General features: G+C 36.4%; 5 protein-coding genes and 1 pseudogene across 10 annotated transcripts; 4 read left to right on the top strand and 2 right to left on the bottom strand.

Annotated features, from left to right (window-relative positions):
- Window positions 1-91677: 91677 nt before the first annotated feature.
- Window positions 91678-199740, bottom strand: CDC73 (cell division cycle 73). 2 transcript variants are annotated; one of them, XM_039362322.1, is made up of 17 exons: window positions 199409-199740; window positions 188455-188560; window positions 185194-185263; window positions 183707-183769; window positions 183564-183616; window positions 182876-182964; window positions 181717-181933; window positions 170192-170290; window positions 168479-168557; window positions 157280-157344; window positions 115041-115098; window positions 109011-109046; window positions 108738-108825; window positions 100167-100328; window positions 98882-98982; window positions 94889-95030; window positions 91678-93256 (listed from the first exon to the last, which is right to left on the bottom strand). In XM_039362322.1, the coding sequence occupies exons 1-17, from the start codon at window positions 199537-199539 to the stop codon at window positions 93220-93222; spliced, it is 1596 nt and encodes a 531-aa protein (XP_039218256.1). In that variant the 5' UTR covers window positions 199540-199740; the 3' UTR covers window positions 91678-93219. The 2 variants fall into 2 exon arrangements, with proteins under 2 accessions (XP_039218256.1, XP_039218257.1); XM_039362323.1 differs by lacking the exons at window positions 185194-185263; window positions 188455-188560; window positions 199409-199740 and adding an exon at window positions 184250-184363.
- B3GALT2 (beta-1,3-galactosyltransferase 2) lies at window positions 132842-139678 on the top strand. The gene is made up of 2 exons (XM_039362324.1): window positions 132842-133664; window positions 137966-139678. Exon 2 carries the CDS (start codon window positions 138092-138094, stop codon window positions 139355-139357), a length of 1266 nt encoding a protein of 421 aa, XP_039218258.1. The 5' UTR covers window positions 132842-133664; window positions 137966-138091; the 3' UTR covers window positions 139358-139678.
- Window positions 199741-199974: 234 nt separating the features above from the next.
- Window positions 199975-205860, top strand: GLRX2 (glutaredoxin 2). 2 transcript variants are annotated; one of them, XM_039362327.1, is made up of 4 exons: window positions 199975-200171; window positions 201933-201996; window positions 202921-203097; window positions 204306-205860. In XM_039362327.1, the coding sequence occupies exons 1-4, from the start codon at window positions 200134-200136 to the stop codon at window positions 204450-204452; spliced, it is 426 nt and encodes a 141-aa protein (XP_039218261.1). In that variant the 5' UTR covers window positions 199975-200133; the 3' UTR covers window positions 204453-205860. The 2 variants fall into 2 exon arrangements, with proteins under 2 accessions (XP_039218261.1, XP_039218262.1); XM_039362328.1 differs by lacking the exon at window positions 199975-200171 and adding an exon at window positions 200231-200344.
- RO60 (Ro60, Y RNA binding protein) lies at window positions 200344-238430 on the bottom strand. Of its 3 annotated transcripts, XM_039362319.1 has the most exons (10): window positions 238111-238430; window positions 234265-234868; window positions 233033-233253; window positions 232396-232542; window positions 228885-229022; window positions 228293-228409; window positions 227304-227417; window positions 224847-224993; window positions 223989-224145; window positions 200344-200475 (listed from the first exon to the last, which is right to left on the bottom strand). In XM_039362319.1, the coding sequence occupies exons 2-9, from the start codon at window positions 234842-234844 to the stop codon at window positions 223993-223995; spliced, it is 1617 nt and encodes a 538-aa protein (XP_039218253.1). In that variant the 5' UTR covers window positions 234845-234868; window positions 238111-238430; the 3' UTR covers window positions 200344-200475; window positions 223989-223992. The 3 variants fall into 3 exon arrangements, with proteins under 3 accessions (XP_039218253.1, XP_039218252.1, XP_039218254.1); XM_039362318.1 differs by lacking the exon at window positions 200344-200475 and having other exon boundaries at window positions 222088-224145; window positions 238111-238429; XM_039362320.1 differs by lacking the exons at window positions 200344-200475; window positions 233033-233253; window positions 238111-238430 and having other exon boundaries at window positions 222088-224145; window positions 234265-234401.
- LOC120316580 lies at window positions 211376-222802 on the top strand (annotated as a pseudogene).
- A 35-nt stretch (window positions 238431-238465) lies between the features above and the next one.
- On the top strand, window positions 238466-253281 carry UCHL5 (ubiquitin C-terminal hydrolase L5). 2 transcript variants are annotated; one of them, XM_039362325.1, is made up of 13 exons: window positions 238466-238611; window positions 239514-239829; window positions 240954-241017; window positions 242285-242390; window positions 243839-243964; window positions 244446-244507; window positions 244596-244726; window positions 245184-245247; window positions 245942-246044; window positions 246872-246985; window positions 249969-249998; window positions 250741-250839; window positions 252605-253281. In XM_039362325.1, exons 2-13 carry the CDS (start codon window positions 239748-239750, stop codon window positions 252647-252649), a joined length of 1026 nt encoding a protein of 341 aa, XP_039218259.1. In that variant the 5' UTR covers window positions 238466-238611; window positions 239514-239747; the 3' UTR covers window positions 252650-253281. The 2 variants fall into 2 exon arrangements, with proteins under 2 accessions (XP_039218259.1, XP_039218260.1); XM_039362326.1 differs by lacking the exon at window positions 249969-249998.
- The last annotated feature ends 35077 nt before the right edge of the window (window positions 253282-288358 follow it).

Here is a 288358-nt window from a genome sequence, read left to right as displayed (position 1 = left end):
CCCATGGCAATCATATTCAGACTCACAACATAAAAGAAATATAATAGCAATAAATAAAATGTTACCAATTAAACTAACCAACACACAAAAAAAGACAGTTCAAAACTCCAAGTGATGTCTACCTCAAACTCTTCCCCTGCAACAGCTCTCATTCAAGAAGCTTCTGGAAGGTGTCCAGAGATTGGACCAAACATCTGAGAACATTCAAGACAGCTGATAATGTCTCTAGGTCAGCGGTTCTCAACCTGTGGGTCGGGACCCCATTTGGGGTCGAACAACCATTTCACGGGAGTCGCCAAACAATGCAGTCCGCCATTTTTTTCCCGTTTTCCTTAGCTGTGCTACTCCCTTTTATTCTATTGGCTTTTGAAAGCCAATAGAATAGACTCTCTTGAATAGAGTCTAATTCTATTGGCTTTCAAAAGCCAATAGGAATTGTCCAGGCTGTCTCTGCCCTGCTGAGCCCGCCAAAAGTCCCATTCTGCAAACGGTGCTGCACCAGTTGAGTAGTCCTCGACTTACGACCAGTTGGGGGGTTGCGGCATTAAAAAGGTTGAGAACCACTGCTCTAGGTCTTGCCCACCTACCCATGACCTCCCAAATATGGACAGCATATGAAATTATTACTCTTAATATGGACATCACTATAGATAATAGTAAAATAGAGAACAATGGAATTTCCTCAAGTTTTCTTTAGAATGTTTGACCCTTAATTCTCAATCATATTGTGTTTTCTTTATTTATTCCACATAAAATGCCATTCAGCTCCAGTAACTCTTTAGAGAATGTTTGTTGTGGGTATGTGTATGTATGTAGATGAATGGTGGCCCTGTTAGGTATAAATTTTATTATTGTATTTAGGGCGTATGAATGTGAATATTTTTATTTTTATGTATATTAATTGAGTGTGAATGTGTATTGAGTGTTTGGGGTAGGAGAATGGTGGAGTCGGGGGCGGAGCCTGGTGCCCCCTCTGCTGAGTGCAATAGCAAAAGCTGGGGGGCAGGACTTACCCTTGGGCTTGGTCTATATGGAAAGCTAGTTCGGTCAGGAAGGGAGAAGGTTGGTGAGGGTCGGGGTACTCCGGGGAGGGGAGAAGGTTGGAGCATCCCGGTTATGACTGGGATGGGCAGATACGGCGGGAGCCGAGGGGCAGGCCATCTTTGGGGAATGAGGACTCGCTATATTAGAGCAATTCCTTGTTCCGGACCCTCAAAAGGCCCATCCTGTAGTACTGGTGACAGGGGAGTACAGGGCCCTAGTTGTAGGCTGCTGTTGCTTAATGCCAGGTCCATTGTCAACAAAGCCCCCCTTGTCCATGATTTAATATTGGACAGCGGGGCGGACCTGGCATGTATAACCAAAACCTGGCTGGGCCCTGAGGGGGTGTTTCCCTCTTGAAGATGTGCCCAGATGGGTTTGTGGTGCTTCATCAGCCTCGACATCAGGGCAGGGGTGGGGGAGTGGCAGTCATCGCTCGGAGATCCTTGAGTCCTCGTGGGATTCCTGCCCCGGAGATTGTTGGGTGTGAGTCCCTCCTATTGAAGTTGGGTTCACGGGTTCAGTTGGGCTTGCTGCTGATGTACCTACCTCCCAGCTGCGTTGCAACAGCCCTGCCTGCGTTGCTGGAGTCAGTAGCCGGGTTGGCGGTGGAGTTCCCCAGACTTATGGTACTGGGGGACTTTAACCTGCCATCACTCGGCAATCACTCAGAGGCGGTGCAAGAGTTCATGGCTTCCATGGCAACCATGGACCTGACCCAGGTAATCCAGGATCCGACTCATAGGGGTGGTCACACACTCGACCTTGTGTTTCTCTCGGGGCAATAGAGACATGATCTGGAATTAAGGGGAATAGAGATCTCGCCCTTGTCATGGACAGATCATTTCCTATTGAGGCTGAACTTCAGAGCATCACTCCCCCATCGCAGGGAGAGGGAGCCGACTAGGTGGTTCCGCCCCAGGCGCCTAATGGACCCAGATCGGTTCCAGGAGGAGCTTGGGGAAATACCTGATTCCCTTGTCCACAACTCGTCCAGGTCCCTGGTTGCGGCCTGGAATGAGGCGGCATCTGGGGCCCTGGATCGAATTGTGCCTTTGCGACCTCTCTGTGGTGGTGGTCCCCGGAGGGCGCCTTGGTTTACTGAAGAGCTCCAGGAGATGAAGCGCCACAAAAGATGTCTAGAGCGACATTGGAGGGCCAGTAACTCTGAATCTGACCGATCACTATTAAGAGCCTATCTTAGGACTTATTTAGTGGCGATAAGGGTGGCAAAGCATGTTCACTTTTCCGCACTTATTGCGTCCGCAGAATCTTGCCCAGCTGCCTTGTTTAGGGTGACCTGCTCCCTTCTTAAAGTGGAGGAGGTGGAGGAACCCTTGCAGGGGAGAGCTGAGGAGTTTGTTCAGTTTCTTTCGGACAAAATCACTCAGATTCAGAGAGACCTGGACTCCGACTAAGCAGTGCCAGCCGAGTTGCCAGGGGCTGATCTTAGTCATGTTATCTGGAGCGAGTTCGAGCCTGTGACCCCTGATGAAGTGGACAAGGCCGTGAGGGCAATGAATGCCGCCACCTGTTTATTGGACCCGTGCCCCTCCTGGCTGGTTTCTGCCAGTAGGGAGGTGACACGAGGCTGGCTCCAGGCGATAATCAACGCCTCCTTGATGGAGGGGCCTAATGCTGGGAAAGATTGAGGGCAATAGAAGAATGGGACGACAGAGAATGAGATGGCTGGATGGAGTCACTGAAGCAGTAGGTGTGAACTTAAATGGACTCCAGAAAATGGTAGAGGACAGGAAGACCTGGAGGAACGTTGTCCATGGGGTGGCGATGGGTCAGACACGACTTCGCAATTAACAACAACAACAGCAACAATTCTAGTAATATACACTTCAGGTATAAGAGACCAGATGGGTAACCTTATTTCTTTAAAGAAATATATTTACTACTTTAAATAGTAGTCAGTTTGATCTAGTGATTAAGATGAGACTAGAACTCAGAGTCTCCTGATTTCTAATCTAGTACCTTATGTATGAAAGCCAGTTGGGTGACTTTGGACAGTCACTTCCTCTCATCCTAACCAGCTCACAGGATTGTTATTGGGGGGGGGGGAATAGGAGGAAGGAGTATTAAATGTTATGTTTGAGTTGTTAATGAAAAAATAATAAAGATGGGATGTAAATAAAATAAGTATAAATACATATAAATACAAACTTCCTAGAGCAGGGGTGTCAAACTTGCAACATCACATGATGTATCGCAACTTTTTTGTCATTGCCGTCAATGGGGTGGGTGTGGTTTTGCTATAATGCATCCGGTCCACGGGGCAATAGTTTGACACCCCTGCCCTAGAGGAACAAGTTGTGGTGCTAAAGAACCAGATCTCAGCTTTGAAGGAACATTTTTTTAAAAATTAGAAAAAGAGGAAGCATTTTCACAAAGAAAAAGTATGTATCCATTGCTGGGTAAAATCTTTATTAGGATCAAATAAAGTTTTATCAGCTCTCAAGTGATGAAGTCTTCATCAGTTAAAGTCTGACAAAACTTTAGGTAGGAGGTAAGGAGGCAGAAAGAACCTTGGCTAGGGATGTCTACAACTTGCAATATGGCCGAAAAAATATGCAACACATATGGAAAACACAGAGAGTTTCAATTGCACCAAAATGAATGCCATCTTGCTATTTTTTTTCTTTAACCATACCCTATTGATGTATCTTAGCCAGATAGTTCAGCCAAAAGATTTGAAATTTAAAGTTGCTCTCAAGGCAGATGTTCTGGAATGAAAACCTAATTGTGGACAAATGCTATTGGTTTCAAGTTAAACATAGCATTGATAAACAAGGGAAGCACTAGGTTTTCCCACACTAAAAACACAAATACTAAACTAAACTCAAAGCAAAACTTTCCTAAAATGTAGACACAGGAAAAGTTATCTTACTTCTCATCTATTTTTAAACATTGATGCACAATAGTTAAAGTATTGCACTAGGAATTCAGCAGTGAAACTCACTAGGTTACTCAGCCAAACCTAATTCACTGTGTTGTTATAATGACCACTCATATTGGACTTTTAGAGCAAGGTAGAACATATATGTAATAAATAAAATATAAAATGTAACAAGTAAAAATGTAAAATATAATAAGCAAAAATATAGTGTACTGATACTCAGAATGAGTCTGTAAATACAATAGAAAGTTTAGCTGTGGCCTTGAAATACAAATGTATCGAGAATTTGTTAAGTAATAATGGGAGAAACATTGTAGATTAGTTTGTAAGTCCCGTATGACCCAAAAGGATAAAACTGACCAAGAAGAATATTTTTCCTAGATCATTTGAACAGATTCCAAAGCCTTAACTTTAGTGAATGACAAAGAAAATTTTACAAGTTCTGCAAAGGGAAAAATCCTTATTTCTGCCCTGAATAGAAGGAAGAGATGGATGTGATCAGAGATTTTCCACTGAAAAAAAGACTAAAGCAGCAATCTGTCAGTCCAACAAACTGTCAGAGGTGTTGCTGCCCTGGTTCACATTTGGGATATGATATAAAGGCTCTCAAGATATTGCAAGCGACTATGAAACACTGAGTAAAAGAAGGAAAATCTAATTAAATCAAATTGCATCCAAGAATTTGAAGGAACTTGCAGATATTATTCTCAGGGTGAGAAACCACTGAGGCAGGCATGTTTTCAGGGAATTAGAGAACAGAAAATATTGTTCCTTTAAAAAGAGACCAAAAAAAAAAACAGTTTGATATCATTGTTGATACCTGGAAAAATGTGGAACAGATTATTAAACAGTTGATTTCTGAACCCTTAGGAAAAGAATCCATTGCTTGGCAAGAGGCAGCAAGTTTTGTCAAGAATAAGCAATGCCAAATCAACCCAGTTTCCTTTCTTGATAAATAATTTATTTAGTTGACATAAGATATAAAGACTTCACAAAAATATTTGACAAAGCCTTCCAAAACTCCTAGCAGAGAAGAGAGCAAAATGTGATCCATTCTGCCATTTGATGGATATAGATCTGGTTGCAGAGTCATATCCAGTGAGTGTACACCTGGATCTATTCCAGGTTTTGAACTGTTCAACATATCTGCAACTGGATTTTGATTAGGAATTAAAAAATTCAAATATTAAATTTGCATATGTCATAAAACTAGGAGAGAGTGAACATCTTAGAAGACTAAGATTCAGAATGAACTCATCAAACAATGGCAAGAAAGTGAATTTTAATAGGGATAAATGCAAAGTTGTTCATTTAGGTAAGAAAAAAAAATCGGAGGCATCAGTATAGTATGGGGACCATACTGAGAAGTAGCATATGCAGAAAGGATCCAATAGTTTTGGTAGATAACAGAATAACAGAATTGGAAGGGACCTTGGAGGTCTTCTAGTCCAGGGCTTTTCAACCTTTTCACCGATTTACCACTTTAGGATATGGCAATATTCGAGTACCACTTAGCAAGATGCCAAAAACTTGATAACCAAAAAAAAAACCCTGTTTGAAGTTACAATTGTAGTGAAATGACTTATGACCATTTTTCACACTTATGACCATTGCAGCATCCCCAGGGTCATGTAATTTATATTTGGATGCTTGGCAACTGATTCATATTTATGATGGTCACAGTGTCCCAGGGTCATGTGAACCCCTTTTGCAACTTTTTTACAAGCAAAGTCAATGGCAAGGCTGCTGGTGGTCAAGTGCTAAGGCGGAACTTCCTTCCCTCCCTCCTTCCTTCCCTGCTCCCTATTTCTCATTCCCATCTCCTTCTGAAAGAAGAATTTGAAACACCCCCCCCCCATATTTTCCTTCTTCCATATATTGATTAAACAAGGAAAGGCCTCCAGAGACAGAAAAGACAAGCCGCTGAGTGAACTAGTTTAAAAAGGCGCATTCCCCTTTAAGAATTAGCCACTGGCTAGAAAGGAAAGATAAGGAGCCAACAGTCGGCACTTAAGGAAGAAAAAAAATGTAGTAAGTACTGACTGCTGGCTAAGGCAGCTTCCCCAAATGGCTCCATTCATAAGTAAAGGAATGCTACAGGCAAAATCCATTCAGGAGAAAAATATTTCAAAATCCCTTGCAGCAAAATTTATAGCTAATAATAGCAGAGCAATAGAATCGAACATGAGACATCAGCCAAATAGAAATTGCCAAACACAAAGCCCACAGTGCACAAATCCCAGAACTTCAAAGTCACAAAAGCACATAAGAATCCTTCCATTCTTCCGGTTTGTGTTCAGCTGAAATGGCACTTCGCTTCTGCCATTAAACACCTCCTCTCTCCTCTTGAGCATCTGGAGCAGCAGCAGCAGCTGCAGGTTTGTTTCCTCTGGTCTATTTTTTCTTTTCTCTTAAAGGTATAGCCTCCAATCTAGAAAGCAAACCCTGGGCTTTTCCTTCCAACACTCCCTCCCTCCTGCTCCTACCTCCCTCTTTCTCATTGTCATCTCCCTCCCTCCGTGCCTCACCTCCAGCCAATGCTGCCTTTCTTTATTCCTCATGGAGGGCGTTTCTTGCCTGTTTGTTGCTGCCAGCACAGATGGCTGCCACAGAAGTTGTAGATTGGCTCATGGTCGGCCTGCTTGGTTTCCTCTCCTCTCCCCTCACCCTCCTTTCCCTTCAGTGCAGCTAGAGCTGACTCTGCCTCCTCCCAAGACTGCCTCTTCTTTTCTCTCTCCTTCTCCCACCCAAACTGCCTCCTTTTATAGCCTCTCCTGTCTCCGCCCCACTCCTCCTCCTTTCTCTTCCGGGTGAGCCGGAAGTGCCTATCCTGGAGCCTTTGCCTCGCCCCAGCCACTCTTCAGCTACGGAGGACTCTCTCAAGGAAGTCCTGTGCTGCTTTGGCTCATTCCCTCCCCACTATACTTGGCTGGGCAGGGCCATGTACCACCTGCCACATGCTAATGTACCACAGGTGGTATGCGTACCACCAGTTGAAAAGCCCTGTTCTAGTCCAACCCTCTGCACAAACAGGAGACTCTATACCATTCTGGACAAATGGCTGTCCAAACTTTTCTTAAAAACCTGATGTAAGCTAACAATGATATATTTGCCATTCCTCCCAGGGGGAAAAAATAAACTAATATAACCACACACTCAATTACCATACTGGTTCAAGATTGTCTTTAATCTGCATTGGCAACCAGCACATAAAACACTGTATCCTGCACTGCAACACATTTTAGGGAAGTGTCTGACAAACTGGACCATAACCAGAGGAGAATAAGGAAGATGATAAGACAACTGAAAAGGAAATTTATGAGAAACAATTGGAGAGGCAGGATATGTTTAGCCTGAGGGAAATTGTAGAGAAACATGATAATTGTTTCCAAGGAGTGAAAGATAGAAGATGGTATAAGATTTGTTCAGTGATGTTCCAGATGATAAAACAAGAAACAATGGATGTAAATTACAAAGGAGTTAACTTTCTCCTGGCCATCAGGAAGAATTTCCTGGTAAGAGATATTTAATCATGGAATAAATTGCAAAAGGAGGTTTGTGAAGTTTCCTTCACAGAACATTATTTAAGTAGAGGCTAGAAGAACATCTGTCTGAGCAGCTGCAGCAATTGATTCCTATACATGGAAAGGGTAAAAAATAAAGAATCTCCAAAATCTATTCCAAATTTCATATTCTATTATTTTCCTGTTCATATAAAGATATTCCTGTATATCATATTTTTAAAGAAAACCTCTGTTTCATGTTGATTTAACTATCATTCCATGTCAAGTGAAGATAATTCTGCAAACTATGTGAACTACTAATATTCAGTACATTTGTATGATTTGGAATGATTTGCCTTTTTTATTTTGCATTGATAGTCTTTTTTGCTTCTACAAAATTGACATATGATTGCCTTAAATAATTCTTACCAGGACTATAATTGTAAATTAACATTTTCTTCATCTCAGGAAGAAAAGCAAGAAGCTCAAATACTATGAGGGATTGAATAAATATTACATCTATACTGTGTTAGTTTATTTTGCCTCATGTTCATGATAAAGAATAAAAGAAAGAAAAAGTAGCCCAAATTCCTTTGTAAGTCCTAATAATTGGGATTCAATGGAGAAATTATCTTACACATATAGAGTGAAATTGTTGACAATTATGTACTTGGTGAATTATATAATGGAAGAGAAACAGAAAGGAAAGAAAGAGGAGCTGAAATTGAATTATCTTAATGATTCACCTGAAAAGATTCTTTTTTCAGTTATATAAGATTACGATTTCATTGAGAAATAATGGAATATTATTTTTGGTAAGTCATTTCAGAGAAGGGATCAGAGTGCAAATTACTGTTATTTGGTATAAATGGATCTCTATTAGAATGCTGTTAATGTGAAACTATGTCAAAATTCATCAAGGAACTTCACAGTTATGCCAGCTTTAACTATATTAATATAATAAATTATCCATAATCACTAACAGATTATATGTGCTTAACCATCTTCAGATTCCTTTCCAGCTGAAGCTTGTGTGATTGTTTTGCATTTTTTCTTTGATAAATCACTTGACACATTTCTTAAAGAACAGGAAGAAGGCAAAAAGATATATGGCATACTTATGGTAACTAGCCAAGCTGAATTAATGAAGTTAATCAGGTTTTTTTTAAGAAAGACAAAGCAGACATTTCTTTGACTGCATAATTATTCAAGTTTGTGTTGTGTCTCTGTTCCAAAATTGTATACAAAAATGCACATGGAAATACTATCATTTACCAAGTAGTAACAGTATGGTAACTTACAAAATATATCAGTTTTTAGCTTTTAAATATATTATCTTTGAAAAGAGTTTCCTCTGCATGGCTTATTATATACTTAATCCACAGTATATGCTATATACTAAAACCACCATATGTAGAGAGAGGGAGGGAGAGGGGGGAGAGAAAGAGAGAGATTACAATTACAAATTACAAATTACCAATTAAAATCATTAACACATTAATATACTTAAAAGCTGGAAGAATTAGGATGTCTTTGGCATTAGAAATGGAACCATAACAGAGTAGGTGTCAAGAGTGCCATCGTTAAGATGAAAGATAAAATTATAAAAATGAAAAAAGAACACAAAAATCACAGAGAAATTATCCAAGATTGTCTGCAAAAATAAAAGACATGGATAAAAGAGATTTTGTTTCAGTGATGATAGTGATGATAGTGAAGATATTACATTCTGTCAAGTATGACACTGAACAAGTCAAAGATTGTATGATTAAATAGCTGCAGAATTTAATTGCAGTAATAGATATGCAACAATGGGAATTTTAGGGGAAGAAGAATATGAAATTTATACTGAATATTATACTTAGAGAAAATAAAGATGTTTTATTATGGAAATATTAGCCAGTCCTAATTGCTAAAATAAATGGTTTATTTTGGAAATTATTCCTTCATTATAATTGAATGTATAGTTGTGTACCACATCTAAAGTGTGGATTTCTCTCTGCATAAAGAGATACATTTTTATCTAATAGGACTTTTAGTAGTCTGAAGAGAATTTATAACAGTTCACAATTTCATGTAATGATTTATATTGTGCTGACCATGGTTCATAATATTTACGCTTTCCTCAGCATTTAATAGCAACTTTCAAGCTTTTAAAACGATATATTCAGTTATTTATGATCAGTTAATGATATACGGAAACAATGTAGTCCATATGATATTTGTAAATCTCTTGTTTATTCGTCTGCATTCTATTTTTTGCTTTCTTTTTACTCCCCCTGTTGAAATATTAAACAGTGAAAGTAAAAAAAAAGAAAGATTAAAAAATCTAATTTTATTTCCCCTAAAATAGCTAATAAAATATATTTAAAATAGAAGATACCAGATCCTTCCTAAAGAGGTAGTTCCATTGGAAGGATACTACAACAGAAAAAAACCTTAACTTGCATTAAGTCTTCTAAAATAACTATTAAAAAAGTAGATAACAGGAACAATAGCAGAAAAGCTATTCCAGCAATATATTAAGGAAGAGTTATGAACAAGTGATTCTGTATTTTCATATTTTTTTAATATATAAATATTTATTTGTAGAGTTGTATGACATTTCATTAGAACAAATTTAGTATGGACTTTGAGCTTGTTTGGTGGGTCCATCAGAGGGAAATAACTAATGAGGGGTGTATGGGGTGGTCAGGAAGGGGTAGTACCTCTGGTGTAGGGCATGTCGTGCCTCTTTAGGGCATCTCGTACACCTTTGGGCCCCATCTGACACTCAGCTCTCACCTGTGGCTCCTAGTAGCTGTAACATGTGCAGTGGCAACACCCCGGGCAAAAGCTTTGACAGGTTGGCTAAACCAGGTTGAGAGTAGCCGTTCTGTCTTTGACACTCAGTGAGTAAGGGATGTGTCTATCCCGAGCATGTGAAGAGAGACTCTGGCGGATTGAGCAGATGAGATCTCTTAAGATAGAACCAATGGTCATGAAGGCAGTTTCTGCAATCGACGTGGTACGCTGAGAGCACGGGAAGACATGAAAGATGCCCTGGTCAACCACTGCGCCCAGCCCATTTCCAACTGTCTCGACTTTTGTCCTGCCATTGGAATAAGATGGAATCTGGGAAGAGAGAGTGGGGCTGACTATGCGCACCTCTCCCTCACTTAAATCCAATCACGTGCAAGTCTTGACATCTTGACTTTCTCTAATTCTGACAAATCTTAAAGTCCTATGGCGATAGGAGAGTGAAGAAGCAGCAGGTGTGGAATCACTGGGAGCTGTGGACGTGGACCTGCACACAGGTGGCTCAGGTCTAATGGTTGCTTCTTGCTGATGAAGCAACAGCTGGATTTGGTGTCTATCTGAGCGACTGAGCAGCCCTCTTTAGGATCACACTGCTCACCTCGGTAGTATGAGGAAGGAGCTAGAAAATGTACCCTAAACATTGTTGCTTCCTTCAAACCCTGTCCAGCCTACCGTGGTTGGAGGGGATCCCATTTCATGTGGTCGAAATACAAAATTTAAGACGAAACACAAGGTGTTACCACTTATTATTGGTACATGCAACGTACGTACGCTTCAAGACAATCCATTAGCAGATCGCCCAGAAAGAAGAACAACTCTGGTAGGCAGAGAGCTTGCAAGATTTAACATTGACATTGCAGCCCTGTGTGAAACTCGTCTAGCCAATGAAGGTCAGCTCACAGAAACAGGAGGCGGTTACACATTTTTTTGGTGTGGATGTAGCAGTGACCAACGTCGTGAGTCTGGAGTTGGCTTAGCGGTTAAGAACCATCTTGTTCACCAACTTGCCAGTCTTCCTAATGGTGTGAATTATTGACTCATGACACTGCATCTCCATTACTAAGTGGAAATCAAGCCACACTGATCAGTGCCTACGCACCCACAATGACAAATCCAGATGAAGTAAAGGACAAGTTTTATGAAGATCTTGATGCCCTACTTGATGCGCACTGATAGGCTGGTTTTATTTGGCGATTTCAACACGAGAGTGGGGTCTGATCATTCCACCTGGGATGGCGTTATTGGTAAAAATGGAATTGGCACATGTAATAGCAATGGTCTGTTACTATTGAAGACATGTGCTGCTCATGACCTGGTCATTACTAATACCATCTTTCGCCTGCCTACTCATAAAAAGACATCCTGGATGCACCCACGCTCCAGGCACTGGCATCTCATTGATTATGTCATTGTGCGGAGGAAAGACATGCAAGATGTAAGAGTAACTAAGGCTATGCCGAGTGCTGACTGCTGGACTGACCATAGACTCATCATTTCCCAGTTAAATATTCACATCAAGCCAAAGAATCGTCTACAGGGAAACAGAGTTGGGAGGAAAAAGATCAACATCAGTACACTGGAAAACCCCGACGTAGTAGCTTCATTAGTAAAAGATCTTGACAATCAACTCCTGGAGCTGCAAATACAGGAAAATGCTGAGAAGGACAGGGAATGTTTCCGGGATATCTTGCACTCTTCTGCACTTAAGGTTCTTGGACATTCATATAGGAAGCAGCAGGACTGGTTTGATGAAAACTATGAAGAGATTAAGGCCTTGCTTGCTGAAAAACATCATCTCTACCGAGCTCATCAGAATGACCCATCGTCAACTGCAAAAAAAAATGCTTTTATAAACACTTGCAGAATTGTACAGAGCAAGCTCCGCAAGATGCAGGACTCCTGGTTGAGTGCCAAAGCAGATGAAATCCAGAAGTTTGATGATAGAGGTGATATCAAACGATTCTATGAAGCCCTTAGATCCCTGTATGGATCTCAGCCCTTAGGAAGCTCTCCTTTACTGGATTCGAGTGGTGCAACTCTTATCACTGAGAAGACACTGATTTTACAGTGTTGGGGTGAGCATTTACACTTTGTGCTGAACTGCCCATCCACCATCAATAATGAGGCAATTAACAGGATATCCCAGGTAGATATCAACTATAGCCTGGATGCCCTACCATCAGAGGCTGAAACCTCACAGGCCATCAGTCAATGTTCCAGTGATAAGGTTCCAGGATCTGACGCAATCCCAGCAGAAGTCTATAAGGCTGGTGATGCTGTGCTTGTTGAAAAACTTACCCAGTTGTTCCAATCTTTCTGGAAACAAGGTTCCATTCCCCAGGAACTGAAAGACGCATCCATCGTGCACTTCTACAAGAGGAAAGGAAATCGACAAGTCTGCGATAATTATAGAGGAATATCACTTCTCTCCGTCGCAGGCAAGATCTTTGCACGAGTGTTGGTAAATTGCTGATTGACCATCTGGAACAGGGTATACTACCTGAGACACAGTGTGGTTTCCGCAAAGAGTGTGGCACGGTGGACATGATCTTTGCAGCTCTACAGCTCCAGGAGAAATGTCAGGAGCAGAATCGTGAACTATACACCACCTTTGTGGATCTCACCAAGGCTTTTGACACAGGTAGTCGTGAAGGATGATGGCGCATTATGTCAAAGTTTGGGTGCCCTGACAGATTTATTCTGATGGTACGGCAGTTCCATGATGGCATGGCGGCTCGTGTTCTGAGTAACAGTGGAGCCTCAGAGGCCTTCCCTATCACTAATGGCATTAAGCAAGGCTATGTGCTGGCACCAACCCTGTTTAGCATGATGTTTTCAGCCATGCTATCAGACGCCTTTCAGAACAGCTCAGTGGGAGTTAATCTGAGGTACAGAACCGATGGGAAATTGTTCAACCTGCAAAGACTTCAGGCTGTCACCAAGGTAAAGGAGACTGTGCTACGAGATCTCTTCTTTGCTGATGACTGCGCTCTTAATGCAGGATCGGAGCAGGAAATGCAAGCCAGCATGGACAAATTCACAGCCGCTTGTGATAACTTTGGCCTCTTCATCAACATGAAGAAAACTGAAGTGATGTACCAGCCAGTTCCAAAAGCCCAATATCAAGAGCCTACCATCACAGTAAAGGGACAAAAGCTGCAAGCAGTGGACCAATTTACGTATCTTGGTAGTACCCTCTCCCGTGCAGTGACAATTGACAATGAGGTCAACTGTAGAATTGCCAAGGCAAGTTCTGCATTTGGCAGATTGCGGACTAACGTGTGGGACCTCTGTGGAATAAGTTTTGCTACTAAGCTTAAAGTTTACCAGGCAGCAGTGCTAACTACCCTGATGTATGCTAGTGAGACCTGGAAAGTGTACAGGAGGCACGTTAGGCAACTGAACTACTTCCACATGACTTGCCTTTGTAGAATTCTGAGGATCTGGTGGCAGGATAAGATACCAGACACAGATGTTGTCTCCAGAGCAGGCCTATCATCAGTTTACACTCTGTTGATGAAAGCCCAGATACTCTGGGCAGGCCATGTTGTAAGGATACCAGATCATCGCATCCCTAAACAGCCCTTCTATGGTGAGCTGTCTCAAGGAAAACGATCACACAGGGGACAAAAGAAGCGATACAAAGACACGCTGAAAGCCTCTCTCAAGTCCTTGGATATTAACACCATCTCTTGGGAACTTCTGGCACATGATTGACCAACATGGTGCACCTTGATATACCAGGGTTGCCAGACATATGAACACAGAAGGACAATCTTGGCACAAGAGAAGCGAGCACTCCACAAAGCCAGAGCTGTAAATGCTGAAATAACAGTGACTACATTTCTTTGTTCAGTATGTGGTAGAACATTCCGTGCTAACATCGGTCTTATCAGCCACTTACGGACACATCGTTGATGGCCCATAATCTACAAGATGTCAAGGTCCTCATCAAAATTGATGGACGAACAACACAACACATAACTAATGAATACCCTTGCCCAAGGAATGATTCAAGTCCTTCTACCTGAAACATTCATCCTTTTCCTCTAAGCATAAAACTTGAAGTTGTAAAAAAAAAAAAAATTAAGTTGAATGACAGGAGTATTTGCTCTATGAAGTGTAAAGTGATATTAAACAGGAACTAAGAAAAGATTTGAAGTTCTTCCTAATGAATCTCTGTCAAAGACATTAAAAAATATGGCAAGATGGATAATGCATGAGAGGATAAAGGGGGAAAGGGAAAAGCAAAACATAAAGGAGATCAATGATTCTTTTATTGCCTGAATTAGAAACGGAAATACCCTCTGTGCTGTTATCAACCATAGAGAGCAAATTCGGGTGGTTGGAAGATGTTAAGTCCACCTCGGAACTATCTCATAAAGAGTAATTGAAGTTATGCAGGAAGAACAACTTAGCAAGAAAGAATGTGGGATGTTATATCAGAATCAAAATCTAGTACTCCAAACAACATAAAGTGACTGTAAAGAAACCCATTAAAGTGGTGGAGCGATGATGAGGAAGTGCTGAAGCACTGGTAAAAACTCATATCCTATCTACGAACAGTGAATTGACCAAAATGAAACTGATATATTTTTTTAAAAAAGGAATCTGGTTAATAAAGTTTTTTCAAAATGAAGAAATTCTCTCCCTTTGTAAATAGAAAGTGAGATGACCTTGACAGAAACCTGTGAAAACTATATGCATCCTTATAAGTTTTGGGAAGCAAGATAATATTCAGAAGTAAATTGAGTAGGCTGCTATGAGATTCACTGGACTATAAGAAGAAGGAAAGATAAAGCATAGAAGACTTGCAAGTTTCTCTTACTATAGCCAGTCTCAATAAAGTATAATTCTAGTCTTCCTATGGAGTTGATACTCTGGCCTTCTTCTTGAAACTCCTCCATGTACACAGAACAAAACAATGGTAGATTCCAAGAACAGCTTTAGAATCAGTGTGAAGATGACTAGAGAGACTTGTCATGTTATAAAAAAAAAGTTATTCAAAGTTAAGACAAGGATATTACTCCAAAATGCAAAGGTCAATTATACAAGGGGCTGAAAGAGACAATTCTCTTAATCCCCCAAAAGAAAACCATACTAACTTTCATGATCATTCAACTATTGAAGTCAATCTGGTAAAAAAAAACACAGGTATTTACTGATAGGATTCTTTTATAAGAACTGAAAGACCTTGTAATCAAGAGGAAGAACATCCATTTTCTCAAGCAGCTGAATAGAGAAATAATAGCTGCTATCAGTCAAAGCAGCAGGAGAACATTGAAAAGTTCCAGCATGTATTGGATGTGTGGATAAAAGAATAGGAATAGTAATAAGTACAAGCCCAATTTTATAGTTCAATCCACTATTACAACATGATGACCATAATTGTTGAGACACTGGACCTTTTTTCTCTGATCAAAAATTTAAAGGCATCTGGGTGATTAGAGATGAATTATTCAAGAAGTATGGTATGTACAGAAGATTCTGAACTCAATATTACAAAAGTCAAACTGACATCAGATTTTATTTATCTCCAGACCTGGAGATAACATCAACAGTTCAATCATATGAACTGACCAAATTTCTGTGGTCAAACCCAAATAGTTATTTAATATCTGAGAAAATATAAGTTTATTTATCATATAACTAGCAACAATTCTTTATTATATAATTAGCAATTAGCAATTCTAATTTAGAAATGTCTCAGTTTCCTCATGTTATACATTCTCAAGTCAGCATGCAAAATCAATTCTATACAAAGAAAACAGGAAGATGGCAGCAAGGAACCCAGGCTGAGTTTCTTACACAATCTCAGAGAGTGAAGAATTCATATGGTGTTTAAATTTTTGTATAAATTTTGCCAGTTTCAGAATTTTTCCTTCCATCGTCAAAGAAAGTATCTGTTCTACTCTATGCTGATTATATGATTCTTTTCTTGAAAACAAGAAATGGGTTGAAAAGTTTGCAAAGAAGGAGGAGAAGGTGAAAGAAAAAAAAGGATACATTCTATTGAGGAATAACTAGAAAATAATTATTCCAAAATGAAAGTTATGATCATTCAGAAACAATCTGAAATGATTAAATAGTCTACTGGAGAAGCTATCATAAAACAATGCAAGCAGTTTAAATATCCATGAATATTATTTAATGAAACACTGCCTTGGAAGGCTCACACAGAGTATATTGAAACAGTAACAAGTAAGACAATTGGGATAGGACAAAAGAAAGCAGATTAATGGCTTCAACATTAAAACTGTCTTGTGGGGAAATTATCTTGCAAATTCTGGTTAAAAAATTAGGACTAGAATGCCCTATATGTAAAGTTTTTAGAAAATCAGTTTCCTACTTTATACAAGTTAAATTGGGCATGGCATGAATGTAAGCTTCTGTTGATAAGACCAGTCTTAGCTTTTACAAGCATACAGAGCACCCCAAAAGTATTTAAGTTTAAAACTTAAAACTGCTTTATGACTTTGGAGATATCCTATATTTCTCTAAGAGTGCAGGTCTGTGGTTAGACCATGCTTGGATTTGTTAATCAATAAAAGAACTGGAAATTTTCCTTTCATATACTGTTGGATAAATAATCACTTTTACTAACAACCATTCCTTTAGAATCTAAGAACCTATGAGAGTTGGTTTATAATTTGGAATATCCACAGGTAAAATAAACTTATAGTGACAACAAAGTTCTGGCCTTCATGTGGTTTAAACTGGACCATAGAAAATCTAAATGTTTTGTTAATATAACCTTTTATAAAGGTCAGGAAGCATTTACAGCTTTAAGAGACCAATCTACACCTTCAGTAACAATTGAAGGTAGATAATTGGCAAATTCCCATTTTATAAAGATTGTCCTTCTAGTCATTTGCAGATTGAAGTTGTACTGCTTACCTTTTATGGTGCCCATTATATTTATCAGTCCATATATATAGAAATGAGTATATAGAAATGAGATGGCTATATCTCAATTCAGTTGACACAAAGAAAAAATGTTTTCTTTCTTTTACCTGATGTTAATGAGGATATGCCATAGAGCAGGGGTGTCAAACTGCCAGCTCATGGACCAGTTTCATCATACCAAAGCCGTGCCCATCCCATTGCCGGCAATGCAAAAAGAGTTGTGATACATCGCGACACGTGATGTGACATGGCGAGTTTGACACTCGTGCCATAGAGTGTAATCCTATTTGCACTAGCAGCACAAAATTTAAATTGTGCAGAAATTAAACAGTAGCATATTTGAGGCCAATGTGGAATTCAGCCTCCTGTTTTAATTGTAAATAGAGGAGATAAGAAATGATAGGTATTTTAGACATACAAAAATCAAGGGCTAGTGGAACCAGAGAGATTTCATATTTGAATGAATGCCCAGCAAATGACCTATTTTAGGGCTTTTGGCAAATGATAAGCTTAATGAATAAGCTTAATAAATAAGATGAATATTCAGTCTAATGAAGTAGGTATACTTAACAGCTGCATGGAAGTGTCACAGCATGCTAGGATGAACCAAATCACTTAAATATGAGCCAGGAGTGTGCTGCAGCTGCCAAAAAAGCCAACACAGTGCTAGGCTGCATTAACAGAGGGATAGAATCAAGATCACGGGAAGTATTAATACCACTTTACAATGCCTTGTTAAGGCCACACTTGGAATACTGCATCCAGTTTGGGTCACCATGATGTAAAAAAGATGTTGAGACTCTAGAAAGAGTACAGAGAAGAGCAACAAAGATGATAGGGGACTGGAGGCTAAAACATATAAGGAATGGTTGCTGGAATTTGGTATGTCTAGTTTAATGAAGAGAAGGACTAGGGGTGACATGATAGCAGTGTTCCAATATCTCAGGGGTTACCACAAAGAAGAGGGAGTCAAGCTATTTTCCAAAGCATCTGAAGGCAGGACAAGAAGCAACAGATGGAAACTAATTAAAGAAAGAAGCAACCTAGAACTAAGGAGAAATGTTCTGACAGTTAGAACAATTAATCAGTGGAATGACTTGCCTCCAAAAGTTTCGAACACTGGAAGTTTTTAAGAAGAGACTGGACAGCCATTTGTCTGAAATGGTATAGAGCACGGGTGTCAAACTCGCGATGTCATCTGACGTGTTGTGACGTATCGTGACTTTTTTCCCTTTGCCGGCAATGCAGTGGATGCAGTTTTGGCGTGACGCATCCGGCCCGCGGGCTGGCAGTTTAACACCTCTGGTATAGCGTTTCCTGCCTGAGCAGAGGGTTGGACTAGATAACCTCCAACTGTAGTAGTAGTAGTAGTAGTAGTATTGTTGTTGTTGTTGTTTCGTTGTTGTTATTTGCCAAAGACCAAGATAAAAATCAAAGAATCGCTGATGGACAAAAAGTAAGGAGACTCAGCACATTAATTTCCATGATCAATAATTGCCAGGAACAGCTAGATTCTTCCCTAGATTGTGTACTACATTACAGCAGTATTCTGTGGCAACAGTCCAACATTTTAGGTCATAAAATAAGGGATAAAAAGTACTTCATAAGGAGTATAAGAAATATGTAAGGGTATGCGTAGGGTGTGTACGCATTTCTTCTTTTTGCCTGCAACTTTTCTCATTACATTTTTTCACACTGGGAAATTGTTTTCGAAAGAAGGTGTTACAAGGTATTTTCTGATGATATCTGTTAGCTAATTTAGGTAACTTCTGTGCATAGGTCAATTGAGAAAATCATACAGGTCAGCAATCTGTACTTCTAATTAGCTGTGCTGGAATTGAGAGCTGTATTGAAAAGGCAACTGTTCTAAGCTTTGATTCAATAAATACATACAATTATTGTGTTGTATACTATTGCTTTCTACTATTGTGATTGTGCCCAGAGATTCTGAGAGAGGAGGAATTGTCTATATTTCCCTCTCCCAAGAAAGAGGAAAGATAACTAACTGAAAATAATGATAGTATCTGGCCCTAGGCAAGATGGAGGAAGCTTGACAACAACTATAAGGGGAAAGTTTAATTTTTGCCTCCAGTGCTCCATAAAGCAAATATACACTCAATAAAGACGCAAACTCCATTTGCATTATAATTGTTTCCAAATAATTATCAGAGGTCCACTCAAGGTCATGAAAGACAATTTTTAAAACAATTGAAACCTGCACATATAAAAGTTACAAAAACTATTTTCAAATCACAAACTTGAAGTCCAAACTGAATGCTGTTCACGTGCATATCTTATAAACAGAGTTAATAGAGTCAAGAAGCAGTAGGACTTCACATTAGAGCCCTCTTGCTGCTTTTCCTCCAGATTTTTTTCATAAATGGAAACCCCCATAAAACCAAAACAGCATGTCCAATGGTCAGGGTTTATGGATATGTATGGTTGGTGTTGATTTTTAAATGAAAGGTCCAAGAAAAGATGCCGGAAGCAAATTAAAAAGTAACCAAGAGACCAAAAGGCATAGCCACAGACATTGTTTATTACAGGGGTGTCAAACTGCCGGCCCATAGGCCGGACGTGTCATCTGGAAGCTGCGCCCACCCCATTGCCGGCAATGGCAAAACAGTCCCGATACGTCTCGTGACGTCACGTAATGTCTCAAGTTTGACATGTCTGGTTTATAAGCTCAAATTATCTGTCTACAGTAAATACTAAGGCAAAAGTAAGCTAAGCAAGAACTTTGCAGGCAACAGTGGATTGCATGCAGAGAATGTTCTAGCAATGTTTATTTTATTATTTTTGGCACTCTGTTTGCTGAAAGAGATATTTTGTCCCACTATTTATTGTTTAGGAGCTTCTGAGTCCATGAAATATTGGTTATCCTCAAAGAAAATAGTAAAAATCTTCCTTGCTCTGTTCATATATATTAGCCAGTATATTTCTCAGAGGAATTGTCATACTGCTTACTGTTCCCTTTCCTCAAATATAATCTCAGTTTCCTCATATGCAATGAGTTAGGGAAAAAATGCCTAATTATTTTGTTATTGTCCAGGATGCCAGAGAATGCTTTCCACATTTCTGAATGGACTTTTTGAATGGACTCTTAAACACAAAACAAATATTGAAGTTTTCTTTTAGAATGACTTCTGGGTGCCCATTGGAAGCCTAGCCACTTCTATTCATCTCTTGATTGTTGTCCCACCAGATACTGGGATACAAGTATTCATGTGTATTATTATTCTGAAAATATCCACCATTTCAAAAATTTGGGAAGGATAGCTAGGGAAGCGTCTGACAGTGGAGTTTTCACAAAGCTTCTTAGGAAACTCTAGTCTCCCCATAATTCATTTAAATACAATTAACTCAGATGAAAATGTTGGCTAGTATATGGAAGGATGTTTGGCATTTATGCAACTGCAGTCAAGATTAATTTCCAACCCTCTGCTGAAGATGAAGTTCTTCCAGCCAACAGAAGGCAAAACACTACATGGTTAAACAATAAGAGTAGATCTATGTCTTCACTTATACCTATTAATCTAATTGGGTTTGAAGCTTTGGCACCCAGCTACTATATTTATCTCTGATATATGCAAGGAAAGACATGAGGGCACCTTAATTTTTCACTTAAATCCATTTTGTCAGTAAGACACGCTACTATTCAATTCTAACTCTATTGTATCCAGAGTCTTAAGCAATTAAGTCTACTAGGATTCATACAAGGTGCTGCAATACATCAGCAATTTTGTTTTTGTTCATCTCTGCTCCTCATTAGGCTGTGTCTAATAATGATAATTGTGGCTATAAGTACTCCTTTCATTTTGCATTCCTCTGTGCAAATTTCTTTCATAATGAGAGACAAACAAATTCATTCCAATTATCTCCATCAGATTAACCACAGGAAGATGCCCTCCGATATAGGTAGCCAGAATAAACTGAGCTGCAAAACAGGGAGAGAAAGGACGTTAATGAGTCCTGGCAACCAAAGAGGTGAATGGCTGGCAGTTCCTAGAGACCAACAGCAGGAGACCATTTCACTGCAATGGTAAAAACCTATTTTTTTACTCAGGATCTTATTATAAACAACTTGGGACAGTGCAACTAGGGCTAATCCTCAGTGCTAAAATTCTGGATTCTGCAATTAATGAAGCCTGAAAATGATCACTCATGGAGAAATTGCAGGATTGAAGAGCTTCATAGTTGATATTCTTTTCTCTCTAAGTCCAATGCCACCAAATTATCAAGTTGAAAGGAAGGAGGAGGAGGAGGAGGGGGAGAGGAGGAGGAGGAGGAGGAGGAGGAGGAGAAGAAGAAGAAGAAGAAGAAGAAGAAGAAGAAGAAGAAGAAGAAGAAGAAGAAGAAGAAGAAGAAGAACAACAACAACAACAACAACAACAACAACAACAACAACAACAACAACAACAACAAATCAGAGCAGGAGTAGTTGGCTTCTTCTGCTGTCTGGGTCCATTATCACTTCTGGGCAGAGAATTTTTACTACAGAAGTTAAATAGATTTCTGTAATTGTGGTGATATCTTATCAGGAAGGAGACGCTGAAATGGATTGAAAACTCTTCCTTCCACCAGCTCTACAATAGGAGGAAAGAATGTTCTCAGGCCAAGGGCTGTCATAGATCTGTAACAAGAATCTCAAGAAGTGTATTGCCCCCCCCTCCTCCTTGCCTCCATCACTGAAACCCATTTTGATAAAAACCAAAAGGCCATTCAGTTGTCCAGATTTTATTTTCATTCTAAGTATATCTTGCCTTTCTCTTGGTAAGAATGAGAAACTGAGCCTAATGGCAGTTACTTGGGTAACTTCTGAATTCTAAACCAGTGCCAGGAAACAAACAGAATTCTTACATAATTCTGCCAAGGGAAGCCTGAATGGATGCCCACACTAATGATACAAATCAGCTTCAGGAAAGGAGAATTTGTAAGCAGTTAAAATCTGACACACATTTTCCCCAACACTCTTGCTTCTACAACAGCTGAAATACTATAAGACAGGTAAGTAATCTGCACCACAGGTGCAATCCAAGGCTAATTTTGCATTGCTCTGGATCACATTTCAAAACTCTAAAACAAAAGATTGGTTCAGGCGTCCAGGAAGAATTAACTTTTTTTCCTGGCAGCCTGCAGTCTCAAGACAGAGAGAAAGGTGTGCTGAAAGAGAAAGGTACATGATGCTTTTCTCAACTTATTTTTTGGTTCTATACTCATCCACCCCAATATATTTCAGCCCCTTTACCCTGTAGCAACCAATACTGTTGAGGCCTATGTCCACTGAGAGAAAAAGATTTGTCTACCTTTCGGCTATAATGTGCCAATTGTTCCCACATGTCTGGTTTCTTTACTTGATCTTGTATTTTAATCCAGCCATTCATATCTTCCTTTTTGCACCTACACAATGCAACATTCTCAGCAGGAAATAAGGGGCATAAACCTGATTCCACTTAGAGTGATACAGCAGCTTTTCCTTGAGGCCTAGCAGATCATGCAACCATAGTCTTACAATATTTGACGGACATCACAAGAAAATAACATCTGAAATATTTCTCCAGTTAAAACATCCCGCAAGAACAAATAACCTCACAGTTTCTCACAAAGAATGATCTCCTCAAATTTTTACTATTGTTTTTTTTACAAACAAAAAACTTAAGATTTTGACAGAGAAATGTTAATGGCCCATGACTTCGGACTAATGTCACCAATGGGGACTAAGACTTAGGTGAGAACTAACAAGATTTCCTGGGAATGTTTGAAAAGAGAAAAACCATCAGACCTTGGATGTTGCTTTTTTTCCTGTAACACAGAAATCACCACATGAAAAAGAGAATACAGGCATTTCAAGTAAGGCTTCAGTCCAAGTCAATTTGTACTATTCTAGGGCACACCATCTTTCTTTTCTTTCTTTCCCCATTTGTCCAAAATGGTATAGGGTTTCCTGCCTGAGCAGGGAGCTGGACTAGATGACCTCCAACGTCCCTTCCAACTTTATTATTATTATTATTATTATTATTATTATTATTATTATTATTATTATTATTATTATTATTATTATTATTTTCTGCTCATTTAGTTGAACTAAGATTGAACTGTTCCTTTTGCTTCAGTACCCGGGAGCAGAATTTTTTTGCCTGAAGCACCAAATAGTCTTGGACAATACTATGCAATATTTAGTACAGTGTATTTGTACTTTTCAACACAGCCATGAAAAGCACCACCGCTTTTCACATTAAGAAGAGTTTTCAGCAACAGCCATTGGTGAGCAGCTGCTATAGCGGAAATGCCTAAAATTGACACTGAGTGAAGAAAGCAGGCAACCATAAATATAAGTCAACAAGAATTCTTGTTATGGCAGTCTTGAGGTGGTCTCTCTCCTGATTGCCTGACTCATTTCACATGAGCTCAAAATGGCTGAAACAGACAAGAGGAAAAGTATTGAGTGAAGGACAGAATAGCCATAAAACCATGATTCTTGTTAAGATACAGTCAAGAAAGGTTATCAGCCTCATATGAATGGAAACTGGTTTTCATTTAAATGATGGAATTCCCTTATAAGCACGATTATGATGACTACCTGTTGAATCAGAATTCATCAGATAGCATTTTTGGGAGCATTCTGAAGTAAATCAAGTGTCTCCAAGACTTTCTATGTAGTCTCTTCAAGGTGATCCAATTTGCAGGCTAACATAATATTAAGACATTTTTTAAAAATCAAATTGTTCTGTAATGCCTTATACTACCAGCTGACCCATATCAGTTCTGGGTGAATTAGAAGCCAATGGGCTTATAAGAGCAACTGAATAATATGGTGCCTTACCTTTTTCTTTCTATAACTATTTTTTATAATCCATTTTATTAATCATAATAATAAAGTTGGAAGGGACCTTGCAGATCATCTAGTCCAACCCCCTGCTCAGGCAGGAAACCCTATACCATTTCAGACAAATGGCTGTCCAGTCTCTTCTTAAAATCTTCCAGTGTTGGAACATTCACAGCTTCTGGAGGCAGGTTGTTCCACTGATTAAGTGTTCCAACTGTCAGAAAATTTCTCCTTAGTTCTAGGTTGCTTCTTTCTTTGGTTAGTTTCCATCCATGCTTCTTGTCTTGCCTTCAGGTGCTTTGGAGAATAGCTTGACTCCCTCTTCTTTGTGGCAGTCCCTGAGATATTGGAACATAACTATCATGTCACCCCTCGTCCTTCTCTTCATTAAACCAGACATTCCCAATTCCAGCAACTGTTCCTTATATGTTTTAGCCTCCAGTCTCCTGATCATCTTTGTTGCTCTTCTCTGTACTCTTTCTAGAGTCTCAACACCTTTTTTACATCGTGGTGACCAAAACTGGATGCAGTATTCAAGTGTGGCCTTACCAAGGCATTGTAAAGTCATATTAACACTTCATGTGATCTTGATTTTATTCCTCTGTTAATACAGCCTATCACTGTGTTGGCTTTTTTGGCAGCTGCAGTACACTGCTGGCTCATATTTAGGTGATTGTACACTAGGACTCCGAGATCCCTCTCACAACTACTACTATTGAGCAAGCTGCCACCTATATTATACCTGTGCATTTGGTTTTTCTTGCCTAAATGTAGAATCTTACTTTTTTCACAATTGAATTTCATTTTGCTAGATAGCGCCCAATGTTCAAGTCTGTCAAGATCGTTCTGTATCTTATGCCTATCTTCTGGAGTGTTGGCTATTCCTGCCAGCTTAATGTCATCTGCAAATTTGATGAGTTCCCCATCTATCCCCTCATCCAAATCGTTGATGAAGATGTTGAAGAGCACTGGGCTCAGAACAGAGCTTTGGGGCATCCCACATTCATTTTCCATTTTTAGTAAAATATGTTATAGATGTAAGAGCAGTCTATAACACCAGTTTAATCGTTTTATGGCAATTTACAATTTTGGAATGAATCATGATATGAAACTTAAGGAGAAGCTTTTCAAGAATTCCCTTACTTTGGAATATAATGATCACAGTTCAAAGTTCAGACAGAACTAATAAATGAGTTGCATATTTTTCGTGCAAGTGGAGAAAAATACTTGGATACAGCTGGCATTTTTATTGGAGAAACAACTGAAAGAACAAAAAAGAATTTGTCCTTCTCTTTCCCGTGCCTATAATGGGAGTAGGATGATATAAGAAAGTATCTCAGCTTCTGTCACATGCTAAACTGAAGTGCCTCTATTGGATGTGAACGGAGGCAAAGTGGGAAAACTCTTTGTATGTGGACCACTGTATCCCGTATTCCAGAAAGATCCTCGGCAAAGTATTTATAAAAGCACTGAACAAAGTAATGTGCACATAAATGGGAATCCAGTCAATATCAATGTCAGAACTTTTTAGATATTATTTGTTGTCAATTTCTTATGAATTATAATTATGTTGGAAAATTTGTATTTTATAAAATTTCTACAATTGATTGTAATGGTACAATTCAATCATGGGTTACTCACTTCAATTATTTGGTGTATGTTGAAAAGTAAAGTAAAAACTAGCTACCCACAGTGGATCATTTCAACATAATTAGGTCGGGGATGGCTAATTTATAAACAAGCATGGGGTCCAAACATAACCATTACCTAATATACATTTAATATTATATTAAATAAACATTTAAGTAAATATTAACTTTCTACTAACCATCTACTAATATAAACTGATTTGTACATCAGTTTTGAAATAGGTACTTTCTCTATGTAAAAATATTTGAACAAAATAGATGCTAATCAATTAATTAATACATGCTAGCCAACTTCATTTACCAACACCTGTCCAAGTAGAATCTTGTTGTTAGTTTGCTCGTCTGAAAATTATATTTTTTAAAACATCTTTAAATACCTAATTTGGCTAGCTTAGGCTATTGAGTATCACCTGTATTTAACACATGTAATTTGGGAGAAGGCTGGAGGCAGTGTTTTACCACGTGGCTAGTCTCCCTGGCGAGATATTAGCAGCAAGTTTAGGATCTTTCCAGAAAGCAATTCAAAATAACTTGGTCTTTAGGGCTTTCAAAAGTAGACTTGGTCACAATTAGGTGTGTACTGATTGTTATTTGGAATGGTAATTGCTCATTGACTTTTATATGCTAGTGTTAGTCTCTTGTTTTGCTTAAGGTTTTACCTATATCATTGTTTTAATGTTATATTAAAGTTGTAAACTTCCATGAGCTGTGAGAATGGACAATATTCAGAAATAAAAGGGGAGAAAAAAGATAACAGAACCAGCCATGTTTCAATTTAGCATATTCGGTGACTCCACCTGCTTTATTAATTTATGGGTCAGTGTGCCAGTGAACCTTGATGGTTGGCTTAATCCAGTAAAAATTATGGCTAATTTAACAATGAATATTTATACAATACAAACACAGTTCAAGGTCAGCATGTTAACCCAGCGATTGTGTTTGGAGTAAAAAGAGCACTGTAGCCTACATGTGTTTCCCATGATTATTTTAAAAAGGTAAAGACATTCATTTGAAACTTTCCAAGTCTCTTCCTTTTAAAAGAAAAAGATAAAATAGGCACAGAAGTTCATTTCATGTTTTGCTTCAGCCTATGACTGACTTTCCTGAGAATAACTGAGTGTGGTTCTTTTTAACAGTATATGTAAAGAAGAGTTTATAAAAGCTTTGTTGTTTACCTGGATTTTTTTCAAGAACTTTCTCCATTTGAGAGGACCTCAATTGCCAATATTTTCAGCAACAGCAATGCTACTGGGGAATTCTGGGTATTGAAGTCTATATATTTTGAAAGTGCCCAGGATGGGGAACACTATCTTTAAGGGCATTTCTGCCCTTCAGTGAGGTGAAAATACTTTGCAGAAGTTTAAACATTAAATAAGCAATGCAATAATTCTAATTTTGGTCTCTTACTAGCTCTTCATATATTCAACAATAAAAACATTCCTGAGAAATTATACTAAAATATTTGCACTCTAAGAACTTTATCCAAATTTGATTCTCATAGAAGCTCTTGTTAGAATTAAGCTGTCCTTCCATGGATATGTCTGTCCTCCCGACTACTAGCAGCAAATTCCCTTCAGGGAGATACTAAGTCCATCATCAATATGCATTTAAAGTTTAAATGCTTTATATCTAATTCTTTCACATCACATGAGTCTGCAAATCAAACATTAATTCAGGCATTAGAATTCAAAGAATGGTACAGCTCGCCCACACATTTTACAGAAAGTAAGGCAAATTCTTTTCATTATGAACTTGGGAGAAGACCTTTCCTGAAAACAAGTTTTCTTGAGTTTCACATTCAGTTACAGTCAATCATCTAGTGCAGTAGGAGAAAGATCAGGAAGGGGAATTCTGAGAGTAATAGTCTCAGTACATGTAAAAGGCACTAGGTTCAGAAAAGGGAGTTTTACAGCAGGAGTGGCAAGGTGTAGCTCTCCAGATATTGCCATGTTTGACCAGCCCAGACCATAATAGAAAAAGATACAGTGTACAAGGACTTGCAGTTCAGTGATACCTGAACTATGACACCTCAGATACCAATCCAGAGTATTTGAGGAACTGCCATTCATTCCAATGGAAAGATCCTACTTTTGATTCTGTTGACCGAAGAATTTTGGAAGCTGGATTTCAGTACTAAAGAGTTTTTTTCTGCTAAGCCCTCCCTCTCTTCTGCAATATTCTCCCATCAGAGGTGATATCTGCCCACACACTCCTGGCCTTCCGAAAAAGTCTAAAAACTTGGCTTTTCTGCTTGGCCTATGATCCCAATAGGGGCCCTGCTATATTGGAGGTGACTGACAGGGTAGAGATGATTCTCACCCACTCATTTTGGTTCTTAAACTTTTAATCTTTTTATTCTGATTTTCTTTTTAGCACTTTTTAACTTTTTATTATATTGCAAACTGCCCAGAACTGCTGTATTACTGAGGTGGGTGACAAAGAAATTTAATAAATAAAAATACCTGAAGGGCCAGGGTAATGGCAGAAAGGAAGGGGGGGGGGAAATAGACTTTATCATAGCATCATGTGTAAATCCAGCATGGTAAAGGGATACATTGGCAGAATGGATTCAAGGGGAAACTATAGTGCTACTTTCATCAGGAAGAAGGTCTCTTTGTTTTCCATACTAAACTCCAGATCAGGTCACTGGCAAGAGTCCTGATTTTTAAGGTGACCAACCGTCCTCCTTTTGGGAGGACAGTCCTCCTTTTATGAGTTCTGTCCTCCCTCAAAAAGTGTCCTCCTAAATGTCCTCCTTTTCCATATACCGTCCTCCTTTTGGGAGGCCAGTCCTCCTTTTGTGAGTTCTGTCCTCCCTCGAAAATGTCCTCCTAATTGTCCTCTTTTTCTATATTTGAAGACTTATCTGCAGGGCTTTTTTTCCCTCATAGAACGCTCAGAAGGCATTCCAGGACCGTTTTTTGATGGTTTTTTTCAACTTTTGCCTGAGCTGTGCTATTCCCCCTATTGGCTTTCGAAAGCCAATAGGAATTGCTGCTGAGCGCACCAAAACACCCGGGCGGCAAACTTTGCACCCCTCACTGCTACCCAACTACACCATCTCTTACTTAGTTCTGCAGATAGCTGGAGGAGACTGGAGTGGTAAGTTTCTCTTGATCTTCCCTGTTCGGTTCTACACGGGGATGCACAGGGTAGGCGGTGGTGCTGGGGGGCGGCTGGGGGGTGGCTGCAGGGCCGGAGCCGGTGTGGCTGGTGCTTTGCGAGCCACGGGGCTGGCTCTACGGGGATGCACAGGGTGGGCAGTGGTGCTGGGGGGTGGCTGGGCGGACAGCTGCAGGGCCGGAGCTGGGACAGCTGGTGCTTTGCCTTTGCGAGCTGTGGGGCTGGCTCTACGGGGATGCGCAGGTTGGGCGGTGGTGCTGGGGGGCAGCTGGGGGGGACGGCTGCAGGGCCGGAGCCGGCGCGGCTGGGGCTTTGCCTTTGTGAGCTGTGGGGCTGGCTCTACGGGGATGGGCAGGGTGGGCGGTAGTGCTGGGGGGTGGCTGCAGGGCCGAAGCTGGCTCAGCTGGTGCTTTGCAAGCCGCGGGGCCGGCTCTCCACGGCAGGGTAGCAGTGCTGGTGGGGGAGCTGTGGGCGGGGGCACGGCGGGCAGTTGACCTTCCATGGGCTGCACCAGCTGGTGGTCTACACAGTGCTGATCTGCGCTGCCACCACCTCACCCTGAGCACCTAGGTGGCCATCCTGGAGCACCTGGCTCAGAACACCTGCCTCTGCCGCCCACCCCTGCTCAGTCCAACTGTGTAGATTTTTGGACAAGTGAGAAATCGAGATTGAATGTTGATACTCTAGCTGCAGTACTTGCCATAAAATTCAATATGAAGGCTATTTCTTGTTCAGATATTTCCAATATATTGTTAGAAGATGATACATTGACAAAAAATATTCATTCAATGGAAAAGTACTCATTTAAATAATTAATAGGCATGTAAGCATAATTACAATATAAAATGTTATTGTTACAAATATTTTTTATTATGCATTTATCATATTATAGTGTATTCTGTATTATTTTTGCAATAAATACAATGTTTATTTTATTTACAATATTTTTTTCTTCAATTTATTCGTGTCCTCCTTTTTGTTGTAAAAAAGTTGGTCACCTTATGATTTTGCAACTATGAGCAAAGACCAATCCCCTCCCCCATGGAATTATACATAGGCATATTTCCATGACATCAAAAGATTATAGCAACAATTGCAAAGGCCTCCGTGCTTGTTCATCACTGTCAACCCCAGCTTTTAACAATTTGCTCCTCCCTTCCATGCTGGAGGTAGCTTTGATCCTGCTGAAGGCATGATGCTCATAGGATGAAACAGGCAATTTAAACAACTGGTGCTATGTCTTTGAATAATGCTGCACAAAAAAGTCAGTCTTTTATTTTGTTACTTCTTTTCTTCTTAAGGGGGTCTATAGAAGAACTAGGGAGTACATGCTTGGGATGTAAAAGGTCCCAGAATCGATTACTAGGCCAAAAACCTGAAAAGTCTTTACCATATGAAAGTTAATACCAGACCAAAAATCAAATTAGTAATTATTTCTCTTTCTCTGCTCAGGTCTGTTAAAAATAATTGCCCAGTTGTTTTATATAAAAAGGAAATCTGGACATCTGGTATAGGATACCAACATTTTGAGGATCTAATTTTAACAAGGAGGGGGGAAGTATGGTCATCAGAAACAAGTTAGTAAGAACTTCGAGAAAGAGTGATGCCATGCTAGTCTATGCCACAAGGAAATTTTTAATTTTTTAAACTCCAATTATTACGGCTGAGTCCATATTATCTATGCTAAATAAATTAAATTTAAAAAAAAAACTTTTTTGGCTAATCGTAGTTAGTTGGAATTAGACTAATCAAATTGGACATACTAGTCATTGCTTGAATTCTATGATTTTTCATGAAGTGGAGGCTTTATTGAATTCTATAGCATTTATTATACACTAAATGCATACAAACTTACTGATAAAGTCATGGCTGACTTCTATTTAATTTTATTAGGAGCTAATCATAGGCGATTTAGGCTAGATCCAATCTTTTTTTTATTTAAACGATCAAGTTATTTCATTTAAAATAAAACCAAACTAAGTATAAAATTGAATCACAAGTGCTTATTATATCACAAAAGTTTTAAGAACTTGTCTTTTTCAGTTTTATAATTTTATCATGAGCCTAGGTTAGATATTAAAAAATAGAACATTCTTTTTTTTATTATTTTTTTTTTAAATTTTACAATAAAAGCCCCTTCCCCAATCCCTCCCAACCCACCCCAAAACCCTCCCCCATTCTTCCCAGAGCTGAGTACAGGCTTAACTAGAACTTAAAAGAAAAAAAGTTTTAAACCCAAATAAACCTTAAGCAAATATAATTACACTCAATAAACAAGTTGTAAAATACTTTAACTCCATTATATATAAAAAACAAAAAGAGGAAAAAAAGGAGAAGATAAAAAAAATAAAAAAATAAAAGATTAAAGAATAATAATAATTACACTTCTAGATAATATCTTAAACTTTAAATATAAATTATTCAAAAGCTAAATAATATTTTCTTATATCATACTTATATTGTATAAAATTTATCCATCTTTTCCACACCAAAAGATACTTCTCTTGCGATTGATCTTTCAAGAAAGCCGAAATTTTTGCCATTTCCTCTAAGTAAGAAACTTTAAAAAACCATTCTTGCAAAGTAGGCAAAAATTCCTTCTTCCAATATTGCCCTATTAACAACCTAGCCGCAGTAATTAAATTTAACATTAAAATAATCTCTTTGTCATCACAATCCAAAACAATACCCAATAAGAACAATTGTGGAGTAAATTTTAATAATAATAATAATAATAATAATAATAATAATAATAATAATAATAATAATAGTAGTAGTAAAGTTGGAAGGGACCTTGGAGGTCATCTAGTCCAACCCCCTGCTTGGGCAGGAAACCCTAAACCATTTCGGACAAATGGCTGTCCAGTCTCTTCTTAAAAACTTCCAGTGTTGGAGCATTTACTGCTTCTGGAGGCAAGCTGTTCCACTGATTACTTGTTCTCACTGTCAGGAAGTTTCTCCTTAGTTCTAGGTTGCTTCTCTCCTTGATGAGTTTCCACCCTTTGCTTCTTGTCCTGCCTTCAGGTGCTTTGGAAAATAGCTTAATTCCCTCTTCTTTATGGCAGCCCCTGAGATATTGGAATACTGCTATCATGTCCCCCCTTGTCCTTCTCTTCATTAAACTAGACATACCCAATTCTAGCAACCGTTCCTTATATGTTTTAGCCTCCAGTCCCCTAATCATCTTTGTTGCTCTTCTCTGTACTCTTTCTAGAGTCTCAACATCTTTTTTACATCGTGGGGACCAAAACTGGATGCAGTATTCCAAGTGTGGCCTTACCAAGGCATTGAAGAGTGGTATTAATACTTCACGTGATCTTGATTCTATCCCTCTGTTAATGCAGCCTAGCACTGTGTTGGCCTTTTTGGCAGCTGCAGCACACTGCTGGCTCATATTTAAGTGATTGTCTACTAGGACTCCGAGGTCCCTCTCACAGTTACTACTATTGAGCATGGTGCCACCTATGCTGTACTTGTGCATTTGGTTTTTCTTGCCTAAATGTAGAACCTTGCTTGCTTTTATCCTTCTTTTAAAAATTCTTTGAATATTCCACCATATCTTAATCCAAAAAGCTTTTATACTTTTACATGACCACCAGATATGATAATAAGTAGCATCCAAGCAACCACATCTCCAACATTTAGGCTGCAGGTTTGGATACATACGAGACATTTTTTGTGGATCAAGGTGCCATCTATAAAACATTTTATAAAAATTTTCCCGTAAGTTTTGGGCTTGCGTGAATTTAACATTCCTCACCCAAATAATCTCCCATGTATCTAATAAAATCGGTTCATCAAAATTTTGTGCCCACTTAACCATACAATCTTTAACTGGCTCTACTTCTGAATCCAATTCCACCAAGACACCATAAATTCTTTTAATATGGGTTCAACTTTGATCTCTAATTTGTTTTAACAAGTTCTCATCCTCTCTAAACAAGCCTACCTTATAATCTATCTTCCACCTTTCCAAAAGTTGTCTATACTGAAACCATGAATAAATAATATTTTCTTGTGCTAATTCATCCATAGATTTTAATTGCCAATTTTTACCATCCCACTTAAGTAATTGTGTATAAGAAATAGTATCCATCTTAACTCCTCTCCTTATTCCTTCTATTGCATACCATGGAATAGCCCATAATGGAATTCTTGAATCACTTCTATAATATTTCTTCCAAACCCGAAGTAAAGAAATTCTTAAGATATAAGATCTAAAAACCCTATCAACCTTTTTATTATAAATTAAATAGGCATGCCATCCAAAAAGTAAATCCCATCCCTCCAAAAGGAATATATCTACATTTGTTAGATTAACCCAATCACTGATTGATGTTAAGACCACAGCATCATAATACAATTTCAAATTCGGTACCTTAAGTCCACCTCTCTCTCGTATATCTTGTAAAATTTTAAGTTTTACTCTTGGTTTTTTCCCTGCCCAGATAAATTTATTGATACCTTTCTGCCACTCATCTAAATTTGCTTCTTTCTTTAAAATAGGTATCATTTGAAATAAAAAAAGAAATTTTGGCAGAACATTCATTTTAATCGCTGCTATTCTCCCCAAAAGGGACAATTGCAGCTTTTTCCAATTATCCAAATCCTTTTGTATTCTAACCCACAGCGTTTCATAATTATTTTTATACAATTTTGCATTGGAAGCAGATAGAATAACACCCAAATATTTTACCTTATTAACGACCTCAAAGCCTGTCAATCTAACCAGGATCTCCTTATCCAAGTTGGTCATGTTCTTAGGCAATATTTTAGTCTTATTATTATTAATTTTAAAACCTGAAACTTGTCCATACTGATTTATCAATGGTAACAACTCCATTACGGAATAAATTGCTTGAGATAAAGTAACAACCAGATCATCTGCAAAGGCCCTTAGTTTATATTCTTTTTTATTAATTTCTATTCCTTTTATTTTCGATGATTCCCGAATTTTAATCAATAAAATTTCCAAAGTTAAAACAAACAACAATGGAGACAATGGACAACCCTGTCTGGTCCCCTTTTCAATTGAGAATACCTCTGATAAACCTCCATTAACTATAAGTTGTGCCATTTGTTTTTGATAAATGGCTCGAAGAGCCTGTAAAATTTTATCCCCAAAGTTCATTTCCTCAACCAATCTTAACATAAATTGCCAATTTAATTGATCAAAAGCTTTTTCAGCATCTAAAAATATCAAACCTGCAGAGATTTGGTTGTTCTTATCCAAATATTCTATTAAGTTGATAATTTGTCTAACATTATTTTTCATATACCTTCCAGTTATAAAGCCTGTTTGATCCATATGTACTAGCTGATTCAACACAATCATAAATCTATTAGCTAAAATTTTCGAAAAAATCTTATAATCTACATTCAAAAGAGATATAGGTCTATAATTCTTTGGTAGAGTAAGATCTTGGTCTTCTTTTGGGATCAAAGATATAAAAGCTCTACCCCAAGACAAGGGGGTCTCTAAACCCTGTAATATATTATTAAAAAGTTTCCTTAAAGGTTCTATCAACTCATCTATCAAAGTCTTATAATATATTGATGTCAATCCATCAGTACCAGGTGCTTTACCTAACTTTAATTCTTTAATTGCTGTCATCATCTCCTCTATAGTAATCAATCCATTAATTTCTTGTTTCTGATCTTCTGTTAATTTAGGAAAATGAGCATCTTGTAAATTTTTATCTATATCTGAAACCTGTACTTTCCTGCCCATATATAATTTCTTATAATAATAATCTAAAAAAGATTTCTTAATCAATTCCTTCTGGAATACCAATTTACCATTATAATTTATTTTATCTATAATTCTCGACTTCTGTTTCTTTCGCAGTTGATAAGCCAGCCATCTCCCTGGCTTATTAGCGTTACAAAATGTATTATGTTTCACATACAATAAATTAGTTGCAGTCTGGTCTGCCATTAACATATTAAATTGCGATTTAAGCAATTTTATGGATTCCTTAATCTTCTCATCTGTAGGATTCGAAATTAAAACTTTTTCTTTTAATTTAATCTCATCTTCCAACTCCTTACGTTTCTGCACCTGTTTCTGTCTATAAGTCTTATTCATTTGTATCAAAACCCCACACATGTAAGCTTTACTTGCGTCCCATACCATTGACATTGAAGTTCCCTTATGCATATTTGAAACAAAATATTCCTTTAAGTGCTCTTTAAGTTTCTGAACATTCTTTTCTTGTCTAAACAAATTTTCATTCAGCCTCCAAGATCTCCTCTCCTCTTTTTCAGTATCCAATTCCATCCACACTGGACTATGATCTGTCAATGTCCTTGGAAATATCTTTACATTCTTTACGCTAAAATATAAATCCGTTGTGATCAGAAAAAAGTCAATTCTTGAAAAAGATTGACGTCTGTCCGAAAAAAAGGTGAAATCTCTCTCTTCCAAATTATGTTCTCGCCAATAGTCTCGCAACTCCCAGTCCTCTTTCAAATCAAAAAAGGCCTTAGGTAATTTGGCCTGTTTAAAAGAAGTAGAAAGTCCTTTTTTATCTCTATATGTATCTAAAACTCCATTCCAGTCTCCCATTAATATAACAGATCTACAGTCCAATAAAATCAGTTTTTGATGTAGCAACCTACAAAATTGTTCCTGTTGTTGATTTGGTGCGTACAAACCTACTATAAGTATTTTCTTACCATACAATCCCACTTCAATCATAACATATCTCCCTTGAGGATCAGAATCTACTAAACAAGCTGATAAATTTTGCTTAACATAGATAACTACACCCCCTTTTCCCCAAGAGCGAAAGATACAAAGTGAGATCCCAATCGAGCATTAACTAAATATTTTTGATCCTTAGAGATAATATGCGTTTCCTGCAAACAAATAATGTCATTATTATGTTGCTTCAAATAGTGAAATATTTTCTTTCTCTTCTGAGGGGAATTAAGGCCATTAGCATTCCATGTCAGGAGCTTTACCATCTCCCTCATCCAAAAGCCTGGAGAAGACTGCTTGAAGATCTGCCATTGAAGATTGTACCAAAGATCTCTTAGGTCTTGCTCCTCCCACAGGCTCAGAAACAAATTCTTGTGGAACTTCTTTAACATCTTTCTTCTGTTGTTCCTTTTCCTTACGTCTATGCACTGCCCGAGTCATTCTTTGCTCTTTCGTCTCAGCTTGTTGAAACCACTCAGCCTGTGATTTTCCAGCTTTCATCAATACAGCTTCTTCAGACTGCTGTTCAACCTCCTTCCCATCCAAGACTTTAAACATTGTAGATGGTGATGAGCGTGCTCCCAGGACCGAAAAATAAAACTCCTTTGCTTTAGAAACAGTATTAAGTCTATAGCGTGTCCCCACATGGCTCACCATGATTCCAATTGGAATATCCCATCTGAATGGCATCAGCCTTTTTTTAAGTTCATCTGCTAAAAAAGCAAACTCTTTTCTTCTTCTTAAAATTTTAGATTGGATCTCCTTTAAAATTATAACATCTTGTGCAGCAATCTGAAACCTCTTATTGTAAAAAGCTTGTATGATTTCATTACGCAGAGATCTTTTCCCAAAGTAAATTACCACATCTCTTGGCAGATTTCTTTGCTTTGCAACCCAGGAGTTAACTCTAAATATTTTTTCGACTTCTCTAGATATTTCCTCTTTTTCTCTGCCCAAAATCACTGCAAAGTCATTTACTACCATCTATCTCAGATCCTGTTGCATGTCCTCTCTCAAGCCTCTGATTCTTAAAGCAAATTCCATCTCTCTATATTGAGACATAACAATTTCATCTTGAGAAATTTCCACCTTTTTTTCCATTCTTTCAAATTTTTCCTCCAACACCTCCACTTTGTCTGCAACTTCTTCAACTCGAGAGTCCAATTTTTCAATCACAGAAGCAAGTCCTTTTAAAGCCAAAACTATATCTTGCCTCAAAATACTGTTATTCTCCGCTAAAAGCTCTTTCACTTCCCCTCTAATTTGAGATATAGCATTTCCCATTATATCTTACATATCTTTTACCGTTATTGGTTGCAGAGGAGGAGAAGATGGTGGTGTAGTTTTAGGTTGTTGTGCTGGTAATATTGCAGGAGAAGAGGCCACCTTGGGTATTGTAGAAGTCACTTGACGCTTTGAAGCCATCTTCAAAGATTTATTTCTTCTTTCCTCCTTCTTGAAAAAAATACAGAAAAATACAAAAAAAAATCCCTTAAAAAAGTAACGAAAAAAAGTTAAACAGAGAGGGAAAATACTCCTCCTAAAACTCAGATCCACCTTCAAAAAATCATTCAAATCCGTTCCATTCCGTTCCAATCACTTAAAAAGAAAAAAACCTGCCGATCGCCATTTTACTTTCCCTCTCAGCAAAAAAGAAAAAAAAGGGAATAAAAATCAATCTTTAAACTTAAAGAGGCTCTACCATTATTCAGATGATACTCCCCTCCCTCCCTTTGCCCGGGAAGGAGGTTTTGAACCACAGAACAGCTGATGCCTGCTGTTCTCAGTGGTTCTAACACTTTCTCTGGAGGATGGATACAAAGTATCCGCCATCGCCAGCGCAAATCCACCGGAAGTCCCAAAAAATAGAACATTCTTGATAGATTTATATTTCCATTCTCATGTAAAAGAAAAATAATACTAATATTATATTGTTGAATGTTTTAGTCTTGGATTGATGGATATACAAATACGACAGTGTTCTTTTTTTAAACGTTCTTTTTCATGTTATTATTTCTAAAGATGTTCAATTGCAGCACTTAGAAGAAAAACAAAAAAGAAGAAAACTAAGATGATGGAAAATTGAGAAAAGAGACATATGCAACACATTTTCTCCTTGGGGGGGGGGAGGGGAAAGACCAGAATCCAGAATTAAGTTAAGACAAAACCCCAAAGCACATTACATATTAACACAATGTATGTGCCAGGGCAGCAGTGTTGTCTAAACTATGCACAGTGTGCTTAGTTAGATCTACCCTAAAGTCCTATTGACATCAATTATTTATCTATTTATTTATTAATAAATTTTAAGTTGGATTTAAGTCATGCCTAATTTGTTCAAACCTAACTATAACTATTTGTTTAGGTCCAGCTTCTGTGCTGAGCTATATACCTGGCACCAATCTATGTTCTGTATTTGTTTGTGTACGCCTTTCAATCAGTTTTGAGTTCTGGAGACTTACCCACACATGTCCTTGCAGTTTTCTTGGTAAAATTTTGCAAGTGGTTTGCCCTTGCCTCCCTCCTAGGGCTAAGAGAGAGTGACTGGCCCAGGTAACTAGTTGGCTTTGTGAGTAAGATGGGGCTAGAACTTACTATCCAGTTTCTTGCCCAATTGATGCCTTAATGTCCACACCACACTGGTTCTCTGGATAGAAACTGGATAGAAACTTTTTCTCTCTGGACAAAAAACTGCTCAGCTGTAAAACACTAAAGCAACCATTTTGAATCAGCTCAATACTGCTTTATACACTTCCATGGGTGTCTATGTTTTATCTCAACATGGTTTGTGCTAAGATCAATCATTATGATGTAAATGCATTGGCAGGGTAAGGCACAAAGTTTTTTAAAAAGGACATCCAAAGGATTTTATATGATGGCAAATAATTGAGGACAAAAAGGATCAGATTAGCCATTGCAATGAGATTTAAGTACTCGCTTTCCCACCTAATCAAGGAGCAAAGAAAAGATGTGTATTATTAATTGTAAGAATAGAGAATAATATGGTTTTCTCAGATCATAATTACACATTTTTTTATCTCTTGGCATGTTTTTGCCTTTCTGAAGGTCAGGCACTCTACATGGATTAAAGGATTGTACAGTTGTATGATTAAAAAAAAGAATTGGATAAATTAGAAATGACAAAAGAGCAGCATGTTGTTACTAGATCTAGAGAGTCCACATTTCATTTTCTGAGAGGTTGGTACTTTTGGAAGAAGATAAAAGAGGGAGGGAGGGATGGAAAGAAAGAAAGAGAGAGAGAGAGAGAGAGAGAGAGAGAGAGAGAGAGAGAGAGAGAGAGAGAGAGAGTGAGAGAGAGAGAGAGAATCCTTACAAATCAAGCATGCCTAAAATTCACCTATGGTTTTAACACTCTGCAAGGCACAAATAAGTAACACTGGGGAATCTATTAACTACTTAATACTTAACTACGTAAAAACAAGAATGGGATTAGATGCAGAACTGTGCAGTTGTGCATTTCCTCCTTTTTTTTTTTTTTTCATCGTCCTGAGAAGGTTGTCCTTTCCCAGAAGGACCTTGAGACTTTCACTATAACAAGGAACAAAACAGATGCAAACCACAGGAAAGCTTAATTTTTCTTCTTTGATGTACAAAATGTGCCAATGCAAAACACTAGTTAGCAAACAACCTAGATAAATTTTATTGTGGTTTATAAAAGTGACAACATGATGCAGAGAAGAAAAAAGGATGGGTTATTCCCATCAGAGACAATAACCTGGGAGCATCATGATAACATTTTTCTTTCTTAGGCAAAGAAACCCCCCCCCCAAAAAAAATTCAAGGGTTACTGTCATGCCTCCCTCCAAGCCTGACTCTGAGGAGGACATGGAGTTCCCTGTTAAGGCCCAGGAGGGGATGTCTGTGGCTTTGGAGGACGGTGAGGAGGAGCAGGCTGAAGCAGGCCAGGGCCCTTCAAGTTTGGAACAGAGAAGGCAGCACTCAGGTGAGGAGCAAGGCCCCTCCCCTCCAGATCCCAGAGCAAGGAGAGCAGTGAGGAGGAGAGAACAACAGAGGCAGGCTCACTTGCTCGGGAGGAGAGCGTCATGCTCCACTCCACAAGGCACACCTGGGGAGTAAGTATTTAAGGAGACGCTATGGGGTGGGGCATTTGTGGGGAACAAACATGAACTCTTGTGATATGAGCTCTTGTACCTGGACTCTTTGTATTTTGGATTTGCAGGTTACAGGCAAGCTGGGCATTGAAAAAATCATACTTTGTTATCTGTTTTACTTTAAAGAACTGTTTAACTTCATTGACTGTTTTATTGAACTTGTGCCAGCATATGTGGGGGCTGTTGGGTGAACGTTGGCAGTGCTTACAAAGACAATTGTTCTGACCAACTAATTGCTTTGCCTCCGTTTGGGGCCCTGGGTCATCACAGTTACCTTTCTCACCTCTGCTTGTTTCATTTCTACTGCTTGTGATGAATCTCTTAAGATAAAATCTGGAATTAGAAAAATAAAACAAGGTGGAGAAAAAAGAAAAACAAGACCTTCAGAAGAACGTACAAAGAAATTTGCTAGCATTTTGAACATACAGTTTGAAGCAGGACGTTTGGGAAATGGATGACTTTAAAAATCAATTTAACTTAAATAGGCAAGCATTAGCTAGGGGCTAATTTTTCAATTCAGTTTAGCGTGAAAACCAACCCAAAGTAAATCCCAGGTGAGATAAGAGAAACCTCAAGGATCAGTCTTTATAGGTCAGCTAAAGATAATACTGGAAATCTAACAAACTGCTGTTTACATGAAGACAAGAACAAAGATATCATTATGTCAGAAGTAGCCTCTCAATATTGTTAACATTAACTCTGATGAATTAACAGATGTTTCCAATGGAAAGTAATACGTACTTGAAGAGATTGGATGCAATATAGTACCGATATTCCCTGATTATAGCAAAGGTGTGTTTTTCAAGGTTTTGTGGTCAAAAGTCAAAAGCCTTTGTATAATCAATGAAGCCTAACCAGACATATTTTTGAGTTCCCTTGCCTGTTCCATTATTTATTAGATCAGTGGTTCTCAACCTGTGGGTCGGGACCCCATTTGGGGTCGAACGACCATTTCACGGGGTCGCCAAACAACGCAGTCCGCCATTTTTCCCCCTTTTCCTTAGCTGTGCTACTCCCTTTTATTCTATTGGCTTTTGAAAGCCAATAGAATAGACTCTCTTGAATAGAGTCTAATTATATTGGCTTTCAAAAGCCAATAGGAATTGTCCAGGCTGTCTCTGCCCTGCTGAGCCCACCAAAAGTCCCATTCTGCAAACGGTGCTGCACCAGTTGAGTAGTCCTCGACTTAAGACCAGTTGGGGGTTGCAGCATTAAAAAGGTTGAGAACCACTGTATTAGATGTTTGCCATCTGATTGTGGGTACTCCCTGCCTATTCTGAATCTAGCTCTTAGATTCAGGGAGTTTTTGCTCCATGTATTGTTTAAGCTTAGTTTGCAGAATCCTGCAGTGCTATAATTTTACTTGCATGTAAAACAAATGCAAATGTAATGTAGTTTGAGAACTATTTACAACTTCTATTTTGGTTTTGGAATATAAATTTATATATTCTAGTCTCTTTGTTGCTTTGCTTTTCATACCTGTTTGCAACCCATTTCTTCATCTACAGTTCGAAATTATGATGGCATTGAATGAAGACACTTTTGATCCCTGATCAAAGTTCCAACCATTGTAGAACCCCTGTTGTTGTGTTCTCCGTTTGCTTGTGAATAATGAAGAGACATGGTTGCAATAATCAATGCTTTATACTCCTACTCCAACTCCAAGTAAGCACAAAAGGCATGCAGGCCATGCGCATGCGCACAAGGGTGGCGCCGCTCTGTCTGGTCCTGGGCAGCTTTTAGAATGCCCAGGACCATTTGCAACAATTCTGGGCCTGCTGAGTTTCCTTATCAGGCCCAGGACAACACCTGTGGTCAAGTAATCAAAATTTAAGTGCCTGGCAGCACACCTATCCTTAGCACTGCAACTCCCCCCAACACACACTCAGGCAGTCTTGGCTAGTTACATCATTGGTGTGCAGGTCTCTTCCCTGCTCTGCCACTCCTGAGAGACCTGGCCTTCCTTTCTACCTAGATGTCTGACTGGCTTTGGATACTAGGCCCAATAGTGTGCAGAAATCTGCCCAGGCTAGAAGGTCTTGGACTGCCAGGCCCATTGGTACATGGGCCTCCTCCCTGCCCTTCCACTCATGAGAGACTGGGCCTTCTTTCTGCCCTACATGCCTTGTGTGGGCCTGCTATACTAGTACCCAGAAACTTGCCACAAGCTAGAATACCACAGCCAACTAGTCAACCTGCATACTAGCCTTCTTCCTATCCCTCCACTCCAGAGAGGCTGGGAACTTCTCCCAGTCCCACCACACTTGGAAGGCCTTGGCTGGATAGGCCCACTGCATGTAGGCCTTCTCTTTGCTCTACTATGCCTGGGTCTTATCGTTTTCTTTTTCTATAGCTGCTCCACAAAATGTGGAGCACAGCTAGAAAGCTAGCAAAAGTTTCAAGTTTAGATGGGTCTTTCTAGTCTTGAGGAAGATAGCTGTCACTAACTTTCTAGCTGTGACTTGCATTGGTTGGGTGCACCTGTCAGCAATTACAGAAAAAGGGAAAGGTAAGTTGACCTTGGTGCGGTGAGGGAGAAGGCCCAGGCCTCTCAGGTGTGGCGGGGCATAGAAAATGTGATCTCTTGACCCACAGTTTTTTGCATAATGGTGAGCATTGGTCCTCCCAAGACTTTCCCCACCCTCTGAGGCCCCTTAAAGACCTGCCTGGTTGCTTAATGACTGCAATGGGGTTAGCTGGAATTGCAGTCATTAACCCAAGCTGTCACATAGCTTTCTTAATGATCACAACAATTTATGTCCAAACTTCCAGGCTCAGTGCAGCCATAGGTCAGGGACTACCTGTGACACTTTCTGTATCACCGTTTTAAAATTCCATATTCCCAAATTTAAGTCCTTATGGGATTATGTTGAAACTATTAGTCTTTCTTAAAGAGGCAGATCATACATTATGCATCCACTGACTCCTAAGATGATAAGAATAAACAAAATTATATTGTGCTAACAGATTAAAATCATTTAGTACTATTGTAATTTACATCCCGTTTACCCACTCATGTAACTGAGAATGGGACAGGGAACAGGAAAGGGTAATACTAAAACCTGCATTGGAATCCCTTGCTGGTTCAAAATTGGTCTTCTATTTGATTAAAAAGGAGAGAGTATTCTTCTTCATTAAACGTGTGTTTTCATAATGACAGACTTAATGAATCAGTTTTCCTAGCCTTCAAGTCAGAACAAGTTCAAATGCATTAGCACTTAACTGCAGAAGTCCCCAGACCACCAGATGTCATTTTTAATTAGGCTTGCAACTATGCCACTTGTCTCTGAAGTTGAAAAGGGAGAAGTTGAAGTCCATTTCATGTACTTTTATCAGGTTTTATATCTTTGATCCTATAAATTTTTGGTAGTGCAGATGTCACAAGAACTATATATCCATTTCTTACCATTGCCAGATTCAGAGGCAGATGTAGTAAGTCTTGATCTTGGGAAAAAAATAGTAGTGGAAATAATTTATGAATATTTTCTGAGAAAACATACAGGTTTATGTGAACTTTTTCAAGAGGCAAAATTTCTAACAAGGTCAATAAAACCCATGGGCTCAGCCAAGGATTATTTTATAGAAAAGGATTGAATCACATATTCAAATTTTATGGAATAACATGGTAAAGTTATCATTCAAAATAACAGTGAGGTCAAGCGCAGGGCTTACAGGGGAAAGAATAGGAATGCTATATTATACATAATACTTCTCCTATTTTGTTTCTGTAATTTAGAGAGCATAGGAAACTTTAAAGTATCAAGAAAAGAAAGGGAAGTGGCACAGGGGATTTTATTCTGGAAAAATTTTATTTAATTATTTATTTTTATTCTGGGCAGTTCACAGGGTTAAAATATAATTTGTCAAACTTTGCTCGGTTTGATTTTTTTAAAAAAAAATATATGAAAATGGACTGTTGCAAAAGACTTCAAATGAGTAGCAAAAGCAAAAGTCTGAGAATGGATGACCTTGAAGGGAAAAGGAGACTAGTAACATAAAGCAGGCTGCTATATTTTCTAGAAGTATAAAGCTGGTCACTGAATGAGTGTATTAAAGAACAAATTTATGTTAGCTAGTCTTAGCATTCTAAGGGAAGATGGAAATGCAGAAATTTGAAGGTATCAAAATGGCCTCCATTGTAATATGATACCCCCCCTCACCTTATGTAATGTAGCATTCTTGGTATGAGGGTAGTTTCCATTACTTTTAAATTTTATTATATCTTCTTTAAAGGTATATAATCTGTAACTGTGTAGAGTTTGAGGTTTTTCAACATTTCTCTGGCCAGGAGCCCAATAATCACTGTAGGTTTGTGTAGGCCTATTATAAACTATACTATGCCACAATACCTCCAGATGCTTTGATTCCTTATTTAGTGAGCATTTTTCCAACAACAATTTCTTATAAAAAATGCAGGCACCAACAATCTTTTGGAACAAATGGCACACTAGAAATTTTGAGAGCCAGTCGTGGGCACATGCACAAAGTTGTAGCTATAGGAGGCTTGGGCAATCACAAACTTCCCTTTACCAGAATCTAAGCAAATAATTGAGCTGTAGGCATGTGCCATTTTTTTTTTTAAGAATATCTTTGAGACTATGTAGAATATAGATACTGGGACACCATTGTGTATTAGTGAAATACAAATTATGGAGAGATTGGCACTCTCCTTCAACTGTCTAATTTAAATAGATTAAGATTTATTAGAATTTACTGAGAGATCTTTCTAGAGAGGATATCAATTATATAGTTTTGTCTCAAGTGCCAAGCCCAGCTTCTAAGATTGAGGGCCTTAATTTATTTTCTCCTTGAATTTCTATAGCTTCTTTCTTTTTGTAGAATCAGATTATAGTAACATAATGCATATCATATATATTCAGAGCACTCTTTACATATATTGAAATATATTAAAGTATGGCAACAATAAGAATGAAACACTGTATACAAATCAGATCCCAAAAGTGAAATCCATATGCAAGCAACAGTTTTACATCTCATTGCATATTTATATGATAAGATTTACCCACACCATAAAAACTGATTGGCTGCAACTTTGGATGCAGATAGGCATCCCCATTGAAAGAATAATTTGCTGTTTATAAACCTTCCTAAACGTAGCCAGATTTAAACTGAGATTTCTATATTACAGTTCCCAGTACTTGTTCCCAGCATGCTTTGTGATCGTGTTTACAAGAGGTTACTTCAACAAGGCCACCGTAAAATACTTAATCAGATCTCAAAATCAGGCAGTTTGTTACAAGTTAGAAGAGCACCAACTTTATGTCCTTGCCTATTTTTCCAGCCCCCACTGAGTTTTGATTTATAGTTGAGTGCTTTGTGTTATAACATAAATAAGCCAATCACAGATATGTTGGAGCATCATGATTAATACACACCATTTAAATGGATTGTAGGAACTTAAGATCATTATTTTCACTCTGAAAGGAAAATGGTAGTTTTCTTTGCCTCCAAATGAATAATTAATAGAATAAATTATTATTTATTTGAATGATTTATAGAAGCTATTAACCCTCCTGAGTTGGAAAAACCTTTGAAATCACCAATATAATCAAAAAATAGATGAATAGGAAGACTGAATGCAACAGTTCAAATCAAATAGCCTTGTTATTTAGCTATCAAATTGATTAGATGACCTTGGGCTAGTCACTATATATTTCAAGATTGTGGCATGGATAAAATGATTGAGGTTTTCCAGAATCACATATTTTGCCTTGAGATCCTTGAAGGAAAATCAGGGCATAAATTTACAATGTGTCTACAGAACCATGTTCTTCTATTATTATCCCTTTGAGAAACAATCTAGTAAGTTTTACAGCCAAGTGAAGCTTTCAGCTGGATTGATCCCAGGTCCAACATTATAAATACTAAACCAATTTTCCTCTACATTTATCTCCACTGTGAGATTTCCAGGTCCATTTTCATGCAGACATTTGTGGGGAGAAAGAGGGTAAGGCCTTCTCATGTTCAACTGTCCATGTCCACATTCATTAATTCTAAATTAATTCTGTCATTATCAAGCACTTGATTTTTTTTCATTTTTCTGTGCATTTTCCCAATCCTTCAACTTTTTGCTCTTTTTCTTCCATTAAAAAAAAATCCAAATAAATAGGATGCAATATTTTAATAGTAACCTAAATCATGAGGCATGTATGAGAACCCAATATTTTCTTCCACAAACATGGTTTCTTGAAAACCCTAAGGGAAGACGTCATGAGACACCTTGAGCCAGTTTGGTCTAATGCAGGGGTGTCTAACTGCCAGCCCGTGGACCGGATGCATTACCAGGTAACCGTGCCCACACCAATGCTGGCAATGGGAAAAAAGCTCTGATACATTGTGCGACATCATGTGACGTTGCGAGTTTGACATGTCTGATCTAGTGGTTAAGACAGCAGGCTAGAAAGCCAGTGAGTTCAAGTCCCATCTTAGCCATTAAAACAGGCTGGATGACCTTGATCCAGTTATTCTCTCTCAATTCACCTCACAGGAATGTTATTGTAATGAAAGTAGGTGGAGGAAGATGTGTTGAATATGTTCATCACCTAGAGTTACTTGTAAAAATAATAAAGACAGGATATAAATTAAAATATAAATTAAATTCTTCTCTTGGGTCTTTCTGTTTTCACAAGAAGAAGCATGGACATCCAAACTTTATAGAATGATGGAGAGCTGAATACAGGCTTAATTAAAAAAAAATTTAAAAAAATCTTGAAACACTTATAAACCATAAACAAATCTAAATACGTTAATTAAACAAATTATAAAATAATTAACAACAATATATAAAAAAATACAAGAAGAAAGAAAAGAAAAAACAGAAAAAGAAAAAATAAAAAAAATAAAAATAATAAAAATAAAAGAAAATATCTAAGAAATATCTTAAACTTTAATTATAAATTATTCAAAAACTAAGTAATATTTTTTTATATCCAACTTATATTGTATGAAATCTATCTATCTTTTCCATACCAGGAGATACTTCTCCTGTGATTGATCTTTCAAGAAAGCCGAAATCTTTGCCATTTCCGCCAAATAAGAAACTTTAAAAAACCATTCTTGCAATGTAGGCAAAGATTCCTTCTTCCAACATTGCCCTACTAACAACCTGGCCGCTGTAATTAAATTTTTGATCCATATGTATTACATGATGCAGGACCCTCATGAGTCTATTAGCTAAAATTTTCGAAAAAATCTTATAATCTACATTTAAAAGAGATATAGGTCTATAATTCTTTGGTAAAGTGAGATCTTGATCTTCTTTTGGAATCAAGGATATAAAAGCTCTACCCCATGACGGGGGGGATCTCTGAACCCTGTAATATATTATTAAAAAGCTCCCTTAAAGGTTGAATCATCTCTTGTACCAAAGTTTTATAATAAATAGATGTCAATCCATCCGTACCCGGTGATAGGCATAAGATACAGAAGGATCTTGACAGACTTGAACATTGGGCGCTATCTAACAAAATGCAATTCAATGGTGAAAAAAGTACGGTTCTACATATTTTAGGCAAGAAAAAACAAATGCACAGGTATAGTATAAGTGGTACCTTGCTCAATAGTAGTAACTGTGAGAGGGATCTCGGAGTCCTAGTGGACAATCATTTAAATATGAGCCAGCAGTGGGCTGCAGCTGCCAAAAAAGCCAACACAGTGCTAGGCTGCATTAACAGAGGGATAGAAGCAAGATCATGTGAAGTGTTAATACCACTTTACAATGCCTTGGTAAGTATCTTGCCAAACAAACAAACTGAGATTGATTCCTAAGGTTTTCTACATGACAGAAGGCTCCAAATAACTACTTTGCTATCTGTTTTCACCCTATGCTCCATTTCATCTACTGGTTAAAAGAAAGACAAATATTTGTGCAAAAACAGGGTATATCAAAAGAGTGCATGGATTTCTCAAACTACTTCCTTTTTACATAGCAATTCATCCATAGTTTTACCTGATTCCTCCAGTTTGTTATCTATCACATGCTGTAGTAATTTAATCCTCTTCAGGCCACATTAGTTTTAAAAACATTGGCATAGTGCCAGGATGACGCTTAACAGTCTGACAGCGTAGAGAATCCCAATATTTCTAATCTTGGATAGCTGGATTATTTATCTTCTCCTATTCCTATGTGTTCTTTCTATTCTTCTCATTCTGGTGAAAGTGAGTTTCCATAAGAATAATGTTCACCTCTTGTTTCTGTAAGTTAACAGCTGCCTACTTCCATACAGAGAGAGAGAGAGAGAGAGAACTCCAATCATTTTTTTTTTCATTATGCATATTATGTATGGATTTCCCTCATACAAAGATAGAAAGGAATGTCTTTGCAGTTAGGTCAAAGCTGCAAAAATTTCATCTGGCCAAGGGCTATTAAATGTTAAGCTATAATGACTCCCAAATTGACTCCACAATAATAGGAACATTGCAAAGAATTGTAAAAGTATATTAAATGATTGAATGCAAATATGTTATTTTATTTGAAATGTTTTCTCCCACCCAGAGCTGCTACAATAAAATTTATCAAGAATATATTAAATTCTTCTCTATATTTTAAATGTAAACTGTTTTTTAAAATGTAACAATTATCCCACCGTCATTGCAAGATTCAATTTCTGTTTTTAAAACAATAAAGTCCCATTCCCCCCTTTTAATGTATAAAATGTATTAGATAAATTATTTTAATCTGGTTAATTAATTTTCCACTTCCTCAAGCAACACATATGCATATAAGGACATAAACATCTGGAACAAATAGGCTCCCCTTAAATTTGGTGCACTCCAGATGCATTATTAGTATAACCTAAGAAAGATAGAATTTAAACCAGAACTGTTTTTCTTAGGAATATTAGGATCTAACTATGAGAAGGAGAATGAATATTTAATATTGCATATACTGACAGCAGCAAAAATAGTATTTGCCCAATACTGGAAAAATGAAAACTTACCAACTGAAGAGGTTTTAATTAAGAAAATCTTAGAATGTGAAGAAATGGATAGATTGACTTTAGAGATTAAAGAGAAAGAAGATTCAGTTTACTTGAGAACATGGGATAATTTTTACCAATGGTTAGGAAAACAAACTAGTAAGAAATGAATGTGTTATGTTATTTTGAATATATATTAGTAAGAAGAATGATATGCATTAACTGATACTGTTTATGATTATCGTTTATTACACTTATTACAGTTACATTACTATATACGTGAAGTATTAATACCACTTTACAATGCCTTGGTAAGGCCACACTTGGAATACTGCATCCAGTTTTGGTCACTATGATGTAAAAAAGATGTTGAGACTCTAGAAAGAGTACAGAGAAGAGCAACAAAGATGATTAGGGGACTGGAAGCTAAAACATATGAGGAACGGTTGCTGGAATTGGGTATGTCTAGTTTAATGAAGAGAAGGACGAGGGGGGGAGCAGTATTCCAATATCTCAGGGGCTGCCACAAAGAAGAGGGAGTCAAGCTATTTTCCAAGGTGCCTGAAGGCAGGAAAAGAAGCAACGGGTGGAAACTAACCAAAGAGAGAAGCAACCTAGAACTTAGGAGAAACTTCCTGAAAGTTAGAACAATTAACCAGTGGAACAACCTGCCTCCAGAAGTGATGAATGCTCCAACACTGGAAATTTTTAAGAAGAGACTGGACAGCCATTTGTCTGAAATGATATAGGGCAGTGGTTCTCAACCTTTTTAATGCCGCGACCCCCAACCGGTCGTAAGTCGAGGACTATCCAACCGGTCGTAAGTCGAGGACTACCCAACCAGTCATAAGTCAAGGACTTTCCCTGCCCAGGAGCGCCACGCATGCGTGGTGATGCTCCCTGCGCCAGCCAAGGTGTAGTTGGCAAGCGGCAAAGACGGAGCAGGCCGACCACCAGCTGGGCCACAGCTGGCCCAGCCCAAGGAAGGTAAGGCAACCGCTGGGCCCCACGCATGCCAGCAACCCTCCCTGCACCCGCCGACCTCCCACTTCCCACCCCTGGCCCTCTTTTACTTACATTTTTAGTAGTTGCTCAGCAGGGAGGGGTGAAAACTTCCAGACAGCTCGCCTTCGCTGCAGACAACTTACAGCACCATTTGCAGAATGGGACTTTTGGTGGCCTCAGCAGGGCAGAGACAGCCTGGACAATTCCTATTGGCTTTTGAAAGCCAATAGAATTAGACTCTATTCAAGAGAATCTATTTTATTGACTTTCAAAAGCCAATAGAATAAAAGGGAGTAGCACAGCTAAGGAAAAGGGGGAAAAATGGTGGACTGCATTGTTTGGCAACCCCCGTGAAATGGTTGTTCGATCCCAAATGGGGTCACAACCCACAGGTTGAGAACCGCTGGTATAGGGTTTCCTGCCTGAGCAGGGGTTGGACTAGATGACCTCCAAGGTCCCTTCCAACTTTTTATTATTATGGATCATCACACAGTCAGCCAGATGTTCAGACTGGATTTGGCATTATGTCTACCTATCGAGTCCTTACCCAGGACCTGGGATAGGCAGATGTGGATGTTTGATGGTATTACAGATATCGTCGCAGGATGGAAGCAGTTCCTAGTAAGGCCGCCTTTTGCAATTGACTAATAGCGAATTTGTCAATGCCAATGGTGTTCAAGTGGTGCTCCAGTTGTTTTGGGATTGCACCCAAGGAGCCTATACTATTGGTACTACCCTTGCTTGCTTTTGCCACAGTCTTTCTATTTCTATTTGTAGGTCTTTGTATTTTGTTATCTTCTCCAGTTCTTTCTCTTCTATTCTGCTATCTCCAGGCACTGCCACGTCCACTATCCAGACTTTTTTGTCTTTCTTATCGACAATTGTTAAGTCTGGGGTGTTATGTTGCAGGTGCTTGTCTGTTTGAATTCTGAAGTCCCAGAGCAGTTTAATTTTATCATTTTCTATGACTTTCTCTATTTTATGATCCCACCAGTTTTTGCTTACAGGCAAATGATATTTTTTGCAGATCTTCCAATGCACCATTGTTGCTACTTTGTCATGCCGCTGCTTGTAGTCAGTCTGTGCAATCTTCTTGCAACAGCTTACCAGGTGGTCCACTGTTTCTTCAGCTTCTTTGCATAGGTGGCACTTACTGTCTGTTGCTGTCTTCTCAATTTTGACTTTATATGCATTTGTCCTTAAGGCTTGGTCTTGTGCAGCCAGAATTAGTCCCTCGGTCTCTTTCTTCAATTTTCCTGCTCTTAGCCATTGCCAGGTCTTGTTATTATCTGCTTTCCCAGCTATTTTTTTAATATATTGGCCATGTAGTGCTTTGTCTTCCCATGCCTCTATTCTGTTCTTCATTTGGTCTTTCTTGTAGGCCAGTTTGGTCTCTCCAGTAGTCAGTAAGCCTTCCTGATATACTAATTTCAGTGCATCTTCATCATTGTTCTTCAGATATTCTTCCAAAGCCATTTTTTCTTCTTCAACCATCTGATGTACTTGTAGCATTCCACGCCCACCTATTTGCCTTGGTAGATAAAGTCTGTCAATGTCACTGTGTGGATGAAGGGCATGATTCATTGTCATTATTTTTCTGGTCTTCCTATCCATTGCTTTTAGTTCTGCTTGAGTCCAGTCCACTATTCCAGCTGTGTACCTAATGACTGGAATTGCCCAGGTGTTGATTGCCTTTATGGTATTTCCTCCATTGAGTTTGGACTTTAAGTTCTTCTTCACTCTCTTGATGTATTCACCTCTAATCTTTTTCTTGACTTCAGTGTGCTTGATGTTGTCAACTTGAAGGATACCCAAGTATTTGTAGTAATCTTCCTCATCCAGACTCTTAATGTTATTTTCGTGGGGCATCTTGATTCCTTCAGTTTTCACTATTTTTCCTTGTTTGATAGTAAGTGTGGCACATTTGTCCAAGCCAAACTCCATTACAATATCTTGGCTATATATACGGACAGTGTTGAGCAGCGATTCTATTTCAGATGATGTTTTTCCATACAGCTTCAGATCATCCATGTAAAGGAGGTGGGATAGTCTGGCAGATGTTTTTGATGTTTGATAGCCATGTCCTGAGTTATTCAGTATTGTTGACAGAGGAAACAGTGCAATAACAAATAGTAATGGTGACAATGAATCTCCTTGAAATATTCCTCTCTTGATGTTAACCTCTCCCAGTCTCTCACCATTGATCTGCAACTGTTTCTTCCATTGTGCCATTGATCTTTGCACAAATTTTCTGATGTTTCTACTGACTCCTGTTATTTCTAGGCACTTCATTATTATTTCTAGGCACACGATTATTATTTCTAGGCACTTGATATTATTATTATTATTTCAACCACTGTTAACTGAACATATGTACCCAGACAATAGTCTGTTTGCTAAAAATTGAAAATGTTATTGGGGGATAACCCCAATGTTGACCCCAACCTCCTCCCAACACCAATCCTGATCCCAACCCCACCCTAAACCTTAATCCCTATCCCGATCCTATTCTATCCCCAACCCTATAAAACTCAATTTTTTTAAAAAAAAAAAAAAGTATAACTCTCAACTAAAATAACCATATTAGCTGAAAATTCTGGAATTTCTACCTGTATGGAAGAACTGAGAAAAAGAATTCCAGGAAAGGAGAGGATAAATTCCAAACTTTTGACACCAGATCAAGGAAATGACGGGCAGGACCACCAAGGCATGAGCCCCATGGCCTTACCCAATCCTAGGAAATCCATGTACTCAGGATCTCTTGCACAAAATTATTGTGTCCTAGCTTATACCACTGAAATGACTGCTTTAATTTTATTGAACCCAAGAGAAGTGACACAGGGGTCTTTTCATCCATTCTCATTTTCATTCCCTAACATTCTTTGAATACTTTTATGGTTTTTAAGTAATTGAAGTTTAAACTGAAAGGAAATTCTATATTCTCAATATTTTTTTGTAAGTTTAAATCAATCTTGCCTGACCTGTTGCATATTTCATTCATCAGAATTCCCAGCAGCTTGGCAGAAGGCTGAGATTTTATGACCTGTAGGACTGAAATTGAAAACATCTGGCAGGCTTGGGAAGGTTGATCTAAAATCCTGCAATGGTTCACTATACAAAATGTCTCTTGAATGCAATATGATTTATTCTTAAATAGAAACAGAAAGAGTTGCACTGTCTGACCTTAGGAAACAGAAATCATGCTTATTAATGTTTAATTGTAACCATGCTTAGCATCTTATACCCAAGTAGCTGCATTCCCCTAGGCAAAAAATGCAATGCCACTATGTTATATGAATAATGCTTAAAAGATGGAGATCCTTTTAGCAAAATTATCTTTACTGGAGATCCCCTAATGCGGGTGTACAAAAAGTATGTACAAAAAGGGTGTATTTTTAGCCAACAACTGCTGGCCTTTTTATGTGTGATTAGAAAACTAGATTATGAAACCCGTGTAATTTTTCAATGCCTTTAACAAAGATCTGAAGATGGCTTGGTTTGTAAATAAATTGTCAATTTACATGTTTGCTATCTCAAATCACTTAGAGATGCCAGATATTTTCAAGGTGCTTTTCCCTGTGTCCCATTCACAAGAACATCATGAGAAACTGTTTGCATTTTTAAAAACCAGTGTAATTTTATTGTTCTCTTTATTGTCCTCTTGTATATTGCATTGCCAATTCCAGTTGGCAATGGAATATATAACCTGTTATACAACAAAGACATTTGGAATGAGAGAGAGAAAATAAATTCCTCCCAGTATCTTGAAAAGCAAATCAATATATTTGTTTCTGTCTCAAATTTCAAATTTTCTGATGTAAATTAGAGAGTGTGTAAGTGTGCAGGATATCAACAGGAGCAAATCTAATAAAGGAAAAGAGAAGAGTTTCCAAGCTGAATTAAGTAGAGACATAACACACTATAATTGCCTTTTCCATGTGATGGTTGATTATGGGGAAGCTTATAAAATAGTAATTGCACACCCCTACACTTTCTTCCTTTGGATCTTCCTATGAATATTGGCATAGTGGACCTTTCATAAGGCTACAGCTTTATCAAATACATTCCAAATCCTCTTAACATAAATATTTATCAAGCATTAGTTTGTTTATATGGACAATCTACATTCCAATAAACAAAACATGAACATGAAAGCTAGTGGCTGAAAAAAGCTGAGCATCATGCAAGAATACGGATCAGCAATGAGCTGGCAGTAGATTCTGGTAGAAGTTAATTCGGCACTGCAACCTAAGCTGCTTGTCTCCCATGCTATCAGAAATCAAAAGGGTATCCCCTACACAATGTTACAGTTGAATGAAGCATGAGCTTCTAAGGTTGAGGGTATTTTGTTGGCTTAATGGGCCATTGATGAATAAACTGAAATATTGTTTATTATTGCTGCTAGTTTATGGCAACTAGCAGAGAACATAACAGCCTGGCAGCCAAGTTGCTGCCCAGGGCAGAAATCGGCTGGTGGAAGGAAGGGGCCATGCCCTGCAGCTAATCAGAGCTGGGACTGCTGCTAGATTTGAACAAAGAACTGAAGACCATCTGTTCTGAAGGGCTTAAGCCAGTTCAGATTGGAAAATAGCATTGCAGAAATGGTTTGCTGAGGCTATCATCTGTGCGTCTCTCTCTCTCTCTCTCTCTCTCTCTCTCTCTCTCTCTCTCTCTCTGTGTGTGTGTGTGTGTGTGTGTGTGTGTGTTTAACTTCTCAGTCAAATCCATAGTTTTGAAATGTCTTAGTAGTTTCTCATCCAAACACTAATCATGTCTGATTCTGTCTACCCTCTGAGATCAGTCAAAGTTGCTCTATGCTTTCACTAGACAGAAACTTTTTTTCTGTTCAATCACTAATACTACTGAGTGTGTTCCAAGTGCAACTGTATTCTCTAGCTTTGCTAATAGAAAGACTATTAGCAGAGGTGTCCACTGGGGCTAGCGAGGGGTGGATGGGTGGAGCAGACATGGAAGTCAAATAATGAAAACAGTATCACTTCACTATGATGCAGGGTCCAGCTTTCTACTGCTATTGCACACATGTTTGTGTGAAAGGGGTGAGGCTTGCACTGAAGTGTTGGGTCCTGTGGATGCCTTTGACTGTTAAGATTCCCCCCCTCCCCCATCCGTTTTCTATGAAGTCAGGAGAGAGCTGCACTACTGCAGTGGTAAGAAACAGATTGAAGACTTTTGGCTTTTATGTCCTCAAGGCTGAGAAATTACCCTTTGCTTTATTCCTAAACCTTCTATAAAATCTGTTTATCAACACATGGATGGAACATCTGGCCTAATTTGTTTTTCTTCTTTGCCATTTCCTGTTTTATCTAAATTGGGCCTGTTGAAGAATTGTAGAGAACTCAAGATACCACATACTCTTTCATGTCATTATATTTGATCCTCCCAAATCTATCATCCAACTGTGGGTTTTGGATTTTATTTTCTGATTCATGAGACACCTGTTCCCAATGTGGAAAGCATGAAAGCAAGAAGTCAATGAAACTGGGACTAATTATCAACTGCAGATGGAATCAGAATGAAACAATTGTCTCCAACACTGTTACAGGAGCAAAGAAAGTTGTCATGGTTCTGAAGAATGAAATCCTAGTGGACAGGCAGCCAGACTGCCAGCCAATCATCTCAGCACTTTATGAGATAAACAACCTCTGCTTTAAAAAAAAAAAAATCTGCATTAGGCATTCATGTTGTTTTCATTACTTGCCAACCTCTGTGCAAATTATCAACTGTTTGCTTGTCAATATACATACATACATACATACATACATGAAAATAACTCCATACAAATCAAACCACATCAATAAATATCTTCATTTTTTCATCTTGCAATAGGTCTTAGGCCCTTAACAGAACATGAATCCTGCAGCTTCTCTTGTCTGCTCATGGTCTTACCTCCTTGTTGCTAAAACTATAACAAACCTAAAGAGCAGTAAATGCAGCACCTTCTGCCCAGCATGGGTCTTTGTAGATTACTGAGACCCAACCTCAGATATAAAAGTCCTGTAGCAGAACTTCTGGTTCATTCTATCATTGTTGGAAACATTGGCTGGCCAGAAAAAGAAGATATAAGGTAGGTACAAGGAACTGGCATGAGGGCTCCAAATAACATGGAGAATGAGAGAAATCCAACCCAAATTGTTTATTATGCAGCAATAAAAGAGTATGTATGTTTTTACACAGGGACTGTGCCCATTCCTTGGCACATTAGCCTTTTCATACATTATTTGAACAAAGAAGAAGGAAAACAATTGATCAAAACTTGGTGCCTAGATAGGATGTCTTGTCTATCTCATAATATATGAGTGGTGCAATTATAGTAAATTACATTGATGACCAGGAATTAGGGGACAGTATTAATTGTGAATACATACAGATGGCCCCTCTCTCTTTGGTCACTTGCAGAGTCCTGGATGCAGTGTCAGGAAAGTACAGCAAGGACAACACCTAATGTCCTAACCCACCCAAGAACATACGATATCTTTAAGGAACACTCAAATGGGAACATGTCTAGCTACTTTGCTTTCTCCCTTCTTATCTAGAGTGTGCCAGACTTACTGGGTGCAATCTTTATCTTATGTGTGTCAGCTTTGCTGGATGGGTTGCTTATGTAATTATACAGAATAAATACAAGGATTTCTTGTCATTTGTTGCTCCCCTCATTTAGAGGAGTCCGTATCTATTCAGCTGAATAAAAATGTAAAACTTAAAGGCACTTTCTGGTTTCCTGTATTTCTTTAACCAGCAAAGCCTCAGAACCTGCATATCAACATTAGCATTGGAGGTATATTTTCAGAGACTTTTCATCATAAAGTAACAATAATTCATCAGTCTAAGCACCCAACCAGTTTTCTCTGGTTCTAGCTATCAATCCTGGGGGTTTTCTACCTGCTTCTTAGCTTCATAACCTCATTTCCACCCAGCAACAGGCACTACAGATTGTCACATTCTTTGCAAGCAATTACCTGAAGCAATAGAGAAGGAAGGTGCATTTGCACAACACAACAAACCACAAGCAAGCCAAGCAGATTTTAATCTAGTGAGATATACCAAATTAGCCTATGTGGTAAGTGTACCACATAGTGTGTTGAGTGTGTTGAACCAATCTGAAAAACATTTCAATGAATCATGTTGAGTGTGCAGTGTGAACCCAGCTAATTTGGAGACCATTCGTTCAGGTGCCGGTAAATGAAGCACATGGATATTCAAAAGTATCTAGCAGGCTGTAGCAGTTCACTGAACCAGCTGACAGAATCCCACTACCATCAGCTTAGTCATTCACTTGCTGACATGTCAATGGAGAGGAAGAGAGGTAAGTTACTCAGATGGTTGTAAACCTCATAAGCATGTATTCAAAATTCTCTGGATGATTGAAGTAGCAACTACATTCACAAGGTGAGAGTCACTGGCAGGTTCACTTGTGTCTTACATTTATCCTAAAACAAACAAACAAAAATGCCATCACTATCACATTAACTGCCATCTCTATCACACTAACTACATAGCTCTGTAAATATAGCTATGTCTTGTCCAAAATCTCTCATATTGGCAGACTTAAAGTAAGGAATTCTATCTTAATTGTTTCCCCTCCCCCCAGGTAAAAAAGAGGGAGGAAAAAGTGGTCACCCTTCAGTTCAGCTTTGTGGTGTGGAAAATTTTAAATATAATTTCTGAGCATAGCAAGCTATAGCATTCTCACTAAGCAAGCAAGTAGTCATGTAGCAGAGTTTCAGTTCTGTATAAGGTTTCAAAAGAATGTTGGCCAGATAGAACTAGCAGAAAGTTGTGGTTTTCCATTTTACCAGCGTAGCATAGAATGATTATTTTTGAGTTTGTACTTCTCTGTACCCAATCATGTCTTTAACAGATCTGTAGTTCCCCATTGCTTGAAAATAAATAAACCATTTCCTCTATTTCTGGGCCAGAGCCTTGCAATGTTTCTGAACGTATCCTGTGGACATGATCAGGTTTTACAAACCTTTTTTTTTTTTTTTTTTTTGATAAAGTTGAGAGATCAAAGAAAATCTCTTGATACTGAGCAGAGAGAAAAGGATCCTCATTACATTTCATGCAACTGGGAAAAGGGAAACAGGAGTAATATTTCTTATTTTATTATTTTATTTTTATTTATTTATTGGTACCCTACCTTTATTATTTTTACAAATAAATCCAAGGCACCAAACAAATCCAACATACCTTCATCCTCCTATTTTTTCCCATAACAACAACACGGTGAGGTGAGTTGGGCTGAGAGAGAGTGACTCCCCAAAGTCAGTCAGCCGTCTTTCATAGCTAAGACATGACTTGAACTCCCAGTCTCCCACTTTCTACTCTGGTGCCTTAACCATTAGACAACACTGGCTCTCATTTCTCTCCCTCAGTGGAAGACTGCCAGGTGAAAGACGGTCCAAGCCTAGATGGAACTTATTTTCCCGGCAAAATTTATACTTTCCAATGGAATTTTTGATCCTCACCCCAGTGACAGAACTTAACATGAAAATATCTGTGGCAGATGACTCTGTGCAAAAGTTGGAAATGGGTCAATATTGTTGGGGAGGAGGCAGAATTCTGACTAGGCAGCTCGAAGTGAGTGCCCTTAAGGTGGCGGAACAGTGCTTATGTCAGTGGTAATTGACAATTGATCATTTTAAAGTTGCCTGAAAAGAGTGTCATCTCAGAGGACCCTCTCTGGGAGACTGATGTAATATGACAGTACAAGGAACCTTTGTCCTTTCAGCAAATTCCTTAGCAAAGTTTCCATTCAAAACGAGTTTGCAAAAGCTGTTCCCCATTTCTCAAGGTCAGAGATTAGAGCCAGTTGCAAATAGGTTCACCAGCTTTTCCTTGCCTCCCAAACACAAGGCATGTAGATTTACTGAATAAACTAAACTCTAAACACAATCAGTTAAAAAAAAAAACAAGCAGAACCCAAATTTGGATCGCTTGCTGTAACCTAGTGCAGACATTTTAAGCAAAACTCATAGGAACCTTCAGAAATGACTTTGCTTGTAAATTAGCAATAGCAACAGCACTTAGACTTATATACCACTTCATAATGCTTTTCATCCCTCTGTAACCAGTTTACAGAGTCTGCATATTGCCCCCAACAATCTGGGTCCTCATTTTACTTGGAAGGATGGAAGGCTGAGTCAACCTTGAGCCGGTGAGAATCGAACTCCTGCAATCGGCAGAATTAGCCTGCAATACTGCATTCTAACCACTGCGCCAGCACGGCTCTTCAAGATACTGAATTTGTCTAATTGTTTTATTTCACATCCATAATCTATGTGCAGAGAAAACCAAAAACTAACTTGTTTTGCTTTACTAGAATACTCTTACATCATTGCTAGGGATTATAAGGAAATATACTAGAAATATTGCTGGGGCAAATTCTCATGTTTACTGCTAGTAGATTTACAGTAGCATGAATGCCAGACAGAATAAAGCCTGTCATCATTTGTCATTCCTTAAAATTTAAGGATATAGCCAATAAGATTGTACCCATAACTGGCAATTTATAAAGCATACAAACTATAAAGATATGGATAGAGGAACCACTTATCTGCACTTGCTTTAGATAAAGCAGTAGTTAAAGAATATTGAGAAATCATTATTGTTTATATAATCATTTTTCTATTAGTCTGCAGCCTTTCAATGAAATCCCCAGGAAAATATCAGGAGGCACATCTTTTTTCTTTTTCTTTTTAGCTTTGAAAGTACAAGTAAGGCTGCACAGTGATGGATATGTGGGCAGGAGGGAAACAATGGCAGCAATATCGTTAGAGCTTTGCTAACAGAGTTCAAGTCAAGTTCAACTTTGTAGAAGTTTTCTATATAGATTGCTTGGAAACACAATGAAAATGACTTTTTTCCAAAATGTTTTCTTGATGCTCTCTCAGCCAAACCTTGCTTATCTTGCTAGGTTGGCTAGGGATTGCCACCTAATTGGATAAATTTTCTGCAATATACCTACAGGGTACAGGAAGGAAGGAAGGAAGGAAGGAAGGAAGGAAGGAAGGAAGGAAGGAAGGAAGGAAGGAAGGAAGGAAGGAAGGAAGGAAGGAAGGAAGGAGCAATGATATTCACACATATCTGATTAAAAATCATATGGAACCCAAATAAAGTATAATAGATGATCATGCAAACAGTGGAGACCCATGATTAAAGCAACTGAGAAATATCAAGTTATGGAACTTTGTATTAATTTTCTGGCTTAGTGCTCTCTCTCTCTCTCTCTCTCTCTCTCTCTCTCTCTCTTTCCAGGGAACAACATTAGCTTATTTTTTAGAATTGCTCATACAGTTACATTACATTCATAGAATCAGAGAGCTGGAACAGAAGTTGGAAGCCATTTAATCCCACTCTCTGCTTAATACAGGTTCTGCTGCTACATTTCAGATAGATAACTATCCAGCTTCTGTTTGAAAAGCTCCAGTGAAATAAAACTTTTATTTATTTATTTATTTTATTAAAAAGTTTTTTATTTATAATACATTAAAACAAAAATGGACAAGCGTGACATTCCAGAGTAAGTATTCCTAACAGTTTGTTTCTCGTGGTACAAAAACTTAATACATCATTCTTAACCTCTATATAAGCCTCATCCTTCTATGTAATACAATTAAATATACAATTATATATACAGTTATATATATATATATATATATATATATATATATATATATATATATATATATATATATATTTCAATCCTATCATTAACTTGAGATCTGAGCAGTTCTCCTTAATTCATACCAACGGTAAAATTTGTCCCAGATTTCGAACTATTCGAGTTCTGTCTTGTCCTTCATAATCATTGTAAGCCTGTCCATCTCAGCACATGAAATAATTTTATACAGGATCCCTTCTTCTGTTGGAATTCCTTTATTCCTCCAATTTTGAGCCAAAACCAGTCTGGAAGCCATTAGAATGTGTAACATTAAATAAAGTACGCCTTTGTCGTACTTTTGCGTGGTTATACCTAATAGGAAAAGTTCTGCTTTTGGCTCTACCATTCACTCTAATATTTCTTCCAACCATTCTTTGATCCTATTCCAAAAATCACGAGCTCGCGTGCACTCCCACCACATATGATAGTATGTTCCAATTGTCAGATTACATTTCCAACATTTAGAGGAGACATTGGAACACATTTTAGCTAATCTTATGGGTGGGAGATGCCATCTATAGAACATTTTGTAGAGGTTTTCTTTGTAAGAGGTGGCCAAAGTAACTTCTTGTTTCTTGCCCATAGTCCTTGCCAGATGTGCAGATCAAATTAAGACCAAAATCCTTGCTCCATTTTAACATAGTCACTTTTACTTGTTCCTCATACATTGCCTGATCTAACAAATAGTGGTATAATTTTTTAATCATTTTATCCTCCGATCCCAATGTTATTTTATCCAATTCTATTGGTTCTAATTTAATGCCTAACTCTTTTTTATCTTTCCAATATCTCGCCTGCAGTTGCAGGTATGCCCACCATTCTAATTCTATCCCTTGATCCTGGAGGGTTTTCCTGGATTTCAATTCCCCTCTTTCATCTAAAATGTTTTTATATGTTATGATCTTATCTAATTGGGTAAATTTTGGGTGTACATATATTTCTAATGGTGAGATCCAACTAGGTACTTGGGTATAATTTGGTTGCCAAATTTTGGCCCTTACATCGATAAGAGCTTGTCTAATATAGTGTCTTCGAAAATATTTATGTATTTTATATTTATGATCCCATAATATAGCATGCCATCCTATTTGTAGGTCAAGAGCTAAATAAACATCAATCAAAAACAACTCCTGTTAATTGCTACTCAAAACTACATTTTTGATCAATATTAAGGCAATAGTTTTGCTAGGTCAAATCAAGATCAGTAAATAACAAGGAAGCTTTAGAATCTTTATATTAAAATATCATGGGATAAACCAAGAGGGATTAGCGTTCTGCCTGCTATTCTGCCTGATGGAGATAAATAGAAAGTAAGCAATAGTTTATGACCTTGAGTTGGCCTAATAAAGTTTCTGTCTTAATATGGATTTTGCATCTTTCTTCTTAAAAAAGGAAATAGCAACTTTATCGGTCTAATTCTTGTTGCGCCATATCCATTGCCTTCTTTTAACACCCTCAAATACGATAATAGTTCTCAAAAGTGTATCCACTTTCAAAGCATGTTTTGCAAATATTGATAATTCCTGGCTGCCGAAAGTCACCATTCCTGGCATTCGAGATGGCTCATGTGTGTCTTTATGTATGCATGGGCATCTGTAGATTTGTTTTTAAGACACAGCAACAAGATGCATGGAATGTAGAAACAGATCAGAATTTGCCCTGCCAGAGTGGATTATCTGGAAAGTTGTATATAAAAGCTCACTTTCATCACAGTTGTCATGGATTCAATTGCAATCCCACTTATTTCAGTATATTTTGGCAATATGGTTTTATCAGATGTGGATCTGGTGAGAAACAGATCAACCCAGGTGGGTGGGAAATCTCAGATGAAGTGTGTCTTTTTGCTTTGTGTATGTTTCTTGTCTTTCCAGGTCATTTGGCAGACTCTGGCCCACCCACTTCTTCTGACCTTAATGTGCAGGCAAGTTTGTTATGCCTCCCAGTTCAATGTGTCAGACAGTGAGACTTTACTGTTATGCTTTCACCACAGGCACACTTACCAGCAGAGAGGAGATCCATAGGAACAGATTTCATTTCTTCTGCAACTAGCCAAAAAAGAGAGCACATTGGCAATGTTGGAAAGGAACATTACTTGGAGACAAATACAGTATATCCAACTGATAATTTCTCTGAGTATAGAGTCTGCTCATTACTCGGGGCTTAAGTCCCTATTTGAGCAAGGACATTAATCTTCAAAATTCTGCCATCTTAGTATCTTCTCCTGTCAAGGAGTACCAGACCTCATGCCTCCATCACTCTTTTTTCAGTAATATACTATGAGAAGGAATACGTCTCCATCTTACAGGGTTTCCATCCTATTTATCAATAGCTGTTCCATCTAACATATATTGTGTTTTCCATGACTAGTGTCTGCAATCTGTAGACTTCTAAAAAGAGGCACCGGATATATGAAAGCAAATGTAACAAGAGTCCTTGTGGAGGATCAAAATAAAGCTTCATACAGTTCATCTTCTTTAGCAACATGTCTCAATAACTTTTCTCCATACTGGTAGATGCCATAGCTTTTCCCCCATTATTTGCATCCTAGCACCTGATAAACAGAGGAATGTTGCCTATAACATTTTGTATTTACACATCAGTTATACAGCAATATTTTCTTCTGTTTTTCCCCAACTTGTCACATCAAATTTGATAAGAAAGAAATTACTTCTTAAAAAAAAATAATGGAGAAAAACTATTAGCCTTTCACAAGCTATAGAAGACCTGGCTGTTTGCCCAAGTCTTTAGGTCAGGTGAAGAGATGAGCACTGTTGTTATTGATGGGCTTTTTCTGTGAATGGGGTTATTATTTATTCTCGGGCACCCAGAATTCTGTCATGGGTTTTTCAGTTATTTGTGTGAGATGAATGGCAATGTCAACTAAAAAATAGCAATACATTTTAGGCTTATATACTACGCCATAGCACTTTAAAACACACTATGGGTGGTTTACAATGTAAGCTTATTTGCATATTATCTCCAACAATCTGGGTTCCCATTTTACCGACCTTGGAAAGATCGAAGGCTAAGTCAATCTTGAGCTGGTCAGGATCAAACTCCAGGCTGTGGGTAAATTTTGCCTGCAATACTACACTTAACCACTGCTCCACCAGGCAACTAAAAAATAATAATAAATAAAATATATGTTGAGTGCCTGGCATATGGGTTTCTTGCAATTACCTTGGTTATGAGGATGGCTAAGAATTGTTTTAAAGTAGCCTATATTCACTATAGGTCATCTTCCCCTATAGGAAAGAACAGCATGTGGCAAAGACTTCCTTGGGTTTACTGCTGTTGTTCTGAAAAATAAAAATCAGAAATAACTATGGTGGCTATAGAGTAATGGAGATCAGTATAAAACTTTCTACCACTTCATAACTTTAAAAATACACAACCAAGCAAAATTCTAAAGCACTCTGAAATTGTGACAGAAAAGAACAAGTTTTTTTTGTTGGGGGGGGGGAATCTCTCCAGAAATTCCAGACAGATCCAAGCACAGGTTTGGGATGCAGAAGCAGACATCTCTCCTAACTGGTAAAAAGATACAGATTTCCCCCAGTTGAACTTAACTCCTGGTGAAAACTTGAATGTGGCAATGCATTTTTTTTAACAATACAGAAGTGGTTTATTATTACCTTCTTCTGGGAGATTTTTTTTTTGTTACTTTTCAACTCCTAAAGTAGATGAATCCAACAAAAACTTTGAAATTCTACCTCTCACTCCACAAGAATAGCTTTTGCCAGACAGAGAAAGAACTCAATCTGTCCGTCTTGGTGGTTATATCTAAATGGCCAAACTATCTTTTTTTTTTCCTGCAACAAAAGGTTTCCATACTGTATAGTTTCACAATCAGTGGTCAAAAGGAGCCACTAGTGCTCATTTATGCAGCAGCCAAAAAGAGCCATTAATGCTCATGGAGACAGCTAGTTACTTGATAGGATCTCAACCAGGGATGTCAAACTGCCGACCCACGGGCTGGATGCATAACACCAAAACCATGCCAACCCTATTGCTGTCAATGGGAAAAAAGTCACAATACGCCGTGACATGTCATGTGACATTGCAAGTTTGACATGTGTGATCTAAATCAGGGCTTTTCAACTGGTGGTACGCATAACACTTGTGGTACATTAATGAGTGGTAGGTGATACACAGCCCTGCCTAGCCAAGTGTAGTGGGGGAGGGAAAGAGCCAGCACAGGCAAGGACTTACAGTGAGAGAATCCTCTGGAGCTGCAAAAGCCCCAGGTTCACTTCTGGCTCACCCTCCCCCATGAGAAAGGAGGAGACAGGAGAGCCTATAAAAGGAGGAAGTTTGGGCAGGAGAGGGAGAGAGAAAAAAAGCAGCAGCCTTGGGAGGAGGCAGAGTCAGCTGAACCAGAGTGGGATGGGATGGGAGGGGAGGGGATGGGGAGGGTGGGGGAGAGGAGATCAAGCAGGCTGGCCATGAGCCAATCTACAACTGCTATGGCAGTCACCTGTGCTGGCAGCAGCAAACAGGCAAGAAATGCAGTGGGGAGGGGTCACCCTCCAAGAGGAATGAAAAAAGGCATCAATGGCTGGAGGTGAAGCACGGAGGAGGGAAGGAGAGGAGAGTGGAAGGATTCTTATGTGCTTTTGTGACTTTGAAGTTCTGAGATTTGCGCAATGAGGGCTTAGTGTTCTTAAGGAGTGTTTGGCAATTTCTGTTTAGCTGATGTCTAGTGTAAGCTTCTATTGCTCTGCTGTTATTAGCTGTAAGTTTTGCTGCAAGGGATTTTGAAGTATTTTTCTCCTGAATGGATTTTGCCTGTTGCATTCCTTTACTTATGAATGGAGCCATTTGGGGAGGTTGCCTTAGCCGGCAGCCAGTACTTACATTTTTTTTTTCTTCCTTAAGTGCCGGCTGCGCTCCTTACTTTCCTTTCTAGCCAGTAGCTAATTCTTAAAGGGGAATGTGCCTTTTTAAGCTAGTTCACTCAGCAGCTTGTCTTTTCTGTCTCTGGAGGCCTTTCCTTGTTTGATCAATATATGGAAGAGGGAGAATATGGGGGAGGGTGTCAAATTCTTCCTTCAGAAGGAGATGGGAATGAGAAAAAGGGAGGCAGGGAAGGGAGGGAGGAAGTCCCGCCTTAGCAGTTGGCCACCAGCAGCTCTGTCATTGACTTTGCTTGTCAAAAGGTTGCAGAAGAGGATCACATGACCCTGGAACACTGTGACCATTATAAATATGAATCAGTTGCCAAGCATCCAAATATAAATCACATGACCCTAGGCATGCTGCAATGGTCATAAGTGCGAAAAATGGTCATAAGTCATTTCAGTGCAATTGCAACTTTGAACAGATTTTTTTTTTTTGGTCATCAAGTTTTTGACACCTTGCTAGGTGGTACTCAAATATTGCAATATCCTAAAAGTGGTACAATCGGTAAAAAGGTTGAAAAGCCCTGATCTAAACAACTCAGGTGACAAAAGGATAGACTCCAATACTAAGATGCTCATGGTAGATCTTTTTAAGGAAAGCAGAAGTTCTGTTTTTTTTTAAAAGTAAGTACAGCTGTTTCATGCCCAAAGTCTGCTGAGATATGAGATATCAGAAAGTGTCTGTTTCAATTGCAGGTATTAAGGCCAAATATTCTAATTGTTATTGATGTTGAGAAAAAACGAAGAGTTATGTTCCTTCTCTTGACAATTCTAAAAACACAGACATAGATATATAATCTCTCTCTCTCTCTCTCTCTCTCTCTCACACACACACACACACACTTTATTAGCTCTTCAGGTTTCAGAATGAAAATATTTGGAAAGTTCCCTTCTCTCACACTTGTTTGCATATCCTGTCCTTTGATGATTGGACCTCTTTATCATCTCTTGATACCTCAAGCTGACATTCACAATGAGATGCTTATCAGTATTTTTGATTACAGCATGCATATAGCTGCTGTAAATAGGAAATAAATTTTGTGTAACTCAGGTGCATGGGAAGCAACGATGATGTAAGCCTGCACTAGCAAAAGCTATTTTCATTTAAAAAAAAAACAAAACCAAATAGCACCAGATAGTCTAAGCACTGTTTGTGTGAAACATGCTTTTCCACAATTTTAACGTAAGGCCTACTCCTTCAAGAAACTAACTAACTTCTGCCAAACTTGCTAGGATTTGCACATCCAGCATTTTATGAGTGGAAACTTTTAGCTTATAAAAATAAATGGGCCCTGTTGGGGATGGCCAATGTTCTCACTTGGTTTCTCAATTTTCCCAACTGTAATTTCAACCCCATCTTCTTCATCAATGATTTGTCAAACCAACAAAATCTGCAGATAGGTTTATGAAACTGTTATGTATATACACATTTTCTGTGAAGCTCGAACGGGAAGCTTTACTTAAAGGTTTGCATGAATTACCCTTTTGAAACTGCTTCACATAGCTAACTGACTCAGTAAATGGCATTGCTCCACTTTACCGCATCTGGAAGTTGCAGTAGCCAGAAGAGACAGTGTGCAATTCCTGCATTTGGAAATTGGCCTTAAATTATGCAAACTGCCTCTGTGAGGAAACTCTGTGGTTGCCTGGTGTGAAGTTTCTTGTCAAGGCAAAATGTAGCTTCCATATAGACCCTTGCATTCTGTATGTAAATTACTTGGATGCATTTAATTTTGAAAATGATTTCCCCTCCTCAGCATGTTTTGTGCCCACTGTCACTGACTTTTAGCATTTTCTGTGTGTTTTTGTTTCAGCTACATATTTCTGTGCATTAAAAAAATACTTACATATTGCAAAACTCTGAAAAATACAGCTTTTAGGCATGCAACTTCATTTGAGTTTGCATATTGATTCAGAAGTATGAACTGAGCAGAGAGAAAGAAAGAGAGAAGATTGGGTCCAGCATGAAAATTCCTTCCACCTTAGGGAGTTGGTGCTAAATGAATATCTCACACGTAAGAGCAGCAAAATAAAGTCTGGAACATAAACATCATCTGCATTTTCTTACACATCTTCCACCATGTCTGTTAAAACAAATATATTTCAAGTTGGACATACTATTGTCCCAATTCAGGTCTGAGCCTGGTGCCTAAGCCAATGAAGACACAAGGTGTAGGTTTTGTTTCCTTTCATTAAAGTGCTTCAACAAAAGGGGTCCCAGACAGCAAAATGCCAGGACCAAGAAGAAAGGATTCAACAAGCTTTTATACAGTTTTTAAGGCGGGATATAGAAGCATTGTCTAATAGGCATTCTGAAAATTATCTAAAGGGTCTTCTATTGGCTGCACGCCATTCCTATTTGTAAGTCTTAACTAATAAACAGTTCAAAAGTTATCTAACAAGTATTCTATTGGCTCTATTTCAATCCTATTCCTGAAAGTTAACTAATAAGCATCCTAGAAGACTTTTAGCAAGTCTTTTATTGACTCTGTCTTAGCCCTATTCCTTATCTTAGCAATATGTCATGCTAGATGTGCCTGACAGTCAGATCTTGTTTTATACATTGAAAGGGGGCCCACCTTCGCACACTTCCTTTTCCTTTATCTTTGTTACACAGGCCTTGCAAATACACATCTCCACCCTTCCTTCTGAATTCATGCCATAGCCTTGCATTTTTACAGCAAATGGCCCATCAACAAGAATTCTCCAAGCTGCTCAAAGCATGCAAATATCTGCATTATGACACAAAATGTATTTTCTACAAAAGACCCCCTCCATAAACAAACACATAAAAAATATGTGACAGAGAAGGTGATTGTCAGCAAAATGCCCTCACTTTTCATGTGACAGAGAAAGAAAGGCCAAGAATTTGTATCTATTCTTCTTCAGTTCTAATCAAGTGGGTGGAAGGAAAATCTGTTTAGAGTTCCTGAATTATTCTTAAGCACAATTAACTCCCACAGATTCTAAACAGAATTACAAGGGATAATGAAATAGTATAAACACATCTCCTACTTTTTAAGGGTGGAAACCAAGCGGGAAGCAATCTATTTTTTACTGAGAATATGAGAATTAGGGCTTTTTTTCTACCATTGAGTTGAAATGCTGTCCACCTGTCCATGAATTGGTGGAAAACTATACCTGCATGAAATTTGCTTGCACCACTGCCAATACAGATCTTGCCTCTGTTCCTTTTGTTTCAAGTTACTGCCAATCACCAGTCTTCCCCCAAATTTTATGGGTGGCATTTTGTACACCTTGAAGCTACTTTTTGACAGTGTTGGGGAAAAAAGAAAAAAAATGTATTACTTTAACACTAGCATTGATAGTCCTCATTTAGCTGCTGCCTTGTTTATTGACCATTTTCTGGGTTGACCGTGATGCAAAGGTAACATTGTGACCAATTCTCATATTTAGAACCATAAGCACAATTGTGATTTCACTTATTGACCACTTTGCTTGACCATCTAGTTGCCCATCCCAATTGTGGTCAACAAATGAGGCTTACTTGTGTTCTATTTTTTAGTGATCTATTAAGTAAGGATAGATATTTCGTGTTTAGATATTATTTTTTATCTTCATGATCATCACTTTGCTGATTGTCACTGATGTTTATCTCCTAATCAGATTTCAACAATAACCTTCAATTTAAAATTTGACAGAAGATATTCACCTATGTAAAACTAATGAAATATTGAAAATTGTCTTGTTTAATCCTATTATGCTTATAAATAGACAAGCATTGTATATATAACAAGACATGCAGAAACACTACATTATTGCTGCCATGCATAATAGAATTTTGAAAGCCTGCCAGAGTTTCTCTCTGTCCCTCTTGACATAAAATGAATCAAGGAAGGATTATTTTGAGTTTCTTTCTTATGTTGCCTCCTTTCCCAGAAGTGAATTCTCATTTACCTTTTCTTACTGGTTCTTCTACTCTTGTATTTTGTCAATATTTTCTCTACACTCTTCTACAAGAGAGTATAAAAGCCCCGATCGAACAAGATGCAGTTCAGTGCTGAGAAATGTAAGATCCTTTACTGCTTTTATTTTATTCTATTTTTATTTTAACTTTTTAACCCTTTTTAACACTGCATTTTAACCTACTTTTAACTCATTTTTAACCTACTTTTAACCCATTTTAATCTATTTTTAAATCTGTTTTAACTCTTGTTTGACTTTTTATAATAGTCAAAGACTTTTTATAAAGGATATATACTGGAGTGGCAACCATTGTTTTAATAACTCTACAAGCCAGGATTACCAAGAATAGGGAAAAGGAGAAAGAGACAGCATGTTTACTCAGCAGTACAGAGTTCTTCCAAGCCACCGAAGCAGCAGAAAATTTCACTGCAAATAGACAGTCTGCTCCAGTAAGTAACTCATCTGTATGTGATTCATTGGAATGGGATTTACAAACTGAACTTGAAAGCAAACAGCATATAGAACTTTCTATATCTCTCACAGAAAATAGCTCCCCTCCCTGGAATTCAGCACCTGCTTTTCCTGCACAGGATGGGATAGTAACTAACTTAGTAAGGGAGAATGAAATAGATCTCCTTTCCAGACAATGTTTGCTCACAGCTCAAACTGTAAATTCAATCTACAAACTTTTATAAATTGTCACAAATAAGTTTGACTGCTTGAAAGAGTCTTTTGCAAAGTTTATCAGCAGTTAAACAAACATTGCAGAAGGACCCAGGAAGACACCTAATGATAGACATGGGATGGCTAATGCAGAAATGGAAACTAGAATAGGCCCCTCTCTCTCTTCTATAAATGAGAGAGGAAAGAATATCTACAAAGAAAACAACACTCAATCAGATAGTTCTAGAGGTGACCATTATAACCTCAGTTTACAGACCAACCAGATTACCTTGCAAATCTATGACAACAGAAGGAACAGAGGATGTTGGAGTGATAGAAAAGCTGTTAGACAGTCTTTGAGCCAGCTGCTCCGCTGTGAGTATACTCAGATTGATTTATTACATGCAGAGTGGTTGCCAGCAAGAAGGCAATGTATGCAAATTTTGTTATCCTTCAAGCAGTCCATAATTCCTTCAATGCTTTTTAGAATGAAGCACTTCCTGAGCAGTTTTTCAATATTTCCAATACACGTCTTCTGCTCAGGGAACCTGCACCCACTCCTGGTCCAGTCTCTCCATGAGGGAACTATTGTTTCAATTCCAAGTGGCAACAGACCTCATACTGATAAGTTTGAAGCATGGGCAGCTAAATCAACCTTGAGAAAGCAGAGAACTGATCCACAAACTGAGTTACTCACAATCACTGAATCGGCTGAGGGCATGCCAGAAGAAATGCTGATAGACTTTAGCGGTGTATTGCCAGAATCTGAGCAAGCTAATAACACACAGAGACTGGATGGTTTAAAAGAAGCATTGACAACAACTACTCAATCTAATGCATCAAATAACAATTATTATAACTATCTTCCAGCAAGTGCCCCTATGGAGAACATGAACTGACTATATGAAGGCCAGTGCAAGGAAAACACTTTAAACACTTTAAACATCATGTCATGGAATGTAACTGGGTGGTATCGATTTAGAGGCCTTAATCACTCTGATCCTCTGAAAGGAAAGAATATTATATTGGTGCAAGAGACTTAGATGGTTGATGATCTCCTGCTTAATGGCTATTATTCATGTAAGCTGGAAATAAGGCCAGGCAGAGGCCCAGGGAGACTGAAAGGAGGGCTGGGTATATTTATTTCTACCAACTTGAGAACAGAGTCCACACTTATTACCTCTTTAAACTATTCAGCTATGGACCTTTTCCTCAAGTTAGACTCGGTCCTGCTTTTGATAATTAATGTTTATCTCCCTCCTTCACTAAGAAAAGCTGAAAACACTGCTATATGGCTGGAGTTGGAACACTACATTAATAAACAACTCATGGAACACCCAAATGTCAGGGTCCTACTAGGGGGAGACTTTAATGCCAGATTAGGATCAGATGATTATACATTATTCATGTGACATCATCAATACCCACCATCAGAGTTCCTATACAAACCAACACCCCCCTCATACGACTCTCTAAAGACATTAGAGCTAACTATGCTGGCCTCTGTCTTGCCAATTTGGCAAATAAATTTAACCTTCATATGTAATGGCTCATGGCTTGGTGACTATACTGGCGAGTTTACATTTATGACAGGGTCCAAAACTAGCACCATTGATTACATCTTAACTTCTATGAACTTAGTACATTATATAGAAAATTTTGAAGTCCTGCCTTACGTAAAAAGTGATCATCTACCTCTGTGTATATACATGAGGCCCTTTATTAGGCAGATACCCTCCAAGGACCATTTTATCCCTGCAATCTTTACAGCAAGTCTAACAAGATGTAGGGTCAAATGGACCCAGCAACTTGATCAGAAGGTAAGGAGAGCCCTAACAGAGCATAATTTTAAAAAAATCTACACAGCCTTTATATCAGCCAACTCAACTCAAGACTTATTAGAACTATATAAAAGTTTAGTTTATGAGCTACAACCATTATTAGCACATGACCGAAATTTCTCAGTTAATATGTCCTGCACCATCTTCAAACTATGGTTTGATAAGGATTGCATAGAAGCCAAGAAAGCTCTTAACTTGGCATACAAGGAGTACACAAGCGAGACTGGATATGGTAATAAAACAATTATTAAACAGTTACTTACACTCAAAAAACAATTCAAGCAATTGATTGCATCCAAGAAGAGAAAAGACACAAGGTCTTCTGGGGAACAGCTCATTGTGGCAGCAAAGCAAAAGAACTCCTCCTTATTTTGGCATCTAATAGCTTGCCACTCTGAAAGAATCTATACCCTATCATCCATGCCACTGGCTCACAAAAAGCCCATGGACAATATGCAGCTGCCTCTGGCCAACGATCAGTGAATGCAATTCTTATTTTTTTCTGCACAAAGGGAGGACACTATGTTCCAGCTGCAATTAAGCTCTTTCTGGCCAAGTCACTAGCACAGCTTCTCTACAGGACCTTGCTCAGACCCTCAGCTTCGTGTTTTACACCACTGGAAAAAGTTCAATCCAGATTTATCAGAACAATTCTCCAGATGCTGCATTGTGTCCCAAATGCACTTCTGCGCCTGGAGATAGGATTGATAAAAGTTGAAGCAAGAATCTTTATAGCATCCTTAAATATCTAGCTAAGGCTTAATTGCTTTCCACAAGGCCTTGCTCCATTAATTCTTCAAGATAAATTCTCCTCTTCATGGATCAAGGCAGTTGAGTCCAACCTTGCCAAACTAGGCTTCTTGTCAGTCTCAATTCTTAAACTGGACTATGACCAAGCAAAACAAACCTTGCGTCAAAGGGTAGAGGACATCGAGAGGCAAACTGTTTCTGGCTCCAGACTCTATTAGATATATGGTTACACCTGCCAGGTATTTTAGTCAGTTGGAGTCAGTAAACCACCAGAAAGCATTCTCGCTTGCATGGTGCCGTGCATTTCCATTGGCCGTCCTATACGGCAAGTATAAAAAGACACTATTGGCTGAAAGACTCTGCTCCTGTGGCTCAGGAGAGGTGAGGACCATTGGACACATACTCCTTCGATGTTTCTTCTATAGAGCTATTCGGAAAACCATATCCTTCCCATAACTGTTAAGTATCCTGGTCGTTTGGAAAGTATTTATCTCCAATGGCTGCTTAAGGACGAGCAGCCAGTGATCACAGTGCAGGTGGCTAGATTCTGCGCAGCAGTATTGGGGATTCTCCAGAAACATAAATAAACATTTTAGATCTTTTTAATAATCTTTTATAATTAGTTTTATTACATGTTTTTATCCAGCATTAGACTATACTCAATGTATTTTTATTGTCAGGTCAGTATGACTCAGTTTTTCTGAAGGTAGCTAGGTTTTGTTATACTGTCTGTAAAAATTGTAATCTATTGCTATGTCTTCTTGTGTTGGTTCTGTTTAGTTTTGTTTTATTTGAATGCTTAATTTATGTGTTTGCCTTTGGCTGTAATAATAAATTGATTGATTGATTGATCCTTTGCTTAGGCAGGAAAAACCAAATACACAGGTACAGGATAGGCAGTACCTGGTCAACAGTAGTGCCTGTGAGAGTGATCTAGATGTTCTGGTGGTCCACTGCTTAAGTATAAATCAGCAGTGTGCTGCAGCTACCAAAAAAGTCACAGAGGAATGGCATCAAGATCATGGGAAGTGATAGTATTGCTCTATACTGAAATAGTGAGGCCACATTTGGAATACTGTGTCCAGTTCTGGTTGCCATGATACAAAAAAGATGCTGAGCCCCTAGAAAGAACGCAGAGAAGAACATCAATGATGATAAGGGGTCCAGAGGCTAAATTGTATGATGAATGGTTAAGGGAACTAGATATGTTTAGCCAATAAAGAGAAGGTGTAGGGGAGACATGTTAACCATTTTCCAATATTTGAAGGGCTGTCGCAGGGAAGAAGGGGTTGATTCATAGCACCTGATGGCAGGACAAGAAGCAATGGGTGGAAACTCATCAGAGGGAGATCCAACCTGGAAATAAGAAGGAATTTTCTGCCAGTGAGAAAGATTAATCAATGGAATGGCTTGCCTCCCAGAGTTACAGGTGCTCCATTACCTGATTTTCAAGAAAAGATTAAACAATCATTTGTCCGGAATAGTATAAAGACTCCTGCCTTGGGCAGGAGGTTGAACTAGAAGATCTCTAAGGTCCCTTCCAGTCCTATGATTCTATGATTTGTGTTTTCTTTTCCTTCATTGTCTCCTTTTATTTTTCCCCCCTTTTCTTGTTTCTGTTTGCACAAAAATATAATAAAAATCACAAAAGTATCTGATAGTCAACCTACCCCAGCAGTAATGTGATATACTCAGTGGTGGGATTCAGCCGGTTCGCACCACTTCAGCAGAACCAGTAGCTAAATTTTTGTTGCCCGGGACCAGAATGGACTTCCAGAAGTGGCATCCACACAGAGAACCGCTTGTTCACATATTTGAATCCCACCACTGGATATACTCCTCTTGAAATTTGCCTTTCTCCAGCATACCCTTCTTTTTCTGTCTTTCATATTTACTGTCTTTCTGTTCATTAAAACTAAATGATCTCAAGATTTATTCCATGGTTAAAAAACATTTTGGGTCTTCATTGGGCTATTTTTCTCCACTAGGGAATTTGATTCCTATTATTTATTAGAGAACGAGTGTGTGGTTAATAACCAGCATCTTATAGCTGTGGAAGCATTAAATAGTGCCAGACAGATAATTTTTGCATTTTTTGTTTTTTGCTAATGGTTCTCACCCAGTTTTCCACAAGACAATTTGCTATAGATTTTTTTTTCAAGGGGGAAAAGAGCTTCAGAGAAATTCTCATGGGTATTATTAACTATCTTGTAATTGAATTACAAAATGGCCAAAGAACATGTGTTAATGTCCGTCTTTCATTATGCAACTATCTCTCTAGGAGCTGTCTACCTCCTTAGTTCCCGATGTTAATTAAATCTCAAAGGATGCTATCAAAAATAAAGTCCTTTCAGTAGCCTTGTTCACTTGCAGTGCTATTGTTATAGTTGAAGGAGAATCCTACCTTTGAAAATTGCTGAAGCATTTATGGCCAGCTTTTTCATTAAATAACATTTTACTCATTTCTTTTATTGTTTTTTTAAAAATATATATCTGTATCTTGATTTCCACAGGGATAATTGCCAGCAAAGTGTGTACAGGATTGAAAGCTCAGCCAGCCAGCCAGCCAGATAAATAAATGCCAGATTCTGGAGTCAGAGGGGTTAGTACTGACATTTAATGATCCCACCATCTGTGATCGGGATTCATGAAGATGTAAAAACTACCCCAGTTCAGATCTTTTGAATTTTAAGTTTCATTCCTATCCAAAGCTACTAACTACAGCTTTACTAAAATGATTGTTAAAGTCTCATCAACTTCACAAATGCATGTTTTAAAGATATGAAGGTCCAGATTTCAAACTCTCTGGCATGTGTACTCAAATACCTGAGTCTCAGCAAAGACATTTAGACCCCTCACCATGCCACAGGGAATATACAGCAGGGATTGTTTGCAAGCTTGCTCTTACACAATGCTAATTGCATTATGGTGAGGGCAATGGGAGAAAAAAAAACACCTGAGTTGCTATTATATCATATGTGTGCTGTCAGTAAGGAAACCATTTGGAGAATTAAGTCCCAAAGGTATACAGCCACCTCAGCATGAGTGAAATTAATCTCATACATCCATTATCCACCAGTCATCTCTGGCTTCCTATTTATTAACAGTAAATTACATCAACCAGCCTGATATAATACTCCCTTGGTTTCCATAATTAACTATAAAGTGAATCCTCCCTGCCAATAGTATTCCTCTCTATGGCAGAGTGCATATTATTAGGCTGTCTCCCCCAAAAACTCAGTTGAAAAACATAAATGCACATACTTACACATTGATCCCAGATTATTCCTTAACTCTACTACCACATTTTAAACCAGTGTTTCATCTTCTGACCTCACACATTGATTTCACATAAAGTCATGCTGGCTGTGTGGACACTGCAAAGAGGAGCTTGGCATCCAGAGGAAATAAAAACAAAATCACAGCCCTGTCTCTTATTTTACAGATGTTCCATGTGCAATTCACATGGATTCCATCTTTACTTTTTTGAACCATCCTCCTTTTGGTACCCTGGAAGTGTATATTTTAAATAGGGTCTAGCTTCTCAGTTTTCATTTAAGAAATGTGCTAGTCTGTAGGCCTTCTAAAATTGAAAGTGCAAGGCAAAACTGAGTTATGAACAATTCTAATCCTGACATATAGTTAATTTAACAATAGTTTACTCAATCCAATTTTCTATAATCATATAACACACTCATCTATAAACTATCCATGTAGGCAGTTGCTCGTCTGTAACTCCTTCCTTCCTTCCTTCCTTCCTTCCTTCCTTCCTTCCTTCCTTCCTTCCTTCCTTCCTTCCTTCCTTCCTTCCTTCCTTCCTTCCTTGGAGCAATCACAGTAACATAACATTTGAAAATCTTTGGAAGTAACAGTTTATTCAGACTCAGAAAATTGTGTGAGTATAAAATATAGAAAGGATTGTTCTCATCTAATCCCAACTGAAAACATATTTTCATCACCTGGCAACAGATGTGATGACAAGAAAATTACAGAAACTGTTGCCAGAGTCTATTTAGGACAGGGAACATGTAGTTACATACTTGAACTTTTCCAGTTGGAAGGCAGTAAATTGCACAGGACAATATTTCCATACTATAGTTGCTAAGAAACTGCTATTTTAATTTCAGGATGGAAATGAGGATGCCTTTTTATTATATTTTACTGCTGATTTCCTTTTGTGTTTTCCCCTCATGACTTCCTGACTTACAGGACTTACCTCAGATAAAGTTTGTTGGGATTATTCAACAACACACCATTAACCTATTGGTCAAATGTCTTGCAATCTTCCTTGTATTGTTACTACACTTGACCTCTGTGGAGAACTGGTCTTATTTTTGTATGTGTAGCCAGTTCATATCACCTGAGAGAATGGTTTGATGAAATCCAGATTAGATGGAACATTAACCAGGCTTAGTTTTTTTAAAACATTCTCTGTAAGGAGTTTATTTGTAATCAAGTTTGGCTCATGTATATTTTGTATTTTTCTAATTTATGGCATATAAGAATCAGCTTGGCAAAGCAGCTTTGGATCCCTGTTAGAAACCAAAATAAGCATTTATTTTCAAAAGAGATGAATACATGGGTTTAATGCCCAAAGTCTTCTCTGGATTTCAGTCAAGTAAAAGGAGGTAAGGAACAAATGAATTGTGCTTTAATGCTTAAGTTTATATCTAAATTAATGCTTATCTGAGGATGCTAGAACATAGTTGGACTACCACTTGATGTAACATGAAATTGCCTGATTTGCCAAACATGGTTTAAGCACATACTTGGCATTCTTCAAAGAATCCCTCCTACATTAAATTTGAGGTGATCTTGATGATAGCTTGGAAGATAGAGAAAAAGTCTAATGCCTGTTTAGTTCCATAAATGAGCAAAATATCATCTTCACCATTTATGCCAGAATACATTTTGCCCCAAGTACCATGTACCACCCTAGGTTTTTTTAATCTATTCTCCCATGCACACCATTCAGCTCAATGGTTGTAATTATCCATATTAGATTCAGTTGAATCCTAAAAAAATTTGGCACTTAGCAATCTGATCCCAAGAGATCCCAGCAGGAACCAAACAATCTAATCTGAGGAATCTTCAGTTAGAAAAGATAACCACTGAACATCAAAAACTCATGAGAGTATCTGATAACACAACTCTATCCTTTATTCTTCGCCTTTCTTCACCTTTCTCTAATCATATCCACTACCAATCTTGACCATGCCATTAATTTTATTATTGTTAAATGTATTTTTAATCTTCATTATTTCCAGCAACCAGTGTCTGTTTTGAACCCAAAGGCTCCTCATCTGTATTTGTACTATAAGATGGGCTAAACCCTTTAACCTGCCCTAGCTGTGAACACAATATATTTCTTTAGACTTATGAGTTAGGCAGCTTGTTAAATGGGATTCAGATATATTTCTCATGAGAATAAAACATTTTAAAGAGCTTTTTGTGATTGAAGCCTCACCCTATTCTAACCTTACTGGAAGCTTATTTGTATTATATTCATAATTTCACAACATGTTCCCAAATTGGATACCTTCCAATACATTTTTAATGCTTAAAGAAAAGAGCTGTCATAGTGGTGTGTGTGTGTGTGTGTGTGTGTGCGTGTGTATGCACATGTGTCTTCCATATTTACAAAAGGGTTACAGTAGAGGTATCACAAATCAAAAATTAACAATTTATCAGAATGCAAAGTGATAGATGTTCCTTTCTATCTTCTCTAACCTGACAAGTACTCAGTTTCTTGATTACCTTTGTACTTACCCTGTGTAGGTTAGCCCACTTACAAATAAAATAAAAAAGATATTACACATGGTTCTTCTCTCAAGTTCTTTAGTAGAGTGAAAACTGAGTTCCTATCAGATGGGTGTTTTGGTTATATATTGGTTTTAGGGTCATTCATTATTTATTTTTGTCTCTTCTTGCCCCCTCCACTTTTAATTGTAAGCCACCAAAAGTCTTTATGATTCAGGCACCTTATATATAAATAGACAATTAAACATCTCAACAAACCAGCAAACCATATTTCTCTGTAACCCCTTAATTAAATCTTTTTACTCAGTCAGTCAACCATACTGAATCCCTGAAATTAGCTTTATTCCTGATTTCCTCCCAAATAACAAGTTATCCTCAGAGTTTCTTTTGCTATTAAAAGCCAAGAGCTATTTGTGAAAATGAAGAAATGCCTGGAAGTAGTGTGCATCCCTGAATTTTAATTCTGAGTGGAACTATGGATATTCAAAGCTCTTTCCCTCCCCACAAAACACATAACTTAAAGAATATATCACTAATTCATTCATTCATTCATTCATTCATTCATTCAACTTTTATCCATCTTTCTGTCCAAAGGATACTTAAGACTGTTAATCATAAGTCACATTAAGATCTTTGGAAAGTTGCATTCATTTTTTTTTTACTGATATGTGACTGATATGTTGTTCCAGTCCAGCAGGATCTGATAGATATATAGTGCTTTAAATTTTGGTCCATTGATTGTGATACTCCCTGGGGAAGGGTTGTTTTGTTTTTACTTTGTTTTGTACAATTGTTCCCTTCCCCCCCAATATTGTTTTTATATTGATGTTTAGTTTAGATAGGAATTATATACCACTCAGAATGCCAAGCCTGCAGAACCAAAAATCACAGTTGATACACTTAACTAACAAATGTTAGAGATGCTTGGGAAGCATCATCTCAAGTGATGGGCCTTTGGACAAAGCCCACTGACAATTGACTTCAGGATCAGCAAGATCAGCCAGGTAGCCGCATACTACATTGCTGCATACATTTGTATTGCCACAAAGCTGAAAGTCTATAGAATGGTGGTTATCCCTTCTTTCCTATATGGATGTGGGTCCTGAACTCAGTACCAAAAGTACCTCAAATAACTGGAAATTCTCTGCTTCATTCTTGGTCTTCATTGGCAAGACTGTGTATCTAATCTGTAAGTTTTGGATTGCACAGAGTCTACCAGCATTGTGTCCTTGATTACCAGAGCCCAGATGATATAGGCAAGTCACATCATAAAATAGATGATCACCATATTTCTTGCCAGTTAATCTTTTGTTTACTGTAGTCTGGGAAGAGACCGCAAGAATGCTAGAAAGATGTAGTGAAAAAAAAACTTATGCCACTGTGACTTCCATCCAAGGGAAGTAGAAGCTGTGGCTGCTGAAGTGAGCCTAGGGCTAGGAAATATCTACCAGCTGTGAAGACAGACTGTGACAAAAACTGTTAGAGAACCACAAGTGGCATCACATAATAAAAACCATAGTTATTACAACAGTGGACTTCAAATGCCACCATTGTGCTAGAGTTTGGGCTTCCTGATTGGGACTGTAGAGCCATTTCCATGTCACAGATGAATTGCACAATAGCCTGTCTTCTTCAAATCCAATATACTACCATGTATACTTCAATTCCTAGGGAAAATATAAGAGGAGTGAATATTTACCCAACACAAATAGGATTATCACCAGATGCACTGCTAACACTTGCATTAATTGGCTCAGTTGAAGAATTAACAGAAATACCTAGCTTAGCAGAAGGCAATGACTAGAAAGAGGCTGACATTCCAAATAATACAGCAATATCAATTAAAGATTTTATGACTTCCACTATTGCACAAGAAAAGCAATTACGATGAGCAGTCTCTAAAAGCACAGCATTAATTTACTTTCCCCTTGAAAATGCTATTTCATGGGACAACTCTTGCATTTAAAATTACAAAAAAAAAAAAAAAAATTAGCTGACCCTGTAGTGGGGGTGAGGATACTACTTTAAAACTATCTTTTTGATATAGTTTTTGTACCAGATCTGTATGGTTTTGCTAAACGACAATTAGTAAGAGATCGTGAGCTAATAAATGTGACTGCTAGATCCTGACAAACTTTAGTTTGCTTGTAATTAAAATTATGCCATTAAATAAAACAACACCCTATTGCAGGGATAAGCTTAAATACTGAACACTGTGTGATTTCAGTGCTTAACAAGACAGCTGAATAAACCTAAATATCAAAATATTTAAATAAACTTTGATACTGAGCAAGAATGAATTCTTTTCCCCATCAACCCGCCCAAAAGAAAACCAGCACCTTCCCTGAAAGTTGTGTCTGTATGTGTGTGTGTGTGTGTGCGTGTGCGTGTGATATGCATGCCTATCCTACTTCATTGGTTGTATTCACATATACTTAATTATAGAAATAACTCCATTTCTAGGTTTCTGAATTACTAAACGGTTAGGGAATTAATCCCATTACTTAGTTCACACCACATTGAATTCTGTACCAACCCAATAGAATAAACCTCTCTCTCTCTCTCTCTCTCTCTCTCTCTCTCTCTCTCTCTCTCTCTCTCTCTCTCTCTCTCTCTCTCTCTCATGCTTTTTTGCACAGGTATTGCCTGTGCAATTAAATGGAACAATCTTTTGCTAATGGAGCATGGGTTGAAGCTTCCCATAACTATGAATTTTGACTGAGCCAGGCTCTGGGGTTCTAATTTTTCAGAGATTGTTTCTGCCAAAGACCTTTTAAATCTAAGAATGCAGAAACAGGATTGACAGATCTATTAAATATCAGAAATGACTTTTTATCCTCCCTGAACCACAATGTGCCAACCCCACCAGGTAAACCAGACCAGCTGCACAGCATAGCTAAAACTTTTTTGATTGAGATTGGCTACTGTAGCAGAATCTTGCCATTCTGACTGTGGTATTCCTTCTTTTCCTCAGAGTTTGTTGAATCAGGATGGTTCTGTCTGAGCTGCTTCTGAAAGTTCTCTGAATGTTTTAGATTTAACAGATGTTGGCCCATTACCATAATAAATGTTTTATTCCTCATTGCTTTGGCAATAAAGCTTGTATCTCTCTATCAAGGTCCTCTACACCAGGAGTTCCCTAACTCTTCAGTTCATCGCCCTTTTCCTGAAGTTTCAGATTGTTCATCGACCCCTAAACATTTAATACAAATGTAATAAGTACTATTTTAAATAATAATAATTAATAAAATAAATAATGCAAATAGAGAAGCACCTGCCACAGAACGCCCCAGACTTAACAATTCTTGATAAGAAAGATAAAGTCTTTATAGTGAACACTGCAGCCCCTAGAGACAGCAAAGTAGAAGAAAAAGAACTGGTGAAAATAATAAAATGCAAAGACCTGCAAATAGAGTGACTGTGGCAAAAGAAAGCAAAGGTAATACCAATAGTAATAGGTGCCTTGGGTGCAATCCCAAAACATCTGGAGCACCACTTGAACACCATCAACATTGAGAAAATCACCATCAGTCAATTGCAAAAGACAGTTTTACTCGGAACAGTTTACATCTTGCGACAATGCCTTTAACACCATCAAACAACAACATCTGCTTATCACAGGTGCTTGGGAAGAGCTCAGTATGTGGATAATTCAGACACAGCAACTAAATAGGCAAGTCACTTTTTAAACAGACAATTAAAATAGTTATTTTTCTTATCAGTTGTAACCAATATTTTGTGGGTTTACATGCTTTGTTTCTGCCAGGAATATCATTGACAGACTTAGAAAAGCAGCTTCTCTCCAATTCACATCAAAGAATGTTTTAGATTCCTCAAGTTTCAAGCGGACTTTTTAAGGTCCCATCATTGGTGGTGGTGTGGGATTTCTGCTAGGAAAGCAAATAACAAAAAAACCCACTGTTTTTCTCTTCATCAATTGAGTGTCAGATGTACACAAAATCTGGGCAAATAGACTTTCCCCATAAAATTGTGCTTCACCATCCACAATCTAAATGCATTCTAGCAGAAGCAAGCACTATCTCAGAATTTCAAAATCAGCATTTGTTACTCCCCTCTTTCCCCTTCCTCCTCCCCACCAACAAGGGAATTGTGAGTAGACTGAACATTTGTGCCATTGGGGTGGATGTTGTTATTCTGGTCATCATTTACAGTCTCCAGTTCTTTCACATTAAGACAACAATAAGTCTGTTAATTCATCAAAAGAAATCTGGTCATGTTACATATACAGAGAGTGCTCTCCTTAAGAACAGGTTAGGTTCTAAGATGCTGTTTATAAGCTTTCGTCATAAGACCAACAACAATAATAAAAAACATGCATAGTACAGATCTTACTTTAAATAGAAGATAAAATAATAAAATAATAGAGTTGGGAGGAACCTCGGAAGTCTTCTAGTCCAAACCCCTGCTTGAGCAGGAGACCCTATACCATTGATGGCAAACTTTTTAGAGACTGAGTGCCCAAACTGCAACCCAAAACCCACTTATGTAACATTGGGTGCCGGGTGGGTGTGGCTCATTGAGTAAGTGTGGCCAATTGGGTGAGTGTGGCCAATTGGGTGGGTGTGGCCCATTGGGTAGGCGTGGCTGTGGTGGTAATGGCAGACTGGGTGGATGGGACTAAAAAGTTCAATCAATCAATTCCAACTTTGTGAGATCTTTTTTTTTCCTGTGAGAAGTTGAAATTGATTGATTGATTGAACTTTTTTTTTTTGCACATGGCGGTGGAGGCCTAAAGCAAAAAGGATTTATAAAACCCAGCTGAAGACCTAGGACTGGGGAGATGGCGCACATGCCCACAGAGAGGGCTCTGCGTGCCATAGATTTGCCACCACAGCCCTATACTATTTCAGACAAATGATTGTTCAGTCTCTTTTTGAAAGCCTCCAGTGATGGAGAATACACAACTTCTGAAGGCAAGCTATTCTATTGGTTGATTCCTCTCACTGTTAGGAAATTTCTCCTTAGTTCTAAGTCGCTTCTTTCCTTGGTTAGTTCCATCCATTGTTTCTTGCTTTGCCTTTTGGTGCTTTAGAAAATAGTTTGATCCCCTTGTCTTTGTAGGAGCCCTTCAAATATTGGAACAGTGCTATCATGTCATCCTTAGTCTTTCGTTTCATTAGACTAGACCAGGGGTAGGCAATCTTTGCTCTTTTATGACTAGTGGACTTCAACTCCCAGAATTCCTGAGTCCACGAGTCATAAAAGAGCCAAGGTTGCCTACCCCTGGGCTAAACAAACTCAATTCCTGTATTCATTCTCATACTGTATGTTTTAGCCTCCAGTCCCCTAATCATTTTTGTATCTCTTCTCTGCACTCTTTCCAGAGTCTCAACATCCTTTTTACTGTATATCATGGTGACCAAAATTGGATGCAAGTTTCTCTCAAGTATTGGAGTGTATAGTTCTATGCAAGCCATCAAATGGTGTAGAAACTTTAGGAATTTCCTTTTGTTGTACACCACAAATTAACTTGGTCCTTACAGTGAGATATCTCAGGAAGGCAAACCCAAATCTTTTTATATTGTTGTGACCAGAACTGGATGCAGTATTCCAAGTGTGGTTTTATTTAGGCTTTGTAAAGCAGTACTAGAACTTTATGTGATCTTGATTCTATCCCTCTAGGATTGCATTAGCTTTTTTGGCTGCTACTGCACACTTTTGGCTCATATTTAAATGATTGTCCATTGGGACTTCAAGATCCCTCTCACAGTTATTAACATTAAGCCAAGTTTCATCTAGTCTATACTACCTATACAGTTGTTTTTTCTTGCTTAAGTGTAAAACCTTACTTTTATCTATGTTGAATTTTATTTCATTAGGTAGGTCCCAAAGTTCAAGTCTGTGAAGATCTTTTTGGATCTTGAGCTTGTCTTCTGAGGTGTTGGCTATTCCTATCAGCTTAGTGTTGTCTGCAAATTTGATGAGTTCCCCTTCAATTCCCTTATCTAGATTGTTTTTGAAGATATTGAAAAATACTGGGCCTGAAACAGAACCTTGGGTTACCCCACTACTTACTTCCCTCCATGTGGATATAGTTCTGCAAGTAGGATGTGAGTGGAGGTTGGGAAAAACTAACCCTTTCACATCTTTTCCCAACATCTAGGAACTTTTAAGTTGAAGTTGTAGAGAGGTTTGTTTGTATGGGTGAAAGTTTGCAACTCAAAATTTTGTAAATATCTACTTCTAGGTTCCATTCTAAACTATTAATTATCCAATTGTCTAACATGATATGTCTGTACTTGGCATGCACATAACATCCTATAAAGTTTTGTTGTAGGTCAACACTTATTTTATTCATTATAAAAACTGCATCTAGAAATATATAGCTGTGGGAAAGGATTTAGCAATGCTAGAATTGATAAAAAAGCAATTGCTTTATCTTTACATAAGGAAAAAAAAAAACATCAGGGAACTCAAAGACTGAAAATAGCCTCTTGTGAGATAATGATAATACAGATAGTCCTCAACTTATGACTAGTCCTTTAATGATCATTTAAAGTTATGATCGCCTTGAAAAGTCTGCTTTATGGCGCATAAAGTACTTCCAGCCATTGGAAAATGTGCTGTGCCTCCACAGTCACATGGCTGCATTTTGGGACCTTGACAACAGGCTTGCATTTACAATTGGCTGCCAAGCACTCCACAATCATATTTCAAAAAGATTTCCCCTCTGTGCATGGAGGAAATCATTGGTGGACTGTAGCAACATTTGAGAGAAAAAAGGCTGCCAGGAGCTGATATTCTCTCAACAGGTAGTTCTTTTGTCTGCTTTATGACCTGGGATCAGTTAATGATTTAATGATCACAGCTAGGAGTGCCCAGCTTTTGTTCGTTGAGCAAAGCAGTTAAGTGGGCCTCTCACTTAATGACCACTTTGTTCAAGGATTGAGATTCCAGTACCAATTGTGGTCCTAAGTAGAGGACTACCTGTCCATAAAGTTTAAATCCCCAAACAAGTTATAGGAAACCACAATTACCTCAAGCTACTACAACCATTCTTGGCTTCTTTGATGATTCTCAAACAACTTTATGTTTTTCACATCATGCTCTTATTTCTTTTCGGCTACTCCATCTCAGCTTCTTGATGTCTTTGAGTTACTGCAAATTTTAAAGGAGACTTCAGGGTTTCAATCTTAGTCAGTCTCAAGATATTAACATTCTAGCAGAGTAAATGTATGCAGGTCCTTGAGTGCTCAGCCATTTTGACAGCTACAATCTTGGTCATATTAAGCTCATTTAAGCCCCATTGATTTCAATGGCAGAGGTTAGAAGAGGTTCATCTTCTTAACTTATTAAAAGAAACTAACATATATCTTCAAAATAGCAGTAAACTATGATGTGATTTATATTTTTAATACGCATACAGCATCCAGCTGATGTTATTTTATATCAAGTTGCACTAAAAATAAATGGAAGAAATGAGGACTAACCGAAATGCAAGTTATTGAAAATAAACAGAGCAATGATTTTTCTGGCACTGCATTGCGATGTCTGATAGTCTAAAATACAAGCAACTACAGTATAAGAGCTGCATTGTGCACCTTATGTTTCCATTTTTTTTTTAAAAAAAAAACCCTCTGCTTTTGATTGACTTTTTTGAGCTTTCATTTTATATACTACTTTTATTATATCATTTAATTTAATGCATTGCTTTAATACAACTGTCAGTGGCTTCACAGCAGCCACTCTAGAAATTGTGCAGATGCCGTTTTAAGCTTCAGAATGAAAGGCAAAATGTATATATATTGAATATCTTAACTTTAACAAAAGGAAAGAGTTCTCTTTTTTGCACATATTGGAATAGTTATGGTTATTGGAATAGCCAGTCAAGGCTTTTAGCTGATAGAAAAACAGCAATAAAAATGAAGTCTTGCAATCACATATTGTCTTTGGAATGTGATTAATTTTTCTTCCATTTATGGATTAAAATATTATTTGATCTAATTTATAATCATTATTTTGATGAATCTAAACTACTGTATCATGGAACCATTGCTTGGCAAACAGTTGCTTTTTACCCATATTGATTGATCCCTGTATATACATTCTATTTTTTTACAAATTGTTAAAGGAGAAAAACCAACATTACAAAATATGTCCAGAAAGTTCACTTTTGTTTCCGTTTCTTGCTACTTTAGGAGTAACATTGTCTTTTGTAGCAAATAGCCACAGGACGGGGAAAAAAAATCTAACCCACCACTGATGACTGCAATTTTTAACGAAATCTGCAGTGTTCATTATAAGGGTATTTGAATAGCCAGAATTTGACATCTACCAAATCTGATTTACATGGTATACAGCACCATTGACAATTGCCACCAGCATGCTAGGTGAACTTTAACCTGCTAGGCCCACAATTCCTCCAAGTGGGGGTATTTAATTTTTCATGAACACATTGCCTTAATACAGTGCATGGCATTAGTTATAGCTTCTGAATTAAAATGAGCACAGCCCCACAACATTAAATTTTAAAATCAGCATCTAAGCCATTTATTTTAGCCAGCCTGTTTTGTGTAGAAAGAGAGAGTTAGCGAGTGGAGGCATATTTCACTGGGCAGGAGCTTGAGAAGCTATACCGTAAAATTTGGTTTTCCATTGCCACAAAGAACAATCCATGTGTTTCATGCATTGATTGAACTGAAAACAAATATCAAAGACAAAATTGCTATTTGCATGAATTAACAATGACATCATTCTTGATCCCACATTTATAACTCTTAATTCCTTATGGATTTGTAGCAATTTCAACACACACACACACATCCCTACAAGAATATAAAAAAAATCAAAATAAAAACAGGTACCTAGACTCAAAGATTTCTTTACAAATGGAGATAAATGCTGTTTGGGGACTAGAGTGCTTGAATGTTTTATAGGTCAACTGATTACATGTCATCATGTATCACCTTCATGACCACATATATTAGTATCTCCATGATGATCGATTTCTAATCTGGTCCTTCAGGTCTTTCAACAGAAGCTCAACTAGAGCTTAAGATACGTTACAGAAATCTTCCCAAACTGTGCAAAGAACTATCACTTGACTCATATACAGGGAATCCTTGAGTTACAATGGTAATTTGGGATCGGGATTGCGGTCACTAAGCAATGATGTCACAAAGCATGTCAATGTGATCTCATCGCCTAATGATGACAATTCCAGCAGTCCCAATTGCTATGGCTATTTGTTATTTGTGAAATGTATTTGCCACCTATCTCACCCTGGGGTTACCCTAGGCAGCTTACTATAATTAAAAAAATGAAGAAAAATGAAGAGTATAAACAAAAAATAATACACAAAAGAATAGAATGAGAATAATACATCAATATGATAAGCAAAAAGATGGATGGATGGGTGGATGGGTGAGATCGAGTCTACCATCAATCTAGCAGCCAGATCCAGAATGGAATTCCTCCCTCTGGTCCCCAAGACAATCGGCAGAGCCAGGTCTTTAGGTTCTTACAGAATCCCAATATGCTACATTTTACCATTTTACATAATCTCAAGATGCACACTTGCATTTTTGTGCAGCATTGGGTTGGGTGCACATTTTTTTTTAAACAAAATTTTATTAAATTTATATAGGTAAGGAAAAAAATAGGAAAAATACAGGTATGGTAAAGGGAAGGGTAAAAAGGAAAGGGGGAGGGGAAGGAAAAAGGGGATTAGGGTAAAATAAGGATAGGTACAATCACATATTTCAACAAACAAGCAACAAGAGCTGAGGTGGCGCAGCAGTTAGAGTGCAGTACTACAGGCCACTTTAGCTGACTGTGTTCAGCAGGTCAGCGGTTCAAATCTCACCGGCTCAAGGTTGACTCAGCCTTCCATCCTTCCGAGGTAGGTAAAATGAGGACCCAGATTGTTGGGGGCAATGTAATATATATATATATACATTGCTTACTGGTGTACACCGCTTAGAGAGTGCTTGCACTTAAAGCAGTATATAAGTCTCATAAAATAAATAAATAAATTCAACCATTTTTAAGAAAGCTTAAACTGCAACATATTATAAATAATTAGTAAACAAATATGTTAATCTATTAAGTAAACACTAATAAAATCACACACAAAAAAGAAATAAAATAAAATAAAAAAATAAATCCTAACAATCAAAAGTAACAAATAAAAATCAGAAAATCAGGAAAAGTAATCGTATCATCAAAATGTTAGTTAGAACTCGATTAAAAATTAGTCATCTATTCTAAAATATTAAATCCTTCAAGTTCTAATGTGTCTCTAACTATTGATAACAATTTTTCCCAAGTTCTAAAATAAATTGAATCATCTTTTTCTTTCATTTCTAATGTTAGTCTATCCATTTCTGCACATGAGAATTTGATTAGAAAACTCTATAAATTTCTTCTAAACTGGAAGATGAAAGAAGAACAAGTGAAAGAAACAATGATAGTATGGGCAAAGAATTTTGGATATTCTATAGATTTGGAAGACTGGCAAAAACTTTGGGATAAAAACATTAAGCTTACAAAAGCGGTAGCATATAAAGAAAATTTATATAAGATGTTCTATAGATGGCATATGACACCAGTTCACTTAGCAAAAATGTTTTAAAATGTTTCGGATACTTGCTGGAAATGTAAAAAAAAAAACAGCCAGGCACTTATTACCAGGCCTGGTGGACATGCCCTATTGCTAAGAAATATTGGTCTAAGATTCATAGATGGTTGGAAAAGATGATGAAACTACAAATAGAATTTAAACCAGAATTGTTTTTGTTAGGAGTATTAAGACCTAATTATGGTAAAGAAAATGACTATTTGATATTGCATGTTTTAACTGCTGCAAGTATAGTATTTGCCCAATTTTGGAAAAATGAGAATCTACCATCTGACCAGATTATTATTACCAAAATTCTAGAGTGTGCAGAAATGGGTTGGGTGCACATTTTGTTACATACTCTTTTGGTGATGGTCTTTCCTTCCTCCCTTCCTTCTAGGTAGTGGAAGCCACCACTGACCTTGCCTGATCTTGCTGATGCAAATTTAATGTGACCTAGGTGTTCTACTAAACTGATCTAAATTTATGTATTTTTGTAGAGAAATTATTCATTTATATTGCTATATAAAATGAGGTCTTTCAGGTAATCGCTGAAATATCTGCAAAGCTGAATTCCATAGCACACCATGGAGCCCCCCCCCTTTTTTTTCTTTCACTCTAGTGGAATATTGGAAATAAATTTTGTAGAGAAAATTGTTTTCTAACTGTCAATCAGCTAGATAACTTTCCAAAAAGCAGAATAGAATGGAAACAAAACTGGTATGATGGGAGAAGTTAGCAAAACAAAACCCATTTTTTTTTTTTTTTTTTAAAAAATGAAACTTGGGACTATGGAACAAAACACAGGCCGAGACTTGGAAAATTGCTGACAGTTTCAGTCTAAGCTTACCCACTTCTCCAAATTCTGGTCATCTGATTCCCAGTGGGGAATTTCAGCTTGCCTTATGCTTCCGAGTGCTCATAAACACACCAATATATCAGATGATCACAAGGGGAAAGCAGAAACAAACACCAACTTATTAAACAGGAAAAAAGATGCTTCCTACGGTCATTGCTGGGCAGGAGTTAAAAAAAGAATTCCAGAAATGTTTTTGTGTTTTCCCCACCTTGTTTAATTTTTACAGAATGTTGAACCATACAGAGATCTTCGTGAGAATCAGTTAAATCCTACCACTTATAATAAGTGTAACAAAATCAGATGTGTAAAATTCTAGTGCAATATTAAACATGGAATTAAGATTGGAAAGAAAATTTGCCTGATCTCAACTACGGATAGTTGTATTATCAATCTGTAAGCTGAGATTTTAAATAAAAATAGGCTTTGTTGGATGGGATCTTTATGCCATTGATAGTCATATTATAATTTGGAATATTTTTAAATTGGAGGGGATGAATGGGATCTTTATGGGTTCATATGAAGAAAAGGCTTCAGTGTGGATTTTGTGTACACAACCACAATTTGTCCTTTCATATTTTTTGCCTTTTGAACCAGCATCAGAAAAGCATCCATGATTATTGCTTTTCCTGACTGGGAATTCCTGTGCATTGCACAAAATGAAAAGAAACTGTTCTATGGAAATACTAAGGGTCTGGGGCCCTGATGGAGGCGCTTCACACTGGAGGTGATTGGCAGAGTAAGAGAAAAGATCCCACCTCTGTACCACTTGTGCACTTGCTTCTTAGTTCTATTTAATTCCTGTTAATTTTAATGTTTCCAATGGGTTTATCTTTGTATCTTTATTGTATTGTAAGCTGCCCAAAGTCATTTTGGATAGTGAGAAGGGTAGCATATAAATTTAATAATGAATAGATAAAATGAATTCCCCAACCTGAACTCCTATATATGTTTTTAAGTGCAAATGATGAGAATGGCAGTCAAACCCATCTAGAAGATAGCTGATAATTGATTGCTCTTGTATACTATCAGCTTATGGAATATGGGCCAAGTGTGTTATTGCCTCAGATCAATGGAAATTGTGTTCCAAGATGGCCACCTCCATCGAAAAACATTCATGTGTACATAGAACATTTTGCACATCTCTTCTTCAATTCATCAAGTTTACTTTTTGATAATTGCAAAATTTAAATAAATTTTTGTCTTTCTTATGATCAAAATAATGCATTTTAAACTTGCTTTAGTGTGGCCTAAGAATGGAGCTACTTCAGTCCCTTAGCCCTCTTTTAATACCTTCTCATCTTAGAAGCAGCTTTCATATATGTACCTGTTGAAATATTATTATAGATGCATTTGCTGTGGTGTTGTAGTGGTTAGAATGCAGTCAGGAGTTTGATCCTGACCGGCTCAAGGCTGACTCAGCATTCCATCCTTCTGAGGTCAGTAAATTGACCTCAGTTTTTGACCAGGGGCAGCCAGATGTCTCTAAGAAATTCATACAGTATAAAGGTTTCTAGTTTTCAGAGTCAGACCAAGCTTGAATTATAATGGCTCTCTTTAAGTACAATAATTAATTGAACTATGCTATCATCTCATCTTCTAATACTGATTCCTATGTGCTTATTACAGGGCTTTGCACTTGGATAGTTTTGAACAGTCTTACGAGTTACGGCTATCACTTCTTTCTCAAAAACGATGAGATTAAATGACTCGTGTGTGTACAGCTTACCCTATTCATTCTGATCGTAAGTTACAGAGATAGAAGTGATTCTTAGATGGATCTGCCTTTCCAATGAAGTAGCCTACTTCTTCACATGATAAGCTCCAACAGCACTCTGAAAAATAACATCTTTAAACTATGGTCTTTTGAATTTCTATCCACAGGAGTGACAGTTTTTCAAATAACAGCTCTATAAAATGTTAAAACCATCACATTATAGTTTTTTCCACATTTGTATAAAATTTACCATGTACAAACAACTGCTTTTATTGTACTGCAACATTTAAAGGCAAGAGCAATTTTAGTTGTTCATAGTGCTAAATGAAAGTGCTGGAAGATTCAATATTAAATTTGATTTCTGAAGCCCTTTTTATTTTGAAGACATGTTGCATTCCTGTTTTAGTCCACCCAACTGGTGATTTTCTTTCAAAAATACTATTACTGTGGATTTTCATAACAGAAAAATCTTCCTGAAAAGCTGAAAATTTTTATTCTTGCCGTAACTACAATAAAATTGAAATCACAGTCTCAGTGTACCAGAAATAAATATGAAAAGAATTCAAAGTATCCTAAAAATCATTAGGAGGAAATTTAAAAAGTTCACATTCCAACAGGAAATGTTACATGATAAACCATTTAGAGAATGATCTAAGCAAAACTAAAAAAAGAATATATAGAATATTTTACTTTAGTCAGATGCTCAGCATAAAAACATGGTTCTGGATTCAACCGCCCCAACCCCAAATTATTTCATCCCCCCAAAAGTAAACAATTAGGTTAATTCTGCCTGTGCACTGGTATGCAGCATTCAGCAACTATATTATAAAATACAAACACACAGAAATAACATTTCCTTGCTCTCTTGTGCTCCTTTCTTGATCAAGTAAAACATGTTCTTTGGTTACTGATTTTTTTAATGGAAATGCTGAGCAGTCATTACTGTAACTGGTGAGAATCTACATTTTCCCAGCAATTGAGATATTACATTGAGCAGGATCTTGCCTTATAATCAGATTTACAAACTGAGAAGAAAAGTTCCCGCTGCATCTCCTTTTTATACCAGTGCTAAGTCTGGAAAAACGTGTTGATAATGATTGGGTGTACAGTAAAATGTGCCAAATCTGGTTCTCATATACTGTAGTTAAAATAATGTAGTAATGCCAATGGTAAAAATTACATTTAACCTCTGGGATTAGAAGAATAGATTTTGCCAATTCTGATTTTTAAACATCCCAGTTGACTCAAATATAATATATTTTTGTATACAACATTTCATATATACTTCAATATGGGGGTCATAAGAAGACACAATTTTAAAAGAAATATTTGCATGGAAAATGCTGCACTTCAAATGTATTCATAATGACTCTTTTTACAGTTTTGGTAAATTATCATCATAAGAAAAAAAGTTTTCTTTTTCTCCCTTTTTTCAAAGACAGAAAGAATATACAATACATATACAGGTTGACAATCTGATTAAGCTAAAGCAATCTTCACTTAGCTCAGTTCCTAGAGTTCTTTAGACTAGAAGATAATACCAATCAAAACAAAATGTCTTTCATGAATGAAACAATAAATCAAAGAACCAAAGAACTATGCTTAGAAGCGAAGTAGTTTAGAACATCCATCTCTATTTCTATATATACATACACACATAAGTTTATAACCTTCCATGAAAATCAACCTATATTCTATTGAACAAAAAAGTAATTGTAAAAAGTTTGCTAATTTAACAAAATGAGAAAGAAATGGCTGCTATCAAAATATACAATTTGAATTGCAGGCTAAAAGGCTTATGTTATTAAAAAATAGTTGTAAGCAAAGTCCTTTGCTTGTTATAGAGAAGAAATGTTGGCCTTTCATTGTAACGTGGTGATCCAACAACATCTTATAAAAGGTTGAATTATGACTTCTTCTTTATCTGTAATAATGTTCTTCACAAATGCTGACAGGGAATTTTTTCCTTTCTGGATCACAATAGTTTTCAAAATGAAATGGCAGTCAAGAATTCAGAATCTCAGGTGGGATTTATGCTTGACCATATACCTGCAACATGAAGGAGAGAAAACCCATATTATCAGAGCTGGTATCTACATAAATTTGTAAATTGAGGCACAAATTCTCAAAAGATAAAAATGATATATACAATTCAAAACACAACAATTCAATTAAAATGATAAAATCAAGAAAGCATACTTATTTGTGTGAGGAAAGAAGAATTATAATTACATTTAGGTATCATCCGTTCTGAAAACCAGATTGGTATAGTAATTAAGGCATTAGGCTAGAAGCCAAAAGAGTGTAAATTTTAGTCCCTTCTTAGGCACAGACCCAATTGGGTGACTAGTGCCCTAGTACCAGTCACTTTCTTTCAGCCCTAAGAGAACAGGCAAACCGCTTCTGAAAAACCTTGCCAAGAAAATGGCAAGGATTTACCCAAGTCTCTGAGAATCAGACACAACTGAACAGAAAAAATATATCAGTCATTCTACTTGCTTCTTAGCATATTGTTTAGAAATGTTTTGTTGAACTTTCTAAAATAGAAGACTTTTGTTTCCCAACAAATTTATTATTAATTTCTATTTAACTTCATAACTTCTATTATTTTTACTGGCAGTCTGAAAACATTGATAAAGAGGACAGATAAGATGAATTTTAATAGACGTTTAACACATCTATTTATTTAATAATATCTGTACAGTTCTTCAACCAAAAATCTCAAAGTTGTTGATAAACTAGAGATCAACTACAAATTACCTAGCACAAAAACAATGTTTCAATTTGTTACTTAAATGAAATTGCACATGGCTCTTTAGGAAGGGACATCCAAAAACAATATTCTAGAATAGAAAATTCAACTTACAATCACCTTTCTGAGATCAATCTTAATGGCTAAACAAATTCATTAAAGAAGAGATACAGATAGGCTGGATTAAAATTACTTTTGGAAAAGGATGGGGAGCTAGTATTATGTTTTCCAAAACTAGTGAAACTTAGATAATGTACACTACTACTAAGAGTATATTTATTTTTATCAGGAAATTTGGTTTATTAAGGGGGAAAATTAACAGATTTTTGTATACAGGTATATTTGGGATCTGGTATATGATGTAGAGGAGACCGTTTTTTCAGATCCATTATTTTTTAAAACAGAAACTCAATATAATGCATGCGAAAGTAACCTGATAAAGCATGCAGCATTCTAGAGCAGTCCTTATGCTATACTACTTTATTTATTAAATGTATACACATATAGTGAATTAATTCATAATAGATGTTGCAATTAACATAAAAACATAGACTCAGGGAGAAAATAATATAATAAATTTTAAAGTGGAGTATTAGAAGTTACAAAATATTAAAAATATTTAAATTTCTTTATTACATTTATAAGTCATCCATCTTACTCTGCAAAATGATTCTGGAAGGTTAATATATAAAATATATTATAATTTATATAATTTAAATTTATATAGGATTCCAAAATCCAATGTGTCATTTTTATTTATAAGATGTATAAAGTCACCTGACTCCATTATGAATCTGGGTTGCAATAAAACACAGCTCTTGTATACAGTTTATAAAGATTTTTCTTATAAAATGAAAAATCTGTATAGTGATTTTTAACCTTTAGATAACAATACAGTTGTTATCTTTCCTTTCCAAATGGATATTTACCTGTCCAATGTTTCCCAGAAACGCAGGAACACTGGTCTGTCCAAGTGCCGTTTATGATAACTGAGTTCTAAAACTGTTACATCCCATTTCTGGACATTTGGATCTAGACGAACCTCATCATACTTAAGATGAAAGGCTTTAACTATATAAAATGAGAGAGAAGACAGAAAAATGAACCGATAATTTCCCAAATCCAAATACACTTTGAAGAATTATGACAGAGAAAATATAACTTAGGGGAAAGGATATTGTCTAAGTTACATCACTTGAGACTGCAATCACATTTGAATAGAAGTTCCATTTATGTAACAAGGAAATTTCTGGCTATCTCAAAGTCTGTGAAGGTAAAAATATCCTCCACTTCCATTTCACTTGAATCTAGCTAGTTCATTACAGCCCACAGAGAACTAGCTTTTCATACAAATGAACTCCTGACACACTATGAATCTTTCTGTAGCTCCATATATTGTTCCAAAAGCCAACATGATGTAATGGATGCAACAGAGGAACAAGACTGGAGATATCTAGGTTCAAATTGAAACATACCTTAAGCTTACTGGTTAAGCCATTAATTTCTAATAAGATAAAATTTGTCTGTAACAGATTAAAAATAAAACAAAAGGCCCCTCCAGGGATTTCAACTCTCTGTGAAGTAGTCCAGCTCCAATTCCTACATTTGGATTTTGAGAATTCTCTGTTTGCTTTTTGCAAGATTATTCGTTATGGCTTATTTTTATTTCATCTTTTCATAAAGCAGTATTCCTTTGTTTTTTTGGGCTGCCTTTTATCATGGCATTTGTTACAGCAAGTTGAGATTCTTACCTGAAGTAGAAGTTACATAACACCCTTTTGCCCACCTGGGGACAACATTTTAATCAATCAAATTCTGAACAGTTTTATTAACTGATGAATCAAACATATTCAAAAGTTGTGTGCCTCTGCTCCTTCCAAACATGATTCTTCCTCTATATTTTTTAGATTTATGTTACAAATCAAAATATTTATTAAATCAATATTATTAAATATTAAATCCTATAGAAAATCATCCCAAAAAGTATCATGTCATTTCTACATCATTAATTATCTATTACATGATCAATTCCTATGTTTCCCTTGGTAGTTAAGCTGTCCAACTAAGAGCAGGAGGAGCAAGGCTCAATCCACCTTCAGCTATGCAAATTTACTAATTGACTTTGAGCTAGTTATTTTCTCTCAGCCCAACTTGCTTCATAGGATTGCTTTGATGAAAATGTGGGGACACATGCTATGAATGCAGCCTTGAGCATCTGGCAGGATATAAATTTAAGAAATTAAAAAACAAAACAAAAACTAACACTAATATGCATCAACAGTATATAGACTCATAATTTACATGGCTATTTTTCACATTCTCATATAACCAATGAAGGAGAAATGCTGGTACAGAAAATGCCAACATCATACAAGAAATATATGAATAATATTGGAATACTATGGTTATAAGCCAAAGGAGGGGGAAGAAATAGCCAAATATCCTTCCAGTAATGGAAGTGTTCTGAGTAGAATTGTGCTTAGAGAGCTCCCACAATGGATATCCAAACACTGGTTCCAATCCACATTTCTGAGATGGATCCTATCCACATGGGAAAATGTGTTAAATTGCAAGACTCACTATAGCAGGGGTTCTCAACCTTGGCAACTTTAAGACTTGTGGACTTCAACTCCTAGAATTCCTCAGCCAGCAAAGCTGGCTGAGGAATTCTGGGAGTTAAAGTCCACAAGTCTTAAAGTTGCCAAGGTTGAGAACCCCTGCACTATAGTATATTACCTGTGAACTGGATATTCAAATCATCATGGCAAAATATTTGATTATACAGTATATACTGTAAACATATAAATACATACATATGTAATACCTGGGAACATAACAACTGGTAGCAGGTATAAGAAAAGTGGATTTTCTTTCATTCAAAACTTTATAAATTAAGTATACCAACTTTTATGTATTAGCAACATCCTTAGCATTTTTTTTAAAAAAGGTCTCATATTCTAGACAACAATTTTCCTTTAAAAAGGAAGTATATTAACTATACTTGAAGATATTACCTTCATCTAAATGAAGAATGTATGCATTTAACAAATAAATCTATGAATATCAAGCAGATGTTCTCAGTAGGGAAAATTTTGTGAATAAGAATCTGTCCACAAAAAGTGATCTTCAAGTTCAGTAGGCTTGCATTAACATATGATTGCAACTAGACCTTTAAATGGCATTCAAATAAAACATTTATGTTGGTTAAAATGTCAAAATATAAAAGTTTCGATTCCAAATGTTAACTTCCTCACAAACATCTGTGAACTAATGGGATAAAATAAATTATTTTTATAGGAGCACACAGTGCACAATCCACAAATAGAGGAATTAAAGATCAAAAGCTGCAGACCTCTGGCCTAGGATAGGATTTTGGTTAGTATAAATGCTGATGTGAGATACTGCGGATGAAATCTAATCAAATCTAATCTAATCATACAACACATTTAGACTTCTTGCATCCCCATTGTAATCCTTGCGAAAAGTCTTTAAAAGTAGATTTTCACAGCTGAGAATTTAATGTTTATGTATAAATCATGTTTCCTGGGGTGAGTAGAAAATTGTATAGAACTAAGAAAGTTGTTGGTATTCAGGATGCCCTTTGATACTGTAATTTAGTTTAAAATAACTCTGAGGAATAAAGCAGAAGGCAGGTAACAAGGCAGAGACTTACTACAAGGTAGGTCTATTTATTATAATTAATAAAAATGTCAAATGTTGGGTTAAAAAATGTAGATGAGCATTGACAGAAAACCTGAAGCATTAGCCTCAAGGTTAGATTTGATGATTATCTTATCACTGGTGTAGTGTTGGGGTTCTTCATGACTGCTCATGCATCTTTTCTATCTACTGTATAATTCTTTTGCAATCTACTGTTGGGAGTCTTCTGTTGGTCTCTTCTAGGGTATTCCAATAAAGCAGTGGTTCTCAACCTGTGGGTCGGGACCCCATTTGGGGTCGAACGACCATTTCACGGGGATCACCAAACAAGGCTGTCCGCCATTTTTTTCCCCTTTTCTTTGGCCATGCCCCTGGCACCCGGTGATGTATAAGTGGTTGGGGGTCATCACAACATGGGGAACTGTATTATGGGGTCGCGGCATTAGAAAGGTTGAGAACCACTGCAATAAAGCAAGTTTGTTTTAGCTCTCCACTGCTTTGGTTCATCTTTCAGGGGATTGCTTTTTTCAATGACTTCCTCTTCTTCTTCTTTTCTTATTTTTTCAGTCTAGAATAAGTTTTGTAATTTGATATAGGTAAACATGCTTTAAAACCCTGTTAGTCTTCATATTAGAAAGAAGCCGTTTACCTTTGCTAACATTTGGTTTCATTTTTGAAGGTCAAAAGCTACATATTCCTAGCAGCAAACCTAAGAACTGGTTTGGAGATAATATTTACATTATTATCATTTCAACCTTCTCTATGTTCCCGTTTTCTAAAGATTATTACTTGCTGTATGTGGTAAGTAGTGGGAAAACCCCACAGAAGTTATTTACAGTACATCTTAGTTCTTTTTTCAGTTCTTAGCTTGACTTCTCAGTTCTCAACCTGACTGGTGTGACTAACAATTCTATTGCATTCAATAGCTAGGTTAAAATTCAAGGTCAGCTATAGAAGCTTCCCAGATGGCTCTGGGCCAGTTAGTCTCTCTGAGCCCAATTTACCTCACAGTGTTGTTGTTGTGGTTTTGAAGGAGCATTATGTACATTTCCTTGCACTCACAGAAGAAAGGTACAATATAAACACAATAAATAAATTAATAGAAGCTGGACTGCAAGCTGGGTTTGCTAACTAACTGAATATTTAATGAGACCCCAGCAGCTTTGACAGAACCACCAAACTTTAACATCAAGACATAATAAAATCAAGGTAATTTATGAATGAATACACTGCATATAATTACATCAAAGTAAAAACCTTACTTTTTGCAAAAATATCAACAGGTGACCCATCAGGTAGTAACCATGGCCAGCCCTTGAATTGCCAGGCAGGACCTTGGACAAACACAGCTACAACACGATCCCTAAAATATAGATATAAAAAGGGAAAGTGAAGCCATCACATTTCAGTCACAAAAACTTCAATAATGGATTAATTTCATTGTGAAATACACAATGACAATATTCTATTCTAAGAGGAAGAACAAAGCTGTTACCCAAACATTAATATTTTTGTTCTTATTGCAAACATAAACATTTTGTTCCTGATTCAGCACACTTATTCAAATGTATCCTGGTTTTGTTAAATTTGAGAAGATTAAAAATTATACCACTGGCTCAAAACCTTCTTGGAAACAAACAAACAAAAAACATCACAGGTAAACCTATAATCTTAATTCATATGATAAGGAAATTGTTTTCTTTTTTTGAAAATCACTTTGAGATATTTTTCCTTGATGGATAGGATAAAGATATTATAGGTAAACCATTAAGAAAACAAAGAATTGAATTTGGAGTAGAGAAATAATGAGCAGAAAACTTCTTTTTTGGAGCTACTGCAAAAATGCAATGCAACATATATTCTGTAATTTGGGGAAAGAGAATTCAACTTTCTTTTTGCCATTTAGCTCAGAATTGCAGCTGAAGGACTATTAACTCAAAGAAAGTCAACAAAATGTCACATATCTTCTAAATATCTATTTTTTTCACATTTTAAAGCCAGACTCGTATAACCTCAAAGTTTAACTATGCAATTCTCTACCATGCTATGCTTTTTACTTAGCTATGTTCCCAGTTGATGTTCACAGAAGTTCCAGGTAAAAGAAAGCAGTATTACAGGAAGTCTCGACTTTCAACCATAATTGGGACTGGAAACTAAGTGGTGTCATTGTTAACTGGATGCTGCCCAATTTTATGACTCTTTTTGGTCATTAAATGAATCACACAGAGATTAAGCAAATTTGATTTCCCTCATTGACTTTGTGAGAAGTGGTGATCACATGATCATGGGTCACTGACACAGTCATAAATATATGCTATTTGCCAAGTGCCTGAATTTTGATCACATGGCCACAGGGACGCTGTGATGGTCATATATATGAGGACTGATTGTAACTTTGAAGAAATTATGCATGTAAGGAGGTAGCAGATGGCTCTGTATCAAAAGTAAAATATTCAGGATAATGACCAATATATTATTTACAACTATATTGATTTTAGATTTGGTTGAGGAAGGTAACACCAATTGCAACAAAAGGCTCTCTCTTACCAATCTTGAGGCATGAGTTTAAGAGGCTGATCAACCACACGATACGGCACTGTAACACTGACTGTAGTTCCACCAGGCTGCATTTGGTCTTTCCTTCTTTGTATTAAAGTTTCATTCTCTCGCTGACAGCCTTGTTTTTTCTTTTCATCAGATGGTACAAACCTTAAAAACAGAGGTGGTGAAAGAATTAATACTGTAGACTGGTACTGACTTTATATAGTCAAAGTAAAAACAGATAGCCTATTGGTGGAAATAATTTGGAAGGTGGATTGTACTGGATTAGAAAAAATGAGTTTGATTTAAAAAAAAATAACCCTTGATCAGTGTTGAACAAATCAAGCAACATTATTTCAATTATCTACAAGTAGATCTGTTAAGTCTCCCGAAGCATAAACAATTAAGAAGCCAAACAGGTTGTCTTCGACATATGGTCATTCGTTCAAAAAAGTAGCTTACGGCTGATCCTCGCACTTATAACCACTGCAGCATCTCCATGGTCGCACGATCATAATTGGGACTCTTGGCAATGGGTATGTATTTATGATGGTTTCAGGGTCCCGAGATCACGTGCTGGCCATTTGCAACCTTCCTAGCCAGCTTCTGACAAGCAAACAATGTTAGACTAAGGAAAAGAAAAGCGAGGCAGTCCAGCAATAATCACTGTTTTAGGCTGCTAATGTTAAGGTTCAGTTTAGCAGCAGATTCTGCTCAATGTCTCCCAAAAAAATCAATTTCTAATGAATAAGTATTCATTTATTTAAAAACATTCAACTTTAGTATCATCCACGGTGGCCAGAAGAGTGCTAATGGGTTGAATTATGGTTGTCTTTTCCAAAGTGAACATTTAATTGTTCACGAAATTTGTTTAAAGTTGGAAACTCAGACTAGAGGAGAATATCAATACTATAGTAAGACACAGGCCTATTTACCTAAGAATATGGATTATGGAAATTGAAAGAGTATGATTCCACTAAGATCATTATTAATATAAATATTAATTATATGTGTGCTATCATGAAAAAGACAATACCCTACTGCCAAATCTTTACACACACACACAATAATGCTAATGATTAAACACAAACACTATATTAAATAATGAAATTTATTACATTTGTTTGCTTTTGAGATTAGCTTCTCCTTAGAAACAATCAATACTGACATAAGATAGATATGTGGGCACAACGGCACACATCAAAAATGACATTTAGTTGCCTGCTCACAAAGTGAAACACATACGTGACACACACCTAATATACTATGTACAACATATGTATAGACCCACACCCCTACATATACATAATAAATAATTATTAAATACTGTCCATCTTGAATATATAATGGAAGGAGGAAGTTGAGAGTTCACACTATATGGAATGAAACTATGACTGAATCTGGATATTCTGCTACGGATACCACAAAGCCTCCTCCCAGAAGATAACAAAAAAACAGGTCGTGAAGAGAATGTGTAGTGTCTCAGAAAATCTTACGGACCTTGCTCAAGCAATGCTTCTGTGCTATGTCCTGGATGGGAGGGAGGGAACTGCCAATGATCTTTTTGGCCATTCTCACCACTCTCTACACCGCCTTCCTGTCTGAAGCAATGATGCTTCCAAACCAGACTGTGATACTGTATGACAGGATGCTCTTGATCGTCCCCCTGTAGAAAGTGATCAGGACAGGGGAAGGAAGATGCGATACAGAAAATGCAGTTTCTCATTGTTGAGCGACCAAACCAGCCTATTTGTTAGCTGCACACCCAGGAATTTGATGCTGGTAACCATCTCCACAGGTGAATCATTAATGCACAGAGGAGTGTGGCTGTGCCTGCCTTTTTTGAAATCAACAATGATCTCTTTGGTTTTTCTGGTATTTAAAACTAGGCTGTTTTCCTTACACCAGTTCATCAACCCCTCAACCTCCTTGTGGTAAGCTTCCACCTTGTCATCCTGAATAAGGCCCACTACTGTTGTATCATCTGCAAACTTCACAATATGGTTAGTGGCAAACCTAGCACAACAGTCATAGGTCAACAAGGTGATCAGCAGCAGACTTAAGACACAACCCTGAGGAGAACCTGTGCTCAAGGTAATGGTATTAGAGGTGTTTGTTCCAACTTGCACATATTGGGGCCTGTTTGTAAGAAAGTCAAGAATCCAGTTGCACAGAGGAGTGTTTAAGCCTAAAAGGCCAGTTTGTTTACTAGATGCTGGGGAATGATTGTGTTCAACACTGAACTGAAGTCGACAAACAACAAACACATGTATTTCTTTCCTCTAAGTGCTTCAACCTCAGATGGAGAACAGAATAAATAGCATCTTCCGTAGAGCAATTTGGTAGGTAGGCAAACTGAAGCGGGTCAAATGCTGGCGGGAGGCTAGATACAATAATGTTCTTTATCAGCTTCTCAAAGCATTTCATGATGGTGGATGTCAGTGCAATCGGAAGGTAATCATTGAGGCCTGTAATTGTGGACTTTTTTGGCACTGGCAAGATGATGGCCATCTTAAAACACGATGGGGCCACTGCCTGCTGCAATGAGACGTTGAAAATATCTGTGAGAATACAAGCCAGCTCCTCTGCGCATTCTCTGAGGACACATCCAGGGATGTTATCTGGGCCTGCTGCTTTCCGAATCTTAACTTTCTGCAGTGTTTTCCGGATAGAGGTGACATCAAAGCTTAGCACTTGCTCATCAGGATGGGGCACAGCTTTCCTAGCAGGAGTGCTATTTGATGCCTCAAATCTACCAAAAAAGTATTCAGCTTGTTTAGGAAGTCTGTGATGTCCTTGCATCTCGATGGAGCCACCTTATAATCCATGATGACCTGGATCCCTTGCCACATTCGCCTGGTTTGTTGGGTCCTGAAAAAAGTTCTGAATTCTCTGGCAATGGGTTTGCTTTGTACCTTTTATGGCACTTTTCAGATTTGCTCTGGCTGTTCTAAGTGTCAGCATGTCACCAGATTTGAAAACCACATTCCGTACTTTCAGCATCTTGCGGACCTCATAAGTCAGCCACGGTTTTTCATTTGCCCTCACAACAATCTTTTTAGGACACAGTGGTGGCATACTCCTCAACGTTTGTATGTTAGTTATCAGTAGCTGCTTCCTTAAACATGCCCCAATCTGTGCACTCAAAGTAGTCTTGTAATGCTTCTATCGCTCCTTCTGTCCAAACCCTCACCTGCTTTACTGTAGGTTTCACTCTGACTAATAAAGGTTTATGTGCTGGAATAAGCAGCACTGAGAGATGGTCAGAGGAGCTCCGATGAGGGCGAGGGATAACTTTGAAAATGTTGTTGGAATACTATTCCTTCTTGATGTTGGAATAAGCAAGATCCATTGTCGTAACTATTAATTTCTATCAGTTTAACTGAAGAAATCAAATTTATCAGTATAGGCTAATGTTTGTGCTAATGCTAAAGTTAACCCATTAGCACTAGTCTGGTAAATTTTCTAAACAAATATAAAGCTAAAATAAGAAAATCACATACTCTACACTGCCAAGCCTTTTCAACATGAAATAAATAAAATGTATCAATTGAAATATTATGGTTCAAGGAAATAGATTTTAATAGACTGGTATAAAGCTAATGAAATCATACTACTGAAATAGGGGGAAAAAAACCCTAAAATGCTAAAAGATCATTTTAGTATATATTTATATTTAGGGAGCAAACATGCCATCATATGAGAAGGAACCTCTCATCTGTTCTTAAGACTTCCTTTTTTCCTAATCATCTTCAAGATATCTTAGTACTTCCTTGGCAATACAACTGAAATTCTTCTGTGTGCAAATAATGGAGAGATAGCAACTGAGAGTTCAGCAAGTGGTTTCATATTTTATTAATTTTGTTTTTGTAATTTATTTATACTGAAAAAAGTTGTGAATATTTTTGTCACCAATCCACTCTATCTCTTCTATTTCTGGTTGTTTGCTGAGTATGTAACATAAATGATTATGAAGATCAGTTAAAATCATAAAATAAAACAACCAAATGTGAATGTATTCCGAAAGGGAATGTCAAAGAACAAGTAACCTGTTACAATTTTACACATTTCTCTATTTCCCATGTAAAATTTCTCAAATTTTATCTTTACAATAATTAATGCCTATTAATGCCTATGCCTATTGCTAGATTAACCATAATTAGCTTTTAAACAATGATTTGAATTCAAGTTTATATCCTAAAACTATGCATAACTGCAAGGTGCGCCTACCTATAAAATTAGGAATTTGCTTTATTTTATTAGCAAATTTATATAGCTAAACATATAATTCAGTAAAATAATATTACTAGCTTTTCTCATATCCTCCAATCTCTTGCACTTTATTAACATTTGCTCCAAGAGACTATTTCAAACTTTTGCTATGATTTTGCAGTGTGAGAATCAGAGAAGTTGGCAAACCCTCGTAAAGAGAAAGCCATTCATTTCTAATTCAACTTTATAGTGAGAAGCTGGATACAGATAGTCCTCGACTTACAACTATTCGTCTAGTAACCAAAGTGACAATAGCACTGAAAAAAAGTGACTTATGACCAGTCTTCGCACTTATAACCATTGCGGCATCCCCATGGTCATGTGATCAAAATTTGGATGCTTAACAAGGTATTGTACTAATGATGGTTGCAACATCCCAAGGTCATATGCTCTACCAGCTTCCAACAAGCAAAGTTCATGGGGAAAGACAGATTTGACTGTAGATTCACTTATCAACCATGGCAAAAAGGTCATAAAATTGGGTGCAACACACTTGCCAATGTTCCTGCTTAGCAATGGAAATTCTGGCACCAACTGTGGTTGTAAATCAAGGACTATTCATAGTTAAGGGTAGCTAATGCTATTCAACAATAATATTGGAATTCCACAAGGAATGCTTACAATGGAAAGGAGGGAAGATATGTTTTGGAAGGGATTTAAGACTTGAAGAAAAACTTTAATCCACTTTTGTTTTTTTTTAAGCACAGACAGGAAATGGATACTGTAACATTTGTGCTGTGATTAACTATAATAATTTCTTTTTAGACAAGATACCAAAGGCGTATGGAGATACATGGAGATAATTAAGCTTTCAATATACTAAAAGCTATGTGTATATACATGTCTTTTCAATATTTATATCAAGTTAATCATAACTAACTGCTCCACAAAACCCATTAATTTCTCCTTAAAAGATAGCACCAGTTTCCTTCTTAACTGCATGTAGTTTGGGCAGACATGGTAAGCAATTTTTTTTAAATAACTGATTGCAGAAATATGATTTCATTTGATGAATGACACTACTTTGCATTCTTTTTGATCACATTTTAGTATGTTTTAACCTGTAACAAAAATTTAACCCTAACAGAGAACATGTTATTTGTGTGCATGTATAAGGCCTCAGGAAGCATACACCTCAAGAAAATTTGATAGTATACTCAAAATTCTCAGTGTTTCTAATAAAGTTTATGAATCAGCTAAAATAGATTTATATAGTACTAGGATTTTTTTTTTAAAAAAAATATGGAATAGCAGCTCACAAGCTCTTTTAAACCTTTGTAAAAGATTGCTGATGAGTCTGGAAAAGCAATACAAGGAATACTGAACATAAACAAGAGATAAGAAAGGAGTTCATTGGTGAATAGGAGCTAATTAAAAAAGCCCAGCTTACTAATAATTGAGGACTCACAATTTTATCAATTTTTAACATTCTATACTTTATTCCTAGTCCTGATAGTAAAAACCCCTGATAGAAGTCTTTATAATTCTTATTTCCTTGTTGGTGCCCTACTGTGAAGAACTGACAACTATCCAATCGAATATTTAATGCTTTTAATGAATAATTGTAATTTCTTTCGTTAATCCTTCTTTGGCAGATATACAGAATAGACACATGCATATAGGAATGAAATGGAAAATAGCAACAGAGACTAGGAAGTGATGCTGGATCTACAATCCTCGAAGCACAAAGCTGAAAACACCAGCCTGAAGATGACGAATGGGACTTCATCGAAATGTCGCCAAGACACCTCCAATTTTATGCGGGAGAAAACCCGAACAACCAAAGACATACATACATACATACATACATACATACATATATAGAGAGTATTTAACTCTTTTTCTACTGCTGCTTTTCCCAAACAATTCATTCTGCCCTGTCCCATACGCTCTTGCAAGCAAAATTCAAACCTATATTTGTTATAAGGTATCAGCCAAAAACCCAGATTAAAAAAAAATATTATAAAGTATATTTAAGCTTCCCTTAGAACTTTCGTATCCTACAATTTTCAGATAGAATGTTTTAAAGGATTTTTCCCCCAATAAATCAACAATTCTGCTGCTTATCTACATAAACAGAATAAAGCACAAATAGAAAAAAATTGATGTGATACAGAAAATAGTATTTATAAAATGAAACCAGATAGTACTTTATTACCTTTTATTTTATGCAGATCACTACACTACATTATTTTTGAATCATTACATAAATAATGGTGCTTGGGTATATCTATTTTTCTCTTAAAATTAAATTTAAGGAATGTGTTTAAAAAATCTGGAAATATTGACAGAGAAATGCCCCAAACTTGGAAAAAATTAGCAATCTCAAATTTTGAGTGAATTGGGGGGAAAGAGAAGCAGGGAACACTTTCACTATCCTCTCTGATTATATATGATTCCTGAAGCACAGATAAGGAATAACTAATGCAGGATACTTCTGTATTGAAGGTAACTATTTAATTTGATTATAATTCCTGTTTTTACAAAGTCAGAATTTCCCCTCACCAACTAATTAGAGCCTCAAGCCATTACAATTCAGGCAAAGTCACCGGTCACTGTTGCAACTGAAAAGGTAAGAGGATACCGCATATGCCGGTGTATAAGGCGACCCGGCGTATAAGACGACCCCCATCTTTATCGCCGGGCTGCATTCCTAGAACGTCGTCTTATATGCTGGAAACTACCAGTATTTCCGGCATATAAGACGACTCGGTGTATAAGACGACCCCTGTCTTTGGCGCCGATTTTAGCGCTCACGGAAGTCGCCTTATACGCCGGCATATACGGTAGTTGTCTTATTTTTTTATTTTAATTAATGTGTTGGCATTCAGTGTGGGAGATTGATCTATAAAATGGCATTGTAACAATAAATATGGACTGTTACACCACACTGTCAACATTAAATTAACCTTGCTTATCTTCCAAAACTCAAGGAAGTGAACTTGTACGTCTCCCTCAGTTTTACTTTCAATATTCTATAGGTCAGCCAATACAATTTTTTGACACTTCAAGCTATAATTTAGATCTGAAAATCATAGTGCATCACAGGACATATGCAGTACTTGTTTTGTTGTTGGATTTATCACTAGCTCACTGAGATGATTTAGGGAGAAAGCATTTACATAATGCTGGTAAAGCAGGGAAGAATGAAGACCTGACTATATTCAGTGCTGGAGTGCTACATATTCAATTTTTAGAATCTCACGAACATCCCTCATATATACTACTTCAATGCTGGCCTTGCATGGTTTATTAATAATGCATAGCATTAATATGCATAGCATGTTCTTTGAAAAATAAGGAGAAATCAGTTCAAATCTAATGGCTCCCATAAATAATATGGGGAATTATTTGCCAAACATAGAAAAGCATTATGCAGCCAGGAAACAAAGTAAACTGAATGTCCAAAAGAGGACAGCCTGAAGAACAAAGGGTAAATAAGTACTTGTTTTCAAAAATAAATCCTTATTTTTGTTCAATTTTGAGTGCATTTCTTTGTTTGTTTTGTTGAAATACACATATACAATAAAAACAGTTGCTATAAAATAGCATCTACTTCATTTGCATTTATTTATTGATTTGGCCACATGTCTCTCATGAGTGACCATCAGTGGCTTACAATAAAATAAAAACAGTAAAACAGATAATATAAAAATTGGGGAGAAAAAAACCCATAGCAACTGAGCTTCATAAATATCAAGAAAGTCAAAGAATGAATTCTATCACACTCTTGGATCATATTTCTAGGGCCTTGCAAAAGGCCAGCAGAATAGAGGCTGGCTTAATCTGAGATGGAATGATGTTTTATAGAGTGGACACCATGGCAGAAAAAGTCCTCTGCAGGGCCTCAACAGCTGAAGTTCCAGCTGATGGTACCCAGAAAACGCCCCTCCTGCCAGAGTGGAGGGGATGGTAAAACAAGGAGAGACAGTCCTGTAAGTAGCCAAGTGCTAAACCATGTAAACCTTTATCAGCACCTTGATTTGTACCAGAAGCATACTGGAAGCATACAATGAAGTTGATGGTGCAGTAGTAATGCATATGCTGAAAAACTGACACCATTAACTGCCCACACCAGCAGAAGGTTCTGAATGTCCTTAAGGGGGCCCCGTGTACAATAAATTGCAAGAATCTAAACTGGAGATTACAAGGGCATGAATGACCATGAGCAAAGCCTCCAATCTAGGAATGTCACAAGTGATGCATAACCCAAAACTATACAAAGGCCATCCTAGTCAAGGCTGCCGTGTGCTTCATTTATACTTGAAAATAGATTTTTATCATGTAAATCTTTTAGTTACTTACTTGAGATCCTGCAGAAGGTCTTTTGCATTAAGCATAGTAATTAATGAAGTGGTAGCTGCTGGAATAATGATAATTGGTGTTCGAGATCCTATAGAAAGACATACATATATATTTAAAGCAAATAAAATGCAATTTTCATCATTATCATAAACTTTTCAAGCTCTGGCTGAACAATTATACTAAAATGCTAATTAATAAATTTATGACAACATCCGTAATACAAGATGTCAATTTGATAAGATAAAAACAGCTGTAAATTTGGAAACCACTCACCTTTTTTTTGATTTGGAGGAGGTCTTGCTTGAGAAACTATAGGGAAAAAAAGCACAGAATAGCTGTTTTAAGTTTTGAATCACAATGGAATTAATGAAATTTCCCTAAAATCTATTTGTTAATTCTCTCTGCATTATCAAGGCATATAATTCCAGTTTTTAATATTTCAAAGATAAAAAGGAGTTTTAGGTTTCAGGTTTCAGTGTGGAAGATTTGCATGTAAATAACATATTATTAACAATAATAACAACAATATTGTACTGTTGGATTAACTAAATCACCTGAAAAGTTAGCAATCACCCTTAAAAATTTTTTTGCTGATATAAGTATGTAAGAATATCCTAATCAACTATCAGTTTTGATTCTTGCATATCATTTGGCTAAAATTATTAACAGTGGATTAATGTAATAAAAGATATCTTAAGATGGGGTTTCAGAGCTATAAGAACAGTACAGGTAGTCCTTAACTTATAATCATTCATTTAGCAACCACTCGAAAATACAATGGCACCGAAAAAAAGTAACTTGTGGCCGGTACTTGCACTTATGACATTTATGACACAATCATGTGGTCAAAATTCAGGTCGTTGACAATGGGCATGTATTTACTATTGTTCCAGCATCCTGATGTCATTTGATCACCATCTGTGACCTTTCTAGCTCGCTTCTGACCAAGCAAAGTCAATGGGGCAAGCCAGATTCACTTAATGATGTAATTCATTGTAAGCTTTTTTTTTCTAGAGAAACACTGAGAGAAAGTGCCAGGTGTTTTCTGGTACTTTATTTCTTTATATCCTGCATTATGGAAGGTCAATCTTGATATGGGCTTGCTTTTGTACTGATGAAGCCTATACAGAGCTTTCAATTAATATGTGTGAAATCGCATCTGGCAGTGTAGCCTCATGTGTGGCAGATATCCAGAAATTATCCAGATGTATTTCAGCTCTTGCTAGTTCTTTTCATACTGTTGCTTGTCAGTTCCAAGCACATTCTTATTCTCAACAGCCCTGGTGAGATAAGTATGACAGGCAGTATGACCTTTTTAAACACTGGCACACAACTGCAAAGATAACAAAATCAATGAAGAATCCCAACATCACTACATTAGCATTCTATTCTGAAATCAGTTTTAGAAGAAAGTTTAGCAACACAAGATAAATATTTTAGAATGGATGCATAAATATTTTTTAGTGATGGCTATTTAACCAGTTTTTCTTTATTACTTGGGGAAAAAAATCCTGCAAGTACTTTTGTTTATAAAAACTGAAGAGAGTGCTTTGTTTTTTGTTTTTTAATTGACGCTGTGCCATTAAGATATTATACAACTCATACAGAACTCTATTTTATTTCATTTTTTAAACCTTCATATTACTTTTTAATAATCAATTAAAGGCATATTCCCCTCAAGTGTCTATATACCTGAGGCCAGATAGTCATTATTCAGCCTTTGAAGTACTTATACGATATTCATTATTAAAGTATAATGTATTACATATATCAGGCACTATCTTCTGAAAGCATCACAAGAAATGAAATACAGTGGGATCATATAAATATGTCCAGTACTAAAAGTTGACTCAGCTTTTTTCAGAATATGATCACATCATACTTCTTGCTAGGTTAACATAGTTCTTAAGATCCTGGGTACTGTAGATTAACAAACAATAATGTGATATGGTAGAGATCCCTAGTATTTTTGCATATCTTCCAAAGACTACTGTACATAGAAGTGATTCAAAGTACCTGAAATTTACAGAATGCATACATTTCTGTAATTATTATATCATATTAGCACATGTATAAGCAGAAATGTAGATGTATTCATTTGAATTTTATGGGGAAAAATCATAATTTAAAAGTTAAAGCTTCAATAGTTTCCATAGCAAGTCAGAATGAATTTGAAGATGGATTTGCATTTCCAATATACTGGTTTTTTAAAAAATAGTTTATCCTTCATACTATTATATATATGTATGTGTGTGTGTGTGTGTGTGTGTCTTTGGTTATTCGGGTTTTCTCCCACGTAAAATTGGAAGTGTCTTGGCGATGTTTCAACACTTACAATTTTACGCGGGAGAAAACCCGAATAACCAAAGACCTACATACAAACACCCGCGAAAATCTCAGAAAACACACACACACACACACATATATGTTTTCTGAGGTTTTCGCGGGTGTTTGTATGTAGGTCTTTGGTTATTCGGGTTTTCTCCCACGTAAAATTGGAAGTGTCTTGGCGACGTTTCGACGAAGTCCCATTTGTCATCTTCAGGCTGGTGTCTTCAGCTTCGTGCTTCGAGGAGCACGAAGCTGAAGACACCAGCCTGAAGATGACGAATGGGACTTCGTCGAAACGTCGGCAAGACACTTCCAATTTTACGTGGGAGAAAACCCGAATAACCAAAGACCTATATATATATATATATATATATATATATATATATATATATATATATATATATATATGGAATGAATAAAGCGCGTTCACCAGGAGAGTTTAAAGTTAAAATACTTTAATTAAAGTATTTTACTATATTAATAGTACTATATTACTATATTCGTCTGGCGTTGAAACCAATGGAGGGCTTGTATGCATTTATTTACTCATTCCATTTATAATTATGCCCGGGAGTCGCATTTTCACCATCATTATTGAATTTTATGATCGAGCAGTACTGCTCACAGCCAGAAAATGGGAGAAATTGACAAGACGCATCTCAGCAGCTTACCGCAGAATAGCGTTCCTACACACCTGCGCTCGAGAGGACCTCCCACCCAAGATGTTAAGAAGGAAACCTGTTATTGATACAAATGAATGCATACAAGCCCTCCATCGGTTTCAACGCCAGACGGTTAAAGCCCTTATTAACGACCAGCACAGACGTGTAGAAAATTTAAAAAAATGGGCTCTTGAACTTCAAAGACATTGTAACTCGACTTTATCAGAATACCACTTCCAAGCACTGAGTCATCACATCCAAATGGTAGCTAGAAAAACGAACCAAGAAACAACAGCACACCTCCAACGTAAGATGAATGCCATACGTAAGTCCCAATATAGTAATTTTACCAATAGAGCGGTTTGTAACCTCTCTTCCAAACTTCTGACTAACCCGCAACTCACCCTACTGCAATGTGATACTAATCATAACCTTATGGATGCCTACCCTTTAGATTTTGTATCTGCACTGGAGCCTGCTATGCATCATATGGGGACAGATGAAGACACCAGAAATTCCATTAGACAACAGATCACAGGGCTACTTACTAACCACAGGTACCATCACACCCTATCTAGAGAAGAAACTGGAGCTCTTACACAACTTAAAAGAGATGATACTATTGTCATACTTCCTGCAGACAAAGGTAGGGTGACTGTTATTATGGATAGAACACTGTATACAGCTAAAGCACTTGAACTCTTGAATGATAAGTTGGCCTATAGAGTAATTAAAAAAGACCCCTCAATAACGCTCAAAAATAAAATCAACAAACTGCTAGACAACTTTAAGCGTTGTAAGAAGATCGGAGATGACACCCTAAAGAGGACACGTCCCTGTGACACGGCCCTTGCCCGTTTTTACGGTCTACCAAAGATCCACAAGGAAGGTACCCCCCTTCGCCCCATTATATCATTCAGGGGCACCCCCATCTCAGGACTAGCTAAATGGCTTAGTGCCCGCATCAACCACCTCGTAGATGGCAGTAACACCATGGTCAGATCTGCAGAAGAATTTTTAACTAGAATTAAGACCCTTAGGGTGGAGGATGATGAGATGATGGTGTCGTTCGACGTCACCTCTCTCTTCACCTCCATTCCCCAGGACTTAGCCATCTCTGTCCTGAAAGAACGTTTGACATCTATGAATGAAAGTCATCACCAAGATTCCCTTCAGACGGAAGACCTCGTGAAATTGATAGAAATATGTCTCCAGACTTATTTCACATTCCAAGGTATCATCTATGAACAGATAAAAGGAACCCCGATGGGCTCCCCCATCTCAGTATTATAGCTGAGGTAGTCCTTCAACAGCTTGAACATAAGGCTATGACTTTATACCAACCCAAATTTTGGGTTCGATACGTGGACGATACATTTGCTATTGTCAAAAGACAACATGTAACTACATTTATGGGAATATTAAATTCCATCTACTCTGACATAAGGTTTACTGTAGAGGAAGAAAGACACAATTCTCTTGCCTTCTTAGATGTTTCCATCCACCGTCAACCAGATGGATACCTACATACGAAGGTATTCCGTAAACCAACCCACACGGATAGAATCCTCCATTACCAGAGTAATCATCCTGTTTCACATAAAATCAGCTGCATTAAAACGTTATTTAAACGCATTGACTCCCACTGCAGCATGGATGAATATAAGAAAGAAGAGAGGAGACACCTCTTCCGTACATGCATATATAACGGTTATCCATTAAAATTTATCAAACGACATTGTACAACTTTCCAGCACCAGACCACCCAACGAAGAAGGGATTCCCCCCTACAAAAAACATGCATCTCCCTCCCATACATAAGTAACATCTCAGAGGCCACAGCCAGACTACTAGCACCCCATGGTATAGAAGTAGCTCACAAACCTAACCAAACCCTACGATCAAAAATTATGCGTCCAAAGGACCCCCTACCTACCATGGAGAAATCTGCTATTGTTTATAAGATCAACTGCAAAAACTGCGAAGGCAACTATGTGGGAGAAACAGCCAAACGCTTGAAAACTCGCCTCCACGAACACAAACTGGCCATAAAACGAGGCGAACCACACTCACAACTTTGGATGCATATGGCACAACAAGGCCATCAGTTTGACTTCAATAACACCCTTATCGTAGCCAGTGATGCCACGAAGGGAGGTCGGCTGCTAAAAGAAGCCTGGTTCTCGAATAACAACTCAATCAATCGTCACATTGACTTGCACCCAGCACAACAAGCGCTACGAAAATGGAACTCAAACCATCATCCTTTATATCACAAACCTTACAATCAACATCCACAACATTCTAAACCAGGAGCTACACCTCCTCCCTACCAGAAACAATCTGATATAGACTACCCAGAAACCTCCCAACAACATCAAGGAGAAACCACACCCCCTTTAATTGGAGAAAACAACAATAATGACATTGGAGCGCTTAAGAAATTTGAGGATAGAACCACTAAATTTAGCACTACCCATAATAATAATAAAAGTGAATATCCCATACAGAGAGGGGAGAAAAAACATGTGATGACGACCCGTTCGCTTGATAAAAGGGAAAGTAACATGAGCGGGGAATCTGCCCAAATACCAACAGACTTTTGCTCACAGAAATGGGGGGGATTTAACTTGAATATTGACCTACGAGGGAAGATGAGCATGGAGGACACCATGATGGAGGAGGATGATTCAAACATTGAAAAATACCACATTCAGTTGATGCTTGTACATGCGAGTGAAGATAAATACGGGAACACACAGCAGAGGAAAGATGTTAAATTGCAGCCAATGAAGCCCCGCCTCCATGGTAGGATACACAATGACATCGAACTAAATCCCCCCGCTGCAACGAGAACCAGTGCTGCCGAGAGAGGGCGGAACATAGCTCTAACAATACCCCCTGAGATCGACGGAGATGTGAACACAAGTGCTCGAGAGAACGACAGAAGAAATCTTTACTCCGATTCCCCCTCCCACCTATCAGCTGTTCAGAAGGGAATACTGGCACAGTCTAGGAACCAAGCGCAGACGTCTATGGAACCCGTTTGAACCACCTTGTTAGAAACGGTCTCTCAGCCCTGAAGATGTTGGGGAGTTTTCCCAACGAAAGCTTGGCAACCTTTTAATATAGTAAAATACTTTAATTAAAGTATTTTAACTTTAAACTCTCCTGGTGAACGCGCTTTATTCATTCCATTTATAATTATGCCCGGGAGTCGCATTTTCACCATCATTATTGAATATATATATATATATATATATATATATATATATATATATATATATATATATAAATCTACTGCTTTTACCTGGCCTTGCCACAGGTTGCACTGCTGGGGTCTGAGTCTTTCGTGCTGAAGCTCCTTCCTGTATAGAAAGAGAAGAGACACATATACATTAACAAGTTACTTGACAAGAGCACAATATTAAAACATTTTTTTTAAAAGCAAGATATTTTTTCCAGCAACCTATTTATTAAATCTTTTTTTGAAAGCCAGGAAGAAATTGCTTTTGTTTTGTAGAAGAGTTAGCTAAAGAAATCCAAAAACAGTGAAGACGATGAATGAAATACTGTACAGTACTACTCTTTTTAACTAGAGATGGATAATATCCACATCAGTCTACGAAATTTATTTATTTGTATTCCTCCTTTATTATTTTTACAAATAGCTCAAGGTGGCAAATACATCCAACACACCTTCTGCCTCCTATTTTCCCCACAACAACAATCCTGTGAGGTATGTTGGGCCGAGAGAGAGTGAATGGCCCAAAGTCACCCAGCTGGCTTTCATGGCTAAGGCTATGAAATAATTTTATTCTTAACTAGTGCTAGAATTTTTTTTTTTTTTGAAAAACCCATTACCCTCTTTAATTTTAGTATTAAAATTTTTAAGTACAGGATTGGCCCAAATCCACCAAGTGTATTAGCCAGGACAGTGTTTACTATCACAACTGCTAAGTGTTTTAAAGGTATATTCCAGTATTGAAAAGATGCTGTTTGAGAGACTATAATTAGTTATTCGATGGAAATCCAAGGGAGGAAGATTGGAGAACTATAAGGATTGAGGGACAGTAGAGCTGATGGCCATACATACATTTTAGCACAAAGCAAGGACAAAACTTGGGATGATGATATACTTTCCTTAGGAAACATTTTCAGACTCTTCCCAATTTGCCTCTGTAGTAAATGGGAGATATTCCAACACAGAATGTTTGGCTTTAACGTAACATAATCCATCAAGATGTCTACATCTATTTGATGGTCACAAAACACAAATCCAAGAAAATCTTTGGTTTTCCTCTAAATCTTTCATGTAATGTATTAGAAAAAGCAGAAAAGTTATAATATATAGAGGGAAATTCTAAATTTGTTTCCAAATTTGATAAATAAATAACATTAGAGGCTCTAAAGTAATACATAAGAGATCAAATTCTCTATGTGAATTGCTAGGTATACTTTTTTGCTGTGTATCTTTAAAAATAAACTGTATGCTTATTAAAATTATTAAAGCTTATTTAAAAAACATGATGTATACTTTAGGTAAATTTGTATTAAGGAATCAGAAAAAATAAGTTAAACCAAATTAAAAGCATTTGTACAATACATGTAACTTTAATGAGAGAAGTCATAAGTTTGTAACTGCTTAAAGATCAGAAGTAACTTCTTTATATAACTTTACGTACTTCTATTTCTTAATTACTTTTTCTTAATTTCCCACCTTACATTTTCTTTTTTTATTGTTCTTTACTCTTACTTTATATTGTTCATGTTTATCTTTTTTAATCTGCAAACATTTCTAATACAAATTATATATAAATAAATATTTGTACAATAAACATTTAGCATTTGGTAAGAAAGTGGTCTTTCATTACATTATACAGTAATTATTTTCTTCCTACTTATGTTATGCCAAATGATCCAAAACATGTGAGATTATGTGACTACTTTAAGAATCCATTCTAGTGCCAAAGTCAATAAACAGAAGAAAGCATACAAATCTCAACTGCCTCAGAAAATCATATTTACAAAGAAGGTATAACTCACTGGATTTTTTTTCTAAAAATCTCAAATCACTGATAGAATGATATCTAATCCATTTTTTTTGCTTCGCCCTCCTACAATTTATCCCCAAAGACTAAGAGATTGTGGGAGGTGGGAGGATAGTAAGTATTTGGGAAGCTCAGGAGCAGGGAATGAGGGTAAATCCCATTGTTCAAGCTTAACTCTGTGGTCCATAATGTCTTTTCTCCATAAAACAGCATTAAAAACAGGAAAACAGGAGGTACTTAGTAGTTGTGACAACCTTGGAACAGATTTACAGAGATAACTGGAATAGCCTGTTAGGTATTGCCATGGTTTGGATTGTGTCAAAAGCTATGAAGACAAGCGAAAGTAACAAAAACTAATATCATATTCCAAATTTGAAGACAAGCTCAAATGTTATCTCACACTCCCCTAAGTTTCTTTGAACAGGGACTACAGTATGCTTTATTACTTGCATAGATTATGTAGTGATATAGTTTCAGATAGACTGTCTGAGCAATAGTGTTTGGAAACATGCATGCATGTATATTCACTAAGTGTTGTGAAATGTTCTAGCAGTTGCCAATATGCTTCATTTCCTGTCATTTCAACCAGCTGCAAATTTCTTATTTGTGCATGGCAAATACAGATAGGAATGTTATCTGTCTGCTTGTCTGTCTAATTTGTATGCTGCTGTAATCCCCACGGTATTTATTTTTTAAAAAAATTGCAAACACAAACTGATTATTCTCCAAATATCTTCTGGAAAGATTCCTTTTTAAACAATTTCCAGAACGTCCTCCAAGTGCACACCAGCCTAACACAATAAGGAGGATATCCATAAAAGAGAGGGCAGCACCAAAAAAGAACAGGGATTGTGGCACATGGTTGTATGGTTATGAAGGCTCTCACCCATTCATAATCAAGTATGATTCTAAGATGGCGATGCCTGGATCGGCTGTGGCTGCATTGGCTCTTGAAGGTGAAAAGTTTTTGGAGGGATATAAGGGATATAGGCCACATGATCGGGAAGGTTTTATTGTGTTTGAGCAATGTGGTGGGGCTAAGGCAGTGCTTCTCAATTATTTTCTGTCATGCCCCCCTAGGAAGAAGAAAACATTTCGCGCCCCCCGCGCGACTGTAAATAGTCTATAAAATTTGTCTATAAAATTGTTATAAATACACCTCTGCATAACACTGTATCCTTATTAACATATATGAGAATAAAAAAAGAAAGAAATGTGGATCAATTTACAACAAAGAATAGCTTTATTAACTGTAGCAGAAAAGATTTAAAGGAGCACAATATTAAAAAAAACCTTTAACCTGCAAAACAAAAATATATAAAATAATTTGAGCTGATTTTTTAATCAGAGGTGATGTCTGGATTAATGGCTACAATGAGCACGTTTTTCAATGCATAGCTTTTCGAAGCGGGGTTTGAACCATGACATAGCAACTCTCAGCTCCTTCTCAATGTGTAGCCGAGACTTGTATTTGCTTTTCAGAGCAGCAACAGCAGAGAAGCCACATACGCCTCGTCATATTTCCTTGTCTTAGCCTTCGGAAGACTTTCTTTTATCTCCTTCTCTCTCCGCCTGTCTTCTCATCCTTGTTAAAAAAATTTTTTTCTGTACAGAGGACCGATTTCCGGGTCTAAAAGTCACACGGGCGGGTTTGGCCAATCAGGATAGAGCATCATGTCTATCCAATTGGGTCCTTTGCATGTGTCACGTGCGTTGGCGGTCATGTTGTCCTCCGCGTCGGGCTACTACTGGGGCTGCGCTGGGACATTCTTCAGTGTTCGCGCCGCGCTGCTCCCTCTCTTCAGCTCTAGAGTTGCTAGGCAACCAATGCCGTGTGGGACGCCGCTTGCAAGTGAGTCGGATGATCCGATCTAGAAATCCAATATGACAGTATTTGCCGAGGTCAAACGAGCCCCCCTTTACGGAGCCTCACGCCCCCCCTGGGGAGCGCACCCCACTATTTGAGAAGCACTGGGCTAAGGTAACATACGACCAACAATCTTTGTTGGTATGGTGAGGTTTAGATGTTCTGGAACTGTTGATGAGACTATTAAAAGTCCTTTGTGCTGTTTGAAATTGTTCTGCTGGCAGCAAGATCTGACTGCTGGCACAGTGATGGATTCTATTGTAAATCAGGCTGTTTCCGAAGGAGGCAGAGGAGAGGTCCCAGGGCTTGTGGAGCAAAAGAACTGGATGAGGCTGTTGGCAGGCCCAGAGGAAGGGAGAAAGGCTTTTGGAGGAGTTGGAGGTGGTGCCAGCATGCTCCAGGGTGAAAAGGAGCGAGGCCTCTTTAAGGAAAAGGTGGAAGAGACGGGATCAGAAAAAGGAAAAGAGGCAAGGTTGTCGTGCAGGAATACAAACTAATTTGAGGGCTAATCCCCATGGAGCTCCATTTCCATCTTCCTGTTTGCCATTGTTCGCTCCCTAGAGACTAAAATGGATGTTCTGAAACTTGAGCTGCCATGAACAAGGAGGCTATATTGGAGATGGTGACCCTTTGAGATCTGTGTGCAACGAAATTTCATTTTGATGTATGCCGATTGGTGTACGTTCAAAGTGACAATAAAGTTATTGTTGTTGTTGCTATTATTATTATTATTAGTAGTAGTAGCAGCTGCATTTTGCACAAAACAATTTTGAAGTGATTTGCAAATATTGTTACATACTGAATGCATTGCAGCAATCTTCAGTTGTCATGCAGTAATATAAGAGCTACCATTGCCAGGACCTCTTGCTCCAAAAAGGCCTGCTACTGATGATCCAGACAATACTGGATAAAGGCTTCCCCATCTACAACTACTTCTTTCTCATCCAGTTGTTGAGTATCAGCAGCATGATGTAGAGGAATGTGAAAATAAATTTGGAAAAAGCCATTAAAGAAAACAAAAGACAATTCAGTCCGGGCAAAGTGGAAGGTACGATAAAGAAACTGAAAATAACCCTCCCTTGATTCTGTTCAGTATAAGAGAGAGCAAAGGGGAAACTGCCATTATACTCAATAACAATAAAATGACATTCCTATAAGCTTTGCTCTATCTGTTTCCTGTTCTAGCCTATCTTGAAGAACTGATCCTACTAATACTTTCTCCAACTTCTCCCACTGGTTTCATGTATATATTGCAAAGTGGGTAGACGGACCAATCCCTGGGGCATGTTACAAAGAGGATCCACGACCATAACTTCTTCTCCCCCCCCATCAATTGCTCAGGAAGGAACAAAACCAAAATAGTACTTCAATCCCCAAGTCTTGTAGGAGGTCCTGAAGATTACCATGGCCTATACTGTTGATGGCTTCCAAGATATCTAACAGAAGCACAAGGAGTATACACCCTCATTCTAAAAAAAAAAATCTAATTCTTCTAGGATGCTCAGCAACTTATGCCCCACTATATTTTTAATAGCCTTATCCCCAAAAGAGAACTTGGAGACTGGGTGATAGGCATCTAATATGGCCAAGTCCAAGAAAGCAGTACATTGCTTAAAGGAAACATAGAAAAGTTTCCTTCAAGTCTATTGACATAATTTCCTTCTCTAATAAGATATTGATTATCACTGGTCCATTTCCTGAAGTCTGCAGGCCAAAAGGAATCTCATTTAATAGTACAAGATGCTGCAACAATTATTAATTCATTTAGAATCAAAACTCTGAGAAAGATTTCTACTATTAAAGTGTTATGTAAGAAGACAGTTTCACGTAAAGAAAATGTGCAGTCTTATCAGTGCCACTGGATGGTTACCATCTGACATAATTATGACCGAGAAACACTGATGCTTCTCTGGCCTTATCACTACACTCTAGGCTGAATACAGTATGTGCTCAATCAGATTCACTTTTCATTCTCTTCCATCAGTGCTCCAGATGTCATCTTGTTGCTTTATTCTCACAGTTTCTCAGAAATCAAAATGATCTCCAGTATCATTTATCAGAGGCAACTCAGAGGCAGTTGTGTCAAGAGCCTGAACTACTTTCCAATTCCAGAAGACAATCAGGTACTTAACAGAACTGCCCACTGGATCATTGAGAAAAGTGGCGCTGGATTTACATCTGAATCTGAGTAGATCTTAGAAGGCAGTAAATGTCATCTAGGTCAAGAACTTATATGTCAGAACAAAAGATTTAATTCAATGTCCTGTACCAGTAGGTCAGAGATAAAGAAGTCCGACATGTCTCAACCTATATGTGTTAGATCTGAAATTACCTGGGACAAGACCACGGTTGCCATGGAGGTTATGAAACATAATTTCAACATGATGTCCCGGGGCATGAGGGAACTCCAATACTAATCTGATAACATTTGTTTAAGAAAATGTATTACAAGGAATTTCTACTTCAGTTGCATATAAATCCAACAAATTAACTGATGACTAGCAATATTTTCCAAGTTTTTTAAAGTCAACTTTGCCAACTTTAAGCTAAAAAAATAATCTGCATTAATGATTAATTATAAAAGATGCAACATGTAAGTCCTCCCAGCATTTGTGTTAGATGCATCAATTAAAAAAAAATATAGTTTTAAAATGATTTTGTATGTCTTTTAAATTTTAAATGGAAGCCACCCAGAGTTCATTGAAAGATGGGTGGCTATATCAATGTAATAAATGTAACAAACAGATGTCTATTCCTCTTAAAAAGTGTTAAAGACTTCATAGTGGAGTTCATGAAAGAGTAATACAGGCATCCAAAATCTAACCTCATTTCCTCTCTTCTTGGTTCAGATGCAAAAACAGCCACATAAATTGCAACCACACTTTCTTGCTGTCATTAGGGATTCAATGTCAGTTTCTAGCAAAGTTCACAGCAATCTAGCTCTTTCTCCATGATACTAGTAGAGTTATAGAAGGGAGGAGGAATAGAAGCCTGAGGCTATTCTTTCAGCCAATATTGCATGAACTGAATGAGATGACAACACCTAAGCTAGACAGAAGCTTATGCCAGCAGCAAGGAGGAAGAGAGTCACAATCAGGAAGGCATTTCTCTATAGAAATAATAGGAAATTGAGCATGATGTTTGTAATCTTCTTCAACACCACAAAAGTAGAATGTATTTCTACTTCAAAAGAGAATGGAAAAACTTAACAAGGGATACCAATAAAAGCTGACTGTTGATCAGCATAAAGGGAAACCAGGAAAAGGATGGGGGGGGGAGAATTGAAGATAAAACAAATGACTAGAAACTTAAGAGATAGTTCTTCAACATTTTATAGCACTATATTTTCCAAAAGCAGAAACTGTTTCATATATACACGCTGCTCAGGTATATTTCTCTCAAGCTTGTCTTCTTTAAAAAGGTAAGACAAGTTTCAGATCTCAGAAATCCAATGTTCACCTAAGAAAGTATAGGGCTTTTGTTTGTTTAGATCTTTATGGGACAAAGCAGTAAAACATATAGAAAATTATATTTGTAGAATATTCTCAAAACTATCCCAATATATCAATATAGCTAACATGTGTAATAGTTACAATCAGTTTTTCTTATAAGGATATGGAAGCAGCTTTTGTGGCTCTCTAGTGCACCTGTTATTTCACTCCTTTTGCCCAGTTTCACAGAACATGATTAAATAACATTAATTTTCCCTTGATTCACTATTCATTTCACTCCAAAGAGGCAAAAATACACTTATATTGTGTACTATGGTAAAAATAGTATTGAGAAATACAATAATTTATGTCTAACAAGCAGGGTTCAAGAATTTTTCAAACCTATTGACCTATCTCAGGATATTAGCTTGGGGAGAAAGCAGGGAAGAAAAAGAGTATTTTGTAGTTAGATAAAGCTATTATTTAGCAAGAAAGTTAGTATGTAATGCAGATTTATTTCAATATATATTGCAACAGCTTCGTTCAGTCTAACCAGATGCCAGTGAAAATGTCACAAACAGGATATCAGTTACAGCAGTCCCTCTCCATAAGGATCGCTCATTTCTGTCAGTCTCTGTAATATGAAATCAGGAGAAAACCTCAAGTCACAGGATCTTCCCAATATTTCCTTCATTATTAACAGAACACATTATGACTCTAAAAATTTATCCACTACTTTCTATATGCCCTGAAAAGTTATGCATGATAAAAATTTGCCCTTAGTTTTTAGTCAGAATGCAAAACAGATGTTTCAACAATATTACAAACACAGGGCTGTCCAGAATTTGGTTTAAAAACAAAAACCCTGCTGGATACATATTATAACAAATTTACATTGAAAATGAATGATGTTTCCACTGCTAAAATAAGAGAAATCTGTAACACCTTGAAGAGACTCATGGATTTTTCAACTTGGTGAAACAGTTAACATTTTGGCCACTTCTCTCATTAACACTTTCTATAGTGTCCTTGATCTCTGTTCATAGCACATTATTGTCTAGACTGCATAGACTGCTTTGGGAGAAATTATCCATCAGAAATCTATGACTGTTTCTTGATGTCAAATATATTATGATTAAGAGACAGGAAGCAAATATGGATGTGCAAACTCACTGTTCTTCTCTTCATATTTTGATTAATGCCTATTAAAATATGGAGAAAAAACCCCAACTTGCTAAGTGCTTTCTAGTTATCAGGTAAGGTAAGATAAAATGCCAGGATATTTCATCTGCTTTAATGATTTGAGGAGGCATTACAAATTAACAATCCTTAATGATACTAAAATGTTTATTTGTGCAAGGCTAAGATTAAAAATATACATATAACTAATATTTCAAGACAGAAACATATATATTTGAGGACTTACAAAACAACAAGGCTATTCCTTGCTAATACATAGTTTTGCTTTGTTTGATTTAGCACACAGGAGGCAAATGTTAATTAATGGAGGGAAGGCAGAGACTTGAAGATCTCCAAATAAAAGATTTAATCTAAAGATTTGATCTATTCCACAGCATGAATCTTTATAGTAAACACAGCTGTATTTGTTTGCAGTGTAACAACAAATGAGACTCTGAACAATGCATTCAACTTGCTGAAAAAAAATTGAAGGCAACAGTGACACTTGTGGCCATCTTGAGATTGTCACTGTATTTATATGCTGGAAAGAGAATCTACTGTTTTATAATGTAGCATTATAAAACATGTTCTTAGAAGAAAGTGTATACAAATCTTGTAATTATTTTGTACTATAATCAACTGATACCCAAACAATCTAGAATCCTGTTTATTTTAACTCTCATAAAAGATATATTAAACTGTAACCATTTTGATTTCCTGTGGTTCCTGGGGCAAAGGTTTGCCTGGCTGGCTGGAGTGTATGAAAGTTATTGGCTTTTTTACCTCCCAATATCCGTCTCATGTGGTATGGTACACCACCTGGCTCAGGTTGTGGTTCCCAGGATTTTAGGCAGTCAATGCTACAATGATTATAAGTGTGAAAACCGGTCATAAGTCACTTCTGTATTGTTGTAACTTCAAACGATCACGAAACAAATGGTTATAAGTTGAGGACTACCCAGTTTAAAGCAATAGGTTAAAAATACAGTGATAAAGAAGTATTCTTTTCAGAGGAATTCTTTACAGTGGTTGCTGCCTCTTTGCCTCCTTATTTTTTCTCCCCACTGTATTGTAACTAGTTAACATTAGTTTAACACTTCAGCATTGTTCAGACCAATTGTACATCTGGTGTGTAGAACATTTTATAGGCCATGGGGCTTACAAGATCTTTGAGTAACAGTTCAAAAAAATAGTAATAAATATAAACTAAGTTTTATTTACTTTCTAAATTTAATTAATATTAAACACAGTTAAATAGGTTTTATAATATAAGTTCTAACAACTTTCTTTTCTTACCATATTAAAAAACACGGAGGTCTTCGGATCTCAGATTGTGTACCATTGCTACAGAGCAACAGATATAAGCAATGACATTAAGTGTTAGCAAAGAGAGATTGACTGTTCATAGAAATCATGAATATTTATTAGTATACTTTCCACAAACTAAATATATGGGTACAGTTTAAACTACTAGTTCACGTTATTTTGTTCCTATGGATAGAAGATGTCTACTTATTTATACCTTTTAATTCCATCCTATTACTTTATAAGTAATCAAGATGGCAAAGATATATACTATTCCTTTTTTCTCCTATTTTCCACACAACAATTCTGCAAAATCAATTGGGTCAACAGAAGGTCACTGACTCAGTCACTCAGATACTTTCATGCCTAAGGTGGGACTAGAACTCACAATATCCTGATTTCTAGGCTTAATCACCACACTAAACTAATTCCTTTTATGTTCAAACAATTAACTTGTGGCTCTTTTTAAGAGTAGAATGGTTTTTAAAGTGCCCTGTAAATAAAGTAATAGATAACAGATTTGCTAAACTGAATACATTGCAAGTTGGTGATTCATTTTTTCCTGAAATACCAAAAGAAAAAAACCTGAAAAGACTGTTTATATTCAGCTTTTCAATCATACAATTTCCAATCCCTTTATATAATAAAAACATGAATTGCAAGCATGTTTCAATAAAGGTCTCTCTGATCTCAGTAGGGAAGAATTTCACACATAATTCCACCCTTGAGCAAAGGAACAAGTTCAACTCATGTGCCCAATTGTCTACGCAAGTTCTGAATGCTACTCAGATAACAGCTGCTCAGAAGAGAGTAGTTAATGCCAAACAATTTTTCTTGCAGCTGAGCTAGAATCATAATATGAACAAACTTCAGTAGATTCTTCTTGCCCACATCAAAGAAAGTTGTAATGGTCTTGGCCTTAACAAAGCACAATCCCCTCCCCCTGAAAACATACATCCCTCTCACCATAAATCTGGAAACAAAGCAGAACAAAAAGCCATGCCTAGGTCAAAAGTCAGGTATTCCTACTCCTGCCAAGTACTCTTTTAATCAAGTAATTTACTAGAGTGGAAATTTATTATAGTTTATAGCTTTCACTCACAACAGTCTCGGTATCTTAATTAATATTGCAATACATTACTAATTCACATAGTATAGCATAGCTGTACCTGTGCAATGATCCACACTGATGGAAGGAAATCCTAATCCATTCAAGGTGTGCTTTAGTAGAAAGCTTGCATTAGGCCCATCTGTTCGATTGTTTGGTCATATTTATGACTATGCAGTTGTTTTTCAGATTTTTCCCCCTATTCCCTCTATAGTTGTATTAAACTCTAAAATAATAATTTGCCTATTTAAGGATACAAACGTAAATGCCAAAAAGATTGCTATTTTAATAACTACTACAGTTTTAATTTTCAATAAAAATATGGTATGACATACACTATGAAGTTTCATTCAGAAATCTATTTAATGAAACCTCAGAGTTACTATAAATTTTGAGGCAATAAATACTCTTGACTACTGTTCAGGATATCTGAATATGTCTACAATAGGACACATTGTGTTTTGGCTATTAGCAGGAATAAACTTTTGACCGTATTCTAAACTATTTTTAGGAAATATACTTAATGGAAGCCATTCTTCACAAATCAGCAAAACCTTGGATTTTTAGCACTTTAACAAACTTCATACAAGAAAGACTATCAGTCTGTGAATTCAAAAGAAGGAAGTAGGCCAATCTCTGCATTGCTCATGTTTTTCATACAATTTGTTGATACGGTTAGAAAGATGACAACAGTGTGTTTCTCAACAATATAATTAAATAATAAAAATATGCAGCTTACGTAAATGCCTAATCTTAACAGTGTTTTTTAGCAATATTCCCCTCAAATATTTGTTACAAAAGAAATTTCAACTCTCAGTTCATGTATATTTTAATATAAACTGTGTCTCATAATTTGTACTCATTTTTTAAAAAAAAGTTTGACAATGAAGAAGTATATTAAAATGTATTTCTGCTATACATTTGAGATAATGACTGATCTCAAGGATTATTAAAAGCATGAAAAACCTTTCCCACAACCTTTGCCACTTCATAGTTCTCAACATTCTTCTGCATTAATAAGAGCTAGGGTGAATTAGAATTTAAACTGAAGGAAAATGAAAAACTAGAAATAACACAGCATTTTGATTTAAGTGTCTCTGGTATGACGAAAACCTGAAATTAACACTACAATTTATTACTATTATTGCAAAATATAAGAAAGAATTAACATCTATTCATTCACATGTTCAGAAGATAGGTTTCTTCTGAATGAAAAGTTCATGACTGAAGTAGCTAGATCTAAACGAAACAAGACACTATAAGTCATACATAGACACTAGATACTAATCTTATATTTATAGTACTTGGTTATAAATAGCAGCCCTCTTCTTCACAATTCTGCATTATTGGATTACTACCAGATTCATTTTATTACTAACCTTCTTAACAATCAGGTTTGTCATTATTAATATGGCTCTACTGTTTATTCCTGTCTTTGCCAACATCAGAAACAAAATGTGTTTGACCTTTCCTTAAAAGTACTGAAATGAATCTGCAAAGAGCCTCTGTTCCTTGGAGAACTGGAAAAGGCTAAAAGGACAGAGAAGTTTATGTACAACAAATTTTGAAGATGCAACAGATAGATTCCATTTTCAGGTTGATGGTTCAGAATATATCAGTAAAGAACAGTGTCATTCCAAAAAAGGAAAACAATCTTTGGGAAAAGAACAATCAGAGGTATCATTTTGAATCAAATATATTTTACTAGGGATGGTAGACTCTTGGTAGTATATGACAAAAGATACAGGAAATTGTGTTTGCTGCAACCATACAAACTGTAAATTGACTATTTGCTTAACATGATTGCATATTATTTTGCACTTTCTTAACAGTCAAATAGATAGTACTGGAGTGTACACTACAGTTAGGCTGCATATTAGCAACATTAATGTGGAAAAACAGGTGAATTAGGTTATTTTGAAACAAACTAAGTATGAAAGGATAGAGATGCATCAGACATGGTATCAGAAGAAAATGGGGCAGAACCACTTCATAAATTAATTCTGGGAAAAGGTATATGTGAGAACAAGTTTTTCTTAGGTTTGTCAATGTAAGGGGGGTGGAAATAGGTCATAAAATATAATAAAACACGACAAAATAGCCAAAGGTCAGAACTGCCCAAGAACCATTTAAAAACTGTATAAACAAAAAAAAAAAAAAAAACTTTTGAGAAGAGTTACCATGGACATGTTTTTTGCTTCATACAAACTGAAAAGTCTACAAACCAAGATGTAAGTGTTCATGTAATTGGCCAGTGGATTCCTATTGGATCAATTGAATAAAACTGAGAAAAAATATTCTTTGTTCCAGGCCAATGTGCTATTAGGCTAGTGCCTGGATCACGAGTAAATGGGAAAACTAGGATGACAGCTGGATTGCTGTTGCCAATGCTGATTTTTTTTTTTTTTTAATGACCCAGAATGTTATTTTAGGGCAGGATGTGATAGAATTTGTGCAGCTAACAATTGACAAAAAAAAATCATATGAAATTTTAGACAGATACACAAGAGTATCCCCTCTTTTCATAGTTCCTTATTAATTTTCTCAATATGATGGACTTTGGAGAAAGGAATCAGGTATGGAGCTTGTGAGAATTAGCACACAGTGGCTTCAGATGGTTTAGTTCCTCTTTGGAAAAATGAACTTCTTCTGAATTATCTCATTTCATTTTGTGATCTGATGTGATCATTTTGATGAAATCCAGCATACATACTCTGCCATTTAATTAATTAATTAAATTTCTTTGCCAGCCATCTCACTGCTGAGGTGAATCTGGGCAGCTGACAATACTATACTTTTGATTCCTGAAATTTCACATAGTTTGGATACATATATCCATGAAATTATATTTCCACAAAGGTGTTAAATATGTCCTTTTAGCATTTACATTTACCTTTCTACTAACAGCAATCCATATACTATTAAAACTTTTTTTCCCATAATCTTTAATGAGGCAAAATGGTGTAACAATTTTTGAACCAAGGTATCTCAAATGGACTTACTTACAGAACTGTCCAAAATCTGAGATCCATGATTCCAAAGGGAATAAAATCTGAGAAAGTTGTGGATGCTTGAGGGAGTTAAGGGTAGCTTTCTGATGCTTTCTGACAACTTTCCACAAGGAAACTCAATACAGAAGCCAGAAGGAAGTTGGCTTTCTCCCTCTTCCACTGCTGTTTTGCCCAGCTATGGTCATTCTGTTTTCCCCCCCCCTCTTTGGTAAGGAAATATCTCTGAAAAAATGACTAAATGGGTACAGGCTGTCTGAGTTCTAAAGATATTATTCATAATATGGACCTGATATGCAATCATAAGAGACTGATTATCCAGAATAACCATCATAATCAAGGAGTTCAACCACTCCATTGGCTCAATTACATAGAATTGATTCTTAAGCTTGCACACCCCATAGAAGAAGAATATATATTTCTCTAATTTTTAGCATATTTCTCTAATTTTTATTTATTACATTTATATCACACCTCATTCAGAGGGCTCACAGTGGTGCACAAATTACTTCCTCCTAATTTTCCCTACAACAACAAACTCGTAAGGTTTGTAAGGACTAGGAATGACTGGTCCAAAATCACCCAGTGAATTTCTAAGCTGAGGTATATTAGCCCTGGATCGCCTCATTCTTAGTCCATCTCCTTAACCACTACATCAGCATTCATAGTGCAGAACAGACAAAATACATAAAGAAGAAGTAGAAGTAGAGAAAAACAGATTAATTTATTTCTTTTCTTTTTTTTAAAACACATTTTATTGGTTTTTTAATTCTTAAGAAAAGGTACTCAAGACACACCGTGTTGTTTGGGTAATCAAACATTCAAAAGTGAAAACATATATAAACAACTCAACTCAATACATTCACTGTCCCCTCTCTATTTCCCTCAAATAGCATAATACGTTTAAAATATTTCATTTCTAATTTAAATTTCTATTACTGCTAAACCTGTTTTAAAACTTTGTCAGTTTACAATTACCATAATCAAATTTAACTTTAAATCAACAAGTTATCAATTCAGATATCCCTTCCAGATATATTCTAATTCTTAATCTCTCACATCCCTCTTTTTATCACCAATCTCATTTATTTCTTCTTCCACTACACAATAGATATCCCAATTAAAATAAAAAATTAATCCACCCTATACATATATAATCCCACAATCGATCAATCTCTTTAAGATAACAAAATAATGTTAAACCTTAAATCATTTCAATTCATTAAACAAAATTCAAATTTCATCCAACTGATTATCATGCCTTATCACATCTATGTTATCATACAGAAAGGTCATCTTACTAATTTAAAACACTCAGTTAATTATTGCAAACATCCAAATCTAAAAAGTCAACATTTTTTCAATTCCAATACATAATAATTTTCATCAAAATAAATCTATTATTCCAAAAGGTACATTCTTAATCTATTTAAAATATCTATTCTAATAATCACCCTCCTATATATTTTTTCCTTACTTCCAACTCTAAATCTTAATCCTTAAAACAGTCCATAAATCCAACATTGCCTTTTAATCCATTACACAATTTTAAATTTCTCTTTTCAGTCTGATTCTGGCTTTTTTCTGTGCCAGGCAGGTTTCCATAATCAAGCTTCCCTTTCAGCCGGTAGATCTATTTTTGTTGCTTGCAGTGGCCTTTGAAAGGATAGGAATCCCATCCTCTGCATTAGGCATCTATTTCTCTCATCCTTAAAGCATCATTGCTTTGTAGTTTCAAATCTCAGTCTTTGCTTCCAGTTCTGGTTTGCGGCGTCCCTAGTCGCACGGGGATACTTGTCTCCTCGTCAGCTAGTTTTCCCTCTGCCGGTAGACCCTTATGCGGGTCGAAAGTCGCCCTGGAGGGTGTAACTTCTGTTGAGGAGGCTTTGCTCGGCTGCGGAGGAGCGTCGGCTCCTCCAGCTGTCCGAGCTATCTCTGAGGGCCGATGGAGAAGATCGGCCAGTAAAATGGCCGATCACCCTGCTGCTTCAAACTGCAAGTCAAAGAACATCTAAGCTGTAAGAACCCCCATGGTGAATCCGGGTGAGACTTTTCCTTGATACTCTCTCTACTCTATTTTGTTTTTTGTGCCTGTAAGAGCCTTGTTGGAATTATTTCCCTGGCTTGAAAAAGCAGCCTCTACATGTTTGGGAAGAAAGGCGTTGCATAAAAATAGAACAAAATTTTAAAGACCATATTTTATTTCCATATTTTTGGGGGTACAAAATTTTTTTTCTCTTTCTAAGAACTGTACATATCATCTTACGTTGGAAGATTATTTCTTTTTTCACATTATACTTTGAAAGATAGAAAAAAGGAAATGGTATCTGGAAAAGATCTTTTTTTAACCTACTGAGGACATCTAGTGGCAAAAACTTAATACTACAACTTCTGGTTACACTTTGAAGATGGAATAGACCTGGCCTTCAAATTATTCTTGAAGAGAAAAGATAAGCTGTGCAGCTGTGGGAATTGTGGGGGTGGACACTGCTTAACTTTTATTAAATATAGCCTCCACAAAAAAGAAAAAAGAGACTCTTTTTAATTACTATCAAAATGGAGAAACCTCAGTTACAATTAAACTGTAAACTTATATTGGAAAAGATTTATGAGGCTACTGCAGAAATATGTGCTACAATGAAAGAGTTTACTACAGAATTAAGATCCAGAAATCTCACTTCAAACATTCAAACTGATGTCCAGACTACATCTGACTATTCTATAAATCAAAACATACTAGAAGAGGAATCAACTGAGATAAAAGAGGAACTTATTCTATCTTATAAACGTTCCATCTGTAACTTTGAGGAACAGAAGAAGCAAAGACTGAGATTTGAAACTACAAAGCAACGATGCTTTAAGATTAATTTATTTCTAATGCCAGTCTCTGCAGTGAGTAACCAAAACAAAGTCAATTTTTTTTAAAAAAAAAAGTGATCAGGAGAGGGGAAAGATCAAGGAAATTATAAATCTGTTATTTAAATCTCTCTCCAGGGTACACTGATCAAAAGCATTATTCAGTTTTTAAAAGTACCAGACCTATTCTTTTACTTAAAAAAAAAAAAAAAAAGAATAGAAGTGGCTTCTGAAAAAGCTGAGTCTTAAATTTGTAATCTTTTAAAGCTTTGGAGAATGTCAATAAATGGGTAAAAATATTCTGGCAACAATATTCTGTTTATTTGGATTTGCAAAATGTTTTTGGCAAATTCCTTCACAAAAGACTTCTAAAGTCACAGACAATTACATTTGGGGATATTTTTAGCTTGGAAAGAAAATGAATGAGGATCCAATTGCTAAAAATGTTTAACCTCTAATATTTACAATGTTTAACATGATGCCAATCTTAAATAGAAGAGCTGAAAAAACCTTTCTCGTTCAAACTGCATTACAAATCATGGCTTATCCTATGGAGTTGAATGGCAGGAGATTTTGGAAAGCCTTTTTTTTAAAAAATGTATTTACACAATGCACATTTAAAATTATTTTATTATCAAGAGTAATAACTCTAATACAAAGGAAATAGAAATAAATTCATAGAAAACAAAGCTATAAGCACTGCATGTCAAGAAGGTTAAATCTCCCTATCAAAGTCAATGTGTCTTTTAATCTCAGTTGAGATGAAGGAATCCAGTAGAAATCACAATAATCCTTACAGCACAAATACATTATTGTTGCAATAACATCATGATGCAAACGACATCATTTGCCCTCCTCTCAGATGTGCATAAAAACAATGATGCTTTTGTACTCAAGCCTGACTAATGGAATTCTTCAAGTGCTTTTTAACCACATGGAAATAAAATGCTTCACTAATTAAACCTTTGAGCTCATTTTTTTTAAAGAAATGGGTATCAAAATTATTACCCTGATGATGTAATTGTTTTATATATTTAAAATATAGTGAAGTTCAAACTGGCAGAAACTGTTTTGACTAACATTTTCAAAGTAAGACACGTGTCTAGTATAAGCAGATAAATTTACCTCAACATAATTTATAAAAATCTCAAGGTAGCTTCTGAAAAATGTTAAAGGTCAATAGTAAAGAGTTTGCATTTATATAATGCAGAAATTTGTTTGGATTAAGATAAACTAATATCTGACATTAAGACACATTTAAGATATGGCATTGTGTAGCACTAAAAATAAAGGAAGGCAATCGAGGAAAACACACTGATCTCATCAATCCCCATTATCTCTCATTTTATTCATTCAACGCTATGCTGGATGTGTGTATTGTCTGTTGAAGAGAAGCAAAAGCAGGAAGCTCTCTGGCTGCTTTTAGATTTAGTCCGAATGAATGCAAACTGTCACGTGGGACATAGGCAAGCAATGACGTGAAATTCTGCTCTGTCAGAAGACAGCATCTGTCAAAAGCCCACATTTAAACTGCTGCCTTCCTGTGCAGCAGCTGAGGAACTATGGATTGGATTTTTGTGAACAAAACCTTCAGCTAAATCCCTTTTCTTCCTCACATCTTTCAACTCATCCTTTTGGGTTACTGCCTAGCAACAATGAAGAAAGTGGGCTAAATCTTATTATCAAATGCTGGAGAACAGCTCCTGATTCTAGCTAGTTCTTGCTGCTTTGCCTCACATCGCCACTAGAAATATGGATACTGAAGAGAGAACACAGCACTGCATTGTCCAAGAAGGGAACCACCAACTGTAAAAGCTCCAATGCTTCTTTTGTCAGCAGCAGCAGACAATGTCTACGAGGATGGAAACTAGAAGTGCTGCTTCCGTCTCTTGAGAGATGAGCACAGAAAAATCAAGACAAGCAGATTGGTGATCAGGGAAGGAAGCGGACCAGGAAGCATACAGATGGACACAGTGGATGCCTTGAAAAGCAGTCTTGGGCAGCAGGCTATTGGGGGGAGGGAGATGAAAGCATGGCTGATAGCATCTTTTTGGCTGAAGGGCTGGTGTGCCAAAACTACTTGCAGTGGGCATAATCTTTTCATGCTACAAATGGCCTGAACAAGGAAGGTATGTCAAATCATTGTATGATATTTCATTCAAATGCATGATTTCTTAACAGAATAGAGAGCATTGTCATCCATTCACCTAGAAGTCAGAGTTAATGCTTCCATGGATGATTAACTGTGTTAATGTATATATTTATATAATGTATATATACACGCAGAGCTTTTTGTGTGCACAGTTGCTAAAAATGTGACTGGATTGAAATGTGCATATTGAGAAAGCCCTCACCTGTAATCTACTGCTAAGACTGGGGGGATTAGAAAAATGAGAAAGACAGGTGAGAAAGACTAATAGCAATAATAGAGTTATATAAAAAAATCTCCTTCATCCTCTCTGTCTTAAAAAATATCAGGTAATCAAACTAGGAACAATTTAACTCTTACTAGTGTCTGAGTAATACTAGTAACACAGCTATTATGTGACATTCTGAAAACCATCAGAGCAGACTTAGGCAGTCCAGTAAGTTCAATAACATCTTCAACCTTTCAAGGTTTGATTCACTCCCTCAGTCCCTAACACCAGGTGCCATCTGACTATTATTAGCAGCCACACCTGATTTGACATATACAATCCTCTAAAAGGGCTCCAAAGAAAAGGATAGTGATTTGGGATTTGAGCGTCAGGATCAACTGGGTAGAAATATCAATAACTATCAGAATTCTCAGAAGGAAGCATCAATATACTGTTTCCTTCAAGATGGGGGTATATATCACATCATCCCAAGTTTTGAGTAGCATGTGATGTTTTGGGCTGTATAGTAATAAAAAGCTGTTATTAAACAACTAAATTGCCAGTATTTATAATCAATTAAACTTGATGGTTTTGTTTGAAATGCTTATTGGAAAAAACACAGGTTACTTATCTGCAATAAAAAATGAAGACCTCAATCTATTGCAATTTTAATACTGCTTTACTGTTTGAGTCCTTCTCTTCCAAAAGCCAAGCCAACAACTAATACTAAATCATTAACAACTATTAAGCATAAATGTGTGTAATAATATAGAAAAAAATAGATAAATCTGGTTTTGAGAGAATAATAGGACAAAATGTGAGGTAAATTACAAGAATAGAATATACAGCCTGAAAACATGTATTTTTAAATATCTATCATATATAATGTTTAAAAACCCTTAGTCAAAAAATAAGTTGCTTTACATTCCATGGATTTTTATTTAAATGATTAGGATTTTAAAATGACTAATGAAGATTCCCCCACCTGGTAAGTCTCAATGCAGGTATGTCAAATATCAGGCCCTCTTTAATACAGACATTAAAAAAATTGCCCTGCTTGATAGATCAAATTTAATTTTTCCTTATTTCCCTCCAAAATATTCTGAGTACTGACTGGAGCTCTCAAGAGATAAAAATAAATTATGGGCAACTTAAATATGCAAGTCCATAATCAAAACAAAATAACATCATTTTAGTATTCAATCTGAGCTGAGCAACTGAAACTCGAGGAGGCATTCAGCATAGCTTTTTAATGTAGGCCATGATCCAAAGTGGCCCATTTATGGTATGAGAGCAAGCATTAGCTTTCACAGCTCCATTCTTGTTTATCTCAGTGCCATGTAGTTTCCTGACCCTCAAGAGTGGCTTTGGGGATGCTTGAAACTGAGAAAGATCCAGAGTGCATGTGATGCCACACAGTGTTTTGGATCCTAAACTAGTAAACATTTTGTATTCTGCGGAGAAACCAACTTTAAAATGTACATGCATGTATGTATCTTGACACATTATACTAACTACATTGTAGGCATATTAAATCTTAAAATAAGTGCCCTCCCTTGTTACAAAATTGTAACATGATACATGCAAAAATATTAAGTAACTGATATAATTGTAATTTTCTTACAAAACTAATGTAATTGTTTTCAGCTAGGATTGTGTTAAGTATTCTATGTATTATTTGACTGGATATAATGTAATATATCAATTAATGTTTAAATCATCTTATTATAATATAATTGAGTGACATATGCTTTTAAGAACAAACTATTGTCCTTTTCTGTGCACTATTAAGTGTACTAAAGATGTGGCTGTAATGAATAAATATCATATTTAAATACTTAAATACAGGAGACTTAGTTCAAATAAAATCTAATTCTAAAAAGGCATAGCTTAGGGGAAGTCTTTACGGTGTCTTCCACATAATTGCACCAGTTAACTATCTCAAGTAATTAATACATATTAATATACAAACAAATCACCCAAAAAGGTGATTTTAATTTATTAATTTTTAAATTAAAAAATGTAAATTATAAATCAGAAATTATTAAAATATAATGTTAGAATTGATCCAGGGCTTTTGTGGATGTTTAAACTTGAAACCTTTCAAGTTCAAAGGGGCTAGTTTAATAGGATATTTATTGTTCCAGAGAAAAGAGTTTTGAGAATTTTCATTTATAGCTCAAGGATGGTATAAGTTTTACAAAGATGTACAGCAACCTACAATTCAAAGCTAAGCCTACTACTTGCTCCTCCTAGTGGTAGTTAATATGATTAACTGGAGCTTTTGTTCTGAATGACAGAAAATACTTCTTTTGAGATACCAAAAGATTTGACACGTATTCCATACTGTACTGAATTTTCCTTAATGTCTATTGGAAAAATTAAAAGACTGCATTCCCATTTATTTCCAACTGTTTTTGCTACTGTATATTTAAGTACCTATTTGAGGTAACACCATGTTTAAGGCCAATTTAACATCATAATCCCTGTCAATCACATTTTTAAAATGAGAAACTGACATTGAATATGCCACCCGTGCAAAACAGTACTCTTTTAAATAAAAAAAAAGTCAAGATAGGCTTTAAGAAGCAGCAAAGTCATTAATTATAGTGTAAATTTACATTTTAAAAAGCATTATTTCTTATTAAAAATGTACATATGACTTTTACTCCTGCTCAGAGTCCCAGCATTTAAAACAAATAAGAAAGGTGATGTGTGGAATCACAAATCAATTTGCATTGTGTTCAAAAAGGCTCAGTTGAGGATAATATTTGAGTTTTAATATGCAGTATCATGAAACTTCCATATTACCTTTACTCTAGAATACAAAAATGAAGTAATAGTGAGAAATGTTTTATAAAACTTTAGTTATGATCTACCAATAATATTTAAATATTGCTTATAGTATCTGATATGTGTATCTTTTCTATGAAGACTGATTTATTTCTAGGAAATACTAGAATGCATAGGGAACAGGTCTGTATGTGCAAATACACAATTAAAATTCCAAATGAATTGCAACAGTTTTTAGAAGCGAAGGGGTTATTTAATGTGATTTTTTGAGTATAATATAATCATGTAAAGAAAATAATATCCAACTCTATTATAACTTTTTGAGCACATTTAAAAGGATTAAAACCACTTATGAATCAAAATGTTCAATATTTGTTGGTTCTGAAGGATATTTAAGTGATTTATTTGCATCCTGAAAATTAATTTTAAAAAGTGCATATTCTCACTGACTTTCTGGACACAGGAGGGGCCAATGGAAACTAGCCAAGCAATATACTGTGAGTAACAGGATTCTGCTATAATCAAACATTTACGACTGCCCCTCTATCAATGTATGACAATTTCCCAAGAGACACTGAGACTAGATACTGTGAATCATACTAGTAATGCGTTCAAATTAGCTTTAATTAATTCACATATTCCTGCCACTGGGTACCAAGTTCTTTATATTTGATCTTTACCGAGAATCTCTATATTGATTTGACTCAAGTCATTAATCATCTTGCTCCAAGCAAACCTATTTTAAAACATATATCCCAATAAGTAAGTATATGGGATTGTAGCAACCCTGTTATTAGAAAATATTTAAAAAAAAGTAACAAGAACTATATCCAAGAGCTATACCCAAGAACTTCAGTGGCAGATACAAAAGGGATTCTTGAACATAGAAAGTTTTAAAATCACAGGCACATAATCTTCTTTTGTATCGGAGCCATATATTACTCTTATAGCTTTTAAAACAGATTGAACAAATCAAAAGCTTAAAAACAGCAAACTGGGCAAGTATTGGTTATGGATTTGAAGAAACCTGCAGGGCTTAGAAGTAATCAATAAAATTTGGGAGTTAACTTACCAACTGTAAAAAGGGAATAAATAACCAAGATGGTTTGGATGCCAAACGAATAAATAAGAAATAATTTGAAAATTTAACAATAGTGCACAAGTTACTAACATTGTTTCCTCTTTCTCTTAAAAACCCCTCTTCTTTTTCATATGTACCTTATAAAATGAAAGCAACTTTTGAAAAGCTATTCACTTAAATCTCATTTGATTTTTTGCAGAGCTCGCCAGTCACTAGCCATCTGCCTATAAAAGACGTAAGATGAATTCCATGAAATAGCAGTGGATCCCAACAAAGAAACCATATCCTTCAATCATTCTCATATCCATTATTGGATTCCTACAACATGCTTCAGTGGAGAAGGCGGCATTGCTGCTTTGCCAAGATGACCTGGAATACCAAACGGTCTCTCTTTCGCACACACTTCATTGGTCTACTCTCTCTTGTGTTCCTTTTTGCTATATTTCTGTTTTTCAATCACCATGATTGGCTGCCTGGGAGAGTTGGATACAAAGAAAACCCTGTGGCATATACTACACGAGGATTTAGATCAACAAAAAGTGAAACAAACCACAGCTCGTTAAGGACCATTTGGAAAGATGCAGTCCCTCAAACCCTGAGGCCACAGATGATTAATTCCAATGATACAGGAGTGTCACCTCAGGGAGTTACTGGTTTAGAGAACACGCTCAGTGCTAATGGGAGTATATACAACGCAAAAGGAACTGGGCATCCAGCTACATATCATTTTAAATACATCATCAATGAGCCTGAAAAATGCCAGGAATCAAGTCCGTTCCTAATACTTCTTATAGCTGCAGAACCAGGCCAGGTGGAACCTCGGCAAGCTATCAGGCAAACCTGGGGGAATGAAAGCCTGGCACCTGGGATTCAAATCGTTCGGATTTTTTTGCTAGGTTTAAGTATTAAATTAAATGGATACCTTCAGCAAGCCATCCTAGAAGAAAGCAGGCAATACCATGATATTATCCAACAAGAATACTTGGATACGTATTACAACTTAACCATTAAAACACTCATGGGGATGAACTGGGTGGCCACCTACTGCCCAAACGTTCCATATGTTATGAAAACTGACAGCGACATGTTTGTAAATACAGAATATTTAATACATAAGCTTTTGAAGCCAGAGCTGCCTCCCCGGCAAAAATACTTTACTGGCTATCTAATGAGGGGGTATGCACCTAATCGGAACAAAGACAGTAAGTGGTACATGCCACCTGATCTGTACCCAAGCGAACGCTATCCTGTATTCTGCTCTGGAACTGGCTATGTGTTTTCTGGAGATTTAGCGGAAAGAATTTTTAAGGTTTCACTGAGTATCAGACGGTTGCATTTAGAAGATGTATATGTAGGCATCTGTCTTGCCAAACTGAGAATTGACCCAATGCCCCCACCCAATGAGTTTGTCTTCAATCACTGGCGGGTTTCTTATTCCAGCTGTAAATATAGTCATCTAATTACCTCCCATCAGTTCCAGCCTAGCGAACTGATCAAATACTGGAACCACTTGCAACAGAATAAGCACAATGCCTGTGCCAACACAGCAAAAGAAAAAGCAGGAAAATATCGTCATCGTAAACTGCACTAGAAAGGACTTTTCTAAAAATTACTGCAAAGTGTAAAAAGAAAAATCCAGTCGGAAGCATGTACAGCGGGGGGGGGGAGGGAACGATGTGCTTAAGGGGGAGATATTTAAGATGAAGCACTTAATGTGTGAAAATTATTTTTTTAATTTTAAAAAATGATCTAATTCTTTAAAATATTACAAAAAGAATATTAACCAAAAGGTTTTCAATGGCAGGAAAGAGAAAGGCGGTATCAAGATATTTGTGTTAATGTGCAATAATAAGCATGCACAGCTTGATGGTACAATTGCTATTTTATGTGCCAATAAAATTCACTACGCAAATATTCTATGTTAATTTAATTTTTAAAAGATTATTTTTAAAAAATGAAAGAGTGAAAAACATAACTGAAAAAATACAAATCAAATTCCTTTCATTGATTGAAATTTCAGCTGAGTATACATAATTTTCAAACATGATTTTATATGGCACCAATATTATCAGAGATTTTAAAAAATTCCCTTGCTCTAGTAAAGATAATGTCTTGGAATAAGAATACTGACCACTATATAAAATCTCATATGGATCACAGCTTGCCTCATTGAAATATTCTTAATAAACTGTTTTCTTGTAAAACAAGCCCTTTCAATAGTGAAAACACTTTGATTGCCATGTAAGGCACACCATTATTTCTTGACAATTTTTACCTAATATTTTAGTGATCTATCAAAATAGAAAGGAACTACTTTTAAAGACTAAGTGAGAATATACTAAATTCAAAAACTACATTTACATATTTCATTTGGAAAATATATAACAATCTACATATATATTTTTTAAAAAATAGGTATGTCTCACGTTTCCTGTGATGTCATCTATTTTTTCAGTTTACCTAACAGCACCCATTCAACAAGAATTACTCTAGTTAACTAAAGTATTCTCTCTCTACACACACACACACACTATATATGTATATAGTATAAAGTATACATAAAATAGAAAGTTTAAGATTAACCAACAATGTTCTCCATAATGTGTCTCAAACTGAACAGAAAATGGTTTGTAAAAATATCTATTTAATCCTGACATTTGGGTGAATAAGCAGGTTTTAAAATTTATCAATGACACATTGACATTCTATTAAGGTTCTTTAATAGAACTTTTCTGCAGCTTCAAATTGGCAAAATTTATTAATATAAATGCTAAACTGTTGAGATCATTGCTTTATTGCTTATAACCAAACTTCAAGCTTAGAGATGTTATGATTTCATACTTCAAAGATCTAACTAAACAAAACAAGAGCCATCACCAGGAAACCCAACTCAGTCCTTCAGAGTACTTATGAAAAGCAAATACTATATTTGCAAAATAGGTGAACATTCTCCAGAGGTTCCTCTTCATGCAATGATCTAGGTTACCACCAGTATGAATACTTTTCAACTTCTATTTTCAATCTGGCATACTAGAAGTTTTATTTTATCAACATAATCTTGTTTTGGGTAGGAGCTGACTATGTGTTACTGTTCAATTATTCTCAAACTGCAGTTCCTATACTTCCTTTCCATTGGCAATGGTAGCCAGAGTTAATAGTTATCCAAACCATCCAAACCATATTTAACAAAGTAGCAAAGAAATGAAAACTGGAAAACAGAAAAAATCATATTTATCCCATCCAGTGCCTTTCTGAAGAATTTATACATGCCCATCCTATTTCTAATGTGGAACTGAAAAATTCCACTGGCTGTTTTTGCCCATGATAAATCTAATTAATTATGTATGCAGTATTCTTATTACCTACAAGCATTAAAATCTACTTCATACCCAACTTGGGAGAAATTGCCTCATTGGTTTACTTGTACTGGTTGAAATATGAGCTCATTAAAAGGAAATCAAGCCACAGAAAGTTGAAAAATAGTATGGAATATTCATTGTTCCTATACTGATGTAGTGGATTTAACAGGGGAATACATCATAGTACCTGTTATTTGTCCTCATCCTCCATTAAATAAAGTACTATCAGATGATACTCCTTCATAAGGGGTTAGGTTTCTCACTCATAATAAAAAAAATGTACTAAAAAACCAGGAATAAGCAGTTTCCTTTACACAACAAAATCTAACTGAAATCAGATTTGTGTTCATACATAATGCTTCATTGTAATCTGATTTTTATATTTCTACAGTTAAGTAAACCACATTTTGTAAGCATTAAAACAAAACAAACTGTTCAAAATCAAAATGTTGTACATAATAGTGGACAATTAATAAGCCAATTTACTGATAGCAATAGCAAAAAATACTTAGTTGATGGCCTCCTTAGACAACCAAAACTGTTAGGAGTATAGTTCCAACAATGTTCTCTCTTAAAGAACAATCCTAAATGTGAAACAATGCAGCAACAAACTTTTAAAATATAAAGGAAACCAACTGGGGTTTATTTACAACCAACAGAAAGAAGTGAAAAGGTCATTGTATTTTTGGCTTACTGGGAATTGCTTCCCTTTATCTCAATGGATTGGAGCCAGGGAAAGCTGATTGCACAAGTTCCAGTGAAATTAATGAGACTGGTTACACAAGAAATCCCAATTGTTCCAATGGAAACTAAATAAAATTAAAGCAGTTGGGTTAACATATAATGGCTTTAATAGACACTAAATTTTCCATCTATGATTATTATGACTAAACAGTAGGTGTGCATTTTTAAGCTTAATATATTTTTGTTTAATGGAATTATATTTTATGAAATAAAATTAGTTAATATTTTTGCCCATGACAAACAAAAGTCTGAACTGTTAAAGCGGGAATGGGCAAGCCATAGCCCACAAGTGGCTTTTCTGCATCCCCAAATCACACCAATGAACCAGGCTTAGAATGCCTACATTTTAATTGAATGATTTCAGACCTTTGTAACTGTTGTTACAAGGTCTGATGATAAGGATGGGTGTGATTAAAGGCATTCCATTCCAAATCTTAATCAATCTCCTGCATTTTTTAAAAAAAGATGTGGGAGGGCACCAACTTTCCCTTTTTTAGGGCAGCTTCATGCCAAGCTCAGTTCTCTTCAAGCCTAAGCTTTTGGAAGAAGAAAAATATAATTAAAATAATAAAAGAGGCAGTAATCACCCACATTTGTGTGCTATAAATAAGTGTTCATTTCCTAAAATCATTTATTAAATTAACCCAATTACGGAGAAATATCAAGCCAAACTCTTGATGATCCATTGATCATTTTGCAAAGCAGGATGGCTGAATTATCTTAACTACCATATTTTTCCATGTATATGACACTATTTATTCCTGCAAACACCCTATTCAAAAATCAGGTGCGTCTTATACAAGTGCAGCATCTTATACACAAAAAAATGGTAACCTCCGCAGCCCAGGGCATGCCTGTGTGGGTTCTTTACATGCTGCTGCCATGCCGCCTGGTGCAGGAGGATATCGCTGGACCCAGATGCTGCCTGGATGGGGAGAAAGCCGGCCTGAGATGCCACCTGGTGCTGGAGAATCACTCTGCCCCAAAGCTGCTGCTGGTCCCACTGAAGTCGCCTTCTATGATCCATTTTTCACCAGCGCAGCTTGGGCTGAAGCCTCAAGAGGCCCCAGGAAGCCGCCTCAGTACAGTGATTGATGGCTGAGGGGGTGGGACTAATCCCGCAGAGCGCCATCTGATTGGAGAAAGTCTCCTCCCTTGTGTGATGGTACCAAGAAGGACCAGTAATTGGAGGGTGTCTTATACAAGGATGTGTCTTATAGATGGAAAAATTTGGTATAAACGGAAAGACTGCCCTAATGTTTCAATAACATAGGTATCCTGGTAATACATGTAGGGTTGAACAAAGATTTTGAAAGGGGCTCTTGACCAACTGTGTTAACATAAGCAAAGCACTACTCCTAATACAGTAGCCTCAAAGCTACTGTGCATTTTGAAAGTAATGTTGGCCTCTTTGGAGACTGTCAACAACATTCTGGGGTTGCTGTGCCTAAGGAGGAATTATACTTTCCTGATGGTCCCAGTAGGAGAGCTGTATCTACACGCACAGGCAGAAAATTAGATACAGTCTTGAAATGAGCAATATAAACCTTGAAAGAATGATGGTGCTCTGATGCATTGAGGAAGGGTGCTTCACTCTTTATCAACCCACTTTGTTCTCAACCTTCCTAATGCCGTTACCCCCAACCATGTGGTCGTAAGTTGAGGACTACCTGTATTTCCCTGCGGGCGGGGCAGGAGGAGGCGTGCACGCTCTGCCTCCTCTCCTGAGTCTGGAGCGCACACTGGGCAGGCCGAGGGTGCACGCAGGCCATCGCCCAGCAACCGCCTCAGCCCAGGAGCACCGCACATGAGTGGTGCCAACCCCTGCGCCGGCCGAGACGTAGCTGGCAAACAGCAGCAATGGCCGACCACCGGCTGGGCCACCAGCTGGCCAAACCTGAGGTAAGCCTCCTGCCGGGCCCCACGCATGCCAGCAACCCTCCCTGCACCTGCCGCTGCCCCGCTAGCCTTACTTTGGCCACCACACATTCGGTGCAGCGGCAGGCAGGCCCAGGCGCTCCTGGGCGTAGCTGGCAAGAGGCAGCGACGGCGCAGGCCAACCACCGGCAGGGCCACCAGCTGGCCCAGCCCAAGGGAGGTAAGCCACCCGCCAGGCCCCACGCGCACCAGCAACCCTCCCTGCGCCCACTGCTGCCCCACTAGCCTTACCTTGGCCACTGCATGTTCGGTGCTGAGGCAGGCAGGCCCAGGCGCTCCTGGGCAGCCATGGCACGCGGCAGCGAGGGCGCAGGGCGACCACCGGCTGGGTCACCAGCTGGCCCAGCCCAAGGGAGGTAAGCCACCCGCCGGGTCCCACACACGCCAGCAACCCTCCCTGCGCCCACCGCTGCCCTGCTAGCCTTACCTTTGCCACTGCACATTTGGTGCGGCGGCAGGCAGGCCCAAGCACTCCTGGGCGGCCATGGCATGTGGCAGTGAGGGCACAGGCTGACCACTGGCTGGGCCACCAGTTGGCCCAGCCCAAGGGAGGTAAGCTACCCGCTGGGCCCCACATGCGCCAGCAACCCTCCCTGCGTCTGCTAGCCTCCCACCTCCCACCCCTGGCCCTCTTTTACTTACATTCAGCAGTTGCTCAGCAGGGACGGGTGGAAACGTACAGAAAGCTCGCCTTCGCTGCAGACAACTTGCAGCACCGTTTGCAGACTGGGATTTTTGGCGGGCTCAGCAGGGCAGAGACAGCCTGGAGAATTCCTATTGGCTTTTGAAAGCCAATAGAATTAGACTCTATTCAAGAGAGTCTATTCTATTGGCTTTCGAAAGCCAATAGATTCTATTGGCTTTCAAATGCCAATAGAATAGACTCTCTTGAACAGAGTCTATTCTATTGGCTTTCAAAAGCCAATAGAATAAGAGGGAGTAGCACAGCTAAGGAAAAGGGGGAAAAATGGACTGTGTTGTTTGGCGCCCCCCGTGAAATGGTCGTTCGACCCCAAATGGGGTTGTGACCCACAGGTTGAGAACCGCTGGTGTAAACCTAACATCTATCAAGCCAGCCAGCCATATAATTTATATAGCAACTGTTAGCCAAGGCTGCTTTTTATCTATATTTTTAATGATACAGTAATAGTATAATTATGGGAAGACTGTTGTATCATGCAATATATGTAATATGCAGCAGTGGGCAATCTAGGTTAAGACCATAGTAAATAAATCACAGAAACCATCTTAACATCTTCCATTAAAACGTGGAATCCTAGTTTAGGATACACTTTTTCTTCTTTATCACCATTTCCCCATTTTTTTTGTTACTGCATATTATGATTTTTACATAAGGACTTTTTCCATTTTATAAAAGGAGAATTTGAAAAGAGATTTTTTTTCATCATTTCCATGTAGTCTTTTCCAGCATGAACACGTCCAGTACTTTTCATGGAACTGTATTTTATTCATTGTGAACTAACCTTCATAATGATTTTCCTACCGAATATCATTTTATAATCTTTCAGTTCACTGTTATTATAGTAATATTTGGCAATATTCTTGAAAACAATCTTACATATATTAGATTGTAGATGGCTAAAAAAAGAAAGCCATTTTTATTTTATTTATAAAAGCCATTCTTTATTTCATTAGGGCAATTATGTTCCCAGAAAAAAAAGAAACAGATAAACAGAAGCAACATGTTTTTAAATTAATATAGTATTATGAAATGTCATTTCTACATAGTATCTGTCAAGCATAGTTAGCAATAAAGTAACTTAATCTTTAAGGCAACCAGAATATGATTTCAGCTCAAAAAGATTCTTTCAATCCATTAATACTGAACTTTTACCTAGTAGATAGCATCACAAATACCAGATTTCACATGAGGGATACTATGTGATGGCTGAGAGCCATATATGACATAAGTTACAATGGGTTAAAAATATGCAAAAAAGTGGAGGGGGATCTCCGTAGTAATGATGTTTTCTATTTTTAAATAGTTTTTAATGGAGCACATGCCACTTTATTTTTTTAAATTATATGGTATTCTTACTCTGCAATGGAACAGTGATTGTTTTCACAAATCCATAAAAAAGGGGCAAAAATTGTTTTTTAATTCATTCAAGGTAGAACGGAGATACAATTTATAAGCCATCTGACTTCCAACAACTCTTGTATCCACTACCATTTTCACTCCAGTGTGGAGAAGTTGTGAGAAGATAGCTCTGGCTATCTTAATTATCTAATTAGCTTAAGGACTAATTTTCTTTTAAGAGCATCACTATGTCAATAAACTTACAGTAATCCATATTCTTTATCCCAATATCCAGCAATAATACACAATAATACATTAATAAAGAATATCTGTTTTCCATGCCGTTTTCTATTCCTTTTGTATAAAATACTATACATTATACTGGGTGTAATCTGCCAAGTTATATGTCAGATTTGTTGGAGAATTCATTATATTCTGTCTCAAAATTGGAATTTAAAGGTGTCTATTAAAGCTGACAATTTCCACCCCCAATATAATGAACAATTTGTCTCCTTCAATAAAATGTAAACAAAAAAACCCATGAATACTAAAAAGCAGATTCCATTGGCATGTAGCTCAAAAGCAAACATCCTTTTCAGTGGCATGTTTTTCCATTAAAGTAACAATAAATAGTTTCAATAAGCTTAACACATGTATTTTAGTTAAAAATAAGAAAAACTGGTGGGGGGGGGAATAAAATATGTGTTGTGACGCAAACCTTGGCTCTTATATATTTGTATGCAATATCACAATGCAAGTATGAAATAGCAGAGCTTGTGTTGTACAAACGTTTCATCATTTGGTATCATCATGGCTAACTGTGGACACTTATGCACAGGACTGAAAATGTTTCTGCTCCCTCTAGTAATGTTACAACATTATTACTACATTCTCTACAGATTTAGGAAACATTCTGATCCTTTGCATATAAATCAGACATTTCTCCATTTAGAAGATTCACCAAAATTAGAGCAGAGCAGAACACCAGAATCTGACTTATAATCAGGAATAAACCATCATAAAGATCTCCAAGACAAAATAACAAAGCAAGGTACTAGTAAATGTGCCTGCCTAAAAAGTTCTTCACCATCAAGCATGGCTTATGGCATGTTTAGAGTCTACCAAGTTGTGTGTCCAACATGCCATATAATTGTGACCAAGAGCGTTTTAGTAATCAGATCTGATATTTTTTGTCTTGTTTTCTTCCACTGGGCTACACTCATTCTCCATCAACTATAAAAAGCCATGATTACTAGTTTTTAAACATGTAACTATTAAAAAAAGAATGATCTGGCCAGTGAATTTACCAAAACTTTAAAAGTGCACAAATATTTTGTGAATGTAGAAATGCGAGCACTAACAAAAAAATGACTGATCGTATCTAGCAAATATTGTCACTCCATTTCTAATTGTTCATTTCATTGTTTTCCATTTACCAAATCATCATAGCATATAAGTTTGTATCTTAGGACAATATTCCATGTAGTTATTGATATGGACTGCAACCCCAAAAGATTATGATTATGGAAGGCTTTCAATAACATAAAATCCCAAAAAGATGTATATCCAAAGATTCAAATTTGCACTTTAAATTCATCATAAAAATAGGAAAGATAGCTGGGGAAAAAAAAAACTGTTTCAGATTTGGAAGAAACACTGCCACAATAAAAAAAATAACGTTTAACTTTTTAAAAAGCGTTTACATTTTCTTGACTTTAAGTCACTATCTTTTGGTGAGAGGAAGAACACACTATGAAAAAAATGCCCGAGCTTCTCTTCCTGCCATTGTTTTCTAAGGGCTTGCCCTTCCCTTTTCAATTTAAATGGGCTCTGTCTGAAGGGGAAATAGGGTGGACAAAGAAAGAAAAGTAGTGATTGGTAAGGAAGATGGGAAAAAAAATGAAAAGTTGAGAAGACAAGAAAAGGAAAAGAATTTAGAAGGGAGTTAAAGACACCAGATCTGAGCAGTGGAGAAGCAGACAGAAGTATTAGCCCTGACAAAGCTGTAACAACTGAGATGATGACATGGAATAATAGCATCTTTTCCACAGCTAGAAGGGGTGGAGATCAGTGGGACAGACCATTCCTGAGCAATAGAAGTGACCTTGTGAAGCCTGTCTACGAGCCTCCTTCATCTCAACAAGACTCACCCAGTGCAGCCCCAACACCCAGCAGCTACAAAGTACCAGTCATCTGAGTACCAAAGAGCCTCGAAAAAGCAAAGAACAGCAGCTATGGAGCTGTTGCTGCCACCAGCACAAAGGACAAACTGCAACAGCCTATGACAATCCTATTAACCTTTCACCCAGCAATTGGTCCACAGAGACAATGCAAGTGACTGTGGAGACAGTGAGTTGTGAGAGAACTCACAATGACTTAGAAAGTAGAACTAGAACAGATTAAAAAGGATAAAGACCTGAGGTATTATAAAATCCTTGAATGGTCGTATACATTTCATGGCTAGCTTTGTGCTTTTGCGATCAAAGACAGACAGAGGGGCAAGCAAAGAAACATGGAAGTGCAGCAGCTAAGATGCCCTCAGGTGGGAGAAGGGGAGGAAACTCTTCCACATTTGGGTCACAATCCAGAAGGATTAACTCTTATTTGATGTATCCCATGGGCTGACTACATTAATTTGGCAGACAATCATTTGTTGTATCCCAGTGAAGAAGCGTTATTATGCAAAGGTAGAAAACACATCACTGATCCCTAAAAATTTAGCTACTGAAATAGTTTGTGAATGCTTAAACAAGGAAAATAAAATGTCATATTTTTTTGAATATGCTTTGCGTTCTTAAAACAAATAGAAGCCTGTGCAGTTGCTAATTCCAGTGAAAGGAAACACAGCAGTGAGAGGTCAACTTCTATTTCCATGTCAAAATATCAAACAGCGTTGCAATTACCTTGATTGCAGCCATATTTAACAACACTCTGAGTAGATATAATAGCAGAGGAGGAAACTGACATGAAAGCATAATAGTAGGTTGATAATTCTAAAGTAAATCTACATAGAAATCAGTCAATGAATATTAAACTACAAAGGAAGCAAGAATAAACTAAATGTTGAAGTACATTTTTATTTAAAGGGGAAATGTTAATTGTGGCCCTTAGTGAAGAACAACTCAAAGAGATGTAAACTAACTACAGACCGACAGCATCCTTTTTATAGTCAAATAGAAGGCTCTGGACAATTTACCATATTGTCAAAACGTTCTTATGATGCTATCCCATGGCAACAGTGGTAAGAGGTCTCTTGTTAGTATTTAATATCTAATAGTTTCACAACAAAGCCAACTAATGGAAGGGACAGAATAGAACTGAGATTGTTTAACTCAGAAATGTTGCACATTAAAACTATTTCCCTGGTTACAGTGGGACTTAAGCCTTATGAACAGAACAATTCATGAATAGTGATAACATATAATTCTGCTAATTTTAAAAACTATGAATTTATTAAATTTATAGGCTGCACTAATTTATATGACATTGGGTGGGTTAGAAAATACATCAATAACAATAATAACAATGTAGCCTATATAAATCAAAAGAACATCTGGAAAAAAGATAATCAATTAAACAACCACATTTACAACCAAAATATCTCACAGAGGATCTGCCCTCCATTCTAATCAAGAGTCTGGGGACAAAGCCAAGTTTTAAGGGCTGCCTTGAACAATATTAACAATATTACTGTAGATTACCCTAGATTGCAGTGCTAATTGGAGCTTGAAGACGGGAGCTTGAGAAATGACAGGTATTCCAGATGGCAGGTACCAGGACAAAGAAGTACAGCAAAGTGTATCTCCAATTAGCACTGCAATCTGGGATAATCTAGACTGTCATATTTTTTTCTAGAAGGTAACGTTCAAAAAGTCCTCATTCAGTCAGGTGGACTCTATTTTCTGATCTTGTGAACTGTCCTCCAAAATGATTTCTAAAATGATCAGCTTTCAACAGCAGCAGTAATCTCTAGTCATTGCCTGTGCAACAGCCACCTTCCAGCTGCATTAAAAAAAAAAAAGGCACCCTGTTGATCATCCACCTCCTGCACTGAATGCTCCTCTCCTCTGGAACTGACCAATTTAGAAACTTTGATAAGAACAAGATCTAATTCTTCAATCTAGCTGCTATCTATCTTCTCAAGGCCAAAGAACATTGGGTTCCCCATCTTGTCCATCTTCTTGTCACTCTTCACTTGTTAATGGTTATAGCAGCAGTACTTTTATATTTCCCTACAGGCCCTCTTGCTGATATATCACCAGCAGAGTCTCCTCTCCATCCACAAATCACTCACATTACAAGGACACATGGCTCTTTCCATGGCTTCTGACTAAAACAATCAAAGATATTGCCCTCCTTCACTTCTTCCCAAATTTTCATACCCTCCATTTTCACCGATACAAACAAAATAACTAATCTAGCTTAATAGGCTTCAAAGAAGCTGAAATATTACTGTTGTACTTCCCCCCCCAAAATTAGACTCTACTACATCAGCCTCAGAATTAGTTTACCTACCAATCCTCTTTTTAGGGATGCCTGCTTTTCTTCTTCTTTCCTTACCACTTCTTCTTTGTTTTCCTTTCAACTGCCCCTTTTAAAGCTTTTTCCCCCTGTCCTTATGCACCCAATGGTTCCTATCCTTCAACTGATTTCTCTTTTTGATTTCAACGCTATTTAACTACCAAGGCTTTTGCTACTAGATTCAACTCTATCTCTTTCTCATGGAGGCATGTCAGAATCCAGAAAACAAAGCAAAACAGAAAGCACCTTGCATTTATCTCAGGCCACTTACATATAGGATGGATTCTTGTGTGGACTGGAAAAAAATCAAAACTGTGCTTGAATGAAAAAAATTCCTGAGAGATTAGGAGGTGTTAAGGCACAGTCTGCCATGGCAACATGTCTGATGGACCTGGGAGAATCTATGAATAAAGCAGCCTATATACCTCATTTTATGAAAACTATCATAAACATCAGCTCATAAATTCTTAATATAGAAGTGGATGGCACATTTTCTTCTATGGTTATTTCTCTCAGTACTCTGAATATCAGAATCACCATCAGTAAAGAATACAGACATGGCAACACAAATATTTAAACCCTGCTAGAGAATTAATAGCTTTAATGTCCTGAAATTAAATCTATTTGAACTGCAATGGAAACCTACCAAAACTAGTAAGGCCAGTGGTCGCTATTTGTGTTTGTTTAAAAGCATTCTAGAAATAACAGAAATATTAGAGGACTTCCTGTTTTGCGCCCGTAGCACACGGTTGTGCGAGAGCGGACCTCCGCTCCCCACGGCTAGTTTCATACTGCCAGGAGGACCCTAGATGTGTCCGAAGTCACCCTGAAGAGGTGACTGTGAAGGAGGGCCCCCCCGTTGATCACGAAGTGATGGCAATCGCTTCTTTTGATCTGGGGGAAGCCCTTCGAACCCGACAGGAGAAAGGCTAGCATGAGATCAGCGTCTAGCCCAAGCTACTTGCAGCCGAAGTCCCAAAGCACGAACCTGAATATCGGTGTACAGCGTGCTTGGAATTGGTGAGAGTATTGATCTTCTTTCTTCTATCTACTAATTGAATCCTTGAGAAAGATCCCCAAAGCAAAAAAACCTCCGGAAGTGAAGAGGGAGCTATATCCCCATTCCCTTAAAGATGGAAGCAGCTAATTAATATTAAGAAAGAAAGAGATATACTAAAATTTGATTTAAAATACTAGAGTCTGGACAAATCTAAGAACTAAAAAACTGTCAAGATTATAAGGAGTTTTTGATGGAATTATAAAAATATATAACAAAAATAACTTTTTGATAGGAAAAAAAAACTGAAAAAAGGAATAACTGCTGACATCTAGTGGAGAATCAGAACATAGAATACTAACAATAAGGACTCAGAAATTGGCAGAATGCCTAGAAATAAAGAAAAAGCTGTTCCTTTGAATTGCAAATAACCTTGAAGACAGCTGGGAACAAAGGAAGAGCCAGTTATAAGATTCAAACGTGTCTGAAAGAAAGAAAAAACACCTGAACTGTTGCTTAAATCTAAGAACTGTTTATGGAAAAGAAAAACCTTAGCTTTTGGCTAATCTTTTAGAAGAGAATCTACAGGAAGCATTTAAAGTGAACTGTAATTTTGACTGACTGATAAATTGACTTTTGAATTAAAACATTGATGAAAGATTATTTGAAGGGGGGAGAACATGGATATCACATACGTATCAAAAAATGACAGGACACCACATTCAATATTTTCTCCTGAAGGACTTAGCCTGGAAAATCAAAGGCCCCCAGAAGCAATAATTCAAGACAAGATAAATACTTTCCAGGAGGAAATATATGTAGTGTTAGGACAAATACAAATGACAATAGACTCAAACCATGAGGAAATTCGAAACAACTTTGATGATTTAAATAAGCATATTTCCAATCTAATTCTACAATTAAAAAAATAACAACGAATGAACAAATAAATCAGATAATAGACTACAAATTAGAAGAATATGATCAAATTGATGAAATAACAATTACAATTTAATACAAATAGGAAAAAATCTACAAGGTTCTGCTACAACAAGAAAAATGGAATGGAACCATTAAAGTTTGGGAGACAGAAAGTATTCCTCTTACTTACTTCATCTTTTGTATTCCCAACAACATTTGTAAAAATACAGGACCTGCCAGGTAAGTGGATTACATCAACTTGGAAAAGTACTTGGCAAAACAAGACCAGAGACAGATATAAGAGATTTGACTTGCCCTACCAGATGGACTATTATGTGAACAAATATTTGTTTGAATATGGCTAAAAGAAATGAGAATTTTGAACATAAAGGGGCCCTATAACAAGAGGGATAAAAGATTTAAGTAATATAGTATGTTCCATAATATATGAAATGTAAAAATAGCAAGTTGATGTAACTTTTATTAATATAAGTGAAATATAAACTGATTAAAAAGGATGTTATATCTAGATCAGGGGTTCTCAACCTTGGCAACTTTAAGACTTGTGGACTTCAACTCCCAGAATTCCTCAGCCAGCTTTGCTGGCAAAGGAATTCTGGGAGTTGAAGTTCACAAGTCAAAGTTGCCAAGATTGAGAACCCCTGATCTAGATACTATAAGATAGATAAAAATAATAGTTTTTTTGTAATGCATGACATAAAATATTGGGATGTTGTACTTAAATGGGAAAATTTGGACAGTTAGATGACTAATATATGAAGAAATTATGACTGATAAGAATTGGATTGAATATAAGGGAAATTAAGCGTAAACAAAAATTACGAAAATAAGATACATGTTGAACTAATGAGAGTATAATATAAGCTGAAAAAAAAGTCATATATAGACATTATTATTGTTTGTATAAACATAAAAATGCCTATATGTAATCATTTATATATTGAAAATATTAAGAATTATATTTTGGTTAAGGTTGAAGAAGGAGAATATAAACGGGAGAAGGGAAGATCAAAGAAATATATTATTTATTAATATATTAATTATGGAATTATCAAATGTAATCATTATTAATTAATTATTAAACAATAAAGTAGGAATACTACTACTCTACAGATTTCATCCCCATTGCCCAGGAGTTCCACTATCTTTACAAATTCAGCTACATATAAGTACAGCTTCCAAATTTTAAATATCACAAACATCCAATGCTTTCTGCACATATAGACACATGGGTCAGTTTTGCTTCGTTTTATTTTAGGGACACTTCAAAAAAGGTATTTTTCTTTAAAATGTGAATTATTTGCAGAATGGGATACATTTTAAAAGCACATTTTAAGGGGGAAAGTACTGGAGATTCAAAATGTAAGGTGAAGGCAAACAAGCTTAATCTCCTTTTTGACATAACAACCAATTTACTTCAAGAATGTCTGAACTCTATCAAAGCATCTGACAAAGTCTTCTGTAGATCCTAGTAGACAAGATGGAAAAATATGGGCTCGATTATGTTACTATTTGATGAATACAGAGTCAGTGGAACAGCTGAATTCTATGAATGTACATTAATGGCTTGGTGACAAATGAGAAGGAAGTGAAAAATAAATAGCAAATCATGTTCAAATTATTTATAAACGACACTGATTAGAAAATGATTATCAAATATGTGAATGATCTGTAAAAGTATAAGGATAACGAACACCATGGGAGGAGAGCATGAAGGTGTAGAAGGATTTTGAAAAGCAGGATACTGACCAAAAACTAGGAAAATTAATTTCAACAGGGATAAAAATGCAAAGTGTAGGATAAAAGAGGCAGGGAACATATAAAAAAGATCTGGATTTTCCGATGAATCACAAACTGAACATAAGCCAGCAGTGTGACAAAACTGTGAAAAAAGCAAATGCAATCCTAAACTGCATCAACAGAAGTATAATGTCAAGATGAAGAGATGTCAGTATTCACACCTGGAATACTTGTCCATTTCTGGATGTCATATTTTTCAAAATATATTAAAAATTAAAAACTTCCCCAAAAAGGCTGAGAATTATTCAGAATATAGGGAAGACCTTGTAGGAAACGTTGGGGCCTATAATCAGTGCAAGAGGTCTGATTTGTAGGCCTGAGGGAGGGTCTCACCACGTTTCCAAGATGGCGGCCGCAGCCGACTCCGCTAAAGTCCCTGGGGTAGCCAAGGTATTTTAAGTGGCCTGAAGTCCCAGGGAAGAAGCCTGTGGCACACAGAGGCCCGCAGTCCTCTATTCAGCTTCTAAACTTTACAGGCCCGGCTGCGAGGTGCGCCCAAAATGGCGGCCGCGGCACATTTGGATTGAGTTTCCTAGGACCAGCAAGCCTATGCAAGGTTCCTGAGGCCCTAGCCTCAAAAAGACACCGAAAAGTTAAATTAAATAACAGTCGGATCTGTTCCTAACGTTAAAGGAAACCTCTGTCAGGTCCGAGATTCGGTAGCCACCCAAAATGACAGCCGTGACTTTTGGGCCGTTTAAAACGGCCTCCGGAGGTGCCGAATATGAAGGAGAAACTCTGGGGCTGATTGTGGCTGCAGCGCTGAGCGCTGCGTGGAAACACCGACAGGGAAATTGGAAAAGGATTTTTCTCTTTCCCCCCCCCCGAGCCCTAGGGAAATGAATGGGAAATTGCTTCCCCCCCACACACACTCAGAAGCCTCAAATCAGCGGATTAGAGGCTGCGCTGATTCCAGCATCTTGGGGGGAAAAATTTGGGGAAATTAACTTTTTAAGGAAAATCACTAATTAGGGAGTATGCCAATATCAATTTAAAGGCAAGGAGAATCCAACAATGGGCATCTGACTGCTAACTTAATTGAAGATCTCTAAACCAGAGAGCCAACCTTGATACGTCTTCAAGAGCTTGAGACCAAATCAAGACTGGATCTCCTAGCAAGAGGGGGCGTGTCAAGTTTGGCTACTTGGTCTCAAAAGCAGGCAGACAGTGAAAACCCATTGGTGGATTCTCCATCTCCTGTACTGGAGAAGTCAGTATTCACACCTGGAATACTTGTCCATTTCTGGATGTCATATTTTTCAAAAGATATTAAAAATGTATATCCAGAAAAATAATCAATAGAGTAAAGGACTGCAAAGGAAAATATGAGAGAACATTAGAGGTGCTGTGCATATTTAGCCTGGAGGATAGAAATTTGTGGAGAGATACAATAGTTTTCTTCAAATACCTAAAGGGCTGCCATGTAAAAAAGGAGGCAAATTTGTTCTAAGTTGTTCTAGAATCCATGACAAGAACAATGTTGGTTAATGTTAGTTAGATTATGATTATTATATTTGTTACCCTGTATTCAGCTCTGGGAACTGGGGGAGGGGGAGTGGAGGGGGTAGGGTGGGTGGGTCTTGGGGTATATTTTGTAATTTTTGTAAAACTTTTTAATAAAAAAAAGAACAATGGGTTTAAATTACAAGGATGAAGGTTTTGGTTGGATATCAAGAAAAAAATCTAACTGTAAGAACTATTTAACTATGGAATAGATTTTCTCAGGTAACAGATTCTTCAAATCTGGAGATATTTAAACAGATACTGGATATGATCTGACGTGGATAATATAGTAATATGAATTTTGGCCCTGGACAGGCGATTGGCCTAGATGATTTCCAAGAGCCCTTCAAATCCTTACATTCTGCAGAATAAGATTTTCAAGACTTATTTGCAAAACTGAAGCTAAACATAATCATTTTCTATACTTATTACATATAATAAGCACATAAAAGTAAACCATAAATTCAGGAAGAGTGATTTGCAATTATGAAATAACATTTATTAGCTAATTCACAGAGAGTTCCTAAATCTTAAGAGAATTATGAATATGAATTATAGTAACCACTGCCAATTTAACGTTACATAAATTACAATTCATATTTCCTTCAGTCTGCATAACAATTGTAATCTGTAGATGTGGATGGGTCAAGTTTGAAAAAACAGAATGATCATATATTACATAATACCACATTTTTTATTCTTTTTCATTAACAGAATCTAAGCAATCTAACCACTCATGTATCTAGCCTATGGTTATCACTAGTATATGTATATGGAAAGTATATGGAAAATAATTAATGTTCCCAACAAAATATTTTATTTCTGATATCTAAGAATATTTTGATTGGTATTCCACATAGTACACAAGCTAGGTCAAAACTTTGGTTAGTTCTTTAGTTTTATTTTCTTTTTTAAAAGTCTACAATCTGAACTACAGGAACACTGAGAATGACATAAAAGTCTATTTTCCACGATGGGAAAGTTAAGCAGGTTAACACTAATTGGTTTGGATACAGTCATATTCTAGGCATTATTTTATATTCAAATTAGTGAAAGTAAACCAAAAAAATAAATGCACAGATTTTTAGACTGGGTGGTGGTGTCTATTCATCAGTTATGTAGGTATACAGATGGCAAAACTTTTTAATGAGGATTTTATAATAGTTCTATATCATCTATCCTACTCACATGGAGATCAAAATAGCATTTGTTTGTGAACACTAAGCTCACTTCCATAAAAACAGAGATCTTAAGACAAACTCAGGCTAAAACATAATTTTAAGAATGTTCTGATTTCAGCTGTTCAGGAAATTGACAACATGAACACAAATTGTCCTTTTGAAAGAACATTCATTTATATGCAACTGCTGTTATTTAACCTGATCATTTGTTACATGTCAGAATATATTATAAATATTATACTATTACAAATTCTACCTTTCCAGGAAAAAATGGTTTCCCAATGAATTGCAGAATTCAAGAATGTCAAAGGAGAAGGAACATATACCCTTAGCTGTATTCAAGTCTGTCTCAGGATAATTTATGTTTGTTGCCATGCAACACAGACATTTCTCATTGTAGAAAGCCATACATCTGTAAGAAGCATTTTGAACATTTTTTTTCACACAGCATTGCAACAAATAAACTCAGCCAATATGGTTTACTTACCGTTACAGACTTCAAAGTCATTCCATGGTAGGTGCCCATAGTGTCAATCTTGAAACCTTCCGTCTCTATCAAATTAAAAACAAAAACAAAACCCAAAAGTTTTAATGAGTATTCTTATATGTAAATCCTATAGCAACTAAGACAAATCACAATAAAGGAAACTGATCCAACGTAAACTTTGGTTTTGTTTGCAAGGAAAAAAGGCCACATAGAGAAACAATATTCTTATGATAGTTAAATATATCTCAAACAAACTAAATGTTCAGATGGTTTGGAACAATGGATATTAGTAATCCATTTCTTTGCTTCTCTATTCTCTTCCATCTCCAGTAATAGTTTTAGAATTTTTTTAGATTCATTAACTGAAATAAATAAATAGTTATCATATTGCTAAGCAAATTCCAGTTTTTTAAAGCATTCTTAGAAATTGGTAGGTGACTGTCAGACTTCATATACTGGTTTGATTCATTACTCTTCAGATATTTGAGTGCATACCATCCCTGAACTCAGCAACCAGCAATGGCAGAAATGTCAAGAAATCAACAATTTATACTGTTGATTACAATATTAACTATCTAGAAATCCTATCTTTGCAGAATTGCAGAATAGCTGCTACAGAACACAATAATCCAGCCATACATACACATCCACAAACATGCAAACACATGCTTACTCTTAGCACATACACAAGTGCATGTGTGTATCTTGAGTTTTGGAAGGGTAGTAGAGAACAACCTTACCAGCTTAACTTCTGATAAATGTTTGGCAATCAACCATACCTATCATGGAAAACATATTGTGAAAGTCCCCAAATTATGTTCTTAAATTCTAAATGTGCTCTATATGCCATAAATTATGATTTAGACATCATAATGAATAGGTTCATACATTTTTAATTAACTCAAAAAAAAGGTATGTTTAGCTGTTGTGTCAATCGAGTGTTGCTTTAGGCCCAGCTTTCCTTGGTTAACAGCAACGTATGTCGTGCATCACAATGTTACAAATAAGGCAATATTTTACAACAAGTACAGCCAATTTCATGAATATACATATTTCCTAGGAAATGAGAGATTTTCCTGGGGAAAAAAGTATTTAATTGCCTAACAGGAAAAATACCTAAAAGTAATACTTGTAGTACAGAATGACTTCTTCCAGGTTTCTCCTATCCCTTTCTATAAGGTAACTATGACCCACAGTACCATTCTTTAAAACATGGTTGTGACACGCAAGAAGTATATACCAGCTTAAACAACAACAAAACTAGAGAAAAATGAATACCACAATCTCAACCCAAATCAAGAAAAAATGGATGTCAAACAGTATTTTCAAAGCAATTCTCAGCCTCTTATAATAAGAAATTTACCAGTTTTTAAAATTATTTTTGCCATCATTTTCCCAAATATCATCTGAATAACAATAAAGACTAGGATACTATGATTTTAGAATACATTAATAAGCTAAGAACAAGATAGTCTTACAATCTTTTTTGACAATATACTCAGCAACTTAGAAAGCCTTTTTACCAGCGTCTAAGTTACTATTTTACATAACTTTTTGTTGAATGAACAGTCTTTATAACAAAGGTTATAAAGTTGAAAACCCTCAACAACTATAAATATTATTAACCCTGTTAAAGCATTTTTTTTCAAACATCTTAGTTGAGCATATTCAGTTGTGTAGACTCAGATGCCAGAAAATTTATGTAGCTTATCTGAACAAGTTATAACAGTTTATATAAATTTCAGTATTATGACTTTCTTAATCAAAGATACAAAAGTGTTTAGATATGACACATAATCAGTTACTGTTCTCATGCTTAACAACTGATTTTTCTATTTGCATTTAATACTTGCTAATGGAACAAATTTACAGGTTTATTCATCGTACCATCTAACCTTTAGTTTAAGGCATGTCTCAGAATGTAATGTTTTATATAGTGAACATTTGCTTCTAAGGCCAATTTTATCTATTTTAAAGTGCACTTAATAATACAGTACATTAGATATACTGGGAACGTAAAATAGATTTTAGAAACAGCTAGTGATTCAATATATATTTGAGTGAATATATGAACATAAGAAGCTGTCTTATACTGATTAAGATAGTGTTTTTAAAGAAATAAACAGGGAATAAATCGTAATCAATCCTACTACTTGGGTTCTATTTTCTGGAATTGTCTGGAACTTACTCAAGATTTATTTATATGTTCACATCAATGAACCATGGTATTCTTTTTTTTTTATTTAAGAATTTTAATTATAATAATTACAAACCAATACAAACCAAAAAGAGAGGGAACAGAGGGAACAGAAAAAATAAAAAGTACAGTCAAAGAGAGGGAGGGAAGGGGGAGGGAAGGGAGCTCAATCTTTATCACAAGTATAAAGAAATATGTAAGTTTCATCCCATGTCCCATTCTTTATCTATAGGAAAATCCATAAAATATCAACTTTTCAAACCTGATGTCAGCAAAAAAAAAAAAAAAAAAGTCCAGAAAGAGTTGCTAGAATACTACAAAAATGTTTTATTTTAATCTTGTTAAACCAATTTTATATTCCCTCCTTTAACTTCTAACAGTCTTAATCTTTAATTCAATTAAACATTGTCATAGGATTTTATTTCTCTTCAATTCTTTATCCAATTGCAGTTTTCTTCAAGGCTTTAAGAAGCCTCTTTTGTAAATTCAATTACAATTCAAAAATATATATATTTTTCAGGTCATTCTCTTGGTTTTATCATTTATAATTACTTTTTAACTTTTAAAAATTCAGCCAGATTCTTTCCTATATCCAGTAAAATATACTTTTCCAAATCAGTCTCTTGGTCTGTCAGTTGTAGTTCCACATTTCTTAGTTTCTCTATCTCATCTAATAGCATTTGTTCTACATCTGTCATTCCTTCATTAACATCTTTTAGGCACAGTCTACCCATAAAAGCAGAGAACATTACTGACAGTGTTGACATTGTAATTATTGTAATTTCCAACATCTGATTCCATTCTTTAAAGATCTCTTTTAATGTTCCCTATGTTGTCACAGTAGTCTCCTCCACTGTCCAGTGTCTAAAATTTCATCTATTTCATTCAGAATAGTCAAAATAATTATGTTTACTAGGAGACATGATTTTTTTATTGTTAATTCTAAAATATTATAGTAAAAAAAATCTATTTTCCAAATTTATCTGGCCCTTGGATCTGTTTATAACTTTCTTTGATCAAATCATATTTAGCTTTTTGTTGTTTATTACAAACTCCAAATTCTTAAGCATGTAATTATTATTTTTAATTCAGAATTGAAGATAAACTCAATTAACATGATGAAGACATTTCAATCCTTTCATTGTAAAGATTTCTAATTCAGAGGTCCCTAATCTTTTGGGCACCAGGGACCGGTTCCACGGAGAGGACCGTGGACCAGAGGGTGCGTAGTTTTGTGTGCTGCCTGTATCTTGCAGATGGGGCTTTGCTTGTTTGTGTGGACCATTTGCTAGCATGCCGCGGCCCAGTATTGGTCCACGGATTGGACCAATAGGTTGGAGACCCCTGTTCTAATAGTTTTCCAATAGTTAATAGGAAATTTCCAAAAGTGATTGGAAAGATAGGTTTGCGAACTTTTAAAATCTCCATCATAGTTGTAGCAAGACAGCTGATCCCATTATCTCCTGGCAGAAAAACACTGTCCTGAGGGACACATGTGGGCAATCTCTATCTTCTCCTTTTCTGGAAAGATTCAAGGAAATTGGTCTACTCACTAGGTCCTTGGTCTTTGCTGTGCTCATTCGTTCTGTTTTTACAGAGCCGTTTTCAATTTGCCATACCTTCCCCAGAAATCCTCTATGGCATTTTTCCAATAAGTACATTTTCTGAATATCCATCTACCCAAATAAATAAATATTACTTTAAAATTTTGTGCTTGACAAAGCCACATATTTCCACAATTCTTCTCAATGATCCTATGTGGATTTTTTTTCATGTTTATTTATTTTATATATTTATGCTGTTGAATTCCACCAGCATTAGAATATCTTAAAATTTCCTGCTCATTTTCCTATCTTTAGTAAGTGGTACCTTTCTACCAAGATACATAAATACATTTATTTGGTCTAGTTTTTTTCCAGCATCTAATTGTTTATTCCATTTTCCTTAACTATCTTGCTCTCTGATACATTATTTTTCAGATGCATGACATTATAATCTATTGTTTCAAATTATTCAGATTCTTACTTGACAATATGGCAAAATTTGCATACAAAACAAGAGATAAATTCATGTCACCAACTAACATATATCCATGCACGGAACAGAGTTTGGATCTTCAGGGTGGCATTATATATTTATCTATAAATACTTTTAACGCATACATAAAACATTATAGGTATTCCCCAACTTACCATCACTGAACTATGTTCAAAGTTACGATAGCTGTAGAAAGGGTGCTTTACGACCCATAAAGCACATCTAACTGTTGCAAAACACTGCACTGTTCCTCTCATATTCACATGATTATGACCTGGGTGCTTGACAACCTGATTGCACTTACAACTGGTTGCCAAGTGCTCTGCAATAACAGAGCAGTCATCTTCTGCACATAGAAAGGAATCAGCTCCTCTGATGTGATAGAGAAACAAAGTTCAGATCCCAAAGATCCAAGCTCCATATTTTCTGTCCACTGTTCCTTCCTGTGTACAGAGGAGAGTTAAACTCTTTCAGCAAGTGGAGAAACATTCTTCAATTCCCAAATATCAGAGTTCCTTTCCTGCAATCTATCACAGCAGATCCCTTCTGTGCATGTAGGGAAGCTGAACTCAGCAGGCAGCTCTTTCACTCATCTGGTTAACAATCCAAGTGATCATTTAAGGACTGCATCTGGAAATGTTGAGATTGCGGTCATTTACTGAAGCAGTAGTATGGGCATCTTGGTTAAGGACCACTTTGTTCAATTATCTAATTGTGTTGTAAATTGAAATCTAGTTGGACCACATTTTAATTCCTCTATTTTCTAAACTCTCCATTTACTCTCACATAGACGATTGCAGGGGCATTTCAATTCTCCCCCCAACCTATCTTCTTCCCATCTCTGTCCTTTTTGCTGGCTTGCAGAGTGGCACATTTCAATGGTGGTGACAGCACTGGGGCTGAAGTAGAAGTCGAGGGCCTTTAGCAGTCTTGGCCAGCTGCCACTTCCTCCAGACCTATATTTCCCTGCACTCTCATGCAGCCTCCCTACATCTCATTGTGCCTATCTCACATTTTGAACATTTCCTTACACCTCTGCACACATTTACCCTTTCCTCTCTCAAACTCTTGCACTTTCCTTGAGACTTGGAATACTTCTCTTGCATCCTCATGCATCTCCTTCCCTAAGAGTTGCAACTCTCCCATACCTGGGATTTGCAACTTCCTGCCAGCTTCCCTTAGTTGTGGAAACCTGGCAGGAAGTCACCTCAAATAATGATTATAAGATTCGGTTAATGACAGCAACTCAAACTACAGGGATTGCCATCACTAATGTAGTCACACTTTACAACTGCATTGCTTAGTGATGGAAATTTACTCCCAATTGTTGTTGTAAGTCAAGAACTACCTGATCTCTGAATGGCTACTTTTTCCCTACACTTTTGTCCCATTCTCTCAGAAAATCATTCAATGCTTTTCTCTCATTCCCTTCAACTAAAACAATAATTCCACCCTCCTTACTCTTTGAGTAGAAGTTATTGTTTTGGCCCTACTCATATGATATGTAGCATTCCTAGCTAACAGTACTGGTCAGTTTCTGGCACATTTGAGCTATTATAAGTGCACATATAGAGGATACCTTTCTTGAAGGAAGGATGGCACACTTGCATGTAATTATAATTAAATTATGACTGACCCCCAAATTAATTGCAATTATAATTATACACAAAGTTCTATTTCAGCTGGATTTATTTCTACAAATAGGCTATAAGACAGGGTGGCTAGCAGGGTTGGTATAAGTAATGAGACATCCTTTGTCTAAAACTGTGAATAGGCAGAACTTTTTAAAGAGCAATTAAACTAAACCTGGAGATGAACCGTAATATTGGCCCCCATTAAATAATAATTCTTTGTGTTGATATAACAGAAAGCATTGGATAATTTTATTCAACAATTCAAAAGCATAAATTGCAGGTAATTATTCAGGATAGATGAGCTTGCAATATGTATGCACATTTATTTCAACAATATGAAAGAAATAGTATTTTCTCTAAGTAAGACTAGCAGAAATGAACCTCCCTTAAGAATTCTTTCTTACCATTCTTACTAAAAAACAGGCTGGTGTACAGTAAATTATGATAATAGCTATAAAACTGGTGAAATATGTTAGAATTGGCCATGAGAATTTATAGGAGTTTAAAGACTATGTTCTCTTTGGCTGAATTAACCATTTAGTTTCTGACTGTTGTCTAAAAGCCATAAAGAAAACTTATTTTGAAGTTATTTAACAATTTAGATTTGATTTGATCGCTCACTTTGATTCCTTCTATTCTCTGTTTTATCATCAGCATAATTAAACCAGCACAGTAATTTATCAGGAAGTCATGGATTGTGATAACTTGAACAAGCTTGAACTGACACATTCTACCTTCAAAATACAAACGAGCAAAACATGGAAAAATTGTCATCATGCCTTTGAATGTGTTTCATCAAACATATGAAACTATGGCTTCTAACTATAGACAACAAATCAAAATTGTATTTTAGTTGACATAACACACCTCATTGTAGGATCTGTATGTAACTAAATATGGACATGGATATCTAGGTATCAACAATGTAATATTGAAAATAAATAAAAAATAAATCCTTTGAAATCAAATATTTATTTATTAATTATATTGGCTCGCTCTCTGATATCATTCCAGGTGACATTAAGACCCTTAAAATAGCCAGTGAGGAAGGTACCCCAGAGTCCCAGCATAAAATTTAACTTAATTCCTGTAGTATTATTGCATAAATCTTGGTTGAACATTACAAAAATTGTCCCATATTCTATATTATCTCAGTTGCAGCTTTTTCTAGACCGAACAAGGTTAAATAAGACATCAGACAATGGATAGAGGATACCAAGTTTCAGAATGACTTGAGCCAGAAGACACACAGGCTCACCCCTGCAAAACATCTGGGTGGACTTGGAAACTTGTTCTTCACAGTATTCATCAAATGAATTAACCATTACATGGCTTGAATATTACACGAGTGAACATTTTATCTGTATGTGGATTTAAGAAAACAGGAGAGTCTTAAATCCTTGGACTATTGTCCTGGTGTTAGAACTGGCACTTTTTTTAAAGTTCTGTGTCACAATGGAACAGTAATATGTTCCATAGGGTTGTGTATACTACAGCTGTGAAGATCTTCAAGGAGATGCTTAATTTGCCAAAATCTCAAGAGAATGAGCCTTCTGAAACCAGTTTCTGGAACAAAATGATTAAAAGCAAAGCAAAATGGTTATTCTCTGCTGCAATCTCCTACAGCCTTATCTTTGCCAGAAGAGATAAGAATTTTGTTGGCTTTGCATTATGAAGAACTTTGCTGAGGTAACCAAAGCCATTTTCCATAATCTATTATCAATGCAATTGCTCTCAATTTAGAATAATAATCGTTTAGTGCTATTTTAAGAATTTAACTAGTTAATAAAAACAATGCTAACTAATATTATATAATACTTGTAAGATTTTGAGATTTTTTTAGTGTGGATTATCAAAGAAAATGCTGAATGTTTCTAAGAAATATGAAAAGTTGCAATTATATAAGTTTGGCCTAATAGGAAATTTTCTATTTTTTTTTTCCATCGCGTATGCAGCCCCTGCATCCATAGCAGGCTGGTGCCCTTGCGCACAGCTCAACTTCCGCAATGGCAGGCTGGGACACACCAGTGCACATGCGCGCCGGCCCACTACTAGCATAAGTTGAGCTGCGTGCACGCACACTCTGACCAGCCACACATGCAGCCCAATTCCAAATAAGCTACAGCTCGGTAATGAACTGCAATCTTGTGGTTGGGGACTCCTACTATAGAGTACATATTTCTTACACAATCCTTCAATGTTTCACAAAAATTGTTCAGTCATAAAAATGTGGATTGTCTGCTTGGCAAAATCCTTATCAAAGAAAATATGACATAGAAACCTTATAAAAATAACTGTTATAAATTATATACTGAATGTATACAGACCATTTTTTATTATTCCATCAAAAACATGAAACAAGTCAGAATGAGGCTAAAGAAACTTAACACTACTGATCTTTAATAGCTGAGGCACCATAGTAGAAAGCAAAGTTCCCCGTATCCTCATTCCAATTCATTTACTTATTTCTATGTAGATAAAGCTGCTTTCATGTGTACAGAGAAACATAAAAAAAATCTGCACACAAGAACTTTCTTCCAATGTGGGTAAAACTCCATCTTCAAACATTGAGAGAAAGAAAAATCTTAGCTTGCTGACAAGGATCTAACAGAGGAGCAATTTTAATGTACCTTAAATAGACTGCTTTACTCCACTGAGCACATGCAAATATATGTCCATGTCATATATTCAATAGCTGACTGAAAGAAATATGGAGCTTTTTATTTCCTTATCCTTTTTTTCCTTCTATCTATTTTTGCATTCATTATAATATTTTGTACTTGTACAGCTTCACCACATGACTTTTCATAAAGTGAACAATTAAATAAAACCATAGATGTTTGAATTGGCTTTGAAGATAAAAACAAAATTTAAAGCAGTTAAGAAAACTATTAGAATTAATTTGTATGAAATGAGAAGATGAGATAAAAATTACCGATAATATAGTACTGAAAAGATATAGAAGTAACAAGACAGTAAAAGCAGCAACAGCAGCACTGACAATGAGGGCAGTAAAACAAGAGATGATAGTTGTAAGTCTGTACTGTTTTTACAATTAATCCTATTTTCCATACATTTGGTGTGCCACAGAATGAAAATTATTTTTATTAGGTAGCAACTATTCCTATCCCCCAATTTTAAAAATGTGTTTTTTAAAAAATGATGAGAGAGGAGAAGGATACCACATCATCTATCTCCAGTCTACAATACAATCCTTTCAACACTTCCAAGAAGGCTCTACACCCATTTGCACTACTCAGGTGATCCTGACGACACAGATAAGTCTTCAGGGGCATCAACTCTAAAAGAATACAAATGACCAGCTGACTGCAAGGAGTATGAATCTTTTCATTCCCCACCATTCAGTCAGAGCTGAAGAAGCTTCTTGGATGAGAAGTGAAATGTCTTCAAAGAAAAAACAAGAAAGTCCAGTTGCCTCTTGAAAAAGCACCTTTAGGACAATCATGACCTGGAGAACTGAAAATCTCCATAGACATTTAGATTCTAAAATAATTGATCTTTTAAAATCTTTTTAAATAGTGTTTGTCTGAATTAGTAAATAGAATTGAGTAGGAAGGCACTTTAAAAAATTACAAATTCTTGCAGAATTTATAATGTTTAAAAATAAATTATGGAACAGAATCACAACTAAAAATATCAAATATAAAATCCCATAATGGAAAGAAAAGTTGCATATGAAACCTCTAAAGAATGCAAAATTTTGGATCAGTATTGAAAGACTATGAGATACTACATGACCACTGATTAAGTAAATTATCCATGACATACATTAATAATTTACAAATGTATTCTGAAAATCTAATTTCAAGTTGTCACAAATGCAGCAAGGGTACATTCATTGCATTGATTAAAATATTATTTGCTTCTTTATTTGCAGCTTCAAATAGAAAATTCTAGGCAGGTGACAATACAGTAAAAATATAAAACAATGCAAAACAATACATGAATTCAAACACATTCCACCAAGATGGATGTCTTTAAGTGGCAATTGAGATTAAAGGTTGGGTGGAATAGGTCCATTGTGGCTGCTTTTGAAGTAACATGACGGCCTTGTATAGTCTTGCCCAAGTACAAATTTCTTAAGTATGGGGGCCATAATAATAAAAAATAACGTAAAATTATATCACCATTACCCAACAGATGAAAAATGAAATAACAAATGAAATTGTTCACCAAAATAAAATAAGCAATCAGTATTTTTAAGGCACCATGATGTTATGAACTTTTCATTCCAAACACCCTCTTCTTTCATCAGTTTTATCTATGTTTACAAATAATGTACAAATCACCGTTTTAATCATCACAGAGAAAAAAGTTAAGAATTGACAGATGTTCCAAACAAAAGGAACAAAGTTATTTATGCCATACTATTTATGTGCACATCAAATCCTTGCTAGTTTACCAATATTATAGATAATAAGGCAAGCAGGACATTTATATGGCTAGGCCCAGAATAATAAGTTTAAAAATAAACACATTCATTTGGACAAATGATTGGTTGGAAATATATAATTGTTTGCATATGTATGCACATAAGCACATAGAACTGAATCTGCTAAAACAACATAGAAGAAAAGATACATAGTTTTGACTTAATAAGCAGAAAATAAGAAGGCATTTTTATTAAATATATGCTGTTTGATTTTGAAACCACTTCTTCCTATTTCCCAGCTATTGTGTGAAAATAAAGTAATAAAATATCTATTATGGATATTGTTCCAGAATCTTCTTCTTTTCAGTTCGTAACTTTAATCAATCATCCATAAGCCTCTCAAGAAATGATTGCAATATAGAACAGCTAATTGGTCGCATCTCGTATATATACAAATACACTAGGAAAATGATAATAGATGAACTTAAGCAATTTAATGGTTATGCTTTCTGAAAATCAGAGTGTTATATGCATGTGGTATAAAGGCAGGATTCTGTTGAATAACAACTTAAAACATCCTAGATATATCACTAATAGAAAAGTAAAACATAAAAGATCACTCTGGTTTTTCTGCTTCATACTCCCTCCCCTCAAAAAAGCAACCCCCCCCCCAGTTGCTCACTGTTTTTAGCAGAGGTGAAGTAGAAAGATGATTTGGGATTGCATTTAAATCAATACCGTATAAAGCACAAATTTAGGAGAATACTGAGTTCTAGTATCATTACAGCAAACAATAAGTATAGTGAAAATAAGAACAAAATGATAAAGTTGGCATTTAATTGTTTTAATTATTTCAGTATTATTTTCTAGAGTCAAAACTGGCAACTCCAAAAATTTCAAAATGTATGTGTTTCTTTCATTGTGGTGTACGCTCTTACCTTCCTTCCCTTTAAATCTTTCCTGATCATATCTGTTATAGGCAGCTGGAATAGGTTGCTTGTTTCTTAAAGTTGGATCCTGAAAATAAAGGAAAAGGTGATTTGGTATCAGTTACATTTGTTTGCAAACATTTTATATTTATGCCTGAATAGTATAGATAACACACAAATCATTTAATATATAGATACCTTCAAAGAAAGTTAATTTTCAATCTAATTTACTCTGTGAATAGCATACTAACACTGGTTATAAGTCTCCTTGTTCAGTGTCTTCATAATTTTGGTTGCTTAACAAGTGGTCACTGAGCGAACACACACACACACACACACACACACACACACACACACACACACTTTATATAACAACAACAACAACAATAATAATAATGTTGGAAGGGATCTTGGAGGTCATCTAGTTCAAACTCCTGCTCAGGCAGGAAACCCTATACCAGTGGTTCTCAACCTTTTTAATGCCGCGACCCCCAACCGGTCGTAAGTCGAGGACTACTCAACCGGTCATAAGTCAAGGACTACTCAACTGGTGCAGCACCAGTGGGACTTTTGGCGGGCTCAGCAGGGCAGAGACAGCCTGGACAATTCCTATTGGCTTTTGAAAGCCAATAGAATTAGACTCTATTCAAGAGAGTCTATTCTATTGGCTTTCAAAAGCCAATAGAATAAAAGGGAGTAGCACAGCTAAGGAAAAGGAGGAAAAAATGGAGGACTGCGTTTGGTGACCCCGTGAAATGGTCGTTCGACCCCAAATGGGGTCCCGACCCACAGGTTGAGAACCACGGCCCTATACCATTTCAGACAAATGGTTATGCAGTCTCTTCTTAAAAACTTCCAATCCTGGAGCATTCACAATGTCTGGAGGCAGGTTGTTCCACTAATTAATTGTTCTGTCAGGAAATTTCTCCTTAGTTCTAGATTGCTTCTCTCTTTGATCAGTTTCCATCCATTGTTTCTTGTCCTGCACTCAGGTGCTTTGGAGAATAACTTGACTCCCTTTTCTTTGTGGCAACCCCTGAGATATTGGAACACTGCTATTGTGTCACCTCTAATCCTTCTCTTCAATTCCAGCAACTTATATGTTTTAGCCGCCAGTCCCCTAATTATCTTTGTTGCTCTTCTCTGTACTCTTTCTAGAGTCTCAATGTCTATTTTACATCTTTTTATATATAGTATGTATGTATGTATGTATGTATATATGTAGAAAGATTTCTTTCTCCCATATTTGGGCTGACAGGGTGCACCAAAAAAACACTCAAGGTAACACACACACACACACACACACACACACACACACACACACCCTTCAGCAAAAGAATTTCTAATTAAGCACTATGAATTTAGGTGTGCAAATTGTATATAAACTTTGAAGAGTGTAGATGCTCATTCTAAATACTCAATACATTTCAGTTCCTCCATTCTTAGGAAAGCATTTATTTTGAAATCTCATGCATGCAGTATTTATTCCTAAGTAAAGTGATTATTTCTACTGACTTAATTTATATAAAATATACCAAAGCCAATTGCCATGACAAAGCACATAGTAAAGTGTTAAATACAATATGTAGTTCACAATTAAATACATGTACTTAACATTTTTTTTTCTTTGATTAAAGAAAAATGAAGGCAAATAAAAAAGAATTCCCAATTTTATTTATTTATTTTTTTAAAGTAAGATTTTATTTTCTATTGCAGTATTACCATTGGTGCAGTATTTGGTGCTGGTCGTTGCTCAGGTGCACGGCCTTCTTCTCTAGCTTTGACTGACTGAAGAATTGCAAATATATTCTTGGCAAAGTTCTAAAATATGTAAACAAATAATAAATAAATAAGTAAGGAAATAAATAAATTACTGTATTTACTTTGTTTTACATCATTTCAGAAGCCACCAGTTACACAAGTAACTGATATAAACTATAAAATGAATATTCTTAATAAATCAGAATATAGGTAGAAAATATAGCTGTAAGAGTAAAAATAATTAAACATGTAATATGCAGCTGACATAGAAAATAAAACTGTATTCATGTGTGTATTTCATGGATGAAATACAAGGTGTTAAGTTTCACTCCTAGCATTACTATTATATTGGGCAAGGTGGAATAATTCTACAAATCCCATAGCTCAAGTTGAGCAAAATTTGCAGAACAGTCATATGCCAGTTACTTAAAATACACTGAATATATTCTTAAGCTGAATCTAACCTTCCCACTTTAGATCCTAAATTCTGTATGTCAATAGTTATGGCTAAAATACAGGTATGTCAATGGAGAAGTACACAATTGTACACAAGCCAATGGACCAGTGAGTCAAGGATCGTCAATACAGAATATAGGAATACCTACACACACACACACACACACGGATGGTGGTGGTAGAATAATTTTAAATGCAGCTGAGAGTGGAGACATTCTATTTTCAGCAAATGCAGTCTAAGAAATGCCTTTCTCTTGAATTACTTCGTCCAGTGTTGCTAATTCTTTTCTTTACTATGGACCCCCTTTAAATACATTTTGTGGCCATGGGCCATCAAGATTTAAGATTTAAATCATAATTTCTCTTCAGTGGCTCATAGACCTCCTGTAATGACATCGCAGAATCCCAGGGGTCCATGGACCACAGGTTGAGAACCACTGAATTAATCTATTGACTAGCCTACATTTCTTAGACTATATTTATTGAAAATAGAACATCCCCATGCCCAGCTACATTTAAAATTGCTCCCCTTCCAAAAAGGATGATATGACAGTGGGGAAAAGTCCTCTTCTGCATGCATATCATATTTTCAGCAAAGCTAAGCCTGTTCGATTTGGGGAAAGATAGTCTTTCTTTCTTTTGAATAAAGTAGAATCTACTGTCAATCATTTAAAAAGTATGATAAGGTAAAGTACAGCATTATCAATATGCAATTCTATATTATGAAATAAGTTGATAAACTAAGTATAATGCTTAATTTAAAAAACATATATTCTACTCTTTTTCCAAAACCAGAAAAAGGGTCCCAACTCAATATATATACAAACAGATAAAAGGCCAAAAAAAAAAAAAAATGTAAGCCTTGAGGGCAAGTTAAAAACATGTAACATTTAAAGTGAGGAAAAAATGTTCTTTTAACTATGCTGACAGAGGAGCTGCATAAGTGAAATGCATTATTCCTTTTAGGAGAAGCTTAAAAATAACAAATTAGCATTTTATAAAAGGCACATATTTAACCAATTTGCATCAACTCTCAATATGCACTTCTTCTTGAATGGCATATGTACACAACAGATGTCCTTCATTACTGTTAATTCTAAGTAATAATGAACGTATTCAGCAGCTGAGCTCTATAAAAACATTTGTAATATACTAAATGGCTCTATCTTATTTATTATCATTATGAAAACATTAAAAGCATAACAAGTAGATACATACTATAAGTTTACATAAACATCAGGGGATCTCATGTTTGGTAATCTTGACTATTTAGAAATTTGGATTTCTTGTACTACTTTACATATTTAACTTTCCATTTTTTCCCCTTCTTCAAAGTTAGGTAAAAAGAAGTAAATTAATTACAATCTGCTAGGAACATATCTCTAAGATTAAATGATAGATAAATATTCATGAGAACTTTTTTTGATAATAGTAATATAAAAAAAATAGATCTAATTTGTTGTGCCAAAATGTAAAGTTCTTACTATGTCAAAAACTTGTTTCAACTTCTCAAAAAAGTAAACAAGAATCAAATATTGAACATCTTACCCAGGTCAAACCATGAAGTAATTTCCAAGAGTAGTTGGAATTAATAGCAGTGGCAAAGGAATGAGTAAGCACTGTATTATGAAGCTTATTGTAATGCAAAAGCTGTGTTTTATTAAACAGATTCCAAAGTAACAAGATACCATATTTTAAATCTCTCTGGGATAATGGAAATACAACTGCTAACTGAATTTATCAAACAAGGAACCATCCTAAGACAAGCCTTACTCTTCAGAAGCAGATTTTTTTCTTCCAGTTTAATTACATTTAAATTAATTTAGTGGCCCCAATATTAACTGCACAAGGAGCTAACCATTCTGAACAAAGAAATTTGCTCAAAATGCTGCCCCTATTCTTAATCTAAATGTTAATGTACTGAACATTAATTAATTCATTTGTTTGTTTAAGGCTAATGTCAAACTGATTTTAAAAAAAAAGAAAAATAGATGAAATGCATCCAGGAAACCATACAATTTTTTAAAAAAATAAATCTTATCATGGCTCACCCATCATTCTGCCCCAAGGCCTGGGAGAACAGCCAGGTTTTCAATGCCATTCTGAACATCATCAGGAGGGAAGCAATAAAAACAATGCTGTTCCAGAGAATTAATGCCAGAACAGGGAAGACATGCCAAGGAGACCTTTGACACTTTATAATTGAGGAGACCCCCAGTACATCCATTCTGCTCAGCCCTATTGGATAGCAGACACTATTAGAGATAGGCGCTACCCAGTGTTGCGATTCAAATACATGAACAACCAGTTCTCTGTATGGATGCTACTTCCGGAAGTCCATTCTGGGCCTGGGCCACCGAGACCCAGAACAAACTTCCAGAAGTGGCATCCATGCACTTTTGGAGGGCAGTTCTGGGCCTTGCAAAAAAGGGCTAGGGCTTCAGTTGGTTTGCCAAAGTCAACAAAAAATTAGCTACTGGTTCTGCCAAACTGGTGAAAACTGGCTGAAATCCACCAGGGTGTTATAGGTAGTATATAATACGTATTATAGTTAATCCTCAAGTTATAACTGCAATTTGCTGGGGTTGCTATCACTAAGCATTGCAAATAGAATAGAATAGAATAGAATAGAATAGAATAGAATAGAATAGAATAGAATAGAATAGTGCAGCTCCCTGCTCAAGCAGGAGAACCTATATCCTCTCAGACAGATGATTGTCCAGTCTCTTCTTAAAAATTTCCAGTGATGGAGCACCCACGATTTCTGGGGGCAAGTTATTTCACTGGTCTCATATTCATATGTATGTATGTATGTGTGTATGTATAATTGATTTTTTAATTTTACAATTGGATATTTAAAAAGCAATGTTATGACTGAGTTAATCAATAGTTCAATAGTGTACATAAATCTTTAATATAAATCTCATGTTACAACATCAGATATTTCCTCTCTTTTTCCATTAATAACTGTTATCTCATATTAGGCTAATACAATTCTTATTGTTATCAACTAAATAAAAACATCTTTATTACAGTTATCAATAATTTTTAGCTTATATGTATCTTAATCGCATTTGCACTTAATCCTTGTATACAATCAATGTCCTGTTATTGCTTTTTTCCCCAGGCTTTAATTTCCCATCAATATTCAAAGTAACACTATTATTTATGATTTCCAAGTATTTTATGTTTAGGTGACCAAAAGTTTCCCTTTTCTCAACTTTTCCCTTTTTTTCCTTTTCATACTAAAGTCTAATATTTTGGTTATAATCTTATCTATTTGATTATAATATTGCTGTTTTTTAAAAGTTATCTATTTTCCACCATGTTCAATTGTCTAATTGATAGTACAATATCTCCTAATAAATCAAAACCAGTATAGGTGTTGTCTCGGTTAATCAATAATTCAGTAATATACCTAATTTTTTGTTTAAGTCTAATATTAGATCATCAAATACTTCCTCTCTCTTTCCAATAATATCTGTTATCTCATATTGGGCAAACACCATTCTTATTTTCAACTAAGTACAAACATCTTTGTTACATTTATCGATAATTTTTAGTCTATACATATCTTGATTGCATTTGCACTTAATGTCCTTGTATAAGCAATGTCCTGTTATTGCTTCCTCCCCAAACTTTAATTTCCCATCAATATTCAAGAAAACACTATTATTTATGATTTCCAAGTACTTTATATTTAGGTGACCAAAAGTACTTTATATTTAGGTGACCTTATCTAAACTTCTCTCTTTTTCCTTTTCATATCAAAGTCTAACATTCTAGTTACATGTCTTATCTATTTAATTATAATGTTACTCTGTTTTCTAAAAGTTATCTATTCCACTGGTTGATTGTCCTCACTGTCAGGAAGTTTCTCCTTAATTCCAGGTTGCTTCTCTCTTTGATCAGTTTCCAATCATTTTTTCTCGTCCTTCCCTCTGGTGCTCTGGTGAACAACCTGACCCCTCTGCCTTGTGGCACCCCCTCAGATACTGGAATAATGTGTGACATCACATGACCACATAGCTTAGCAATGGCAATCCAGCCAGTACTGGCTGTTGTCATTACCTAAGATGTGCAGATTGTTAAGGGAACAGCAGAGAGTGTCTCAGGAAAGAAGTACTAAGATATCACAGGGTTGGGGGTATTGATGGTAAAGGCCCTGAGAGGTCCAGCAAAGGGCATGCATGAGTTGGAAAAGTGTGTGCTTTGTACAGTGCAAACTCAGAAAATCTGGGAAATTGGGGAGCAGAGTGCTATAGCAGGAAGGCCAGGGAAAGAGGGTGTAAGCAATGTGTGTGTGAGCAGGGGAGGCCAAATAAAGAGGATGCAGTGTGTGTGATTGCAGGGAGCAAAGGAACATGGATGTGTGTGGATGTGTGCATGTGAGTGCAGACAGGTTGAGGAAAGGGGCTAGGGATATTTGTAAGTGCAGGGAGGCTGAGGAAAGCCAAACCTAGTACCCAAGTACCTAGGTAGGCACTTCTTTAATAACAGAAGTACCTCCATTCATTCTTCCCGACTCATTCTTAAAAAAATCCAGAAGCTTGAATAACTTGCAACAATCAACAATTTGCTTTTAATAGCTTCAAGTTTACTCTTGATTACTCTACAGCTTACATACTTTTTTGTTTGCTGTCAAAATGAGAAAAAAGACACCACATAGCCATTAATTAGAAATCATTAAAACATTGTTGGCTTTTCCTAGATTTGCTATAAATTTGAGAGCACGCCAAATAGTTGATTTTTCAGATATCACAGGACACTAATTTAGATTGGGAACTGCTTCTTTTCTTATGAGTGCTTCTTAGGGATTCTACTAAAATAAGGCCTACAACTGATTGTCTTTCTGAGATTTAAGCATTAAGCGATTGGAGATGAACAATATTTTATAGAACTGAAATGCCTTCTCAAAAAGTGGGATGGAACTACTAATTGCTAGGAAAGGGGAAAAATCATGAAAAACTACCTAGTGCAGTGGTTCTCAACCTTTCTAATGCTGTAACCCCATAATACAGTTCCCCATGTTGTGGTGACCCCCAAGTGGGTGTGGCCACCAATAAGAGGGAGTAGGACAGCTAGGGAAAAGGGAAAAAATGGCGGACAGCGTGGTTTGGCGACCCCCGTGAAATGGTCATTTGACCCCAAATGGGGTCCTGACCCACAGGTTGAGAACCACTGACCTAGTGTAATTCTTATAATCTGTTACCTTTAGGATGCTCGGAGAAGGGATATTTCATTTAATTCATTATCCAAACAAACCCTTCATTCTCACAATCTAAAGGGCCTTTTAAAGTTTCAGAAACAGCTTGTAAAATATTCTAAGTATCTGTGGGGAAGGGACAAAAGAAAAAAATAAACAAATTTCTTTCTGTGATAGTTAACATTTTGGTATTCAAAATCTGAATACTTCAAGAGTCTTTTGTCAATGCATGCTGTACTTTCTAGTTGCAAAAATGTTTCTTAGATCTACCCTGGAAATCACAGTATGACATGAGATTCTAAATGACAACAGAGAGGCCAGCATTAAATGTGAATCACTTCCACTGATTTTTTTACTTTCTCACAGAATGCTACTCTTTGAAATGCTTTCCCATTTGCAAGATGTGTATGTTATTGTCACCAAAGGAAAAACAGAAACTTCATGCTTATAGTACATCAAATATAACTCTTCTGATTCCAGCTATCACTTGTAAAATAATAAGCGAACTGAACTTTTACTTCAGTGATGACAATGATGCATTTCACAGGCTATGTAAAATCAAAACTCTATAATTTTTAGTAAGGATTTTGATTACAATAGTAAAAATTAATATAAATTAAACTAAAAAAAGCAAAGAAAATAATATGAAAGAATAAAAAGTAGAAGCAAAAAAGAAAGAAGAAAATAAATATATAAAGAAAAAAGGGAGGTTAAGAGACAGACTAGGTATCATAAACACTGTAAAGGTTTAAGATACCATTGTATCCTAAACATAAGAACTTTAAAAAAAAATCTTCCAGAAATGGGCACCTTTCCCCACCCCCTTTTTAAACATTACCCTTAGCATATAACATAAAACCTCCACGTAATATTCCAGCCAAAGGAAATAGTGTATTCTAGAGTCTACAACTGAACTGAATACTGGATATAAAAGATTTTTTCAAAAGCACAAAACAGCATACCATTTTATATCTACTAATCTTATTTAATTTTTAGCTATTGTTGAAATTAAACATTATTCCATTCTATAAACAAAGCCTGATTTAAGTTTTCTGGATGAAGACTTTTCTCTCTAATAAATTTCTCCGGGATTACTGTTACTATATGAATATAGGATTTGACTGTGATACTTTGCACACAAAGTCCATACCTTATTTAGCATGCATTGTCACATTTAGTGTATTATATTTTATATTAAAAGTGCTCAATGTGAAATAAAAAATGCATTAATTTCATAAGCATTGTACCTAAAACAATCAGGAAGATACTGCACAGAAATTAATGCTCATTTCCTTTTCATTTACTGTATACAATTAAGACTTGTTTTTAGTAACAACAGAACTTTATCTGATCAAAAGTGAGGCTAGCTGAAAATAATAGGGAAAATTTCTAGTAAATGTTCTTAAAGCCAAAAGCTTATTTTTAAAGCCACTTGAGTTCAAGTGATGGATTGAAAATATAATAATGGATTCCCTGAATTTCTAGTTGTTGTTAGGTAATTAATTCTTTTCACAAATGGAAATGAAAGTGGTAATTAAAAAAATATCTTTCATTCCGAAAAATGCTTGAATGCTCATTCCTTTCTATGATAACAGCAGTTTAAAACATTTAAATAGTATTAATTTTTGTAAAATTGTTAAGCAGTGATCAGAAATAACAAAAGCATAATACAGCTGGTAGAAGAGCTCTGATTTTGCAAACATTCAGTAAGTTTTGTAGTTTGATCCTATGCATATTTATTCAAATGAATTTTGAGAATTAAATCCATGCATCTAAAAAACAACTATTTTGAAAATAGATTTTTGTTTATTGGTCTATTTTTGTAACATAATTTTTTTCATCAACAGGGTAATTTAAGTCATCATTATCATCATCATCATCATCATCATCAAGTTGGAAAGGACCTTGGAGGTCATCTAGTCCAAGCCTCTGCTCAGGCAGGAAACCCTATATCATTTTGGACAAATGGCTGTCCAGTCTCTTCTTAAAAACTTCCAGTGTTGAAGCATTCGCAGCTTCTGGAGGCAGGTTGTTCCACTGGTTAATTGTTCTAACTGTCAGGAAGTTTCTCCTTAGTTCTAGGTTGCTTCTCTCCTTGCTTAGTTTCTACACGTTGCTTCTTGTACTGCCTTCAGGCGCTTTGGAAAATAGCTTGACTCTCTCTTCTTTGTGGCAGCCCCTGAGATATTGGAACACTGCTATCAAGTCCTCCCTCGTCCTTCTCTTCGTTAAACTAGACATACCCAATTCCACCAACCTTTCCTTATATGTTTTAGTCTCCAGTCCCCTAATCATCTTTGTTGCTCTTCTCTGTACTCTTTCTAGAGTCTCAACATCTTTTTTACATTGTGGTGACCAAAACTGGATACAGTATTCCAAGTGTGGATTTATACACACACACACACACACACACACACACACACACACACACACACATTCTCTCTCTCTCTCTCTTTGTCTGTATGTTGTTATCTATCCCCCCACTGCAGGTTCCTAGCATTCTTCCCCTCCCCTTGAATGGGTATTGAGGGTGGGAGGGGGGAAAGAACACGCGGACCCTAGGAACCTGCAGTGGGGGAATAGATAACAACATACAGACAAAGGGAGAGAGTGGAGGAAGGGAAGCAAGTAATGGGTATTCTTTCCCCCCCCCTTGAATGGGGGTTGAGGGTGGGAGGGGGGAAAGAACACGCGGACCCTAGGAACCTGCAGCGGGGGGATAGATAACAACATACGGACAAAGGGAGAGTGTGGAGGAAGGGAAGCAAGTAATGGAGCAGCAGACCCAAATAACATCAAGAAAACAGCCAATACACAGTTTAACCAAAAAGGACTACTAAGTGGACCGGTGATGAGGTCCAGGAGCCATGCGCAAAAACTTACTAACACTATAAAGGAGACTCCCATCGACCTGTTTTAAGCTCTGATGATGTTGGCAGTTGGCCGACGAAAGCTTGGCATTAGATTAAACATTTTTAGTTTAAAATTTTTCCTGGTGTTCGTGTTTATTTGTTTTTTATAGTATGACTCTACCCAGGATTCGTGTTTTTAATGAAATTAGCAACATATACATACATACATATATGTATGTATGATGTATGTATATATATATGTATGTATGTATGTATGTACGTATGTATGTATATGTATAATATATATAATATATAATATATAACTGACTTTGCAGAAGCAAATTGTGATACCTCTTTTCTGTACAGCAGATACTCCTATCCTGAAAAGTACTACACAGCCCTGAAATACTGAGTATTCTAATCACAATCCCAGTGAACAAACATCAGGGTGCTTTAACTGTTTCAGAAATCAACTGGTATTTATAGTTCAAATGACTGAAAGACAAAGCTACAAAAATCTGGCAATAAAGACAAGAAAACTCTATAGTAACTGACTGGATTTTTACAGTTCAAATCTTATAGCTCTATTGAATGGTAAAAATGATTTAGATGAATTATTATAAACTCACTTTTTCTATGTGGTATTTTAAATCACCTTAATATAAATGTTCATACAAAATGTTAATGTAAAATGTTTGAAACTCAAACACATACAGAAACTTATAATCTGAATGAGTTGGCAGCAGGAACAGACTTAGTACTTTAAAACCTTGGAATTACAATAATCACATATGAGAGTTATATTGCTGGTTAAAAATCTTCACAAATATGTAACAAGGCTACCATCTAGTGGTCTGATAGAAAATAAATGTAAAAAAATATTTTCCTTTTATATTTCCTAGGGAAAAACATAAAACTTTTTACTATATAAACAGGTTTTTAAGAAATATTTCCCACACAAGCAGCAAAATGAATTAACTGCAAGGACTTTTCAAGAAGCAAAGCTAAATTAACCAGTACTATAACATATTACGGATTCTTAATAATCATTTGAAATATTCCAGTCTACAAATCAAAGTTAAGATTGCTTTAAAAATTTAGATAAAACCACAGTAATCAAAGGATACCTCCTTAGAGAACCATGGGAACTGAGCAGAGATTGTAACTTTCCATCACTATTCTGCTAGTGAACTAAGATGAATTAAGGTGAACTTGCATATTATTCAGAGGAGAATACGTGCCTTGTTATAAACAAGATACTTAAACTAGAATAAAGTGGAACATAACCTGTAAATAGTGTCATTCTGAAATAAATATGAATAATGAATACAAAACAAATCTTAACACTAGTTTCCAAACCTAATAAATAGTGAGCATTAAGAGACTATCCTTGTTCTCTTGGAGCTAGCCATGGTATCATTTGACATAGGTAATACTGCACTCGATCATTTCAAGAATAAACAATAACACATACACACACACACACACACACACACGTATATATGTAGGTAAGTAGGTAGGTAGGTGGATGTATATATGCCCAAATGAAGCCAAATTTAATCCCACCCAGGATAGAACCCAACTACAATGTACAGATAATCATCAACTTACAACAGGTTGCTTAGCAACTATTCAAATTTATGACAGGATCCCGAAAAAGCTACTGCCGCCTGGTTTCAAAGTTCTGACATCTACCATACATACATCCCTGGTCACTGATCACATCTTGGGCACTCAGCAATTATGCAGCTGCAATTTATCATGTCTTTGTTGGACACGGCATTTACTTCCAAATTCTTGCAAAAAATACCTCCTAGTGTAGAATGGTTTTGCTTAACAACCATGGCATTTGTTTAACGACATTGGTGTTTGCTTGTGTGCTATTGCATTTGCTTAATGACCGCTGCAAAAAGGTTATCAAATCAGGTGCAGTCAGATGGTGACCTGCTTTATCTTTTATGACTTATGGCTGAATTGTGGACTTAATTATGTTTGCAAGTTGAGACTACCTATACAGTCTTTGATAGGTATTTCTCAAAAAGATATATAAAGACTGCAATATTACAAGTTGATTATTGTAATTGTAAACTTTGTTCAATGCCTATTGTTAAAAAAAGTAGCCAATTTTTATATTATTTAGGTTTTAAACAATTCAAATAGAAAGAGCAAAATTTCAGGCGTATCTTATCAACTCATTGGGTGACACACTGCTGTAACTGTAACAAGTAGACAATATTACAGCTACATGTGAGATCTAGTCTAGTCCAGTAAAGTCTCAATGGAACATGGGAGTTTGATAGATTTATTTCTGAAAATCAGCATTTTAAATTCTTAGTGACTAAATATTAAAATCTAACAAAAGGATCACACTTTCCTCCAAAAATGTATTTGAAGTGTTACTAATATAATCACTGTGAATTGCCTTAGTGAAGTTTGTTTAGTTAAAAAAAAATGTCATAATTAACCTTAAGTTCTAAAGAACTGTTACTAGCATATTCCCAAATTAATAACATTGTAACAGATAGTATTATAGAAATAAGCTTATTTTAAGCCATTATTAGTTTTCATTCACAAGGCATTCATACATGTCTTTATACAGAATGCAAATTTAATCTAGGATGATCCAAAGATAAACCACATGGACTATAGTTTATTTTTCTATCATCCATTAAAATATGAAAAATACAAATTCCAAATCCTAGACAGCATATACTATACATACAATTTAATCATCTGTCAAATTAGATCCTGAGTATTTTTCAGAAACTATTTTTTTTATTTTCATCCAGTTTTGTAATCTAGAGCTACAGTAATTCTCAAGATGGAGCTTTAATATTTCTTAGTTTTACCTATTCCTCTTGCTATTTTGCATAAATTTTCTCTCATACATTAACGTGCATTGTGTTCTTCCTAAATAGTGAGGAAAGAGCATCTACTTGAAATCAGATAAAAATATAATAAACCAATATTACCTTGCCCGTGCTCTGTAAGATGGTAGTTCTTGTCCTCCACACCCTTTCCCTGCTGACAATATCTCTAGTAACATCAACTTCTGCATCAACAAAACTTCTCTGTTTAAGAGCAGTTATGTCATCATCTAAATCAGTCTTAATTGTGGCCCTTTTCTTGGCCATAATTTTGGCTTTGATAGCTGCGATTTTTTCCACAGACATGGCTTCAGATAAGGATCTAGAAAAAGAAATGGATAGAAATTGGAGCAGGTAGAAATTGGCATTGACAGTTCAATCATGCTACTAAATGAATATTTCTTGGAAAACGATTAATTACCAAGTTTTATAATAGAATTTAAATTCTATCACTAGGCAATTCCAAAGATAAAGCTGCAAAAAAGCTTGTCTTCCCTCCTGAGATCGTCCTTTAAATACTTTTATTCATGAGTATTATGAAGAAAGCATAACTAAGCAAATGAAATAGACATTAAATAAGAATGAAAGAGAAGGGTATTTTATGATTGTTATCTTAATTCCATCATTAGTCTAAAGATGTAAATATTCAGGAATACCCTACAGTATTCCTGCTGTTGCTCAGTGAGAACACAAGTGGTAAAACAGCAATTTTCTGATCGTTTTCAAGGGATGCAAGGTTTAGCTAATATTTTTATAAGAATGGGTAAATAATCTAATATTGGGTAAGACAAGTGACAAGCTCAACAAACAAGTAGTTACACATTACTTTTGAATATAGTCAATATCTTACTTCATCAGGTTTCTTAAGGACTTTAATTATTTGGGGGCTGACAAACCAGGATTTAAAATAATTGTTTAAAACAGTGGCAAGCTGCAATTTGTAAAGTATATGATTCATTCTTACCATTTTATTCAACTAGATTCACACTGAACAGCCAATATCAAAAATGTCAGGGTAGGTACTCTTTTAAATGAAAAATAGCTTTTTAATGGGACATCTAGTGGTATTTCTAACTGTATATTCTAAAATGATATAAAATATCTGCAAGTTATTTTCTACTGTTACCATGTTTTTAATCCCAAGGTTTGCTGAATTTTAACAATTTGCCATTTTTGCAAGGACAAATTTCAGAAAAATTTAGTAGCCATGCTATTGTTAAGGTAACTCTTAAATTAACAATAGCACAAACGAAGCAAAACTTGCCTGATCTGCTCAGTCTGCACAATGCCTTCTTTGTGTCCTTCCAGCCGAGCTGCCAACCGTTCTTTGTCAAGCCGCACACACTCTTCATCCTTATGAGAATATTGCTTATAAGATATCTTTATTTCTTACCAGAATAAACAACTAAGAGTTGACAAACACGTGAAACTGGACCATTTAAATGAAAGACAGTATGGTCTTAATTATTTTTAATAGCCAGTATTATCAATGTTTATATGAACTATTTACAAATAAAAATCAGGTTAAATTTCACTTGTTCAATCTACCCAGAAAGAGTTCAGAAAGTCTTAGAAAATATTGATCTCACACTGTGCAATTGAATTGAGTAGAAATTACAGTACTGGCAGTACTAGTTCCTTTTCTTTAATCATTTTCATTGATCAACAGAGCTAGTCTACCCACACTGACTGTCAAACTAAAGGAAAAAAAATAAACAGGGTAATGCAGAAAAATTCAATGAAACTAATTTTGGTACTTTAATCAAACACTGAATCTCAAGCATTGCTATTTACAGTTTTTAAGTTGTAGTTCAAAAGGGATTACTTGCCTTCATATTTACAATACAATAATTATACCCTATGGAAGATAATATTGGAAGAAACACATCTGAATAGTTTTAAAACCATCGAACAAGCTTATTCCATAAAAACCTTGCATGAAACCACTTTACCTCTATTCTCGGTTTCTTAGCTTCTGCTAATATTTCATCAGCTGCTCTTTTGACTGGAAGAAAAAGAGAAATTAATAAGGATTAAGGAACAGCTTTTTTAAAAATCCACTAATAAAATATTTAATTATTAAACTAAACTGTACCTTGAGTAGATCGCTGGAGACCTATTTCCAATGGTGCACTTCTATCTATACTTGACGATGTCGCTAAAAATTTATAAGTACAGAAAAAAATATGAATAAATGTTTTTAGAATGTCCAAAATTAAAGCAGACAGGTGAATAGAAAAATTGAAGCAGTAACCAGACTATATTAAAAATTAGAACATGAATTCCCTATATGATAAGTAGGGTTGCCTATGTGCCTATGTAAACATCCCTTACTATCCACCAAGCTCCAAGTTAATTGTAGGCAAAATGTTCAATTCGTGCCTGATGTTTTCAACATCTAGCAGAATATCCCCATTAGGCTTTTTCAAGTACTGAACAGGACTGAAGGTACTGTGAGACCTTCCATGACATAGAACTGGCTTTAAGCATTTTTCTACTATCAGCGGAACTGTCTTGGTACCCGCCTACCAGGCTTCACTTCTACCTCATAGTTTTTTTAAAAATTACTTTAATTAAAAACAGTAAGGAATCTAACACACTATAGAAAGAGTCCACATTAAGTATAATTGTTAGTTACCAAAAGAAATACTTCTGAGTTCCACATAGTTCTTGCTGGTATTCTTTAAAACTAAAATAATAGGAAACGGCAGTCCAATGTTCTGTCTGATAATCTTCCCACTAAAATGAAAGGGGGCACCCTTGGAGGTCAAGGGGAGATAACGGGAGAGAGTCAATATGGTGTAATGGTTAAGGTATTTGACTAGTAACAGTGTGACAAAAGTTCTAATCTACCCTCAGCAACAGAAACTTCCTGGGTGCCTTTAAATCAATTATTTTTTCATAGCTTAATCTACCTAGAGAACTGTTCTTGTGATGAAAATAGGAGGAAACACTACAGATGTCACCCTAAATTTTTCTAAAAAACTTGGGATATAAATCAATCTCATTCATTTATCTCCTAGTAAATGTGTTGTTTTTGACCTCACAGCCTTTTAGGGTTAGAGTGCACCCAATAGGCTCTAAAACTGCCAATATAATGAAAGCCTCACACTGGAAGCTCCTGAGTAAAAACTAATTCTAATACTTGATTGACCAATATCTGTATAAGAAAGTAAATAGTTTTTCTCATCAAGAATTCCACTAATATCTGTGGCTGACTAAAGATAGATAAGAGGAAAATATTTTTTTTTATTTTCCTTTTCTTTTTTTCTGGGCCTTTGCATTCAATTATTGGCTTTTTCACATAGATTTTTCTCAGTAGTTTCTTCTTTGGGTTTTAAATCAGGGCCTCAGAAACACTCAGTGATAGAAAAAAGAACTATTCAGAATTTGATTTTCTTTTTTAACCCCAGTTAGTTTTATATTTGACACCAGATTCAATTAGTCTTATCTAATCAAATTAACACTTGATTTGGTATTTTAATTTCTGACAAAGGGACTAAAATTATTCTGCCTTTAATATAAGAGAAAATAGTTTATTACTCACGAATTCATAGTCATATATTTATGTTTTTGACTCACATGTTTCTCCATTAAGATATGCAAGGAGATCTTTTCTGTCAGGTCTTCTTACTACAGGAATGTTTTCAGTCTGAAAGGAATAAATAATTGGCTTAATTTCGTAATCTAAAAGTCTCAAAATTGGTATTTTGCTATGAGCCGACTTAATATACTTAAATCTTAGCTAGACTTTCAAACCTAACATACAATAGATAACACAATATACAAAATGCAATGTCAAATCTTTAAAGACATATTACTAAATATACTATCATCTACATGATCACATTTTGTCAGCAGAACAAGCTAAGGGTAATTACATTCATCAAACAATTTTGCTGACACTGGCGCTAAGAGTATTTCTGTATTGCTTAGGTATAACATTACAATATTTCATTTTAAAATATATTTCAAGAATACTAGCAAAAGTAATTCACAAATTTCTTCTGTTGTTTTAGCAAAAGTATCTTTTTTTTCTCATCTAAAGTTTGTAGATGGCTTGAACTAAGTCACCATATGGTAGAGGTACTATGCAACTGAGACAGAAAAATACAGTTGTTTCAACAAAAACAATGAAAACCTTACAGATCCCTGTGCTGAAGGTAGTTGTAGAACAGTCTCTTTCAAGTGCAATTAGCATGTTCAACTTGTGTATGCTGGGAGAAACTTCTCGTGACCCCTCATTACTGAGAATTATAGTGAATGAAGGCTTGTAGGTGCTGCTTCTGAGCAGCACCAGGAGCTATTTTATGGAAGAGTCTCCTAATAGAAGTCAGATTGGTCCCCACTGTCTTGGTCTTCCTAAAACCCGAGTTATTTCAGAGGACTTTGAGTAAATGACAAGATGGCTAGTTTGATCGTTTTTATGATATGGTTTATGGTCCTAGAATAAAATACAATTTAGTTCTTACCATGAACATTTTATTTTGATTACTGTGTTGCTTGTAATTACTATAAAGGGTTTAGTTAAATATTGGTTTTTTTAGTGTTCATTACCATTATTTTAAGAAAGTTTAAATACCAAATATTCATTTAAACTACAGAGGGGGTGTTCTTTGTATGGAGGCCGTCATTTTTGTTTTACATTTATTTGATATATTGTTGTCACTTTTTAATCTGTTGTGTTACTGCCCTCCCCCTTTTTATTAAAATTATATTTCAATATGTTTGTTACAAAATATAACAAAGGTATTTGTAAAAAATATTTTTTGACTAATGAAGCTTGAAGAAGTATTATGTAACCCAACATTGTAGCTTGAATAACTATAGCTTGAATAACTAACAATCAGTTACAGGTAGTACCTGACTTACAACCAGTTGCTTAGCAACCATTCAAAATTATAACAGATCATCCAAAAACTACTTATGACTTGGTTTTGAAGTTACAGCTGCTGCAGCATCTCCATGGTCATTCGCCTTATGACCATAGCATAAGAGATGCTTCAACAATCCCCCTATGTCACATTACATCCCGTCAGCTGACCACAGGCCTTGAAAATAAGACAAAAAACAGTAAAAAAAGGAAATGGTTTAAGAAATTCTCACTTTTACCCCTAATTTTACCCGTAATATCACTTTAAGGTAGTTATTTACAAGAGGATATTTATTCTGTATTATAGAGTCTTTTTTCTTTTAAAATTATTATTACTTGAATAGGTAATATATTGTTTATTAAATTTATATGTTGCCCATTTCACTATTGAGAAAAACTCTGGGAAGCAATATAGCAACAGAGGTGTGAATGTGATATCATTATGTGATTTGTCTTTTAGTATAAAGTATATAGTATGCTTTATTTTTATTGTTCTTTTCAACTTCCTGTTTGGTTTTTACAAGACATAACTTAGACAAATATTTTCATGATTTCAAATCTGGACACTGGATGGGACTAAAGATTATACATAGAGACTGTAAGATGGTGCAAAACATTAAAAAAATAAAAATACTGAAGATTTCCTTGAAGAATGGAATCAGAAAGTAGTAGCACAGTATCAATAACATCTGCTACTATATTAAACTATGTTTAATAGTTTATAGAATTGTCAGATGTAGAAGAAATGGTACCCGACAAGATAGAAATGATATTGAAAGTAGATTTATAACTGATAAGTCAGGAGAATGGTTTAAAAAACATGTTTCACTATATCTAAAAAAGAAACTGGCTGAGTTTTAATTTAATTTAAAAGGAAAATACAAATGACAAACCAAGAGAATAACCTGGATAGTTTTTCCAACTGGATTTACAAAAGAAGCTTAAGACCTTGAAAAACTCTGCAATATGACAAAAAAAGAAATGAAATCAAATATTTGATTGAATTAAGGATTAAGACTGTTGGAAATAAAAGGAAGGAATACAAAGTTGGTCTATCTTCAAACTAAAATTAACATTATCGGTACAGACAACATAAAATGCAAGATTAAAATTAATTTTAATGACATGCTAAAATACATATCAACCTTTAAATTTAGCCATAAGCACATAGTTCTTTTCTTCTGCTAAGGCTGCAAATTTAGTTAGAATATTCAATTCAAGTGAGTATAATGTCAGGCCTAGGACATAAATAAATTATAAGCAGCTTAGCGTAGTTTTTGTAACTAGAGTTAATATGCTCAAGACCAAACTGCAGATGAAGTAAAAAAGGATGAAAGTCTCAAAACTATGAATCATTTTGCATATTTTTAATGCTGTTGAAACAATCTCTTTTATTTCTTTTATATGTGTGTGTGTGTGTGTGTGTGTGTGTGTGTGTGTCTGTGTGTGTGTGTGTGTGAGAGAGAGAGAGAGAGAGAGAGAGATTTGGTTTTGATTGAGCTTTAATGGTAGTTAATATAATTCTGACAAGTCATCTTTGGGCAGGAGTATTTATTGAGCAATATATTTTCAAAGCTGGCCCAAATCTTTTATATGCAATTAGCATAAATTTGAAGATATCTATAATATCAATAAAATGTACCAAAATATGCAATACAGTTTCAATTACATTTTTGTATGCTTTTAAATGACTGCACGTGATGGGCAGCTGCCTCTCTGGTCAGAGGATTAAGTTACAGTTATTATTATGCTCCTGTCTTTCAAAACTTTTCCAGAAGATTAAAAAAAAAAGTCAAGCGAAACAATTCCTAAAAATATAATCATAAAATGGTTTGATATTGGTTCAATAAAAAGAACGTATTATAAGGTCATGATTTGTTCAATTCCTTAGCACAGAAATTCATATTCAAATGTTCAACAAATAATTGGAGAAATGGAAAACACCATTACAAAAAGTGAAATTTACTTACTGCCGCACGACGGACATAAACAGGATGTGAAAGATGTACATTATTCAACAGGAACAAAATTGAATCCAATGTGTAGTACTCCCTGGGCTGGCCTTCTTTTCCTGTCCTGTATAGGACAAAATGAAAACTGGTTTACAAAACTGCTATAAAAGGAACATACACCAGCTATGTTTCTGACCATAAAAAGCAAGAAATATGAGCTAATAAATGACTATCACTACCAGTACATATTTTGTTTCCTCAGTACAGAAGCCAGTACAGAATCCTTATGATCTCACTCAAAAGATAAACGTATTTTCTTGCAATTTCTCTCTCTTTTTTTTTAAACAAACACAAGACTTGCATTCAATAAAAGAGTGCCCTTCAGAAATTCTCTTCTTTATTGGATAAAATGGCTAATAGTACTTTAAATATCTGGGGGCTTGCAACCTTTCAGTTTGGGAGCCAAGTTTGGCAATCTAGAAGAAAGGTGATCTGGTGTCCATTTTAAATATCAATAAAATCTAAATAAAATCTAAAGTATTATTAAATTGTCTCCTATCTTGTGCTTTGAGGCAACTCAAGTTTACCATTTTTGTTGTAAGCTGCATGCTTACTTTGTTACTATATTACATACAGAATACTTACATTATCATATTCCTAGTAATTGCTGAATTAAAATATTATTATTCCCAACTGGATTTGAAAAATGTCCCCCAAAAATAGCTACAAAAATTCCATATCACTTTTACAGCCTCATTTAAGTAATCAAACAGATTAAACAAAATTAATTACTACAACGAGAACAGATATCTATAAATATTGACTAGACCTGTGCCTTGATGACACAATTCTCCACAAAGTTGTTTGGGAACTCAAAAACTTATTGTTCAAATGAATGTGATTGGCAATCAATGTATTAGATATGGATTAGGAATAAAAATCAATTGTTTTTTTCTGGACATGATTCAGGGAAGTCCTCTATAGAATTACACACAAGTAGCATCTATCAGCAGAATGCATACTTCTCTTGCCACTGATGTGGATATTTGAATGAGTATTATAGCAGATCAGAAAGAGCAAAGCAGAAGAAAAAGTATTGTTTTAGAAGAAGGTTTATTTACATATTCATTTATAAGACTACATTAAAAAAATTTAAAAGCCAATTCAGTATGCATACATAAATTCCAAGGATTTATCTGTGTATCTCTCATAATATATGGCAACATAAAAACATTATTTTAAAATATTATTTTAGCTCATGATGATATTAATAAAGATCAATACATTAATATATTAAACAGATTTATTTTCCCAGAGAAAAGCATTTTCAGCACTGTATAGCGTACAATGATAAAATAAAGTGGACACTTTTTGCTGTTTATTTTTTCTACATTACTAGCTTTTCTATACTTTCTTCCCACAGAGAGAAATGATAAAAGGACTCTAGAGCAGGGGTTCTCAACCTTGGCAACTTTAAGACTTGTGGACTTCAACTCCCAGAATTCCTCAGACTCAGTTGAAGTCCACAAGTCTTAAAGTTGCCAAGGTTGAGAACCCCTGCTCTAGAGGTATAAATACACTTCAGACAGGGATAAAAATGTGGAGGAAACATTTCAAGGAAAATTTACAGGTGATAGAAGTATTAAGCACCTCCTCACTTCTGTAATTTTCTACCAGCTTTTTTTAAATAAAGTTATCTACTAGAAAAAGTTGACCTGCGTAATAACCTACACACTAAGTTTATCTAAGCTGCATAAAATATTCTTCTAAAAGTTCAAAATACTAAAAATATCAACTTTAAATTCATCAAACTGTTGTGGTAGTGGATGTTATGTGGTTGCACTAAGGTTAAATAATTTACTTTTTTTGTTCTTTATAGCTTAGTCAATTTTACAAATTCAAAGTAAACAAGTTTGCCATGATTCAACAAAACTATATTAATAACAAAAAGAACACTGTGCATAATTAATATTTTCTATGATTTTTTCCAATATTTCATGTTGATTGATTTTTCAGAATAACTTTTCAAATATCAACAGAAAATTGTTTGCACTCTGAGCATGGAGTGAAATTTGTAATGCAAATTGGTTCTCTGTATGCATCTGCAGAATATAGAGAATTTAAAGAAATCTTTTAAAAATCTTACACACTGCACTAGGTTTTCCTTAAAGAATATTATTTCAAATTTAATTAATAAATTTACTTTTATTACATTAACTTAAATTAGTTTATATTTGTTAAAACAAAGTAAAAAAAAACTGTATGGAAGCAAATCAGCGCAAGATTTATATCCCTAAACTGGGCTGCACACATTAAAATGTGTGAAAGAAGTACATGGTGGGAAGATGCAGGACCATCTTTAAGACAGTCACATAATTTTTACACTAAAGTTAGGCTGAAGAGAGTCTCAACAACTTTTGAAACACACACAATCTTAATGCCTTATTTCAGATATATAAAGTAATTACACTAATGTAGATTCAACCTGTTACTGTACCTGCTTTTCAAGTCTTTGTTTGTATGAATATCCTAACTTGCATCTATATACTTACTGTATAAGTTTTTTTGTAGAGCAATGCAAATATATTATACATTATACTAGGATAAAACAATCAAGTTTAGGTCAAATGGTACAGGCCTTATCACAAATCTTTAGAAGAGAAAAAATGATTATAGAATTGTAAGTAAGTATTATTGTACAATCTTGGTACAGTATTTGGTAAGACTACACTTGGAACATTATATACAGTTTTTATGGCCACGATGTAAAAAAGATATCAAGACTCTAGAAAGAGTGCAGAGAAAAGCAACAAAGATGATTAGAGGACTGGAGGCTAAAATATATAAAGAATGGTTGCAGGAATTGGGTATGTCTAGTTTAATGAAGAGAAGGATTAGGGCTGACATGATAGCAGTGTTTCAATGTCTAAAGGGCTGCCACAAAGAAGATGGATCAACCTTTTCACCAAAGCATCTGAAGGCAATGAAACTAAGAAGCAATGACTGGAAACTAATCAAGGAGAGAGCCAACTTAGAACTAAAGAGAACTTTCATGATAGAACAATTAATCAGTGGAACAATTTGCCTCTAGAAATAATGGTTGTTCCAACACAGGAATTTTTAAAGAAGAGACTGGACAAGAAAGATTTGTCTGAAATAGTATAGAGTTTCTTGCTTGAGCAACAGGCTGGAGTAGAAGACCTCCAAGATCCCTTCCAGCTCTGTTATTCTGTTATTCCATACTCTTGGATTTTTAAATTATTTTTAAATTATTTCAAAATCAATACAATGAGAATAGAGTATTATGAGTCACTAAATAAGGAACAAAAATGTGCTATAGAAACTGATAGTTTCTGCTCAGTCTACAGTAATCCTTGTTCATTGACCATTCAAAATTATAATAGCACTTAATGAGGCGGCTTATGACTGGTCCTCATTGTTAAGTTGTTGCAGTGTCCCTGCAATCACGATTGTGATTTGGGTGGTGGCAGCTGGATGACATTAATGACAGTTGGAGCCTACTGTGGTCACGATTGCCATTTGCAACCTTCATTGCCAGCTTCCATCAAGCAAAGTCAATAAGGAACACAAAAGGAAGTTGCAAATGGGAACATGTGACATCATGCCTAACAAGTGTTCTGGATTTACCTAACAATGCCAATCAGAACTGCTGCAACTCCTGCCAAAAGTTGGTGAAAATATGTGGTTATACATTATGGCCAAGTCACTTAGCAATGGAGCTGCCAATCCCAATTACTATTGTTAACTGAGGAGAAGGCAATCCATGCTCTTGGTCCATCAAACAATGCCATATTTCTGGATCCAGGAGTTGTACATTCTCTCTGATCCTTTCTGCCCCATGGAAAACCATTTCTCTGGAAATACAGATGGCCTTAATCCTGTTCGCCTTTTGCAAGGCTTTGAAGGATGTTTTTCCAGGCATTTGGCCCAGGCATTTAGGTAAGCTCTGCTATTGACATGGTATTTTTGATTGGGAGCTTGCTTTTTTTTTTATCTTGGGTATCATGGCCTGTGTCCAGGTGCTACAACTGCTGTTTCAATCCCTGTATACTAATCAGACTCACTACTGTGTGATTGATAGCCCTATAAATTATTTAAATAAAGAAACAAACAGCAAAGTCTTTTTTGGGGTCCTAAGCAAAACAGGGATCAACTGGATTTTGGTGCACAGAAAACACTGAACACATTAAAAGCAATCATCAGAAGAAAGAGATATAAGGCTTTTTCAAAGTTAACTTCAAAGTTAAGGCAAAGCAGAAAATTTCAATTCATTGTGGATATACTCTGTCTTCCATCAGCTTCAAAAATCATACCATTTCAAGGGGTTTTTTGGGGGGGGAGAGATAAGATTGGAAAAAAAGTAACGTTTTTCCTTGGGTATGCCAGGTGAATTTGGATTTTTGAATGTTATTAAGCTTACAAACTGATTTTGCCTATGCTTGGGTGATGGTCTGACTCAATTAATTAATAGATATTTGAAAAGTGTGGTACTACCAAATAGGCTTTTAAATTGTTCCAAGCTTCTTATTTATTGTGAGTCTTTATTCAGTAGGCAAATTTTTTTTAAAAAAAAAAACAACAGATATCTCTAAGTTCATTTCTGAAACTTTAAGAAAATGTGAAATTCCTATTAAATTTAAAGAACATTTTAAAACTTCGTTTAGATTAAAATCATTTTTTTAAAAAACGATATCTTTTACCCCCACTAGTAGATTAACTAATTAAATTCAAGGGAAATATGAAGCATTAGATTGTGTGTCCAGTCTGAATTTCCTAATGAACATGGAGCACTTGGTTTCTGGGGCAATTTAGGGTTAAAGGGAACAGAACAAAAGCATCTTTGTTCCTTATTGCCATGTGTTCTTTATTCATCTACTGTATATTTTCCAAAATAAGACATATTAGATGAATAAGATGGAAATAAGACAATATTTCATTGGACAATTTTTAAAATCAAATCCTTCAGCCAAATATTTTCTGGCAAATCCATTTCTACATGGAATCCACACTAGCTCTAATCTAGACTGTTCACTTGCACAGAAGCAAACTCAGGTTTTCCTTTATGACTTTAGCATACATTAATGACTGTTCAACTATTTTCAGCAGAGGGAAAAACCATTAATTATAAATTTATAACCTATAAAATGTTTATTTATCCTCAGAACTATTAGCAAGATTGTCTAGAACAGTGGTTCTTAACCTGGGCGATATTGCCCCCCAGGGGGCAATTTCATTTTTCAGGGAGGCCATGGAACAAAAAGGGGCGACGTGGGGGCGAAGGAACAAAAAGGGGGCGATGAAGCGAGAAGTTTTGGGGACACTTTTGAGACTTTTTCATACAGTGAAACACTGTATATCTGTCGTACAAAAACATCAGATCGCTCGCTATTAGTGGATTGAATTGTGTTTTCAAATGTTCCTCCAGCTAGCTTCAGTACAGAACGCTGTACATATGTGAATACACATCCCTTATCTTCATGTGCGTTGCGCAGCAGCCTCTATCCTTTTTATATATTTTTTTGCGTCTTAAATTTCACTTGTAATTCAATCATTAAATATTACTGTTTTTCTTTTCGGGCATTTCACTTTCTTGCAATTGAATTTTGTTTTCAGTGGTCATTACATTTAAGTGTCTTGAATAAATAATAATTAAATACATGTATCACGAAGTTTGGGAATAAAGTGACAGGTGGCACCAAAATTTTTCACACAGTTGAGATATGGGAAAAAGACTGGAAATAAATTATTTGCATCAATATGTCCTGATGACAATTTTAAAGAAAACAAAACAAGTGTTTGCATAAATTGAAGAATTATTTCCTATGTTGTGATTGAGAGGTTATGTTGGGGGAGGGGGGCGATGACAACTTCCTCATTGGCTCAGGGGGGCGATTCGTTCAAAAAGGTTAAGAACCACTGGTCTAGAAGCATCAGAATGTATATTGGAGTCAGCAACTTCTTCTGAAAAGTTACTTTCTAGGCTACATAATTAAGTCCTACTGTATCCAACACTCGATCACTTCAACATTAACTTCAACAAAATGCTTGTGGTTTTGTTTTTGTATGATTTTCTAGTTTTACATTTGATTATTTGTTTTAAAAATGCAGACAATTTTTTTTAAATATTAAATTTGCAAATATAAGTACAAGTTCAAAATCTGAATGTATACTTGGTTGTATCAAAATTTTATTGACTAAACTTAATTTATTTTAAATTTACCATGACTTAAATTCTATTCATTTCAAATGATTCAAAGTCAGCTAAATGATTATTTAAATACAAGCAAAGAATTTTTCCTTAAAGCATTAAAATAGCTGCATATTTAGAAAGGTTTACAGCTTCAAAGACTGGTTGTCTGACTATGTATGTTCAAGTGAAGTTATTTCACTGGTAGTTTCAGCAGAAATGCCTGTACATGCATACACACAGACAACTGGAACAATGTTTGAAGCTGCCACATAAGTAAAATCCATGGTCCCTCAGGAGCTATTGTTTATCCTAATAAAAAATAATTTTACTATATGTTCTCAAGTTTGACATTACCAACGGATATAAAGGAAAATCAGCAACAAAAAAAAAATCTGACATAGAAAAAAACAGTTTTAAGTTTCCTACCAAGTTATTTGACAGAGAAATAGAAAGAAAAAATATTGAGTCTTGGAATGCAAACTTAAGAAAAACACTATATGAAAGAAAAAAAATGTTTGACAGAGTACTGAGTATTTAAGAACCTTTTAATCTTATCTTTTAATTAATCTAAACAACCTACAGTTTTCAGAGCATACAGCTCTTTCACTGTAAGCTCTGGTTTATTTTGTAATTTCATCAATTGGAAAAGCGATACATATGACAAGGATATAATCAATGATTATAATAAAAATAGAATGAACTCAAGCCCAATTATAATAAATCTATTATTTATTAGGAAATCTTGCCAATTAATACATCTATCTTTTCCATTACCTTGTTTAAGAACAGAAGGGATTTAAAATGTACTGAAACATGCTGAGAATACCAAATGGTAAATGCCAGAATGAACACTGAAGACATTTTAATCCAAAAATCTTGCTCAGTCATGAATGCATTAGACTGCCTAGGTCCAGACTTCTTCATATCTTAGACCAGGGGTAGGCAACCCAAAACACTCAAAGAGCCACTTGGACCCATTTCCCACCAAAAACAAAACACCGGGAGCCGCAAAATCCTTTTGATATCTAAAATGAAGATAACACTGCATATATCCTTTTTTACCTTTATTATAGGTGTGTGTGTGTTTGTGTGTGTATATATATATGTGTGTGTGTATATGTATGTATACACACACACACACACACATATATATATATATACACATACATACACATACACATACAGGTAAAAAAAGGATATATGCAGTGTTATCTTCATTTTAGATGTCAAAAGGGTCTCTCTCTCTCTCTCTGTCTGTTTCTCTCTCTCCCTCCCTCTCTATCTGCCCTTGGTCTGCCTGCCACTCCTCTTCCCCCACTCTCTTTCTTTCTCTCTCTCTCTTTCTCTCTCTCTCTCTCTCTCCCTCCCTCTCTCTCTTTCTCTCTCTCCTATCTGCTGCTCACCTGGCAAGCTTCAAGCTGTTGTCCAACAAGCTCAGGGTAAGCAACCTCGTCTCTTTTATGACTCATGGACTTCAACTCCCAGAATTCCTGAGTCAGCCTAGCTGGGCTAGCTAGCTCTCTCCTGCCCTTCCTGCTTCCTGCAGAGACGCAGCAAAGGGAGGAGCTCCGTCCAGAAAGCTTTTCAGCTCCTCGGAGAACACTGTGAGTGCAATCTTTTACACACACACACACAGAGAGAGAGAGAGAGAGAGAGAGAGAGAGAGAGGGAAGGAAGCAGGGAAGCGCAATTGCCTGTCTCTGCCTCTGTCTCTCTCTGCAAAGGCAGAGGAGGCTGGGAGCCACCGGGGAAGGCTCAAAGAGCCGCATGCGGCTCCGGAGCCGCAGGTTGCCGACCTGTGTCTTAGACTAACTGTTGCAACTGTTTGCTTAAAAAAAGTTTCATTTTTTTAAGGAAAGACTTACAACTAACAAATACATTTATTCATATTTAGAATTGAATAAGGAACAGCAGCCATATTTTGGTCAATCTCACAAGAGACCAGATATATAGGCAAGTATTATTGTACCTATATTACAAATGTAAGGGACAAATAGTTAAGAGAAACTTCCGAGTGAGTTAATAGCAAAGTCAAGACTTGAATGTAAATCTCCTGAATGCAACATCTTCATAATAGCAAAAAAATATTAGAGATAATGGACTTTATATCTAGTTATCTAAAACAGAGAATGAAAAGGCAAGCTTGAAAAGAATGATACAGTTTTTCTAGAACTATCTAGAAAAAATTGTGGATGTCAAATTCGGGGATTTACTAAAAAAAGAATAAGCCACCTATAATTAAATTGGTTTAATTGTTCATGTATATGTATAAATTAGAACAGGGGTCCCCAACCCCCGCTCCGTGGACAGGTACTGCAGTATGCCAGCAATTGGTCCACACAAACAAGCAAAGCCCCATCTGCAGGATGCAGGCAGCACACAAAACCATGCGCTCCCCAGTCCATGGAAAAACCTTTCTCTACGGAACCAGTCCGTGGTACCCAAAAGATTGGGGACTTCTGAATTAGAACCCTAAGATCCAAGCAACATAAAGCTCAGAGAGACCACAAAAGGTTTTTAATACAAAAAATGGTGATTATCCACTATATGACTATATTTCTATAGAAGATATTCACTATATATGCATACTACTTCTTTTAAATTTAAACTAAAAGGACTAAAATCAAATTTAGTTTTTGTCATAGTTTCCTCAGGTACTGCTTTTTATAATATTGCTTCTACCCGAGTTTTGTCAGAGAAATCAAACACCATGCTTATTGGCAGAATTCATGAATTAAAGAACAGAAAGTGTAGCATCAAGCCCAGGAACACAGCTCAATCAGTGCTGTGAAAAAACATAACAGTTCACAAAATAAATTCATAAAGGGAAGGTATTTGAGAATACAGAACAAAAAACAGTGCCTGCACGAAATACATGCATTCTAGATCAGGAGCTCCCTTTAATCATGTAAATCACAAACATATATAGTAATATGGAGATGCCTAAATCACCCTGTCACAGTGTCAAACTCACATCATGTGACGTGTCGCGACATATCGCAATTTTTTACCCACTGCTGGCAATGGGGTGGGAGCAGTTTTGGCGTGATGCATCCGGCCTGTGGGCCGGCAGTTTGACACCCCTGCCCTATGTAAACTGAAGTCTTTGTAACATTTCAAGTTTTTAATCTTTTGCTTTGCAATGAACCCTTGAAATTCTTGTTTGAGTCTCCAGACTGTTTCTGGGTACCTTTGTATAACTCCTTTGGATTTAAAGAGATAGATCTGTGTTTTTAGGCTTTTTCAACTTTGGGGTTCATAATTTTATAACTGATTATATGTAATGTTCTACTATTAACATTAAATCATAAAAGAAATTGAAGCAATAGTAGAGGCAAGATATTAAATTCCCAGAGCTTACTTAAAAAATCATGAAATAGATGCATGTGAAAGTTCATAAAGCACTCATACAACTGCTGTCCTTTTAAGAAAAATATGTAAAAAAAAGATGAAATTTTCAGAAATCACAACCCTATGGAGATAAATCAAATGAAAAAAATGTTTTTAAATGTTCTAAAAAGAATTTAAAAAGTCTAACAGAAAAAGTCTAATGGCTCCTATAGCCTTGTAGGCTCTCAAAGAGACATGGTGGACTATCAGCAAAAGAGACATAAGCTTTAACTGAATCTAACAAAACTTTACAAATTGTTACTGATGTTCAAATTATAAAAACAAAGAGTAATGTCAAGTTTACTGGTAAATTACCTTTCTATCATAGCCAGCAGAAAAGTTGTATTAGACTAAAGTGTTGTTTCCTTCTACAAACAGTACCACATGAATTTCTTAATTGACAGATGGCAGTCCTTATAAGATGAATAACATCCAGATCACCCCAATTGTTTATGTGAATCAAATGTGAAAAGTTGTATTAATTAAAAAATGATGGTTTGTCTGTTCTTTCAAAGATTCCATAAAAGTAATGGGGGCTTAAAAAGCAACAAACAGCAATGGTTTTTTTTTCCCCACCTGGATCCTCAACTATATTTTCAAGGCCATTTGGGGGGAGGGATAGCCATTACTATCACAATACACACAGGCAGAAAGAAACATACAAAAACACAATTTACCCACTGTGGCAAGCAATATATTGTTTCAAGCTCTGAACTCTTGCATCTTTACATTCTGCTACAGAACACAAAACTCCCAGATAATAAAGAATATACAACTTCTGTCCAAGTTGACTAGACGTACTTCCAAGAGAACCCATACACAGGATGCTCACTTTATCTGCTCAGGTCTTTCCATGGACCCCTACCCATGAGACCACTTCCATCCTTTGCACTTTGACACCTTAAACACCACCAAGTAAATTCATTATCTTTTGACCAGGTTTTATAGAATGCCTCTCTTCCCCCCCCTGCCCCCCGCCCACCCCCACACACGTGTCTCCCAATCACTGACTGTTGCTCCAACTCCACAACCCGTTTCGGAGAACTACTTCCTAGTTAACCTGGAGGCAGCAGGTGCGGCCACGATCGGCTTTAGAAAGACCCAGAAAAGCAAAGGCAACGCTGGCCTCACACACCACCTCCGACATCCTGAGCCCCAGGCGGCAACAGCGTTAATCAGGGCTGGGCAAACTAACCCGCCTGGCGTTCCCGGACGGCTTGGGAGCAGCTCTCAGGGGGGAAACCATCGGCGGAGCAGAAAAAGCTTCTTGGTCCGATCCTGCAGGACCATCGCTGCTCAGAGGTCCCTCCCTATTAAAGTGTCCCCCTGCCCATCCGGAGCCCCATTCGGGCGAAGCTTTCGCGGACTTACCCCCAGATGACATAGTTGGTCTTGACGTTCTTGGGCCAGGAGAACTCGCCGAAGATCACTTCGTCGCCTTTCACCACAATCTCTTTCTTCTGCGTGTTGTACTGGCGCAGCACGCTCAGGACGTCCGCCATCGCCTCAGCCTGCTTCGCTCGCTGGCCTCGAGACCCCGGGAGACCGCCCGCTCCGGTGACTTCCCTCGCGCCTTCCTCCTCTCGCTCTCTCACCCCGACAGCCGCCTCACCGCCTGACTGTCAGGCACACAAACCGACCGTCTGACCAACCGACCGTACGACGGACCAATAGCCCCAGCCGCCGCCGCCGCCGCTGCTACCGCACGCGCAGAAGGAAGAAGAGTCAGAAGGACCCTACCAGTCCGCCTACGTCTGCGCCTGCGCTCAGAAGGGAGAAAAAAAACAAAAAACACTCCTTGACCCCGCCCACGACTCGTCTCCTTTTTGATTAGGTACACCGAGAAACTAGGAGAGCTGTTCTCTTTCAGCACTGCATCCCGCCTCCCTTCTGCTCTCTCAACCGCTCACCGTCAGACAGAGCGTGATTGACGTGAGGAAGAGCCTGGCGCAACGCTCGAAGGAAAGTCGTGTTTCAAAAGGAAAGAAAACAAACAGGCAATGGAGTAGTTAGCCCCTGTTGTTGAGGGCCCTGGAAGAGAAGCAGACCCGTCTTCCGGAGGCGGAGTTTCGGGGTTTGCTGTTCGCATTTGGCTGATGGCTGGGAGGGCGCTGCAGAGGGTTTGGGTGCTCAGGTTGGTAAACGCAGGAAGGCTGTCCGGGAAACGAAAGGCAGCTTGGCTTGATTCCAGTGGTTTGGCTTATAGAGATGCTGTAATATTACTTTGTTCTATTTTGCGAGTTAAGGCAGTTTGTAAGAGATTAGCTGTATCGATTTTTGTAACATTCACCTTGAGTATCCTGTAAGGTTTGTTCTTAGTCACCTTATTCTCCTTTTTTGGATGTTCATTCGTGAATAAATAAAACTTGTGTTGTATGCAAGTGAATACTGTATATTCGGCCAGGATTTCGTTTTGAACCTTTAGGGCATTTCTTGTCCTGCACAGAAAACAAAAAGCCATTCAGTGGAGTTGCTCAACTGCTGATGTGCAGCTGTTTGACTAGGCAGCCCCCATTGCAAGAAAGAATAGGAATAGAATAGAATTGTTGTCACTTTAAATGTAAGGTACACTGATCAGCATACATGAAAATGAGATTTTGTTGCATTCAGCTCTCAAAAAATACCATTATGCATATACCCACATACACCCACATATGTGATGATTTTTGGGATGATCCTGTATTGAAATCCTTCCCGCACACACAAAGGTGCTTTTGAGGGGGGAAACTGGCTGCGGAGATGCATATTGTAGTCATATGTTTAGTCTCCTGGGCTTTCACACTTTTATTTGAGTCTCAAATAGGGCTGCTGCTCTAGAAGTGTGGCTTTCATACTGGCTTTGGTGATGGGTCTCTCTGATTTTACTATCTATAATGCTTATGAGTTAACCATTGTTAATATTTTTATGGAGTCTAGCTTGTCTCTTCTTTTTGTCATAAATTGTTATTTGTTTAGTATTCAACTTTTAGAGTTAGAGCTGCCTATGTGTTAATATGTCTAGCGTATGTTTTAATATGTCTACTGTGTACTTTACTGTAATCTACTGCACAAAAAGTGAATTTCTTTGTAACCTGCAATATTGTTACTGAATTTTATTAAACCCTAATTTTCCATGCAGTATACTGAATTTGATTTGTACTTGTTAACTGCCACAATGATACTGTTTCTTACTAACAGGACATTTGATTACCTCTGTGGAAGAAAGACTGTATATTTTGATATCCAAAATATTTATATCTTAAAAGTAAATGCAATAGAGTGTAATTCAATTGGGAAACAATTTCTAGATTACAGTATTTATGTTAATTTGTATCACATTCAAAAATTGGTGCTTTTTACATGATATTTCAGCTTTATAGGAGCTTTTAAATCTGGATACATTTTAGTTGTATAGATAAAATATATTGTAATTTATTACTTAAGATAATTTATGATCTCTACTATTTTAACTACAATTCCTGGTATTTATGCTCCTTATAAAGTCTTATGATGATATGTTTTTAAGATTATATTATATAGACATTTATGTATAATCAACCATTTATATTGTAATTACAGTAATGAAATTAAAAACTTTTTCAGTGATACATGTAAATCTATGTATATGCCTCGCACTACCACTTTTTATCTTTTTTATTTTTTTTCTTTAAAATGGTTACTAAAATATATATTTTTAAAAAGGTTATGATATAGTAATTTTTAATTGTCCTGTTAATCTAAGGCTTTAATCAAAATTAGCTTTTATATGTGTCCAGAAAGATTATGTCACTTAGTTGGCTACTGTTATGTATTTACCAGTGTAATTGGTTGTAAGGCTGATCTTCAAATACATGATTGTATTATAAGCAGTCTGTAACATTCATTGCAATGGCTTTTTTTTTTTTTTTTTTTTTAGAATGGGGAACAATGCATCTGCTACTACAGCAATATCTAATACTGCTATAGCAAACCAAATAAAAGTGAGTAAATGTAATTGGTCTAAATGTTGCCTCTTGTGGGGCATATTTTTTCTAAAGTATAAAATGTAATTGGGAGTCGTGTTCTAGACATGCTAAATGTTATAGCTAAGAAGTATGCAAAAATTATTCCAGATGTTGGTTTTTCAGTTTTTCACCCTTTCCTGTTTCAAAACAGCAGGAAATTGTGTTGTCCATTTTTTTTACAGTCATAATCAACCCCCCCCCCAAAGGCAGCATAGAGAATTTGAGAGCTAGATATGGTCTTAAAACAGCTGTCCATTGTGCACCAATATCTTCTAACAGTACTGGAAGTGTGTTCTAGTAAAATAATTCAATCTATCTAAAAGGTTTGTTCTAATTTGTATCAAGAGCTTAGACTCAAACTATAGCAGAAATACAATAGACACTAACAATTTTAGTTGGGAGAGTTAACAATCCTATTCAAAATTAAATGGTGAAACTTTGAATGAAAAGTGGAAAGTCATGTTGGCAATATAATAGTACTTTGCCCATGCCCTGGGTTTAGCTGAAAACATGCTAGCTGATTCATTTATCAGCATAGGCTCAACTGGAACATTTTAATTATTTGTTATTTTGGAGGGGAGGGTGTCATATTAAAGTCTATAGTTATGTATTTTTCTTTTTAAACACAAGTATATAGAATGTATTTTCTTGAAAAGTTGCTTTTTCTCCATTATACAAACATTACATTTAGTGCCAGATGTTAATACTGGCCTGCCAAACTTGGTTTAATCAGTGTGTTGAATAACTTACAACTTTCTGGATTCACATAAATCCTAAACTTTGAAGTTGTTTTGAATTTCGAATTGATTTTGAATTAACTTTGGATTTCGAATTCACTTTAAATTCTTCCATATTCCCTCATGCATGCTTCTCATCATGTATTTTTTTTTCAACATATAGGATGCTATATCAGATAATTGTGTTGTGATCTTCTCAAAAAGCACTTGTTCTTACTGCAAAATGGCAAAGAAACTATTTCAAGAAATGAATGTGAATTATAAAGCCATAGAACTTGATAGATATGAAAATGGAAGCCAGTTTCAGGATATCCTTCATCAAATGACAGGCAGCCGGACAGTGAGTTCTTTTTTTTTTTAATCTTTCATTTATAAAACACATTTCAGAAAGTGATTACTCCATTTTTGGGTATTTTTGAAGCAGTACATATTTTATGTTTTGTTTTTTTTTAAAAAAAAATAGGCATCGTACTAAATATTTTTAGATTACAGAACAAGCTACCATTTTTAGTTTGGGTGAGATGACAAAGTCTACATAGATTGTCCCATGGTCTTCTACGTTTTCTAATTCTGGACAGACTCTAGTCCACTTGCAAGAGAAGTCAAGAATGCAAGTGGAGTAGTTCAAAGTTAGCCCAGAATTTTAGTGAATTTTACCTTACCATGTCATTCAAAGTGGTTCATAATGTAGTAGTGCTACTGTAATAGATTTTTTTAAAAAAATAAAATTTAATATGCAATCCATATATTTATGCAATCTATTTCTTGCAATAGCTGCTGCCTTGAAGAAATTGCTGGGATGTAACAATAAGAGAATGTTGCTTTATGTTTTATTTCTAGCATTAAAGATCCTGTATATGATTGGGCATTTAGTGAAGAGAGATTTTATCTGGTAGAGTAAAATTTGTTTTGGTCCTGTTTCTACCAGATATTAAAATCAGCGTTATATATTTAGGAGTTGTTTTCAGGTAAACAGGATTTCATTATGAATCAGGTATATGAGTGCAGCATTTTGATGTTTTAGCAGAGTGAATTTTTCTTTACGTAAGATTACAATCTCTAGCCTTGTAAAAACTAATACAACATTATTGTAAAACTATCATTGTTTTCAGAATGAATATTTATTCTTTGCTTATATATGTCCTTGTTCAGCTTATTTGTTTGGGTTACAGTTCTCAGTTTGAACTTGACGATTTGTATCAACCTTGTGATTCAAATTTTCAATTTTACATCATAGTTAAATACTGTCTTTAAATAAACATTAGTGCTAAATTGAAAAAGAAAGTTATCTGTATTTGGTATTTCGCTTGAATTCCAAAGGGAATTTTTGATAAAGAATCCAAAGAATGTTCACTGCTGGAGTTAGATTGGATTATATAAGATGCTTCTTGCAGGTCTCAACGTTTTTTTTTACAGAGTCTGGTTCCTTCAATTTTTGTAAGAGTATTTGTCTTGATTCATTAATAACATAAGTAGAAGCAGTATACTATAGTGCATTTCATCAGTGTTTGAACAATAAGTTTATCATATTTATTTATATTTTAACAGGTTCCCAGAATATTTATCAATGGAAATTTTGTTGGAGGTGCTACAGATACTCAGCAACTTCACAGGGAGGGTAAACTGCTACCATTAGTTCACCAGTGCCAGATCCAAAGAGAAAGAAATTCAGTACATTCATATGGTTTTCCTTGATATTTTAAATAAAAAGTGACAATCTTTAATTTATAAATCCAGATTTAACTTTAGCAACTTATCTGTAAAAAAATGCTTCAACAATATTCAATTGTCCCAAAATATATTAACTAGTAAATATGCAGATTGCAACCATACAAGGGTTCCTGATAGAAAAATAAGCAGCTAGACACACAAATGCTGCGATAAACCTTGTCCCATTAAGTCAATTCTGGAAATTTAAGAGCAATGCCACCTGCACTCAAATATATAACAATACTCCCAGGATGATTTTGGTATACCTATGAGCACGTGCACAATAATCAGCTGCCATCCATGACAATTTGCTCATTGTTTGATGTTCCTGCAACTCTGTACTATATAGCTAAATTGTGAATGCCCCCTTTCTCTCAGGAAATTGGGCATTGGCAAATTGATATTATCAAACAGAAAAAGTGAAGAGAGACCTGGACAACACAAAAATCAGAAGATGGAATGCTGGAAACAGACATGGAGCGCAGATAAAGCAGTCATTGGAAAGGGAGAAGCTGAACTCAGCTTAATTCTTCCTTTCTCTTCAACGTATCTCCTCCTTTTTGTATGCTTTCTCTCATCGTGGAGCTTGAATTTCTGGTTAGCCCCTAGCCCATGAATCTTTGTGCAGTCAGATACAAAGAAGGTCTCTGCCTCTTTTTAAAGTTATACAGAAAGGGAATGCCAGCAAATGGGCAAAAAGTAGATCTGAAGAAAGCAGAGAATGTAGATTGAATAAGCCTTTTGGGATGAGATATATAGACTACTTTTATATATGTTAAAAGTTCTACTTCACTTGAACCTACGTGTGCGTAACTGTAGTTTTTACTGTCAACTTTGCTAGTCTTTGTGTTTAGCAACTGGTATTCTGTAAAATCGGTGTTCATTCTCAGTAAAGGCAACATCGCTGCCCTTTTCCCAGTTTATGTCCAAGCTAATCTAGCCTTGCCCGATTAATTTTGTAGTTTATTTAGGCAGTGTATCAGAATCGCCCTTTAACAACACATAACATGAAGGACTTTTGGAATTAGGTATCTAATTCTGATTAAGTAAAAAGGACCTCATCAGCTATATGTAGCAAATATTAATAAATGATTTACAGATGGGTAAATATTTTCAAAAACCTTGCAAAAATTAATATGCAAGTCAGATTGAGTGTTTTTCTAAAAGGGTGTTGTTCTTATCCTAATGACAAGAAAAGATTTTTGTCAAATAGAAATTTATACTGTCCAGATTGCTTCTTGAAAATGTGATCTCTTTGTGGCTTGCAATTGGATTGATGTTTATGAAATAGAACTTTATGTGTATATGACAAAACAATTACTGTGACTTAATGTCCTTCCTCTTTGTGTAATATATTTGCATTAAACAATACCAAATATTTATCAGAATTTTACATTCATGTGTTATGATTAACTGTATTATAAGCTGCATGCTCACATTATAGAGAACCAGAATGTCTTTTTTTATTTCCATTTTTCAGTCAAATATTGTATCCTAAAACAGACGTACAAATTTAAAAACAAAATTATATAATATAGTAATAGCCAAATTGACTGTTTTAATTAAAAGAGAAGAATACATATAACTTTGTTTCTATCTGGAAATCATGTCTGGATTTTGTAGTTGAGATAAAAAATATTTTGGGATTTAGTGATTAGACATCTTTTTTTAAAAAAAGAAATGACTAGTATATATTGAGTATGTAAAGGAAAAAGTTGAGGCTGTAATTTTATGTTTATTGTACTGCACTGAAGAGTCAGAAGATAATGGTTTTTTTCTCCCCCCCCCCTTTCATCCTTCACTCCCCTCTTTCCCACTATTTTCAATTTCATTTTGTATTTTATACTCTAATAAGTGCAATAAAATTATATTATAAAATAAGAGATTGTACTATAAGGGCAGAGCAGCTTAAAATTTTACCAATACTTCAACATGAAGCACCATATTTATATTGTGTTTTTATTTCCTGTAAGCTGCCTTGAGTTGCCGTGAGTGAATAGGCAGCAATATAAATTTTCCAAATAAATAAATGTCAAGCTATGAATGGAGCAACAAATTATATAATGATGTTTCTTAGTGCTAAAGTCAAACTGATAACAGTTTTATTAATTTAAAAATATAAAGTTAAAGGGATTATAGCATGCTTTGCCTCCAAATTTCTTTCATACAAATCACAATATAAGTGAACAGACAGAGAAAGCACTCAGAGACTGACTTACTTATCCATCCATTTATATACATCCCCCAAGTAATTAAATGCTTAAGAACTTAGAAGCAAATGCTAAGAACAAAAGCATCCACAGGACAAATAAGCACACATCCAGCATTCATAGAACCTCAGTTCCAGTTCACCTTTTTAGCCACATATAACACGAGTAAATAACGATTATTAAAGATAATTTAAATGATGAAGTACATAGAATTTATTTTGCACTTGTTCTACAAAGCATAAAACACTTAGGAACATTTCATTTACACTTCTATCAGAAAACAGTCATTTATTTATTTATTCAAAACAATGGGTAGGATTTCCAACAAACCCCCTCTTCTCTGATATTTATTAATAAAGAGATTGTTTCCTTAGCTAAAAACTTAATACTCTTTAAAAGAAAACCCAAGGCTGCTTATTTTAAAGGGGAAATCACATACCAAATACTCAGTGTCTATTGTAACATTTTGGCAGTGAAGGCATTGTTTTGCTTTTTGGGAAAAAAATAATTATGAGCCTCCGAAGAACATGATTCTAATGAGAGGAACAATGGCTAAATTCTTTTTCTTCTAATAATATACTACATTAAAAATTGTACATGTTTCACAATATTTCTGCCTCAACATTTTTTTTCTACAGCTAAAGATCTACAATATTTTTTTTTCAAAATGTTAGCAATGTAGTGTATGGATTGCCACTTAAAAATACAGATTGTATAAAACACAAACAATAGATGATACTGTGCTATCCTGGTAAAACTACAATAATGTGTAAAATTAGTGTTTTCAAAATGTTACATTTTTAAATCCTTGTTTCACAAAAAATTATTTCATTCCAATATAGTGTTGACTGTATAATCTCCAGTCTCAGAATGGATCAACTTTATGCAAAAAGTAATTATTCTTGGGAAAATTTACACCTCTACAGATACAAATAACTTTCATTTCTTATGATCATGTTTAAGGTTTTCAAAAGGCAATGGTGACACTTGATAAAAGTAAAATTCCCCATCACAACCAAAAATTAAATCTCACCCTATTACAAAAATCCCACCTGTTGTTAATCTTTTAACAGCATAATGTGAGTATCTGGATATAAATACTAGGCAACATTTCATTTGAACTACATATTGTACAAATAGCCAGTTAAACCCAAGTGTTGCATATTCCATGCTAATATGCTATACAGCAATTTTTCACTGAAGAACTAAAACATTGGGTGTTACTTTGGTGTTAAGAGTTATTCACCTTAAAGTACAAATGCAAGATCAGGTTATTTCTGAAGTTAGCACCTTTTAATTAATCTCTGCCACTCCGGCAAAGAGAGAATTCATATATTCTTCCTTGTCATTATTTCTTTACAAGAACAATGAAGTTAATTAGTCTTCTTTCTGAGATAATAGTTTACAATGTAGGTGAATGTTGCCTTTGTATTCAAGCATAACGTCATGCAATTTGATAGCTAGATCATACATTTATATTGTATTCAACAAGATACAGGTAATCGATTTGTGACCCAAAATTTCCACTGCTAAGCGAGAGAGGTGTTAAGTGAATTTTGCCCCATTTTATTATATTACTTGCCATAGTTGTTAAGTGAATCACTGCAGTGGTTAAGTTAGTAACACAGTTATTAAGTGAATCTGGCTTCCTCATTGACTTTGCCTGTCAGAAAGTTGCAAAAGGTGATCATGTGACCCCGGGACACTGCAACCATCATAAATACATCTAAATGCCAGCATCCAAATTTTGATCATGTGACCATGGGGATGCTGCAATGATTGTAAGTATGAAAAACTGTCATAAGTCACTTTTTCTGGTGCCGTTGGAACTTCAAATGGTCATTGAATGAATGGTTGTAATTCAAGGACTACTTTACTAGTTTAGCATATATAATAAAGGTTTTCAAAAATCAATAGAATTTCTATATGCCTGTAAAAGACCACTAGATCTGGGTATAATGGGCCTTCAATATTGTGAAGATGACGCTTTGATTCACTGATTGTGAAAACAGAATTCAAAACCAGGCCTATAATGACCCATTTTGCATCAAAAATCGTTAGAAATAATACTCACGGCGAGCACTAAACAGAATTCCACTTTTGTGATTAATTCAAATTAAATTGAACTGTGATTAGAGAATATACCAATGTAACTCCTAATGATGGCTAAGGTGAACAGAATATACAGCACATGATCCCATGGTATCCTTTCACAAAATAAATAATGTTTCATTGGCATTAAGCTAAAGGTACAATCTAATTTAACTAAATGGTATCAAAGACTAATTCAAAAACCAGAACAGCAGCTATTGTAAAAAACGTGTTCTTTACAAGAGGCACTCCTGAAAGAGACAGCAGTGATAACTAAAACAAACAAGGTGGAGTGGAATTAAGCTGATGTGGGTAGGGAGTACATTTGAGTGTCACTATCAGGGTATGAGGTAACTTTCAGAAGTTAAAACTTTAAAATTAAGTAAATCAAGAGTTGTGTTAAAGTGCCAGTGAAGGAGTAGGAGAGCAGTGAAGCCAAACTTTGGCCCCCAACATTCTCTCTCTGAGTGATGGGAAATTAAAAAAAAAATACTTATCTACCATATGAAAATAAAAGGAAACATAAACAAGAAAAATAATTCTTTGTATATTAATATTTTAACAAGCTTCGTGGTAGGCTCTTTCTGAAAATGCATAATTCTCAAGTGAGACTTTGGAAAGGTGCAAGCAAACAAGACAATTATAGACAGTGGTTGGATTCAAATAAGTGAACAACCAGTTCTCTGTGTGGATGCCGTTTCCAGAAGTCCATTCTGGGCCTGGGCAACAAAAAAATAGCTATCGGTTCTGCCAAACTGGTGAGAACTGGCTGAATCCCACCACTGATTATAGACCAATATTGAATAGAACTTACTTGGATTCATACACAGAATACACAGTATTGGGGAAAAAATCAAATTAACTTTGGTATAGTAGTAGTTGTAATAGTAGTGTAATTTATTATACACTCTGCTCATATCCAATTTAAAAATGATCAAATTTATCAGTTTTACAGTTGACGAACTGTCTAAATCAAATTTGGGGTATTATTATCAAAAGGAGCAGAGAGAAGGGGGAAGTCATATTGTATTGGCTATAACCCCAAATTAATTGAAAAAGTATTTCATTGCGATTAAAACCTATAATCACACCCATTTTTAACACAGAATGGATTCAGTTTTGAAGCATGCTATATTTTTAAGATCCCAGTTCATCTTGCGCTCTCTTTCATAGCAACTCGTTACTATGCAAAAAGTCCTTCCAATACACAGAGGATCTTTTATTTCATATTACTAACATCTATTGTCAAGAGTGATTTAAATAAAGTGGATTATTTATCCATGGATACATGCAAGTTAAACCCTTTCTCCCCCCCCCCCATTCTCTTGGCCTCTTCTCACTTTAAGTAAACATGTTCTGTTCAAACCTCTTTCCTACTTAAATCCCACTGCCACCATTTAACAAGATATCCTAATCTGCACTAAAATAGAAGTAATATTATAGGAAGCAATATATTGATAAAGGAGAGAATGAAGCCACCTATCTGCTATTGATATATCTCTAGATTTAATTCAATCCAGAGCACAGAAAAGAACGAAAAAGTTAAGATAAAGTAAATACAATTGACACCTCATTTATTATAGCTGCTATTCTATTTCTATTGCCTTACTTATTCGAGATATGGTCTGGAAAAAAAAATCCAATTTCATTTTAACAGCAAAACTAACATATTTGTACAAAAAGCTAATGGCTACACTTTACTACCTTTATAACAATTTGCTATCACAACTGCTTGTTGAAAAAAAGAATTCAAAGTAGATTGAACAAATTCAGAGTGAATGTATTTTAGCAGGCAAGTCAGTATAATTATATTATATTATAATTATATTATTCAGTGGCATATAATCAACCTGTTTGAAACAAAATTATAAAGGAGAAAGATTTTTTTTATAAAACATTAAAATCCAAATGTTAGTGTGTGTGTGTGTGTGTGTGTGTGTGTGTGTGTGTGTGTGTGTGTGTGTACTAGAAATATAAAAAACTGAACTCCGGGATAAATATAAAAAGTTTTATTACTAAGCTTTCATCAGTCCTCTGCCGACATCGTCAGAGTAAAAGCTGGAGAATGGCTAGCCTGCTTATATAGCTGGCTGTTTCAATGATCTGCTCATGGAGCGAGTAATTGGTCCCTCCTCTCCTCGCCCCCTCCTAATCAACCATATTGCTCCTAATTCTGTCGTGCCTGCCTCTGCACATTTGAATCCTGGCGCTTTTTCTCCCCCCACCCTCCTTCTCCCAATCCGTTCCGCTTGTGTGCGGCTGCCCAACGTCATTGCCGAATCATCCTCAGGGTTTCCTCGTCCTGTAGCTTCAGTAAGTTGTTGCACAGTCGCGTCCGGGTCGCAAAACGACACATACAGATCGGATCCTGCACTATGGGAATAACCACCCGATGTCCCACAAAATCAGCTGCATCCGAACACTATTCAGGAAGATAAACACCCATTGCAGCACAAGAGAAGCAAAAAACAGAAAATGGACCTACCTCTATCGTATATGCAAATGCAATGACTATCCGATAGATTTCATCTGGCAATATAGCAACAGCATGGATATTGGCACCTCAATGTGGCGCATAAACCGAGCCAGACGCGTCACACTAAAATAATGCGCCCTAAGGACCTGTTGCCAGAAGACAAAAGATCATCAAGGGTGTATAAAGTTAGATGCAATGATTGCCGTTGCAACTACATTGGAGAAACCGCCAAGCGACTCAAGACCAGGGTCCATGAACACAGGTTGGCGGCTAGACAACATGACAAGCACTCACAGGTATGGATGCACATGGCTGACAACAACCATTCATTCAACTTTGCGGGAGTGACTACTAAGAGTGACCGTTTGCTCAAAGAAGCAAACATATTTGATTTAACCGACATATAGATCTATTGCTGGCTTACCAAACATTAAGGAAACATGAGCAACGACGCAAAAACTTACAGCGAATGCAACAAATACCACCCATATATAGGAGGAAGGAGGATAAGAAAGACCTAGGACATCCACTCATAGAACAGCACGAAATTACAACGAGCGGAGAGAGGGGGATGCCAACACAATCCACCTGGGCTGTAGGAAATGAATAGACTAGCAAAGTCAAAATAGGACACACGACAGAAGGAATACCACCGGACGCGACTGTGCAACAACTTAATGAGGCTACAGGATGAGGAAGCCCAGAGGATGATTCGGCAATGACGTTGGGCAACCGCACACAAGCAGAATGGATGGGGAGGAGGGCAGGGGGAGAAAAAGCACCAGGATTCAAATGAGCACAGGCAGGCACTACGCGATTAGGAGCAATACGGTTGACTAGGAGGGGGCAAGGGGAGGAAGGACCAATTACTTGCTCCATGAACAGATCGTTGAAACAGCCAGCTATATAAGCGGGCTAGCCAGCCTCCAGCTTTTACTCTGATGATGTCGGCACATGACTGACGAACGCTTAGTAATAAAACAGTTTGTTTTTATATTTATCCTGAAGTTCAGTTTTTTATATTTCTAGCATGAATATACCTGGGATACACACACACACACACACATTCATGGGGAAAATAAATCAGGATGAAAAATCATTGGATTTTTAGGCTAACATTTGAAGAAAAGCTTTGATTTACGTATTTCTTAAAAAAAAAAGTTGTCCAATTCTCCTGGGTCAGGAGGCCAACAACTTTTGTAATGGAAGAAAAGTCATAAGAGCCATTTATAATAGGGCAGGAAATATGTTGTACATTCAACATTGCAGACTGAAATACTTTTGCATGACATATCTTTATATTGGTCTTAGAGCTTAAAGCTAAATTCATGCAACCTGTTATAGCTTTCCCACAAAATTATGTAAATTATGCATTTTGACTTTTTAAATGTCATTATTCTGGTACTGGCATTTCTCCATAAAAGAACTATAAAAATCACAACTATTTATAAAGAGGATAGGAGCATGATTAAGTATAGCTGTATAGATTAAATATACAAGATTAAGTATAGATTAAGACATATCCTTATGTCAAAAGACCTATAAGGTAACTTAGGTCAATTTCCACAATGAACTTATTCTATCAATCACAACTATAATTAGATCTTTGCAAATGTCTTAAAAGCCACACGTTTATAGTTACAATTCATATTTATGTGTAGCAAGTCTTTCCAGGCTCAGCAATATTTCTATACTTGTCAGAAATTGCCTGTAGTATCTATACATCAGTTGGGTGTATTACCTTACGTTGAACATCTCTCTCAAAAATGAGTCATAATAATAATAATACGAACCATGATTTTTATTTTTTTTACAGTTAAATAGGAAATGCAGTAAGAATCCCCTCAAAAAATAGACAAGAAAACTACTTTAGAGTACATATTATTACCCAAGGTAAAACGCCTTGTGCGGCACTGTAGAAACCCATTTAGATATTTAAATATTCTTTAATAAAGATAATTTACAGAAAGGTCAATATAGCTACAAGTTCTTTAAAATTCATGATTTTAACAGAGCAGCTGTTGATCAACTGCTACTTCTGTAAAGAACAGAAGAATAACTACAGATCAGCATTTCTAAAGCAACCTCCTCCTCTCTTAACTATTATTACATCCAAATGCTGCACGAAAGGACTTGTATTAAAAATAAATCTCCCTTCGATCCACTCCAGTATTTCTTCCAAAATGCCCCTGGTCTCCAGTGCAAATTTGTTACAGACAGGAGAGCTGAAGTAGTTGGGGGAAGTTTAATTAACAAGTCTTCCAAGCAAACCAATATTACAAACCTATATCATCACTTTTTTTTTTTTTAGTATCAAGATTCTATAATCTGCAGTGCAAAATTTTGCCCAGTATACAAAATCTGATTTTTTGTTTCGGCACTTTTAATTGAGTTTCAGGAGTTTTCCATAATTTTACCTGATGTGCTGAACCACAGTTTCTATCACCTCACATCCAAGTTGAATCAAAACAATTTCTCTAGCCATTTTTATCTAAAATGGATATCTTAGATAATTAGATGTCTGTAATTATGAAAAAAAGGTGAACAGCTATCATAAGTATACAGTGAAAATCTATGGGTAAGGAGTAGACAATTGTCACAACCTTGATTACCAGCTGTTTACGAGATTATCAACTTGAATTTGTTAAGAGGATTTGGTTACAGAATGTATATAAATGTGTATACATTAGCCAAAGGTGGAGAAATTATTCTTTCCAGATGTTACTAAATTATAAATCTGGCTCACGATGAGGGAGGCTGGGAAGTGCACTTTAACAGTTTAGAGAGGGGGACAGATTCCCCATTCAGCACTAACATTTGGTTCTTCTCAATTTTCTATGACAATGAAAAGTGTTTTTCAAAGCAAAGGATATGTTCATTTGCCACAATACCCCATTAAGCCTGGTTTAGTGACAAATTTGTCTGCAAGCACCATATGCTCAATGAAAATGCAAATGTAGCTATTAAGTCATCTGTGACTCGGCTAGTCGAACTTGGTTAGTTTTCCTCTTCATCAGTTTGCCAACCTTGCATTACAGTAAACACTGCCATAAAAACTGTCCCGATTTTCCTGCTACGGTATGTCATTAAGAATTGCAGCAAAGGAGAACTGCCCAAACCAGGAAGAGTGACTTTGTACCAAGCTGAAAGTTTATGCATTGGGCTAAGAAGCCTTAAATATAGGAAATTGTTTTCACATTATTGCTCATATGACACAGAAAGGTTTCCTGATCTATAGAGAGTTTAGTTTAGAGCAGTGGTTCTCAACCTTTTTAATGCCGCGACCCCCAACAGGTCGTAAGTCGAGGGCTACTCAACTGGTCGTAAGTCGAGGACTACTCAATTGGTGCACCGCCGTTTGCAGAATGGGACTTTTGGCGGGCTCAGTAGGGCAGAGACAACCTGGACAATTCCTATGGGCTTTTGAAAGTCAATAGAATTAGACTCTATTCAAGAGAGTCTATTCTATTGGCTTTCAAAAGCCAATAGAATAAAAGGGAGTAGCACAGCTAAGGAAAAGGGGGGGGAAAATGGCAGACTGTGTTGTTTGGCGACCCCCGTGAAATGGTCGTTCGACCCCAAATGGGGTCCCGACCCACAGGTTGAGAACCACTGGTTTAGAGGACTGTAATATAGGAAGAAAAGGAACAGCAACATCAGTTGTGAAACTGTCTTCTGTATAAGCTGCCTGTCTTGCTCAGCCCATCAATTCACTACCTTATAACTGTTCTGTTCAATTTTTGAAAGAGAATGTATTGTTTATATGAACTTATTTTCTAGGATAAAGATGGACAATTTGGAGTTCAGCAACATCTGGAATGGCACAACTCCCAGCAGGCCCAACCGGAATGCCAAATTCAGATCAGCAACAGGTTATATCCTTGCCAAAATTCTGCAGCTGGTCTTGATCTTGATTTGCCTACCAGCAGTGATGGTCCTCGCATCAGGAGACAAGGGAATCAACAAAGGGTGAATTTCATTAAATTACATGCTTTAGGAACATGTGATCCCTAGGGGGTAAAGCAGGAATAAGAGTCTATATAAATTAAAACAGCAAGTAATCAGCTGGCTTGCTTTCACAGCCATCCTACATTTAAGTAGATATGCTGACACAAAAAGACTATTCTGCAAATGTTAATATGTTCAGAAAGACAGATCAGTCATCATGTTAAGGTGGGCTAGACATGTGCGTCCTTTTCTGATTTATTGTGTTAACTGTTGTACAAGTAACACATGAATATGGCTAGTTTTATTAATAGTCCTTATCCTTGCTTCTTTTTCCCTTTTTCTCCTCTTGCTTCAAGAGATATGATAAACAAGAGATATGATAAACCACATTTTCTATAAAGAACATCAGAATATTCTTTATTTTCTGATATTCTGATTCTATTAAAAAAAAAAAAAACTTGCTTGAGAAACCTTCTACTATCCACTGTCAGGAAGGAATCTTCTTGGGTTAGAGCAGGGGTAGGCAACCTTGGCTCTTTTATGACTCGTTGACTTCAACTCCCCAAATTCCTGAGCCAGCATGGCTCAGCTTGGAAACCTCTCCCTTTCCCCTCAGCATGGCTGGCTCAGAAATTCTGGGAGTTGAAGTCCACGAGTCATAAAAGAGCCAAGGTTGCTTATATGGTAAGAAAATACTTATAGTGGGATTATATGCACCAAACCAGCAACAGGAACAATTTTACAGATTGTTACATCAGAAAATAACTCTGTTGGATTATAGGTCAGTGATATTAATGGGAGACTGGAATGGTGTTTTAGATACACAAAAGGACAAAAAAGGTTTTTCTACTTTCTTCAAACAGGTTAAATTACCTAAAGCTTTTTTTGATTTGAAAGAAGATTGGGAATTGAGAGACTATTGGCGTGAACGTAATCAAGAGGAAAGAGACTTTACTTTCTTCTCAGATAGACACCAATCTTTCTCAAGGATTGATTTCTTCCTGATTACAACAGATTTATATAACAGGGTGAAGAATGTAAAAATTTTTCCTAGGTCATTGACAGATCATAGTCCAGTTTGGATGGAACTGGTTGCTGAGAAAGAGGAGAGGAGATCCTGGAGGTTGAATGAGAATTTATTTAAACAAGAAAAAAATGTTCAAAAATTAAAGGAATGTTTAAAGGATTATTTTGTTTTAAACATGTATAAGGGAACATCAATGTCAATGGTATGGGATGCAAGTAAAGCCTTTATGCGTGGGATTTTGATAAAAATGAATAACTTTCATAGACGAAAGCAGACTCAGAAACATAAAGAATTGGAAGATGAGATTAAATTAAAAGAGAAGCTTTTAATTTCAAATCCTTTAGATGAAAAGGTGAAAGGAGCTATAAAATTGTTAAAAACACAATTTAATATGTTGATGGCTAATCAAGCTGCAACTAATATAATGTTTATGAAGCAAAATACATTTTGTAATGCTAATAAACCAGGGAGATGGCTGGCTTATCAGTTAAGAAAGAAACAGAGACAGAGAACTATAGATAAAATAAATTATAATGGTAAATTGGTTTATCAGAAAGAATTGATTAAGAAATCTTTTTTAGATTATTATCAAAAGTTATATAAGAGTACTAATGTACAAACTACAGATATAAATAATTATCTAAGCAAAGCTAATCTTCCTAAATTAACAGAAGATCAGAAAAAAGAGATTAATGGTTTAATTACCAATGAGGAAATTGTGACAGCAAGCAATTAAAATTAGGCAAAGCGCCGGGTACGGATGGCTTGACAGCTATTTATTATAAAACCCTAGTAGAAGAGATGATTCAACCTTTATGTGAGCTTTTTAATAATATATTACAAGGTTTAGAGATTCCTCCGTCATGGCGCAATGCTTTTATATCTCTGATTCCAAAAGAGGATCAAGATCTCACACTGCCCAAGAATTATAGGCCCATATCTCTTTTAAATGTGGATTATAAAATTTTTGCAAAAATTATAGCTAATAGGTTTATGGGGGTCTTGCAGCAGCTTATACATAAGGACCAATCGGGTTTTATAACTGGAAGATATATGAAAACTAATGTTAGACAAATTATCAATTTATTAGAATATTTAGATAAAAACAACCAAGTCTCTGCAGGGCTGATATTTTTGGATGCTGAAAAAGCCTTTGACCAATTGAACTGGCAGTTTATGTTATCTTTAATCAAGGAGATGAATTTTGGACAAAATATACTACAAGCTTTATCTAACATATATCAAAAACAGACTGCTCAACTTATTGTTAATGGGGGTTTGTCAGAGGTTTTCACAATAGAAAAAGGTACAAGACAGGGATGTCCATTATCTCCATTATTATTTGTTTTAACATTGGAAATTTTGTTGATTAAAATTCGGGAGTCTCAAGAAATAAAAGGAATAGAGATTAATAAAAAAGAATATAAGCTAAGAGCTTTTGCAGATGACTTGGTTGTTACTTTGTCTCAACCTACTTATTCGGTAGTAAAATTATTACAATTGATTCATCAATATGGGTGTGTTTCGGGTTTTAAAATCAATAACAATAAGACTAAAATACTACCTAAAAATATGATTAATCGTGATAAACAGACCTTGGTTAACTTAACAGACTTTGAAGTTGTTGATAAGGTAAAATATTTGGGGGTTATATTATCTGCTTCTAATGTAAAATTGTATAAAAACAATTATGAAAAGTTGTGGATTGGGGTACAGAAGGATTTAAAGAATTGGGATAACTTACAGTTATCTTTTATGGGTAGAATTGCAGTTATTAAAATGAATGTCCTACCAAAATTTATTTTTTTGTTTCAAATGTTACCTATCTTAAAGAATGAACTTAATTTAAATGAATGGCAGAAAGGTATTAATAAATTTATTTGGGCAGGGAAAAAACCAAGGGTAAAACTTAAAATTATGCAAGATTTTCGTGAGAGAGGTGGACTCAAGGTACTGAATTTGAAACTATATTATGACGCTGTGGTCCTAACATTGATTAGTGATTGGACGAATTTAACAAATGTAGAAATACTTCATTTGGAGGGTTGGGATTTACTTTTTGGATGGCATGCCTATTTAATTTTTAATAAAAAAGTGGATCGGGTTTTTAAATCTCATATTATAAGGATTTCTTTGCTTAGGGTGTGGAGGAAATATTATAAAAGTGATTTTAAAATACCATTATGGGCTATACCTTGGCATGCGATAGAGGGGATAAAGAGAGGAGTTAAGATGGATACGGTTTCTTATACACAACTACTTAGATGGGATGGTCAAAATTGGCAGTTAAAATCTTTGGAAGATTTAATACATGCAAACATTACTTACTCATGGTTTCAATATAGACAAATAGTGGATAGATGGAAGACGGATCGTAATATGGGTTGGCTTAGAGAAGATGAAAATCTTTTTAAACAAGTAAGGGATCAAAGACCAACTCATATTAAGAGGGTTTATGGGGTTTTAGTTGAAATGGATTCAGAATCTGAATTAATCAAAGATTGTATGATTAAATGGGCACAAAATATTGGTGAACCAATCCCATTGGATACCTGGGAACTTATCTGGGTGAGGAATGTTAAATTTATACAAGCGCAGAATTTAAGAGAGAATTTTTACAAAATGTTTTATAGATGGCACCTTGATCCACAAAAAATGTCTATTATGTACCCTGATCTACAGCCTAAATGTTGGAGATGTGGTTGTTTGGACGCTACTTATTACCATATTTGGTGGTCGTGTAAAAATATAAAAGCTTTTTGGATTAAGATATGGTGGAATATTCAAAGAATCTTTAGAAGGAGGGTTAAATTTACCCCACAATTATTTTTATTAGGTATTGTTACTGATTGTGATGCTAAGGAAGTTATATTGATGTTAAATTTGATTACAGCCGCAAGGCTGTTAGTAGGACAATATTGGAAAAAGGAATCTTTGCCTACTTTACAAGAGTGGTTTTATAAAGTTTCTTACTTGGTGGAAATGGCAAAGATTTCGGCTTTCTTAAAGGAGCAATCTCAAGAGAAATTTTTTGTTATATGGGAAAAATGGATAAATTTTATACAATATAATTTGGATATGGAAAAATATCATTTAGCTTTTTCATAGTTTGTATAGATTGTTTTCTCTTTTCTTTTTCCGTCTTTTGTTTTCTTTCTTCTTTTCTTTTTTCTTTTATTTTTTATCTTTCTTTCTTCTTTTTTTCTTTCTCTCTCTCTTTCCTCTCTTTTTTATTTCTTTTTTAAGTACTTCTTTAAGTACTTCTTTTTTTAATGTTCATGTTATGTATACTTTATTATTAATTATTTTATAAGTTGTAAAAGGTTTTTTAAAATTTTAAATAAGCCTATATTCAGTTCTGGGAAGTTTGGGGAGGGGGGAGGGGGTGGGTTTGGGAGGGATTGGGTGAGGGTTGATTTGTAAAACTTTTAAAAATTTTTCAATAAAAAAAAAAAAGAAGAGCCAAGGTTGCCTACCCCTGGGTTAGCGGAACAATCCAAACACAGAGATGCTCCAGAGCTTTCCTGATGGAGGCCACTGACAGAGGAGCAGACTTTGTAGAGGTCTTGAAAACCATCTATCCCAAGACAACTACTTTTCATGGGAATGCCTTTGACTGACTTTTTCTGTTCCTGAGACAGAACAATTTCTGGAATAGTTTTGCAACACACTTGGAGAAGAGAATGTGCTGACTCCTACAGAACTAGAGGCCTATGAGAAACTGGTAATTTCTGGGAAGCCTACTTTAGAAGGTAAAGCATTGGAGAAAGTGTTGAGAACATGTAGCCAGTTTTTTCAGCTGAACAGTGAGTTACAAGAAAATGAAGCCCTACCGCTTGATTTACTTGAACAAGAACTATCAGATGCTGAAGAATCAATATGCATGTCGAGTAATGCAACGTGACAAGCTTCAGATTTGTGCAGATAGTCTTTGCTGGCATGGTGAGTTTCTAGGTGTTTCAGAACTGTTGGCGAGACCATTAAAAGTTGTTGGCGCTGTTTGAAATTGTTCTGCCAGCAGCAAGGTCTGACTGCTGGCCCAGCAACGGATTCTATTGCAAATCAGGGCTGTTTCCAAAGGAAGCCGAGGAGGAGAGGTCCGGGGGCTTACGGAGCGAAGGAACTGGATGAGGCTGTCGGCAGGCCCAGAGGAAGAGAGAGAGGCTTTTGGAGGAGTTGGTGGCAGTGGCAGCCTGCTCCAGGGGCGAAAAGAAGCAAGGCCTCTTTAAGGAAAAGGTGGAAGAGTCAGGATCAGAAAAAGGAAAGGAGGCAAGGTTGTGCAGGAATACAAGCTAATTTGAGGACTAATCCACATGGAGCTCTGTTTGCCATCATTCACTCCCTAGAGACTAAAATGGACGATCTGAAACTTGAGCTGGCCACGAACAAGGAGTGTATATCGGAGGAGGTGACCCTTTGAGAGCTGAATGCAATGAAATTTCATTTTGATGTATGCCAATTGGTGTACATTCAAAGTGACAATAAAGTTGTTGTTGTTGTTGTTATTATTATGATCATTGCACAGTCAGCCAGATGTTCAGACTGGATTTGGCATTTTGTCTACCTATCGAGTCCTTACCCAGGACCTGGGATAGGCAGATGTGGATGTGTGATGGTATTACAGATATCGTCGCATGATGGAAGCAGTTCTAGTAAATTGACTAATGGCGAATTTGTCTATGCCAATGGTGTTCAAGTGGTGCTCCAGTTGTTTTGGGATTGCACCCAAGGCGCCTATTACTATTGGTACTACCCTTGCTTGCTTTTGCCACAGTCTTTCTATTTCTATTTGTAGGTCTTTGTATTTTGTTATCTTCTCCAGTTCTTTCTCGTCTATTCTGCTGTCTCCAGGCACTGCCATGTCCACTATCCAGACTTTTTTGTCTTTCTTAACGACAATTGTGGTTGTTGTTATTGTTGTTATTATTATTAAAACAAAAGCTTTGCCATTTAGCAGGCAAAAAAAAAGAGAGCAAACAGAGAACTAAAGAAGGTATGAGCAAGAGAATTTTCACAGCAACAATATCTACAGTGAGGTTTGTCAGATATCAGAGAAGTTAGCACACTGGCATAAGGGACTTGGGTATAAATAATTAACTTTGTCACGCGATCTAGGGCATTACCTGGAAACAGAAGAAAATTTCACAAAAGCTTTTTTGCGATTATTTCCAAATGTTGTGAACATTATTATCAATGATATGTAGGTCGATTATGAAAAAAAATGGGCAAAGTGATATTACAGAACAGCTAACTTCAGAATCTACAGCTAAACTAGCTGAACAACTGCAACTAAGACAAGAGCTTAGTTTATGTTGGTAATTCTGATAATCACAAAATAATCTTGGAGATTTTGAAGAGCAACTGCTCAGCAAGAATAAACCAGAATTTAAACAGAAAGACTTGCTAGAAAAAATAGATCAACCAACAGCAGATTATTTCAAGAGTGAAGGCCTACCTATTCAGGATTTCTTTCAAAAAAGGCTGAAGACACAGAAAGAAATTGGCCAAACAAAGCACTTTAAAAACATGGAAAGTTATAGGGAAGAACTGGGACACATGGAGTTAACATACCTTGGGAGCAAAACAGTCATGACTACTGCTAGAATTACAGCACTTTCATCTATCTTGCAAAAGGCAGAAGAAGTTTTAAAAGTCACTAAAGAGAACAAGGTGAAGGAAGAGAAGAGTGAGTTAAGTTTTTGTGTGACTAGATGCCAGGAACAGTTATGCATTCTCCAAAATAGGATAAACGAAAAGACCCAATTGCCTGTGCCCTTGCTTCAAAGCATTGCCCACCTTGTTTGTTTGCCTACAATAAATGGAGAACTAGACTTGGAAAACACGAGACTTGAGTATCTTGAATATGTATAAGAAGAAGCTATTGACCAGTTATTGGGCAGCTCAGCCACTTTGAGGTGCTGAAACTCTTGCTGATGTTGAAAAGAATCTGCAATGGACTGGAACTAAGCTGGAGGGACTGATGACTGTCCTGAAAAGAATCTCAGTCTAAGTTAGAAGAATGGCCATCCTGCTCTGAGGATTCAAGATTCTCCATTAAGCAATGCCCATGGATTTTGATAGATCCTAGTGACCTCACTACCTTACGGTTGTGGAGTTGCTGGGCAAACACAATCAAGAGAAACAATTTTCACATTCATATGAGACTTTGGCAAGCACAGGTTCATGATTGTGCCAGGAACTCCGAATGCTTCAAGTACAGCTAGCCACCCTATTTACTCAGTATCTTAAACTAAAGTCTGAGAACAAGGCACTGTAGTATTTGATGTATGGTGACTCCAAGCAGCTAATGCTTCGTGCTCAGGAATTGTCAGATCCTCTGGAGCAACTTAGCATCACACAAGCTAAAGTCTGTGAAATTCTAATGGACACCCCGATCAACTTAGAGACCCAAAACAAATTATCTGCAGGGCCACTTCCAGAAGATGGAATGCAAACTCTACATATACTTCTTCAGCGACCCAAACTATCTGAAGAAGTTGGTTGAAGAAGTTGAAAAGCAAGCACTGGCATCTTCGTGTACATAATGGCAAGAGAAGAAGAAAATAATCTTGCTCCGAGGCGCTTTTACATAAATTCTGTCTCAATGAATGGAATGCTTCCAAGAGAAGCATTCGGGAATTGTTAGGAGGGTAAACTTTCATCTTCCTGCCATCTCTTCTCTGAAGAATACATTAATATCTATTAAGGCTCTTTTCTAGGAGTTGATTTGATGACATGTATCTATTACCATGGGAAATATTGTATAGTATAAGGATTCTGTGTATGTTCCTTTTTTTGGATCCTTACTTTGCTACAGTATAGTAGAGTAGAATATATACATAGTGGGGGGTGTTCAGAGGGGGGAGGATGTTATGCAGAAATTGAGATGGAGTGCCTAAAACTATGAATACTTCTAAGAACTGGAATAAAAGTATCTATTGTCAAGAAATAAAACACAGACCAGTTAGATCAGTATTTCTCAAACTTGGCAATTTCCTGGTTGGGGAATTCTAGGAGTTGAAGTCCACATATCTTAAGATTGTCAAATTTGAGAAACATTGAGTTAGACTATAATGTGCACAAAATTGATGGGCTTTGCAAGACTTTTTTTGAAACAAGAATTTCAAAGGCTAAAGTATAATCATTAAATCAATATCCTTGGGAATAATCTGTTGTTTCCAGATTTCCCAACACTGCTTAATACAAAATGTTTGCTAAACACAAGGAGAACATCAAGTTGCCAGTGGTAAATGGTAACCATAAAGTAATAGGAACTAATGAGCAATGATAGAAGTAATATAACCTGTAATGCATACGTGGCTCATTTTTCTCAGATAATTGAATAAGTTATTCCAATCAAGTTATTCCAATCAAACAGTTGTTAACCTGAAACAGTGTAAAAAGATGAAGCCCTGTCTCATCATTTGATTCGCTGTGATTAACACCCTAAAATCATTCTAGGAAAATAAAATCTTCAGTAATGGAATACATTGTCATAGTTAAACTAATATAAAAAATTAAAAGCATTCACTGTATTCCATATTTAGTTCTAAAAAGCAATAAGAAACCTAAAATTATGCACAATAGATGTAAATAGTATGTTCAGAAAGTAGAGTTTCCACTGGCTGTTTTTACATCTCTTTTAAAATGTTAATACTCCAACAGGGGTATGAAACTTAGCCTTGAATTAATAGAGTCTTGTTAATTCAATTGATAGGTCCCAGTCAATTCTTCAGGAAGTTAATAGCTTTAGAAAAAAGGGTGCTCACAGGTTTAGATCAAATCCAAAATGAAGTTTTGAATGACAATGGGTGTTCCTGTATCAAAACCACAAATATCCAGCATCCCTCTGTCATCTGGGTCTGCAACTGTAAAGCCACTGGATGTCATTCCACAAACAATTAGCTTGGATGGAATACCCATTTTCTACAATCAGATAAAAAGAGAGAGAGAGAGAGAGAGAGAAATACTTTTTTTTTCAGACTATACTTGCAAAACAACAAATTATTTATAAAAGCCAAGTCTTACAGACTTTATTACTGAAGTGCACAATCCATATTCTTGTTATCTTCCTGTGAAGTGGGAAGTCTTATTTTTTTTTTCAGTATTTTGCCAAGATTTTTGATCCCAACTATCACAACTACAATTAGGGAAACCTGAATGTGGCAAATAGGGTTTTTCTTAAAAGTATGCTTTCTGTCTTATCTATGGTAGTCCTTTTCTTTTCTTTGTACTGCTCATTCTTTCTGCTTGTCCTTAAATAGCTTTTTCTGCATCCAATAACAAGTACTGTTCCACTTGTGGATCGCTTATGTGAACCCAGTACGCTTCTAGATCAGATCACTGTAGTGCAGATAGCTAGAAAGTCACAAGCAGTGCTGATATAACACTAATATAAACAGGACTAAACTAGTATGCACTGAACACAATATTAAAAATATAACTTTATATATTTATATTTCATTCTACTTTAGGATTATAATTATGTTGTTTGCCCAAAACCATTCCAGAAAATGGTTCTCTGTTATAACATAATGTAAACCATCAGAAAGCTGTTAGCTACTTAAGAATGCAAAATTTTATAAAGAAATATTTTTCTTATTTTGCATTATTTAAAGAATACTTACCTCTCTATACTGTCTCAATGCTGTGGCAGGGTGAACATCTCCAGCAAAGGTCTCACTATCCACAAAGATAATAAAAACATCAACTGCTACACCTGTCTTTTGGGCCCAGAGCACTGGAGCAGAACAATTAGTGGCACCCCTTGGAATCTATAAGTAAAAAAAAAATATTAAAATCCAAACAAGCCAGCAAAAGTTAGCAATATTTCTGCCAGGGAACTAACAAAGGGAATGTAAATCAAAGTTTACATTTAAGATTGCAAACTTTGCTGTTGTATATATGTTACTGGCAATGTGTGAAAAACTGGCATTTTGTAGATTGCCTAGGAAATCTATAGAATGTGTGATTTTTTTTAGGCAAAGTATGAAGTGTCTGTTATTTTAATATGCTATACACTTTCCTTAGGTATTGTATATAATACCTAGGCAACATGCAGAATGACAAGAACCATTTAGGAAAAGTATGAAAAGAAAGCCATGAAAAGGGTTAGAGTTAGGGTTAACCCTAATCCTTTATTGAAAGGGGTTTATGAAAATGAAAGAAAAAATGAAAAAGGTGGTACAGGATTTTCTTACTGAAAAAACAAGAAAAAAAAGACCAGTATTGACCTACTTGTTGCAACAAGGCAGGCTAGAATGGCATTTTAATGGGAATATTTTATATTTTGCTGATTTGCCTTTTGGCATTGCATAGAATGCCTAGAAAATACTGTATGTAAAAAGTGTTTCATATTTTGAGGTCCCATTTTTGTCATTCTATAGATTTTCCAGGCATGCCATAAAATGCCTAATTTCACACATTAGTGATAACATATATATTCTACCAGACAATCTGTGACCTATTGGGTCATTGTTTCAGAGATATTTCCTTATCTAGAAAAACTCTGGGCAAAAACTCAGTGGGAGTGGGTACAACTTCTCTCTTCCTTTCAGCTTCCTCATCGAGTTTCCTTGTGGGAAGCCAGCAGTGAACACTGGAAACCTACGTACCTTTCTTCCTTATTCCTCCCTCCCTTCCTCCCTCCCTCCCATCTTCCCCTTTTCCTTCCTTTCTCCCTTCCTGATAAGGCTAGCAAATCACTACTGTTGAGTGGAGAAGGGATTAAGAGAGTGGCCAGAAGCTTTCAAGAAATGTTGACAGTGATGATCAAATCGTCTCAACAGCATGGTGGCAGCAGCACTGAAGCAGCTACAACTTTCCCAAATTTCATTCTCTCAGGGTAAGGAGTCACCCGCATTTTGTAACTTTACCCATTTGAGGTACCTTGACTGAAAAGGTTTTGCCCTACGTTGCAACACTTTGCTCAACTAAAGGTTACAGACATGAGAGTTTTGGGTAGTATTTTGATATAGCGAATGACGTTTTCCCTGGAAAGTGATCAAATATCAGCTATTTTTTTTCCCCCATCAAACTAATGTCTCCTGTGATTTGCAATAGCAGTACAGTTTCAGACAAAGATCTACACTACGTGTCCCTTGAGCCTGTCCTCTGGAGATGCCAAACTGACAGGCAAATGAAAGTACACAGCAAAGCACTATTATAGACAACTCATGCAAGCTACAGAATTGCTGTTCACGGAGAAAAGGAGAAAAATCCTCTGGCCTGAGGATTAATTTAGTGGCAACCTTTTTCATCTCCCACATATGCACAGACAAATCTACAGTCCCCACAGCATGCAAACAGATATGCATATATGAGTCTATGTCTACTGTAGGATAGGCAAAGTTTATAGAAGGTTGCATGACATGAAATGGAGAGGACTAGCTTGCCCAGCAATATCTCCATGTCCATTCAGATCCATGTTTCCTTTAAAAAAAAAAAAGTTATTACCAAGAGATCTTTCACAAATCCAGGTCTGATTCCCATCCTCTTCTGCATCTACCCTTAATACCTTAAGCTTACCATTAAAATTTTTCAATGTTTTTGCTGTAATCTTTTGGGTTTCATTTCCTTCTATAAATCCATACACTAATGTGATTATGAATTTGATCACAAAACCAATCTGATCACTTCCCAGGGAAATTATCATTCATTATATCTACTGTCCCAAACAAATTTACATGCTTTTTTCTATTAAGCCAGCTCATTTACTTTTTTTCTCTTTATCCCGTAACTCATTATGTAATATAATAGCACCTTCAAATTATATACTAACACACTTCAAGTAAAATCAAAGCATATCCATACACTCTTACATCTCTTATTAGTTATCCATTTTCCATTTTTCTTTCTAATGAAGTTTAAGTACTGGATTACTCAGGCCAATGTGCTTTCCTTTTTACTATGATATTAAAATTAACATGTGCTACATGCAAGAAAAAAGAGTCACTTGAAAATAAAACGCTTCCATGAAAAAGAATTACTTGTTTAAGAGTTAGTAAAATACTTCTTTTCATGATAAATACATTGTTAACTATTCTCATATAAAACTACAGGGTGACTTTAAGAATATTAGATACCTCAGACATTTTCTGTAATACTTGTGGTAAAGTCATATCCTCAGTCACAGGACTAGGAACTATATCATGGGAAAAAGCAACAATGTGGGAATCTTTTTCAGTGCGTGCCACAACCTGGTAAAAACCAAATGACCAAAGGTAAAGAATGTTATTTTCCTGTTTGTTAAACTAAAAAGCATTTCTGCACTCAAACTTTCTATGTCTAGTCTAGTTGCCTCTTGAAAAAGCACCTTTAGGTCAAGCTTTCTCTGGTTTTCAAATGTGAAATAGCTGTTTTTACAAGCCTTTTCTATTCTAATTCATCCCTTTTTTAATGCTCCACAATATGTTAGTCCTTTCTCCCAGACTTTCTTAAGTTGTTATTTTCTTTGGATACAAGTGCTGAAAATCTGATTACCAAATCTTGCATAATGGTTCCTTCTTGACCTATAGAACAGGCACTGAAGGAATGCATCATCTTAGCCAAACATTTGCTTTAGTTCAGGAGGCATTAATCACTGGAAAAATGATTTGTTGCCTGCTCTAACTAGAGCAACAGGAAAATTATGTATTGTAGACAAATGGCATGACAAGACTGGCTAGTAAGGCATGGAATGAAGGAAAGGTATCATCAACATGTGGCCAAATACTGTCCAGTAATTAAGTTACTCAAATTATAAACACAGAGAGACATTTGGGAGTCATTAAAGGAAATATGTCCTTATATACTTTTAGAAAATGTTGACCATATTATCTGAAAATAAACAGGTTAAATAAAACAAAAGTTTAATTTATATCTGAAGAAATCAGCAGAATAGGAATTAATACCTATGTTGATTTGCATGGATAGGTTTGTTAGTTTTGTTTTAAAATCATATCTATCAAATCATGAGGCAGATATCCTCGGCTTTACCAAATTACAATCTATTTAGTCTTGGAAAGTCAGAACAACGCCATCGCATCCCAAAGTTTGGGACCAAAAAATATCATAAAACTGAGATGTTTCTTACCATGCACATAGTTGCAGCAATGGTACTAGCATTCAGCACACTACCAAAAACCTTTTGTAACATAGAATCACTAACATCAACAGCAACTAAGATACGCTTTCCCATTGGTTCTAATGCCTAAGAAAGAGGCAATGAGTGGAAAGAAGTCAGAATATATAATATTTTTTTAACATTGTTTTAATTACATGACTTTTTACAGCTGTGAGTGCTTTCAGAATCAATGGTATTAATCAAAGAAATGCTAGTTGATTACAAAAATAATACAAATATATGAGAAGAGGGTACTAATTCACCACCCCACCACCACCACCATCTTTCCCCAAATGTACATTATAGCTGAGCAACCAAGTGCACAGCATAATGTGTTAACTAAATCTCCATGAGTCTTAAGAGGAAGGGGGGGGGAGGAAGACTACAGCCCTAGACTGTTATGGATTGATCATACAGAATACCGAAAAACAAATATCCTAGGAACATTTACCATCCTTCTTTTAGTCTTTATTGCCAAAATTGGAACTTCCCTAAAGAGATTTTGCTTAAATGCTTCAGACTTATACTGAAAGTAGTTAAATAAATATTCATTAACCATTACCTTGAAGGACTTGTAAAATGAAGTATTTAGAGCTTCCAAGATGTCCTTCTCTGGTTGCCAGTGCAGTTTTCCCCGATAACCACGCTCTCCTTTATAGTTTTCTAATGCAACCAAAATATGGAATGGGTGTATCTGAGCCTAAAGAATTTTGGAAAACAGACTCAAAATGTTAATTTCACCTTCCAGTGATAATTTCTGCTAATTAAGTAAGCTATAAGATCAGTGATTGTGGAATAGGAAATTATATTTATTTAAGTATTCTGAATATAGAGTGCAAAGCAACTTTTTAACATGTTTTCAAAGTATTATTGCTAGAAATAACTGCTACAGTATCCCTTAGATTTTTTTTCCCTTTATCTAAATGAGATTTTTTTTAAAAAAAATTCAGTTATTAATTCAATGGTTTATTTGGTTGATTTAGAGAGATTCAAATTTATATGGTGACCTCACAAACTTGGTCTGGTAATCAGAACAGTGCTTTTTTATTCTCTTTGCCTTCTGTAAAGCTATTACACAAGAAGAGAAATCCTTTCATATGACGTTTACAGCCAATGTTCCCGACAAAAGGATATTTTTGTATAGGTTTTTGTTTTGTTTTGTTTTGTAATTTACACTTGTTCAGCAAAACAATGATTCCCCCATTTTAGCAGTAGAGAAAGCATTGAAAAGGTTACTGATTTTAAAGGCTACCTTCGTAAAAATATGAACAGAAGGAAAGATTACAAGTATATTTAAAAATCTTGTACAGGGCTTACAATCATTTATTTAATGACCATTTGAAGTTACAACAGCACTGAAAAAAGTGACTTATGACCACTTTCCACTCACGTGACCATTGCAGCACCCCTGTGATCATGTGATCAAAATTTGGATGCTTGGCAACTGGCGTGTATTTATGACAGTTGCAGCGTCCCAAGATCATGTGATCACCTTTTGTGCCTTTTTTGACAAGCAAAGTCAATGGGGAAGCCAGATTCACTAAACAATCATCTTATTAACTTAACAACTGCAGTGACACGCTTAGCAACTGTGGCAAGAAAGTTTGTAAAATGGGAGTAAAACTCACTTAACAACTATCTTGCTTAGCAATGGAAGTTTTGGGCTCAATTGTGATCATTTTCCATCATCAACTAGAATTGCCAACTTCCCCTGAAACCAACCCCAAAGATTCTACACTCTGAATCAACCAACGTAGGACAGGTAATTTTTAATAAATAAGAGACTCAAGATCAAAACTATTGATTAATAAGTACTGATTACTTAATCCACTTAGTTTGGTGGAGAGGTTTAAGGTGCCAGGAAACTGCAAGTTCTAGTCCTGCGTTATGTAGAAAGCCAGCGGACTCATTTTGGGCCAGTCGCTCTCAGCCCAAGGAAGGCAAACCACTCCCGAAAATCTTGACAAGAAAACTGCAGGGATATGTCTAGGCAACAGCACAGGTCAGGAATGATTTGGAGGCACACATACATAGATACCGACCCCCCCCCCTTTAATTGCCTGTAAAATAATTCACCCCGTCTGTAAAACAGTAATAGCTGTATTTGTTAGGCACATAAAACTAGGCAAAAATAGACACTGAATAAAATGCAAATTGATACATTATACTATAATTCAATTAAATTGAAAGGTCCATGACATATAACATTATCCTCTATCATATAAAATTGGAAAATCAATAATAGTTATATATTTTAAAGTAACTTTATAAAATACGGTAAAAAAGATGTTAGTGGGTTTTTTTTTAAATAACTAGAATCTAAGTAGCAGTCCATTCCAACCCCCCAAAAAAACCTGAAGATAGGTAGATAGGTAGATAGGTAGATAGGTAGGTAGGTAGGTAGGTAGGTAGGTAGGTAGGTAGATAGATAGATAGATAGATAGATAGATAGATAGTTAGATAGATAGATAGATAGATAGATAGATAGATAGATAGATAGAAGCACGAAGCTGAAAACACCAGCCTGAAGATGACGAATGAGACTTCGTCGAAACGTCGTCAAGACACTTCCAATTTTACACGGGAGAAAACCTGAATAACCAAAGACCTACATAGATAAACACAGATCTGATAATCTTAAACAGGATGTGGCTATTCCAGTTTGTGGTAGGAATAAATAACTCTAACCCAATAAATTTGGTCAAGAGCACAAAGTCATCAGCAGATCTTTCTAATAACCAGATGTACAGGTAGTCCTCGACTTATAACAGTTCATTTAGTGACCGTTCAAATTACAATGGCACTGAAAAAAGTGACTTTTGACCATTTTTCATTGCAGCATCCCCATGGTCATGACTCATATTTATGATGGTTGCAGTGTCCCTGGGTCATGTGATCGGCTTTTGCAACCTTCTGACGAACAAAATCAATGGGGAAGCCAGATTCACTTAACAACTGTGTTACTAACTTAACAACTGCATTGTTTCACTTAACAACGGTAGCAAGAAAGGTCGTAAAATGGAGCAAAATTCACTTAACAAATGTTTCACTTACAAGGGAAATGTTGGATTCAATTGTGGTCATATATTGAGGACTATCTTGTATACAGGGCATGATTTCTGAACTCTATCAATTTGTCAAGAATGTCCATAATTCTTGACAAAAATCAAAAGGCATAATAAATCTTTTGTAATCTAGCTAATAATACAACAGATTCTGTCAACATTTATTAAATGCAACAGAGTTCAATAGGTTTTTTTTTCTATAAAGAGCTTTTTTAAATATAGAAACGTTTACCACATACAGTGGGTAATACACAAATACAAAGAGTAAGAAACAAGAAAATTGTTGATGGATATCTGAATGATGCTTTTTTTTATGTAAGCATATTCTAGACCAGCCCTTCTCACATGGCATATCATAGAATCATAGGATTTCACGGGAGATTGTGATTGAAAATTAAAAATAAAACTTTTTTTCAGCTTTCTCTACTATGTAATACTAGCAGTCACAGTAGTTGAAATTTTTACACAATGGATCCCAGCTTTTAAATATTGTATTCAATTTTTCTAATATAAATAGCATTAAGTACAATCAATTTACAATATTTATTTTTTTACATAAAATCTACCAGAACTACCTTTTGAAAAATTAAATCCTATTTTGTCTCTTTGTCAGTTATTCAGAAATGCGTTTGTCTTGTAAGTTTTTAAAGTTTATGAAAGGGGGAAAAGATTAATTTCAATAAAAAGTAAGTTAAGCATAACCAGATTTTCTTCCAAGGAGGGCTAAAAAGTCATTTTTAGTTTCAAATAGGGAAAAAACTACTCTTGCACATACCATTCATCATTAGCATCTTGTGCATTAGAAATTTGGATAAAATTATAAAATGTAGAATATTTAAAGGGAAAAACTGAAGTTTCATCTACCCACATTACTGACTTACATTAGAATTAGTACCTTTGTGGTACAGGGGAAGCCAACAAAAATAATGCACTAATGAATTGGCAAAATAGATCCACAGAAAACTAGAATACAATACGCACAAGAACAATGCGTTAAAAAATCCTTACCTTTTTAAGAAGTTTTTCATTTTTTAATTTTTCACAAACCATTGCTACCTCTGAGCTTCCCGGTTCAAGAACAGAATTTGCTGTCATTTTCCCCAGGTTTTTCAATACTGCTGTTACGGGCATGTTCTGTAGCAGTGCTTTCCATACCTTATACAAAATGAAATTCAACGGTAAGAAAAAGTCATGTGTTTAAAGAAAAAGACATACTCAGTATAAATACGCATAACTGTACAGGAATCATGTAAATTTATTTATTCATTCGTCACATTTCTACAATATCCACTTCAGCTATGTAATTCTGGGCAGCTCACAATAAAAACATGTCACAAAGTATAAAAGCGTAAATAAGAACAAAGTTAAAAACAGGGATGACTCTCTTCTCATAAGGCAAAATTCTTTAACCAACAGGATCCACGATGTGCCCTCCCCACCTGACCACGTCGAATGGGACAATATAATTTGGACAAGCAAGATAGTTCCTCAGGTAACCTGGTCCCATGCCATGAAGAATACATGTAAAACTAAGAATACATGTAAAAATTGTTAAAAGTACTATAAAAACAGAGGAGTGATAAAGTGCAGAAAACAACATTATATAGTGTGATTCAAAGTATTAATGTTTCTCTAATTTCCTTACCTCTTTAGATTTCAAGTGACTTGTCAGGAGGTGTTCTCTAACTAAACTATGCTCTTCTATCAAATGAATCACTTCCAGTTCATCCGTTGTATGCTTTACCCTTTCCACTGCTTCCAAATACGTCAACACTTTTTCAGCCTCAGCAGAAAGCCTGCTCTCTTTATATGTCTCTTGGACTTCCTTCCATCCCTTCATTACATACTTAGTGACAATGGCCAGGCCTGTTGAAATACAGTAAGTTTTATTTCTAATTTAGAACATATTTTGAAAAGAAATATGAACTTCAAAATAATGTGAAGTTATCAAATATTAGGCTGGAAAGTGTATTTATTTTGTATTTGGTATTTTCTGGCATCCTAGCAAAACTAGCAATTTATTTATGTTACCTTGATAAATAGTGGAATATAATATAAAAGTAAAAGAATAAGTAATGTTACTATTTAATTAAATACATATGGACACAGACAATGCCTTTTTCACAATTTATTCATCTGACCCTCAGTCTTTAGGACTGATTGTGGGCATGCTTTCTGCTATAATTCTTCTATTGCTTTTGCTATTTGTAGCAGCAACAAAAATTACTTCTAGAAAAATTTCAAGCTTTTGATTTTAAAAAAATTAAAAACTATTAAAGATTCTCCCCTATTATAAAACAAAGCAATACAGGTTATTTGTATTGAGGCCCAAATTTCTGGTGCTAGGCAAGAAAGTGGTTTTGCTCCATTTTATGACCTTTCTTGCTACAGTTGTTACACAAATCACTGCATTTGTTAAGTTAGCAACACAGTTGTTAAATGAATCTGGCTTTCTCCTTGACTCTGCTTGTCAGAAGGTCGTAAAAGCTGATTACATGACCCCGAAACACTGCAACTGTCATAAATATGAGTCAGTTACCAAGCATCTGAATTTTGATCACGTGACCATGAAGACACTGAAATGATCATTAATTGTGAAAAATGGTCATAAGTCAGTTTTCAGCATTGTTGTATCTTCAAATGGTCACTAAATGAACTGTTGTAAGTTGAGGACTACCTATACGTTAATAAAAGTTTTTTTTTAAGTGAACATTCTATATTCTGTCCAATATTTTATACTTTTATATGTCAGTTTGTCATGGCTTACTTTACAGAATTACACTTCCATGTCTCGCTCCTCTATCTCTTTTGTTCAAATGTAAAGACAAAATCAACAAATCCTTGTTGACTCAGAAAATTGACTTGTTTTGTTATTACCTTCATTTGCAGGCTTTAGATGTGATAACCTGAGAAGGTCTTTATGACACCAGCCATTTTTCTTCTTGTATGCTGTCACCGCCAAAGCAATCGCCATGTCATTCTTTCCATTGTACCAAACTGAAACAGCTTTTCTCAGGGCCCGGCCCCACATGCCACATTTCATGCCTTCCTTCAGATCCTTTTTAAACTGGATGAAAGTGAAGAGGTGGGTTGGTATATGACAAATTTCAGGGACAGCCTTATAAGCTTCTTGTTTGGTTTTGGCATCAGAACATTGTGAACAAATGGCAAGCGCAAACAATACTGGATCCTGTTTTGCTGCTCTACCTTCCTGGCTGAATGTCTTTATTTCTTGCACTGCTTCATAACCTTTGCCACCTTCAATAAGCCTCAAAAGAGCATCTACACTTTCAAAGCTCAGTTTCTGTTCCTTGACATAGAATGCACCTCCTTCAGAACCAAAACACAAGAAACGGCGCAGTCTAGTCATGTCTGTAACTTGCCACCCACATCCATCTTCAGAATCTGATATCTGGTTTTCATTGTCTGGCTGCATTGGACTTGCTCCTTCTTCCATTGCTTCTCAGTATAAAGAAGTCCCCTGAAGAAACACAATAAAATTATTTCATTTATCTGGAATCTGGACTTTATGGTCAGCATTATTAAGACAATTACTCAAAACATTTCTTTCAGAATAAATGTTCGGCAATATTTTATGAAAAAAATGTTCCAACTTCAATTAAAACCTTCAGAATGAGAATCTTTTATATACAAAATGTACTAGATACAGTAAGTATAAGAGATTATCTCAATTTCCTAATAAATATTCGTTGACACGATTCTAAAAAAATCTCCCTAAATGAACCAATTTTCTTTGGATAATGCTAGTGAGTTAATATTTTACTCTTTTCTTCAATCCCAGAGGTTTTATAACTCATAAGGTCAATTGATTCAGTTGATCATATATACTAATAAATATATTTTTTGAATTTTTTCAAAGAAAAAGTAATTTCATAATTTCTTATCTATCCTATGCTGGTCTAAGTAATTAAAAGTTATTCTGCCATTACAAGCATATTCACTATACCTGCATCCAGAGACCAAAATATTTAGGCAACTATATGAAATTCATGTCTCCAATGCATTTCTAGTAAGCAATTAAGATTTGACAACTTCAAGCTGTAATTTCTAGAAGTGATTTATTTATTTGATGTAATATCTTCTGGTGTTACTAAGAATCCTATAATTACTTTTAATTTCTGAACTTAATAAACTATTTTGTCAAGTTTATTTTTTTCCTTTCCTGTTTCTTATTTAAAGATAATAATATGCATGTTTAATTTACATTACAGAACAAAGATTCTGAAATGCAATATCCTGTCTGAAATATAATGTTCTTAGGACATGCAATATTCTGCTTTTAAAAATAAGCTGTGTAAATATGCTAATGGAATTCCACACAGAAATACATATTTTATAATTTGAAATTGAAAAACACATTCCTCACAACACAATAAAATATTTTGAGCAGTAAAATTTTAGCACAATTTCTAAATTAAAAAGGTACTCTAAAGACCAACAAAAAAATAATATAATCAGATGTGCAATTTAAATGATGTAATTGTTTTATATAAAATTTCTAATTAGTTTTCAGTGATGAAACCACTTGAAATTGGAAATGCCATAAATCAAACCACAAACATGTCCTTATTAAAAAATAAAACAGCTTAAAATCTTGTAACATTGCCCAGAATTTGATATAAGATGGGCAGCCACATATTTTAAATATAGTTCGGAACCAACGTAAATGCATTTTGTGCCAACTGTTCACAGAAAAAACAGATATGAGTGCAAGATACAACACACTGCAGTTTTTCATTTGTATCCCACCCATTTTCCAATTTGTTCAAAGTGCTATATCTCAGCTTATTCAATATTGTCTTGCATACTAATGCTATGGAAGAAATTAAAGAAAAATAGCTATTTATTGAATCCCACTCAACACATTCCATTGTTAAGTTCCAGTTCAAGTGTAACATTTTCTAAAGTGGTTTGGGCTAAGGAATCTTTGTGACAGATTGTTCAGGCCAAAATCTATGATATAGAAAGAATGCCATTGAAGGTAGAAAAAAATGCATGTTTCTACTCAGTGTAATCAGGTAATTACAGATAACAACAGTTCATTTAGTGACCGTTCAAAGTTACAACGGCACTGAAAAAAGTGACTTATGATCATTTTTCAGACTTATGACCACTGCAGCATCTCCATGGGTTCATGATTTATATTCGGATGCTTAACAAGTGTCTCACATTTATGACAGTTGTAGTGTCCCAGGGCTTTCTGATCAGATTCACTTAAGAACTGTGATACTAATTTAACAATTGCAGTGATTCAGTTAACAAATGTGACAAGAAAAGTGATAAAGTGGGGCAAAACTCACTCAACAAATTTCTCACTTAGCAACATAAATGTTGGGCTCAATTTTGGAAGTAGGCTGAGGACTACCTGTACTATATATTCACTTGGGGAATTATGGTACAGAACATTTCCCATTACCTGTCGAGCAGCCAATCAATCATCTACTAACCTATTCAGATCTTGCAAAACCTCTGCAAAATCATTCATCAGACAACACGTATAAGTCCTTTATTCATTTGTACTATGGGATGCACATTCCTCAAGACAACAAGTTGCAATTGCTTCTATTGCTATCCTGCATTCCTGTTCAACCACATTGCTCCTCTCCAGGATGCCCCAGGTGGATCACTCCAGCAATCCCTAAACTCATAGTATAATCCTCAATTTACAACCACAATTGAGCCCAAAATTTATATTGCTAATTTGTTAAGTGAGTTTTGCCCCATTTTTCGACCTTTCTTGCCACATTTGTTAACTGAACCATTGCAACTATTAAGTCAGTAACATGGTTGTTAAGTGAGTCCAGCTTCCCCACTGACTCTGCTTGTTAGAAGGTCACAAAAGATGACTGCATGATCCAAGGACACTACAAGTGTCATAAATATGAATCAGTTGTTAAGCATCTGAATTTTGATCACATGACCATGAAGAATGCTGCAATGGTCGTAAGTGTGAAGAATGGTTATAAGTCCCTTTTTTCAGTGCTGCTGTAACTTTGAGCAGTCGTTAAATGAATGGTTGTAAGTCAAAGACTATCTGTACAAGGTTTTAAAATATGCTTGTAATATTTCTGTTCATCTTTTTACGAAGATACTCCTTAAAGTCAGTAACTTTTTGCAGTTTTCTCTACTGCTACAGTAAAATGGGGAATCATTCTGAAAAAGTGAAAATTACAAAAAAATATTATACAAAAATATCCTTTTGTCGGGAACATTGGCTGTGAACTTCATATGAAAGGATTTCATATGTGTAAAATAGGTTTACAGAGGGCAAAGAATTTCTTTTCTTTCTTTTTTTTTTTTTAAAGCACTGTTTGGATTACCAGACCAAATTTGTGAGGTCATCGTATAAATCTGAAGTTGTAAGTCGAGGGCCACCTGTATTGTGAACCGCTTCTCCCCACCCGCAACGAGACAGCTCCGATCGATCAATCAAAAACAACTGCCAGAAATTCTTCCCTCGGCTAAAATGCTACAGGTCGGGCATGAATGAACGACCGACAAAGAGAGAAAAGGCGGCTTGCTTCGTCGCCGCTCCCAGGCCCGGTTCGAGCTATTCCTGGAAGGCAGGAGAGCGATTCCCTAACCGAAAGAGACGGCCTCGCTGCTGCCGGCAGCCTAAGAACTGGCCTGCAACCAACCCACCATTTTATCTTTTATGGGTACTTAGGTCGGGGCAGCAACGTCTGCACACACAAACCGTACCTCTATGTAACTGCTGCAACCTCCGCGGCTTTTTGGGAGCCCAAGGAAAGGATCGCTTTCTCCTCAAGCGCGCTCTCTCTCCAGTCACTCCTCGCCCCCACCAAGACCGCCCTGACAACTTCCCTCACGCAGCAAAAACAAGGGAGGGAGCCGGATGGGGCAGCGGGTCCCGTCGCCTCCTGCACAGATGACGGGGAGTCCCTAGGACCCGGATGCACTGCACACGTACACGCACACCCGCCCCGCAACCCACATCTGTCTCGCGGCACTATCCTTCTTGGTCTCGCGGGCACAGGCGGCGGCGAAGGTTCCCGCTGATTGCTTTTGTGCGGGTTATGCACAGTGCGATGTGAGCCCGGACCCCCAGCGCTCCTTGAGTGTTAAAGCTAAATTTGTGGTCCAAACGTTTTGAGCGAAGTTCGTCGAGCCTGAACTGGAATTGCAATACCGTAGGGATGTGCTTGCAATTTCAGCTCCTATAGATTCTTTTGGACGTTTTTGGTAGGCAGCCGTTGGTGGCGGGAATGTAGGACAGCGAAGCTAGAGGAGAGGGACTTTTGAGGTTTTGAGATTTGAGGTTTTACATCACTGTTGTTCCAGTTACATTGCTGTGATTCGGTGATGGATTATTTTAATTTTCCGAGCAAAGCAGTCTTTGTATTAAACTGATGCCAATGGAGTGCAAGAGTATGGTTTGCCAGTGGTTAAGGCACCAGGCTAGAAAACCAAGAGATCATGGGTTTTAGAGTCTCAAGCATAAAAATATTCTCCAGAAGATCAGCATAGTTGCGTTTTATAGTCACTAAACATCAGTTGGAGCCACAGAATAGAGAAAATGACCCAAGGAAGATCAGTTAGTGGCTGCGTTGCTTAATCTAATTAGCAAATTAGGATGGCATTATTAACATGCTAAAACAGTTAAAGCAAATAAGCAATCCCGATTATTGGGGCTAAAATATAATGTGGTTTCTTCAATTTGGATTAAGTATTTGGTTTGTCATCCTTGATTTATGATTTAGCGCAAAGTGGAACATAGCCAGGATAGTGTAGTCAGGTTAAAACATTTTAGTCCATGGTTGCCCGTCCGCCTCCAAGCTGTTTCATTAGTCAATGGTTCAATAGTATATGGATACAGAAAACTGGGTCGAGTAATTAACTGTGCATATCAGTGCAAATATAGCCTATAAGCCACTGCCCTCTTGGCTTATAGATTGCCAACTGAATTTGCAAATGCAAAGTTATAAAATAATATCACCGCGCCATTTACTCTTTACACCGGGTTTGCTCTATTCTTTAAAAACCCGTCTCTACGGCTCTTTAATTGCAAGCCGGAAATGCAGCATGCCAGGCAGTTTAGCCTCTCCTCTCTTTGATTAGTCCTTTTGCTCCTCTCTTCATCATAGAGTAGATGAGACCGCCTCGTCGAGATCTGAAGTCGCCGGCCGCTGAGGCTGTCGGGAAAACGGCGGCGTGCCTTTCCTTGCTTTGCTTTCGACCGTCCGCGGAGTGGGCGAAGAAGGGCGCGCGGTTATCGCAGAGGGGCGGCGTGTGAGCGAAGCGAGGGAGACTGCCGGAGCCTTTTGCAGAGTCCGGGCGATTGAGAGGAAGTAGGGCAGCGCGGCCGCTTTTTGGACGCGATGGCGGGCGGGGGCAGCGCTGGCGAGTGGTGCCTCATGGAGAGCGATCCAGGCGTCTTCACGGAGCTCATCAAGGGGTTCGGTGAGGTTTGTGGCTGGACTGCCTTCGCGGCCCCCCCCTTCCGAGGCGGTGGAGCTAAAAGGGAGCCAAAGGGGGAAAACTGGCCAAAGCCTCAGATTCGATCTTCATGGGCTCGATTGGCTTCTTAAGATTCCCAGCATCGGTTTGCAAATGCCTCATTGATTAGGAATGGATGCGGTTTCTGGCCATGTACAGAACGCGGTTCCCTGGTTAACGACCATTTTGCAATTCATTCATTAGAGCAGCAATTCAGGAATAACAAGTTACAATAATTAGGGCAAAAGCTATCACGCCTATTTAGCATCTTGTGTGAAACTACTTTTTTTTTTTTAAGGAGTGAGATGTCCTCTGGACAAGATTATTTCCTCACACGTGTAGAATTCTTTTTTTTCCTTGGTGCACATTAGATTTGTTTTTCTTTGATATTAAAATGTTTGGGGCAATGGAGAATAGAGATGATATTAACATCCTTTCTGTGCCCTAGTAATGGATCTGGAGGGGAAAACATTGAGGCTTATTTATGATGGAGTTACAGCTATGTAACAAAAGAAATAGATTATAGAAATCGTAGTAGGTATTTCCCATTAATTTGGGAATGGGGAGAGAGATGCATACACATCAATTTGTATGTGATACAGTAGCTTTGCATAAAACTGACTTTCAAAAAAGAGCTGCAACCAGACTGTTCTGACATGCATTTGTAAATGTGTACTCATTAGATCAGCATTTTACCATTCATTTCCAGTTTTGTCTACAGCCTAGTGGTCTCCCAATCAAATATTAACTAGGACCAAAGTTGCCCCCTTCTTCAAAAGCAGTCAAGATTGGCTGGTGGCTGTCATGTTAAATGTGTCAAATCTATATTTCAATTGTGTATCTATGATTAACAACATATAATGTAACAAATGCCTGAAAGTAAAATGTGTATGTGTCAGAATTTTGTGAGTGCAAACATGCAAGGCAGATACTTGAAGAGCTGGATTAACTTGTAATTCCTCTTTAAATTAATTCTAAGTTTTGCCCTTGGATTTTTCTCATGTAAATTCACCCAACCTACTTTTCAATTTTGCCTAGCTTACATACATTGTATTTGTTATGAAAAAATGATTTTTTTTAATTTTCAGGTTGCAGAGGAGCACAGGTTGAGGAAATATGGAGTTTGGAGCCTGAGAACTTTGAAAAATTAAAGTAAGTATGTTGCTTGTAGTTAGTTACCTTTTGTTCTTTGTGTTCATCCTTGCTGTATAATTTAGGTTCTGTATTTCCCGCCAATGAATAAAGGAGATTTTTAGTCAAGCAATTCACATTATTGGAAAAAGAAATGAAGATACCTTTTAGATTCTAGTCCTATATAGTTACTTTTGTAAGTATATAGTTACATTGTGAGTTCTAGTGGGGAGAAGAGATTGAATGCTGCCAGAAATCTGTGAAGTTATTTGCTCTGCCTGTTGCAAAGTCTAGGTCAAGAGTAGGCAACCTTGGCTCTTTTATGACTTGTGGAGTTCAACTCCCAGAATTCCTGAGCCAGCCATGCTGGCTCAGGAATTCTGGGAATTGAAGTCCACGAGTCATAAAAGAGCCAAGGTTGCCTACCCCTGGTCTAGGTACTCCATTACCCAGTAAGGAGATTCAGTGAGGGGAAAAAAGTATTTGATCCCCTGCTTATTTTGTACATTTGCCCACTGACAAATGATCAATCTATAATTTTAATGGTAGGTTTATTTTAACAGTGAGAGACAGAATAAGAACAAAAAATTCAGAAAAACGCATTTCAAAAAAGTTATAAATTGATTTGCATTTTAATGAGTGAAATAAGTATTTGATCCCCTATCGATCAGCAAGATTTCTGGCTCCCAGGTGTCTTTTATATGGGTAATGAGCTGAAATTAGGAGCACTCTCTTAAAGGGAGTGCTCCTAATCTAAGCTTGTTACCTGTATAAAAAATAACTGTCCACAGAAACAATCAGATTCCAAACTCTCCACCATGGCCAAGACAAGGAACTATCCAAGGATGTCAGGGACAAGATTGTAGACCTACACAAGGCTGGAATGGGCTATAAGACTATCACCAAGCAGCTTGGTGAGAAGGTGACAATAGTTGGTACAGTTATTCTCAAATGGAAGAAACACAAAATAACTGTCAATCTCCCTTGGTCTGGGACTCCATACAAGATCTCACCTCGTGGAGTTTCAATGATCATGAGAGAGGTGAGGAATCAGCCCATAACTACAAAGGAGGATTTTGTCAGTGATCTCAAGGCAGCTGGGACCATAGTCACCAAGAAAACAATTGGTAATACACATTTTTAGAAGGCATAGTATTCCTTTCCACTCCACCTGCTAATTAGTTATTGTTCTATGCTTTAGTTATAATACAAATGCAATTAGCTTTATTTCCTGGTCAGTATATATGTTTCAATTTTCAACATATTTTTTGTTTTTCTTTATCTTTAGGCCAGTTCATGGACTGATATTTTTGTTCAAATGGCAACCAGGAGAAGAACCAGCTGGTTCTGTTGTTCAGGATTCTAGATTAGATACATTATTTTTTGCTAAACAGGTATGGTAAATTGGAAAACTGTGTATCTTCTAGGACAGCTAGAAGGATGTTTCTGAATTAATACGTATATAATTTGCCCTTTTAAGAAAATTTATGGAGGACATATTTTTAAAACTAGGAAGTATGAAATTGTCCATATACAGTCCTTGACTTACGACCACAATTGAGCCCAAAATTTATGTTGTTAAGCGAAACAGTTAAGTGAATTTTTTGCCCCATTTTACAGCCTTTGTTGCCACACTTGTTAAGGGAATCATTGAAGCTGTTAAATTAGTAACAAGGTTGTTAAATGAAATCTAGCTTCCTAATTGACTGCCTGTCAGAAAGTCACAAAAGGTGATCATGTGACCCCAGGATACTGCAATCACAATAAATATGAATCAGTTGCCAAGCAGCTGAATTTTGATCATGTGACCATGGAAACAGTTGTAAGTGTGACAAATGGTCATCAGTCACTTTTTCAGTCCCATTGTTTGGTCACTAAATGAAGTGTTGTAAGTCAAAATACTGTTTATCAAGGAATTGGATTTTGTCTTCATTTTTATTTGTTTCAGAATTGTAATATCTTCAATAAAGACCTCCAGCCAGAAAATATCCGTTGTTTAACATGAAACGAACTTTATTCAGTTTGATTAGATATGTTAAGGTAGCAAGCAAAGTGTAGTAAAATTTAACTCCAGTGATATAATGTGTTTTGAACTGTCCATTTTACATGAGGATGTCATCCATATAAAGTTTAAGGATGAACAAGGTAGATCTGGACAAGGTGATTTCTGCAATTACCGCTACTTTAAGAAGTTATCTCTTCATCATCTTTCTTTGCTTTTCTTGTCTTGTTTTACATGGAAATCTGTTAAGTATTTGGTGCAAAGTAAATAGCAGAATTGCCATTCCTTCTGCTTTAATTTGTGAGAGATAATATGTTAAACCTAATCACATGAGAATATTCAGTTAACTCAGTTTAACTTGAATAGAAGATTGAGAAACAGAAGTTTTACTTGAGTTAAAAACTTGTGAGGCACTAAAACATGATCTAACATATGATTTCATAAAATCACTATGAACTAAGTATTGTTTAGATAAATCTTAATTCCTATATTTCATTTTTTTTTTCTATTTGTGTTCTTTTCTTTTAAATTCTTTGAAGGGACTGTTTCCAAATACAGAACTCTTTAGCAGCCAATCATTACTATTTCTTAAGAAAGCAGGTATATAGTTATCAGAAAGGTTATTAACAAAGAATATACTGACTGTTAAATCCCAGCAAGTTGAATGCAGCCCTTGGTCCATTTAATAATGCAAACCCAAATAAAAATAAGATTAAGAATATGACAATCACAAGCAACTGGTATTATAGGTTAATCTGTCCATGGCCAGTTATAGGAATGGATGAAGTTAGTGATCTCTACAATTTGCACAAATTAAATTATTTTTTATACTCTTTACAGGTAATAAATAATGCTTGTGCAACTCAAGCAATAGTAAGTGTTTTGTTGAACTGCACCCATCAAGATATCCATTTAGGAGAAACACTGTCTGAGTTCAAAGAATTCTCTCAAAGCTTTGATGCAGCGGTATGTATAAAAATGATATTTGGGAAAATGTCTTGAATATGAGCAATATAGCTGGTCCTCACTTTACAACCACAATTGGGATCAGAATTTCCATCGTTAAGCAAACCAGTTCTTAAGTGGGCCGTGCCTTATTTTATAACCTTTTTTATTATGGTTGATAAGCTAATCACTGCAGTTGTTAATCATGCAGTCATTAAGTGAATTCGGCTTCCCGAATTGACTTTGTCAAAAACTGGTTGGTAAAGTCAGAAATGGCCATCACATTACCCCAGAATGCTACCTCTATCAGGAATACATGCTGGTTGCCAAATGCCTGAATTTTGATCACATACCCATGGGGATTCTGTGACAGTTGTAAGTGTGAGGACCAGTTGTAAGAACCAGCACTTTTTTGGGGGGATGCTGTTGTAATTTCGAATGCTTACTAAATGAATGATTGTTAAGTCGAAGCCTAATGTAATTACAATGTTTTCTCTTTCAGATGAAAGGCTTGGCATTAAGTAACTCAGAAGTGATACGGCAAGTTCATAACAGTTTTGCTAGGTAAGAAGACGTTGAAATAGTTCCCAAGTAAAATCTATTTAGAGGGGATGGTTGTAACGTTCATGCATGTGTGGCACTTCTCCTGCAGACAACAGATGTTTGAATTTGATGCAAAGTCAACAGCAAAAGAAGAAGATGCCTTTCACTTCGTCAGCTATGTTCCTGTAAATGGCCGATTATATGAATTGGATGGTTTGAGGGAAGGTCCAATAGATTTAGGTAATATTTTCATTTCACCTATGTAGTTGTCAGGTTTTTTTAACTGCAGCATGACATTCTGAATGTATCAATAGGGAGAGGAAGCTAACGGAAATAATTTGGAATTTTAAGAGCAGGCTGCAGATACTGCTAGAAAATAACTGTTATGATAGATGTTGTCGATCAAAATCAGTTCCAACAAAATGTTTATATGTTGTTTTCCTTTCAATCTTTAGCTCAAGAATGCTGTTTATCAGACCAGCTTCCTCCCCCCCCCCCTCTGAATTGGTCAGTCCATTTCCCAAGAACTGGCCTGCAACCAACCCACCATTTTATCTTTTATGGGTACTTAGGCCCACATGAGTGCCAGAATCATTATTGGAAATAGTGATGATGGCAGAACTTATGATTTTATGCCTTCACATTGCAAGCCTACATCTGTGTATTGATTTATATTATTTGTGTACTTTCTTCTTAGGAGTGTGCAATCAAGATGATTGGATCAATGCTGTAAGGCCTGTTATAGAAAAACGGATACAAAAGTAAGTGTTTGTAACTTAAGCTCTTGCTTATAAAAAATTTAACAGATTTAGATTTTATTCTTGGCAAGCTAGATGAAGAAATTAAAAAAATAACTTTTACTTCTCCGGTTATTTGTAGAAAACAATTTTTGGAAATTCTCTTTAATATGTCATTGTTATGAACAATGGGCACACTTTTATTTGGCTAATCCAGAAGCTGATACGTACAGTGGAGTTCTTGATATGATAGAAACAGGGATACACTGTAATCATATCAAAAGTGCCTGTGCTACTCTGCCTAGGAAAGGAATACATGGAGATGATAATACAAAACATATTATTTCATCTTCATTTCTATTTCAGTTAATTAGATTAAAACAAAGGTTACAATGTTATTTGACGTTCTGAAATCTTTGAGCATCAAGCTTTAGCTTCAAGGTAAGCATAGCTGACAGATGTACACAAAATTATTGGAGTCAAATCACAGTGATTTTAACCAGGAGTGTTATATATATTTTGCAACTATTAAATTAACACTTCAAAGGGCTCTCTTGAACTTTTCCATTTATGTGATAGAGAGTAACGTTCAGTTTGAATCTTGGCTTTGTTTGTGATATATTATTAAAATGCTCCAAAATGATTTAATACCTGTGCATATCTTTAAAATCATAACATAGTAACAGCAGTTTGTAACAACTCTGTTCTTATTTTGCAGGTATAGTGAAGGTGAGATAAGGTTTAACCTGATGGCAATTGTATCTGATAGAAAAATGATATATGAACAGAAAATTGCTGGACTGCAGAGACAGCTGGCTGAGGTATTTATCAATTAGACATGCTTCTTTGTAATGGCTGAAATGTGAGGGTGAATGAATTACCTGGATCAACTAGTGCTACATAACATTTTAGAAGCTAAGCTAAGAGATTCATATAAGAGTGATTTAGGAATATAAAATTATAAAGCAGGTATCAAATTTAGATAACATGATTTTTCCTATTCCTTCTCTTCCCCCCCCCTTTCCCATTCAGTAACTAAGCCTTATCAATTTATTTGGAATCTTGAAAAGAGTGAGTTAACAAGCTGAAATTAAACACCAGTTTTTATTCAACTTCGAAATGCATCTTCCAGAAATTATTACAATTTTGAATAACCTATCTGTAAAGTTTCTATCCTTTTTCTAAAAGGGAGATTCTTCTAAACAACATTGCATTAAACCAACTATTTGAAAAATATGGCTTCTAGGGTAGACTACCAAACTGCAGACCATTACATTAGCAGATTAAGTACAGTTTGACAAGCATTAAAAACAAGCACTAGAAGGCAGCAAAGAGGTGGATTGTATGTTTTAGAAAAGAAGGTTTTGTTTCATTTGATCAATAGTTCTGGAAACATAAATGATTGCTTACAGTCTTATGGCATTATGATTGGTCCTAAAATAATATTGCTCAAATCAAGAGTTTGGATTGATTTTTCCTATATATTAAGCTTTCTGTTTATGAAAAAGTTTGCATCTGATACTTGAGCTTGCAAAATATGGAATCAGCTCTTTAGTTCAATGTATATTGCTCATATTCTTCATTTCTTGAATGGATTCTGTGTTCAAAATGCTGTTATTTAATTTAATAAAACTATTTTTCCCAATAGGAAGAGCCGATGGATACAGACCAGAGTGGTAATATACTAAGTTCCGTTCAATCTGAAGTTGCAAAGTATCAGATGTTAATTGAAGAAGAAAACCAAAAATTGAAAAGGTACAAGGTAAGTAGGCTACTCCCTTTGAATAGTAGAAAGAGGTCATCTATTTGTTTGAAACATTAACCCTATGCTAAGTTGTTTTCCACAGAGAGATTGTCACTTTAAGATAATGTGCTCCTTAATGTTCAGAACAAAAGTAATCTTAAAAATCAAATATATTCAAGATGAGTCATTGCTTCTTAGAATAAAAGAAAGTAATGTCATATCAAACTATCCCATTAAAAATGATCCAGATTTTCAAGGTTATTGTTAGATCTCACTCACAAGAACCGAGAAAATGAGGCTTTCTCCTCTTCTTCCATAGCTTGCTTGTTTGCACCTTTCCCTACTGTTCTGTTTGGTCTCAGAATAAATAAAGAGTGGGGAGGACATGCAAGACACTCTCAGCCCAACTCACCTCATGGGTTGTTGTGAGAAAAAAATAAAGAGAAGGAAGGTGTGCTGTATATATTCGCTGCCTTGAGTTAGTGGTAAATTAATAAAGATTAGATATAAATAAATAATTTGTAGCAGGAATATTCATGGTTTAGTGTATTATTTAAGGCATCAGGCTAAAAACCAGAAGGCTGTGAGTTCTAGTCCTGCCTGGGAACAAAACCAACTGGATGTCCTTGGGCCAGTCACTTTCTCTCAGCCTAAGAAGCAGCCAACAGCAAACCACTTGAAATCTTGCCAAGAAAACTGTAGGGAGCTGTCCAGTCAATCGCTAAGAGTTAAGACTGATTCACAGGCACCAGAAAAGAAAAAGAGAGAGAAAACACGTGATTAGTTATCTAGTTCCTGCTTACATTTCCCCCTCCCTTGCCTCCCAACATTTAAAAATTGTTTGGTACTCAGTTTCCCTCCTCTTGTCTTCCCTGATGTGTTTCTGCTACTAATATACCAATAGCACTTAGACTTATATACCACTTCACAGTGCTTTACAGCCCTCTCTAAGCGGTTTAGAGTCAGCATATTGCCCCCAATAATTTGGGTCCTCATTTTACCCACCTTGGAAGGATGAGTCAACCTTGAGCCACTCAGAATCCAACTCCTGGAGTGAGCAGTAAGTTAGCCTGCAGTCTGCATTCTAACTACTGTGCCACTACAACCAGCAGGGATAGTTGTGATAAGATTTCATTTTAGTGTCTATTCTCCAATGCAGATTTTGGTGGTGGGGGGGGGGAATTGTTTAAAATATTTCTAAGTGGGTTAGTAATATTTTGAATGTCCATTCCTTATTTTTGTCCCTTGTGTAAGACCTGAATGTGAGTGCTTGAGAATCATAAAGAGAAATCAGTTGGTTTTCATGGTAGACTGGTTTGTTTGTATTTCTCTATTGAAATATATCAATTTCATTTTAGTTACTCAAAAGTAGTAATTGCATTTGTTTAGTTCTTTTTTCTTGGCTTCACTTCCATTTTCTAGTGTAAATATCCACCTCAAAGACCAAATTCAACTTTTGTATCAAACACTACTGTATCATTCTGGCTTAAAGAAATTAGTTTTGATACTTGTTATAAACCCAACTTTATACTGATTTCTATGAGCATCTATAAAGAGTCATCACTTTCCATGTTTCTATTGGACCTCCAAGTTGCTTTCATCATGCCCAAACAAGGACCCTGGTTCTACATTGCACAGAAAAAAATTATATTGATGGGCAAGCAATCTTTCAATTAATCTTTTCTATCACTATCATATTTCTATTTGAAGAACTTCTGGTCAGTTTCTGGGGAATAAAAAAGTTTCCCAGAGCACAGTGTGAAAATTGAAGTGGGTTGTGTACATAAACAGAAAACATACCTTAGAAAATTAAAATTCCTTAGCCTATTTATAAAAGAGAGCAAATCATGTATATGTCATTCATTTTCTTTTGCTTTCAAAGCCGTTATGCAATCTTATTGAAAGTTCAAGAAAAACATTCTCAAAATACAATATGTAAAAAGTTTAGGCACTCCTAATAAAATTGTATGTTGCAATAAATCTCTAATGAACAGATGGTGACACAATGAAACATGGTATCTTTCTGCAAATTAGCATCTAGGCGTAATTATTTATATAGCTGAATACACAGTAAAAATAAGACTATGGTGAATATGACATATACAAAAGTATAAACACTCTTCCATTTGGTTCAGTGCTGTTTTTTAAAATATTTTTAAAATACTATTACTAATAAAAATAGTTATTGAAATCCAAAAGGTTTGATTGACTTATTAGATGTCCAGTTAGCCCAGTGAAGACAATTGCACACTTTAACAAATATTCTGATTTTTTTTAACCTCTCTGTGATGGTTATTCTATCTGCTTCCAACAACTATGCTTAAGCAGCTCTCTGAGTATTTGGAAATGAATATATAGGTAGTCCTTGACTTACGGCAACAATTGGGACTGGAACTTCCATCTCTAAGCAACACAGTCATTAACTGAGTCATTCCTGACCTATTTTGCTGAGGTTCTTAAGCAGATTACATGATCATTAAGCAAATGCAGCTTTCCCTATTGGCTTTGTTAGAAGCTCTCTGAGAAAATCGCAAATGGTGATCAATGATCATGCGATCCCTGGATGCTCCAACTGTCATAAATGCATACCAGTTGCCAAGCATCTGAATTGCAACTGCAGTGGTACTACAGTGGCCATAAGTGTGAGAACCCCAACATAAGTCACTTTTTTCAGCACAGTCACTAAAAATTTGCATGGGAGAGTTATTGCAGAAGTTATCTTGCTGATGGAACTGTTTGGCCATATCCAGCAAGATACACTTGGAGAAATCTGTACGGAGGTCTCCAGCATGCAGGAATATATCTTAGCTAGAAGAATTCTGCAAAGAATAGTGAGGAGACAATTCAAAAGCAAGGGGAAAAAAAGGAATCCCATCACTTCCAGAATGTGAACTTCTTTGTTAGAGAGCTGCTTTGCTCAGGCTATTCATTATATTTCATGGCTAGTTAATCTCTTCCACTCCCATGCCTTTTTGAAATTTCTTTTCTACCTTGTTTCTAGGGGGCAGTGCAACCTGATCCCTGCAGCAAGGTCAGATAGCTTGTAATCTAATTCATTTGGTTGCTGTTTTCAAATTCTTCCTTTATTTTAGATCACCTTCATATATTTTAAATATTTTATTCCTAACGGAAAGTGTCACCTCTTATCTCTGTGGTCACTGTTCGTGGAACCATCCAGGTGGTTGGAATAGCCAACTAAGTTCAGTGGTCATTTCAAATGTACAGCTAGACTGTTTTGTTCATGGCTAAACAATTGTATTGGGAATTTCTTTTGGAAGAAAGGGTAACTACCAAATTCAGAGAACAAGTTCCTTAACAACCTAAATGTTTGTTCTACTTCTTGGGATAGTTAAGCTTTCAAACCAAGTCCATGTCTGTTGTCAGCCACATATAAATGTTGAGCTTAATCCTAAAAACTGAAGACATTGTAATTTAGACCACAGTATAGTGTAAAAAAAAAAAAAAAAATCTTGCATGCATGTCTTGATTGTGTGCAAAACTGAGGATACTTTCGTTATCACTGATTATTTTTTAACTCCCCTGGTCAAAAGGATTAAAAAAATAAGGTTGAAGATGAGCTGTAACTCTCTTATTACAACCATTAGCTGTGATCTCTTCTCCCCCTCCCCCATTCTTTCCCTCTGTCTCCACCCCTGGCCCATTCCTGAAAGAGTGTAGTGCTTTTAGCCAGAAAATTACCTCACAAACGTGGTTCTGTGGAATAGTAATGGAACCGAATGCTGATTCATGTCATGCTTCTTCTGTGCTTACAGATTGAAAACATTAGAAGAAAACACAACTACTTGCCATTCATCATGGAATTGCTCAAAACGTTAGCAGAACATCAGCAGTTGATTCCACTAGTGGAAAAGGTAAATGTTGCCTTACGAGTAGAATTCTAGTCTCCTATGAAGGTGGGGGGAGGGGGTTGAGAGTACAGGTAGTCCTCAACTCATGACTACAATTGAGCCCCAAATTTCTATTGAGATATTTGTTAAGTGAGTTTTGCTACATTTTATGCCTGTCTTGCCCTAGTTGCTAAGCGAATCACTGCAGGTGTTAAGTTAGGAACAGGGATGTTAAGTGAATCTAACATCCCCGTTGACTTCGCTTGTCAGAAAGTTGCAAAAAAGACACTGCGGCCGTCATAAATATGAGTCTGAATTTTGATCTCATGACCATCGGGCGGAATGCTGAAATGGTCATAAATGTGAAAAATGGTCATAAGCCACGTTTTTCAGTGCTATTGTAACTTCAAACAGCTAAATGAAATGTTGTAAGTCGAGGACTAATTGTAGCATCTGCCTGCGTGGAAAATTAAAAATGATTGTTTACAGATTACTGTTTTGAATGAGAGAGATATAAGGCTATCAGCTGTAGTAGCTGTACAACCACTAGATGGCGTTCTTGAATCATGGATACATTCCTCTTAAAAAGTTGACCTGCAGAATGTCTCTTATTTCTCTAATTACTTTGACTTGCTTCCTTGTTCCAATTCTAGCTGTAACACTGATTTAGTGACATGGCTAAGTTCCAAGCACGTTTGGGGAAGAAAGTAACGTGATTTGCCTGTCCTCTGTCCCCTTAGGGTTATTAAACTATGCAATAGTTCATCTAACCTGATTTTGATTCTTATCCTGAAATAGCCTTGGACGTGTTCTTCCCTGCTTTAGATGTAAAATATGAGGTTCTTAATGCTTAAAAAAAATCAGTTTAAAGGTTTTACCAATATTTTTTTGCTCATTTTTAAATAAATACTATTAGTTCCTCGCTTTTCACAGTTTTCATATCTTATGTATCACAATTCAGGTGCTTGGCAACTGGCTTGCATTTGCTATCATTGCCTGTTGTGACCTTCCCAGCCAGCTTTTGACTAGCAAAGTCAATTGGGGAAGTTAGAATCACTTAATAAACTAAACAACCACAGAGTTTCACTTAATGACTGTGATTAAAATGTTCATAAAATAGGTCCGATGATCACATTGTGATTCACTTAATGACCGCATCACTTAGCAACCAAAATGCTGGTCCCAGTTGTCATAAAACAATGACTGCTGTAGTCAGCAATTGTGAAGAACAATTTGAGGATTGCATGTACCATTAGTGTCCCATCAAGCATTTAGAAACACAACATCAGCACTGGTGTTCCAGTGCCTGGCTCTAGCTCTCAGAGCCCGATGTTATAATTATTTCATGTCTTATCCCTACTATGATAACCCTTTGAAGTAAATTAGATTAAAAGAGAATGATTTCCTGAAAGTTCACACAGGCAACTCCCACGCCAAGACTTAGCCAGTACACTACACCAGCTGTTCTGCAATGCTGTTTTGAGAGGTAAAGCAAATGGATTAGGAAAAATTATGGTTCTTCCTTAAATGGGGAGCCTCTGCTACATCCTAATTTGCTCTATGAATTGATGGAGATGTTCTGCTTGTAGAAGGGCAGGACTGCATCAGCATGGTACCTTGGCTGACGGATAAGGTGAAAAGCTCAGCCAAAATGATAAAGAACGGTTGAGGTGCTCTATAGCCTTTTTGTGTGTTAAATATTTCAAGAAAGTGCATGTTGAGTCACAGAAAAAAAAAATGTTACTAAAACGGTGCACTTCCTTTCTATCTCTCTGTCTTTATCTTCTAGGCAAAAGAAAAACAGAATGCTAAGAAAGCTCAAGAGGCCAAATGAAAACAGGGTGGAGGCCTGGAGAAGAGAATGTGCTTCTGAATGTCTTTGTAACTTTGCAAGACTTGTACAGTTTAAATTTGTCCAGCACATATTTGCAAATTTGTCACAGTTTGTCCTGTCTCATTTGCACGGGGGGGGGGGTCTTCCCTATTTCCCTGTTGCTATCATGTGCATGAGCTACCACTCAGTAATGGTTTTAGAATCTCTGTCCAATTCCAGTATATAACAGTGATTTCTGATTGATTCTTCATATGTAATCAGGAAATGCTGCTGCAATTTGTATAGACCCATATTGATGCAAGTAATGTAGAAGTAATGAACATATTACTGTAATGAACATATTTAAAATACCTTGTCTCTTAATGAAACCATGAATATATAGTTACGTGATGAAAGCTTAACTTATTTTTACAAATAAGTTGGTCTATCTTTGCTTCCCACCACTACTTATCTTGGTCTTGGAATTGTTCAGTACTTGATCTAAGTTGTTTTTATGGAGTTATGTCTACATTTTCTATACAACGGAAGGCAAAAATTTAACATTGGAATGATTGACAAAGACCAATGCATAAGCGTAAGAGTTTATTGCTTTAGTAGAAAAAAATAAATATTCCCATTTTTATTTTGGCAAATTATTGTCCGGTATGATAATTCTGTGTGCTGTCTGAATAATATGATTTTGTGAGCGGGGGGGGGGGTGTCACTTCTTTTGAACATTTCAATCCCTCTCGCATTGGCCGCATTACACAATCTGCTGGTTTCCACACTTGCAAGCAGAGTGATATTGCACATCAGCTTTATTAGTAGATATAAACTGTAGAAATGATTGTGCCACATGGGGAAGGGGTATTGCAAGCTTTCATCAAGAAGTGAATGTAGTATTGGGGAATCAGAAAAAACCTCGCAGTGAGATAATAGAAGAGGATTGAATTAAATAGTTCTAAATTCTAAAAAAGTTGGATTAAATGAATAAGCCATGACTTGTTTGAAATATGCAAAGCAAATGCAGTCAGTGGAACCCAATCCCTCGTTAGAAGAGATAATATTTTTGAGCCAATAAAGGCAAATATACACGTCCCAGAATAATGTAGGATTCAGTGTGGGTCGGTTACCGGGACCAGAAGTTTAGTCTTTCGGGCTTTCAGATTTGTGCTGGAGCCCATCCTCAGGGAATTTCTCTCTTACCAGAATGTGAGAGGTATTTTTGAGCAATTACAGAAATAGGTCTTGGCACAGGAATGATAATATGGACAAATCTCAGACCCAGTAGATTTTGTCAGTTAGTTTGAAAGTCCACTAAATCAGGTTCTGTTAAATTGAAAATTTATTATATGTTTAAAGAATTGGGAGAAGAACCTGTTTTTATCTTAGAGGAGTAGTGTATATGAAAAAAAAAAAACAAGCAAAAAAATAGACTAGACAAGAAGTGCCCATGTCTGCCTTCTTTCATCTGAGTGAGTGGCCCTAAATTATGTTCACTACAGATCTGAGCAATCCTGATTCTTCCTGACTGCTGAGATTTAGAGGCTGGCAGCATGTATAGAACGTACTGTAGGTTTTCCCAAACCTTATTTAGGATCTTGGTGCCTTAATACTTCTGAATCATTTCTCCATTGGTCAGAGTCCACCTCAAATAAGGGGTCCAAGTTTCAGGCACTTCGTTTGAAGGAAATGTATAAATCAGCAACAGACAATTCAGTAACGAGACATAAAGGCAAAATGAAGTATGCTTATGTTTTCCTTAAGGAAAAAGAAGTGGGCGTGCTACCTTTTTTCAGGTGCCTTAAAAATCACACAACAGATAAGATTTGTTCTCCGTTCCCTGAGTGGGATACTCAGAATAATGTTTGTTAGGAGAAAGGTGGTGAGCTCTTTGCTGAATACAAGCAAGCAGATGGACCACCATCTGGGAATGTGTTGGGGATGCTTTAATTTTGATTTCTTCACTAAGTAGGAATTTGGATTTAATGACTTAAAATGGAACTGTTTCCAAGTCAGTGATTCATCCCTGAGCTGCAGCAATTGTTGTCAATGGAAATACTCGAACCAGGAGTCTTGCATTACAAAACACTGGATATTTCCTTAAATTGGTGAAACAACTATCCCCCAAAGCAAAGACTGGACTTTAGTATATAATATACTAAAGGTTTATCAGAGAGATGGGTGGTCTTTCATATATTTTTATCCTGCCCTTCTGTTTTGTCTTCTGAGATTCTTGAATTAATCAGCATAGTACAAAACAAAACATTGTAAAAAGAAAAAAAGACAACAGCAGACTAAAAGGCATGACTTTCAAGCCAATTAGGAATCAGCCAAGTAATACTGACTAACAGAAAAAGCTTGTAGCTACTGCTAGAACACACTGCTGGACTTGTAGAACAGACTTGTAGAAGAATTAAACATCACTAATAATCAGAGGTGGAGATCCAAGCTAAACTACCCTACCCAATATCAAGTACTGCTAATAACATGCATACCAGGATTCTCATACTGCAATCTAACAACTCCTATGGGAATAAAAATAATAAATAATAATAAATAGTAATAATTCATAATAATAATTCATAATAATAAAGTTGGAAGGGACCTTGGAGGTCATCTAGTCCAATCCCCTGCTCAGGAAACTATACCAGGGGTATCAAACTGCTGGCCCACGGGCCGGATGCGTCATCTGAAAGCCGCGCCCACCCCATTGCCAGCAATGGCAAAACTCCCGATACATCTCACGACATCATGTGACGCGCGAGTTTGACATGTCTGCTCTATACCATTTCAGACAAACAGCTGTCTCTTCTTAAAAGCTTCCAGTGTTGGATCATAAGCAAATCTGGGATAAAATTGGGTAGGGGTTTGCATAAACACAACAAGAGCACTGTCAGCTTGTTCTGTTTGGTGGGTTTTGAAAGGACTTAAGCACCTAAAGTTGGATTGCTTAATTGAAATGCCATTATGTTAGATCTGTGGTGCAACCATTAAGAGTTTAGCTCTACTCGTCACCTTCATGGCCTTCTCTTGAGACTCCTAGAAGATGGTTACCCCCTTTTAGGAGACTTTGGGTGCCTAAGATTCATTTTAATACATTATCATATTGCTTAGCCTGGGCAAGGCTTTTGAGCCTGATGGGATGTGCATCCACAACCAGATCACTGTCATAATTTGACCTGCTCTTCCTAGACAACCCAGCAGCAAAGTTTGGATCTTCTACAATTATTTTGTTGAAGAATGCATATCAATCCAAATTAATGCTGGAATGGAAAATCAGAGTGATGGTTTCTGACAATTTATTAAAAAAGTCAATTTTAGAATTTAGACAAAACTAAACAAGCTCATCCTTCCTCTACATTTAGGTATATGTGAGTGCATAGGCACGTAAACTATTTTATATTTCACTATATTTATATTTCATTATTTATATATATTGATTTTATTTGATATATAGGCTGACAACTGTTTAAAATAACAATTTAAAATAATTGTAACATTTATTTTTCACAATTTTTTTTTTTTACTGCACTGACATAAGACTCAAGGCACTGTACCAAAAGAATCAAGATAATAATGTTTTTTCAACACATTGTGTACCAGTTTTATCTTTACCGGCAGTCACACAGAGTAAGTTACAGTAATTTACCCCAGTGAAATCATTAGTTGTATTCATGGGGGTGGGAGAATTTCATGATATTTATTTATTAGATCATCAAATAGTGTTACTTCTAACTTTCAAATAAATATGCCATATTTACATTATTTTACTATTATCATAAATTATCTTAAAATGCCAAGTAGTTTCCCACAGTAGTTGATAGCAAATGTCTCTCAAGGTAGATCTGTTTTTTCCTTGCTAAAAACAATATTTACAACAAGCAAAACATTTAACCTGCACAAGAAGTGTTGTCTATTACTCCCGTAGAAAACAGCATTTCATTAAGTAAATATGAAGGTGATGCAAACCTGATACCATAACATAAATAGTTTAACTTGATATAAGAGACTTAATTAATTCCCCAACACATTCCCTGTCTGTAATTACCTTTTAAATTCATGCATATAATTGTTGTAATGCATTTAGATTTGATTTCTAGGAATTTTTCTTCAGAGGAGTAGTGATATACTCTGGAAATTAGACAGATCAAATTGCTGTTTTTTTTTAATTGTACAAAAAATGTGTTACTGATAATTATACAGATCAATGATTAGAGTAGAATAAGGGAACAATGTCTCTCCATGTTAGGGTTACCAGATATTTGAACAGGCAAAGAAGACAATAATATTGGAAAGGCAGACAAATTGGGGCATGAGGGGGGAGGGAGGAGAAGGCATGGGGCAGATCTAGGTAACATGGCCAATGATAAGGAATGTTGAGAATTATAGTTCAACAACTTTAAAAAGTGACAGGGTCTTCACCACTCTGTTAAAAGAATCAGTTTGAATACAATTGGGTGGCATCCCCCCCCCCCGGTGTAGGCTTTCTCTACTGAAGAACTATAGCAGAATTTGAGATATTTGGAAAAAAAGAATTTGTCTGTCCGTCCCCTTGGAAGAATTGTTTTTTGTCTGAATCATGCTTTAACTTATTGCTTCCAAGAAAGGGATTCTTGTCAGAATTTATTACTTTGGCAGTGAGGTTAAGTCTGTAAGCAGATATGTTTAAAAGAATCCAAGATGGCAGCTACTTGGAGTTTGCCCAATTCAGTGACGCTGAAACATTGTCCACAATGGCATTGAGTCTACTTCCTTTATCTTAGGTTTTCTCTCAGCACGTTCAGAGCAGCAAATATATTAATCTATAGAATTCTGTTTCTGTGTCATGTCAGAGGTAACAGATTTTGCAAGTAGCACAGAAAATAGACTCTGGGAATACATAAATGTTGAAATGGTGGAGTACAACATATTAGACAGGAAATGTTAGCTAGGCTGTGCTGCAAGTTGTCCTGCTTGGGAACCTTCAAGGGCATGACCAATAACATTATTAGAAGTTTCAGACCTGTGTTTGGTGAAGCTAAGAAGCAAAAATGTTGCCTTAAACCTTACTGTTTGGCCCCTTAATCCTATATTTTCATTAAAAAATAAATGTTGACTGTATTGTGCTCTAGCTAGGATGACATGTGGACTAAAAATTTGCACAGCCTTGATTTTGAAAGTGGGGCTTTGAACAGAAACTTATTAAATTTCCCGCATATCTCCTGCTGCAAATGTCCTCTCTCTGGCAAACTCTCCTTTCATAAAATGTTGGTAACTACACACCCAAGAGATATGAAGCAGTTTTGTAAAGATATTTAAAGTTAGTAGTGGGGTTATGCAGTGAGCCAGAATAACCCCATTATAGTTAATTAGGTGAAGAGTGCTGGCTCCTGAATGAGACAATTTGTGCTGTGATTGGTTGCTGAGGATGTGGAGGGGGAGGTTCCCTTCCCCCCACCCCGCCTTCTGTGTGCACTGTATGATCTCTGATTTACCTTCATGATGCTCCTGTTTGCCTGACTATCGAGTTTGCTGTATATATAGTTGTAAAATATATTTATTTATATTTTTAAAAAACTACAAGTTCGTGTCAGCGTCTCTGACTTCATTTGGACCCTGGCTGCGCAATTCCCTGACACATTTCCTATCCAACCACAACATTGACTAATCATGGTAGGAACAGTCATATAATGAAACCAAACACGCACAATCAGATGTCTTTTGTACAGTAAGTACACTTGCATTAAAGGTGTCCTTTTGTAGATTCGTAACACTTCTGTGAAATTGCACTGTTTTTGTAATGTAGAAGACGTATTATATATTTAGGTTTGTTCTCAAGATAAACCAGACTGCTCTTCAGAAGCAATAATATTTTGATACCTTGGTAGCTAGCCTTATATAAACTTGTAAATATATGCCAAGTTCTTTGGCACTGATTTTAGACTGGTATCCAAAGCAACATTTTTAAATTGTAATCCTGGCAGCAGAATTATGGAAGCACCCTCGGTTATTAATGTGAGAAATATGAGAAAAGAACTGTTTGCACATGACAGTGTGATTTTAGTATAGCATCAGTTATCTTATATTCTCATGAGAATGTCTTTCTTTTTTTTTCACTGTTTATTTGAAAACAAGATAAAGACTGACAGGAGACTCAACAATTCTGTGACTTTTTTGAGGAAAAGTGGAAAGGGGAAAAAAAATTACTTTTCCAATTAGGCAAGGATTGATGATTGGCTTCAAAGCAAACAAAACACACAAATAGGTGTCAAAACTAAGGTTTGAGGTGTTTAGAATGTAAATATAGATTAGTCTAATCAGTATAAGAAAATTAAGCTAACTTAATAGTTTTCACTTTTAACACTCTTCACTAATAATATATTGTTGACTTCATATAGTGAAGATTAGAATGGTCCTGAGCTGACTGGCCTTTTGTAAGACAATAAACACGAGGTTTCTGTGCCTGACCAGGGGCACCCTATGTGTCAAAGGATCTGTCTCTTGGCTGAATTAGCTCTGTCAATTGTGCTGATATTTTTCAGTTGCGTATTTTAATTGTTGTAATTTATGTATGTAACTGTTTTGTTTTTTTAAAAAAATGGTATTGTTCAATGCCCTCACTTGTTGAGATTGTGGCTTTATAAATTGGTTAAATAACTAAAGCTGTATATACTATATGAGATCCTTATTGCATCTGTGCGTGAAGGTTTACTCAATATGCTGCAGAACAGAAATAAGGTTTAGCGCTATTAGCTTTGAGGATGACAATGAACTCCTGGGCATGGTTACACTCTATAGAATCAAGAAATCTATAGCCCTTCAGGTCCTCTCAACTAAATTGTACCACCCTCCAGTATTGGACATCAGCAGCATTTATAGGATTAATGTTTTCCTTTCTTATGTTGTTAAGGAAAAAAAGAACATGGGATGGTACTATGAGCTTGTGGATTTTTTTACAAATGTTTCATTACCAGGCTAGGTAACATCTTCAGTGGAGTTTAGGAGATGTCAGTGTCACTGACAGAAAAAATACTGAAAATGTACGAACCTCCACCCTCATCTACACCCAAGCTACAGATATTTGCCACTATTGTATACTGTAAATCAGAGGTCCCCGATCTTTTGGATACCAGGGACTGGTTCTGTGGAGAGACGTTTTTCCACAGACTGGAGGGTGTGTGGTTTTGTGTGCTGTCTGCACCCAGTGGATGGGCCTTTGCTTGTTTATGTGGACCAGTTGCTGACATGCCGCAACCCGGTACTTGTCCACAGATGGGGGGTTGAGGACTCCTGCTGTAAAGGACAGGATTGTGAGGTTTTGGGATACTTGCTTTTTTTGTGCTGCCTCTGGTGAAGTGCAAAGATCGCTTCAGTCAATATTTTTGCCCTAGTCCCATCCTACAATGTACTTCACCTGGGGCTGTCCTACAAAATGATTTGGAAACTACCCTGACATAGGTAAGAACAGAACAGAACAGAATAGAATAATTTATTGACTAAATGTGATTGGACACACAAGGAATTTGTCTCAGATTGATAAGCTTCCAGGGTACTTGCAAGCAAGAAGTGGTAAATCATGATCATAGTCATTGTAAAAATACATTCATCATAAATCATAAGATACAATACTTAGTGATAGTCATAGGATATTAAAGTAAGCAATCAATATAAATCATACTAGGATACTGAATAAAACAATATAAATTGTAAGATACAAGCAACAAAGTTATAGTCATAAGTAGATTAGGAGATAGGTGATAGGAAAGATGAAAAGAATTTAGTAATACAGCCTTATTAAATAGTTTGACAGCATTGTGGGAATTAGTTGTTTATCAGAGTGATAGCATGGGGGAAAAACTGTCCTTGTGTCTAGTTGTTTTGGCGTGCAATCCCTATAGAGTCATTTTGAGGATAGAAGTTGAAACATTAGGTTTCAACTTTCTCTAGCCACCTAGCCTAAAATTAAATTAGATGGCTAGAAAAATTCCAGGAATAATGTGATTATTAAAGTAGCAACTGTTTGCAGCTGTGCTATTTAAAAACCACATTCAAATGATTGAACGTTTGAGGATTAAAAGACAATTTTGTACATCAAATTGATAGAAGGCAACACATTTCCCTTTCTTCTCTTTACTAAATATATCATACCTTCATCTGATTTTTTTTCATCTGTCATGTGGACACACAACAGCATCTTACATGATGGAAAATATGACTTCACTGCACTTGTTTGTCTTGAAGAGATAGTTATGTGTCAGATTCCTATTTCTATCAGCCTTTCAAAATTACTGTTCCAAAATGGAAAACCTTCTGAAACTTTTTGGCTAAGATAATGATCACTTCTCCTCAGAAAAACTCATTCTTTCAACTTGGCCTTTTTCCATCTCTTTTTTATATTCAATCTCTGCTAGCACAGGTTATTGGAACTATTCATATTTCCAATATTACTTAAAAAGAAAAAAAGAAAAGTTTTGAGCAAATGCTGAGTTCATACATTGTGTTAAATGAGAATGTGGTTTTGCCTTAGTTCAGGAAGAATCCAGCCATAGCCTTAGATCAAAGATGGGCTTTGTGGGGCAGTCCCTGAACCATCCCCTTTTTTGCATCTCCACTCCATCACAAAATGTTACTTTGTCCAAAGATTGTCCACTCTTACTTATGGTCTTAAATTTATGATGTTGTAAGCCAGCCCAGAGTCAAATGACAGTGAGAAGCGCACCATATAAATTTAATGCATAAAATATATTATGTATAAATTCTTAGCTAGGCTGATTTAAAACACAGTTAACCTTAATATAAAGAATTTATAATATAAAGAATTTATAAGTTATAATCTTAATATAAAGAATTCAGCCAATCTAAAATGGTTGATTCAGAAGTGAATTATCAACAACATTCAATTTGTCCAAATTATCCACCCATAATTAACTCTGCTTGAAGATGCAGATATGGACTCATGTGTTGCATGAACCCAGCTCATGACAATAGACTAAATTCACATAATCTGCTAAGCTATGATTCATTAAACCATGGCTTATTTAACAATGACTTACTGAATCAACAACAGAACATCTAAATGATAACCAGATTTTATCAGCCAGGCATTGCAGTCCTAATAATCTGGAGAATACCAGGTTTTAAGATATTGTCACCAGTGAAATCACCATGACCGGGTTAACAAAGCACACTAATCAGCAAACACACAAATAGTCTAATAGCTTAACATGCTGTGTTACTTATCCTATAAATAGTTCCTATCTATGTTCTATAATAAATAACATTCATGGCTATGAATGTCCTATTTGGGAACTAGCCTGAGGTATTTAGATAGCCACTGGGTAACTTGGATATTAGATCCTAAGAGTTTAGTCCTCAATATATGTATGTACCTATTTGTGTGTGTTATATATAATATAATTAAGAGCCACTGCGGCGCAGTGGTTAAAATGAAGTATTGCAGGCTAATTCTGTTGACTGCTGGCTGCCAGCAGTTTGACAGTTCGATTCTTACTGGGTCAAGAGGTTCTTCCGAGGTTAGTTAAATGGGGATCGAGATTGTTGGGGGCAATATGCTGACTCTGTAAACAACTTAGAGAGGCCTCTAAAGCACTATGAAGTGGTATATATGTCTAAAAGCTATTGCTATAGCAATAATACAATACAATACAATACAATACAATACAATACAATACAATCTTTCTTCTGTGTGGATGTTTTATTTACACTTTATCATCATTTTCAGGGAGTCCTAGTAGATTACAGTTGTATACAAATTGAAAAATAAATAAATAAATAATACAATAGAATAAAATAATGTTCCCTTCATTTACTTCACATGAGTGAATATCTGTCATTCACTTTGGAGGGGGCACAGTGCGGCACGTATACTATAAAATATAGTTCATGGTCTACATATGCATGATGCAAAATACAAGTAAATACAAATAGTCACAGCAGTCAGTAGGAAGTCATTTGAAAAGATCTTTGTCACGTTTCTGAAAGCAAAGCAGACATAGGCACTAGTAGTACAGATTTTTGGCAGATACTTTTATTTGGCTTCTCAAAAAGAAACAGCTTTCCCCCCCTCTTTCCATATAAAGGCAGAAAGCTACGCATGAAGTTGAGAAAAACTGTGTCCAAATATAAAACTCAGTTATCAGCCAAATGTTATTACAACCAGGAGGGCATGTTTTAATAATCTGTTTCTGATGCGGGCAACTTGTTCAGAACTAAATGTTTAAAGTGATCATACTTTTAAGCTAGTCTCTGCAGCCATATCGACAAGGTTTGCCATTTATAAGAGAAATGACATTTCTGGCTATGTTTCTGAACAGACCTAGGCATAAAATGTTCTATTTAGAGCATCCAACTGAATTCCATGATACAAAATCAGTGGCTTGTAATTGACAAGACTACTGAAGAAAGAATATCAATTTCTGTACAGGGAGCAAGACAATATATGTGACAATATATAAATGTCTATGGGCACCAAACTCAGTTTCTCATAATTTTATCCAGCCATCAGATTTCTATAGCTGCCCATCTTGGCAAATGACTTTGGGTGGCTCACAATTCAATAACATATATTACAATTAAAACTATAAAAACATTTTAAAACAACAAAAACAGTAAAAGCCATTAAAAACCCTAGAAAGCATTAAAAGCTCTCATTCAAGTACATTCAAAGCAAGACATTGGCCTGTGAACAACTAGAAAGATTTAGATGCTGCTTACGACATTGCAGGAAGTTCTGAAATATTTAATTGGGGAATAGATTAACCAAGTTGGAAGCAAGCAATTTTTAAAAAAGTCTCTCTGGAAGGTCCACAGAAACTTAACATCAACTTGGTTTCTCTTAAAGGAAAAAAACCACCTTGTTGAAGGAGGTAATCCAACATCCAGAAGATCCAAGCAAGAAAGCATTCAAGTCAATTCTGTCCTCATTTGATTGCTTTTCAGCATCTGGGATTCAAGGCCATATAATTTCAAAATTTGTGTGGCCCTGTTAATTAAAACCAACTGTAGCCATACTCTCTATTCATTAATACAAGCCAATGATTACATCAGATTTCTTCTAAATTGCATTTTGTTTGACAGGAAGAAATTCTTAGTTTTGAGTACTTTATTTATTCAATGAATATGCTGAATATATAATTAAGAGCGGCTGAATTGGAAGTTGACCATATTTTTAAAATTGGAGGAAGAAACATTAAACCTGCACTGTACTAATGATATTAGTTTTATAGCTGAAAATGCAGTGATCTGCAAAGCTCCAGAATTAAAAATCAAGGAATAAAAAAACAGAACTAGGATTAAATATAAAGGAGACCAAACTAATGACAATAATATAGCAAGCAGCCTGACAGTGAAGATACTGAAGTGGTAAATACCTTTTAGGATCAACTATCAACAATGAATAAAGCAGTAGCCAAGAACTATACCAAGAAATACAATATATACACTTGATAAGATAGCAGTAAAGGCCTTGGAAAAGATTATCAGATGTTGTGATGTATCTATAGCAACAAAGTGTATAATCAATCCCTTCATAATTTGCAAGTGACATCAGCTCTTCAATTCACTGAGTAACTGGGGCGATAAAATTGTATTTCCAATATTGAAGATCTTACAATAAGAAGGGGGTGGCAAATTCATTTCCTTTGTCAAATGTTCAGTCATCTTAGCTGTATCCTATTTTAGCAAAAACAAAATTGTAAGCAATATCCAACATTTAGGAAGGAATATAGAGATATTATATTACTGTGAATTTTATTTGTTGCCTAATATTCCTGATTGCTTATATTCTTAAGAATATGCCTTTTTTTAGTGTTGTTGCATGCTGCATTGATATTTTCAAGGTATATTCACTACAGTCCCCAATCTTTTTTCTGTTTCAGCCTTACCAGCTAGTAGCTTAATTAATGCTAAGTCATCCATTTATATGCTTCCTTATAACCTTGATGCTGCCTGTTTCTTTTAGATTAATTACGCTCCATGGACGAAGTCCATTTGAGTATCAGACATTCTGGATATTTTTGTTATGAGTAGGTGCTTGGTAAACAATAAAAAAAAAACCTCAATTAAATCTCAATTTCATAGGAGAGAGAAAGCATATTTATTACTCTCCTTGAGCATTTTTGAGAGTTGCTTAAATATCTCCTCATAAATAAACTTTTTAATGTTGATAGTGTCCAAAAGCTGAGCCTCATACATTCTTCTTTTTAAAATATTTGTATCTCTAACAATTGACATTTAAAATGAGGCCCAGGAAAGACAGATCTCAATGGCATAGATATTAGTAAACACTTGCTCCACCAGCTAACATCTGTGCACTGAGGCTATTTTTATCTATATGCAAAGTCATTGACTCCATTACTGGATGGAAAACAGTACCATAAACGAATGTTGTGAATAGAGTATCTTTGGGTCCAACTTCCCAGTAGTTTTTGATCCATTGGACTATGGCCAGGATGTGCTTCTTTTTAGTCTTACTGATCCAGGATTTTTGTCAGAGTCAAATGTTGTGGTGAGGAAGGGGGTGGTGGTGGAAAAAGGAGAAGATTTCTACACTTTGTGGCCTCTCATCTGAACATTTTTTCAGTGCATGAATTCAGTCCTGGTGCAAATCTTCCCTTCATCTCTAGTTCTAGGAGATAACATAACTTTCTGTCTAAAAGAATAGACCAGGGGTGTCAAACTGGCGGCCCATAGGCCAGATGCATCACGTGCAGGCCATGCCCACCCTGGCTCTGCAAGGGCAAAAAATGTCATGGTATGTCATGTGACGCAATCAAGTTTGACACCTGTGGAATAGATAGAACCAACCAATACAACTCATTTGCATAGGACTCAAGCTTACATACTTAGGCCATATGCACATTAAAAGAGACAGGAATTGTATCAGTTTCTAATGGTCCCAGCAGTTTGCAAACCAAGTTTATTCAATCAAAATTAAAGCTGCACTATGCTGTTTACCTGAAGCTCCATGTCTCATGAATTGCAGGGGTATTAAAGTCAAGCATAATAAACATACCTAATAAGAAAGATCTGTACTTTCCTGGTTAGAAAGAAAGGATCACTATGAAGATAGTGAAAATTGATCAGGTTTTCAAAGAGATTTCTGAATCTCTTTGCTGCTTGATTGCTTGCGTTTTTGTAGTTCTGATATGGGATTCCCAAAGAAGTAAGAGCCTCTGGGATAAAATGTAAGGGCCACCAGTAGAGATGGATTCTGTAAATAGTAATGGAAAAATCAGACAATGCATGAAATGAGAGACAAATGATGAAACATGCATCAAGACACCATGACACATATATCATGATATACTTCAGTCAGGCACTGAAACATAAGTTGGTAGGAATAGCACTGCATCATGACCTCATTTTGACCTCATTTTGGTTTACAGAAAGGCTGTCTCTGGTCAGACAATAGAAGGCAAATATACTGAATAGAGTAAAAAAATGAAGGCAAAGGAATTATCTTTATGCTGTGTTTGTGGATTATGCAGTAGTATTCTAACTGAGCACCACCAGAAACTCTAGAACAGTTTCTGTAGAGATTTTCAGTCATCCAGCTTATCATTGTCTCAAAGGTGCTTTTTCAAAAGGTAACTGGACCTTTTTTTTTCCCCTTGAGGAAGAAGAACACAACATTTCATTTCTCATCCAAGAAATGTCATCAGTTGTGATGGCAGGGGGTGGAGGGGAGAGATGGAAGGATCGGTACTCACAGTTGAGACTGGAAGGTTGTGGGATGGAAGGATAAGTTCTGAGGGGAATGAAAGGATTGTATTTCTTTGCAGTCATCTGGTTATTAGCACTTTCCCCGAGATCTCTTGAGGCTACTTGAGGGTTTAGCTTTGCCCTCAGGGTCACCTGAATCAGAGTACAATTGGTTATGGAATCTTCTTCTAACTTTTACAAGGGCTACATTGTACACTGGAGCTAGATGGTATCTTATCCCTTCCCCTCTCAACAGACACCACCCCTCTGTTTTTTCCAAAGAAAAAATAGTCCAGTTGCCTTTTGAAAAAGCACCTTTGAGTCTAGAACAGTTTTCTTTCACCATGTGGCTTCTGAAACAATTGGCTGAAGATGATGAAAGTTGTACCCTCTGAGGGATGTCAGTTTAAAGAAAGTTGTGGTGATCTGATAAAAGTACACTCTTTTAAAGTATTGTATACACATACACAGCCAGAAAATCTTAAGCATACATGTACTGTACCATCTTAGACAGGAGGTCAGTAGGTGTAATTTAATCACTCCTGTATCTATTGATCCTTGCCTGAAAATATATCATCAGAACAAGATGTTTTGGCATTGATCATGTTTCCTTGTTCCCATACATAGCCACATTTACAGTAAATTAATGTTCTCTGTCTGGCTTCCAGAACAAAACAAAAGTCCAGTGGAAAAAAGAAAATGATACATTCTCTTTTAAAAGGGCCTCAGCGAGCACTATAATATAAACATGTTTCCCATATAGTTCTGGTTTCAGATTCAAATGAGTAATGCTTCAATTATTTCTTGACATATGTTGTAGTAATATATATTGTTTCAGTACTGTATACAAATAGCTTCTGTTTTATCTTTTGAGTCTGCTGCTCTTGATCCCTTCACTCTGCAAATATTTTAGCTCAACAAAAACATGACTTCATTAATTCCACTGTGGGTATAATATTTTTCTGCATTCCACTGGTTTCACATTTCTTTATTCCCTAAACCCTTGAGCATAAAAATAAATTGAGTGGAGTTCCACATTTAAAAAATGTTTCATTTCTGGCTCACACATGTTGCAACTGCAATATTTTTCCTTGTTGTCCTATATATCAGGGGTCTCAACCCCCAGGCCTTGAGCCGTGGAAGTGGTGGGTGAGCACACAGATGCCTCATCCCCACTTGCACAAGCAATGGGTGAGTGCATACATGCATACTCCATTTGCACAAATGGCAGGTGCACATGCTTGTGCCAATGGAGCTATTTGTGCATGCAATTTTGCCTGACACACACTTGGAACCATCTCCTCGCTCTTCCCTGCCAATCTGCACAGCCGAAAAAGATTGGGGAACTCTGTTATATGTCATACCCTGAAAATATTGGATACAAGTCTATATATAGAGAGAAGAGGTATCAGCTGTGGCAACCTTGGCCATGCTTTCAAAGAATTCTGTTTTTTTTTAGTTTTAATGTATATGGAGAGCATTAAGCTGGGGAAGGCTGGGGTTTGGTTATGGGATTGATCCTGATCTCTGTTATCAATTTCTAGGTATCTCAAAGATGCCTGTGGATTACAATTTAGAGAAATGTATTCATTTGATACTGCAGAATATTATGCGCTTACATCTTTATCACACAGAGTAACATAAATAAGGGAGTCACATTATCAGAAAGAAAAATTGGGGCATAAGGATTTCATTTTCTTTTGCCCCAGTGTTTTGATGACAGATTATTACTCCATTCTCTGGCCAAATATAAGCAAAGGCAAATGAAAACTTATATCTCCACTATGCAGCTGTTATAAGATAGTCATTAACTTCTATTGACTGATAATATTTAAGCTCCATTGTTTACTATGAATTGAACTGTTATGAGCAGTAAACCATATGGCAAGGCAGGGAAATATTGACCTTGCCAAGGTAAGTCTGCACATTTGTAAGCCCCTAATCATGTCAAACAAATAAGAGTGAGGGAGGCTAAAGATATGAGCCTGGAAATCTTTTTGCCTTTCTTGAAATAGGCTGTATCAGGAAGTACAGGAAATTAGCAATATTCAGCGACGTATTTATGTTTCAATCCAGAACATGTTCCTGTTGGGAAAATTAATTTGCTCTAGACTTAGAGTACACATCTGAATAAAAATGTGACAATAATTTGGACTGTAATAGATAAGTGCTGATTGTTATCATCGTTCTGTTAATCATGACAATCTATTCGTGGTTGTTAAGAAAGGAAATTAGGATTAGGGAATATTGAGGACTGGAATGGGAGTTGTTGATGTGATAGAGGTTTGAATGACCCCCTGTGGCAGAGTTATTTCACCTGCATCATATTGCAGCCACCAGCGCCTTATATTTTCTTGGTTTGCTTGAAGAGTGTAACAATTGAATAAACTTTTCATCTTCTAATAATAAAAAATCAATGACTCACATGACAACATTTACACCAACAGCATGGCCAGTTATTTTTTTTTCTTTTAAAAGTTAAAATAATAAGACAAAAATCTTGTTCATATGTTATAGAATAGTAATAGAATATGGCATTCAAGCATACTATAGCAACACAATTTTTGGGTGCTGGCAGCTATAACACCTAACAGATTTCATGTTTTGGAAGAGGAACGTGTCATATCCACAACACTAATTAAATAAAAAAAACCTCTCCTTCCTCATCTCAAACCAAGTGAAAATTATCAGTTTGGTAATTCAGCAACACAAATAAAAAATGGAATTTCTACTCATCATCTGCATATTTCCTTCCATTCAGTTTTTCTTTGGAGGGAGGGGAAGAACAATGACTGGTAGATTATAATCCCATTACTAGTGGAGATGGTGATGATGATGGTTCCCAACTTTAAGCCTAGCTGATATAGTCTTGTCAGATTTATGAATAGACCAGACAAGAAACCAGATCAAATGTGCTTATTGTACTTTATTGTAAGGTTACATTAACAAAATTTTGCAAGTTGGAAGGTATTTCTCTCCTCCATCTTCTTTACAGACCATGAAATTAGAGAGGAATCTCTTCTGAGTCTCTTGCCCTGACCACATTCTAGGTGTGGACTAAACTGCCTTTTATCTGACCATTCCCTCAGCTGTATCTTGTTGCCCTGTCTTCTAAGGACATTTCCATATACCATTAAAAGTCTTTACTTTATGAAGGTTCTGGTAACATTCCTCTACAGGTAATCCTTTCTTAATGACTGCTTCAGACAGTGATCACATTTACGACAGTGATGAAAAAGTAACTTTGTGACTAATGTTTTTACGACCTTCACAGCATCTCTCTCTCTCTCTCTCTCTCTCTCTCTCTCTCTCTCTCTGTTTCTCTGCCATTACAGTCAATCAGTTCACCTTTCTCTGTGTGAAATCATAAGCGGATTCACAGTCACATGATTTTTCACTAAGTGGTCTCTTCACTTAAATTTAAAGTTGTAAGTCCCAATAGTGGTCTCTAAGCTAGGACCACCTGTATTAGTTCCTAGCTTATATCCATTGTGCTTTGCTGCTGTAGCACAGCAATTCCTCTAGAAGATCCCACTTTGCATTTAACTGCCACTATCTCTGTCCATGTTGAGCTGAGCACTAGAGGAATAAGCAACCAATCATCTCAAATATAATCAATGCTAAAACTTCTAGTTGATCTTTTTTGAACTTACAGAATTCCTGTAGTTGTCTTACTATGTAGCTGATGAGTGGAGTATTATTCCACAGACATTATGGCTGCAATAAATTTGCCCCCAGCAGTCATTACAATATGACAGCTACAAAGAACTAATTGATCCAAAACATGCTAAGAAGAAATAGCATAGCCCAAATCCTACAATGTTTTGACAAAAGTATGCATGTGAAAAACTAAAAGAAAGGTAAATTTCTTTCTTTCTTTCTTTCTTTCTTTCTTTCTTTCTTTCTTTCTTTCTTTCTTTCTTTCTTTCTTATCATTCTTGGAATACCTAGGAAACACTTCATATCATACCAGTATCATTCTTCTCACAGAATCAGATAGTGGTTCTGATCAAGGACTCAATAAATCTTAAACCAGCGAATAACCTAATACAACATCTTACTTCCAACATTCTATGTTGTATAAATAAAGATCTTCCTAAATGGCCTTCAGAAATTTTTGAAGGAATGCAGATCCATACACCAGCAGAGGATCAGAATATTGTCAAAACATTACTGGAAAATCTGAAGCTTCGGCAGAAGCCTGTACAAAGGCTTTGTGCCATTTGACATATTCAGCATCAGTGTGCATATTCAAAATGGAAAAACACAGAAATGAATGCTATAGCAGGTATCAATTGAAGAACATGTTCTATTTTACTGCTAAATATTTTCACTCATCCAGAATGATGAAAAATATTTTTTGTGGAAAAGTCTTTCCCCTTCACATTGAAAAAAAAATGTAAAAAGGGAATAATAAAATATGAGTCTGCTTCTCAGAAAGACATGTTGGGGAACATTACTACTGTGATTTTTTTTTTATTTCTGTAGAAAGATGTGTTATATTATATGGCGAGAATCCAGGTTCTGGAATTATCCCATAATGGAAGTTACCTGAGACCACAAAGATCTATTGCCAGGTTTGAACCTTTTTGTAAGCAGCAGCTAAGCAATCATAAAAAAAGAAAGGGTCATGTTTCATACATGTTCTCACAGATCTCATGATTAGCGAGCCAAAGGGAAAAGAAGATTATAGGAAATCTCTCAGAAAAAAATTACTTTGTTGAAGTATTTTCTCTTGTTGATCTTACACTAGATATTTCATCTATAGTTATTAAGTATCATTTTTCACTGGTGCCTCAGTAGATAAGTTCCTATTAACAGCCATACTGGAGAAAACTTATGTGAAGCTGTGATAAGAATTCTTTAGAAATATAATCCTGGTATCAAGAATTGCAGGGGACTGATATATAACAATGCAAAGAATATGACTTAGCAATTACAGATTGCCTATAAAGCATAAATAACTAGAAAATGCTTCTGCCTTATACTTCAAATTAACTGAATCTACCTAAACAAAACTATGAATTATAAGTTCTGTAAGGGCTCAAGGGGAGACAGAATGATAAAAGCAGCACTGTACCATTATGATGCAAGCCCCACCCCTTTTGTATGAACAAATATATAAAAAGGGAGGATCTTATAGTGCTATACTGGGATACCATTATCATCATTGCAATGAAAGTACTAACATTGTTTCTGATGATTGAGGCTTTACATGTCTTATATTCACCTATCCACAGATGGAAAACATTTGTTCAGAGCCACCATTGCTTTTAAAAATCTGTCACAAAGAACATGTTCCTGCAGAGAAGATGACTTAGCCCTTTCCTTCCTTCCTTCCTTCCTTCCTTCCTTCCTTCCTTCCTTCCTTCCTTCCTTCCTTCCTTCCTTCCTTCCTTCCTTCCTTCTTCCCTCCCTCCTTCCCTCCCTTCCTTCTCTCCTCCCTCCCTCCCTCCCTTCCTTCCTTCCTTCCTTCCTTCCTTCCTTCCTTCCTTCCTTCCTTCCTTCCTTCCTTCCCTTATAAAAATACTATTGTAACAAGAGAAATATATTGAAGCACTTTAAAACATCATTACAAGTTTAGAGCATCATTCTAAACTTCAGTAAGGAGGAATTTGGGGACCCTACCACAGGGAAAACAGAATTAACCATAGATATCACATGAATCTGCAGTGGGATCCACAGTATTACCCTATCAATGTTCTAACAATCTGTGCCAGACTGTATGAGACTAGCTGACTCTGTAAATTACTTATTCGTAAACATACATATGATTATGAGCTTTTGGAATATTACTCAGAAAGCAATATGAAAATATTTCAAAATAGGGCTACATGGAAAATTTAGGAGAACCCATTTCCTAAATACTGCTTTGTATATAGCTTACCCAGTGTGCATACTGCTGCATACTGGCCAAGCTACAATTTCTGGGTTACCATCAAGGGTTGTCCTACAAAGTCTGCATTACAAGAAACTACTTAAGATTACTAACAGATGAGTATTAAAACCAGATATTTAAGCCCAGTTATAGTCACACTGTTTTTTTATCAACTGTTGATAAAAGGCCTACCTTGCCATTGACGTTTCATGGCTGCCCACCATCAATAACTAGCGCTGTATTTGTGAATCATCCTTCTTGGTGGCTTCATATAACCATTAAATAAAACAGGGGACAAGTTAGAGCCTTGCAGGATATAGGATAATTCCTAGGAGATAATTCCTAGGAGAAATCTCCCAGTATCATTTTATAATAGTATTCAGAGAAATAGGAGCAGAATTACACTAAAGGCATCAGTTCCAAACCCATCACTACCCATAGTCAGTGGTATTACAAACCAGCAAGAGATAGCAGGAATATCAGCAGGTTACTTATCTTGCATACAGGCTGCCTCCATTTCAGATCCATGTCAAAACTGAGACTGAAAAGGATCAGTATACAGGTGGTCCTCAACTTACAACAGTTCATTTAGTGACTGTTCAAAGTTACAAACAAACTGAAAAAAAGACTTATAACCACTTTTCACTCTTACAATCTTTGTAGCATCCCCATGATCATGTGATCAACATTCAGATCTTGGCAACTGATTTGAACTTATGACCGTTGCTCTGTCCCAGGGTCATGTGATTACCTTTTGCAAACTTTTGACAAGCAAAATCAATGGGGAAGCCAGATTCATTTAACAACTGGGTTACTAACTGATCAACTGCAGTGATTCATTTAACAACTGTGGAAAGAAAGGTCATAAAATGGGGAAAAAACTCACTTAACAAATGTCTCACTTAACAACAGAAATTTTGGGGCCAGTTGTGGTCATAAGTTGAGGACTACCTGTAATTGGAGCTGTAGCATCACTGCCTTCTTCACTTACTTCACAACAAAAGATTGCAGTATAAACACAGCTAAGAATCTCATTTCCTTTTGCAGCAGACAAATCAGAAAACTGTAATTGGATGGTATACTGAGCCCTTTAAATATGGTACTTCTGAAATATTTTAGTAGTGAGGGAAGAATAATTTAGAGATTGTTTACTGTGTAGTGATTGTCTGGAGTTTTGTTAGGAGCTGTAATTTGGGAACGATGACAAAACTTCTTAGATAACAGAAATCTGTTCATTCCTCCTTCCCCAAACTATATCTGTAGCATTCTCTGTTTTGTCATCATTTCTAGTGGTAAAAGACTAGTAAGATAAACAATTGTGACTGAAAAGATGGCAGATCCTCATTGGGTCAAAACAATGTTTTTCAAACCTTGAGATTTATGCTTTTCAATTCCCAGGATTCCCCAGCCTATGGGGAACATAAGGTTAAAAGTTTCCAGAAGGTGGAACATTTGGCTACAGGGAACATTTGGGCCATGTAATTTGAAGTCTCACACCAAGCAGTCAATAAAAACATTGAATTAGTTCAGCAAAATAATAATCAGCTGAATAATAGTAAATAGAGAAAAATGCAACTCGGATAATAATAACATCTTACTGATTGCTCAGGCAAATTAATTCAGTTACAACTTGATCTGTGGAAATCATGACTCAAGTGTATTATCTTCAGTTTGGTCAAATGTGTCATATAAGATATCAGATTTGAAGTTGAGGAACTTTATTAACTGCCTTCCACAGAAAGAGAAAAACTGATAACAGAATATTAGTAATTATTTTCTAACAAATACTATAGTAGCCATATTAAAATTAACATACTAATTAACATATATAAAGTAGAATTTGTTAAAAAATACATTAACATATTCAATAGCAACAAAGTCAGCTGAGCAAGATTTTGATTCATTCCTGGGAAATTTCAGAGAATAAGTTAGCAAATAAAAAGAAGAAGAAAAAAGTTTGAGACCAGCCCAACCTTGAGTAAAACATTCATTCTGATTCCTTTGCAGAACTGGAACAGATGCACATATTATTATTATTTTGCATAAGGGACATGACTAACATGAATGATTTTCTTTATATATAGCAAAAACTGTACAAATATTAGGGGATATGAAAAGAGAACTGTATAAATATATGAAAAGAGGAAAATAAATTAGAAAGATAAAAAAGTTAATCTTCAATTTACAACCATTCATTTAATGACAATTTAAAGTTATGTCAACCTCAGAAGAAGAAAAAAAAAACATCCTAAAAGTTATGACTGTTTCATCACCCTCATGGTCACATGACTGCAATTTGGACGCTTAGCAACTGGCTTGCATTTACAATAGTTGCAGTGTAGTTCAGTCACATGATTCTGTACATCCAGATCAAGGGCTCTGGTTTGCTATTTGCATGATTTTTGTCTATTCCAAGTCATCTTAGGAAGGATGCATAAAAACCACAGAAGGACAAATCATTTTTCCAAATAAACGTCAACTGGCCTGAAAAAATAAGTTGGCAAATTCACCTCCGAGGGTTTGTTTTAGCCAACATTTCAGGCAACAGTTTGCAGTCAAAGCATTATCGTGAGGTATTCAATTTCTAATTGAAGATGCACATTCAGAATGGAGTGGAAAAGTTGCAATAAAGTTGTGACAAATTTCGATTGGATGGTTTCAGAATGTCAATTATAATCAGAATAAGCACAGGACTGATAATTAAAAACAGCAGGCTTAGCTCTCAGATACGGAAAAGATTGCAAGGAGCAATACATTCCCCTTGCAGCTAGCAAATCTGATGAGAACCCTGGTGTTTTGTGAGCTTTGGCTGTATCCAGGAAGTGAATGGCTGAAAATAGATGCCTAGATATTTAAATACCTTTGTGCACTTATTGATTTTCTTTATATGCTAGCAATACAGTATCACTTGGTGAACAGAAATATTTCCATTTATAGATAAGATAAGATAATCTTTATTGTCATATTTTACTGTGGGCACACTGGCACACATTTAAAATGAAATTCTGTTGCCTGATCTCAAAAATGTACACGTACCTAACACAGATCATGCTGTGTACATACATATGTATATAGCTACACCCTTACATAAAAATACACATAAATATTAATCACTGTTGAAAATGTAGTGGAAAAAAAAAGCTTGAGAGTTCATAAGGTTGATACTGTATGGAACAAAAACTGTGACTGAAACTGGATTTCTGAATAATTCAGTCCTACAGTGAATAGTATCTTCATTTTTGTGTAATTTGCAATTCCTTCACCTTAGTCTGACAGTGTCCAAAGACTATAGCATTTGTCCATAGGCTATGGTAGAGTACAATTTGAATGAGGGAAAGAAAAGCTGTATCATCAGAACAGAAGTATGAAAATTAGTGTTTAATTTTGTGTGGCAGAGGAACTGAACAAAGCAATTAACATAAAAGCTAAATAAAATGGTTGGGGTAGGATGCACCTTTGCTTGACACTAGGGGCATACCAAAATTTGGGGGAGGGGAATGCAGTCCACCCCAGATGAGGCAATAAGCTGAAGACAGCAAGTATAGAGTTAGGTTGCCACAGTTTCTTATAATTTCATATGATTCTGAAGTAAAGAAACATCCAAACTCTAGTATAAGCCCTAAGATAAGATTTTACCTGAACCGATCATATAAAAGTGGTCTAATTAATTAATTCATTAAAACCCATCTGTCAGCCCTCACTAACATGGAAAATACTGGTCTCTGCTGACTTAGTGTTTTCATCTTTTCAACTACACTCCGTAGACAGAAGGAATATTTTCCAGCTCCTGATGTAAACTGAGATACTGAGAAGACAGATGATCAGTAAATGTTTCAGGATTTCGGGTAGCATAGTGAGAAAAGCTGTAAACATCTCCAGGAATAATCTGATGCAGTGGTATGTGTTTTTAATATTTCACCTAATGCTTGTCTTTTGTATTGTCTTAGTGAAAGTCTTCATTTTTTAATGTTTCCTGCATATTGTCATAAGTGAATTGATAGTCATAGTCCATGCTTTAAAAATAAAACACTTGGAAACATTCAGGTTGAGCTATTGCATCAAATAAGTATTTTCATGCTAAAAGATGAGCAGCAGCACGGCGCTAATGTCTTCTCCCATCCACAAGGAACCCTTGGGCTGGAACTAATTATAGCCACAATGAATTGTTAAGCAGAGCTGTCAGCTTTACAATTTAAACAGGGACTGAATTGTTGATAGAAAGTCCAGAAATAGGCATTATCTCACCCACACATTTTCTCTCTTGTGCATACACACAGTCACTGAAAAAAATGGAAAACTTATTTTTGCCCCAAGTCCTTCCCCACCCTACAGCTAATCACTTCCAGAAGGTGACTGCTTTTGTTCAGTAAAATATTGTGCTTTCTCAGAGATAATAGTGGCCCTGTGTTAACATGTTAACCTAGGAAACCACAATTGGGGTTTCCTGGACTAAATTTGGCCTGTGGAAAGCCTCCTCACAAGACAAAATACTATAAGATAAAAATAAACTAGTCTCCTGGAAAGAGGGAGCACTTGCCAACATGCTGCTTGAAGCCTTCAGATGGAAAACTTCCAGGGAAGAAATGGTGAACTAAAAATGGCTCTGCTAAAAGTTGAGCTGATGACCACAGCAGAATGAAGAGCAGGAGAACAGGCCGGCCTCTTCATAATTCCTGTCTGGACAAGGAGACAATCGGAGATCACCCACAAGTGCTCCACATAGTTGGTTCTCATAAGGAGACCATAATCTTGGTGGGTTTACACCTCTGAGGGAGTAGTCCTAATGCTGAAACTGTATAATGGAATGAGTGGATGACCATGAGGATTGGAAAGAAGAGATGTTGCTTAGGTAACAATCAGACAAGAAAGACAGGTCCCCCAGTGGTTTAACAGTCAGAAAAAGAAACTTATGAAGAACCCACCCTAATGGATAAAGCATGGATTTAAAGGCAGGGAAATTTGTACTTTCAGACTTGCAAGATTCTGTTAAAACAGCCTTAAAATAAAGGAGAGTTAGTTCATCTAGATCTAGACATGTTTCCTGTCTGGTTTACCTGGAAGGCTGACAAGCTGTTGTTGGTGCCTTCAAAAAGGACATTTGGTTTGCACACTTGCTTTTCTAATCACTTTTTGATATGGCTTATTAATTGCTTTTTAGCTATTAAGAGCCTTTGGGTCAACAGATTTTATATCAGTAGACAAGATTCCTTCAATCCTTAATGAAACAAAGTTTTAAATACAAGTTTAAGGACTTATTTTTTTTTTTAAATAAACAGCAAAAGGTTATTAGAATTTTGACTCTGGAAAATTACAAACAGATTAAGGGTCCAGATGGATTTGAAATAAGATTTTGGAATTAATCATAATAATCCTTCCTATGAGAAAATGCTTTTCTTTAGAATTATCTTTAAAAAAAAAACATGTGATAGGATGAAACTTTGAAGATTGAAAACTAGAGAAAACCAGAAGAAACTAAATACTACAATTAAAGGAGAAGGACACTTAAATTTGTTTGTTTGATTAATTAATTAATTTCTATAGCCACCCAACTCAATCAAGTGACTCAAATCTGATTTACTAATTCAGAATGAAGCAAAATATTTTAACATTAGTCATATTAAAGGATATTTTTCACCAATGGACCAATAAATTAATTTTAACAATGTCTGTCTCTATGAATAGACTATGTTTAAAAGATGTTATGTTAAAAGAACACATTTTACTTGACAAGATGTCAACTGTGAATGTGGCACTATTCAATCAACTATCCATCTTTTACAATGCCCCCTGGGGCTGACACACACACAGAATGACTTGCTATTCAGAAATATCACTGCCATCAATGTGGCCCAGCATTGGTCTAGAACTATATAAATTTATGTTTTTATTAAAGTTTTTAATCTTTTTACATTTAAATTAACAATTTTTCCATTTCTAGTTCCCACAATTTTGACCCAAGATGATATGTGACTTGGCAAGACTGAGACTGATTCAACAGGCTATAAGAATAATATGGAAAAAAGAAAACAGCTGAAGTTTTAAAAGTATGTATAAATAACATACTTTTAACAAGAAAGTGACCTGGATAATTTTTCTATAACAGATTTACAAATGAGACTTATGAAAACTTTGAAGAATTTTGTAAAAAGGACAAAGAAAAAAATGAAAAGAAATCAAGTCTGATGTGACATTATTTTAAGGACCTAAAGATCAAGATTGTTAAAAGTAAAAGAAAGGAATATAAAGATGGTTTATTTGATCAAGGTTAAAATACACATGTTGCTGGACTTTTGGTGATAATGAAAAATAATAATGAAAAACGATTTTATGTCATTGTTTACCACATATACTGCACTTTCTGGTTTGCTAGCTAATTAATTTTTTTAAAAAAGAGGTGCCAGAAGCTTTCCAATCTAATATGACAAACATTTAAAATGGGAATATCTAGCTTTTGTCATCTTGCAGACCAATTTCTACAATATAGGCTATGTTCCCACAGTAGTCTTCCCGCTTTGATCGTGGAGTGGGTTTTATTCGGCTGAAATGTTTCTACTCCTTCAACTCCAGGACAGGGGGGAAAAAAGCCAGCTGAGAAGAAAAAGTAGGAGGAATCTGAAATGACAGTTTGGAAGAGAAAATAGGAATGTAGAGTGACAAACAAACAAAAAGTTATCAGTAAATTTTCAGTAATAGACAACAAGTTACTTGTACTGAAGCCAGAAGAACCTGCTATATAGAGAAAGCAACATCAAAATATAGGCATGGAAGGTGAGATTTTTAACGATTTGATGATCAAAGTCTGAAATACACAAAGCAGGTGAAATTCTGTTTAATGGATGTCTGGTCTTTCGGGGTTGGGAGAGACATGGTCAGTGGTCTGATTTATTTTCCTGCTCTTTGAAAAACAAAACAGAATATGTAGGCCAACCTTATATTTATCTCTAGAATCATCTGGCTCACTAATTATCTTCAGGGTAACTTAATTTTATTTTTCAAAATTAACTATTTTCCCATATGTGTTTACTTCTTCAGGATGAATATTTACCCAGGAAGGCTCATTTCTTATACAGAAGAAGCTTTGTTTGAGTGCTACCAAAAATAGCTTCCTGACATCACAAATCATAAGACTAAAACATTTTTTGTCAATGGTTAAATTGATGAATTTGATGTGATTTCTGGTGAGGGCAATGACAGAAAAGTGGGGATCTTTTTTGTTTCTGTAGAATGGATTAATGTGCAGCCATGTTTATAATTATATTTATTAGCTGTATTATTACAATTATTCTAAAAGACATATTTCAAAGAAATCTAGGAGTTTCTTCAAGTGCTGCCAAGTATCCTAAAGAAGAGCCATTCATTGTTTAGTTAACTAGTGCTAAAAATAGCTATATGACATCAGAAGTCATAAGGCTGAAGGAATTTGGTCCATGTTTTAAGAGACATGACTGCATTTGGGAAATGGGGAGGGGGGAGAAGGAAACTGAAAATTTCTCTTTTATATCTCACCATTGAATAAAGTATTAATGCAGGGGTCTTCAAACTTGGCCCTTTTATGACTTATGGACGTCAACTCCCAGAATTCCTCAGCCAGGAATTCTGGGAGTTGAAGTCCACAAGTCATAAAAAGGCCAAGTTTGAAGACCCCTGTATTAATATGAAAGAATCAGAATAGATAGCTAGATAGCTAGATAGCTAGATAGCTAGATAGCTAGATAGCTAGATAGCTAGATAGCTAGATAGATAGATAGATAGATAGATAGATAGATAGATAGATAGATAGATAGATAGATAGATAGATAGATAGATAGATAGATACGCATGTGTGTGTGTTTTTACAAAAGCCTTGGTAGACATGTGCCAACAAAATAATTTAAAAAAAATGCTTTCAAGCATGTTTTAAAAGAATTTTGCACCACTCCTATCCAGCTGGTTTTTGGAACTGCTCTGGAGACATATTTCTAAAATTCCACCTCAGAAATCTGCAGGGTAGTGGATTGAGCTGGAAATCCTAGAATGTAGCAAACATAAGGTCTTAACTCTGTGGATAAATCTTCAGAAGAAAGTCAAGCTCTCAGGATTTACATCAGACCTAGAGACAATTTCTTCTGAAGCTGAAGAAATCTATAAAGTAAGCTTTGAGCTCTAAGTTGCTTGATCCACATACAGCAGAGGTATCTACAGGAGGGAGATCAAGAACGGTAAATTGCAAAAACAGTGTCATGCCATCACTATCTACTCAAGTTCAGCATTTTGTTCCAATTATTGTCAATTAGCTACCCAATCACAATCCAACATACCTAAGGGAGATACCATATGGGTGAAAGTTAGTTTTATCTTTGGATATAAATTCTGCGAGAAACTGGCTTCTCTTGAATTCTCAACAACTTTGCCAATTTGAAATAGCTTTTGTTCTTTGACGTGAATCATGACAGTTAAAACAGTTTGTAACTTGTCTGGGTTTAGATGTAGCCTTAATGTCATTTTTTGCTCTAGGAAACACAAAGAAAAGATCATCATAGAGTACAAAATATAAGACTCAAATGTATTTTTTTCTTGTTATGTTTCAACTTCACTTTACTTGCAGAGCTAGTTTTAACAGATGACAACTGACCTTTACTCACACTTTTCCCTCCATCAGGTGAATTTTGTTCGAAACATCCTTGTTCTGCAGTACAAGGATCATCAGGCAGGGGTGAATGTAAACTGAGACAATTTGTGCTTTGTAAATATTCAAACTGTAGAGTATACCCTCCAGGTTTGGATAACGGAAATGGAAAATGTTGAAGGACAAGCACGTATTATATGTGTGTATGCATTAGTGTGTGTGTGTGTATCCGGTTTATTCCCTCCTGAGGTTTGACTTTATAAGCATGACAGTTTTAAGTGAGTTTGGACACTCCATAGAGAAGAAGCTTATGGGTTTAGGAAGATGACAGCCATTTGAATAGCTTAGCATCTCATCCTGATCCTGGAAGAACTGCTGTTTTAGATAAATTGGTTTATTTATTTGTGCATCACATTTATAACCCACCACTAAGCAGCTGAACAAATAAGCTTGTACAATGAAAATATGTAAGAACATTTTATAAATACTTTTTTTTGTTTTGTTTGTGTGTACCTTCGAGTCAGTGTTGACCTGGTGATTCCCTGGGCCAGTCCCCACAGTTTTCATGGCAAGATTCAGAATTGATTTGCCACTGCCTTCTTCCCAGGACTGAGAGAGAATGACTGGTAAAATTGACCCCGCACAGTTCTGCTTCTAGATAAGTGAAAGGTCACAGGGTGGTTGTTATATTTGTAATAAAATATTTATTTGTTAATGAGTCTCTTACTGTATAGTGAAGGACTACAAGCATAATGGATTCCATTTTTGAGGAAGGTCATTTATTTATATATTTAACGTATGGCATGAGGAAGGTCAGATAGAAATAGAAATAAGAAAGTGAGATTTTATCAATCAAACACATTTGATTTTTAAAGAAGACCACTTGATGAACAAGGAAAGAGAATAAAGATAGCTCTTTTTTCATAATATATGTATTTCATACTATCTCAAAAGTCACAGCTTCAATCCCAATTACCCAATACATTGTTTCACAGTTTATAAAATGTGTTTCTGAATACAAAACGTTTCTCAACAGAGGCAAGTTTGAAACTCCTCTCTCTGAGAATTTCTGATTATTCTGCCAGATCTGTTAGGGTGGGGGGCCTGATCAAGATCTATTCTACTAAATAAAGTCATCTTGGAGGTCCAAATAGGCTTGCCTTCTCTGTTGTGGCCCCTACCCTGTGGAACAGACTCTCCCCTGAATTAGTCCTTAGTCCTTTGGTCTTCCAGAAAGCCATTAAGACATGTGTTTTTGTCTAGGTCTTAGGACCAGATTGTTAAGGAAGCTCATTATATGTGTGTCTATTTGTGAATTTCTTACAAGGTGCCTTGCCATTTTTTTCTTTGTATTGGATTATTTTGATTTTGGTTATAGGGATGTTTTTAATTGGTTATTAGCTGCACAGAATTAGGTATTTAAGATGCGCAATGAGGTAAATTATAAATAAAGGCAGACTATTATCTAAATTCATAAATGGAGGCAATGTAGATTCTAATTCAACCACTGATGAATCACTAACCTCAAATGTGAACTCTGTTAGAATAATATATGCAGTCTACCTTCTCTTAACTTCTACAGTAAAGTGATACAGATGTTACATTACATTATGTGCTTATGTATGTATAGAGTTTTCCACAACTTCTAACCTCTCTCTTTAAAGGAAGATGGACTGTAATGTACCATTCCGATACAGATACATGGTGCTTCAGAAATATTCCTTCCTGCAATTGCTGAATACCAGAATAATTTCTAAAGCTAATGCACTGTGTGTAGTCATCTAAAGCAGGGGTCCCCAACCCCGGTCTGCAACCCAGTGGCAGGCTGAAGCCTGTTCGGAACTGGGCTGCACAAGTACTGGGCAAGTGTGTGCATGATGCTGCATTTGTGAAAGCGGCATGCCTGTCAGAATCCAATTATATTTCATCTTTAATTATCAAATATAGAAACTCCCAATTCTGCCTTCTCTGGATTCTGCCATAAGAGGGAGAGAAGGGGGAGAACAAAGGGGCTTTATGGCCCTCACTTCCTTCAGTATACTTCTAAGGAGCTGAATGTGTGTTTATTGCAACCTCAAAGAGTTAGCACCAAAGAACCTTACCATAACAAAGAAGGTTAATTGCCTTTCAGGTAGTTTATCTGAAGTCTCCATCCAGACGGAAGAAAGAAAAAAGGGGGTGGAATTGTGATACCTGAAACTATCACTGGAAGAGGGGTTGATTGGGTGGGACTACTGGGGAACCCCTTAAAACCTTGAATGGGAGGGCTTGGACCCCAAGTCCTGTCTAGCACGCCTGCAACCACTTCTTCTTAATAACGGATTCCTGTTGGAAGAATTATTCCAAGAGTTCTGTCTTCTTAAGATGCAAAGTGGGGTGGGTCCTTACATTAGACAGGACTTGCAAAATTACCATGTCAGACAATGGAGCAAGAGAGGGGGAAAACTCCCTGGAAAGAGAGCCGCTGACCCAGTTGGAACATTGCCAGATGTTGGGATCCGAGAGGTCAGATTCCTCAGGAGAAGAAGTGGTGGAGACACGGGACCACAAGCCTCGCTGGTCAATGGGCATTGGAAAGAAAAGTGAGTGGGGAAAGGAATCAAGAAAGGTGACCCTGAGACAGGGACCAAGCAACCAGAATGGAAGCAGGAAATGGAGAAATCCCTGCACGCAAGTGAAGAGGGAGGAAGCTGGGCACCGTACTCAGACTGGATCCTAGAGAAAGCTATTGACCTGATGAAGAGAACTCTCAGCTCCCTAGGAGAGGAGAATCCTGAACCCTACGGCCACCCCAGCTCCTGGAGCCACAAAGGGAGAGACACCGAGGGGGACGTGGAACCTGCAACCCCGGGGACATCTGCTGATCCAGTAGTCCCCACCCCCTACCAGACCACAGATGGCAATCTGGACGGAAGACACTACCACCAACAACGGAGGCACCGATCCATTCCAAGACGTCCACCGTTGGAGGTGAAATTCAAAGGGGAGCCAACATGCTTGGGGTTTTTCCTAACCCAAGTCCTCAGCTACATGGAGGAATACGGGCAGGACATTCCCAGCGACAAAGCCCACATCCGGATCGTGCAATCTGCCCTGGATGGACCAGCTGCAGATTGGGTGGTGAACTTGCATGACTCCAATGCCCCAGAACTCAGTAACTTCAACAGTTTCATGTCCTCTTTGAGAAGACGATTTGAAGACCCCCTGGCTGATCGCAAAGCCCGTGAAAGGATAAAAACGATGAGGCAAGGCAAACGCCCGGTGGCTGAGTATACACAAGAATTCCGGGCCATTGCCAGCAAACTGAATTGGCCAGAAGACATCCTCCTTGGCCATTTCAAAGACGGACTAAACTATGATCTATATGATGCTTGCCTGCCCCGAGGGGACCCACATCGACTTGAGGAATGGTACGTCTTGGCAGAGGAAGCAGAGATCGACATATTGAAGAGGCACCGCCGAGGAAAACAATGGAGCCTCCCCCCGCCTGAGCTGACGCACGAACCGGGGAAATCATCGGCTACAGCCAAGAAGCAAGTGGGGTGTTTCAAGTGTGGAAGAGAAAGGCATCGAGCTGTAGAATGCCGCTCAAAGGCCCCCCAGCACAACCCAGACAGATCCCCAATCAACAAATCTGGAAAGTCTTCATCTAAGACAAAAGAAACGGCCATGAGAATGATGGAAATTGCAGAACCCCCCACTTCTGCTCACCAAGGAGAAAGAACTCCAGCCTACACCACAGGGCCAGTGGATGCCTCAGATGACAGCTCGGAGGGCGAACCCCTGGTAAGTGGATGCATCACACCCATCTTCAAAACAGTGACTATATTAATCCCCCCCATGCCCGAAGCTGTGAAGGTGAAAGCCTTAATAGACTCTGGCTGCACCCGCTGCCTCATTAGCCCAACACTAGTGGGGAATCTGGGCATTCCATCCAGGAGACGGGAACAACCAATCTCATTTGGCCAGCTAGATGGATCCATAGCAGGGGGGGTGCCAGCTACCCTAGCCACTCTGCCAATACACCTCTCCCTGGGCAACCATGAAGAGGACATAACGTTTGTGGGGACCCCAGGTATGGAATGCCCAATGATTCTAGGGATGGAATGGTTGAAAAAATGGAACCCCTGGGTAAATTGGAGGACAGCAGAAATCAAATTCCTGAAGGGGGACCCTATGGACTTAAAACCCCAAGGGAGGCTACCAGAATCAAGAATAGAAAAAGCATCCATAGGAGAGGAAAAAAGATTAACAGAAATACCAGAGGAATATAGAGACCTTGCTGAAGTCTTCAGTGAGGAAAGGGCAAATGAGCTCCCCCCCCCCACCGACCCACAGACTGTACCATTGAATTCAAGCCTGGGGCAAAACTCCCGAAGCCCAGATTATACTCCATGAGCCCAAAGGAGAAGGAGGAAATGGAAAGATTTATAAAAAAAAACCTAGAGAGAGGTTTCATTGAGCCAGCCAAGCCTAAAGTGGCTGCCCTGGTCCTTTTTAGAGAGAAGAAGGATGGCTCCTTACGTTTATGCATGGATTATAGGGCCCTGAATACAATCAGTGAAAACAACCTATACCCTCTGCCCCTCATGAAAGACATGCTGTCACACCTATCGAAAGGGAAAATTTTTTTCTAAACTAGACCTAAGGGAAGCTTACTATCGCGTGAGAATTAAGGAAGGGGATGAATGGAAGACTGCATTTAACTGCCCCATGGGGTGCTATCAATTCAAAGTGTTGCCATTTGGATTACAAGGGGGCCCTGCAGTCTTTATGCAATTAATCAATGACGTTCTAAGGGAGCACTTGTTTAAGGGGGGTCCTTGTTTACTTAGACGACATTCTTATCTTCACCGAAACAAAAGAGGAACATGTCAACCTTGTCAGAGCGGTTTTAAAGAAACTGCGAGCCGCCCACCTATATGCCAAACTCTCAAAATGCGAATTCCACCAGGAAAGGATAGACTACCTAGGTTATTGCATATCCCCCCAGGGCATTGAAATGGACCCAGAGAAGGTCAAAGCAGTATTAGATTGGGCACCACCCCGCACAAGAAAGCAACTACAAAGCTTCCTGGGCTTTGCAAACTTTTACCACCAATTCATCCCCTCATTTGCCCAGATAGCCTTGCCCCTCACTAACTTGCTAAAAACGAAGGGAGCATCCTCAGTAAAACCTAGCCAGCCACTAACATGGACAATGGAGTGCCAAGCAGCGGTTGAGAGACTAAAGAGACTTTTTTCTGCCGAACCAGTACTAAGGCACCCAGACATGGACAAGCCCTTCGTAATACAGGCAGATGCAAGTGATGTGGCATTGGGGGCTGTTCTATTACAAGAAAACAATGAAGGAGTATTGCAACCCTGTGCATATACATCCAAGAAACTCACGGAAACAGAACAGTGCTGGCCCGTATGGGAGAAGGAGGCTTATGGGATACGTTGGGCATTACTCACATGGCGACAATTCCTGGAAGGCAACAAAATCCCCTTCCAGGTGTGGACTGATCACAAAAATTTGGAAGCCCTGAAAACGTCCAGGAAACTCAATCCCAAACAAGCCCGCTGGTCCCAGCATTTTCACCAGTTCCAATTTAAGCTCAAGCATTTACCAGGAAGAAAGAACTTCCTGGCAGATGCACTATATCGCATGCCCCAATATAACAGCGCACAAACCACAGACTATAGACCAATAATGGCAGAGTCACAACTGGCAGCACCAGTAACCACAAGAACCCAAGCCAATTTAAAACCACAACTGGACAGCCAAACTGGAATTGAATTCAGAAAAAGTTTGGAAACAGATGAATGGTTCCAGAAAAACAAAAATGTGTGCACAATGAAAGACGGGTTGCCTTGGGTAGGGGAAAAATTATATATACCAATAACTCAAAGAGTCACTTTCATGCAGCTTTGCCATGACACAAAATCAGCAGGGCATTTTGGATTTGTAAAAACTTTACATTTAATTAAACGACAATTTTGGTGGCCATCCATGAAAAAGGACATAGAAAGTTATATAGCCAGTTGTCCAAACTGTGCCACGGCAAAGAGGTTGCAAGGGAAATTGCCAGGACTATTGCAAACAGTGGCAAGTCCCTCAGCCCCCTGGAGAGATATAGCCATGGATTTTATAGTGGAATTGCCAGAAAGCAATGGGAATACTGTGGTCTGGACGGTCACGGACTTGTTTTCCAAACAGGTGCACTTTATCCATTGCCAAAAGATTCCCACTGCAAAAGCCTTAGCAAAACTTTTCATCCAACACATTTACAGATTGCATGGGGCACCCCAACGCATCATCTCTGACAGGGGGTGCAATTTACGTCTGCATTTTGGAAGGAATTTTTATCCCTCTTAGGAACCACTCAGGGACTGACATCTAGCCACCACCCACAAGGAAATGGGGGGGGGGCTGAAAAAATGAACTCCGTACTTAAGCAATATTTAAGATGTTTTCTTAGTTTCCAGCAAACCGAGTGGGCAGACTTACTCCCTTTTGCAGAAGTTGCCTACAATAATGCAGTCCACTCCAGCACAGGCTACACTCCTTTTCAAATAGCCAACGGTCAAAGTTTCAACCCTATGCCAGAGTTAACCCCAAAAGAACCAACGATCCCTTCACTGAAAGAATGGATGGAAAAACTACAAAACACCTGGCCAATAGTTAGAAAAGCACTAGATGAAGCTAGGCAGGCATACAAAGCACAAGCCAATAAAAAAGGGTTGAGCCTACACCATTCATTATAGGAGAAATGGTGTACTTATCTACAAAATACCTAAAGTCCCTACAGCCCTGTAAAAAACTTGGACCAAAATATATAGGACCTTTTCCAATTAAAAGAATCATAAATCCAGTAACAGTAGAATTAGAATTACCCAAAAATATCAGACAAATACACCCAATTTTTCATTGCAGCTTGCTGAAAAGAGAGCATCAGTCACATCTATGGCCAAAAATCCCCCCACCACCACCTCCACTCATGGTGGAGGGTGAACAACACTTCGAAATAAAGGAAATCCTTGATTCTAGGAGATATCATGGAGCAACTCAGTACCTAGTTGCCTGGAAACACCTCCTCCCTCACAAAATGAGTGGGTCCATAAACGTCATGTCAGAGCCCCGAAGCTATTGAAGAAGTTTCACACAGAGTATCCTAACAAGCCTGACTAAATTTTATACTTGTGTTTTCTTTCAGGTGGATCTCTCTTATTTGTAAGAGGGGCCGGATGTCAGAATCCAATTATATTTCATCTTTAATTATCAAATATAGAAACTCCAATTCTGCCTTCTCTGGATTCTGCCATAAGAGGGAGAGAAGGGGGAGAACAAAGGGGCTTTATGGCCCTCACTTCCTTCAGTATACTTCTAAGGAGCTGAATGCTGAATGTGTGTTTATTGCAACCTCACAGAGTTAGCACCAAAGAACCTTACCATAACAAAGAAGGTTATTTGCCTTTCATGTAGTTTATCTGAAGTCTCCATCCAGACGGAAGAAAGAAAAAAGGGGGTGGAATTGTGATGCCTGAAACTATCACTGGA

This window comes from Crotalus tigris, unplaced genomic scaffold (genome assembly GCF_016545835.1).
Source record: "Crotalus tigris isolate CLP2741 ecotype Arizona unplaced genomic scaffold, ASM1654583v1 scf7180000019423.1032690, whole genome shotgun sequence".
Classification (NCBI taxonomy): Eukaryota; Metazoa; Chordata; class Lepidosauria; order Squamata; family Viperidae; genus Crotalus; species Crotalus tigris.
This window is presented reverse-complemented; position numbering and strand designations above follow the sequence as displayed.

Excerpts from the sequence above, each read along its gene's own strand:
- B3GALT2 (XM_039362324.1), top strand. The coding sequence starts at position 138,092 with ATGCTTCAGTGGAGAAGGCGGCATTGCTGCTTTGCCAAGATGACCTGG.
- CDC73 (XM_039362322.1), bottom strand. The coding sequence starts at position 199,539 with ATGGCGGACGTCCTGAGCGTGCTGCGCCAGTACAACACGCAGAAGAAA. Across the intron at positions 182,965-183,563 it reads CTAAGAAACCGAGAATAGAG|GATGAAGAGTGTGTGCGGCT; the intron begins GTAAAGTGGTTT and ends TATTCTCATAAG. Across the intron at positions 100,329-108,737 it reads GACCTTCTGCAGGATCTCAA|GTTTGTACCATCTGATGAAA; the intron begins GTAAGTAACTAA and ends TCTGTTTTTAAG.
- GLRX2 (XM_039362327.1), top strand. The coding sequence starts at position 200,134 with ATGGCTGGGAGGGCGCTGCAGAGGGTTTGGGTGCTCAG. Across the intron at positions 200,172-201,932 it reads CAGAGGGTTTGGGTGCTCAG|AATGGGGAACAATGCATCTG; the intron begins GTTGGTAAACGC and ends TTTTTTTTTTAG. Across the intron at positions 203,098-204,305 it reads AAATGACAGGCAGCCGGACA|GTTCCCAGAATATTTATCAA; the intron begins GTGAGTTCTTTT and ends ATATTTTAACAG.
- RO60 (XM_039362319.1), bottom strand. The coding sequence starts at position 234,844 with ATGGAAGAAGGAGCAAGTCCAATGCAGCCAGACAATGAAAACCAGATA. Across the intron at positions 229,023-232,395 it reads ATGAAAAACTTCTTAAAAAG|GCTCAGATACACCCATTCCA; the intron begins GTAAGGATTTTT and ends AAAATTCTTTAG. Across the intron at positions 224,146-224,846 it reads CATTGAGACAGTATAGAGAG|AAAATGGGTATTCCATCCAA; the intron begins GTAAGTATTCTT and ends ATCTGATTGTAG.
- UCHL5 (XM_039362325.1), top strand. The coding sequence starts at position 239,748 with ATGGCGGGCGGGGGCAGCGCTGGCGAGTGGTGCCTCATGGAGAGCGAT. Across the intron at positions 239,830-240,953 it reads GGAGCTCATCAAGGGGTTCG|GTTGCAGAGGAGCACAGGTT; the intron begins GTGAGGTTTGTG and ends TTTAATTTTCAG. Across the intron at positions 245,248-245,941 it reads ATAGAAAAACGGATACAAAA|GTATAGTGAAGGTGAGATAA; the intron begins GTAAGTGTTTGT and ends CTTATTTTGCAG.